General features: G+C 42.0%; 10 protein-coding genes across 36 annotated transcripts; 7 read left to right on the plus strand and 3 right to left on the minus strand.

The window, feature by feature from the left end:
• Positions 1-13,495: 13,495 nt before the first annotated feature.
• Positions 13,496-80,292, minus strand: SLMAP (sarcolemma associated protein). 24 transcript variants are annotated; one of them, XM_082059805.1, is made up of 25 exons: positions 80,139-80,292; positions 78,625-80,008; positions 51,236-51,383; positions 46,085-46,157; positions 45,117-45,153; positions 44,601-44,663; positions 43,378-43,473; positions 43,024-43,095; positions 42,056-42,196; positions 41,074-41,211; positions 40,503-40,671; positions 40,367-40,417; positions 39,795-39,845; positions 37,813-37,875; positions 33,765-33,821; positions 30,550-30,630; positions 30,234-30,293; positions 27,467-27,589; positions 26,311-26,385; positions 23,672-23,992; positions 22,313-22,430; positions 21,692-21,863; positions 19,831-19,965; positions 16,476-16,565; positions 13,496-15,438 (listed from the first exon to the last, which is right to left on the minus strand). In XM_082059805.1, the coding sequence occupies exons 2-24, from the start codon at positions 78,820-78,822 to the stop codon at positions 16,482-16,484; spliced, it is 2,526 nt and encodes an 841-aa protein (XP_081915931.1). In that variant the 5' UTR covers positions 78,823-80,008; positions 80,139-80,292; the 3' UTR covers positions 13,496-15,438; positions 16,476-16,481. The 24 variants fall into 24 exon arrangements, with proteins under 24 accessions (XP_081915931.1, XP_081915933.1, XP_081915936.1 ...); XM_082059807.1 differs by lacking the exon at positions 39,795-39,845; XM_082059810.1 differs by lacking the exon at positions 37,813-37,875.
• A 992-nt stretch (positions 80,293-81,284) lies between these two features.
• On the plus strand, positions 81,285-104,492 carry DENND6A (DENN domain containing 6A). Of its 2 annotated transcripts, XM_082060297.1 has the most exons (21): positions 81,285-82,293; positions 82,627-82,749; positions 88,367-88,405; positions 88,499-88,541; positions 90,712-90,824; positions 91,810-91,890; positions 92,267-92,372; positions 92,712-92,791; positions 94,286-94,348; positions 94,995-95,050; positions 95,384-95,506; positions 95,676-95,771; positions 97,202-97,296; positions 97,914-97,979; positions 98,074-98,138; positions 98,771-98,860; positions 99,716-99,769; positions 99,852-99,961; positions 100,528-100,630; positions 102,071-102,145; positions 102,636-104,492. In XM_082060297.1, the coding sequence occupies exons 1-21, from the start codon at positions 82,291-82,293 to the stop codon at positions 102,765-102,767; spliced, it is 1,716 nt and encodes a 571-aa protein (XP_081916423.1). In that variant the 5' UTR covers positions 81,285-82,290; the 3' UTR covers positions 102,768-104,492. The 2 variants fall into 2 exon arrangements, with proteins under 2 accessions (XP_081916423.1, XP_081916422.1); XM_082060296.1 differs by lacking the exons at positions 81,285-82,293; positions 82,627-82,749 and adding an exon at positions 86,136-86,526.
• Positions 104,493-106,229: 1,737 nt separating this feature from the next.
• On the plus strand, positions 106,230-115,398 carry ARF4 (ARF GTPase 4). The gene is made up of 6 exons (XM_082060298.1): positions 106,230-106,579; positions 111,402-111,482; positions 111,948-112,057; positions 113,129-113,200; positions 113,575-113,700; positions 114,449-115,398. The coding sequence occupies exons 1-6, from the start codon at positions 106,513-106,515 to the stop codon at positions 114,533-114,535; spliced, it is 543 nt and encodes a 180-aa protein (XP_081916424.1). The 5' UTR covers positions 106,230-106,512; the 3' UTR covers positions 114,536-115,398.
• Positions 115,399-116,240: 842 nt separating this feature from the next.
• PDE12 (phosphodiesterase 12) lies at positions 116,241-120,684 on the minus strand. Its single transcript, XM_082060295.1, has 3 exons — positions 119,410-120,684; positions 118,301-118,379; positions 116,241-117,570 (listed from the first exon to the last, which is right to left on the minus strand). The coding sequence occupies exons 1-3, from the start codon at positions 120,661-120,663 to the stop codon at positions 117,128-117,130; spliced, it is 1,776 nt and encodes a 591-aa protein (XP_081916421.1). The 5' UTR covers positions 120,664-120,684; the 3' UTR covers positions 116,241-117,127.
• Positions 120,685-121,134: 450 nt separating this feature from the next.
• Positions 121,135-183,311, plus strand: DNAH12 (dynein axonemal heavy chain 12). The gene is made up of 74 exons (XM_082060299.1): positions 121,135-121,549; positions 123,592-123,755; positions 124,737-124,827; positions 125,110-125,136; positions 126,008-126,197; positions 126,490-126,565; positions 127,454-127,612; positions 128,287-128,482; positions 129,681-129,869; positions 130,904-131,054; positions 131,169-131,260; positions 131,512-131,690; positions 134,952-135,087; positions 135,956-136,081; positions 136,526-136,660; positions 137,666-137,859; positions 138,514-138,751; positions 139,310-139,495; positions 140,440-140,640; positions 141,440-141,634; positions 141,845-141,966; positions 142,094-142,376; positions 142,992-143,111; positions 143,614-143,770; positions 143,987-144,159; positions 144,468-144,620; positions 145,034-145,273; positions 145,649-145,894; positions 146,186-146,305; positions 147,004-147,113; positions 148,662-148,845; positions 149,963-150,103; positions 150,634-150,717; positions 150,801-150,989; positions 151,278-151,397; positions 151,653-151,841; positions 152,514-152,665; positions 152,984-153,122; positions 153,210-153,376; positions 155,299-155,554; positions 156,317-156,616; positions 157,660-157,838; positions 159,346-159,538; positions 159,629-159,790; positions 160,646-160,840; positions 161,198-161,331; positions 161,656-161,818; positions 162,263-162,343; positions 162,829-163,005; positions 163,256-163,387; positions 164,718-164,807; positions 165,820-165,960; positions 166,106-166,347; positions 166,697-166,844; positions 167,169-167,314; positions 167,469-167,683; positions 168,575-168,767; positions 169,305-169,497; positions 170,447-170,619; positions 171,132-171,272; positions 172,201-172,359; positions 173,363-173,507; positions 174,228-174,378; positions 174,699-174,952; positions 175,396-175,536; positions 176,022-176,159; positions 176,966-177,199; positions 177,620-177,805; positions 178,264-178,367; positions 178,650-178,854; positions 179,049-179,186; positions 179,306-179,397; positions 179,728-179,795; positions 180,900-183,311. Exons 2-74 carry the CDS (start codon positions 123,592-123,594, stop codon positions 181,088-181,090), a joined length of 11,874 nt encoding a protein of 3,957 aa, XP_081916425.1. The 5' UTR covers positions 121,135-121,549; the 3' UTR covers positions 181,091-183,311.
• Positions 182,987-191,152, plus strand: ASB14 (ankyrin repeat and SOCS box containing 14). Its single transcript, XM_082060294.1, has 10 exons — positions 182,987-183,022; positions 184,092-184,302; positions 184,802-184,857; positions 185,394-185,525; positions 185,622-185,780; positions 186,602-186,847; positions 187,218-187,389; positions 188,015-188,558; positions 189,353-189,506; positions 190,200-191,152. Exons 2-10 carry the CDS (start codon positions 184,175-184,177, stop codon positions 190,391-190,393), a joined length of 1,785 nt encoding a protein of 594 aa, XP_081916420.1. The 5' UTR covers positions 182,987-183,022; positions 184,092-184,174; the 3' UTR covers positions 190,394-191,152.
• Positions 191,153-191,280: 128 nt separating this feature from the next.
• On the minus strand, positions 191,281-214,302 carry APPL1 (adaptor protein, phosphotyrosine interacting with PH domain and leucine zipper 1). Of its 2 annotated transcripts, XM_082060293.1 has the most exons (23): positions 214,150-214,302; positions 210,379-210,477; positions 209,710-209,769; positions 208,755-208,826; positions 207,910-207,997; positions 206,339-206,380; positions 205,474-205,532; positions 204,876-205,022; positions 204,007-204,089; positions 203,746-203,904; positions 202,329-202,517; positions 201,826-201,868; positions 201,147-201,203; positions 200,634-200,725; positions 199,880-200,062; positions 197,623-197,672; positions 197,090-197,264; positions 196,950-196,986; positions 196,432-196,578; positions 196,136-196,186; positions 195,701-195,790; positions 194,988-195,176; positions 191,281-194,459 (listed from the first exon to the last, which is right to left on the minus strand). In XM_082060293.1, exons 1-22 carry the CDS (start codon positions 214,201-214,203, stop codon positions 195,027-195,029), a joined length of 2,127 nt encoding a protein of 708 aa, XP_081916419.1. In that variant the 5' UTR covers positions 214,204-214,302; the 3' UTR covers positions 191,281-194,459; positions 194,988-195,026. The 2 variants fall into 2 exon arrangements, with proteins under 2 accessions (XP_081916419.1, XP_081916418.1); XM_082060292.1 differs by having other exon boundaries at positions 191,281-195,176.
• Positions 214,303-214,443: 141 nt separating this feature from the next.
• HESX1 (HESX homeobox 1) lies at positions 214,444-221,486 on the plus strand. Of its 2 annotated transcripts, none has more exons than XM_082059722.1 (5): positions 214,444-214,655; positions 219,352-219,610; positions 219,729-219,934; positions 220,245-220,346; positions 221,289-221,486. In XM_082059722.1, the coding sequence occupies exons 2-5, from the start codon at positions 219,418-219,420 to the stop codon at positions 221,385-221,387; spliced, it is 600 nt and encodes a 199-aa protein (XP_081915848.1). In that variant the 5' UTR covers positions 214,444-214,655; positions 219,352-219,417; the 3' UTR covers positions 221,388-221,486. The 2 variants fall into 2 exon arrangements, with proteins under 2 accessions (XP_081915848.1, XP_081915849.1); XM_082059723.1 differs by lacking the exon at positions 214,444-214,655 and adding an exon at positions 216,557-216,649.
• A 25,570-nt stretch (positions 221,487-247,056) lies between these two features.
• LOC309443431 (interleukin-17 receptor D-like) lies at positions 247,057-250,462 on the plus strand (the record flags this gene model as incomplete). The annotated part of the gene is made up of 5 exons (XM_082060359.1): positions 247,057-247,071; positions 247,384-247,441; positions 248,284-248,409; positions 250,133-250,251; positions 250,382-250,462. 5 exons carry the CDS (start codon positions 247,057-247,059, stop codon positions 250,460-250,462), a joined length of 399 nt encoding a protein of 132 aa, XP_081916485.1.
• A 222-nt stretch (positions 250,463-250,684) lies between these two features.
• On the plus strand, positions 250,685-261,206 carry LOC309443100 (interleukin-17 receptor D). Its single transcript, XM_082059724.1, has 9 exons — positions 250,685-250,805; positions 251,447-251,491; positions 251,572-251,723; positions 252,022-252,087; positions 252,620-252,674; positions 252,998-253,108; positions 254,633-254,817; positions 255,607-256,543; positions 258,031-261,206. The coding sequence occupies exons 1-9, from the start codon at positions 250,688-250,690 to the stop codon at positions 258,144-258,146; spliced, it is 1,785 nt and encodes a 594-aa protein (XP_081915850.1). The 5' UTR covers positions 250,685-250,687; the 3' UTR covers positions 258,147-261,206.
• Positions 261,207-263,959: the final 2,753 nt, after the last annotated feature.

The following is a 263,959-nucleotide window of genomic DNA, read 5'->3' on the forward strand; positions in this document are numbered from 1 at the left end:
TCAGACCATGGAAAGGAGGTTGTGTCTTCCTACAAGCAAGCAGAGGAGCGTCGTGTTTAACTCACGATGGAAGATTTGTCTGTGGAAAATATCATAATCTAAGTTTCCATATTGGTGGCATAGCTGGAATATCTAAGTAATCGCGTGTTTTCTTGGACTAGTTTTAAGATTACTGCATAAAAGGAAACGCTTTGGAGTTCTGGCAAAAACGAGAACTGGAGCTGGTGGCTTTATATCCTGCTGGGCCTTTCAGGGGCAATAGGCTTATATTTAGAGCAGCAATTAGGTCAAGCTTTTCTGTTGTTCTCCAGAAGTGTTTCTACTTTTCTTGAAAATTCTCCCTTAACAAGAGCGAGAAAGGAGGCAGCTCTCCCCGTTTTGTCCCCAACCTGCAGAGGGTGGCTCGACACCATGCTCTGTGCACTCACAAGGACGGGCTCGAGGAGCAAGTCTAGACCAGGGCCCACTCCTACAGGGAGGGACATGCCAGCACAGACCCTCCTCAACCACCCCGCTGCAGATCATGGAACCATTTTGGTTGGAAGAGACCCTCAAGATCTTCGAGTCCAACCATTAACCCAACCCTGGCACTCTATCGGACAGTTCTCGCTGCACACAGGAGCGGTTCCTACCTGCCATGTCCTGCTGCCTCCATAAAGAGTTAAGAGACGTATAGAAAACACATACACAAGTTTTTTTGGTGGGTAAACAACGAGTAGTGGACAAGATAAAAACAAAAAAGGCAAAAAATTAAGAGTATGGCACCAATTAGCTTAGAATAGTCTTTCTGCTCTACCCCCCTTGCTTCTATTGGGTCAGTACTTCTTAATACCACCTTTGTCACATCTTATTAATGAAAACATTGCTCAACTCTCTTGAAGCAAAATAGATTGCACCACAAAGTATAATTTCCTAGGATTTCATGCTTACGGCACGCTAAGTCACTCCAATTCCTGGTCTAGAAGTGCAAATGGAGATGTGTTGGGTTTTGAAGGACACAGAAGATCCTACTCAATATCCACTAAATAGCCCTTCTTCAGAAAGCGCTATATGGAGATATAAGGACGACTGAAGTTGTCCGGAAAACACAGGCCATATCCTAAGGCAGTGATGCTTCAAACATGTGCTGAAGCCCATAAAAATAAGTTAAAGGCTGTGTTGACAGACAGGATGAAGGGAAAATCTGTTTCTGGGATTAGTCAATACAAAAGGTCTTCCAGATTCTGGAGTAATCGCAGGATGAGATTTCCAGATGGCTCACCAGGATCTGAGCAAGACCAGGGAAGAAACACACGTCCCTGAAGTTACCAGGCACAGCACATCTAGATAAGTGGTATCTCAAGGACACTCCTGAGAATCGTCACATGAAGGTGGCGCCCAAAATCTTCTCCAAATGAGGGCCAGCCTCTCCAAAACTGGTCAAAATCTCCTCACCTTCCTGGGAGAAGGGGTGAAAACTGCCTCTTAGCCCCCACATCAGCCAGGACACCAGCCCCAGGCCAACGGAGGGGCACGCCGAGCCCTTCGGGGAAGGTTTGTTTGGAGTACAGACAATTCTGGACACAGCAAGGAGGTGGCATATGCTTGTGTGGTGCCCCAAAGCACTTTCTGCCCCACGCCAGCCGGGCTCATCTGCTTCTAGAAAAGCTGCTGGTTTGGGATGAGGGCGAAGACACTTGGATAAGCTCAAAATAAGGCATGAAGTGACATTGGGGAGTTACATCTTCCCCAGGGAGCTGGAAAGACAGAACATCTTCAGACAGGGTCTTCCTCAGGTTTCAGTGTGCAGCTCAGGCATTAGAGCAAGCGGAACATGGCAAGAGCCATAAAAAGCAAGTTGGTGGCCTCCTGCAAACCATCTCAGCAGCCCCCGAGCCCTTCCCAGGGCCAGGAACTTGGCTCGTGGGTCCATCCATGGACATGCAACGTTTTGACTTCATTTACTGTGGAAACAATTGAGAGAGGACAGCAGGTAGGCAGGCTCAGGACACAGCTGGAGGGCATCAGGACCACGGTACCCCCCACTGATGCTCCAGCTTATCGAGACGCGGCTCCTGGTCCTCATCAACAGCATCGAGCAAAGTCCTGCGTGGAGGAGGGAAGAGAGACAGGGTGGCAGGATAAGCTGAGCTTTGTCCTGAGCTTCAGGAAAGGAGAAAGGTGAAGGATGCAGGATGAATGGACCTCGCTCCAGGCTCTGTCCTCTGGCTGCTCACACGGCAGGAGCTCAGGTTGGAAAACAAACCCACTGAGAACAGTCGCTAACGCTTCCTAAACACTCTCCCCTTTTTTTCAAACAAACCAACCAACCAGCCCTAACAACTTCCATCTTGTGTCCTTGCACGGCTGGCACAGCTCACGTTGCTCACTGACAGCACACGAGACCCCGTCCCTGCACACAGGCGGGCGCTGGGGACCATAGAGAACACAGAACAGCGGGGTTGAAAGGGACCCTCACAGGTCATCTAGTCTACTTTCCTCACGGCAATTCACTACAGGACCAACTCTTTTCAGTAAGTAAGGCAGAGAAAATCCAGGTGAGGAGATGAAAACAGGGTTTTCTCTCCCCAATAGACAGATCAGTGAGCTGCTGCTCACAGCGGTGGAGCCTGCCCGTCCACAGCGTCCCCTTCGGAGACCTTCTCACCCACACTCAGGTACAGGGCGGCTGTGGGAGCCTGGCCAGCGCTGCTGGCTGCTCGCAGGACATCTCTAAACGCCGAGTGGCAAGCTGTAGAGCAGATGTGCGGCCTTGGCAGCAGCTGCGCTGGATCGTTTTGCTCTTTCGGCTCCGGCCGCAAATTACGCGCGTTTCCCCCGCGCTGCGCAAAGAGACCGAGCCGGAACGTGGTGATGTTCTCTAACAGGCATCAGCAAACTCCTCCAGTAGGAAAGCGAGCGCCTCCCTGGCAGCTCATCAGTGCCCTGAACAGCATCTCTCGGAATGACTAACACACCGAATCCCAGAAACGAGACAGCGGTTACTGTTATTTTATGGTTCAGGCATCATTTACAAAAGGCTTTTGGAGGAGTGCAAAAGCAGATTGCTGGAGGAAGCTGGAAGAGGACAAAAGAGCTGCCTGTGCGTCGCCTAACAGTCCCCAGCAGGCTGCAAGCACCAGTTTTCACATAGTTTAAAGGAAAAAAAAAAAAAAGATAATATTTTTTACTAATTAATTACAGTTTGAAACGTAGTAAAATCAGATTTATAGAGCTCATTTGGCTCAGGATACAGCATCTTTCTTAAATATGCACACTTGAAGATGAATCACATATGTCTAATAAGGACACTGCTCCTAAAGTTTGCTCTCCCATAACCTTTTATTGCTGGACGGGAACCTTCAGCGGTGATGTCATTATTTATATTACTAAAAGTAATGGCGCTCAGATCAAATCTAGGAAACCAGTCTCTTTCCTCTTTAAGTTTAGCAACCACGTCAACTTTCTTACCACATCGGAGAGCGTACGAACCGGCCAGGGTATAAATAGAAACACAAAAAGACGAAAAGGTGCAAAAGTGACCCAAAACACGTACTTGACACATATTCCTTTTGTTCTTAGAAAAGTAGCTAAGCTTAAAGCGACGTCGTTTTCATTGCTCTCGCTCTTTCTGTATTAGGGAGATTAAACTTCTGCACAGGAGAGCTGCAACTGAAAAATATCGCCATCGTACTACGCACAAACAGCTGCTTCTGTGAACACCGAGCATGCACGTGGCCGCCCCTCTCCCCCCAGCTTACATTGCACGAGAGTTTTTTGGACAGTCAAGGGAAAACTCTCCTTCCATCTGTTCGGGATGTTAAGATTTGAACCTCCTCGCAGCAGGAAAACAAAGTCATCTTCTGTGTAAGAACCGGCGCCGAGCGCGGGCGCAGCACCGGACAGAGCGCGGGTCCCGCGGCCGGTCTTGCTCCTGTCACGTCTGCAGACGCTCTGTTAGGGGCTCCAGGGACATGGGGCAATTACTAGGGTTTGACTCTGCTTTCCAGGAGCAGTTCTGTTTAGGAGAGAATAGAAAGGGGTTATTTTTCACCTTATAGTTTTGGACTCCGAGGGTGTGAACTGCAGCTTTCCTCCCACAGAGACGCGTCGTGGTGACTACTGAGTATTGCGGTGCCTCGTTCTGCGCGGTGAACACAACCCCGAACGCTAACGAGGGTGAGAAATAGGGCCCAATTAGCGGCGCAGCAAGGGCTGCGGAGCCGAACGGGCCGTGGCACCGAGGCCACACAGCGAGGGCCCCGGAGCTGCTCTGCTTTTGTTCTGGGGGGCTTTGTTGGTTTGTGGGTTTTGTCGCTTTGAGTCTGCTACACTTGACATCTGCTTCTGGTAAAACTAACAAACTCCCTCGTTTTATTTAACATTAAACGTAGATTAAAACAGTACTGTGAGCTGCATTGTCTCAATCTGCGGGATCGCAGGAAGTATCTAGGAAGCTTTTTCCACTTGCATGTGTATAGAGAACAAAACATTTAAGTGATGATAATTTTTTCCATATATATTACGTACAGTATTATATACGAGAATTAGACAAAACAAAATTAGAACAAAGATTCTTTGAAGTTTCAAAAGAATCTTTGTCTGTCTTAGCCACAGGGACAGCCTAAGCAAAGCTCCATGGATGAAGCAATGAATGAGGTGGCATCAAAAGCATCTCACCCGTAATACATCATCTAGCCAAAGCGATACCGAGACCACGCAGGATGTGCTGACACCAGCATCTGTCCCACAGCAGGAAAGGTCCACAGGTCTTACCTTCTCCTGACATGGGGACATTTCCAGCCCTGGTTGCGCCCCACACAGAATCCCAGAATGTCAGGGGTTGGAAGGGACCTGGAAAGCTCATCCAGGTCAATCCCCCCATGGAGCAGGAACACCCAGATGAGGTTACACAGGAAGGTGTCCAGGGGGTTGGAATGTCTGCAGAGAAGGAGACTCCACAACCCCCTGGGCAGCCTGGGCCAGGCTCTGCCACCCTCACCGAGAAGAAGTTTCTTCTCAAATTTAAGTGGAACCTCTTGTGTTCCGGTTTGAACCCATTGCCCCTTGTCCTGTCACCCAGAAGAGCCTGGCTCCATCCTCCTGACACTCACCCTTTAGATATCTGTGAACATTAATGAGTCCCCCCTCAGTGTCCTCTTGTCCAGCTCCAGAGCCCCAGCTCCCTCAGCCTTTCCTCACACGGGAGATGCTCCACTCCCTGCAGCATCTTGGTGGCTGCGCTGGACTCTCTCCAGCAGTTCCCTGTCCTGCTGGAACTGAGGGGCCACAACTGGACACAAGATTCCAGGTGTGGTCTCCCCAGGGCAGAGCAGAGGGGCAGGAGAACCTCTCTGACCTACTGACCACCCCCTTCTAACCCACCCCAGGTACCATTGGCTTCCTGGCCACAAGGGCCAGTGCTGGCTCATGGTCACCCTGCTGTCCCCAGGACCCCCAGGTCCCTTTCCCCTGCACTGCTCTCCAACAGCTCATTCCCCAACTGACACTGCAGACCAGGTGCTGGCAGGGTGACTGGCAGAGCTGCTGTGACCAGGGGCTGTGCCCCCCGTGCCACCAGCGCAGCGCACACATCCCTGCTCCGCAGGGGGATCCAGATCTCACCCCACAACAGCGACTGCGGAGACAAAAGCCTTTGCTTCCCGGAGACCTCAGCGACTACAAGAATGTCTCTAAAACCCTCTGGGGGTAACTGGCAGCTACTTTATTTGTTGTTCACCCGCTTAACGCTGCAGGCAAAGCCCCACATCACCATCATCTCCGTGCTGTTGTGAAGCACAGGAACAGTCTGCGCTGGGGAGCGGCAGCCAGGTCTGGAAGGTGCTGCCTCGCGTGGCTGGAGGAGGCCCCGGTCAGAGCGGAGCCGCAGGTCAGTGCCAGCAAGGGGAAAAGGATGGAACAGGCCTCCCGAGGCCCAGGGGGAGGCAGATGCTGGCTCTGAGGCTCTTGCATTGACCAGCACCGTCCAGCTCCCCGCGGCACAGGCTGGGGAGGCCGCAGACAGGGACCGAGGACACGGGGGTGCTCTCTCGAAGCCTGAAGGACACTTTTCTCCGCTGCGGTGCAACCCAGGAACGCTCCCATCCCGCCCAGACCCGCTCGCTTTGCCCTTCCCTCCTCACGCCCCTCGCCTCTCCTTCGCCTTGTGTGGGAACTTTCCCCAAAATGTGCTGTTTTCTCCTCATTTCCTTCCTCTCGAGGCACTGGAGCTTCCTCCTGCCAGCTCCTGCCCCCCATCAGTGACACGGGCCAGCCCGCACTTCCCCGGGGGGCAGCTTATTGTCCATGGAACCAAAGTACATGTGCAGCACAGGAGCGCAGGGCTGCTGGGCCCACAGCTACGGGTACAGGGTCTCTACCTACTGAATGTGACAACTTATTTCAGCGAAAACCAGCCTGACGTACGTGAGGAAAAACAGAAACAGCAGCTACCAGCACCGACTCCCTCCAGAAGGCTGAAGGGGAAGTATTTTCCATCATGAAACGTGTGATGAGATGTACTTGAAATTTGTGCTTTGACATCTCAAGCTATTAGTAGAAGGAGAACCTCTCTGAACTACTGACCACCCCCTTCTTAAAGGGGGTTCTTAAAGGAACTTCAGTTTTGTGTGCAATAAGCAATGCAACACAAGCAAAAGAAAAAACATCCTTTCCAGCTTCAATGCCATTTAAAAAGTTATTGGGAGGCAGCCAATGTATCTGGGGAAGGTTTCAAACTCCCTTTTGCAAGCAGAGATGCTTCAGCAGAGACCCCACACACCCGAACTCCAGCTTCACCCTTCCAAATTTTAAAAGCTTGAAATAGTTTTACCTGAACCTATCCCATTAAAACTGCATTGAGAAGCACAAAGCTTCATCCCACTAAGGCTGGAGAGATAGGTCGAGTTTTACGCATTGCTCTGCTACACCAACTTGCTCCAGCTGCCGTCACTTGATTCAAGAATAAATGGACAGGTAAAGCACTCGCACACAAGCGCAGGACAGCCGCACATCTCGGAAACGCGGCCTTTCCCTTCCTCGCATTCCAAGGGTTTCCTTTTTACCTCTTCTCAGTTTCACCAGAACCTTGGTGTTCCTGACCAGCGGTAACAGGACGTGACTCTGCCCTGAGTCACCATCCTCCTCCTCCTCAGCTGCAGGCGGCTGCTCGCACCTGCACCACTGGACACCTGCGGTAATTAATCCTCATCAGGACAAAGACACAGCTTCCCAAGCTTGCTCTTTGGAGGCTGCAGGAAGCAACCTCCATATTAAAGTTCTAGCTTTATAATTTCACAGTGTCTTCACAACCAAAATAAACTGTAGACCTCCAATACGTGCTCAAAATCTACAAAATAACAGCAGTTTTCTGATGAAGTATCTGAGCCAGAAGGATCTAGATAAAGCCCTACTTACAGTCCAAGAAATTAAAAAGACAATGCAGAATATGACTAAACTCCCAACTATTGTTCTTTATTTTAGAACAGAAAACTTACCATGTTTTAAAAATCTCCAGTGACACATACTTCGTGATAACTGGAAACCATCGACATTAAATGAACCAAATGAACACCGTTACATGAGTCCTTGTGGATCTGAGCAGCACCGAGGTGCCTCAGCTGAGACAGATCTCTGCCAGAACAGGGGGCTCGTTTTCCGTCTCGATACACGTCACATCAAAGGCTTCACGATGCGTTTCTTGCCCCAGGGCAGCCAGCGGCAGAGATGCCCAGCAGGACCACATTCCAAGCAGATGCAACATCCTACACATCTGCCAAAGCAATTCAGTTCCCACCAAAGAAACAGCCCAGAAGGACTTACTGCTTCTGCTGGAACTATTCCAGTGTTTGTTTCTTAATTACTGAGGAATCACAGAACTGTTTGGGTTGAAGGACCTTCCCAGCTCCCCAGTGCCCCCCTGCCATGAGCAGGGACATCTTCACCAGCTCAGGGTGCTCAGAGCCCCGTCCAGCCTGGCCTGGGATGTCTCCAGGGATGGTTCAGCCACCCCCTCTCTGGCCAACCTGGGCCAGGCTCTCACCTCTCTCTCTCGATTTGGAATGAGAAACACCATGTAAAGTCAGTAGACACTTATTTTGCTGTTTTTCTACTAAGTCTCCTCCTCCGCAGGCGCAGGGATGTGCTGAGGAACCCCTGCTCGCTGCACCAGCAGTTTTTCATGCCAAGTAATAATAAGACTGTTAATAATTTATTATTGGTTGGAACTTAATAAACAAGATACTACCCTACAGGTGCACCATGGCAGCAACTTTAAATTTGCTGTTTAAACAGAGGGATGAGAGCCCTTTAAATTTGGAAGCACTGGGGACTAAAGAAGAACACTGAGAGAAGCCCATGGAGGAAGGATGAACCATTGCTGTGGTGTGGAGCACAGAGGCACCAGCTCCCAACCAGCCCAGCCTGGGAGCGCAGCTTAACAATCACCATGAAGCTGCTGCAGGTCACATTTACACTTACAGGCCATTACAAAAATCACCAAGTGGAAAAAACTGAGCAATAAATGTCTATTACAATGCCCAGCTACAGGTGGATTGGAGTCAAGTTCTGTGACTGCTCCACAAACAATAGAAAAAAAGCCACCTTTAATATCAACCCTAACGAGCCTGTAATACTCATGCTCAGTCTTTAGAAGTGAGCAAAGCTCCTCAGCAGTGTTCAGCCGCAGCATTGCTCAGAAATGAACTGACGCGGTGTGTGTCCCCGTGGTCAGGACCGCGCTCCGTGCCGGTATCCGGGAGACAGGAATTCCAGACGAGGTCCCCGGTACCCGCCAGGTGCGCCAGCACCATCCCGCCAGGAGCAGCAGAGACACTTATTGAACATAGAGGTTTTTTAGGCTTTTTTTCCCCCCCCTTTTTCTCCCAGCTCCTCAAACAGCTGACGGATCTGGTGGAGCGTTTGCATGTTAACTCTGACTTAACTTTTTAAAAAGAAATGGGAGGCAGGCAGGTTACCGAGGCTCTTTCGCCAGGACTGAGCTCGCCTGGAGAGGAACCACGCTTAGTTAAACCGCATCCCGGGCTGGATCCAAAGCGCACGGCAAGCAGGGAGGAGCTGTTCAAACCTGCTAAAAACCACGTCAGTGACTCAGCAAACGTCCTTCTGAGCCAGCGCTACCGCGGAGCTCCAGAACCGTGTCCGATTGACGGCGCAGGCTGGAGACTGTAGGACTGTTGGTTTTTCTAAAGGCTGATCAGTGACTGACACCCGAGGGCGCCTGGTCCCTAGAGAACCCGCAGCCTTTGCACCACGCGGGTTCCGCGCACCCGCTGTTCTCGCCCCAGGTTCGCCTCACATCCTATGGGGGAGGAAACGTCATATCGCCGTGAACCCCCATTCGTACAAAGTAAACAAGTAAATGCATTCCAATTTTAAAATAAGTTATAATTCATTAACTAGTAACTTGTCTCCTACGCAATAAACCAGAGTGCAGCAGGTTATCCAGATATTGCGGAGTGCTGAGGTTTGGAGTGAGGCTGAAGGAAAGACTATGTACAATACAAACCAGCTTTCTGTTGTGTTGCAAATTTATTCTCGTATTTTTTACCATTTATTCATCTCAAAAGACATATTGCATATTTGGAACAGTTTTAAATAAGAGCCACTGTATTATTCAAGACAAGTAGTTTTGTCACATCCAAACTGATGACATACCCAATAAAAGTCTTTTCCAGAGCAAGAACTCCTTACAAGAAATATAAATAGAATATAAACTTCATAACTGATCTGGCACGAAAAGATTAAAATAGTAAATGCATTCCACTCTGAAGGCAGCACTTTACCACTCCTAGTGCATGTGTGGTGTTCCTTCAGAAATAAAGGTACGGGCTAGCTTTTGGATACATTTTATTCCAATAGAACAGAATGAATTGATCACTTCATCGGTAACCTATGATCAGGTAAAAAAAAAGTACTTTTAGTTTAACCCAAGGTTTGGATTTGTTCACCATCAGATCCAATGAGATTACGTGTTTGGAAGCACATCTGCATTTTCAGTGTATCGCCAAACGCAATAGAAGAACTCCATCTCCATTCTAACACCTGCATTGCCATAGCTGAGAATCCCAATTACACCTCCGTTCTCACGGTCGCTAATGACCAGTAACGGGCATTGATCTGAGCACATGCAAGCGCAGCCTCAGCACAGCCACGTCCACACATGCACACCCGCGGTGCCTCACAACCCATTAACGCACTGCCAGCCCCGGAACAACCCCAGCACAACGGAGGAGACCGAACGATTCAAACACGGGCACGTGAACAACTTAGGATGAGAAAAGCCTCATGGAGGGAAGCGGCAGCAACAGGGAACAACGTGATGGGGCTGAGAGAGTAAATGTGCGATCTCAGGCAAGGGGCTGGTTCTGCTTCACCTGCAGATCCGAGCAAATCCGAGTGATCCATGGGAAATGATCAGTACACGACTCCAGAATGCAGAATAATTCATTACAACAAAATGTCACTTTTGTAAGTTTTTAAAAATGTGATTAATATAGGTGCTATTCAACCAAGACTTCTGTAAATCATCGGGCATTCCAATAAAAGTGACCACTGCACTATCGCTGTAATTCATAATCCAGAGTAAAGAACGGCTGGCAGATGGCAAAAGCTCAGTGAAGGAATCATTCTATGGATCTGGTTCTGGCGACACCCCAAAAGAGTTCTGGTAAATGGCCAAGTAAGAATAGCAGAGCAGGATATAAAGCTTATCGTCTGTTTATAGGATGTTAGTAAGGTCTTAATGGTAAGGACACGTTCTGTCCTGGCATCTACTCTTCAAAAAACATTCTGAAAATTATAAATAGTTGAAGAAGGGATGAAGAAAAAGGAATAATTCCATCCATTAATATAAAGCAAGATGGGAAGGTATTTGGATCATGGTATCAAACCTGGATCAGGACATTTGCAGTAGCAGAACATCCTCCAAGAGAGATACATTGAATTCCGATGGTTGGGAGCCAAAGCGAGACAAACTCACAACAGGCTTGGGTTTGGGGTTTTGTTGAGAGCACAGTAGTTGCTCAAGTAACTTACCTAGAGAGGGGACTGATTCTTTTCCTGAAGTTCTTAAAGAATTCTTTCTGTCTAGAATACATGCTTAACTTCTTGCCGTTATGCTTCTGATGTTGAAATCCGTGAAGTTTCATGACGGCGATGCCCAGAACAGCAATCAGACACGAGTTCCCCTCACCAGCTCATGGAAATTTGAGCCTCCAATGGCCCTTGCCCCTGAAACTTTTGTTCTAGTTGCTAATTTACCTTCCACCTCTGGGAGCCTTTAGCCAAATCCTGGTAGCACCCATGGTTTTTAAAGCAGAACGTGGCTCTGTGGGCAAAGCTTTGCTCACTAATTTGAACAAGCTGGGACAAACTATTATAAAACCCCAGGAAGACTTGGGAGACCCAAAGTGCAGCCCAGTTCCCCAGCAGGGGAGAAAGGGCGGAGTTGTGTGTCCCCAGGCACGCAGAGGGACCGGGATGAGGAGATTGGTGCTGGAAGCCATCGCCCTGCAGATCCAGAGCTCTCTTATCTGCCTGAGACACAGCGGCACACAATATGGCTTTTAATTCTTTCGTATGACCGACCGCTATGGTAATGGAGACTCGAAATCTAGAGACGGTTGCTCATGAAATGCTGATGGTGGATGAAAAACCAGAGGGAATAAAGGTCCCTGGTGGTGTGAAAGCCTCAGATGCTGCTGGCGGGACAAATCTCAGCAGGGGATTTGCCCCGGAGGAGATTCCAGCTGAAGGAATGATTCTCGCAAGTGGTAAAACCCTACAGATTAAGGCAGGAGACATTCAAAATCTTATGTAGAGCACACAGAACATGTGAACGGGTAAGGTACTTCAGAAGACTTGAATAGAAAAGGTAAAAAGGCTTAGGAATACGTGCACAGATTATTACCTTTGCTTCAGCCATCAGGCATTTGATAGGAAGTTTCACTAACACTGTTTCACCTGAAAACTTTGCAATATGTTGTGCAGACTCACAATTCTCCATTTAGCACCAAAATCCCCAGAGATTCTGCAAGAAGAATCAGGCTAAGACTCTGGAAGAATGCATTTAATTCAGCTACAAGGAACAGGAAAACTACCCTGTATTTTTTCTGTATTGTATATTTGTATCTTTAACTAACAGGCTGCTGTTGTCATCCCCGCGTAGGTAGAATTCTTTCAAAATTTAAAAAAGGTGCCTCAGTCGTGACACCGAGACAAAACTGAAGAAGCGTTCAGATATTTTATTGTATTAAATCTTCCCAACTGAACTAGGAACTGATAAAACAACTCTCATTTTTCTAGTACGAGGAACCTTTTTAAAATCTCAAACTTCAGCGCAAGCTCAGAGCACTTTACAATTAGACTTAGAGCATCTTACAGGCTTGGGAAAAGCTGCTCTTGTTACAGTAGCTCCAAGGCTCAGCCAATCAAGCCTTACAAGAACCTAAATATGAACATAAAACCCACGTTTACTATAAAGAAACACAACAAAAATCCAAGCGGTTTGTGCATAGAGTGCCTGTAAAATAACTCCGCTCGCTGCTTTCGTTTCCAAGTACTGAAGAACCGCAGCGTCCCCGTTACCTGACCCAGTCGTCCTCACAACCGAGTGAACCGTGCACTTAAGCTCATTCTTGATCATTTTGAACATGCAAATGTCAAGAACTCCCGGGAAAGGCACCGTATTAGGGAACCACAAGTACACGTGGAAGCGCAAACCCCCATGCAACGTGTACTATGCACCTGTGTATACAGTATTTATACACACACATGCACGGAAATACATTGGAAATCTTTCTCCTTTAATACAGCCTTGTCGGGTCTCTAATTCCAGCTCTCTGAGTCTCTAAAGATTTCGGAAAACACAACATTTGTCTTTAATACAAGAACAAACCCACTGCTTGGTACGCGGGACCTAAGGGCAGCGCGGACACGCCGAGGTCGGTCCCAGGGAACTCTGGTGGCACCTTCGCTGGGACCAGGAGGGACCTCGGTCCCCAGGCTCCACTCCACCTCCTCACACCCCCTCTACGTGCTGCCGGCGGGGAGGACAAACAGCAGCTCAGAGGGACAGACGGAGCACGAGATGCTGGAGAAGAGGCGGCAGCATCGGGATCCCATCCCCGGGAAGGGCATCGCCACCGTCCCCGGGAAGGGCATCGCCATCGCTCCCTGCAGCCACCGCTCCTCCAATCTCAGCCCGTCTCTCCCATTCCCACCTCCAAGGCAATGATGCTCCCCAGCCTTTCCTCGCTCTCTCCTCCCCCCTTTCTTTCTGAAAAACCCCAGGAGAGAGATCCGCTAGACAAAAAAAAAAAACAATGAAACCAGTGCAAAATGTGGAATACAAGGTAAAAAAATATATATATAATCATTCTTTTGCTATTACTGGACATGCTGCAGACGTTGTGCCTAGTAACTGTGGCGGGATCTAGTGCAAAGGGAACTTAGCATCAATCTTTTGTTTCCAAATGACATTCAACTCAAACATGCATAGGGAGAGTAAAGTTATTTTATTAAATCATGCACATCACGTGTGTTAGTGCAAATAGTTTAATCTGTACTCCAGAAATTCTATTGTATCTTTATATCTTTACAAAATAGATTTAAAACAATTATTTACTTTAAAAAATGTAATTCTGAAGTTAAGCATTTCAGAACAATATTTGCAATAACCTATATACAAGAGGTACTAAGTACCACTGGCATACGAGTGTTCTGTGGTTGGGTGGCTTCCTGCAACTGAAAAGGATGAAATGAATGAACTAAATGACAAGATTTATTTCTACAAGTCACCTGTGGACTATTTTTTCCATAACTAATAATCCTCCCATTAGCAAAACCCATGTAACTCAAGATAGAACCTTTAATTAAAGGACAATGACCCTTAAAACCTCACAAAGTAAATTATATGCTAAATTTCTATTTAAATATTTAAACTATCCTTCGATTGCCATAACATTCTTTAAAGCCAATTGAGTTGCTGAGATTACCTCCCTAGTTTGAAGTTCGCTTTACGAGAGCCATTTTACTTTATCATTCTTTAGCATATTATTTAAGTCTTTAACAAACTTTTTGGACAGAACTGTTGAGTTGAACAAGACCACTACAGTCTACATTTAATTGAGCACTAACTACAGTGATTCCCACCAAAAGTCGGCAAATAGCAATAGTTATAGTACTTAGATAAGGAAAAGACACTTTGTAATGGGGACCACTGCATCATACTTACAGCCGTGTGATGAGGATGCACAAAATTCTCCTACCAAATTAAAACCATCTTCACCTGACGATACTTCCTCAGGTAAATGATTCCAATTTTGTAGTATTTTATGTATCTTAGATGTTTTTTCAGCTAATCACAGCCGCACTGTAGCAGTTCTCTTAATAAAGTTACGTCAACAAAAGCTTATCCAAAGAGCTTCTCCAGCTCAAGTCGGAAAGTATCAAATGACTGAAAAAATAAATCGATACATGTGATATGTGAGAAAGCATTCAGACTTTCAAAGAATGCACCTCTTTAAATAGATGAAATTTAATAAATTACATTCAAACTAAAGTTAACATAAGCTGAACCACTGCACTATGTCCATCGCATGACCAAGAACTTGCTCCCAGGAACAGCTGGGCCCACTCAGAACACACACGCTTCCACTCGCACACGCGCACTCCAAACGCTCCACGCTGCTCTTCGCCATCAGTGTCTCTTTAAGGCTGGACATGAATTGCGTTTATTCCCAAAAATCATTAATGAAGCGATCATCGTCAAAGAAAAAATATGCTTCCTTGCAAAGGCGTGGTAAAGAGAAGTTTGTTAAGCCTTGTTCCCAACAGCTCAGTGACTGACAGCAGTAAAATGGTATACGAGGGGTTTTCTTTAAAAAAAATAATCTCGTACTGAAAGGCACTGAGCATCTGTTTGCCGAGCATCTGCAAGGTGACTTGGCTTGGGCGTCCACATCATTCATGTCATCTTCCTTTGACATCTGGCAATCAGATTCTAAAGCAAGTGTCCACAACCCTAGCCATTATATTATAAATAATTTGGTACCGAGAAGCCTACTTTAGGCCACCATTATAGTATTCAGAATCCCAAGACACTAATTTAAAACTTGCATGAATTTGTAAGCAAAAATATTGCTCACAGTATGATGAATCACAATTTTATTCCCTCTTTATAGACAGATACATTTTATACAGTTTAAAGCAAATGACCCTACTGCTGTTCTCACGCAGAGCTGTGCTGTATTAAGAGGTAAAAAGGAAGAGAATTAATCTGTTTTCCCTCAGTATATGAATGTTGCCAGCTTCTAAAGGGAGGACGGTGTATGGATTCAACAACAGTTCTCATGGAGAAGCTCTGGTTAGGCCTGGGTACAGCACCACGGCTGTCACAGCAACCAGAGCTGCCATCACAGGCATCCAAGGCCATTGTCTCTGTGTGGAGAGAAAAAGAAAATCAATATCATATTTGTTCTAATTCATTCTAATCAGTTTACCCCGTGGTTCCTGAAAGGCCTGAGTGATTGGCACCACTAAAGCGTCACCCCTGAGCCCGGCTGCACTTAGGCCTGGCTTAGAGCATCCCAGCGAACCGCGGCTCTAGCACAGGGAACTCCACGACTCTCCGTGACTGAGGAGCAGCAGAACGGGGGGCAGTTCTGCACCTCCAGCTCCAGCGCACCTCAAAGAACTCCGCTCTGAAACACGGGAGGGCTGCGGGACACAGAAATACGGGAGGGCTGCCCCAGACACAGCCCACAGCACTGGCAGCGGGAACCCAGCTTGGAACCTTCAAACCCACATCTATGCAGCCAGTTCGCAGCAGGTGCTGACAACATCATTTCTAACGGACTGTCACAACATTCCATGACAACAACAGCATTTTGAGAGGAGGACACACTGAGAGACGTTAGAGAAAATGCAAGCTGAGAGTTCAGGATACAAACCAACCACATATTTCTCATCTTGTCTTTATATTTTTTTTTTTTCTTTTTCCCCCATCTTCATAGCAATAGTGCGAAAAATTAAAGTGTTTGGAGCCAGAGAGGAATTTCTTAGTTCATAAGTAGGAACCAAAGCTTGTTGATTTTGATTATTATTTAGAGGCAAACTCTTCATTTTGCACGGTTAATGAAGCAATGCGGTTTTCTCGCAGGCCCTAGCACGGCAGCAAGAGCAAAAGGCAGCCAAGCCCATTCGCTAAAGACAAACTGAGACCAAGTTATTGTAGAAGAGGCACATTCAGAACCAGTTAGAACGAAATTCATTGTTAGAATTAAAGAAATCACACAGATGTTAATGATTAGTTGATCGCTCAGCCCGCCAGTGTCGAGAGGATGGCGTATTAAATGAAGGGTTTGCTTCAGGTGAAAGAAATACCTGTGAGCATTTCACCATGCACGACTTTATACAGAAATGGCACACACAGGTGAGAGGGACAAACATACATCGACTGAACGTAGTGCTTGTACCTGTCGCTACCACAATGGGCCGTAACACCAATACAGGAAAGCCAGGATTAGGCCGATGAATACGGCTGGGACGGGTTGTAATATGGAAGGCTAAAGAAGGGAAGGGATATTAAAAATCACTTTGTGCTATAAATGAATCAGGTCAAGATGATTTAGAGAAGGGGGGAAAATAAGTCAGTGAGTTTTGTTTTAATTGAAATGTATTAAAGACATCTAACACAATACAGCATTATCTAAGCTGGTATACACAGTTAGTACACCGTTCTACTTCAATGAACAGGGTGTTTAACAATAAAGGGGAGTAAGCAGAAAGTGTTCTAAGAAACCTCTTGTCACAACTTGGAATTTAGCACTTTAAACCAATACAAATCTTCAAACTGATTTGCCTGTATCTTATTTATAGTTGGTTTTAGTTTTTCTAAGCGTTAGGAAATCCCATCTGGATTTCTTAAGGCAGAAAGACTCCCATCAGATATTGAATTTTCCAGCTCCTCCATTCCTCGCTGGTCAGCCTTTCCCTTTTTCCATCACCAGCCTCCAGGAAAAACCACCTTCTTCCTCCATTGGTGAATCACCTACAACTATGTCATCGGTGCTCCAGACACCTCCGGGAGACCGTAACATGACTGCACAACCCGCACCACGTCACCAGAGAGCAGGGAAGCACATTTCCATAGAGATGCCCCAATCTCAGCACCTCTGGCAGGTCGGCAGCCTGGGGAGCAAACGTGACCCTGAAAAATGGCTGGAACGCTGCGGCTGCCCAAGCAGCTCGCTGGGAGAGCGCAGCGTCCCTTCAGCTTACGGCCTCCTTAGAACCACCTATAGATTTGCTCAGCTAACTATAAACTACTTCGCATCCTGGACAGGCAGCCTCTAGCCTTATGATGATAAATTAGAGGCAAAAATGGCCCTAAATTCTTTTTAAGCTGTCCTGGGAGACACCTGCTTTCTCTGCATCCTCGCTGGTAAATTCGTGCACACACAAAGACACACAGAGGTTAAGTTCAAACCATGCTAAATATTTTAAGACCTTGTTTTTGTGCTGAAGCCGCCTTGATTTTGTTCGGTCAAATAAATAAATTATAAATTAATGCTTGAAGACTTTCTAAAACATTGTGTTTCATAAATAGAATCTCATCCTGTTATGAATTTGTAGGAGTCAATCATAGCACCTTCAATATGGCTCAGAACACAGGAATCTTAGAAGGTGTTCTGGTCTCTGCCACTCAATTCAAATTTGTTTTAATCAAGGCAAATATTTAATAGAAAAAATCGTGTGTGACTACGAAAGTCATTTTCATGCAGGATGATTTTTGTCGTTGGTGCCACAAATCAGAGTGCCACCTTCCCCCAGAAAGCGCATTGGTAGGAATAATCCAGCAGTGTTCAAAAAAGCGTCAGAGTTTAAGTCAACCAGAGCAGCTCATGTTCCCAAACCATTCACGTTGATAAATCTGTCACATAAAGCGCATCAGGAAATCATCAGTGACTATAAGCATGCAAGCACAAGGAGTAAACCACACTGCCAAGCGTTTCAGAACACAACACTGCAACGTTTTGAAAGTAAAACTTAAGTAAAAAACTTAATGTTTAAATGACATCCCAGTGGAGTGCGGAAGCTTCATCTTTTGTAGCATTTGTTAGTTCACCAAACAATCCTATGGATTTTTTTTTTTTACACTTTATTATTATTATTATTATTTTTTAAAGTTATACACATTCATGGCTGTGGCATCTTGGCAAATGAAACAGATGATAAATATCCACCGCATTAAATGAAATTATCTTTAAGCGATTAAATTTCCCCCCTCACAAACTTATCAATATATAACATATCTCCTCAGTGTCGAGGAGCATTTAACAAAGTGCTTCACCAAAAATGAGCATCTTGTATTAGAATATGAAGATATGCAAACAGACGGGCCACAAAAGGGAACAAATCCCACAGCGGGAAGTCACTTTTGGTGGGACAGCGTCCTTGGAAATGACGTAGCAGATAATGATTCCAGCATCAGGAGACAATGGTACTTGACAAATCTGACCTTGGAACTCAGCCCAGTATCCATGATGCTTCAAATAACCCAAAGGATAGATATGTTTGGCATTACTGACTGCGAGTAGCTTGTCCTGCAAGGCCCTACACGGCTGGATGCTCCTCACCATCCCCTGACCTCCAGGTTCCAAGTGTCACAACTCAGACCTGGCCACTGCTGGGCTTCCTAATTCCATTTACATACCCACCTCAAATTCTTCCTAAAGTCTCCCTTACCTTGCGAGCTTTGCCACTTCCATCATGTGCTCCAATTCCCTTCACAGTATTTCGTCCCTCTATTACCACTCTTTTTCCACTGATCTTTGTAATCCCAAGGTTAATATTTTTAACAGAGCAGAAAAATCTCACATTCACAATTACTTACTCACTGGGATCTATTCTATTAGAATGGGTTTTTTCTGGCTGTTTTTGACCTCTGCCTACTTTAGTAACTCAATATTATCTGAGCATTGCAGAAGAATTCTAAGCATGAAGAAGGTTCCAAGAGAATTGTAACATCATATTCCTGAAAATATGGCTGAAAAAAGCAAAAAGGGCTTTGAATTCTTTGTGTCTGACAGCTCTACTACGTTAGAGGTTTACATTCAGTAATCGGCTGTGGCAAGAGTATTCACCCAAACGTTGGCCACCCCAGGGTGGTAAAGGATCCAAAACAAGGCTGTGCCCACCCCTGCGCCCTTAACAGCCGGGGATTGCAGAAGCCTCAGTATAAAAAGAAGTTGCCCCTTGCTTTAAAACTCAATTCTAATGATGTCATCTCTCAAATTAATTGCAAAAGAAAAGAATATTTTCAATACTAGAAAGGACAGTTCAACTGCGCTGTTTAAAGCGCGAGCCGGTCAGGGATAACCACTGCTAGGAAGTGGGAGCAGGAGGAAGGAGGGAACATTTGTTGTGATAAACACTAATAAAATAAAAGCATCTTGAAAAAGAATGCTTAACTCATTTGGATACGGGTTGCTCAGCTTGTACTCACGTATCACTCTCTGAAATGAAGACATTTTTCTAAGTTCTGGTTCACTGCTATTTAAGCCAGATGTTTCCAAGAGAGCAGATATCTACGGCCATACACAACTGTAAACTTAACTTGCATGCATAATTGCAAGTGGAACGACCTGCAAATCTGCACAGGTATTACCAGAATGGAATTTTGCACATAATCTGATTCCGAGCTGGTTTTTTATTTATTTATTTATTTTTAAAGTCCGTCCTTTTCTATTTGACACCTTCGTATTCCCTCAACCTACAGCACTGCCCGTGTCACAACCGGACTTCCCCACATATTTTGTACAGACTTACATTGTTTCCTTTTTCTTGTAGCAGCTTCAGGTTTTCTTTGCATTGCTTGAGCTCTTCCGAGAGCGACTGGTTCTGTTGCTCGGCCAGCTCGTACTTGGCCTTCAGCTCCGAGAGCACCGTCTGCGTCCGCTCGTACTGCAAAGAGAGAACGCGCTGGGAGCCTGGACGCCACTCCTGCCATCTGCCTCCAGTAACTCACCCTGGATCAACACACCCCCTTTTCATGAAAGCAGGGGAGAAAAATCTCAGTTGAGATTTGCTTGTGTTCTAAATGAAGATTTTGTTGCTGATTTTGAAGGACTAAGATTACGAAAATCAAGGAAATGTGAAGTCAATGCAAGGCCATGATTCATCTCTCCTACCAAACAACCGCTCATTATGATATTGGAAAGGACTGTCAAAACTAGAGCCAAAGTAAAGTGGGAGCAGGAGGAAGGAAGGAACATTTGTTGTGATAAACACTAATAAAACAAAAGCATCTTGAAAAAGAATGCTTAACTCATTTGGATACGGGTTGCTCAGCTTTTACTCACATATCGCTCTCTGAAATGAAGACATTTTTCTAAGTTCTGGTTCACTGCTATTTAAGCCAGATGTTTCCATGAGAGCAGATATCTACGGCCATACACAACTGTAAACTTAACCTGCATGCATAATTGCAAGTGGAATGACCTGCAAATCTGCACAGGTTGTACCAGAATGGAATTTTGGTACTACCTTTGGTACTACCCACTTTGTCTTGAAGACAAAACAAGAAACAGGGGAACAAGGAGTCTCCTACATTTAAACAGTGCTCTAACACCCAGGCTGTAGATTAAATCCCTACACTAATAAAACAGGTGCAAAAATCAATATTCTGCATGAAGTAAATCAAACCCTCTTCCCACACAGCAAACTCAAACTCAAAGAAAGGCATTAATTAAATATTATGCCTTATTACTATCATGCCATAATCCTCATTGCGCTCAGGTACAACCGCTGCTGGGCGAACGTGTCTCAGTTCCCACAGCACCGGCAGCTGCACCTTTTTCAAGCTCCTGTTCAATGTTCTCTGCAGACGAGCAGCTTTCCAGCAGCGCTCGTGACAGGGATTAGCAGGACAGAACCAATGACTTTCAGTCCTGGCATTTACCATAATTTAAAAGATTAAGCGTCTTTACAAATACATCCGATTACAAAACCACAGACTAACAGGGCTGGGGTTTTCCAGTTCTGCAAATGGTAAGGAATGTGACACGGGTGATAAATGACAAAGCAAAGGACTGCAAGAGAAACTAAAAGCGGTGACGGGGGAAAACTTCACTCAAAATGCTCCTGAGAGAAAGCAACGAACTGCTGGAGGCCACGGCCTCTCCCACCGCGACCTGCACAGGCCACGCACATCAAATGTGCTCAAAACGCTGGTTTTCCTGATGCACTCGCTCATCAGCAGGAGCCCAGAGACCCAGTAAGATGAAGAGAGACCTCTGTGACGGATGTGCGGCCCCACTGCCACATCAAAGAGCTTAAAGCTGACTAGGAAGATCATACTGACGAAAGAATTAACCTTGACTCGGAACAGCTCATGAAACTATCCCACAGTGTTCAGGAAAACTCTGAATATGGGTTTGCCTGTCTGAACAGCTTAAAATTAAATTCACTAGGGTAATGCACAGAAGTAAACTTTAGGAAGTTCCCAAAATGCACACAAATCATTTTATCTGAAATCTTCTGAGATCTAACCTCAGTTTATGTGTAACTAACTACCATAAAAGTATGAAAAGTTTTTGTTTCTAGAAATCTTACATTTTTCCTTTTAGCTTAGAAGTCACAGTCACTGGGCGTTATATTTTCTCAAAAGAGAAATGATACTTTGCGTTACCTCTTTCTGAACGTCTTTCGCTTGGCTCTCGGCCTCGCTGAGCTGGCTTTTCAGGCTGGCTGCGTCCCGCTGGTGCTTTTCTCTCAAAGATCCCATCTGATGTTCAAGCTCCTTTCGAGACATCTCAAGAACACTTATGTCGCTGGTCAGCGCTAAACTCTGCTTCTGAGAGCTGGAAAACAAAACCCAATTGATTCCACATGCTTTACATTTAAAGAAATGAGATTTTTTTTAAAGCACTTGGCATCCTCCAAAATTTCACACATTATTTTTGTTTAACATGGAATCATTTTCCAACCTTGAATACTGAGTAAATTGTAAGTTAGGAAATCTACGCAGTTTATTATCTTTTAAGTAGAAGGATAACTGTTAAATGTAAATATTCCCCAATGCATGCTGCCAAGTCCTTATAACAAAGCAGAAAACCAAGTCACATTACCTTATGACAACATAACATGACTGGTAAGTAATACAGAAGCATTTACAAAATAGAGGAAAAATAGCTCGGTATAACACTTTGGCACAGAAGTGTGTTCTGCTCAGTATTATGATATAAACACCATAAGACATTTAGTACCACTTTTAGGATGCAAAAACCCAACAAAATCCTCTTCAGCTGACCTGGAAAGCTCCTTCTCTTGTCGCTGAACTTCGGATGTAAGCGAAGTATTTTCCTTCCTTAGTGTCGCACACTCGGCTTCCAGAGCGCTCCACTCCGCCTTCAGCTTCTCCAGTTCACCTGCGAGGAATCACATTTAATTGAATCGAGTAAAACTATTTCATGGCTGTTTCAAGTACCACCAGCTAATAAATGGAGGAAAAGCTGATATCGGTCACAAATCTCAAATATATTTGATTCTAATCATGTCATAGGAATTCTCTCACAAGCACCTATAAAACATGACAATGTCTCGAGGTTTGTGAGCCATGGAACAACCTCATGTTTTGGTTTTTTTTTTTTCAACGCAAGGTTTTTCTAAGGCACAAAATAGTAGAAAAGAGTCTGTTTATGGGTCTACTCTGGTATTTTAGAAACGGGAACAGAAAACTGTGTTTGAAGAAAATTATTTCCCAGACTTGAAACCAGCAAACAGCTCAAAACACTTGACAGCACAGCTCTGCTACAAGAACAATGTTTAAAGCAGGATCTAAAGGGTGAAAATGAGACCTTTGAAATAAATGGGGCCCTGGTAAAATAGAAATCAACGTTACCCAGTAATGCAACGACAGAGACTGAACTGGAAAAAGGCTTCTCTGACAACTTCGCAAAGAGTAACCAATTCGGGATTTAAAGCGCACTTGAAATACTCCAGTTTCTCTGTCCAAAGTTTCACCGTGAGCTCCTGAAGCGCTCGAGCCGTCCCCACGGGATGCGGCGGCACCGCAGGTGAAGTGAAACGCAAACGAGTGAGCCCAGAAAAACCCTATGCTGGCTCAGCATAACATATTATGTATATTGTATATATCTCTACATCCTGCATCCAGAATAAAGTCTTAATTTTAAATTTCTTTTAACATTTTTGTGTTAAAAATGAGATGCATCAAGTGTTTTATTAAACCATAAAATACAGTTTTTTGTCTCAAGTGAAGCTATCCATTTATGGGCTTAAATTATACAGAAGTCACACAAATCCTTTTGGAAATGTGGACCAATATCAATCCTTTACATAGTAAACTTTTTCTATCTTTTCTAAGTGGAATTATACTTAGTCTATTTTTAATATCTAAGGGTACCTCAGCTCAGAGGCAAAATTGACAATTACAATTTAATGTGAGTTTAATTACTATTGAATTTTAATTTGCAATTAAAACCAGCTTTTGTAACACTATTAGGCTTGATACACATATATAAACACATGTGTGTGTATATACACACATAGTAAATGACTACGAAGAAACACACAAATAATAGCGATGGGGATAAGTGACAGCCAAGCGATGGAGCAGGATGCTCCCCCGGGACATCCCTTCGCCACGTACCTCTCAAGCGAGCGGCCTCCAGCCTGTGCTGCTCCTCGCACTGCTGGCAGCGGAGCTCGAAGCTGCCCTGCAGGCTCACGATCTCTTTCTCGTAATCCGAGGCATCTTTCCGCCACCGCTCGAGTTCCGCTCGCACCGTCTGCAGCTCGTCCTGCAACGCGGAAATGTCCGTGTCCCGCTCCGACGCCGCCTTCGCCGCCACTTGCTGCAGGGACAGAATCTCATTCTGAGCGCTGACAAGTTCGTTCCGAGTGCTCGAAACTTCGTTCTCCTTCTCCTCACGAAGATTCTCAATATCTTCTTGTAACCTTCGCAACTGAGCTGGAAAGCATACAGTAATGTTAGTATTTTTAAAAATCTAAACCACATAACTCCCTTTCTCAACTTGTTAATGTTTAATGGGACTAAAGAAGCCAAATACAAAAGCATTTTTCAAAGTGCAAGGTTAATTTTTAATTGACAGGTACAGCTGCATCAAATAAACTGAACTGTACATCGTCCTTTAGTGTTTGTGGTTTACTGTAAATGTGCAGCAGTCACATACACGCCAGGTTATTTTACATTTCTGCATAAAGCAAACCTCATAAATTATTCCCATTCAAAACTGTTTCATTACTAACCATCTCTTCTCTGAGCACAACTATTTTTCTTAAGCGCGCATGCAGACAGAATCCAGGGCAAACAGCTGAAAAAGGGCCGTATGGAGGAAAGGGAAGCACGAAAGACAACAAAACTACCGCTAAACCCTGACTGATGGAAGCAAAGTCTTTAATTTTAAAGAATATATATCAGAGTTCACATGTATTTCATTGATCTTTAACAAGGGGAAAAGCAATCACTAAATTAATGAACGGCTCCCAGAAGAAGTTGAAAACCTAACATAAGATACTGTAGAGGGTCAGAATCACACACCTAAACGTACATGTTTCAGAAGCGAAGGGCAAGAAAAGGCGATGCGGGAGATAAAAAAGGCTGAGTAACCTTCCTAGAGCTTTTATTTGTGTTCTCTCAATCCGTGACACAAGATGAGACAGAGGAAGCAAGCGAGTCCTGGCACAAACTGATGGAAAGGCTCCTCGAGAGCCTTGCGCTTGCACGGCAACTACACTCCATGTTTTTCAGGAGCTGCACAGACAGTAACATCGGCAGAACTCATATGCAGGTACCATCTAGAAACTTTGCTGTTTGTTCATGGACAGAGAAGAAAAATGCAACTTATTTCCCTAACCAGGCTGCAGAAAGACATTGAGCTCATCAGACAAACTACAGAACCTGGGAATTACCCAGTTCCACAGGAAAAAGACAGTGTGGGAAAACCCCCATAATTATTATATATTGTCATGCATAAGAGCTATTATAGACAACAGGAGACTTCGCAGCACTTCTGTGTAAGATGAAACAGTTTGTGTGTTCCGTAACAGAGACATTTGCAGCATGATGAATTTGTAAATAAACGTGAGGCATTACCACCTCATCTGTTTGGAAACAGTCTCTCCAGGCTTACGCTGACAGAATAGAAAACAAGCAGATGAGAACGATCTGACCGAAATAAAACATACCACACGTTCACAACGGCCTCTCCATGTATCCTCATGTTAGAAGCCTTGAACACACCAAAACAAATCGGTTCAGAAACCAAACGTTTCTAAAGCACCAAGAATTAGGCCTTGCTCTCACAGGAGGTGCCCACTAAGGAGCAAATGAGGGATTTTTGCAAACTGTATCTTCCAGATATTATCGTCTTTATCAGGCCAAGCTAAATCTCTGCTTCTCAGTAACAGCAGCATTTCAAAGAGGAAATCTCATTTTTCCTTCTGTCCACATTGTTGATGAACAACTGTCCCTGCAACCGTTCGGGTGTGAAAACAAGCACGGTACGACTCAAAATCCAAACACACTGAAACGTTCCAAAAATTCAGTGGTGGTGTAGAAATAACTTACACGGAGAAATTACTCCCAAGAACATCGCAATGGTTTCTGAAGCATTCCAGTGCTGCAGAATTCAGAGCAATTAGAACTAAATATGAGACGTAATGGAAGTTTCAGGTAAGCCATTACCTCATCTCAACCGAATGCTTCGGGTTTTTTTTGTTAAGTAAGTCATGACAAGTTCCTTGATCTCCTCTCTTTACCAATCTGTTCATCTGAAGAGCTTCACACGTAGAGACAGGACCTCAGCAGTTTCTGTGGCACCTTCTCTGTGACAAACGTACGAAGCCCCGTTGTGCTGGCTGGATTCAAACATCAGTTCCACTAAAACACTTCAGGAATGTTACTGAGTGAAGCTGCTGGGATTTTTTATTCTCCGCTACAGTTTGCTGGGGCGGCCGAGAGAGAACCCAGACACCTCGATAACTCTTCCCAACTTGTGGGATGTGTCACCCCCTAAACGTTTGGGAACAGCAACACCACAAACAGCAGAACAATTTGAACCATCGATTCCCTCTTCTGCATTTTCCACGTTGTGATTAGAACCGTAGAACATTGCACAATAAAATTCAACAATATGGTGAAAGAAATCAGATTGAAAACACTCATTCAATTAACGTTTTCCTTTATTAGTGCTTATGATGCCACTAAACCAGCCAGAGCTCTATATCTTCCCTATCAGAGTGGGGTGAAGAAATATAATTTCCTACCTTGCAGAACGTTTATTTGCTTGTTAGATTCTTCGACTTGCACTCGATAGGCTTTTCTCTCTTCTTCCAACAGCGCTGCACATGGAAGTGAAAATGTGCCCACAATTGTTTGTTAGTAAGAAGTATTTCAGCTGTGTCATTAATTTTAGTCACAACTTCCCCTTAACTGAAAAGATTAAGCAATCATATTATTTCAGTAAGTCATCGAAGCTAGTAACTGTAAGTAGTTTAATTAAAAGTTAATACTAAGACATCATTCCATTATTGTGGTAGTATTACAATTAATTGGAAATTAATCCAATCTGTTGCCTGATCTGAAAACTCCAGGTGTGCTAAATGCAAACTGCTGTGGGAGGAGAAAAAACCCTGTAAATCTACCCCATAAAGAACACTGAACAATACGCAGTTAAAATGAACGATACAACTGCCTGTCAAAACAACCCTCAGTGCTGCTGAGGATGATGATACAGCTGCACATCTGATAGGATGATCTAAACAAAGAGCTGCTGAAGCCACTTAATTATCTGTGTTATCTGACTGAAATACAGATTAATCTGGAGATTAATATATTGTATAAGGGTGAAATATATGGAGTTCAAGTATGTATTCAAAACTATATATTGGTTATTTTGAACCGAAAAGTCAGAGCTCAACTGGACTGTATACAGAATTTACAAAAAAAAAAAGCAAAAGTTTCTGAGATTCTGTGCAGATGTGAGTGCTATGAAATGCATCTCAGAATCCCAGGATGTCAGGGGTTGGAAGGGACCTGGAAAGCTCATCCAGTGCAATCCCCCCATGGAGCAGGAACACCCAGATGAGGTTACACAGGAAGGTGTCCAGGCGGGTTGGAATGTCTGCAGAGAAGGAGACTCCACAAACCCCTGGGCAGCCTGGGCCAGGCTCTGCCACCCTCACCGGGAACAAGTTTCTTCTCATCTTTAAGTGGAACCTCCAGTGTTCCAGTTTGCACCCATTGCCCCTTGTCCTGTCACTGGTTGTCACCGAGAAGAGCCTGGCTCCATCCTCCTGACACTCACCCTTTAGATATCTGTGAACATGAATGAGGTCAGCAACACTGGCCCCCCTTTCAAGACTACCTGCTAAGCAGAGTTTAAATAGACGCCCTAGGGAAGCAGGCTGGGGTGGGTCTCACCTTGCAGCTCAGAGCATTTCAGTTTACTGGTCCTCGCCAGCTCTTGGGCGGCAACCAGCTCCTTGTGCAGCTGCTGCATCTCCTGCTTTGCCTCAGCCTCTGATTGTGCCCCCTGCAAGTCATCTGGTGAAAGAACATTTGCTTTAAAATACACGTTTGTACAACAGTTGAGTTTGCGCTGCCATGGGATGGCTTGCGACTTTTTATTCAAGGCATCTGAAGCTGGTTAAACTCAAAATTGGATTAGGTGAATATTAGCAAAAATATTAATATACTTTTAAAAGGAGGAAAACATACGCAAACTCAAAAGCATTCCCTACATATAACATGCAGTATAAACCAAAAAATAACAGACAAGAATTGGAGAGTTTTAAAAGCACTGTATAGATCAGCAAGGGTTCCTGGATGGACAGAACTGAAGGAACCAGCACAAACCCTGTGCTGTGGTCACAACTCTTCTGGCTGGGAGGAGGCGACTCGACCCCCCTCCCCATGCACTCACCAGCACCGAGCACGTCCTGAACACCAGCACCTGCCTGGCCATGCTATTGAAACCCTAAAGAAAAACACTCGCTCTTCGCCACAGGTTGTCTATGAACTAAAACGTGTATTTAATATACCTCGGGTTTATAAGAGGACTTGCAATTGCAGACAAATTAGGTGCTTTGAGAGCTGAAGTTTGGGGGGAATTTAAAAGAGAAATATGAGCTATAGTTTAGTTTGCCATTATACTTTTGACATTCATATTTAACTGTATATGTCACCAACAAACTAATTTTTTTTCTGTCTTTCTCATTAAAATAATTGTTTATCAAGCCCTGCTGAAGCATTCATGCTGTATCCCCTGAGAAAAGAGGCTCCTTGTCTCTTCCTGTGCTCCCAGTAATGAACTGGTGGGATCGCGCAGAGCTGAGGGCACACACTGGCTCTTAGAACTCTCCAGAACAAAATTATAAGAGCAGAAAGAACAAAGGCGACTACATATTTCATCCAAAGACTTTCTTTTACAGATTACTGGAGTTTCAAATCCAAGTTGCACTTTACTGAACGGGTTTTGTTCTCAGCTTCTCATGGATAAAGACTTGGGGCAATTAAGAGTTTCAACCCTCCTTAATGAGCCTGGAATGGATGGGGGAGTTGACGAACGCTGCTCAAATCACGTCCGAGAGAACAGCAGCGTCCCAAATCCAACCAGAACCCCAAATGAACTCTGGTGGGCAGCGTTTTCAAAGGACACACCATAAAAGATAACGCTGCTCCGAAGGGACAACGGCAGCAGTTCAGCAACAGCACAATCTCTGTCAAGGGAAAAGCTCTTTCCCACTCAACTGCAATAGGGGAATCTCCATGCGCTTCAAATGCTTCTGAATCAAAAGCTGAGAAATACAAGCATGAGAAAATCTCAGCTTCTCAGTCTCGCCCAAACTGAACATTTCTTTAATGTCTTTCAGTTCAAAGCAAACATCATTTTTGTGCTCACTGTAGTTTCGAAAAGATCCCTTAGTAAATAGGATTGCTCTAATTATAAATAATAACACTACTGAATATCATCAGGCTTGGCATTAGTTCTGTCGAGAAACAAGCTTACATCACTAAAACCTGGTTTGAGAACCAATGTAAAAAGAGCAACCAAGACAAGTATTTGAGCAATTTCCAGAACTCTTGAGCACGGGACTAACTATTCTTGCACAAGTCTAAGGAATTCTGTCATTAATTACAACAAGGTGCCGAAAAAAAGTCAAATATAACTATTTGAAAACCCTCAGGTATTCAAATAATTCCCAAAAGACATGAAAATGTCTTCTCCTTCAGTCTGGCCCAAGCAAAGGCATCTAACCCATGGGGCAGCTTTGGGGAAAAATGACCATTTCCACAACATTAAAGAATATGATGGGGACATTTATTGCTTCTGTTTAACATTTACCTGTTTTTAACTCTGCAATGAGTCACAGGGAGCGGTTATTAATGGCTAATAAAGTCATTTATCTTGTGGGGAGGAGAGAAGAAAATAAAACGAAGGCAGTTGTACTAATGTGCGACAGCTTTTCCCTCATCGCCAGACTCCAGTTTGTACAAACTTGAAACAAATTCCAAATGCACTCAGAGTTTATTGATGAAAATATACTTGGAGGGAACTCCAACAATTAAACGTCTCATCATTTTCTTGTTCCGTTAATTTGTTTCCCAAATTTCAAGAGTTAAGCAAGGAATGCTGCCTTTTCCAGCAGCCGTTTCCACATTCCAAACGGCTGCCAGATCAGAGATGTTCTCACTCTTCCTTAATTACACGACTGCTTAACAAATCCACTTCAAAGTCTTTCTGTGGCAAATAAGATCCTTTTTAGGGCAAACTCAGGCATACGAAGAGCTCTCTGACAAAGCCTAAGACTAAACTGCGGGTTTACAGGCTCTTCATTAAAACTACAAGGGCAAATGATTCATTGTAGAGATATTTCATGATTTCATGAGAGCAAAATAGGAATGCCCATAAATAGCCTCAGGAGTTATTTTAGTTAATTACACAAATCAATAGGAAAGTAGTCTATGTAAATAGGTATTTTTCTCCTTATTCACTTAAAAGTTCAGGAACAGTTACAGAATTATTATTGATATTTAAATGCAACTTTTCCATACTACCATGGTTAAAACATTTTAATTTCAGCACTCTACTTCAATGCACGTTTAATAAAAAACAGGCAGACAAAAAGATAGAGATATATATATATACAGATTATGCACCTAAAGTTACAAAAATAAATTAGTTTACCTTTTAGCAGAGCTACTTTAGCAATAGGTTCATTTAGATCTTGGTCGTCCATTTGGGCATCTAGTAAAAAACAAACAAGCCCCCACGTTTCAGAGATGAGGCAGTTTGCACGTACACGTTCTTTCAGCAAAGAGCAGCTCTTGGTTCTTCTCGCTTTACAACAGTTAATTACGAAGCCACAAAATAGACAATACTGCTCTAAGCTTGTATTGGTCTCTGCATAACACACACCTTCTCCACACTTAGAAAATGCTCGTGATTAAATTATTTAATTGAAACTAATTAGATGTTACAGAAAACTCAGTTAAACGCCTACCTGTAGTGTCGTCGCTGCTTTTTTCCTTGCTTGGACTGAGAGTGTCTGACAAATCAGATTCTTTAACTCTCGCTTGATTCTCTGCAATAGGCAAGGAAAATCAACTGCCGTCAGTAAATGCTTTATTCAGTCTCTTAATCATAATTTCTTTTATATCTCTATTTATTTAACTACTGCTAAATGTCAACTGGAAAAAAAACACTTAAAAAGCTGGTGGTTGCTTTCTGCTTTGTACGTCTGGGCTAAAAGGGATTCGGCATCACTGAGGTCATTAGTGTAGCCCAGATCTACCAGGGGCTGCAAGTGTGTGCCCGCTGCACCCCTGCCAGCTGGGGCTCTGGGCAGGAGCCCATTCACCAGCGAACAAATGAGAAAAGAAACCCAGAACAATGCACATACTGTAACACGGCAGAAAGAAACTGCTGTTAAGAGGAAAACTGTGTTTCTGTGTTTTGGACAAATAAAATAATAGCAACGAGTTGTGTGTATACCACACTGTTAAAAAAAGCGTGGTACAAACCAGTGAAGAATTATAGCAATGTAAGTTAATACACTTATTTCTGGAAAGAATTTTCAGTTCAAATTGTATTAAGAGAAGAATTGTATTAAGAAGCCTATGTCCTTTCCAAATAAAAACCCCATGAAATATCTGTTCCTACACAACCCCACAGGTTATTACATCAGCTTAGTGAAGCCACACGCAGCTGTGGGTCTGTTTGTTTGACCAGTTTGAGATTTTTAACAGGGAGCAGCATTTTCAGGGGGTGAGGGGACTGAACTGCACCAGCGCATCCTTTTCCCTCCCAGCAGCAGCCCTGGCTCAGCCTAAACACTTTGTGGGGCTCTAATTACTGGGGGTTTTTAATAACCATTCCAGTTGATTTCTGATGGGTCCATTAAAGCAAGGCAAAGCCCATCGTTTGGCAGCGAGGAGCCACATCCCCAATGCACAGTGATGTCCTATATGGAGTCTGTGCTGGCTGCCCACGCAGAGCCCTGGGCTGGCGGCACCACAGACCCACAGAGAGAGAAAAAGGCATCGTCACAACATCCCCAGTGCATGGACTTGACTTCCACCCCATATGCAGGAACACACGGGGAACGCAAGAAATTTCTTCACATAGAGACACTGTAGATGCAACAAGGTACCAGGACGAGGGAAGATGCACGGCAATAAGTGTGTTATACAAACAGGGTTAGTATACAAAAACATGTAAAAACAAAAGCTTGCGTGCATTGTTTTTTCAAGTAAAAAGAGAACAAACAGAACTAAACATCCCCAAACTGCAAGGAGTGGAAACGGCAGACAGGCTGTGCGCTTACACTGGCAAATCAGCACGGTGACAAAACACAGACGGGTTAATAAAGAAAACAAGAAATGTTTTCTTCCTGTAACATGAAAAGCTTTCTGTTCTCTGTGCCAGAACAGCATCCACTGCTACGTGCCCAGGGGAAGGCGAGTACCAACAGCGCGGCTGAGCAGGGGCCAGACGCGCCCCATGTAACGTGACTGCGAGCAATGGAGAGGGACCGGGGATCCTGGCTAAGACTGAAAGGGTATTTCCCTACATTTTGGAATAAGGTTTCTACCTAATATCTAAAGATGTTACAATACAAAACATTATACATGTAGCGTATAGATTCAAGCTCACAAGACTGCCATTAAAACTGTAATAACTACTAAACCAAGGAATACATTCTTTTTGAAGTATTAAGAAAAGTACATCCTAAAAGCCTCACCCATGTCGATTATGTGAGTGGCCAATCCAGACGCGCTAAGCTGAGCAAAACCTGCATCCAACCAACTTTACCATATGTGGTCATTCATGGAAACGCAGCTTTCTCGCTCGGTGAGAAACGGGAGGAACGGTGCAAGTTCCAACCGCTGCATTAATTCTCTCTCTCCACCTCCCTTCCATTCTCCTCCCACCCACCCGCGGGTCCCCGGCCCCTTCCTCCCCCGAAACAACGAGATGATGCCCCAGCCCGGGACGATGCCCCAGCCAGAGATGGATGATGCCCCAGCCACGGACGGTGCCCCAGCCGCTACAACTGGAACGGCACAAGTCAAAAAGAGGAATGGTTTAGAAACCTGCTTCCTATTCTGGAACTAGAGCCACAAGCACAGAACTTCCTTACTATGTTATTTCACAGCAGTTGTCCCTATTTCCCATAATGAAACTGAGCTGAATAAATATAGCCGAAATGATGAAGTATATTAAAATGTGTTGACATCATACTTACTTGATGAGTTATAATATATTAACAAACACTAAAAATAGCTGGCTGCTTGGCAGGATGACTGGCATACGAGGGTTACGTTACAGTTATTGTATGCATTCTTCTGCCAAATATGGCAAGTTTTCTATAGCTTACTCACATACAGAAACAAATTAAAGGTGCAATTTCACAGATTAAGGTAAGAGAAGATAACGTGAAAAGTCTCTAAAAGACCAGCTTCTAACAAGCTAACATTTATCCAGCACAATAACACTTTGCAGAAGGAAGAGAAATGAGTTATTATGTCTAGACATTAATAAAAAGCTACAGAAGTGGAGTCAGCCTCACAGTCCAAACGATCTTACGTTATTAGACACATAGGAAATACCGATCTACACTTTGTAGCGTTCCTGCTCTGCTCTGCGAGATAAGGGTGACTGCTCCTTGACAAGATACATCTTTTCTAATTAGCGCCTTGTACTTTACTTGTTTTATATAGAAGAGAAAAACTTGGAAAAGGTACATTTAGGAGGTTGACAGTTATCTTAAAGTTATGAGAGTGTAAGTTAGAACAAAGTCAAATTATAATACACTTCTATTTAACACTTAAAATGAGACCAAACATTATTTCTACTTAGTTCTGTAATAAAAACAAAAACTTGCTTGAAATTCATACAGGCACTAAAGATTTAAATTGATTTACAGAACAATACTGTATTTTAACTTTTTTTTAAATGCACATTCGGGTAATAACTCAGTGATTACTGAGAACAGCATTTCATGCACTCATCTTCAGAAATGGTTTCATTTAAATCTTTGTACCCTCCGGTAGCACTTGGAGCAGAGCTCAGTACACACTACAGCTTCTTGTCATTAATTCTCTCTCTTTAAGTCAGTATTCAACAAAACTCCAACTGCTAGTTTACAACAGAACATGCACTGAAGTGACATAAGAAACATGCTCGAAAAACAGTTAAATAATGCAGAAATCTAACCTTTCGAAAGCTTTGTTTCTTCCGCTTTGGTTAGATGTCCTTCATCTATGATCTTGTCTGCCAAACAAAATAAGTGTTACTTTCCCAGCTCAAATGAAGCAAGCTTTGCCCTGCACACCACGGCGCCCACATTCCATGACCAAATTCAAGGCTGATAATGTTACTTCCTACTCAGGCTTGAACGAAAACTTTATTCTGGCGTGGAATAATGAAACAGAGCACAAGAGCCCAGTGGAACTTGGTGATAAAGGGCGCAATTATTTCTTGTGCAATTTATTAGCTTGTGTTATTCACGCTTCGCTTCAGTGATGAGAAAGTACAAAACGAATTTTTTAAAAAATTAATTGGGAGCAGCAAATATTTAATACTTTTCTCAAGTTCTAGTTATCAAAAAGGGAATTTTAAGAGCTGGTTGCCTGCAATAGATACTCAGCCACAGCAGGAATCTAGAAATACGGCACAGAGCCTGTGGGAGGCACACGGAAACACCCTTTCTTAGCTTAAAACATTGAGAGCTGCACAAACTTCCCCAAAGTTGTGCGTGCACGACATTCACAAAAATTGAGTTTACATCTAGTATTGACAGGCAAGTCTATTCATGTTTATCAGGTGCAGAGAAACCCCAAACATGGAACTGGAGCCTCCACTGCCAACTGCATCCTAACCCAGCGAGGACACGGGGCAGCGGTCACACCAAGGGAAGAACAGGCTCGGATTAATGAAAGGTACTAAAAGAACTACTGAACTGGTAATTAATTCCCTCTTGTGAGCAGATTTCATTATTTCAAATTCCTTAACAACTGCAAAATGATCGAGGGTCACATATCTTACAGATCCCATCGTCAGTTTCTATGCAGATGTTGCGCATCAGATGATGTTAAAAGCTGTTAACGCCCCGCTGAAACATCCCCTGAAACAGCGCGTACAGGAGCGTTCAGATTAAGGAAGCTGGATGACAGTAAAACCTTTTTGAATTTTTAATTAAAAAAACCAGTGAGCGTTATTCAGCATTTCCAGCTCCAAGGAGCTCTGAACACTAGGAGGTCTCTGCTCTCCTCCGCTGACACGCTGCTGTAACCACACTCTAAGGACAGAGGCAGGACAAGATTTGCACGGGGATTTATATTTTAACTGTAGGTAGCAGATGAGCTTTCAGACCAAAAAACCCTGAGGTCGGAAGGGTTTGCATGGCCTGGCCTGTCCAGTCTAAGAGAGATACTCCCTCCATCTACTTTTATCTACTAATATCGTCCTGCATTCGCGTAACGTTTTATGCTCCAGAAGGGCAGGCTGGGTCTGCAGGGTTGGCTCCAGGTCTCAAGCAACTGTAGGAGATCACTCAGCAGCCCAGCTCAGACCGTCTCGAGTTCCCCGGCGCTGGAGCGAGGCCCCGGGGCATCGAGTTACCGCGGCCACAAGGGCCGAGGCACCGAGTGATACCCTGAACTCCCCGCCATAAAATAAACACATTGCTAAAAATCTAAACAGAAGTGTTCGGATGTGACTGTTCCAGGACACAGCTGAGCAATCCTGCCCAGACGCCTGAAAAAATCAGCTGAATGCAAAACCCATATAGGCAAAGTCACTATGGGCTGCTGGAGGGGCAACACCTCACCTGTGCCCGACTGTTCGCTTAAAATAGGCTTCTATAATCAGCTTACAGAAGAAAACTCGGCATCATGAACTGATGGAGTTTTCGTAATTAGGTAGCTGTTAAAACCAGAATAATTACAGTACAAACCAAAGAAACCTGTCTCGACCCAGGTGTTTTCCCACACTGAAACCTTTGCAGCAGCTCTTTGCGCTTCTAAGAATCCTCAATTCCTATGACTACAAAAACCTGCAGACTTTATTCTTCCCCATGGTGCTTTACTGTTTTCTTATGTTCATCACAAAATTCAACATTTCTACAGAAGTTTTCTTCTTGCTGCTGTTTCTGCAGCGCAGGAGTTGAGCAGAACAGGCGGGACGTGGAGCTGGCACAGCCACTGCTTGTCACTCCTGACTTAGATTCTGTTTTAAGAATGCTGACATGAGTGCATTTCAAAGCCAACAAAAATCAGTTTATTTCAGCATGTCTGTGTATATTTAAACAACAAACAGACGATTGGGTGTTGATGTCATTGAACTAAATAGAATCTTGCTCTGCACTGTCACCGAAAATGGCAGAATGCAGCCAACAATCAGCACGTACCAGCAGACACACCTGGACCTTGTACCTCCCTTTGCCAGATCTCCGCACCTTTTCATATTACTATTTCTGAACATTTATTCATCAACTTGATTTTTTTTTTAATATATTTTAAAATCAATCCACATTTTCCCTGAATCAAGATGTGGCCACCAAAACAGAAATTCAGGTCAGGATTCTGGCTTTCATTTCTGGCATGAACCATTTTTATATTTCACGCTATCTGGGCGCTATCTAACAAAAAGCGAAGTGTTACTGATACATGTAATAAATAATAGTAATTGTTAGTGAAACAACCTGCTTTGGAGTTAAGCTTTCAGCGCATCTTTATGATAGCCCGTGTTTCTTTTTGCTCGTTCAAAGGCAGAATTCCTTTACGTTTCTACGCATTTCCTATCTTTTCCATTTCAGAACTCCCTTTTAGAGGTAGGTTGCCTATCACTGTGTGTAATATAATAGTTACTACCTGTTAACACTCCAGTGATTACTTAAGGAACAAGTCCCCAGCACACCTATGGGTTTGTATCACATTAGTTGCTGAAGGAGGCCAGTTTGGAGAGGGAAAGCAGCCCTCAGCACACACACTTCAAACCATGTGAAAGAAGTGATCCTAACAGCATTAACTTTACTTGCCACCTCCATGGAAACGTTGGGGACAGCTATTCAATCCATCCAAAGTCTACTCAATTTTAGATAGACTTCGTAAAAAGGCAAAAAATGAACTTGCATTTAAAATAATAAATGCAAGCCAAAAATCACTAAATCAGGAAAAAATAAGGACACAAATAAAGAAGACTTAGATTGGAGTGAAAGACAGGAAGCTCGCAAGGCACCAAATCTCTCTCATCTATCCATCAGCAGTATTTTTGGTACTAACCCATATCCTGTACTACTCAAAGAGAAGCACCATGACTTTGCCATTCATGTCACTGGTTTCCACCAGTGGTTACTGAAAAACCGTTCTGAAATGAGCAAGAACCGAAGTGTTGGGCATGGAACAGGCTGCCCAGGGCCGCGCAGCCGCTGCCCCGGGGGCCGAACAGACCGGGCTCTGCTCAACCTCACAAACGGCATTTCTGGAAACTCTGAAGTCAGAAAATCACCCTCTATGCTGCAAAGGAGTTTCTTTTGAATTGTAATAGCACTCTGCTCTCTTCATCCCAATGATACTTTTCTCCTGGTGGACAAAAAGTATTAACAACTTAAGTTTTTCTTTAATAATAGATATGCAGCCTGGGCTGTTTCATTACTCATTTTTAAAAGCCATTTGCTCTGAAAAAAAATGTTTCTCATTCCAGAATAACACTAAAGACTGGTATTGCACATTTCTTTTATTTATCTTAAAACAATCTCTTTGATTTCCAGATAAACCAAAGGTCTTGTTTTCCTGTTTGTAACAATTAATTTGAAGAACGTGTCAGACGTTTAATTATCAGATAAATTATAGACATGTGAAATGAAGAAAAGGCATCATTACCTTCTCTGTCCTATGGCTGCCTGTGACGTTTCCTTCAACTAAGAGTGTTCACTTCTTAACTTTTTACTTTGTAATGGGTAAAAATTACACTCAGTTGTAAGCATCACCACCCTTTTGCTGGCCGGAGGACAATAATGGATTAATTACTAAGAAGAGACAGTGTGAACATCGCTTTGCAAGAGCAAAGATATGGTCTCCCTGCTACCACAGGTATCTGCTAATACCACAATCCTGTGCTTTGAAAATTTCTGCTACTACAGAAATATTAAATAGCAGTGACAAACTTGTTCTTATCCACTTTTTCTGGTGTGTCGCGTGTTTTTGTGTTGGGTTTCTTTTTATTTTTTGAAAGCAAATGTGATGAATGCTCTTGTACTCACTCTGACACTCTATGAACTGATGAATAAAAGTGCGGTCCCCTCCACTCTTTGAAAGCAAGTGCTCTAGTAAAGAAAGAAACACCGCAGTTGACATCTTCTTCGCATTTGCAAACGGATGCAACAAAAATGTGAAAGGTTGAATGTACATCGTCACCCCTAAATTCTTCGCTTTTCCAAAATAACACAGAAAAGAAAAAACCCAACACAGCAAGTGCCTCCCGCTGCTTTCAAGAGAACAAAATCCACAAACTGGCAGAGAGAATTCCTGCCCATCTGGTGTTATGTGAGGGTGACATGAAGGACGGACAGATACAGAAAGGCACAGACCGAACGCAGGGCAGAGAGCCCTGAAACACCAGAGCAATGGGGAAATGTGGCCATGGGGCTGGCCCGGGTACAGCAGGGACGCAGGAGAACGTGGGACAGACACAACAGTGGCATCCACACTGAAATACTGAACAATCAAACAGCACGGTGGGTGCATGACAGAAAGAGGCAACAGATGGTAGAAACACACGGAAAAAGACAACTTGAACAAGCAGCTGTACGCTGTCTATACTCGTAACGCACCGGGCAGGCAGCCGCCCGAAACCCCCAGGTGTAACACAACTGCTGTTACTCATAGGATGGAAGAATCTCTGTTTTCATCCATCCATCCAGGTAACAGTTTGACTCGTATGCAGTCCAAAATAAGTCAAAAAAGGAATTGCTTCTTCAACTTCGACAAAATAGTGAATGCCAGCGATAGTGACGCTTGTTATCATCCATACTAACTAATTCAAATTTAAAATATTTCGGACGATTTTTAAATGCGGACTGAGATGAGGCAGCAGTATTTAAAAAACTAACACGACATTCCTGACAATTTTAAAACAAACAAAAAAAGCATTTGTTTAAAAAAAAATATCATATTTAGTGTGATGTTATCAATTATTTCTCAAAACCAACATGTATTTGCAGGCGAAGCCTGAAAGCTTTTACTAAGTGCTCCAGTTTAGCTCTAGGCTCCCCTTGCTCACAGTGTTGCATGTTCTCTGCTCAACTCCAACAACCCAGCTCTCAAAGTCTCTTTACAGTCACACAACTAGAACGAAGAATCACAATCAGTATTTAATAGATCTTTCCTCCTGCTCCAAATAAGCAATAGATGTGAGGTTATGCCATGACGAACTATTAGTCTCCCTAGTTAAGAAGCTCTAATACCAGGACCATTCCTCAGTGCTTTCACACCACACAGCGAACGCTGCAGAACGCCACGGCAAGGAAAGAGTGGAAATTAACATCAGAGGATAAATATATCTTGGGCAGTGGATCATAACTGGAATAAGTTTTGCTCCATGTGATACTGGGCATAGTCTTACCAGCCACTTTTACTGAGAAAACTTCAGGTGTATGCTAAGACACGTTACTTAAAGGACTCAGAGCTTTAACTAGTTGGGCTTTAAAAACAAATGATAAAAACAAGTTCCATCTGTATTCATTTCTGTTTTACATAAAGACACTCCTGAGATTTAAAAAAATTGTTTCCACTATTAACATATTCTATATACACTTTTCATACATTATACTTAGGAAAAGACGTTTTGCTGACTTTTCTCACCATACTCAATTTACTAGAAAAATTGTATATGTTAGTGTTGCAAAGAACAATAAAACTAAAGCCAAAAAGTCAACGAATTTGCCGTTTTGTTGACTCCCAAGCCTGAGCTCACTCAGTACACTCCTACTGAACCCAGTGAGAGCCCAAAACCAAGCGAAAAAACCCAAAACAACAAGCAACTTCCAAGTTGGCTCATTACACTTTACAGAAATGACTAAAAACACCTGGACTCAAAGTCTAAGAACAAAAATGCTGGTCAGAGAAGTGGAAAAATTCCATTTCATTTTTAAGAGAATATTATTCAAAGTAACACTTTAGCGAATTTTGAATTGTTCAAGTTCGACATCGCCCACGGGCAGCAGGCGGCCTCCGGATACACTACCTTTCTCTGTGCTCCCATTAATTTTAGGTATGAAGTCGTCAACTTGTATGCCTAGGATTAAGAAAGGGTATTATTTCTGGAAGCAAGCACAACGTTTTGGGGTTTGTTTCTTTATAAATACAGCACTGCGAAATGCATCTGGCTTTCCATACTACCTCCTCCTTTTAAAGTACCTTGTCTAACCAAAACAGGCAACATTTAATGTGTTTTCCTGCTTGTTTCCTCTTTGTTCAAGTGTGTAAGAGGCTACTGTAATCCCAAGAATTACTGCCTATTACATATATATGTACAAAAGGCTTTTAAAAATATAAGTATATCTAAAACCCTTGAAGATGCTGGCACTCAAGCAGTCGGGCTCCAGCTGGAGCTCGCAGCAGCACTGCCCTCTCCTGGCATTCTGGGTTGGCCACAGCTCTTCCAAAGTTAACAAGGGACAACCAAGATGAATATACTAATGGGATAACTGTAAAACATTCCTTTTCCAGACCCCTAGACTATAAGAGGATTATACTAAAAGTAAATGAAAAGAAAATCCGGAAACCAGCTTGAAACAAGAAACCGATCACACCTACCTAAGCTGTTGTGTTCTTTAAGAGTTTTCTCCTGAAGGTGTTCTAACCGTACTGTAAACAGAAGGCCAAGAAAAAGATATTTCACAGATTAAAAGAAAGACAAGCAATGCAGGTTTCTTCCCCCGCAGTGACCAACCTTGCAGCGCCGTCAGCCGCTCGTTGGTGAAGTCGTTGTCGGCCTGCAAAGCTTCGATTTTCGCTTGAAGCTCTTGCTCCCTCTCCTCCATTTCATCGATCTTGTGCTGCAGTTCTTTCTTCTCAGCCAGTCCTTTCTGCTGGATTTCTTCTTGTCTTCCCTCTGCTACCTGCTCAATCCCCCCAACAATCAAAATTAACACCTAGAAGAACAGATTTCCTTGATTTTTCTGTAATTGTATGTACATAAGTAACTTTCTGTGCTGGTCAGATAAAGAAAATCCAACATTTTTCTGCTGCTATTTTTCTATAAATTTCACTTCAAGCACAATAACAGGAAGTATTTCATAATATCTCAACTCACGTTTTGTCTGAGAAACCTAAGTTTTACAGGAACAGTGTCAGGGCCCAAAAACTAATGAACACCAAAAGTCTCCTGAAGTCTTTCTTTCATTTACCTGTTGCTTAAAGTTTCTTAACCTTTATTTGATTGCTGCATTAGAAATTCAATTGTATTTATTTGTTCCATGCATTATAGTATCATGTTGAGTCAGATGAAGTTCTGTCATTACCTTTAGCTTGTCAGAAAGGTCTTTAATTTCATTTACAGCTCCGTTGTACTTATTAGCTAATTCTCTTAATTCTTCCTGAGTCCGCTCATTCATTTCTTTCAGGTGAGTACATTCATCTTCTGTATTACTTAAACTCCGCTGTAAGACAGCATTATTATGCAATTAATAAAAATAAGACTAATGAACTACCAAGTACAGAAGCTGAGCTATATTTTCCAAAGAGTGCATCTAATCTAATCACATTTAACTGCTTTGTGAACGCATCAAGTCTTGGCAAAAACATTATCTGTACAAATCTCTGTAATGTTCTACTTACACACGTGTGTAAAAGAAAAAAACAAACCACAATACATTATAGAAATAATTATGATTTATAGGAATAATGAACTGAAATGTGTGATCTGTCTGTCCTATTATCTTCCGTCAAGAACTATTACAATATTACAATACAAAAATTGTATTTAACTGAAACCTCACAGGTTATTTATTACAGTATTATATGCACCACATTCTCTAAAAAGCATGAGGAGGGTAGGCACTTGGGGCATTTAATTTGAAGTCGTATGGTATTTCTTGACCTAATGGAATGTAGCAAATGATGATAATGGAAAGAGAAAATAAAGCAGAAGTTAGTAGAGAGATATAGAGGCAGAAAACTTATTTGGAAAAAGTATCCAACACTTTGTAACCTGAAAAGCTCTTTAAGTGTAATTTGTATGAGTGGTTTAGCATATATTTCCATAAATTTTACAGTTTATACAAGTCTAACAGCATTTTTGTCTAATGTGTGTATGTCATTTTCCCCTCACTTATTTCCGACACATAGACAGTTCTGTAAGACTGTAAGGCAGAAAAAGGAGTTGCTTCAAGAACAGTTTCTCATTAACTATTTAAGTGTTGTCCAACAGGAGAAATAAACCCCACAGGAAGCAGAACAGGGATCTGAGCGGCAGCAGGTGGGCGCGGTGCAGACCCACGGTACCTCCACTTCGGACAGTTTCCTGACCACTTCGATCTTCTCCTGAAGGACCCGCCTCAGGGACTCTTTGGCTGTCGTCTCATAGTTGTGTTTGTCTTCTTGTAACGCAATAAGCTCTTTTCGTATACTGTCTTCTGTTTGATTCTGTGCAAGATAATTCAAAGTTAGAGTATAAATCAGTGTTTTGCAGATTAAATAGATCAGATTGTGATAAGACCTGTTCTACTGCAAAATGTTTCGCAATTTCTGGTAGATGGGAAAATGTGATGGGTAAATCAGTGATCAAAGATTCTTGACATGACTGAATGTAAACCAGTTGTTTTTGAAGGGCGTGCATGGCAGCACAGGTTCAGTGATCACCTTTGATTACAGGTAATATCTGGGTTTTTGGACACTGCTAAGACAACCCTAGAAGACCCACGATGTGACAAACCAGAAGCTTACGAGGTCCCATCTGCAAGATAGACCTGCAAAAAAAGTGCTTAAAACTAAGTAGTTCGGAGGAATTAAAAATAAAAGAACAAATTTAAGGCAGGCATAGGTGGCCTGAACAACAATCAAGGCAGAGCACACTTGTTACTCTGTCTCTCAATATCCAACAGCTCATCAACACCTTTTCTGAAGTCCCTGTTCGGGAGGAACCATCCATAGGGTACAGGGCAGAATCGTTCCTCCTCACTGATGACAAACTGCCTTTCTGCATTTCAGTACATACATGTTTCAATGTGTATGCAAAAGAAATCAGTTTAAGCTCAAAAACTGTGAAAAATAGCTGTTTATCTAGATTTTAAATGATTTTATGAAATACAGAAAAGATGTAGAGTTTTCACGCAATTCAGATTATCCAAATGGCACAGGCTGGTTTCAGAAAGTTTACATTCCAGCTGCTTTCCTATACCGAGCTCATTTCAGCACAGCTCCAAAGAGCTCTGCCAGCGTTCCCAGAATTACACGTTACGTGAGCCGCTTACCTTCGAACACGCCTGCAACTGATTGCCCATAACCTCCAAGCGGGACAGCAGCCTGTCTTCGTCTATTAAAGCCTGGCAGAAAAAAGCGTCACCTTAGTATTGACAAGTTCTTCACGTCGTTCCAGCAGAGTTCTGCTTTAAAGATGTGAATTTTGATGGAGTGTTTACTATTGATTATTTCAAACTGGTACGTAACCACTACTAAACATCATGTTTTGCACAGTGTAAGAGAACTGCCATAAGCTTTTAATTCTTTCGGCTGCTTTTTTCCCCCCACTGTTGGTAAATTAATAGCTAAAATTCATACGCTGCTGCATAATTCAGTGCAGAAAAGAAAAGGATGCCTGCAGATACCTGCCAACTAGTATCTGAAGCCTCTTGTGTGACAGCAAGCAGTCGCTGAAGGGTTGCCAGCTTCTGTTCCAACATTTGTTCCCGATGTAAGGCTTCCTACCAAGAGAGCAGAGCAGCCGCGGTTCAGAACAGAAGCAACATAAGAGACACCAAAATACAAAGGAAAAAAGGAAATCTGAGTAGGAAGCACTGCCACGTCATTCAAAACTATAACAGGCACATGCCATTTTATCCATCCATCCATCCATCCATCCATCCATCCATCCATCCATCCACCCACCCACCCACTTGTTTGGATATGTTAATTAATAAATATTATCCTATAACCTTAGGTTCCAAAAAACCTTCATTTTCCATGCATACGTTAAGTACACATAGTAACAACTTTTTCTTTCCAAGACTTAAAAATGCTTTGACTTTCGTCAATAATTTGAGTAACAAAACAGTAAACACCAAAAGGCAGCTTGGCAGCTCCTGTGCAATGAGCTGCTCACCCTCAAACCGTGTCCCAGAAGAAGAACGCCAAGCAAAAACTACTGGGTTTGTTTGATTTCTGGTTTAGGACAGTAAGATAGAAGAGCATCTTCATTAACAATTCCAGGATACAGAGGGCGAACAGATTGGTGACAAAGTATTTGGCCTCCCAAGCAAAGAGCATCTGCCTGAGCTGCTTCCTGCTATGGCAGCAAATACATATCACGTTAATGTCCATCTCAAATGCCTCATCGTCAATGTGAATAAATAAAAACTGCCACTATCAAAGAAAAACAGACAGAAGTCGGTAGAACTACACATAAATTAAAGCTACCTAGAAATTACCAGTAGGAATGTTTTCACATCTTGCCCAGAAAGTGCATTTTATAATCCTTTCTAAAGAGCTGATCTATATATGTTAGCTCACACTTCAATGTGTTGCCATTTGGCAGCCAAAGCCTATTCGCAGGATGGTTTGGGTTGAAGGGACCTTAAAGCTCCCCCAGTGCCCCCCTGCCATGAGCAGGGACATCTGCACCAGCTCAGGGTGCTCAGCCCCGTCCAGCCTGGCCTGGGATGTCTCCAGGGATGGTTCAGCCACCACCTCTCTGGCCAATAACATTTTACATCATTTCACTACAGAAAAGGTATTTACAGGCTTATGTCCCAGTTTACAAAATGGAAGCCAAACAAAGATATACAAAGCATAAGATCTGTGTTCTGAACAATGACGTCAAGAGAAAAGTTACCTGTAGATACTGTGAAAGCTGAAACAATTCCTGAGAATACATACTGGGAGTGTTAGCAGCAACCTGGAAATAAAGGAATTTATCAATCAAAATGGCTTTGGATTCTTCATTAAGCTCAAGTAACAAAATTAATAATTTAAATAATGAAGGCAAATTTAAGATTATCTAACAACTGGCATTTTCAATCACTTATTGTTCTGTTACTTTTTTGTTCGGTTGCTTTTTTTGATTTAATTATAGAATTGCCAGCTCCAGACTGAGTTCCCACTGTGTTCATGTCTCTGCAAGTTCCTGAACCGTCAATGCATCAAAGATTTTAAGGCTTTTGTTTCAGTTGAGATTAAACTGACAGAAAAGAAACAAGGTGCACAAAATGTGATACTGCACCAGCCTCTCCCCCTTCAGTGTCACTCAGAATATTAAACCAGGAACTCATCTAAATGGAACGAGACTTCAGCAAGTCAGAAATGGGCACAGGGCTGAACAGGGCAGAAAACACCACATTACTGCAATTACCTTGTCAACAGGGCTTGGTAACGGAGCATGGATAACACTAGAAAACAAAACAAAATTAAGCAGTGAACACAAATAGCAGCTCGAAAATCTAGAAGACCCCTAGTGCTGTGCGCTTAACCAAGATGCTTTGGATTGAAGTTTATTCTTCAGATAAAAATGAAGAGCTAATATACAAACATGCAAAACCAGTTAACGTGATGCTGAGCAACATTTTCAAAGTTACAGAACTATTTCCAAATTACAAATCCAAGGTCTATTCTAAAAACTCTCTTTACCAACTTTTATTTTAGTAGTTACATAACACCTGACTTCTAAAAACTGATTTATTAAGCTTTAAACCAGTTTACAAGCACAAACAATAGATATGAAAAGGTGGTGGATATATTACTCTTGTTCACTAATTCAACAAACTGAGTAAAATAATACTTAGTAACGTAGAGAATTCTGTGCCCTCCCATTAGAGTGGATATTGTACTTGCACATTCTCATCACAACTAAAAACATAACACCATACGTTCTACTATTTCTTATTAGCACATGCAATTACATAGAGAATTTCCCATAATACACCGTAAAGCCTCATGCAAATACTTCTGCATATTGATGATCAAAGAATATTTAAATAAGCAGTCAAAAGTATACAATTGCTGGGGATGGAAGATCATTAAAGTTATGTCATGTGTAGTTGGCACTCAGCTGCTGCAAATAAAGTCAGAAAATCCCAACTTGATAGGGACTCCCTTATTCTTGTTTAGAACTTGTTTATTCTTCCATAGTTGTCTTTATTTCTAAAAACAACAAGCAAACGAGATTTCTTTTCCATAATGCCAGCAAAAGAACCGTGTCCTCAGTTCTTTTCTTTGCGTGATCACAGGAAAAGAAATTGCTCTTACGCTGATTTAAACATAAATCCATCAAACCCTCATTATACAGCAGTTTAGCTTTGGTAGACACATATTTATTCTTACTCTGATCGCAATCGAGCTTCCATCCCATCTGGAAGAAATAGTTTGATTGTGGAGACTATACATCCATGGGTAACTGAAAAGAAACAAACAGTAAGTCATCACGAGTTGCTACTATTTAATTAAAGTTCAATGCTTAATGTTATAGTAACCAAAGTGTTTTAAGAAACCCTGAGGCACAAACGGCTCCAGATGCCCGGCTCTGCCCTCCCCAGCGCCGGAGACGGATCTTTATCCTTAGAAACGTGAGCAGGTTCTGCTGGGTTCGGGTCCTGACGCAGCTCCAGGTCCAGCTCTTCTGCAAGATGCAAGTTGACCAAGTTTCTGTACGTTTTGACCATACAACGAGGAAAAAGGAACGCGCCTACACGAGGTGATGCAGGAGCATAAACCAAATAACAAGCCACCTGTTTGACAAGCACACCCAGGGATTTAAATGTAACACACCAATGCGTGTCGCTGGACACTCCAACATCTGGAATCGGCCAAGTGACTGTTATTGACAAACACGGGGATCACAAGGGGGACGCGGAGGAACCGCGAGCAGCATCATTCAAACCCCACAGCCCTGATTCCACCCACAGCACAGGGCTGTGCGCAGCCCTAGGCAAGCGCCTCCCATTTCGGGAGGAGGAAATCTGCTTCTCCAGGACTAAATTCAAGATCCTTTGACCTCAGTAAGGATCCTAAAGAATAAGAGAAGCAAATTCAGTATTTAATTGTTACATGGAGTTCAACCTCTCTTCACAATGTTTGCCAAAACATTACTGACACCATTTTCAATGACACTGCAAGCAGTCAAATTACATCTGGGTTTTTTTGCCCTTGTATGATTTGGGAAGCCAACATTCTTTCCAGTTACATGGAAAGATAAGACAGATGCTGTTCCCAGAAATACTGCCACAAGCCAGATACAAATCAATATATAGTCATCTACCACTGTACCTAAAGCACCCACCAACATACAAATAGCTGCTCTACTTTCATGGTTATTAATATCAGCAAAACAGTTAATCTGGCTTTGGAAAAAAAGGACAATGTGTGTTTTAGGCCACCGGCAGCGCTCCAGGGAAACCAGGCGGGTCTTCTAGGCGGCTGTCTCAATGGAATCTAAAAATACAGGAGAAATGATCCAGCTGAACAGAGCTGTTCTAACCTTTATTCAGTGCTAAAAGCTCATGCTTTGGAGAAGTATTATCTTGGCTACAGCACCTTGTTTTTTTGGGCTGACCTGGTAAAGTATTACATTTACATGCCAGGGAAGACCAGCCAGGACCTCACTGTCAAAACCAGGGGTACTGGGGTCTTTTTTGGCTTCAGACTTAGGTCCCCAGAATTCACAAATCTCTTCTTGTAAAAACGCTTAAAAATGCATTAGCAATATTAGCTGTAGCATGTAACACTCGCACAGCTTTCATAGTGAAGACTCTTTCCTTTAAGGCATAAACAGGGAATTAGTGATTTCAGGAAGAAAAGTATCAGGGTAGCTGAAAGACCAACCACTTGACCTTTGGGTTACGGATCTGACATTATATAATTCTGAAGTTTTTCCATCAACACTAAGACTGCAAAAAAATAATAATCTAAAAGCTGCAGGCACTTTATTTGTGTAAAAACTACAAGAGGATTTAGCAGAGGGTCTCAAACAGTGACTGTGATGTATATTATAACCCTAGCGAAATGCTGGGTTATAACTGAAAACATAATTTACAAAAAGGAAAATCCTGCACTCTGTCCTTTAGCTAACAGTTCATTATAACTAGAAGATAAAAGAGAAAGTCTAAGGGAAAGGTAAAGCAACATATAAAATGTTATTATAGGGATGACCAGACAGGATAGTACAAGATGTTTATATTCAAAGCTATATTATTCCTTTCGGGGAATTTAAAAAAAAAGGCGGTAAAGCAGGCTCTGTTTGCGAATGGGACCGAGCCACCCTCCTCCCGGCCCCGCCGCCCGCCCTGCCCCGGCCCGCCCGTCACTCACCCGGGCCCGCCCGTCACTCACCCGTGCCGCGGGCTCGGAGCGCCCGGCCCGGCCCGGCCCGGCCCCAGCGCCGCCCGCAGCGCCGGAGCGCGGCTGCGGGGACACGGCGGCGCCGCCAGGGGGCGCCCCGCGCGGGCAGCGGGGTGCGTGCTGGGGGGCGGCCGAACGCTCCTCACCCCACAACACAAACCCGGCCACAACAGCCATTTCTGCGCCGCCTGCCCGGTGAAACTGCAGCACGAACCTGCTGCGCCGTCCCGCTCCACGGGACTGCCACACGCCCCAAAAACCCACCCAGAGGCGCCCTGAACCCTCGTGGGGGGCTCACGCTGCAAAGGAGCATAAACACGGGAATAAAGACATTATTTTGCCTAATTTTTTTACTTGCTCCACCAACAATTTGCAAACGATGCTTTCTTTTTTACTTTCACTTGTTAACGTGATGACAGCAGCCATGGCAACACTCAAAATCCCATTAAGAAACTCCCTGTTGAGATGTCCGTGTGTCTGTCCAGCAGCTCGCACTGGGTCTCCCCACCTGCACAGCGCCTTCAAACACCACGCGAGAGAAAAAACATCTTAAAGAGTCCAAACTTGACCAGAAAAAAGTGCATGAACAGTATTTGACCCAAATGATCTGGTATGATTTGACCCCGCTGCTCGTTCCCGGGGGGGCGCTCAGCACCAGTTCAGTGCTGGAACGCTGCGGCCCGGACTGCGGCGCCGAAAGGACACGAACCGCACTGTGACACAGAGGAGAGTGCGGTGACATGATTAATAGATAAGTACTGTGCTAAGAAGAGGGAAACGAGCAGGGCTGTGCGCTCGTTAGTAACATAACAAGTGGACAAATAAGGAAGCGGGAGTGTTGGAAACGTTAATCCAGGCCTGGGAGTGACTTGAGCTCGGCAGCAGAACGCAGAGGGATCGGGGCTCATGGAAGATATCCTCCAAAATATCACATGCCGAGTGCGCCAGTATTTCAATGAGCTAAACCAAGAACGTATTTGCAAGAAAATTACTTACTAAAACACAGCCCGAATAATAAAATAAATGTATTCCAGCAATATGTACACAATTCAGAATTTACATAGGCAGGTAAACTCTGCCTGTTCTGTCATTACCTCCTAATTGCACAGAGCAAAATGGTGAAACGTGTTGTGTGGGTAAGGCATTATGTAAATATCTGAACACAAAATGGTTTTAAAGGGAATCCCTAATTTACAAACTACTTTCACGTCTGTTTCACTACTACAGTAGGTTAACAGTAACATCTAAGATGACTGGAAGAGGCATTTATGTGCATTCCAGCTGCGTTCAGGGTGCACACCTGAGCTGGATGCTGCTGTTTCGTGCCCCTGGACGATGACACCATCTCCATTTGTGAGTGCTCTGCCTCATCAGCTCGACATGTTTGTGGGTAACGTGAGCACGGTTCCCGTGTTCAAAGCCAAAGAGGAAAAGGCTGCAGCCTCAGCACCACTAACCGAATCACCAACCAAACGCCAGGCCGCCGAGATCGCGTCTTGTAAAACTAACATAAAACCGCTGGGAAGAACCGACCACCGGCAAGAATCTGCTTATGATGAACTTCCCACTAACTGTCACACGAACTAAGTGCAAATAGTTGCTGATAAAAATAAGCGAACGCCAATTCTTCTTCCAACTAAATCTTAAGTTAAAAATTAGTTTAGGTCTAAATACAATGGCAAAATTTAGCTTATATTAGTGAGGACAGCATCTCAAACAAATAGTTTCAGCTTCATCAGATGCAATGTATTCCTTTGACTTATTCCATGTATACTGCTAGTATTCACAAATATTTGCAACCACTTCGCATGAAATAACATTTTGTGGAACTCCCAGACAATTCCAACTGGACATCTGGGAGTTAAATCCTTGCAACATCATTTTTGAGAGGAGTGAAATAATGTGATGTGACCTTCACCACCATGAATCACAAATACCGGAGCTCCAGAAGCTCTCCAAGACAATACCAAACCGCCTCCATTGCTCAACGATGTTTTCTTTACAGACACACTCATTAACCTTCCTCCAATACTCCAGACTGTGAGAACTACAACCTACCAGGCTAAGGACAGAAAGAATTCAAGTAACAGATGAACAGGCTTCAGATTTTTGTTTTGTTCACTTAATGCTGTTTAAAAATTCTACTGTTGTACTGTTGGTTTGTTGGGTTTTAGGGGATTCAGTTTGGGGAGGGGTGTGCGTGTTTGGTTTTTATAAGAACTTTACCACCGGTATTTCAATTTAATATTGTTCTTTCATTTCATTCCTAATATACCCCTCTTTAAGAACAAGCTCTATGAAGGTCTTGTTCAGAAAAGCTGTAAAGTGGAAGAGCAGCGATGGCAATAAAACAGCGGAACTGCCAATCTGTGCATTACTGGATGAGGATCCTTCAGCACACAACCAGAACTTCGATACTTACGGAAAATAACAGACCCACGAGTTAACTTTAAAAAGTCTTGGCAGTACTGACTACAATCTAATCATTAACTTACAGGCCAGTCTTCAGAAAGAGAAAGAAACTACTCCTGCAACACTGCCCATAAACGCAAAAGAGAAGAGACAGAGGCTGCATTTTATTAACACAGATATATAGCTGTTATAATACAAGGTCTCCAGTGTGCATACTAGGAAGAGGATATCGATAAAACCAAATAAAAATCCCATAAACTCATTTTCCAGCTAGCAACGTTTTTCTGTCCTCATTTGAAAGTACCTTCAGGAACAGAAATCAGCAGCTGTCACAGAAATAAAAAGCAGGTACGGAGGTATCTTGACAAGAATGGCATTAGCTTGTTTCAAACTTACGCCGAGTATTTTACCAAGAAATGCAGTTACATACTTCTGCCACATTATTTGCTGAAGCTTTAGGGTTCATCGGCTTGAAAGAAAGGTAGTTACATAAATTAAAGTTAACGAAGTCCGCCCCCCAGCACCATGCACGCGGGCCCACGCTGCGCTGTTACAACTGCTCCAAGTCCATGTAAGTGAGGCAACAGCTCAGCCCCGCTGAGCTCCCGCTTCTGGACCTGCATTTCCCCTAAAGATTGCATTGTAATGAGCTGTTCTGAATAAATACACTTGGAAAAACAACACCAACAAACCCCAAACAAACCAGAGAATGATCCATACCCTTACCTTTCCGCGTGTTCTCCGTCACATCTACACCAAACTGGATGATGTCGCCTGACATAATTTCACATGGTGGGCTTTCCTCTGATCCTCTACTCAGTCTCTGACTATTAATAAAGGTACCATTACTACTTTTAGTGTCTTGAAGATAGAACTGTAAAAACAAACAAAAAATATATAGTAAAATATCTGGAAAGAAAGCAAAATAAATATGATGGAACTTCAGCTTTCAGTACAATTTTATCTGCTGTAAAATATAGCTTGACGTCCCAATGTACAAGAGGACAGATGTGCAAACTCAAAACACCCTCCTTAGGATGCGACATCTTCACATCATCGACAAATATTTGTATTTGATTTTTAGTTGAATTCTAGTACATACACTGTGCAAATAATTGCTACAAACTGTGCTTAACCCACTGCTGGCATGGAAAGGATCAGACATGGTTCCCAACACCTTCTGCCACTGATACGTAAGAATTTGTGTTGGTCAACACACCAAGGTTCTACCTGCTCACACGTTTATGGTACCAGTGTTCTGTGACAGAAATATACCATAGGGAACAACAGCACGGAGGGCACAAGGAAAAGCTTTGGCAGAGGATAGAATAAAGGAGTTGTAATGTAAGATCATTTTGAAACTAAGGAAAACAAAACTAGGACGTTTTTACCTCTCAGGGATACTAGTTCACACCATTAAGTTAATCTCAATATCGCTGCATCGTCAAGTGTCTTTGTAAATATCCATTTGTAGAGTTAATTAAATTTTAATAGCAACTTATTGACTGTGAAACTGCTTATGACACAAGACTTGTAGTCAGAACTGCCCCGAGAAGAGGTGAGAAGTGAGTCACCCGGCAAAGAGCTGACGCGCAGACGCACCGAAAGGGGACGGACCGTCCCTGCATGGCCAGTGGAGCTGCCACAGCGAGTCACCAACCGGCCTGGGGGTGAGGAGTCACTGCAGGGACCCGGCGGGACGGGGGTCCCTGCCCTCCTGCGCGCACACGCACCTCAGCGAGTCCCAACGCAATTGCGGCCTCAGAGAAATTCATGTATTCCCATGTTTCTCCTTTTAAAACAACTGGTTTTGGTTGTTTGGTTTTTTTTTTTTTCAGGATTTCATGGTTTTATTTGCCTCTGTTGCACCCCTCAAAAACGTGATGTAAAGCTCAAACTAACAGTGCCAAGGGACAGGTGAGGTTAAAATGGAGTAAGGGGCCAGCACTAGGGCTCTTCAGATCTCCTACTGGAAAGCGACACCCAGCACGCGGTCTCCCCCGAGCCCAGAGCCCACGTGTCACCGTGTCCCGAGGAGGGGACTCCACATGACAGCCAAGGCAATGTCGGTTCAGCAGGTCTATGGAATGAATGACTGCATGAAAAGCAGCACAGGAAAGATTTTATTTTCCCCCATACATGTGTCTTTGATCTTAAATTAAAGAAAATAATAATCAGAGAGTCATAAAGATGAAGGTAAACACAAATTATGGACGGAACAAGAAATTATGGCTGCGTTCACTGCATTAGCATCCAGACCTACCCTGCTCTAAATAACATATTATGAAATACTATATTATAATATATAATGATATATAATATAGCTTTTATAACAGTTATAAGTTTAAAAGCCAATCAAACTAATTAGCTTGTTAATTTCCTCATCTGACAATACTGAGCCCTCTCACAGCCCAGTGCAGAGATCATTACTTTTTTACTTCCTGTTAGTTTTCAATTAGCGTCCTGCTCCATTTGAAAATCTTTCTGTTATGAAAAAGTGAGTCACAAGCAAAGAGAAACAAACATGCTGGCGCTTATTTGCTTTTCCCCACCCTCTTCTTTGCTATGCATAACAGCTGCCTTTTATCTCTCCCATTTTTTGATTAATCAGGGTCCCTTGCAAACACACGTGTGCAGAATGTGCAGATGGGGCACAGCTGAGCCAGCCCAGAAACAGGAGTGTCAGAGGAGAGGGAGCGCAGCGGAGCCGCAGCGACACGGAGCTTGCGAAACACAATCCACGCTGAAAAAAGATCTGTAGACAAACGCACTTCAATTTAACATTATTAAACTGATGTTCATTCAGCTGCATGCTACTGAATTTCATTATGTAAATTTTAGAAAAGTGATGCTCTTGGAGTCTTTACAAACAGGATTAAAATTTTCTTCTTCCTGCATCTAGTAAAGAAATTAATAATAGCAGTACCATGTGAATGAGGTGATGTTTAAGTAGAAAAGCACTGACTTCAATACTTGGCAAAAAGGATTCAGGAATCTTGTCTTTAATGCAGCAACTGGTCAACAACCCAGCGCGCTGGTCCCTTTCACGGCAAAAAATCCAAATGTTATTTCCATGCAAGTCGCCACTCGTTCAAATGATCTTAAAGGTCAATCCCTCCATCACTTTTGTGTCATTACTAAAAGTTACCTTCAGAAAACAAAATCAAGTGCAAGCCCTGAAACAAACACATATACAATAACTAGTGTTTATGGTGATATGCTGGTATTTTGTATATGTGGCGTCCTTGGTGGGTTCTCCATTTCCCAAAGCAGCAGCTACCTAACATGGAGCCTTCTGTGGAACCAGCAGCATTTGTTCTCCCCCTGTCCAGCACAAACACTCCTATGACCTGACCGGCCCAAGCACAAAACGCTCACCAGAGAAGCCCAAGTGTGTTCTAGAGCAGAGCTGTCCCAGCACTGAGGAGGGCACCAGCTCCATCACTGTGCTGCCCCACGCACAGCGTCCTTGGCCATTCTAAGAGCACATCACTGCTACTCACCTAACCCAGCGCGAACCTGCACGTCAGGACAGTTACAGTGAGAATTACAATGAGGAGAATTACGGGAGAACTGAGACAGTTACAAGATTCACTCCATGAAGGGCAGCAAATTCTACATCTAAAAATGTGGACACAGACCACAGCATCTAATTAAACACATTCAGGCTTACTCCATGGCTGAATTAATAATTAAGTAAATAATAAGCACTAAAATATAGGCCATTGCCTTTTACAGAAAGTCAATCATTAATATATTTTATTAATTCAATATATTTTCACTGCCTATACAACTAATGCTGAAAGCGAATGCCCATTTCAGGGCCTCCTCATTTACCGTTCTTTTCCTCACCTCATTTCTTACATGAGAGAACCACACACAGCCCCCAGGTGCTTCAGGGCCCTGCCATGCAGGCCTTGAGGCATTCATTAACACCAGAAAGATTAGAATAATGTGCCACATGCTGAACTATAGCCCCTAAGGGGTGACAGCGTCATTTCTGCCGTGTGCTCCCCCCAGCCAGGGGGGTGGCAGCTGAGCCACCAGCCGCCGCAGTGACCGTGACAGTCTCCCCTGCTCGGGCCGCACATCGCATGACCAACCGCAGAACGATTGACGCTGGCGTTGTAAATGCACCCAAGTACTAAAGCTCATACTAAAATTCAGCAACTAACCAGGGATCTAGAAATGGGAGCACTCGGCCTAGAGCGATATTTTGGTTTGGAATGGGACTGAGCAGCAGCACAACCCGTTCAGCTGGTTCACACTGAGTGTTCTACCAGGTGAAGTACATTGACTTTGCACAATGTGAACTGTGCACAAAGATTCTAAAACAATACACAATGGGGTCAGACCCATACGACCAGCATTTATCACACTGCAGCCAGAAAGCTTTTTCTCCCATACAATTAAAGGATCATTTTCTTTTCCTTGAAGTGCTAACTCTGGGTATTTACCATTTTGGGAGCAGCACTTGTGCCAGCAGAGTGCAAACCGACTGAATTCCAGGTCGGTCCTTTGGCTGTAGGACAGTGAAGTTCATCTGCTAAATTATCTCCAGACCCAGCTGACTGAGTTCCTCATTCTGCTCTGCTTAGACACATCCTAAATTCCTTTCCTCTCCCTTGCCCGACTCCACCCACCTATCAAGGCCGTACAAGTATTTGTCTCCATAAGCAAATATAATTCACAGGGTGGGGTACATCAAGCAAAACTGTTTTTCTATTTAGTTTTATATTTCTGAAACACATGGATCTAATAGCTCTTTGCTTACTCAACTCCAGCTACTTCAATTTGGAAACAAAACCAACACATGAACTTTACAGTTCCCAGCAAATCTCCTATTTAAAACGGTTCTAGCTGAGGCAGGCACATACTATGGGACTAAGAGTGACCAGCTGTGATTTTCAAGGAGTGGTAGCTGACTGCTCAGGGATCGTAAGTATTGAAGGTGCTCAGAGCAAAGCACCACTTGCTAGTAGTTTTCAGTAACTTCTTTGGAAAATAATCAACTTACTCTTTCTGTTCAGTAAAGGAGAAAAAGTTAACAGTCTTTGATATAGCGCTGGACAAAAATTATTCACCCTAAATTTTCAAATGGAAGTGTAACCCCAGTGTAAATGCAGCTGTTCTGATGGAGAAGGTTCAAACGCTGAGCTGGCCCAGGAACCCAGCGCTGTCCTTCCCTCGAGGGGCAGGAATCGGCTCCTCCGCTGACCATGGCTGTTTGCCCCTCGGAGCTTTGTTGACTGCACTGCCAGGACAACCCCGGCGGCTGCTCATACCTGTTGTCAAGCAAAATAAACTGTGGCAGTAAAAGCAGTTTTGTGCCAGCATAAGCGAGCCTGGGTATAAACAGAGTTCAGCCTTTTCTGTATGTATTTGAAGTGCTGTAAAGTATTAATCCCTCTGCTGCTTGCCCTGACCTGACAGTTCGAGTGCTTTGAAGTTCACTACAGGCTTCGTTCAGCTTCACTTTCATCTGCGCCAGATCAGCGGGACTTGCCTCAAGAGGCCACGGGGCTGTGGCAGGGACGCAGGACCCACCTTGGGTGGGGGCACAGCCCAACAGGCAGAGGCACCAGCAGCTCAAACTGTGCACAAACACCCGTCTGCTCCAACCGGAGCTGCTGGAGCAGCGCAATGTCACCTTCCTCCACAAAACCCAGCAAACATTTCTAGGTGTGTTGTCCCTGCAAACACTGCAGCACAGACTTTTCTTTCGCCATGCGACATTGCAATGCTTGTTTTAACTGGTGAGGTCTATGGATACACCTATCAGAATTTTAAATTATGGCCTATCAAAAGCATTCACAAAAAAAGACAAACATGACAGGATGCTTGCAGAGTTAACACCATCTCCTACCTGTTGTGCCCACTAGGCATGAGCATTTACTTCCCAAACCGCTACTGAAACCCCACAGTCACTAGTATTTGTAACTGAACTTACCGGTCTGAAGGCAAAAGGCTCAGGACTCAAGGTTACTATTAGTCAATAGCTCTATACTGTTCTTCAGAGGCTGCAGTTATCCACACAATCTACTTTACATCAGGAAAATTCAGATGTCAGACATCTACTTTAAAAGCACTTTTTGATTTGTATTAGGAAGTGGCCATTATTAACAGAAAGGCTACTAGAAAGATTAAGCAATACTTTAAAATTATTCAGTTTTAGAACTAGCTATGTGGAGCAGTATTGTTACATTTTCTGCAGTAGTTCATGTTAAAGAGGTTGGCAGACGATAGCTAAAAGTTTAAGTTTAGGACCTCAAACTCTATCACAACCTAAGTTCTCTAGTTTAAAACGAAAGCAAAGAACCATGCCAACAATTTAAAGCTTGTGCACACATAGAACAGAACGAGGATGAGGATTTCCAGCGCTCGCCTCCCAAAGTTCGCTGTGATCACACAGCAGCGCCCGCAGCTTCAGCCGCAGTCCCGTGTCTGTCCCCGTCACCGTCACCGGCCCAGACCGAGGTCTCCAGCTCCGTGTGGTCACGGATGAAAGAAACGAGTGGCTGAACCCACCACCGTCCAGTACCTGCTCCTCGCCCCGCTCAGCAGCAGCACCACTCCCCGCGGACTCGCAGTTCCCAGTGCTTTCAAGTTGCTTAATTTGGTGGGTACGTAACAGTGACCTGGGCTAAAACCGGGCGCAGTTCAGCAGCCGGTTCCTAAGGCCCACGCTCACGCCTCCCACGGCAGCCGCTGATCTCTGTCGGTTGCTGTATGACAGAATATTAAGACTTTAAAGTACATTTCACAACCCAAATTTGGAGTTCTCTGTAACAGGAGATACCTGTCTGAGGCTGGAGCACAGTAAGAAAGCCACGATGACCCGCATCAGCTTTGCTTTCATAAAATGTAAGTAGAACTGCATTACAATTCCTGGAACCCCCAACATCCCAACAGTCAGTAAAGAACAGTACAAACATCACTAATCCACTTCTGGATTTCTTTTATTCACTTTAGCTCTAAAAGGAACTTTCCACGCTCCAAACACCTAGAGCAAAAAAAACTTCTGGAAAAAATACAATACTAATGTAATAGATTGTACTGAAAACAGTGCATGTACTCTGATGGTGTTCTCATCCAAAACCTTGCACAAAAGATGCCCAAGTCCTGTCTTTCCATTATTTTAAATTCTATTTTAAAATGAGCCAACTAATGTGAAGCCAACTGACATGAACAGAAACACGTCGGGAAGGGACGGTTCCCTCGCTCACCCTCCCTGGCAGCGCTGGGGCCCGTCAGGTAACATCACCACCGATTTTCTAGGAACAGCAGTTTGTAACCTGACTGGACGGTTGTGAAGTTAACCCAACAATCCCATTCTGGAATTGCAAAACGCAGCAAAACGCCCAGTCACAGCAGAACAAGTCCTGACCACACTCTAGTACACAGTAACTCCTCATTCCTCACGGTTCTCTAACACGTATCTTCACGCAGAAGATCCGCACCGAAGGCCATGGCCTGGAGCAATCCAACATCCACTCCTCTTGCTGAACACAGGGGGTTTGTGGTAAGCAGGTGTGCAATAAAGTGGTTCAAAAGGTAAAAGTTACTCGCGGGCACTGATCCATCCACAGATTATTCAAATAAAGCACAAACGCAAAGGAGCAGGACAACAAGATGCTCCCTAAAAACCTCAAGATAAAGTGTTTCACCACAAAACATGACAACGGCGTGCAAGAATAGATCTCGCTTCACATCAGTCTCATAGTTTTGATGCAAAAGGCTATTTTTAAAAAGGAGAGATCCAGAGAAGAGTTCTAATTTCCAAGTAATTTTGTTTATAAAGAACGGACTGACTTGCTATGGTGAGCCGAGTCACCGTGGTTACCGGTGGCTCCTCTTTGGAGAAGCTCTGGTGCCGAACTGTTGTCCTCATGTTCACGGCCATTCCTGCAAACCCTGGACCGTTTCAAGGCAACTACAAACATTCTATATTGATTTGCTTCACAAGTCTGTCCCTTCACATATGCTGTGCTTTAAAACTTCCTTTTGTAAGTAAATCATAAGTAGATTAAGGACATTAACTGTCTCAGCAAAGGAGATGCCACTCATTTCTGAATACAGGCAAAGCAGAAAAGTTCCCTACAAAATAACCCCCCAACTCGGTACTAATTATGTACAATTTTCTTAATGAAAATTAAAAAAAAAAGAATTTTCAGCCTGCAAGAAAATTTTCAAGTACAATTTTAATTCTTTCTGAAATTCTCATACTGAAGATACGAGATTTTTAAGGTATGTTGCTGCTTTAAGTGCTAAGCTAAAATATATTGACAATAAAGTGCAATCAAGGGAAGGATTCCTGAGAAATTACTACTCACAGATGGTACCAAGATGTTCAAATTGACTGACTGGAATACAGACGAAATGTAAAGAAGAGATTTTGTATTACTGCTGTCATAGATGACAATATCTTACACAACATATAGTGACTTTGAGACACTTTCCTGCTCCATGTTAAAAACGTGACCAGTGTCATGGCCTCATAAAACCATTAAAACTAGATAAACCCCAGGTGTGTGGAAGGATATCGTACTTGTTGCAAAGCTGTTGTGCCCCGTGTCACTACACAAGACATTTCCACAGCTCCTATCGCTGGGATACCAGCGATTACTTTGTATAATTTCCATCAGCTTCTACCACCGCAAACATTTACCCCGGGGAAAGCACACGGACAAGGTGACTTTCTGAGGTTTCGCTTGATGTTACGGCGTTCTCTACATTAACCAATTACGGAAATACAGCGCAACAGGCTTTAAAATAAAGAAACAGGCTTTAAAATAAAGAAACAAAACGCCTTAATAGGCCATTACCCAGGAATCCCGGCTTCTCCAGGATAATCACTTGGGATAATAACTCCTAAGTGTAAAATATTGCTGCAACACTCACCAATCCCGGTGCCCTTACATGAATCCTTTCCTCCAAAACTGGACTGAAAGCCAAGTACCAGAGTTCACTGTAATAAATTTAATGAGTTTGGCAACAAGACATACTCAAACTTTGCCATTGCACAAGGCAACCTTATCTTGCAGCGTACAAAGTCCTAAAGGCTGTATTTGTAGGACATGTGTATCCAGATAAAACAATTGTGAGCTCTGCAAAGAGCAGGTTCCCATCTATAACTCTCATTTCTTTGCAAATGTATGTTCTTAAGGGTCTGCAATTTATCACTGCAATTTACTCTTTGCCTTCAAGCACCTGTACCAATATTCCGCACCCGGGAAAAGCGCTGAGACTATCCAGAGAACTAACATTTTTATTCTTAAATTTACAATCAAGATGTGGCTAAAGTTGATAGTTACGTTCCCTGGCCAACTTTATAAAGTACAAGGAGAGAACAAACTGTGGTCTCGTCCCCAAGTACTGCAATGCAAAGTACGACATTAGGCGGGAGATTTGTCACATCTGAACGGAGCTTTGCCCCAGCTGAGACCAGAGGTGAGGCACAACTTCTCCTGCTTTCACAGTTCAAGAGCCTTATTAAACCTTATTAAAACCTCGCAGAACTAAAAACTAAACCCAAAGATCTACAGTACCTACTAAAATAAACATGGAATTGTTTTAGTGGGAAATAGGCGGAATTGACAGGAAAAGCAGAAGGGAAATATTTTAAAGAATATTTACAAACATTTCAAAAATATTTTTAAATCACTTTTTTTTTCTTTTTAAAAAAGGAAATATTAAAATACTATCCGGATCTAGCATAGTAAATACAACGAGAAATCTAACACAAACATTACCTATTGTTTCTGCTTCCTCAAAAACCTTGAATCGAGATAAGCGATTAGCAAAAAATGAACCGAAATGGAAATTTTCCTTAAGAAATCTGCATTCTTAAACTCATATCAGCAATCAATCCCATTTTTCCAGGGCCAGCAAACTGGGGATGAACCCCTAGAGCATCCCGGGTGACCGGCTGGCCCGGCAGAGCCGACCTGCAGAGCTGTGGGGTTGTTGGGCAACTCCGACCCAGCCGTCCCCGTTTGGCGCCGCGAGAGCCGCAGAACCACCCTGCGACGCGGCTGTTTCTCCAAGGAGTGAATCATTGGAGCAAAGCTCCTCTGCTCCTCGCTCCTGTTCACTTTTTGAGTACATAAAGAAGCGTTGAAACTATTTAATCCCCTGCTCGTTCCTGCTCCTTGCACGCAAGGTGCCGTGTTTACCCGCGGTCATTAATTCCACTCTGCTGCTGGTTTATGATGGGGAAAACTCCCAGTCATCACACATTCAGATAAAGAAAAAAAGCCCAGAGTTTGCACAGACACCTCCAGATGCAATGGTGGTTTGGTGCTGTCACAAGAAAATGGTATAAATATTCTAAAAATATCCTGAGAAGTTCATGAGGTTCTCTCCCCCACTTTAGCAAGGGCCATATTCCACCTGAAATGACTTGTCTCATGCAATTACGATATTATCTTTTCTAAAACATCTGCAGCCAGCCTAGTTAATTCATCTCTCCTTTGCATAACACAAAGATTTCTTGCTTTCTGACATATCTGCTCCTGAACTATTTATCAACAGACGGCAGGTGTCCCAAGAAAAAGAACGCTCACCGCATTTCTAAACTGCAGTTCAAACTTCCACACTGAGGAGAAACCTAAAGTTGTGGTGGTACCGACTCAACGCAGCAATAAAGAGGCAGAAGTACAAGTCCCAACTCAAAAGAACTGCCTCAGTACAAAAGACACGGTACTAATTGTAATCATGTCAAACTAGATATTTTTGTAACAGCTCCAAACCACAAATACAACCAAAATACAGCGGAGTGAGAATTCACCGCACGCTTCCTCAGCCTGAAAACAAGGGGTCACCAGAGCAACACGCTCCTCCGTGGTTTTCTGAAGACTCTGCATCTAGGACCAGAACTTGAAAAGCAAAACAAACCAACAAAAAAAAAAAACCCTAAATTCTATTTATTTTCCTTCTCTGTTTTGAACTTCGGCATTCCGGACAGGGAGCAAACACAACTAACTGGAAAGCAGGCGCTGTCGGTGAAGGGTGCGGCTCCAGCCAAAGATGGAAAATCCATTTTCCAGCACAGAGGAGCAATCTGACAATTGGGAGTTGAACATTTGCAGCGGAGGAACCGCCAAGCCGTACCGTACCTCCAACAACGCCAGGGCGAAAACACTCTGGGAGGAGGCTGGGTTTATTTGCCACCCATTCCTAGGTCAAGAGCTCCAAAGCAAGCAGTAATTGAATGCTGGTATTCCCGAACAAAGGCAATTAATTTTTTCAAGCTTAAGGGTAGCAATACGTACAGCATGTGGTCACATACCGAGGCGGGTCGGCCAGCAATGTGAGACACTGCATGAGCTGATTTTTTGATAGGCGATCTTAGAGAATCTTAGTCAGCCGATTCTTTAGCCGCGTCCTCCTGGCTCCGGAACAAGGGGCAGGTGCTGCCGCCTCCTCCCCGGCTGGGAACAGCCGGGCCGGGAACGGGCAGAGCACAGATAAGACGTTCAAGGATCAGTAATCACCGTTTCAAACACGGTGTGACTCACGATCCATCCCGGTCTCAGTCAAGGGCAAAAATCACATACATGGTACACCTTGAATTCACAGATTAAAGGGTTTGCGAACATGGCAAAACGTGCCCGGGTAATTATTCTGGTGCAGCTTTCTACATAGCCAAAAGTATTTTGAGGTCTTTTTTTTTCTAGCTATTTTCCATCATATCCACAAAGTCACTGGGGATGTTACACTGATAACACTGTGCCCATGAATTTTATTCTTCAGACAAGAAAAAAAAAAGCAAACAACACACTGAGTGCCTTTTAAAATCTCTTTGTCAATAAAAAAGTATTTAGAACAAGCGCTAAGTGCCCACGACCAACCTGCCAGGGGCAGAGGAATCGCAAAGTGCTGCTGCCAACCTCCCACCTTTGCTGCTGTCAAACCTGCCAGGCTCGTCATCCGCACTTCTCAGAAATACATTACCAAGCCCTGCCGTGTTTTGGACTAAATGTGCCGTATTTCCAAGTACAAAAGAACCTCTTTCTAGCAGCAGCGGTTCCAGGTTTTCACTCCAACATCCTCCACTCAACAGCCACCGAGTCCCTGTCCACACGCAGATCCATCCAGGTGTGAAGGTCAGAGCCGCCTCCACCACCTGTGTGCAGGTGTCAGGTCACACTGTCCAGCTGACACAACGCAGTGGAATGTTGTTCTAACCAGGACGACACCAATTTGTAATGGTTAGAAATAAATAGTGAAAGTTTTCACAGTTCACCTCCTAAAGCAGTGATTTTAAGTTGCTGATACTCAATACGTTGAATCACTTAAGTCATTCTTTGTACTTCAGTATCATCATCAGAAAAGTTATTTCCATTTTCTCCCCCCCCCCCCCCCATTTTTTTTCAAACAAAGCCGTTAGTGTAAGCTTCATAGTTTATTGTTATTATTATTTGAAATTGATATATTAAAAAAAAAAAAAGGAGGGTGGGGGTGAGAGGGAAAGAAAGAGGAAGATATGGTAGAAGTACAGATAGATTCAATCCTGACAAACATATGCAAGTGTACAGAACGGTGACTGGTCCCTTGAGCACCGAGCTCTTCCATGCAGCACCAAGACAGGGAACGCGCCTCACTCAGTATAGAAAGCTGGACGTGGTTTGCCCATGAACGAAGGGTCATCAAGGGATTTTTCCCCATTAACTCTGTTGCGATGCTTTGAAAAAAAGGGGCAGTCACAGAGCAAATACGAAGCAAAACAATCCTCCTGCCTGCCAAGAACCACCAAAGAGCAAATTAACGGTGGTGGCCTGAAGGACTCAAAGACTTATTTTCTAAACCATCCACTCTCAAAAGCTGAACCCAAAGCCTCCCCAGAAGGTTAAAGTGCCACTGGACTCTTCCATGCGGTAGACATGGGCTACCAAGAATAATCTCATAAGACAGAAGGTAAATTACATAATAAATCCATCAAGATTTTCCCCATAATAATAATTATGGGTGGCATTCCCTGTTATCAAGTTATTATTATATTTTCTTTACCCAATCCTCGTGTTATTCAGCTGCCATTGCCCAGACAGGTGAACACATCGCTACTGTAAGACACACAACACACCCAACCATCCGCGAGCAAATTGACACCCCGAGCGTGCAAAGAACTTTCCTTTCTACAATTCAAACCTGAGTTACAACCACTAGAGGGCAACATCATTATACACACTCGCCCCGGTTTGGTAAAGCAAAGCGATTCAATTACAAAAGCACATCTCGGAAACTAAAGTTGAAGACTCTTCATATATGAAGGTGGTTTATTTTAATGCTGAAATTTCCACAAATTATAGCATATATATTGTGGGTTGTCTACACTATCAATTCCAACTGCAGAGCCTCAAACACAAGCTACTCTTAAGCTACAACATCCACATTAACAATTCTTCTACTTCGCAGATTTTAAAATGAGGTTTCTCCACGTCAGTGTTCCTGCTACTGAAATTATGCAAGTCACTGAAATTCCACCCAGAACAAGCAAGGATGTGTAAAAATCAGAACGCTGTCAAAGCCTTTGCACATTAAATATAGAAACTGAACTTCCTAATCAATGGTAAAAAAGATCTAGTTAGAAATTGGCCATATGCTGCAAAAGAACTGCAATTAACATGCAATCTTTTTCCACGTCTAATCAGCAATTCAAAAATGCTGCTGTTCTGAGAACAGTCAGGCTTTCTCCTTACAAAGGCTGCGCTTTCTTAAAATGTATTCTTGACATTTAACATATTAAGTTCTGCTACAATTCATCATCTGAGCTCTTAGAAGAACAAAAGAGAAAGTCCAGAAAGTAAAACAAACCAGGAGAATGAGTCATTTACTAAAAGAACAAAACATCAGGCAGTAGGATACGCACTGGTAACTCAAAGCAAAAACGCTTAAAGAATTATTTCCAAATCTGCAGCCCCAAAAGGACGCAGAACGAGCCCCGGTGCCATGTGTCAGATCAACCGGCCACTCCAACAACCCCCAGATCTGTTCTGGACATCACCAAAGCAGGTGAACCCTCACATTAAGCTCACATAAAACTCAGAGCGCGCTCTCAGCACAAACACGGCTGCCCACAAAAATACCTGCGCTGTTAAGTGAGAAGCTTTGACATACCCAGAGGTTTGTCATCCAAGCTTCAATTTAATATGGCTGTAGACAAGACTATACTTTGATTAAAGAAAAATCAGCGAGACTTTTACGCTACCTATAATTAGTCTAGTATTAGTATGAAGTTTTAATAAACTTTAATTAGGATGAGATGCCATCCATAGCTTGTTTCAAAGGAAAATAGGTCGGGCTACTGGGAACTGGCAGCGTTAAGAGCAACATGGTTAAATACAAATTCAAGAGAAACACGAGTGTGTCCCCATTGCTGCTTCTAAACTTCTTTTGAACAGAGTTTTGTTCTGCAGTCAAGCAGTACACTGAGGTCCCACGCAATACCAGCCATATCAAACCCTAGAGATTATTGTTGTTATAATAAAACAGCATATAAAATTTATATAGAGATCTATATACAGATCAATAACTGCTCTCCTGTTTGCATATTCATAGATCCACATGAATATCCACTGGAGCTACACAATGTAGCAGATACAGGTAACAAGTCGGGGTAAGACCATCTTCCAGCACCTTTTCACGCTGCTCCTGTCAGTCGGTAGGAATTTCAGGTATGTCCAGCATGGACTTCAGAAGGAGGAGGCCAGTCCTTCTCCTCAGCCCTGACATTCCCCATTCCTCTGCTGCCACCTGACAGGAGCTCCTCGGCTGAAGAATCAGCTGTATTTTAGATATTGTTACTTGAGAGACTCTGCGGCCGTTCCTGGAAAGTAAGGTACGCACAACCTCAGTCTTTCTGTATCTCTTGGCTTCACTGGATACAACCCTCCAGCACAGCCGCAGCATCTGCCATCGGAGCTCGCGGGGCAGCGCCGGGCGTCTCTGCTTTCTCCTCTATATATTACAACCATCTTTTGTCCTGACAAGTTCCTCCTCTTGCAGCGCGTCTCTGGTTTGGAGCAGTAAGGTGCACAGCACCCAGCTGCTCTGCTCCCCGAGCAGCCGCTGTCGGGGTCACTCCACAGCACATCTCCAGCTCCCGCCCTGCTTATTTGCTCTGCAAAATAATGAAAACTGGACACGTGGAGGAAGTTGGCGCAGGCTGGTTCCCTCCCTTCACACAACTGCAACATGCGCAAAGCACGTGGGCGAGGAGAAAAGCACAGAACAGCTGGTACTAAAGCTTCAACCTGCAACAGAGGGTGCCTTAAAAAACACAGGAGTGCTGCATTTCCGGACATAAACACAAATTCTTCATAAGTTCTCATGGGACAAACAAACTATTTTTTACTATATTTGTTTATCCCATGGCTTGCTCTTCTGTTTCTTAAAATTAGGTAAAAGATAAACATTTTCTGTTAAGCGAGGCCCCTCACTTACCTCGTTATATTGCGCTTTCTACACTTAACTGAAAGCCGGACAACTTGAGCAGCTTATTTAGCTACTGACTGCACCAACAATGGGCTGGAAACTTCCAGCCTCAGCAGCCAAACGTCTCCAGGCTCCTCACCCCATCGGCTCCCCCGGGACCCTCCGGCACCAACCTCCACCCGGCAGGTTTGCCGTCGCTGTTTCTCAACAGCTCTATAACCTCAGCGTTTCTTAATACGGCGCATCAGGAACGCTGATGTTTTCTTCACTTCCTTTTGAAAGGTTTGGCTTGAAAACGTGAATACCAGACAGCAAACTAGTAAACAAAAATGTGTAAAGTACCTCAATAGTTCGGAGTAACAACGTAGAGGAGAAAAATCCCAAGACAGCTCACACAGATAATATTTTGAAGGAAAAATGATAGGCATTCAAACCAACAGAACTATACCCTCTGCTCTTAACTGTTCTACCAATACCTATGTTGCTTTATATAAAATAATTTACTAACAAATTGTTACAATTTTAGAAAGCCCCTCTGGATTTTATCAGTCATATGTATATACAAAAACTAATGTGCAAATTATTAACCTAGTTATAACTTATTACTTTAAAAGACTAAAATGGTTTATGCAAAGCAAGTTTCTCAACAGTAATATTCTCTAAGTTACAACAGAAGCGTTCTTGCGCTGGGCCTGATGGTAGAATGCGACACGTACTCCTTTGCCAGCCGTAATTTCAACGGGAGGTGTAATGCACATTGGAAGAATTCAGTCCCTGAACTATTCTAAGGGAAAACAAAAACACGACGACACCACCCACAGAGAGAAACCCACCAATTTGACACCACCAAATAACGAATTTAATAACAAGCTTCCACGACTGCTCATTTTGGAAAACAAACCAAACAGTTCTTAATCCTCCTGACAACTACACTCTGCAATACAGAACTATCAGAGCAAATAAAGACTTCTCACTTAAGTGACCATGCTTTACTACTCACGCTTTACCTGGGTTTTTTTTCTCATTCACTTCAGAAAGTGTATTACAGAGAAGTTCAGACTGTTCACTGATAAAAATCACCATTTGCTGTGATAGTCTCAGAAAAAAAACCCAAACAACACTGATTTTTAAAGAAAACTACTAGAACTTCGACATTCTGCAGATCTGAAGTTTCCCCGTTGAGTCAGTTCAAGGATTAAAACATTCATCTCTACTGAGGATCAACTACGATGCAAACTGAATTACTATATTTCTTCAGGAAGCAACATGTTCAAAACTCTATGAAGTATGAAATAAACTATTTCAGCTGTGACAGAACCATGGAAATGAACATAAGTAGTTCCATGTTGACATTTAAAACATAAACCAAAACCACTGAAACTAACTCTAATATCCAATAGTTTCAGTAGCAAGTCAGGAGTGAAACTATTTTTCCTTTTTTTCATGGAATCTGACCCACCTTCCAACCGCAGGAGGAGTTCAATGAAAATAATCTGTCTGATCAAGTAAGATTTATGTTGTCAGAAAGGAAGCTCATTACCACCGCCATTTCTGCATTGCTTATAACGATGCTTCATTTTTACATGTTAAGAATATTTTGATAGAATTTAAGAAAATAAACTGAGAAAAATAGGCATTTTTAGAAATGAAACATTCAAACAGCAGACTTGACACAGAAAATTTTCAAGGAAAAGCTTTGTTACCTGAAATGACAATCTTAACCTTTACGATGATTTTCTCCCCAGCACAAACTCTGCTCCTGGAGCACCTATGCTTAATGGTACGAGTGCATTTGAAAAGGAGAAGTGGTGATACGTGTTTCCTGTTGGTTTACTTAAGAAAAAAAAAAGAGCAACTTGCAATCTAAAGTATGTAATTGTGCCTTCAATTGTTGTGAAGTTTCACTATTCCCTTCTGCATCACTTCATCCACTTGCAGCCATCACCCTGTCTCTATCCCATCCCAGTGGGATTCCCAGTGCCATTGAAGCCCATGGAACCCTCACCGCTGGGTGCTCTCTTCACCCGGTGGTTTATCCCAAACCCTGGGAGGTGATTTGTGCCTCGGTGCTGATACAGTTCACCTCTGGAGCCCACAGCACCCGTGGGCTCGCAGGCTCCAATCACACTGACCTCAGGAACTGGTGCTTCTATTTAGAAGGAATGAGACACAGAACCAGAAGTTTCTCCCAGCCTTTCATCTCACTCCTCTTGCCCCTCATTATCAGACATAATCACTTATGTGGGGCTGCCCCATCACCACGGGGCTCTTACCCTGAAGCCACTTGGACATAAGAGGAACGGAATCAAAGGTCCGGCTGAGATGGGATGAGATGCTGCCACGGACTGCTGGCAATCTGTCTGTCTCTGCAGAAGGGGACGGCAGGAAGAGGAAGGTGGCAGCTGGAATTAAAGTTATTTTCAGAAAGAAAGCCTTAGAAACTCCAAGGCAGAAGTGATGCTCAAAACCAGAGAGGGTAGATAAGGCAGCTCTTTAGGAAAGCTTGGAATTCTTTTCCTCTTGAAGAGTGAAGAGAAGAGAGGACCAACAGTCCAGAGCACAGAGCGGGAGCTGAAGGCTAAGCCAAGCCTAGCTGGTTTAAGAGTGGCCCAAGCACCAGAGTTAGCGCATGGAGGGGAGGATGGATGGAGGAGCATTTGAGAACTGGTTTGGGAAGATTCTGTGCACCCACAACCTTTTCTGCCACATTTGCTCTCATTTCTTCCGTTTCGTCACACACCTTGCTAAGAATCAGTATTTTGCAGCACATTTTACTTTTTACCTCCTCCCTAGAAAAAATAAAGGGAAACTTAATTCCACAACACACATTACAAATTACTATACACACATTACGAAAAAACTGAATTTACTAAAAATCCATAAAGAAACACAACACAGAGAGGCACTCACTGCTACGCAGGCTTCGGGTCTCACGAGGGTGAGATAAATGAGACAAGGAACAGTCTCTGCTGCTGTGGTTCATCAGCCTGTTCCGTTGCCTTCTCACCCTCCCTGTTCAGCTCCTCGGTTGCTGCCCTAACGCTGGCAACAGCATCTTATCTGAATCAGCGTTATCACCCACACACTCAGAAACGGGCAGGTTCAGTGACCTCGGATTTTCTAGACGGTATTTTCAGTGGACACACGGAACAAGTTGACAAGATTTTGTTTCATGCTATTTGCTTTGGTTGTTTCGTCAAGGGAACAAGAAAACAGAGGAACATAGGAATCGATAGTGATAAAAGTACCTTTTGAGTGGGAATGAAATCCTGTAAAAGAGGAGAACTGGCAAGTAAGCAGCACGACTCCTCTCGGAACTGCAGCCAGCAACAGACTCCATATTCTACCACTGTTTCCATCATGCAATTTCTCATTAGGATTGTGGGAAGATGCAAGACAAACGAGCTTCCTGCTATGGGCCATTTCTAACAGTTATACTCAAGTGTAATAGCAACACATACAAAAACGAAAAGTTAGTACTTTATTTTATAAAGAACAGTCATTCCTGTCTATTTTCCAGAACTTGAAGCTGTAATACTTGAGAGAAACAAACAAGTATTTAAATTAGAATGTTTTCAAACTTGTATGTTTGGCTCAACACACTATTAGCTTCTTAAACAAATGTTAATTATTATAATTCATACATTTAGACGATAATACCCTTACTATACCTCAAGTGTAGACAGGTATCTCCGTGCTTTACACTTTAAACAAGCTGCATTTTAATGGACTTTACCACTTCTGATTATACAAAATAAATACACAAGATGTTCCTCCCACCATCATTCTTCACGCAAGGTCATGCAGTTCTTTCTAAAGCCTTGTTTATCACAGCAGATAAACTTTCTCTTCCCTCTTTTAAGACGCCGGCAACAAAGCTCGTACTTCAAAGGCCACATTAAGAAAGCAAGCGCTAGCTCAGCTAAGACTCTTTCAACTGCTCCCAATGCAATGAATGCACCAGGAAAGCGAGGAGCTCATCTCCACCAACCGCAGTCCACGTAGCGTATGCATGGACTAAAACAACACAAAACACAACCTTGCTAAGTAGTTCAAAAGGCCTCAGACATGCTCCTTGACACAGTACAGGAACACAGCACACACACTTTTAACTTCCCAGTCAACAGCCAGATCCACAAATTCAACAAAAAATCAGGATGACACCGGGGTCAAGAGTGTTCAAGCAGACTTAGAATATCCATATGCTTTTCTATGCTATAGGTAACACGTTAATCTAATAGCAGCCTATCTGTTCTTCCTTTAATTGCATAGGAAGGACTCCGATCACAGACCAAATCCTCAGCTTATGGTTCCAGACAATATTTCTGTACCTGCTTGAACAGCACAGGCAGCTCTACCCACCGCAAAACCAAATATGCCCTTTTTGTGACAATTTGCGTTCCCAGCTTTCTCTTACAACTGCTGGAACATGCCGTCTAGGAAAAGTTCTCAAAGAGGAAGATTGGGAAAAGAAAAAAGTCATTAATTTCCCCTGTGAGTTGTTAAAAGGGAAGCAGCGGTTGAGCTGCGAGTGAAAGCGCTGGGTTACTGCCACCCTTATGGAATCGGGAACGTTTCTGTTTCATTTAGTGCTTCTTTTCCTTCAAGTAAATTTTAAGAGAATTTCTATCTGACACATTTCGGTGGGAAGTCTATAAAAGAAATCCTCCAGGTATTTCATAAGACTGAATTTCATACATATTTATATACACACACTGAAAGTTCAGAACGTAAGACAACAGCAACACAGCCGACTGAGCAAATATGCCTGACCCGAGCCTCAGAAGCTTATTTGTTGGTAGGGATTAATTTTGTACCCCAAATTCACAAGAAACCAGAACTAACGAGAGCTGCTGTGGAGCAGAGGACTGGGCTGGACTCAGAGCGCACACAAGCCAAGGGGCCCTCGGACAGCCCGGCCATGGCTCAGAGTTCGGAACTTCCCTTAGAGCAAATACCACCCCGACTATAAACAGTGACCTACAGTTCTGGAACCCAGAGAAACAAAAGAAACTTCAAACTTATACTTTGCCCTTTAATAATACGTGATTAAATGGACTCCGCGGAGCCTCCCAAGTCCTCTGGCGTTCAGCAAGGGGGATCCCTGTAATGATAGCAAGAAAACGACAGGGAGCTGCAATTACCTACCAAGATCAAAGACCTTTAAAAAACAGCTGGGCTGCAGAATGGATCCTTTCACAACCAGATACAAAATTCAAGGCTTTGGTTTTAATAACTAAATTTAAAATGTGAAGAATTACAAGTCACTTATTATGTCTAGCTAAATCTTCCCAATCCTTCAAGCACCTGGGAACACTAAGTGCAGAAAACTGCAACGCCAGAATAAAATCACAAGTAATAATACCACCAACATTGATTTGCAATGCCAAGTCCATTGAACTATTATAGCTAACGACAACAAAAAGGAGAAGAATGACAATTAATTGTGCCAGAAATTATGGGAAAGGTCACCAGAAATGTAAAAGGCAAACAGGTAAGCAGGCTAAAAGCCCAGCTTTGCAAAACCGAGAGATCTGGCTTCTACCCTACACAGTGAAGTATTCCAGTTCAAGAAAATCAATTAAAAAATGGAAAGGAAAGCAGAGTCATTGAAATCTGCTGGCAGTGGGTATTAAACAAGCAAAATCCCACTCAAAACACAGTCATAATATTGCATCAGACATCAAACTTTTAGCAAATCTATGTTTAAACTTCATCTTGCTCAACATCCAGAAAAGGAGCAACTCTGAAAAAGTGCAAGTTAAGAACAAAACCTGCCGTATCAGATAGGAACAATGCCATGGGCAAACAGCAGCCAGCACCAAACGTCTTCCAAAGAACCTGCTGTACAAATACCTCTTTGGCCCATACCAGCTTTTCTTCTTTGATTTGAAACATCAGCATTTCCATTCCTGCCTTTCAAAAGGTTATTATTCAACACACAGTTACAAGCATCCACAACTCTTGTATCTTGAGCTCTTGCATTAGTTTGATTTTTATAGAACTACTACAACTGTAATGATGAGAATATACAGCATTCATTACTTGTTCTGAGTTTTATTTTCGATAGTCTCTTAATATGAGAACAAGAGGTCACTTCTCTGTTCTTACGCAGCTCCTCTATCTATCTCAGGTGCTGCATTCTTCCTACACTGAAGTTTTTCTGTTAATAAATATTTTCAACACATTTGAATTATCATGTGAAAACCAAAACTGAGCAAGATGTTCAAACTTTTTCACACTATTGAACATTTGTGACTGACCCTCTCTCATCATCAATTCCACAGTTTTTTCAACAGGTATTGCTATTCTATAACCTAAAAAGGCCTGAGAATAGCACATATTTTATTTCACTATGCACCATAGTTCTACCATCAATACTAATATGCTCCTTAGCTTCGCAAAGATATTATCAATTCCTCGTGCCCTTAACCAATCCCAGTATTTCTTATATGTTTACCAAAGTAAAAAAAAAAAAAAAAAAAAATCAAAGTGCTGCTAGTATATTAGGTGCTTTTCTGCTCAACTACAGTGTTACTACAGGAGTTTGAACTTTCTATTAAAAGTCCGCTGGAACTTCATCATCTTTTTATACTTTCTCAAGACTGAAATAAACTCTAAGACACTGCTCAATCACGTACATGTGTGTCTGGTACAACATATCACAAAAATTGGATCCGATTGTCTGGCTCCAGCACAATTACTCTTCCCAAAGGAAAGTGCTGTGCGTCTCTGGTGGACAGACGGACAGACAGCTCTTCTTGCAGGGCTTAGGATGGTCCAGTCCCATCCATCTCTCTGCCTGAGGTTCCCCCTCCTGCAGCAGCCTGACAAAGCCCTTGTCCATGCTCAACGAAAACCCGGCAATACCGCAAACCTTCCGCTCCTTCTGCTGCGAGCAGGAATGTTTCTGGATAGAGAGACAAGTTGGGAACGTTCACTCATTGTCACAGCAATATTTAACTCAACTTGGAGCTCTTAGATAATCCAAAGTCTCAGCAAGTGAACGACGGTAACAGGAAGCAATTGTTGACGTGACTCCAGAGAAAATCCAGAGACAACAAACAATCGTGTACTTTAGTAGCAATAGCCTGTAAAATTCCTCGCTTGAGGGACGGATACAGCATTCTTCCTTCCCTTTCACTTGCCAGGTTCCATGAACAATCATCATTTTCATTTTATATTGCCTATTAAAAGAAACGACAAAACCCAAAACGCAACAAATTTGTCCACATGTTTTGCAGAGTTTTAGGGAGATCGGATTCAAAGCAACACAACCACAGTAGCAGACTGACACAGACACCACTGACCCACATGGCCCTGCACAGCACACAGAATTCTGTCGCTTTAATTAGATAACAAAGCGACCAAATCTGTTGAGGTTCAGTAAGCTCTGGCTGGTGGCTCTGCTGAAATCCTGAGCAGCAGCAGCAGCAACTCACCTCTCCCAGGACCCCCCAGCGCTCCCACCCCTGCAGTGGGGACGTTTGCCGGAACAGAGACCTCCATACCCAAATCCCCTTGTGATCACGGCGGCATAAAAATGGATAGTTCACTCAGGGTGAAAAGCACTTACATAAAAATATTAACAGGTGTATGTCAGGGCTGGCTGACATCACCCTCTTACCCAAAGCATCTAAGCACTGAAATTTCACCTTAGTACCTTACGGCAGATCCCAGGTCAGTCTCCCAGGGCACTTAAAATAAACCTTCAATGTTTGGAAGATAAAGTGGCTCCTCTACAGACTCTGCAGACTGTACATGTAAGCAGCCAAAATACTGAAAAACAAAACGTTTGTTCAGCTCGCAAGGATGACAATGATAACACAAAGCTGAAAAGATGTAATAGAGGGAAAACAAATGACATGGTATCTATCAACAGAAATGCCACTGATACATGAGAAATTAAACATCCCTTATCAGATCAGCAGCAGAGTATCCTACAGGATACTCTGTATCCTACAGAGTATACAGAGTATCCTACAGCAGCAGCAGTATCCTACTGCTCCATAGGAAGCAGTAGAAAAAGAAAATCCCATTAAAATCCTGCAACCCCAAATACCACTTTTCACATCCCACTAAATTTTGTAAGATGGATTTGCTAAAATACTTCTGAACAAACAGGATGCCCAGAGAAGTTGTCCTGTACTTCTTGACTCTTGCCCAACTATCTCCACAGCACATTCTGTGTAGTGTTAAGTGAACGACATATTTCCTTTCTACAAGTTCTTTCTCTTCTTTCTTCCATGGTCAATATACTTTTACCTCTAGTACAACACAGCAAGAAAACACAGCATCTAATCTTTCAGCTCCTGTTTACCAATGTATTTCTTGCACTGATGGCCCAAAATTAGATGCAGGACCCTGGACCTGGTCTAACGAGCTGCCGGGGCTCTTCCCCTCCACGCACAAGACTCCACAGTCGTCCTTGTTCCGACTCCTGACGTTCTGTCTGCCCTTGGGCATATCAACGTGTTCCCCAGCAGACCAACGCTCTCAGACTTGGTGTCATCTCCAACTCGAGTGCACTGCACCATGTCCTTGAGGTCATTGATAAAAACGTTAAAGGGGGCAGGTCATAACATGGACTCCTGCAGTGTCCTGCTTGTCACCAGCACCCAGGTAGACGCCACTTATTAACCACCCACCCTCGGCCTGAGCCTCAAACCGGTTTTATTTCACTCATCTAGTTGTTTGTACAGACTGCAGTGCCCTAACTTAGACAAAAAAACACCGTGGGAAATGGTTAAAAGCCCTGCTGAAGGTGAGGTGAACAGTGGGCACCGCTCTCCCTTGCCCACAAATCCATTTTACCATCAATCTAGGCATTTTATCATACAAGGCAATGGCACTGGTCAGATGTGATTTATCCGTGCTGAACCTCTACTGACCGTTACCGGGTCCCCCTCTCCTGCTGTGCCCAGCGCTGTGCTCCAGAACGTGCTCCCCGATTTCCGCAGGGGCTCCACGAGGACGCCCCGCTGGCCGTTCCGCCTGCACCTCGGCGGCTCCTGCTTTGGGGCGGCATTTCTGTAACCAACATACTATGAATCTGTTCAACTCAATTCATACCCACTTTGAATTAAATGAAAAAGGTATTAGCTACCACTCCAACACAGAAATTTGTGCCTACAGGGGTTTTTTCCGTTGTTAAAAATGACCAGTTATCTGGAGTCCTTTTGTCTAAGAAAATACTTCATTTCTCATACACTGTATCAGTGCCTTTGGGAAACTGTGGCAATGGATTCTCTAGAAAAGGTACTTATAACAGCCACTCACAACAATCTAAGGCACTGAATAATTCCAATATATTAGTTTTTGGAAGCCTGGATATCTGTCGGAAACTTCGGGTTTCTACTAAAAGCTGCCGCCACATCTGCCAGAAGCATTTCGGCCTGGGAGAAGTCACATACAAATTCCCAAGGGTCTTCATTTTGCTTATTTTTAAACACACACACAAAGTTTAAGGCTATTTCAATTAAGCAGTTTTTACAGAGTTTCTGCCCATATGCAGCGAGAGAAGCTGAACAAACATATTTAGATTTTCTGAACTACGACCCACTTTTTGGTTTGCTTTGATTCACACTTTTTGGAACACTCCATGCTCAGCATAACATCCACTTCCTACAGATCTAGTGACTCACTCTTGAAAAGATTCATTAACTTGTAATTACTCAAAAAAAAATCAATTATAAGCATAAGCTTCTAATGTTATTGCTGTATAAAAAAATCCACAAGGAGATATTACGCTGTCTCTACAAACACAAGCAAAAGGAGGCATCGCACTGGTTGTCTGTAAGTATGACTAAGCACAGAAAAAGTCTGAGTAGGGATATTTCCCCATCACCTCTTTCCATCTTTATCTTACACATTATGTTAAAAACACTTTAACAAGCAAATCCAACTTTAAATATCTGCTTTTAATTGCTATTTACTGGTGATCTTGAAGACTCATCCTCCTTTAATCCTTAATAATGCTGATGCTACACAGACATGATCTCCTTTGGGCACATAACTTTTTCCATGCATAATTAAAGTGTCTTTATACAAAGTAAACATTCCCATCTTTCAGCTGTAAATACCATGTCATCTCTCACTTGGTCTGCTTATGCGACATACTTCACTTTGTCTACCTATGCCTTAAAAAAAGGTGTACTAGTTAGTTCCCTTGCTGCTCCTTACTCGTGTTCCTTTCTCTTCGATTCCTCCCCTTTACAGATGATGCTGATAGAAAGGTTTACAGACTATGCAGCAAACAGGATCACTCACATGACTCACTAAAACAAAACAAAACTCCAAACCCTCAAGAAAAAAGAAATGAGTTGTTGGAGTAGAACTGAACGGCAGCTCAGGAGGCAGCACAGAGACTGGGAACGCCAGGAACCGGGGTTGCCAAAGTCCACACTCATGAAACTGCAGGCCCAGATCACTCATTAATTACTTTGAGTTATTTGAAGGTTTCTCTCTGTTACTAAATTAACACCACAAGGACTTTTATCTTTCATAAACCCCAGAATGCATTAAAGTCCCATATAAGCTTCTAAGAAACGTTTACAAACGCTGCGGCAAAAAGAACTTATGTGGGTTTACATATAGGTCACCGATAGGATAATGACCGATTCCTAAACAAGATGTACTTACCAGAAGTTCTGTAAACAATGATAAACATTCCTGCGCACAAATGTTCCGGCACAGTTTTATGTTTTTATTTGTCCTTTGAAAACACCACTGAATGCCTTAAAATAGGTTTTGCGATTAAGATTGTATTTACTGACATCTACCTGCCTTTTCACAACAGCATTTTGTATTATTATCTCTAACAATGTATTTTTTCCTCTCCTCCAACTACTATTTCTCATTTATCATTCAGATAGATATTCAACCAGATGAAAAAAACAGACCATATTGGCAAGAAACAAGCACAGAATCAAAAATTCTCCATATCAGTAACAATGCTTTAAACCGTTTACAGAACTACGAGATCTAACGGGCAAAATTTACACTCCTGTATTTCTATACCTGATCTCAAAGCCCCTCTTCAGCTGATCTGGGCAACCTGCGTCCAGAACCCCAGCACCTGGGCACACGTCAGCAACTATCACACACCACCCACTGATTCACCACAACCAAGCTGCTGGTTTAGATCAGCCAGAGAAAATGAATAAGCGTATGATTTTTTGACCTGTATTAGAAAAGTCAAAGCTCACTGAAATTTAAAAACAAACAAAAAAGCCACAGCTGACGGTCTTTTAAGCTCATCTATTAGTTAGACTTGCTCAACACTCAATGCTTTGTCAAATTAACCATCTTTAATCTGGCTACACCGTTTGTAACCATAAAAGAGCACATGGGAGTCCTGAAATCTTTAGAATGAGAAATGCTGATAAAAAGCTATATGCATAATACTTTTAAATTTAAAACAGTAGAATAAATGGGCACGTTTTACTTTGAGTCAAACAAGAAACGTTTAAAAGTCAACTGCATTAAATATTCTCAGTTTAAGCTGTCTTCTAGTGTCCAGGAACGCACATCACGTACACAACAGAGCCAAAACAACACGCTTAATGAAACGCTAATACAGATAGCAGTTTGCACAATTATGTGCAGGCAACTTGAAAGCCAAGCCATAACCCAGCCTTAAGAAATTAAATGCTTGTCTTGTCCCATCATGCCCAGGTATTGCATAATGTGGGACAGGTAACAATGGGAGGTTTAAGAATTTCAACTGCGTTGTACTGTTCCACATGCTGTGTCATACTAATAAAAAATGCTGCACTAATTACAGATCATATTATTCTTACAATCAAGAGCTACACTGACCACATTTTATAGAAGTGCAGGCTGCAGAGCTAAAAGCCAGAGCTGATTTAAAGCATGTGAAGTTCTAGGGCATAACATCAATATATTTGAAAAAAAATACAGCATTAAGCAACTGAAACCTACACTTTGTTAATTTCTTGCTAGGAATTTTAAATTAACTTGACTGTCATTAAGTAAAAGAACTTTACTTGTCCCAGTTCAATCCCTAGTGGACAAAACATGCACTACAGAACCCCCAAATTTCACTTAACGAGATAATCAGTCTTTCTGAGAGGAACACTTGAGACAAAACATTTTCACTATCGATGAGAAAATACCTTGTATGCCATTTGTTACACTCCTGCTGCCAGGAACAAACCTTCTATCAGACCCAAACAACAAAATACTCCCTATAAAATTTCAGGCAAGTAGGAAGAGTTCCAAACAAACCCAGCATTTTTTTTAGATCCACTTTTTGACACTCCTTCAATGAGATTTATTAACATGCTTAGATAAAATGGTAATTTCTCAGCATTTGAAAGAATACTGTAACACCATTATATTCACACAGTCCTGTGCTTTCAGTTTTGTATTATTTGCCTCAAAATTACCTACTTCCAGCAATAATACACAAGCAAATTATTCAGTACTCATCACCATTTTCAACTGTTACTTGTATGTACTTACTGTAATATTTAAAGTTTCCACTTAGTAAGAAATTATTAATTTACCTGAAAAGTAATCATTAACTACAACATAAATCTCACTCCTTCCACATGCAACCATGTTTATTCCAGCGAAACCAAAGTGATCTGCAAGCTACAGGAACTTGCTAAAACAAATGTGCAGCTCGTTATTTTTAAATAAAGCAAACATCTTACCTTGCCTGTCTTATGATCAAACCAGACAAGAGCGTGGTTCCTGGACAGCACCTTACAGTCAAAAGTCGCGTTATTCTGCGCTGGCCGGCACCGAGCCACCGAGCGGCCGATCTTGACGGGCTCGTCCAGGTAGACATGACGCTCCTGAAACGGATGAGAGTTCGGGCGGCAAGTGAAGATGGCCAAGGCTGAAGGCATCGAGGACAGATTGGGGTTGCCACACGGACCAGAGATGAAGAGAGCCTCTTCTGATGCAGACTGTCCTCCACAATTCCTGACCCAAACCTCCACAGCAACTTTATATTAAAGCAGGACAAACATTATTGTGTAAGAGGCCTAACAACTCATTGCTTCAGTGTGTAAACTAACTCTGGCAATACTCCAGTGAAAAAGCCCCATTATGTCTTTTAATAATATCAGCAGTGGCCCAAAAAAAGTCTAAAATGTACAACTTTCAATCCATCCTCCTCTGGAAGAATAGGAATAAGCATCTGATTCCTTCAAAGAAAAGCAAAGGCTCCTTGGAAGAGGGATAGGATATCTTAAGTCCAAGTAGATGAGTCATACAAGTACTTTTGTTTGTAACCTCTCAACTGCCTTCTTTCCCCCCCCTTCCGTAAACAATACTGACCAAAATTCTGACCAATGCAACATGTAAGCAAGGAAAGGTTTAGGGAAGGGGGACGAGGGAGAAGGATCCACGTCCTCAGGCCAGGAGTTGGAAGGTGAACACGAAGCCCTCAATCCACAACACGGATCTCATCGCTTTACATGGCAATCCGCATCTCACCATCTTCGTATGTGAAACCAGAGCAGAAAAGGTGGTCCTCGCATTAGGATGGGGTACCAGAGCTACGCTGCTTTCCTCTCCTACACCAGCTACAGCTGAACTGCTCTACAGCTCCAGGCAGCCGCTCAGATAAGGAACTTGATAAGGCATGGACAGGGCTCCGAACTCTCCTTCTCCCGGGGACCAGCGCCGCGTGGGAAGGGTCCTGCGGGGCCGCCCTTCGAGCTGCGCTGACAGGTCGCTCCCAGGCGGTGCCTCCGGCGGGCGGGCGGCGCTCGGCGGCGGCTCCGCGGGCCGGCGGAGGAGGGGGGCGAGCAGGGGGCTGCTCCAGGAAGTCTCCACAGAAGCCCCCGGGCGCGGCGGGGCCGAGAGAGGCGGCGTCCGCTGCGCTGCGCTCCGCTCAGCCCGTCCGCAGGTGGCTGCGCATGAGGAGGGGCCGCGCTCAGCCCCCCGCGCTCTGCGCCCCCGGCGCGGCTCCGCTGGCCCCGGCCGGCCCTGCGGCGGCGGGAGAGGCCTGGCGGCCGGGCCCGGACGCCTCCCGCTCGGTAGCTCTGCCTCTCAGGCTGCCGCCAACCACGGAAACTTTCCTCCGACCTGCAGAGCCGAAAACAAACCGGGTCAGACGCGTCCCACGCCCGGCGCGGCCCCGCGCCTCCCCCCGGCCTAGCGCTGCCCGGCCCCGAGGGAGGCACGGGGCGCACCAGGGCTCCGCTCCCTCCCTTACCTTCAGCGCAGCGGCCGCCATAGTGACTGGAAACCTACCCGGTGTAGCAGCCGCGGCGCTGCCGGGGAGGGGCGGGGGTCGGGGGGAGGGCAGGCGGTGGCGGAGGGAGGAGCCGCCTCGGCGGGGCCTGACCAAAGAGAAGGCGCGGCGGCCGCCTCCAGCCCCCGCGCGGGCGGCTGCGCATGCGGGAGGCCGGGGTATGCGCAGGCGCACTGCGCCCGCTGAAGCTGCGGCAGCGGCTGAGGCCCCGCCCCGGGGCCGCTACCGCCCTCTTCCGGGTGCGCGGGGCAGCGCGGGGGGGCTGTGAGGGGCGGCGGGGTGACGGGTGCGGGTCTGGCGGGGATGCGGGGGCCGAGGGGCGTCCTGCGGTGCGGGGGAAGGGGTGCAGGGCTGCTGCAGCTCGGGCGTGTTAGCAGGTGGGAGCGGGGGCAGTCTCTGAGGTGAGTGAGTCCCCGGGGCCGGCTGCCGGCTCTGCCCCGGGGGCGGCGGGAGGGAAGGCGCCCTGAGGAGAAGCCGCGGTCACACGGTATCAGCAGAGCTCTCGTGGGAGGGTCTCCCCACATCCCCCGGGTTTCGCCCCGCTCTTGTGGGTGTTCTGTGATCCCAGGTTGAGAGTTTTGGAAGCCGCAGTGTCCTTGGACGCGTCTCCGGAGGGAGAAGCGTCCGTGTGGTGCCGCTCTGGGGCAGGTTGGCGGCGGGGAGACCCTGGAAGGGAACGCGGGCGAGTGACAGGGAGGGGCGGGGGGCAGTGGGGTCACCGGTCCAGGGTTTTCCCTCAGTAGGTCCTGGGGCATCACCCACGGGCATATTTCTGCCTTCCAGAAGCCATGGAGAGGCCTTCCTCAAGGTCATACGATGGGCTGGTGCTGAGCAGGTCTCTCTGGTCCGAATTCATTTTTAAGTCTGTCATTCCCTGTAAAGCAAACAAGCGGAGATTGTTTGCTATAAGGTAGAGGTTGGAGTGGTGCCAGCACTATAATTACCTTGTGACAAGGTGTTAGGATTAGGGATATGGGAGGGTTCTCTATGCCAGAAAGGCCGGGCAGCCGTGAAGGAGCGACGTGGAGCTGGGCCAGGCGGTTCAGCCAGCAATAGATGGGGGAAATCAGCCACAGCTGAGGTGAGGCAGTGCCCTGTGTGAGAGAAAGCGTGAGTGCTGTGGTGTTAGTTACAGCACAGTAACATCTCAGGGCTGGGTTCGTTCTTTTTTTCCTTTCTTTTTGACTGCACTGTGATTTGGGGGCAGTGATTCATTACAGCCTGGTTTTCCCTGTTTTCCAATGATCCGATGAAAAAAAGACAGCAAAGCCAGGCTGTAACATCTGCGTCGGAAGCAAAGAAATGCATTCCGAGCTGAGAGACAAGTCTGGTTTTTGGAGACAAAAAAAAGGAAGACTAATGAGTGGAAGCTTTAGGACTGTATGTCCATAATTTTCAATTCTCCTTACAGGAGAGAACCAAAAAAATGCCGGGCACACCACTTTGTGGCTTCCATCAGCTTGTTTATGGGGTTATACTATTGTGATAAATAGCCTTAGTTTTTTAATAAATGGAAATTTAGTATGGCTGTTGCTTATAGCACATAAGATGCCATACGCAATCAAAAGTGGGAAGAAAAGGGCTGTAAAAAGAGGATGGAGAAAATGGGGCATAAATTTAAGTCCATCAGGAGAGAGTTGCAAAAGTAGAAATAATTGAGAACTCTTCGGAATTGCAAAAAGCGTAAAAAGTGTGAACAAAAGAGTACTACAGACGTTGGAATGAAAGGAATGTTTATGGGAGCATTTTTTATATTTTTGTATGCATGTTTAATGGAGAAAGTCTGAAAGTAAAATTAAAGGTGAAGAAGAGCCATCACCACCTATAGAAGAACCATAACCACCAAAGAGAGTCAAGTAAAAAAAGATAAACTGAGCGGTGGATATATTTTTTCTGATGTTCTCTAAGTATTTTTAAGTCTTAGATAATGTGATTGAAACGAATTTTATACTGTATTGTCTGGACAGTATGTTTGTTCTACTGCGACCAGTAGAACGAGATAATACTCTCAGTGTCTGTGTCCTGCAAACCGTGAGCCGCTGCCATAGTATGGGATCCTGAACCCTTTTCCATCCCTGGAGAAATCCCATTTTGACAGTCCCACGGGGAAGCAATGGTGTGTGCCAGCTGCCTTGCTAATTAATACTTTTTGGTACTGCCAAATGGCTCGTATAACAACAGAGTTCTACCAAATTTTCAGGGAGGGCATTAATTTGAGGCTGCCTTCTCTGCAGGAGTGCCAGCGTGCAGAGAACTGAGATGCAGTTAGTTATCTCTCAGGCTTTTTAACTCCTGTTTCAAATTACCTCATGAGTTCAAAAGCTATCAGGTGCAGACTCATAGAGTAAGTTAACGATAGAGAAAACAGTTGCATTCTGAAATGAAGATACAATTATTGCATGGGTATTTTATGAGGTATCTGATGCTCACCAGGAAGTGTCCTTTTTAGAACTGTGGAAAGCAAGAGGTGGATGAAGAGGGAGCAGAACAGGATGCTCAGCTGGACCAAGGAGGACATGTCCGCTCATGCTTCGTTTCTGCGAACCGCTGTTTGCCACACGCCCCAGAGGCGGTGAGTTTTGGTAGCCGTGTTAGATAAGCTCAGCGAGATGCTTCTTTGGTAGCCATCCTTTTTCCAGGCAGGGAGTTGTAAAAATGTTCTTATAGCCATCATAGCTGAGGGCAGAACCAGCCACTCCATAGCCATCTTGGGTAAGGGAAATGGGAGGGAGGTGACTGTCACATTTGTCCCCTTAAGAGCTGGTGTCTGTTTCAGGATGACAAAGTGCAGCAGGAGTAGTTTCTGTGCATAGCTGCCAAACGTCTGGATTTTGGCTCAAGTGTGTCAAAAGTGCAGGAAAGATTCTTCAGTCTTAATGACTTGATGAGAAATAAGATCTTTTGCTGAAGGAAGCCTGTTGTGATTTCTGAGTTAGCTGTCACTCACTAGAGAAGAAAAATACTGAGCATTGTTATAGGCAACTCAGCGCCAGGTTTCTGAGTATTGTGCAGTAATATCTAAAGGGCTACCAAAACATTAATATACATCAGATTGAGATTGTCAGCGGGGAGGTGTGGTGAACCAGTTGCTTACTGAGAGATCCCAGTTCAAAGAGACTGTTATATTTGGAATGAATGAGGCACACTTTATAGCAGAACTTCAGTTTCTAGTATAAAAATGAAGATGCAAACTGATAATGAAACAGAATAAACAGGGAAGAAGAAAGCTGGAGATAAGTATAATGTACCATGCATACTATTAGTACAGTAGTATACTAATATGTAACTAATTTTACATTCAGTGTTTCTGAATTTCTAATGAAATTAGGTAAATTGGTATATCTGGCACTTTCCATACTTTATCATTTTAGTAGAACATAGTCATAATGTAACCAGCTCCAAGTTGCTTTTCTGTTAATATGAGTTTGACTTTTTGAAATGTTTGATGTTTTCTGTGGCTGTTTGAAAAATAAGGAAAAGTGTTATAAAATAAATACGGCATTTCTGGGTTTTGTGTGTTTGTTTTAAATAACTGTATTTATTAGACCAGGTCTAGTTTTCAGATACAAATAAAGTATTGCTTTAAATTGAACTCTCGAGGCAGGGAGTAGAAGGAGGAAGGTGAGATGAGCAGAAGGTATTTATGCAATTCTTTGGTGTTATTCAGTGGTTGTGAACAGTCTGCACAGTCGCTCCCTACTGAAGCTGATGGAAATTGGCCAACCAGCAGCCAACACAACATTTGCTGCTACCTGATAGAAAACATCCCGCTGAGAGAGGCGGGATGGAACAGCAGAGATAGCGGCTGGACGAGAGAGATAGGGGCTGGAAGAAAGCAAGATAGGCTCGAATGCTGAACGTTTGGGCTCTTTAGAATCTGGCTGTCTCGCATAGGCCTATACTTATTTTTATTCCAGCAACTGACGTCACAGGGGATGCTTTTTCTGGAAGATACTGACATCCAAACCTTGCTGTGTATTTGTATGAACAGATTGCTGTCTTTCTGCAAAATAAGACAGAGTTCATACAGCTTTGTAAGGGCCAATTCCATATACAAAGCCCTACTATTCCTGAGCCTGTATTGCAATTCGTAGTAAAGCATTCTCAGTTAATAGATTCCCAACTTCCAAGTCTATATTTTGTCCTGATATGCTTCTTGAAGGAGAAAGCAAACAGTCTCAGTTATTCTAAACATTACAATACTTAAAATACACGCAAAACCTTTTTCTTAAACAACTGACATCCTTTCTCAGCCAAGGAAGATCATTACATTTTACCAAAATGTATTTGAATGCCTAGGTGAAAATCTTCCTGAATGAGTGTTTCCCAGTAATGAGGAAAATCTCCAGTAGATGAGAATCCTCTCTTTTTCAGTGTCTGTTCTCTAAACTTTACCCTGCCAAAAGATTCTGTTAAGCATCAAGTGGTATTAAGTTATTGTTTGTTTAACAAAATGAGCAGAGCGTATCAGTCTTACTAAGTGCTTTATTGTTCTTGTTTTACTTCTATATATTTATACTTTTTATTCACATGAAAACTTACAAATAGAGGCCAGCAAAAACTAGAAGGGAATGCATGACAGTAATAGCTAACATTGTGATAGCAAGAATGTAAACAAGGGAAAGTATAAAAATATAAACAAGGAAAGGCTGCTAAGAAGCCATGTGATGATCCCTTTTGTTAAACCAAGCGATAAAAGCTTTTGGCCAGGCCCTGTTTCAGTTCTTAAATGGAAACAGCAAATTAAATACCACTGCAGAAACACTGCTCTGAGTTTAACCTAATGAAGCCAAGTCGTAGTCGTGTCTTATTTTGGATCTTTTACAGAACTCAGGAGTTAACAATTGGAAAAGTTTGAGTCTCACATGGCAAAATACCCGAATCACCAGCAGGAGCCTCGCGGTGCCGCTGCTCCCGTTGTGCCGTGTTCCTCCCTACGTATCTGAGTTTATATCTAAAATGCACTTTGCCACTAGCGGGTTATGATAACCGAGGGCTGCTATATCTTATATTATTACAATGATAATTGTGTGTACTGTAATTTTGTCTGTTGTATGTTTGTTCTTCCTTTGTCTAGGAATTCACTGTAAGGATCAAAGCACACTTTGGCAGTTTGGTTTTGACAGATAAATGTTGTTAATGGGTCTTAGGGAAACAGTGCAGCTAAAGAGTCGTAAATTTTCTATTAAATATGCATAGATGTGGCATCTTGGTTTTAATATTTGCAATTTCATTTCAGCCTGTATCTGCTGCCCTTGAAACCAGTGTGAATAAATTATAAGAATTCCAGGTTGTGGGGGGAGGAGGTGGCAATTTTTTTGTTTAATAAAGTAGCTATTTAGCCCTTTCAACTCCACAAAATGTTTCCTACTGAAATATAAATGGGATATTGACTGTGCTAAAACAATATTTGAAGGCTCTTGCATTATTAAATAAAGAGCTTGGCTTTTGGCTGAGGCCCTACAGTGTTTTCAGAGATTTGGATGCTTTTGCTTGTATTATTCCAATTTCCTGGGCAGTGTAAAGTTGTCCAGCCAGCTGCCTGTGGGGTATTTCCATCTGACTCCTGACTGACGCTCAGTTTTGTGTAGGATGTGATATATTAATAGATACCCCTGTTAATTTCCTAGCGATAACCTTCTCCAGATGCTGCTTGTGGACCTGCCAAACGGGGAAGGAACGCGGTGATTATTTACCGGCGGCCGCTCAACCAAGCTGCGCAAGCTCGTTGCTTGTTGGGAGCACGGACGCGCGGCGCGCACACGCGGTTCTGGCGCGCACACGCGGTTCTGGCGCGCACACGCGGTTCTGGCGCGCACACGCGGTTCTGGCGCGCACACGCGGTTCTTGAGCGTGGGGGGGCGCTCCGAGCGCGGCCCGCCCGCCCGTTCCCCTGCGGGCCGCGGGGGGGCGCTGCCTGCCCCGCAGCGGGGAGGGCTCCGCGCCAGCCTCTTCCCCCCTCCCCCGGTAATGGTTTGGACTCTCCGGCTCGGGTCGCCCCCTCCGGTGCCCGCTTGGACTGTCCCGGTGCAGGCGGATCCCGGCCCCGAGGGAGCTCGGAGGAGGCGGCGCGCCGGCGGTCACGTGACTCCCCGCGGCGGGGCCGAGGCCGGAGCCGGAGCCGGCGCGGCCGGGCCGGGCGGTGCGGGGCTGGGCCGGCAGCGCCATGTCGCTGCGGGAGCGGAGCCCGGGCGGAGCTGTGGAGGCCGGGGAGGACGCGGCGGCGGCGCTGGCGGAGCCGGATGATCCGGAGCGGTGCCTGTCGCTGCTGCCCTGGGACCGTTTCTCGGCCTGGCTGCACTGCGTGTGTGTGGTGGGCTTCGACCTGGAGCTGGGCCAGGCCGTGGAGGTGCGTGAGGCGGCGGCGGCGCGCACGGGTCCCTGAGGGAGCGGGCGGGTCTGCGGCGGGGCCCCGCCGGAATCGGGCACTTCCTCTGGTGCCGGTGTTGCACAGCGGGGCGGTGTGAGGGGAACGGGATTGTGCGAACCCCGGGCGGTGTGAGGGCGGGGAGCGCGGGAGGGAGCGAGTGTCCCTGTGTCTGTGAGCGGGTGAGTGCGCGGTGAACCCCCCGCCAGCCCCCGCTGGCACCGAGCGGGAGGTGAATTATTCTCAATAACTGCTCATTATGTGGGTTGTCACCTCAGTGTGTCCCTGTGAGCGGTTTTCGTCTCGTGCCAAGATTTGTATGAATCGCCAGCTTGCTTTATATCCGAATAGCGCTAATTCCCGTGACATCTGCACATTAACGATCTTTAAAAGACTAGAATAGTAGTGTGAATGCAAGGAGTCTTTGTAATTAACAGCGTTCTCCAGATCGCTCAGGTAATGCAAATACATTCTCGAAATGTCTGAAACATTTTCCTTGCACCGTTAAGGGTTGGACGCGATGATCTCTGAGGTCTTTTCCAACCCAGTCGATTCTGTGATTCTGTGATTAGATGAGTGTGGGTCTGTGGGGATGCGCCGGTGACGCTGCCGAGTGGCAGGTGTGTAACTCAGCAGGCGCACAGCTGTGAAACGGCGCTGGGGCTGCACTGGGGAACCCACTGGGCTGAAAAATCAACTAGAAAGAACAATTATCGTTTGGATCAGTTTCACATCCTGTTTCACCATATTCACCATATGACCGTGCAGCGGGCAGTTGGTGTGCAGGGGAAAGTGTCTTTTTTCTTAAAGTGGTGTTAGCATCAGTGTGTGGCAGATTGGCCTCAAATTCCACTAAACTAGGAATTGCAGTATTTAAAATACATAATTGATAGACACTGTTGGCTGAAGCAGAAATGCAAATAAGAAACCAGCTAATTATCAAAGTTCTGTTTGCTCGATGTTACAAGGTGTTGTTAGCAACAAAGACAAGAATTTCTTTATAACCTGTGACTTTAGCATGTAATGTGCTCCGTGGCTGAAGGACGCACAGAGTAGCCTCTGTTCTGTCTGCAAACAACCCTGTTAATGGTCCCATTAGTGTTATAATAGTTGAATGGGTGCATGAAATTAAATTGAAAATGCCTCCATAACTAGGGCCTGAGTTAGTTATGTTACTGCAGGAAGAATAATTATCTTTTAGTTTCAATTGGAGCCCTAACAACTAGATTACTTAGCAGTACAGAATATTAGAAGGAAATGCGAAGCAAGCTTTCTGTTGCTGCACACCCACACAAAAGGTGGTGGTTGATTTCCTCCTTGGAAACTCCTTAGACAGAAAGCAGCAGCTCCTTGCCCAACTCTGCCATTCCAGGAGAAAGCTCCGATACTGTATTTGAGAGGAAGAGTTCCCAAGAAGTTACCCAGGTTATATTTCCTCCAGTAACCACACTTGCCAAGTTAATTTTTGTTCACCTACAAATTATGCTTTTTTGTTTTGTTTCCTGTCCAGCAAGTTAGATTATTATTTCTGAGGGGAAATATAAAGTACATGGAGCAAACGTTTGGAAAGTAGGAAGAAGTGTTCTCTACTAATTCTGCTTCATTGTGTCTGCCTTGCAGTCTTGTATTTTCTCTGTCAATTTTGTACTGTTAAAAGGCAGCTTCATCCTTAACACCTTGTGATAAGCAGAGACATAGCTCGCCATTGAAAATAGCCTAAGGTTGCACAGGTGTTGGAAGGTTGTATCATAAAAGTATGTACTACAAGCATACTGCTTATACCCAGGTTATTTTCAAATAAAGTAATTCTTTTTTCCTGTAGGTAATATATCCTCCACATTCAAAACTCACAGATAAAGAGGTAAGTCATGGTTGCTGTGTAAGTATATAATTTGGTTTTGGTTTCGTAATTTCAGGAAGTGTAATGTCTCTCTCTCTTTTCCCCATCCTTTAGAAAACCAATATTTGCTATTTGTCTTTTCCAGATTCTAATTCAGGTAAGTGCTTCCTTCACTCTGTAGTTGTCTGTTGTTGGACAGTATAAATTAATGGGTTTTGATTAAATACATTAATTTCTTATTATTACAATACAGAAAAGTTGCAAATAAGGTTAAATATAGAACTATAACTCTCTGTACTGCAGTAAGATCAGAGAACTCTTTATTTTATGGACGTGAAATATCAGGAATGTGAGTGTGCAAGACCTTTTAGATGACACACTTGCACACGTTTCAAAATACTTTGCAGTAAAAAATGAACATCTTAATCTTGCTTTTAAACTAGATAGTAATATTGCCACTGTAGAGAGAAGTGTGGGCACATTTGAATGGTTTAATGAAGCAAATGGAAGGGGTATGGAACCATCTTCTCATACAGGAGTAAATATATGTTTTCCACCATAATAATGAAACTGACTCTTAAATTCAGAAGCATTTAGAAAGAACAGTTGTGAAGGGAAAACCTGGGCTGTCTTACATCTTCTCAATTCCTGATGCTTCTGGTGCTGTGTGTGGTCCTGCTTACTAAATTCTCTTTTGAACTACATTTCTACTGTTCTGATGCCAAAGAGAAATTGGAGGCCTGTGGCTGATGACTTGGCTCACCTGCAAAAAGATATGGCAGACGTACAAACACTTCCTGTCACGTTTATTTCTTAATTACACAAAAGTGAAAAACTGTAGTAACAGTCTTGTCCCTATAACTGCTCTTACTTGGTGCTTTTGATTGCAGAATAACCACTCTGGTGGGGGTGATGCAGATATGTGCTTTTCATATGTGTCTGGCATAATTTTATGAAGTATCTTGGCTAATTTTTTTCTTTTGTCTTAATGTCATTAAGGTATTTCCTCTGTTCTTTATCCTGTATGTAAATAGAGGAAAAACTAATGTTATTGGAAGAGGAGTTAACCATATCTTCTTCTTATTCTCATCGTTAATGGTTATAAATCTGCCCAACCTTCGAAAGGTGTATTGGAGGTACAAAATAATGTGTTAGGAACAAAGCCTGATTTTGTTTGGTTGGTTGTTTTCAAATAAGAGTTGGTAGTAAAAAGTTACTTTGGAGAGGATAGGTTTATGTAAGGAGGGTCTGCTCTTAGCAGGAACAAATCCCACTTTTCTCCTTTTGATAATATCCCTCTTAAGAACCAGTAGGTTCTTGATCATTCTTGGTAGGCTGAAGTTTCAAGTGATGTCGTGGGATTACCTGTGTAAAACCTGCATTCTAGAAATCAGTATGTGATCTGTCATGATTTATTTTTTCATTCAGAGGCCATAACATGAAAAGAAAAGCTTTGTGTAGTGTGGCAGTGAAGGAAGTTATTAGCTCCCTGCTGCATTTGTGGTCAGTCTTTCCTCAGATTTTGTGGCTCAAAAGATTAATTCAACTTTTTTTAATTTTACAACTACCAATAGGTATCATTCTGGGACTTGTAGAGGAAGTGAATGTAGGGGGAGAATGGATTTAACCAGCTAATAGATCATGACACTTCATGTGCTTTTATTCATGCTCTTCTGCATGAATAGCTGAAGAAAGAATAGACATTTACCAATCTTCTTGAATTCTACATACCAGAAGAGCTTGTGAAATAAGAAGCCATCATATTGTGAATGATATTTCAATATATTAATGCTTAAGGGTAATTTACTTTTTGGTTTTCTGTGTATAGCTCTTACAATAGCAGCATTTTTTTTTTCATTTGGCTGAAGGTAACTAGCAATGAAAACTTGGAGTGAATATTTAGTGCTGTGTCCTTGGCAGCTGCTGTGGTTTTTCTTGTTATGATTGGACCGGTATTGCTAAGCACTTACTTTAGTTACCTGTTTGAATTGGATGGTTATCCCATCATATAACATTTTGCTACTTTTGGGTTTGTCTTGGTGTGTTGTGGGTTTCCTGCTGCAATTCCAAGGGCTCCTGAGACTCAGACGTGAATGCTCTGAACACTCCGGCGTGTGCGGCTGAGAGAGAAGATGGGATTAAGCTTTTAAGTCTGGAGGACTTAATATAAATATATATTAATAAATGGTTGCAATGGCAGGGCACGAGAGCAGTGGAAGACAAATGTACCCAAACTATTTAACCTCTTTGGCTGTAGACAAGTCCTGATGTTGATCGAGGCACAAACTCAGCATTCTGTCTGCTGTCCGTCTCTTCCCCCTGTGTAGGTTGTCTTGGGGACACACAGTTTTGTTTTAGATTTCGACGGTCTCCTGGGAGGAAAGTCTCATTGTGTTGTTTTCTGGACCAGCTGGACAGAGATCTGCCTGTTTACTTAAAGGTTGGAAATTAAAAGAAAATTGAAGCTAATTTCTTCTTTGGAATGTTAATTTATGGGTCTTCACTCTTAAATTTAGTGCTTGAAAAACAAAATCTCTGAAGTGGATGGCCTGAAAGACAAAGCATATGTTTTTTCTGACATGTCACTATCATCCTAATTAACTAATAATTAGTTTCATTAAATATTCTTTAAGTTTTATTACTATGGAGTTTGGACTGCATAACCAGACCTGTTTTGTTACTGACTAGAAACCTGTAGATCAAATGGTAAAATCCATTACCTTCCCGGAAATATGAAGTGGTTTATAACTTTAAAAAAGCCAGACCACTGTTGAGATGTCTCTGTTTGTTTCTACCCCTCATTTTTTGAAGATGGAGCAGTTTCCTGACAGAGGTAGTAGCCAAAAAGTTGCTGTCAGCGTGTCCTTACGGAATGTGGAGGCCTTGGCTGTGCTGGTGGGAGTCTGATCCTCAGACCCACTCAGACCTGTTTGTGTGGCAAATACATGAATTCCTGGTGGTAGGAGGGATGAAGCTGATGGTTCATCTTTGAAATGTGGGAACGTGCTTCCTTAATACTCCAAGAATCTCTTGTAAAACTGATACATTGAAAGACTAGGTTTTATCTTTGCAAGTCAGGACCTTAAGGTTTTTAACTGCTAAAATATTTTTAATGCGACTTTACAAAATTATGAGAGCTGATTTATTCCTCAGGAAATTAATTCTATTTGTGCTTTCATGGTGTCTCAGGAGAATGTAGATATAAAAATAGCAAAGCCAGAAAGCACAGCTGTTTCCACACACTGGTGTTTTCTCTTTGAAGTATTTATTAAAAAAATAATGCAATAAACAGAGTAATCCTTCTGATTTATTGTATCTAAGCAACTTTGGAGCTTGCAGGGAAATAAGCTTTTAAAATGCATATTGAATGCTTCCGAAAGGGCACTATCAGGTTGTTGTATTGAATTTGTTCCTTTCTTTTGCAGAAAGATCCAGCATATTACTATGGCTACGTGTATTTCAGACAAGTTCGAGACAAATCATTGAAAAGAGGCTATTTCCAGAAGGTAACCTCCATTCTTTTAGGAAAATATTAATGAGTTATTTTTCAATGGCATCAGAGGAGCAGGAAGAGTATCTTCCTCTCTTAACTAAATAAATGTTTTATTTATAGTAAATTGGTCTGATTTTGTCTCAGCTATGCCAAGTTCCAGCTGCACTGTCAGAACAGAATTTTTTTTGTGTTAAAAACAACAAATTGGGAACTCTGGGGAGCTGTTAGTTGTTCGATTGCAATTGCCTGTAGTCAAACGTGTGGCTGGCTCGCATGGGTGGGAAAAGGGAGGTGTGACTTCCTTTGAGGAGAACCAGCAGAACTGCGACAGAACACAGGGAAAGGATTCACTTCCGATTGTGTTTTTGTTTTGTTGCTCTCTGTTGCAGTCGCTGGTCCTCATCAGCAAGCTCCCTTACGTCCATCTCTTTCGCACCATGCTTAAGCAGATAGCACCAGAATATTTTGAAAAAAGCGAAGCTTTCCTGGAAGCAGGTAGTGGTACTTCCATGTTGTTCTGGAAGAGCTCCTATAAAATCGCACGCTGCTTTTGGAGAAATAACAAACAACGCTGTCACATCCAGTTTGCGTTTCTGTCTTCTTGTAGGGCAGAGGGTTGAAAGTTTAGTGAACAGGCTTGATTTATAGATCATTGTACAGAGCTAATCTAATTCTGGATCCTCCATGGGAGAGTTGAAGTTCCCTCCTAAAAACCCTCTTGGCATTTGCTGTGTGGTTCAGGACAAGCTGTTCAGAACAAGTTGCTGATGGCAATTCTTGGGTTAGAACATATATCAACTAGTTCTAAATTATACTTTTTTTTTTTCTTTTCAGTTTGTAGCGATGTTGATCGTTGGCCCTCACCGATTCCAGGGAAAATACTGCATTTGCCTATTATGGGTGTTATAATGAAGGTAAATACTCTGGCACTTACTTATCTCTGAGGGCGTCCTCTCCTCCCTTTAGCGTGTAGGTTCTCACCGCATTCTGCCTTGTTGTCAGTGTGTGATACTCCAGAGCAGGAGTAGATGCGTGTTCTGCTCGGAGCGAAGGTCTGGGGGATCTTGATTAGGTTCTGTGGCTGGGGAGGATCTTTTATGGTGCAGAGGTTAATATGTAATTCTTGTAGATATTAGAAAGAGGTGTTTCAGTGCAACTACTAATTGCACCGTCTATGTTACCTGTCTGGAATATGCATTGTAGGAGGCTTTAATGCTATTTATATTTGTCCAATCAAATATTAAGGAACACTTCAAAATACTGAGAATTAAGCTCCGGTCAAGCAAATTAAGTATATTGATTAAAATCGTTCCTGTTCCTGAAGTTTCACAAATAAAAATCTTTTTTGGCCCCCACACCAGGAATTAATTTCCTGGTCTGTTGATAATTTTTAGCGGAAGAGAAATATATCTGAGGAATCTGTTAAACAAGTTGTGTCTAGTGCATGGGAGGGAACTGCAGCTGTTGAGTGGTGGCTGAGAACTGAGCCTCTGGGAGCCACAGCATCTTCAGAGGAAACGCGGTTAAATGGGTTTGGTGGATCCAGAGGTTACAGCCGGAATTCCATGCTCAGCAGATACTCTGGAGTTTATGACATAGACATGTGTGTGTCACCAGGGAGAGGAAGATGTTTCTGAAGCTATTCCAAAAGCACAAATTTCATCAAGCAGTGTTCTGTGTGATGGACGATAGCAATGAGTGTCAGATATGTCTCTTTTGGGTATTGCCTGCATTAATCTCATCAGGAATTCATGTCCAGGAGAGTTGAAATTGTGTTCCTGAACTGAGTGAGGCCATAATTACCGTCTGCAGTGGTATTGACCTTGTTTTTTTACACTGTTTGAGCAGTCAGTTTTAGTTGTATATAAATCGCATCAGTTTGTGCACACCAGCTTCCAATGTGTTTAAATTGGTAGTACTGCAAGACTTAGGGATGCAGACTGTGAGGCTAGAAAAAAGATATTTATGTGGTTCAGTATGTCTGGATTGTGCCTCATACCCACCAGGATGTCTGATGTTTTAGGAAAGGATTTTTTCTAAAAGTAATTCTGTATGACCTTAAACCCCTATAACCTTATTTCAGATCGTTCTCTCCAACATTTAAAGGTGTTGTTATTGACATTATTGTAGTAGTTGTGACTAGTGTTATCAACAGTCCTTTTAAACTGCAATATCATTTTCATTTTCTAATGTTCAGTTTGCAGTGTGGCACTGCATAATATCGCACATTGAGCCCTGTAGCAGTGATCTGTAGTCTTCAGCTATGAATTCATTGTTATGTGTAAGTTAAGTGTCATACCGTAGTATATCCTCATGCAATGTTACATCTTGTCTGTAGGGCAGCATTTTAAATCTCTGATGAATTCAATATAAGGAAAAAGAAATTAAAATCTTTTTTTCTTTCAAAGTTACGGATTCCAACGTATCGTGACAAGCCTGGAACAACACCAATAGTCCAGAATATGCACCAGGTAGAGATGAGATACTTGTGTTGTATATAACCCCAAGTCAAAGCTGAATATCTGCCTTCATTCTTTTACTGTCAACTTGTTAATAAAAGATTGGTAGCAAGTCCTCATACTTGGGTAGTAATGAAATCCACACTCTTTGAGACTGAGTGGAGGAGTCTAAAGGCGGATCCTTCACAGCAAAGGTGTTTTAACCCAGTGACCATAAGCACTTGAGAAGAGGGGTTGGCTGACTAAGGTACAGAACTTGGACATGCTTGTAATGGGTGAAACTGTACCAAACTAGTTTTGGGGTGTTTTTTTTTTTTGAGGATGAGGCTGAATTAAAAATTTTTAGCCATAAAAGGTGGATATGAAAAAAAATTCTGTGCTTTGATGTGCTGGGCAGCTGTTGATTAAAACAGCTTCAGTATTTGATATCTTTTCTGGACTGAAAGTCAGAGGCCCGTAAGTGGGGCGTGTGTTGGGGAAAACCCTGCTCTTAGCATTCAAAAAGAGTTACTTGTGGAGATAATGCAGAACATACTGCAGTAGTGGTAAATACTTAGGGTATATACCATCCACTGTCTGTAAGCATTTAAGGGAAACTATTTCATTTAATACCCAGGTATTCTGATGACTAAAAACCAAGCATTGCGCTGTCTTTTAGGCAGATGCTCAGATCTCTATGGCTTTGCCGACTGTTCATGAAGTAGATCTTTTCAGGTAGGAGCTCGGACTGATTTATTCCTAGTTGTGAATTCCCACAAGTTGAAGATTTATGACAATCCCATAACACATATTCCATAGCTTGCAAGCCAACATTTGTGGGCATTGTTTTTAATGTTCTTTGTCTGCAAAGCTGGCTGAAAGCCAGTTCAGACAACATGCAGGCTGACATTGCAATAAATATACTAAATTATTAGTGCCATTAAATGTGCCATTTTACAAGAGTATTTTCTATTTTTCAAATAAACGTCCTGTTTATCCAGTTCTTAATCAAGTACATCTTTATTCTGGTTATGTTAAGTGTATTAAAATACCTCAATGTGTTTGTAGGTGTTTCTGTCCAGTGTTCTTTCACATTCAGATGCTTTGGGAGCTGGTATTGCTGGGAGAGCCGCTCGTCGTGATGGCACCGTCACCATCGGAATCTTCAGAAACCGTGTTGGCGCTGGTCAGGTACGTGTAGTGGGGCTCCCCAACCAACGGCCAAGCGGGTTGTTTTAGATTGCAGCTGAGTGCAGCTTCATTTGATCTGAATGTAACAAAGCACACATTTTAGATTAGCTTGTTTCTGCCGTGAGATTTTGCGCTGTACACATGTGAGTTTATCCCGTTTGCCTTGCAGTTGTATTTCACCGTTAAAGTACTGCAGTGATTTCAGGCCATACTTTACCATACACGACAGCGAATTCAAAGAATACACGACTCGCACACAAGCCCCGTAAGTAAATCAGACTTTGTTGTGAAGGTGTCGCTCAAACCCACTCGTAACCATAAATCTGTTTCAAGATCCTGCTTAAGTATTCTGAATTTCTGTCATTAAAGAATTACATTTACACTGCTTATTTATAGGATTTATCTTGCAGAGTGCAGTAATCAGCTGCTTTAAGTTTTCACTCCAGTTAGATAGGATAAAGAAGTTATGGAACAATGTCATAATTAAACTACATTTCAGCTTCATAGATACTTGTGTGCAGAATAAGTAAAACAGCAACTATGAAAGTAACAAAGTTTGGTTTTTCAGGGAGAGTTTGTATGTGCAACACCAGCTCCTTGGAAAATTGTTCTTTGTTTTTCTTTTTAAGCAATTACTAAAGAAAGTGACTTCTAGAATTCAACATCCATACCTGTTTTATAAAATGAATCTTATCAGCGTCCTAGTTGAGACAGTAACGTTAAGAGTAAATATTACTGCACTAAATTTGTTAGAAAATGTTGCAAATAATTCAGAAATTAAGACTATTTTGTGAAGAGCATGAGCCCACATACACAATTCTTCTTGAAACTGCTCTAAGACCACACTTCTCCTTCATTATTTTTTTATTCCTACTCTAATTTTGACAGCGTACACCTCTGATATTTCTTATTATATGTTATTTAAATGCAGCTTGAGTTGGGAATGGAGCACATGTGTTAGATTTCACTGACCTTTGTATTATTCTAAACAAATTTGTTGTAATGTCTGAACAGGCAGCGGTGGTTGCGTTGGGTTTGTTGTTTGTTTCATTAGGGTTTTTTCTGTGTTTTCCCTCTCAACGGAAGTATCGCCAGAGATGGAGCAGTGGAAAAACATACAAACACAGGCACTACATTTCAGATTGTATTCCATGGGAATGGTTTCGCAGCACGTAATTTAGTTTCTAAAAATAATTCCAGGAAGAATTTGATTAAACTTTAGTAACCCATGTTTAAAAGCTCCATCTGCTCCTCTGTGGCAAAATAGCAAGGTTGTTCAGAACCTGTGTTAGTATTTGAAATAGAGCTGGAACTGCTCTGGTTTTCTTATAGAAAACAGACCAAGTAGATCACTGAGTCTTGCTATAGTATCACCAGGAGCAGTGAGAGAAGATTCCTGGTGGTAATACCCTCTTCTCATCACTGCAAACAGGCAGAATTTAGCCAACAGGCTGAGCAGGTGTCACCTTCATTCTCCACTCCTGTTTGGGCTGTAAGATACATCTGGCTTGCTATTATATTTTCTAAAACTTACAAATTTTGATAAACATACTGTGCTCTTAAGTGCAACTTAAAATGTAACTCTTAAATACAAAGGGAAGGTAATTCCAAGTTAAGAATTAAAGTTGACCTTTTGTATTTATTAAGACAGAAGCTCTTACTGTCATATTTTAATTATTGTCATTATTTTTCTAGACCATCTGTCATTCTAGGGGTGACGAATCCTTTTTTTGCTAAAACACTTCAGCACTGGCCTCACATTATCCGAATTGGAGATATTAAACTGCCAGGTAAAGTACAAATCCCTTCTACAACCCTGTGTGACAAGATCGAACTCTGAGCTTATTTATTTACAAATGTCTGTAATGTATTTCAGCTAATTTAGTTTAATACTAACAGAATCCTTTAGTTACCAAATCCATTTTTTATGACACTTAATCCATGGCTATTTATTGTATACAGCTTTTATTTTTGCTGAGATACTAAGGATTTGTTCCTGAAAGCATTTACCTTAAGGGGAATAAAGGAAGATGCAGTAACATTTGAAATTAATGACGTGCGCATTCACTGCTCAGGAGTCAGTATTTTTCTTTGGCTGCTTTGACTCCTTTTGGTGATGGTGGTTTTGTGGTTTTCTGTTTGGTTGGGGGTTTGTTTGTTTTTCTTTTCAACAAGGAACCCCTCGTATAAAGTGAAAAGCCTGTATGTTGTTATTCACACGTTTACTGGATGTTTCTGGATATGCATTGGATGCTTGTTGGTGTTTCTGATGCTTCTGACAGTATTAAATGTTCTTCTGAATGCAAGTATCTGTTTCTAAAATCAGTTTGATGTGTAGTAGCACATGAGCTGTGCTGTCCAGTCATAGAGAAGGAGATTTCAAAGGTGGCTTTAAATGTCTTGGCAGGTGAAGTTCCAAAGCAGGTGAAAGTGAAAAAACTGAAGAACCTAAAAACTTTGGACTCCAAACCTGGTAATAAGCTGCTTCAGAGTTAAACTCCCAGTATTTCAATTTTAGAAAGCATACCCCATTTTTCTTTTGGCTATGTGCTGCTTTTTTTCATTAGGCGTTTACACGTCTTACAAGCCATACTTGAACAAAGATGAAGAGATCGTCAAACAGTTACAGAAGGTAACACTGCAAACCTCTTCTTAAAGGAAATGCTGTGTTCTGCTGTACAGTCTTTTCATTCGAGGCTGAGCTCTGTCTGCATAACTGGAATTAAACTGGATTCCGGTTCCTCTGCCCCAGTTCTGAACCAAATAGACGGGTGTGCGCCCTCGCTGTAGAAGGGCTGCTGCCTTGTTAGCAGTTTCGATAGCACCAGGATCGCCAGAACTCAACAAGGTAGCATCATAATTTAGAGAATCAAAGTGATCAATCAGTTCATCTGTTTTGGGTTTTCCACCCTCTGCCATCCCCCTCCCGTCTCTTTGGTCTAGAAATCTCATGCACGAGCTGTGTAAGAAACAGAACTTCCAAACTTTTAACTGATTTGCACAAGTTTCTTTATAGAAATTTTTCTTTCCATGCATTTCTTTACATGAAAATTAAAAAAATCAGCAATTCAAGGGATGAGTATCTGTGCAAGAGGACTTGATACTCTTGCTTTCCTTTCGTGGTTCAGGACAGGGGGTGCTGTGTGTAAGCGTATGGCAAATGAATACAGAAACACTGGAAGAAATGTTCTTAAAAAACCCTCACAACTGCTTAAATATTTGGGGGTAACAGACCTACTGTGATGGTTTCTTTCTTTTTCTAAGGGTGTCCAACAGAAGCGTCCTACAGAAGCACAGAGCGTGATTCTTCGACGGTACTTTTTGGAATTGACAGAAAGTTTCATTATTCCATTAGTGAGTTCTTTTTCTACTGGATCTTTTACATATGTGATGTGGAACAGCTTTTTTGGCGTTAGCCTGACCAAATAAGCGCAGTAACTATCCAGCAACTAAGTCTGACCCTGGTGTCAGCACTGAGTCCAGTGCTGTTCAGCATCTTCATTAGTGATCTGGCTGATGGGGCAGAGTGGGCCCTGAGCAGATTCACTGATGGTACAGAACCGGGGGGAGCGGCTGACGCCCCAGAGGGTCATGCTGCTGTTTGGAGGGACCTTGACAAAAGTGCTGAGTCCTGCACCTGGGGAGGAATGAGCCTGAGCAGCAGAATACTTCTTGAATTACTTTTTGTGGATGCCATGAGCTTTTCATCATTTTAGAGCACGCGTGACCAGGTCCGGTTTCTGTCTGCAGGAACTGGGACGTCCCTAGACGCTTGTTTGTCCTTGGGTGTTAATGATTACAGGAGTTTTCCCTTAAAATTTTCCTTCTCTCCTGTTGTTTTGTGACAGGGTGGACATGCAGGGTGACTCTAAACCCCTTCCCTGTGGGCTGTCACCAAAGAGAGGTTATTTACTAGTGGCTGGGGTTCAGGAGATATATATATATTCCATGTATACATTTGCTTCCTGTCCCCCTCCCCTCACGTCCTCCTTGAGTGTTGCTGATGTGAAGTTCTGTAGTTGGGAAATACAAATGGTATTAAATAAGCTCCTTCTTGTGCTGTCATTTGGTGAATATGTGTGACCCCACCCTGTACCAACAGTTAGAAGAGAAAAAGCTGTGGTCACAAGTGATAAGTAAACATATACGTGGATTGTGTATCTTTAATACCAGTTACGTAATCAACTCTTTTTTTTTCCCTTTCTCTAGGAGCGGTATGTGGCAAGCCTAATGCCTTTGCAAAAATGCATATCACCATGGAAGGTCAGGAAATATAGTTTTAATTAGCTGGAAGCTGGTGATTAGGGAAGTTATGGTATGCCAATGATTTTTTTTGGTCTCACAGAGCCCCCCCCAGCTGAGGCAGTTCAGCCAAGAGGACTTCATGAAGACACTGGAAAAAGCAGGACCACAGCTCACATCGGGTTTAAAGGGAGACTGGATAGGACTTTACAGGTCATTTCTTTCACCAGCATAAAAAACTAACTTAGGTCCTTGAAGACAAATCAGTAATACAAATGCTCCTTTCCTGATCAAACTTACTATTGATTTGAGTAAGACATACTTTTAGAATATACGCTCTAATAGGCGCTGATAGTGCTTAGTATGCTTTACTGTTCTCTGTGAGCTGTTAATGGTTTTCGTAAGATACGACTAACAGCACAGATCTCTGTATACACCAGTAGTATTTCTGGTTTTACTTTCGGTTCTAACTTGATTCCTCTTTCCAAACACAAAGATAAAAATTAGGATATTTCAAATTGAGCCTTGTTTTTTACCCAACAAAAATCTTAATCTTTATTGTCTTTTGGACTCTTATGCTGTTTTCTCAATCTTTGTCTTGTTAATAGAAGCACCTGTTACACTTCACTTCAGAATATTACATTTTTTTTTTTAAAGTAAACAGAGGAAGGGTCCTAATATCTTGTTGAACGTCAAACATAATTACTTTACATTTGATGACGTGGAAAATGGAGTTATCAATGTTGGAATTAAAATGGGTTTTGCTGTGGTTTTGCCAGGCACTTTTTGAAGTCGCCCAACTTCGATGGTTGGTTTAGGAGCCGGCAGAAAGAAATGACGCAGAAGTTGGAGGCCCTTCATTTGGAAGCGCTCTGTAATGAGGTTAGAAAAACGCGTGCTTGTGATTATCTTTATCATCTTGTGAATAAAACCATCTTCTCCCTCAGGTCAGTTTTCCTCCTGCGGTTTTCATCGTCAGAATTTTAGGTTCAACCAATTATGTCAAGTCTGACCTAGCAAAATATGGATTTGTTAACCAAGTACAAGCTAAAACTAATATAGCAGAAGAGAACAATATGAAATACAGTTCCCTCTTTTATAGCAACTGTCATCATTTGTAAAATGTTTCATTAGTCCTTTTTTATTGTGTTGTGCATTTTGAAATTTAATTCCCCCCCCAATAAAATGGTTTTTCCTCTTATTTGGTAATGTTATTTCATTTGGCTTCCTTCTGTGGTGTTCCAGCACTTTTTTAGTTGTGATATGGTTTGTAGCTTTGAAGGTACAAACTCAGGACCGTAGGAAATGGGCAGCTCGTTAGCTGTGGATAGTAAATAAGCCTACAACTGGTCTGGAGCAATTGGAGAGGTGAAATCTGGTAACAAAATGCCACAGAAATGATCTTACGTTATAAGATCTATACTTAAGAAGCTGAAGCGGATATTGGTATAATTTGCGTTGAACAACTGATAAAGCAAGGTGTTGCAAGAGGGGAAGAGATTGTACAGCTGAAGAGGGAACAGGAAGAACAAAAAATAAGTCAACACCAGAGCTTTAAAAGAAAGAGCTTGCAGCAGTTCCTTTTAAAAAGCCATGGATTTACCCCTTGCCAGTCCCAAGCAGTACATTGTAGGAACCCAAACAGGTTGTTCAAATAGAGAATTTGCAGGGCAATAGAATAGCCAGGTCAGTTATGTTGCGTAGAATCTATTGGACTGTATTTGACATTAAATTATTGTAGAGAAAAGGGATTGTGTCACAGATTTGTTACTGGCTCTGCTCCTTATTAGCGTTTTCTGCGGATCCAAGTGTTAACATTTTATGTACATGAGCGAATGTCTTTAATTAGATGAATAGTAAAGGGGTAGGGGAAGAGAAGTTGCATAAGAAAATTCACATAATGAGTTGATTTGACTAGTTATTGACTCCAGGGTCTCCTTCAGTGCCCCAGAAACAAGAAGTGCTGCCTGGCACTATTTTAATATTCCATTGCGCTGGCAGATCTGACCTGCCGAACACTGACTGCCATTTTGCATTGTAGATGCTGGTTTTGAAACGAAGCCAGTTTGGCACGATTTTTCTTTAGTTGTTTGTATTGTGTTTGTGTTCTGGTCTCCTGTTTTGCTAAATCCTGGGCAAACATGCAAATAAAGTAGATTTTGCAGTTCACAGTAGAGACAGTACGTAAGTGAGTTTAGTAAATGGCATGAGAATAAGGAAAAGGAGGAGACCCGTTGTGAACAGTAGTTGTAAATCAATAATACTTCTGAAGAATATATATGTTACCATAAATATTTCAGTGCTTCATTTTTATTCTTCTAGAACTTGGTGTTCTGGAGTCAGAAGCATAGTGAAGTAGAAACGGTGGATCTCGTCTTAAAGTTGAAGAACAAACTGGTAAGTAACTGAGTTGTATGTGCCTCAAATTTGCTTAACTAGAAGAGTATTATATAGTCATGTTTACAGGTACTTAAATGAAAATATTCTTTATGGTCTAGGTAGCTCAAGGATGCAGTCAGTCGGGTTTTGAAAACAAAACCAGTTCATTCAGCTGTGACGGAAGGGGTAGCGAGCTGCTCCAGCCATGTTGGAAGCATTGCAGTGACCTTGCTCTTTAAAACTAGTTGAAACTTTGTGACTGATCCGAGTAGGAGCAAGGCTGGATCCTCCCAGGAGCAGAACAACAAATTCTCTTGTGATTACTGAAAGCCCAAAGCAGTGTTACATCATGCTGGTGTGTGGTTGTTGAGGAAAATGGCTGTTGTCCAAACTCCCAGTCAGTTGACAAATAATACATTAATTTTCCAGATTCGCTAATATGTCAGTTTGGTGTGTCGTAAGGTAAACTTGCGTTTAGCAGGACTCGTGTTGTATTGTACGTTTGCAGTTGCAGGCTGACAGAGAACAGCTGCCCGTGAAAACCGACACCCTGAAGAAGCTGCGGGCGCACATCAATGATATCATCCTGGCACTTCCCGATGACTTACAGGACATCTTGCTCAAAACCGGCACAACGTGATTTCTGCTGGGCTTTTTTGTGCAGAGATCAAAAGGTAAATACCGTTTCACGGAAGACAGTGGCTGTACCAGCTTCAGAACGCAGCTCGGCATTGTATATTAACACTACAGGTGGACTGTCACAATAGTATAGCCCGCTATACTATTTTCACTGTTTTTTCCACTGAAATACCAATGCAACTAAAGGAATTCCTGTGTCTAATCATGTTGGAAATAAGTGCTCTTAAAGAAAAACCTGTGGGCAGTGAAGCTGTACCACAGTGTAGGACCACGGTGCAGTGCTGGCATTGCAGAATTTCCCAATTGGTGCTGCTGTTCTCAGTCCTGATAACTCAGGGGTAGCAATATTGATCAGTCCTGGCCTGGCCATGTAGTATCTGATTGCTTTATTTTGGTTTTTCTTTTAGTTTTCATCTAGTGATAGACCCAACTGGCATTTTATGTGACTTGGTCAGAATACATTAGAGTCGAGGTATTTTACTGGTAAATCATTGCTTCCAAAAAACTGTTTCAGGGACAGCTGAAATAATCAGATCGGTTCTTAACTTTCTTCCTTTTGCCTCCTTAACATCTTCCAAACCCACGTTCATTTAGCATCTTTAAAGAGAAGGCAGCTGACAAAAATTTCCTGAAGTCTCCTCCATTCAATGTCAGTTGATTAGGGTGCTCTCACTCCACATGCCTTAAATATAAAGTACTTGTGTACTAATCGGTGGGTTTAAACTGCTGACATTCGGGATTTAAAGTGGATCAGTAGTGTAAATGTAAGTATGGAGTATTCATCACAGGAAACACGCACAGTGGTGTTCCAGTATGGCTTTTAAAATCAGTGATTTCAGTAGAAGTAGCTGATAAACCATCTGTTTCAATGGGAGCTCATAGTGGCCGGCTCCTGTTTGCAACTCTTCTTTTTGACTTACGCCAGTAGGGTGTCGGAGGAGCTGATGGGGCTGGAGGGAGAAGGTGCTGCCTTCAGCTGGAAAAAAGCCTATGGAAAGGTCAAACTGTTGCAAGAAAAGATTGTAGCATGAAGTTATTCTCAGTATATGCATATTCTCAGATGTGCAGAGAGTAATTTCCTCTTGCATATTAAGCAAGAAGAATGTGTCGTTTATCATCTTGAACAAGTTTCAGTGGTATATATTAATAAGAACTCAGCTGCTCCACATGCAGTGTTGTTCTGCGACCAGTTTCAAGTAGAATAAAGGGACTGCTATGGTGTACTCACCGCCTACACTTCTACATGACAAGCGGATCACGGTTATAAAAAAATTCTGCTTTTAAGTGCTTGGATAGAATTTTTCAAAACTTATGACATAATCCTGCTCTAAGAATACGCTTTTGTATGATAAATATTTCATACCCTCTTTCTAAAATCATCTTATTTAGATATAAAGTGTCAGAACGGTATTTTTAAGAAAATATGTATTTTAATACTGTAATGGTTTGTATGCAATTACTCGTGACCAAACGTTTAATGTATCTGTTACTCAAACTACACCACTTCAGCATTAATTTCTAACTTGCAAATTCTTTTGCACACCCTGACAAATAGCATTTCTAATCCAGACATTAATAAGTGGCCATTCTTATAGTAAATTATTTAACCTGGAGCACTGTGTAGTTTCTTGGAACCATGTAAACTGGTAACAACTATGATAACTATCACGACTGCAAATATGTATTTTTGTAAAAGAAAATAAACGGTTTGATTTTTATTTTTGTATTTGGAAGTTATTTGTCTCGGATGATGGGTGTGATTTGTTTCTGTGTTTCCCGCCCTCTCTTGCTTCCGAGCAAAACGTGTCCGGTGTTCCATCTGCTCCTGTGCACGCCCGAGAGGCCCCGCAGAAGCACAGCGCTGGGAAGCAGCCTGCAAGCAGAGCTCAGCTCGGGTTTATTTCATGGAGCTGGGTTTAGTTTAAATCCCTGAAAAACAAGATGCTTAAACAGAATTAGAATCTTATTCAAAAGAAAGGCAAAAAAGCTGTAGAGTTGTTTGCTGTCTTCAGTGACTTGTAATGCTTTTAGTAATGGTTCAAAAGGACCTTAACCTACAAGTACAGATCCGGGCAGAATGTGACAGTGACACAGAGCAGTGTTTCCTCAGGGCAGGGTTCTGCTCGTCCCGCTCCCTGCAGTGTCCTTACACTGAGGGTGCAGGTTTTGCCTAGGGGTGCTTCAGCTGTAGTGCTGCAGCAGAGGAATTGCATCAGCTGCAGGAAGTAGTTGCCAGCTTGGTGAGCTGGAATTTTCCCCCATTTTTTTAGTTTTAGTTTCATTCTTAACTCAATGCACTTAAAATATAGATCAAGAGCTTGTACTAACCCTCATTCATCTGAGGCTTGACAGCTAAAGGGCAATGCAAGAACACTACTACTTTTAGTAACTTTGTCTCAGTCTTCATCTACCTTAAAAAAAAATATGAAATACATATATGTATGTACACACACGTTGTTTGGACCAGGATGGGAAAAAGTCCCAAAGTGATGGAGAGAATACCTGGATGATTGAAAGGGTCCTAGAAAACAGGCAGCAGCTGTTCAGTAAAAAAAAGCTGAAGACGCGAGGCCCCAGTTGGGTGATCAGAAGGTGAGACGGGCTCAAGCAGGCGGCCGATACCTCCCTTGAAAATCCGAGGGCTTTTGGTTGAGCCAGGGGGTCCCTGGGCCAGAGAGCTCAGCCGCTTCAGTGCTCAATGCAGCTCCTCTTGCGTTGCCCCAGATTTAATTACTACCCTGCTATGGGATTTTTGCAGTAGCTGTGAAAGAAGCTGTTCCAGCTGGTTATGAAATCAATCACACCTCTCAAAAAATGGCATGTTTCTAATGAACCGCGGATTCTTCTGGTTTTATTCCTGGGTTACTTCGCTGTATCTGCTGCTTCCTGGCCCAGAGCCCGTGTGGGTTCTGGTGCCAAGATCCCGGGTTTGGTCTCCATGGTGCAGCCCTGGGACTCTGTGCAGCGTCCAGGTCATAGAAACAGTGTTAAGAAGCAGATCCAGCAGTCACCAGCGTTCAGGGACAGAGTTCCGTGGGGTTCGGTTTGGTTTTTGAATGACCTGGCTCTGTTGCTCCTTGGTATTTGTTTTGTCCCGAACCCCCCATTTCTCTGTCTTGTTCTCAAGTGTCCTTCGGGCCTTGGTGAGGAGAGCGTGCTGGCTGTGGCGCCTCAGCCTGCGCACAGCGGGCAGTGAGGTGAATTCCCGGGCCCGGCGGTGCGGGGCCCTGGCCTGGGGAGCGGCTCGGCCCGGCGGACTACACTTCCCGGCATGCCGCGCTCCGCCTCGCCCGGGGCGGCCGGAAGCCACGGCGAGGCCGGATGTCCGACCGCAACTACACCCCCCATCATGCACTAGCGGCAACCGCCCGGCCGAGCGGGGCGCGGAGCGGGCGCGGTGCCTGCTGGGAGTTGTAGTCCGTGCCGCCGTTGGGCGCTCGGGCCGTGCGGCGGAGGGCGGTGCCGCCGCCGGGGGATGTGGCGAGCGTGACGTGATTTTGTCCGCGTTGGAGCCGGGCGGCCGGGGCGAGCGTGACGTGGCAGAGAACGAGCGAGCGAGGTTTCCCGGTCGCGCAGCAGCAGCTCCGCCGTCCTTGCTGCCGCCTGCGCCTTAATAAGTCGGCGCCGCCGGGCGAACGCCGCAGCTCGGCCGCCTCCTCGCTCGCGGAGGGATCCGCCGCGCAGCCCGGCGCTCGCCGCCCTTCTCCCGCCGCCTGCGCCGCCGCCCAGCGCCCGCCGGAGCCGCCATGGGCCTCACCATCTCCTCGCTCTTCTCACGCCTCTTCGGCAAGAAGCAGATGCGCATCCTCATGGGTAAGGGGCGAGCGCGGCGCGCAGCCGCCGCCCCCCGGAGCTCGGCGGCCGCAGCCGTTCGGCCCAGCCCGGCCGGGCCCGCCCGCTCCCTCACGGGCGCGGTGGGGGAGGGGAGGCCGCGGGCTCCGGGCAGGGGAGGTTTGTCCCGTCGCGGGGTGTGGGAGCCGGGACACCCCTGTGTCCCCTTCCTCAGGGCTTGCGAGGCCGTGGGAAGTGAAGGAGCGGCGGGGAAGGGGCGGGATGGCGGTGTGGCCGCCCTTCCTTCTCCGCCGGCCGCTCGGCTCCTTGTCCCCCGGCCGCGCTGGGCAGTGAGGGGCAGAGCCGCCGGGCGGCCCCTTCCCCGGCACCTGCGTTTCCGCTCGCGTTGGGCCGGAGCACAACGTAGAACAAAGATGGAACTGCGGGAGGTGCCGCCGGGGCCGCGGGGCCGAGCGGGGCGGCCCCTGCGCGGTTCGCGCCCCGGCTGCCCCGGCACCGGGACTGTCCCCGCAGAGCGGGACAAAGCCGGGTGTGTTCAACACCGAGAGATAAAGAAACTGCCGTATAATGGCCGATTTTCGGTAACTACGGTGCCTGTGTCTCTTGTGAAAGGCCGTTTCAATACAGCATCTGTGCACTTGAATTCTCCCGAACTTCATGCACTAAACCATGAAACCCTTTAGGCTGCTTTTTTTTCTTTCTTCAGTGTTTACTTAGTTTTACTATCTGTCCATAATTATTCATTTATAATTAGGCTGCAGTTCTCTTGACATGGACTGTGTTAAGGTTTGAAGCCAGTGGCTCTTGAAGATTGTTACTGCAAGATTATAGTGGAGAAGGTCAAAGCCAGCACACCCTGCTTCTGTATTTCCTCCCCCGCTTCAGCTCTTCCACCCACCTGCCCACCCCCACAAGATTTGTGCACAAACAGATCTTAACCCCCTAATTTTTCTCATATTCTGTTACCGAGTGTCTGGAACTTGATTCATGGCCATTGACTGAAGTGGTTTGTCCTAAGAAATTACACGAAGTGCTCATTTTGGTGTAGCCGGCAACAGAGCTGGGCCCTGACCATGAAACTGGGCACGATGCTGATCCTTAACGCTGCCTGGGTGTGCACAGCAGACACAGCAATGCAGCTTTTTAAATTATAATGTTCCACGTTCTCCATACATTTTGTGATGACAGGATTCTTTATTGCATGCACAGTAACTTTTATTGTATCTTGTCTGTTTGAAATTAGAGACGCTTTATCCATTTCAAAATAATGTGAGTAATTTTTGTCTTCGAGACAACTTAGTACATCTGTTGGTTTCAAGGAGGTGATTTGACTGTCTCACAGCCAGACTCTTCCTATGACTCGAAATGAATGAAGTAAAATCTTCAGATGAGCTTGATTGTAGGATGAGACAGTGTCTGTGCGAGAGAAGTGGTATAAAGGTAAAAGTGAAGAAATACAAACCTGTAGTAAATTGGGATTCATTAATTTTATTACTTTAAGCTGGCTTTTGATTGTAACATGAATGTCATGATGTCATGAATCGGTTACATGCAGTAGAAGCTCCCCCTCCACACCCCTTCTCTGAATATGGGAAATATTCATTTTGGAAGCAGCAACACACTATTCTATAGTAAATTTTGGAAGTCTCAGTCTGACAACCAAAATCTCTTGGTGTTGATGTGGGTTCTGTTTTAGAAGTCAGTTCTCAATTTTTCTGCATCTGTGGTTTAAATGCAGCTCTGTGCTGTGATAACTAAGGCAGCTTAATAATCAGCCACCGAGGAAAGCGGGTGAATGAGGAAGGTGATGTGGTCACAGGGTGGTGTTCCCAGGCCAGGTGAGCTGCGATCTGGAGGTTGAGAAGCGCCTGACAGGCTGTGAATAAAACATTCTGAGGAGTGAGGGGCTGGGAACCACGCTGCTCGTGACAGCCACACAAAGCCTGGGAGATGGGTTTTCTCCAGCTACAGGAAGAGGATGTTTGACTCAGTTTAAAGATAAATGGTTGCAAGTGCTTCTCATTTGTACTTTGTTACCTGAATGCTTTGTGGTACTGCTGCTGTCATACCCTACATCAGGATTCTTGCTCCTCAGCCCTGTCAGTGGGCAGTAATGCAGCAGGATCAGAGTGAAATGTGGAACTGGAAATTTACATTATTTGGGGGTTAAAGACTTAGGTTTTAATCTTGATTATTAAGTCAGCTTCAGCTTTCTGGCATGGAAGTAGCTCATAGATTGACATTTAGTGTTCCACTGCGAATGTGAACGTGTGGTTACTCTTGGACTACTACAAGCAATAGTTACACTTCCTAGCAGCTCAAAAGATTAAATCTGATTTGGTGCTCTAGAATTTCTTGTTCTAAAAAGAGCAGTACATGGCGAATTGGTGTAAGAAGAACGAATGGAGGCTATGCTCTTGATGACTTGCTTGTTGAGACTTCATAAGATTTGCAGTTTGGCTAAAAGAGGCCGTTTTTGAAAACAGGGTGCTGGTGGTTTGCAGCAGTTGCCTCCCCTCAGTGAGAAGCCGCTGTCCCAGGTGTGCAGCCAGAAGGAGCAAACCCGTCTCCAGAGCTCACCTGCCTCGGTGCAAAGTCCAGCAACTCGGGTAGATCTGCGGATAAGAGCGGATTTGAGCAGCCGCGGTCCCTGGGCGCTGTTTGCACAGCTCACGCCGCCTGCCAACCCGCCGCGGTGGCCGCGGGGCGGAGAGCCGGGCGGTCAGCGCTTCAACTGGGGAGAGCTGAGAAGTCTTGAGTAGTTTCTACTTTCTTAACTCTGAGTCATATCTTCAAATGGTTCTCGGTACCATATGTGTATTCTTTGAAATGAGACTAGCTTTTTTTTTTTTTTTGGTGTTATCTATATCTTTAGTATAACCCCTAAATACACTACATTTATGTAGATGACACCATCTCTTTTTGGTTGCTAATTTTAACAAATCCTGTCAGGGTTTGTTCTACTGATAACTGTTTGGGGGTTTTGGAGGGTGGGAGGAGAGTTTGTATGTAGAACTTTAACTGATGGTTTGCTAAACGATCTTAATGTTCATTTACTGGAAAACCATCACATATAATGCATATATGCGATACGTGTTTTCTTGTAAAGATGTAGGCATCCTACCAATGATAACGGTGAGCTGTGTGAGAATAGCATTCGACTTCAAGCTTTGTGCTATGAAGAACATTGGTTTTCAGTATCGGTAGTGTATTTGAGGTTTTCAGAGTTCGCGTAAAGCGTTTTCTAAGGCTTCCTGACACGTTATTGCTCTGGGGAAACGCTCACATTGACGAGTTTCATGGCTTGCAAGCTCTTGTGAAACTTCTGCTGCATCCTGTATTTTTTTGGTTGGTGCTTGTGTGTCGTTCTAAAAGAGACCAACACAATAGCAAACTCAAAACTCTGACATTTTAATTTGAGCGTTTGGGGAGTTGCCACCTCTCAAGGAGCTTCGGTTTTGATGGCAGCTTTCATTTTTCCCCTCTGCTTCCACATCATTAACAATTAGAAAAACTTGTTAACACGCAGTGGCAATAGCAAGGAAGCTGCATTGGCCTGTATAATCCTGTTCACAGCATCAGAATGTAGGACAATTACAGATAGGGGGTTTTAACTAGTTTGCTGTAACAGCAGTTTGTGTCTTGAGGAGGAGTGTTTTTTTAAGAGTTGGGTTTCATTCTGAATAAGCAGGTAATTTTGAATTCCATTTCATTGCAATGCTGAGGAAACAGTTCTCTTATTAATAGTCAAGTCATCAAACCACTTGAAGCTTAATATATTGTGGTCAACAAGTACGAAATTAACTCAGCACTTAAGAATGTTATCAAACAAGGATAACATTTGTTTTCTTGTGCAAGTATTACTTATTATTGGAGTTTTTTTATTTTTGTTTGGGCAAAATTTTGTTTCCTATTTTAAGTTTTGCAAATAGACGTACTGTTTATTTAGGGAATTATGTGTTAGCGTTAGATTCTAACAGAAAGAATTCTGTTCTTAGTTGCCCTTATCTGTTCTGAAATAGTCATCAATAAGCAATTGCACAAGCAGGTGTAGGGAGCTACGGTGTGTGCCTGTGATGTTAGTGATGCCTCTCAAAAAATCTCTCTGAGGCTCCAGTTTGTGGTGGGTTGTTTTGTTTGGGTCTTTTTTTTAAGGATTACTTATTTACCGTGTAGCTTACACTGCAAACCAGCAAGCTTAAGGTTTGTTGGAGAAACACAAGAGCAAATTTCAGTGCAGAAGGTCTTTAAAGTGGATGCTCCTGAAGAAAGTGTCCTAGTGGATCTCCATGAATAAAGTGATATCCCAAAGAAGAGTTACAGCCCTTGGAGTACACCTGGAGGGACAACAGGAGTGTCCTAACGTCCGTGTCTTTGTCAGTGCAAAATAAATGTTTTGGCAAAGGGATAAGGGGCTGGAATGAGGGAGACTGAAGTGATTTCTGTGGATAAAGCCAACTCCTGTAGGTTCGGTTGCGTGTGAAACCGGCCATAGCTGAACACTGAGTGAGCGAGACCTTCCCCAGCGTGGGTGCCGAGTAACAAACGTGATCGCTCACAAACTGCGTGCTGCTGGTTCCTGAACATTTAAAACCATCCTGCCTTAGAAGAGACTGTCAAAGTGAATGAGGAAACTTCGGTAACACAAATGCTAATTGCTTATTCTCTCTTGATGCTGGGTAGAGGAGATGGGGAGAAACAAAGTAGAATATCAACAATGATTTAAGAGCGTTTGAAAAGTTTTCTGCTCAGAAAAGCACTCTGCATGCAAAATGGAATATTTCTGTATTTTTAAATACGACTGTCATATTGTGAACTAAATCAAGTTTTCTGTTTATTCTAGTTGGTTTGGATGCTGCTGGTAAAACAACTATTCTTTATAAACTGAAACTAGGAGAAATTGTCACCACAATTCCTACTATTGGTAAGATAACAAATTCCGATATCTTATTTCTTGTTACTCTGAATTTGTGTTGTAGAGTCGGGCTTGTGAAGAGTGTAGGGGTTTGTGTCTTTGCTGTTAGTGTAGGAATCAAGGCAAACGTGGTGTTTCTGGTTCCGCCCCAACAAAACTGCGTCAGAGCAGAATCCCGTTGTGACCATGGCCGGTAGCTCGGGGTACAGGACCCAGTTAAGTACCAGTACTTCCCCCAAACACCACGTGGATCAAAGTCTTGCTGAACCAAAGGTGGAATTTATTGGTTAATTTATTATTTCTTTCCCTTCAGTCGATTTTCTTCTCGATCTGGCAATTCAGTTCTCATAAGTTATTTCATATAAATTTGGGATAAATACAACTTAGGTAGTAACTGTCTTTAAGATGATTATAATTACGTTTTAACACTAGTGTGAACTATTTCTAACTGCTTGACTCTTTTTTTTCTTTTAGGTTTTAACGTGGAAACAGTAGAATATAAAAACATTTGTTTCACAGTTTGGGATGTTGGTGGTCAAGATAAAATTAGACCTCTTTGGAGGCATTATTTCCAGAACACGCAGGTAGGAGCTCTGAGATGGTAACCATTGAAGGCCTGTTTTCTAGGGTCTTGTTATACACAGGCAGTTGTTTTCTGTCCCTTCGTGTCAGAAAGGCTCCTCACTCCTGCAAAGCTCGAAGGGATGCCCAGGTTTTATTGTAGGTGAAGCTGGTCTGTCACCCTGAAGGGGTCGGGTCTAGTCCTGAGGCTGAAGGGTTGGGGATCCCTGGGGGTTCTGCAATGTGCCAGAGCCCCTGGTTGGTTCGGGAGGAACTCACCCAATCTGCCCTATCTGTGCTTTGATCTATTTGAACTGGCATTGGCGTATACGTAAGAAATGTTGTGGGCTAAGCACCCTTCTGCATATTCTTTTTTCTAATCAGCCTCAAAATCTACAGCTTTACTGTGCTATGTCAGGGTATTCAGTACGATGAGTATCTAAAAATATCAAGATCTTGTTACTGATTGATTAGAAAGCATCAGCTTCATATCGATGGGACCGCTGTCATTTTTGGTGACAAATGCGATTCTTTTAGTTGACAAGTAGTGAGGTGTGTTGCTTATCAGTATCAGGAAACTTTGGGACTGGATTTTTGTTTTCTGTGTTGAGTATAGAATTGTTTCCAAGAACCTTCTATGTAGCGTAATGGATGCGATTGGTGCAGAAAAACAGGGAACTGTGGATTGACAAAAAGGAGCTGGCACAGTACAGTTGTGAACAGAGTAGTACTGCAGTTCAGTTCCTTTTTCAGCCCTATTACAAAACATTTTTAAAAGATGCTTCTGTTTTCCTGAATGATAAAATGTAAGGTTTTCAGACCAAAACTACTGGTGTCTTGTCTTTTTTTAATTGCAAACTGACTCATGCACTGATTTATAAACTGACATATTTTTTTAATTTAGGTCTAGCTTTATTTTGCAGTTTAAATGTATTATGTAGTCGTTCAGACAAACATCTTGCATTGCTTAAACAGTGATTTCTGACAAATTTGCATATCTAAGAGAGGGGACAGTCACAATATTCAGAGTTTATTTGTTTTAAATAATACCGTATGTTTCCTTTGTTTTTTTAAAACTGCCTATCTTCTCACAGGGCCTCATTTTTGTGGTAGACAGCAATGACAGAGAGAGAATCCAGGAAGCCGCAGAAGAGCTGCAGAAAATGGTAAATGTCAATACCTTGTGAAATATAATTGTTACACTTGGTCGTGGTTTTGATAATATTCTGGTAATTCTGTGTCACATAGTGCAGCGTTGTGACTGCAGCTGTGTAGAGCTTTAGCTCAGAACCACTGACGTGTCAGAATGTTCCTTCATAAAACATGAAGACAAATGCAGCAGATTAAGAAAGAACATCTTACTTGTAGGAGATGTTCTGTTGGGTACTCGTTGGATTTCAGTAAGTACTTACTAATGACTTCATGAACAAGAATGAGTGTTTATAACCCTTAAATCAGTGTTCAGCTTTCTTTAGTGCTTGTTGAAGTAACTGAAGTACTTAAGTGGGCTGATTGAATAACGTGAGGCTTTTTTCTGTAGCTCCAGGAGGATGAGCTGCGAGATGCGGTGCTGCTGCTGTTTGCCAACAAGCAGGACCTGCCCAATGCCATGGCAATCAGTGAAATGACAGATAAACTAGGGCTTCAGTCTCTGCGTAACAGAACTGTAAGTGCTAAACCTCCGGGGTCCTGAACTCTCGTCTGCCTTAATTATATATCATAAACATAATCTCATCGTAAAGGGAAGTTTTCATCTACTTCTGTAGAAAGATTCGTGGGCCTGCTATTAAACTCCGTAGTACGTAGTTTAAGGTCCTTGTTCAAGGTAAGTGATTAGAAGTATGATCCAGTGTGTGCAGCTCTTGCAGGTGTTTCATCTCTGACCTTTTCCTGGAAAAATACAGATATTCCAGGCTGTCACTGAATACAGCTCTCAGACGTGTTTGTGGGCTTTCCGTGGGGATGCTTCACAGAAACCGTCTGTCATTCTCTAATACTCGCTTCATGTCTGTGTCGACACGCTAAGATTACATCTCTGCAAGGTGTTTTAGAAGTACGTTAATTTAGATAGTTCCATGTCCATTTCCTGAAGAGCAGTCTTTCAAAAACAAGGAGCTATTTTTCAGCTTATAAACCAAATGCAAGTTCTGTATTTGTTTCTCAGTGCATTAAACAGTGTCCTGGCATTTGTGGGCCAACACTGAGCGTTTGGGTCGTGTCTGAATCCCACCTACTGATATATACTTTCCAAAAGTTGTGAAAGTACCATCTGTTCAACATTGACTCTACTTACAGTGCAAAGCAGTGTTTGACGAACACTATTAGAGCGTGTCCAGGCATCACCTACTGTGATAACATAGCTTGCACTCCTGTCAGTTTTTAAGTGTAACGTTGTGTGTGTTCTGCGTTGACAGTGGTATGTCCAGGCTACCTGTGCTACGCAAGGAACTGGTCTGTACGAGGGACTCGACTGGCTGTCAAACGAGCTCTCGAAACGTTAACTCCAACTGGATGACTCTCACCAGGGACATGTTTGATATAAGTGGTCTAGGCTTGTTACAACAAAATTAGTTTGCATCTTGGTTATTACAGTATCTGGAACTGGTATTTGGGCAGGATCTTACAGCGTTTCAACTTATTTTGTTGCCAATTATTGTTTACCGAGCTACATGTTGCAAAGGTAGCAATATGCTTGGGTAAAAATCTCCTTAACTTGGAAAAAGTGTATCTTCTGATTTTATTCCCTCGTTAGCCTAAATGCCTGAATATAGTTATTGTGACATCTTTCCGATCTGTTTTGAATACTCTTTGAGCCCAAATAAATTAATGTTTTAAATTTTTTTCTCCCCGCTACTTTTAGTTTACTGATGCCCTGTTTCATTCCTCAGACAGTCTGCTGATTTAACAAATGTAGCATTCCGTATGTATTTATTTCTCTCCCTTGCCAAAAAGAATTCCTAGTACTGCTTGTTCCAGCCAAGGACATGCTCTAAAACACTATACGAATCTACTGCACTGAGGAACAGTTCATTAAACCTTGGGTTCTACCAGCCCAACTTGCCTTTGTGTGAATTGGATTTGATGGGTAGAATAGTTCTGTGCTGGTTGCGAAGAGCTCATGTTGAGGTTGTTTTTAATATTCAGCAGATTGTCTTCCTTTATATTGTATCTCTTTTTTATGTTGCATGTTGCTTTTTGGTATCAGCCTGACTATTTTTGCCCAGTGTATAATAGTTCTGCTGAAGTTTTACTGTTTGTTGGTGAACATATCTTCATAAAGAAATTTTGGAAAATTCATCAAACTCAATGGATTAGTTTCTTCATAACCCACTTGGAATTATTCCTAATAAAATGATAAAATGTATAGTTCTGTGTATGCTCTTCTTGATTCCTGAAGTAGTTTAACCTGCAGGTTAATCACTTATTTTTTCTTGCTCTACTGAGCTTTCCTGCAGCTTGAATGTGAACATCAGTCTCAGATTTTTCTCTTGTTCAGGACCATGTATTCAGGACATGGGAAGTGGGCAACAAAGTTGTCTATGGTACAGTAGAGCAGTGTCCTCAAGACTTGGAGAGTTCTGTAGGTGTCTTTTGAAGTTGTAACTCTAGAATTCCTTTTTAAGATGTCCAGATATGAAAGAAACAGTTACAAAAAGTGTAATAAAACAAATTGGAACTACCTGGAAAGCATGCATGTCTGCCTCATGCTTGTATCTGCACTGAGAAACCAGCCTGGGTTCTGGCAGGAGAATCACCAGTTGTGGTGGTGGCTAGAACATTATAAAAATGGTGATAGTCACCCCAAAAAATCAGTTCTATGCAACTAGTACTGTCTACTGCCATGTTTCTGGCCCCTTCTACCTCTGTAGTATAAAAGACTTAATTTAAATGTGTTTTTGAGACTGCTGCTACTAGGTATTTTGAAGTGTTCTTCTGCTGCATGGGTGCACATATGGCCCAATCTTCCAACTGAAATATTCTATTAATGTCATTAGGAACCCAAAGCACGATTTCATTGCACAGTCCAGCAGGTACCACCGCAAGAGCCACGGCCAACAGCCCTCAGCAATACACTAAAGAAAGTGACTCCCTGGTTCCAGTAGAAAACAGAGTTGGGTGAGTGCAGGTGAGTAGCTGTGCAAGTGTGGGGTCCACAGCTCCTGTCAGCCTGGGTGGACTCACTTTGCCACGACACACACTAGTAACTAGAAAAAAAGACAGACCCTTGAAAAGGGAACTTTATTGGGTGAAAGAGGGAGATCTAGTGAAATGGTTTTCAAATGCTGTTTAACATGGACCAATGATGCAGGGAAAGAAGCTTGTTAAATGATCCAAGCCCTCCAACACATTCAGTGACGGTACAGATAAAACACATTTCCCCACACCCAAATGATCTCTTAGAAAACAGGGAAGCCGAGGCTATTTCTAGAAGGAAAAAATGTGGGTAAAAGCACTAGTAAAAATTTGGGCCTTTGTGTGCAATAGAGGAACAAAATAGAACAATTGTGGTGAAGGTCTGTAAGTCACTTGAGTTTCTTTTTAAAGAAACTCTGATCTCCCTGCAACCAGTCCCTGACAGTTAATGAGCATCTTCTCAGAAGGTAGTAGGTACAAGTACATTGTTCATCCCACTTACTAAAAAGTAATGGTGAACACACCAATTTCTGGACTTAATTTTAAGAATTGTCAGGACAGTAATGACAATGAGGTTGATCAACTCAACCCATTTGTTTTCAGGTTCTGCGTTTGGTTCTGAATTGAGCAGGGTTCAGTTTGTACACTGTCATAGAAATCAGATTAAATTAATATCTTTTATCAAAATAATTCTTAATTCTTTAAAAACACGAATAAAAAGGTATAAGATAATCCAATTTTCAACCCCCCTGTCTTAAATATGTTTTTCTTACTAGGATATAAAAAGGGAAGGGAAAAGTCATGCAAATATTCTGAGCAGTGTGATAATACTCAGAACCATTAAACACATGAACTTTTCAGTAATTGTTCTGACTTCCCTTTTGGTAGCCTACAAGCCAGGGTGTAAACTCAGTTCAATTCCATTTGAAAACCTCGAAAAGCACCACGCAAGAGCTCATTTATTTCCACTTCAAGTCACACACTAGTGCTATATGATCAGAAGGATGTGAAACGCTTGGCAAAGCCTGATGCGTTGTGACTTCTTCATGACTGGGCAGCGGAATGACCTGTTCAACCTCCAGAGCGGTTCTGTCGATGAAAATGTAGTCCAGGCAGCCGTGGAACCCCCCCACGTAGTTCGTGTAGGCGGGCTCCCCGCAGGCGCTGAGCAGCTGCAAGGGGTGGCGCAGGGCCATGCTGCACCGCTCGTCCTCGCCGCTGGAGCCCCAGTCCTCGTGGTCCTCGGCCACGCGGCCGCTGCTGATGAAGCTGTACGTTCCCGACGACGGCGTGCTGTTGAAGTCTCCGCAGAATATGATGGGAATGCTGGGATACAAATCGCACGCTACGTGCCTGATGTGAGACAAGGCTACGGCGATTTGGATGAGACGGATGTTCCCACCTACGAACATAAAAACCTGTTAAATGCTTCACAGTAACACTGGAGGAATTTTCGAAGTTGCTCTTTAGGCACCTTCCCTGCGCAGCTCTGAAACAATGATCTCATTGCAAGGTTTCTGTGCGCTAGACTTTAGAATAGTTTTCATAAATAAAGAAGTCTTTGAAGTTTGTGACTATGAAAGTTTTAGAGTGGCAATGATTTAATTTAAACACACATGCAAGAACTCTGAACCGTGAACATCACAGCAGCTTTCCATTGGGGGGGAACCATCATAACAGTGTTCCTACAAGGCACAGAACCAAACCAAGACTGATTTAAGAGAGAAGAATTTCTTCTAAAAGCTCCTGGAGCCCGATGTGGTTGCCGTTCTGGCAATACCCCAGTGTACGTCCTTCAGGTACAGCAGACGGGGAAGCCGTGAGCACACACAAAGCCAGCTCTGTTTCACGGTCTGCTCTGTGTGCAAATTGTGTGTAACATGACTTGTTCTCAGCTGCATTTTACTGACTTCCAGGCAGACTAGAACAATCTGACTCTAAGGAAAATGAAGAAATAATCAGACAGAGCAGCCTGGCTTGATGCATCTAGACAAGAAGCAAGGCAGGAAACCCTGCACTCCAGAAGAAAAGGTTACAGCTGCAAAAGAGCGGGGGGAAATCTGTTCTCCCCAGGAAGGGAAAAAACCTTTACAAACCCAGTTATCCTACATACAGGAACATGACAAAATTACCTTTTGGGTGCCAGTAGAGATGGGTATTGGCTACACAGATCTTCCTGGAAGGATCGGTTGTAGACTGAAGAACTGAAACCTTCAAGAGAAAAAGCAATCTTTGATAAGCCTTAAATGAAGAGGTTATATATATTCTTAAAATGCTTATGCCTTTATGGCAATCCAGCTCCAAGAACTGACACTTATAACTGATAAACAGTACAGCTCCTAATTCAAGTCTATTTATCTGGTCTGAGTATCAGCCAATAAATATATATCCAACATTATCAATACATCCAGGTATTTGACAAACATTCTTTTTGTTAATAAGCATCTGGTTTGGCCATATTCTTTCCTTCAATCCATTCCATATTTTTTCATGAGATGTTCCTAATGCTGTACCATTCTTAACTACTTTTATTTTCTATTCTCCCACCTCTGCAACAGAATCGGAGCTGCATCTCTGGTTTCAGCAAGCAAACCAGCATTGCCTAGTTGTTAAACTGAACGCAAATTCAGAGTTGATTTCAGTTATCAAGGGCCGCCCGTTAGTCCTACTCAGTCCATGAGCAGGAAACTCACCAATGAGCGTCTCTGAAATTCCTGACACAGATGTTGATCTTACACATCTGCAGTTACACAAACCCACCAGCATCAATACGCTCACAAACTCATCCGACTGTATTTCTCTCCCTACTGTCACTTTGTGTAGTGGCATCATTAAGGCAAGCGAAAATAACTTAATCTCATTTACAACTGATTTATAAGATTTAGGTTTTATCAAATACATATTCTGACACATGAGAGTAAGGAAGGAGTGAAAAGCTTGGCAGCCAACACCACCAACCATGAATCAAACCGTGGCCTAGAACCTCAACAGAGGTTCATCTTAAAGAGAATAATTTTGCCTTTTTTACCAAATTTTGCTAATTCCATATACCCAGTTCAGAAAAGTCTCGATATCTTGTTCTTTCTCCTAAGCTGCTGTTCTGCTCTATTCATTACCCTGGCCAACAGAGAAGGTATCACTGTTACGTATGTTTGACGCTCAGCAAACCCAGCGTGGCTGCACCTGCCAGCGGGAAGCGCGAGGGGAAGGAAAGATGCAGAACATGCGCAGGAGCCGGTACCTGCAGCACAGATGATCTCTGCAGCACCTTCTCCTGCACCAGGGGGTACTTGGCCAGCCTATCGCACAACTCCTTGTGCAGCGGGTCCGAGAGCAGCGCGTCGCTGAACGCTATGTCGTGCTGGCTAAGGAGGCTGAACTTGGCCCTGCGGTAGAAAGTGGCCAGGCCTTCGTGCTGCTTCTCCTTGATCCTGAACAGCCCTTCGAGTCCAAAAGCATCCAGGGCCGGAGCCAAGCTGTCCACGAACACAGACTTATCCACCTCTTGCAGGCAGATGAGGTCGGCGTTGTAACCCGCCAGCTCCTTCTTGAGGAGGTTCTGCCGGTAGTCGAGCTCCAGGGCGTACGGGGCGCAGTAGGGGTAGAGCACGGTGCGGGAGAACTCGGTCTGGGCGTAGGTGTCGGCCAGGATGTTGTAGGAGACGGCGCGCACGGCGCGGTCCCCGCAGACCCTGCCGGTGTAGAGGTGCCGGGGGTCGAAGGTGCAGGCGCCGGGCCCGGCCTCCACGGGCCCGCTGCTCTCCACCTCGCAGGGCGGCCCGTAGCGCTGCGCCCCGTCCCCGGGCGTGCAGCGCAGCTTCAGCCGCAGCCCCACCAGCGCGTTGGACGGCGTGAAAACGCGCTCGGCGGCCGCCGCCTCCACCCAGCCCGGCCCGGCCTCGCTCCCCGCCGCCTCCCCGCCGGGCGCGGGCCGCCGCTCGCGGTACCAGCGGAACAGGCAGTGCTCCGGGGCGGCGAACTCGGCGCTCACCTTGGGGCACACGGGGAAGCCGGCGAGCAGCGAGCGCGGCAGCTGCAGCTCGGTGAGCGCGGGCGGGTTGCGCTCCACGCGGTACCGCGCGGCCCCGATGTGCAGCACCGAGCCGTCCTGCCAGGCCGCCGCGTTCGGCACCTCCGCGCCCACCGCCGCCCCGTCCCGGGAGAACAGCCGCACGGCCGGCAGCGCCGCGGCCTCCCCCGCCGGGCCGCCCTCCGCCCGCGCCTTCTTGCCCTTCTTGGCCGCCTTGGTAGGGCCCTTGGCGGCGTTGGTGGCGATGCGGGCCAGCGCCCGGCCCAGCGGCTCCGCCTGGTCCCGCTGCATGTGCTTGGCGCTGCCGTCGGGGAGCACGAACCGCAGGCTCAGCTTGGGCTCGGAGGGCACGCAGCGCACCACGGCCCGCTCCATGGCGCCGGCGGGCGGGCGAGCCCCGCCGGCCGGGGAGGCGGCGGCCGAGCCGCGGAGCCTCCGGAGGGCGGAGCGGAGTCGCTGCCACATGGGGCCGGCGCCCGGGTCCCGCTTCCGAGAGGCGCGACAGGAAGTGACGACACGCGCCGGCTCCTCGCGGGGGTGGGCGGAGCTACGCCCCCAAGCGGCGCTGCTCGCGCGGCGCAGCCAACGGTTGCAGCTCGCGCTTGGGCCGTTGCCGGCGCGCGGGAGCGTTATCGCCTCAGCGCGGCTGAGGTGCCGCCGCCGCTTTGCTCTCGCTCTCTCTCCTGTGTTTTTGACCCATTTCTCAGCGATTAACCCGCCCGCACGGGCCGAGACTGGCTGGAGAAGCAGCGGGGTTTGTTCCCTCAGCAGCGAAACCCGTCTCCTCAGGAGAGCTCTCGCGTCCCCTGGCAGACGGCTGCCGGAAAGGGGGTTGGTTGCCCACATAACGCGCAGATGGGTGCAAGCTGCTTAGGGATTAATATCTCGATACTAAGGGTTTAGGGTTTGTTTTTGTTTTTCCGTTTCTGAGAAAACGTTCCGTATTGGAACTTCAAACCGAATGGTCCTGGGCTGCTAAAATGTCTTGGGGAGGTGCCCCGGACTTTCTAAACCGTGTCTAAAACTCCCCGCAGCTGCTCCTGCAGTCTCTACTCCGAGCTCTGCCCACACAGGTATAAAATTAGGATTTCAAAGTGTCTCTGTCAAATGTGGGCAAGTGGGTACTAAATCTCCGGAATTGCTTAGAATTTCCATTTATAGTTTTACAAAGCGTAGAAGCTTAGCAACAGCTCTCTGACGCAGGAAGCTGTTGTAATTTCTCCAGCACTCTTGCTGTCGTCTGGATCAAGACGGTTTTTATCCGCTCCGTGCGGGCAGAACGCTGGAGCAAAGAGACCCGGTGACCTGCTGAGAGTTGTATCGAGCCCTCTGGCAGACTAGGAAAATAAAGGTAAGATTTTTCCAAGTATTTTTATCACAAGAGTATATTAATGATCTGGATAGTACCAACACTCTTTCTGTGTAGGCTGAGCATTCTATTTTGGCAGGTGCACCTTGTTAACAGTCGGGGGTCGGCCGGCACAACTCCCTTTCAAGGGCAGTGCGGTGTTTTATCTTCAGTGGAGATGTTTGTTCTGCAGGCTGGAGAGGTGATTAAAGCTTTGCCCGTGCAATTAGTGGCTTGATGGACAAGCACTTGGGAGCCGGGAAGGGCCGTGGGGGTGCCCGCGGGTGCGAAGGGCGCTCGGGGCTGGTGGTTCGAGCCCCGCGGGTGCTGCGGTGGCCTGGACGCCTTGGGGTGTCCGTGGCGGTTGAGACGGCGCCAGGGCAGGGGGACACCGCGGAGCCCCGCTTTCCCGAGCCCCGCATCGCCCCGTCCGCCCACTCGGCTCCGTGGCAACCGCGTCGTTGTGCGGAGCCGCCTCGGCGCCGCCGTCCTGCGCGGAGCCCCCGGGCCCGCGGCGCCGGGAGAGGTGCGGGCGGCGCGGCTCTCGGTGGGGCTGGGCGGCCGCAGGGGCCGGGCCGCGGTTCCCCCACGCCGGCAGGCTGTCATACCGGCACGGCTCTCCTTAGATAATTTTTCTTGTCATGCCTCCACCACCACCCGTTTCAACTCATTTCTAGGATATGTCGCTAATTTAGGAAGTAGCTTTGTCTTTCTGTTCCTCTCTGAGAACCTGTTGAATGGCAGTTGCGAGTTTGTGCGTCGCGTTTCCAGGGCAACCCTACCGTGAGCCCTTTGGGATAGCCATACATAGCCGCAGGCAAGACTTAATCTGCTGTAGAAAGATAGTGTTTTAGTGAACCTAAGTGCACTCATATCACAGGGTTTTTTCTTTATTTTCCTTCCTTTTTGTTTGTTTGGTTTAGTTTTTGGGGTTTTGTTTTCTGTCTTTCTACAAGGTAATTATCAAACTTTGGTTGCCAAGTATCTTTAACTATGGTTACCCAATTAGTTGCTCCACATCTCCATCCCGCCCCCGAAATAGGATTTCTGCGTCAAACCCGCACCTGTCACCACTTTCCTATTGCACAGCCCAACTACCCACAAGCGTGGTGGCAACCAAACCTCCCATCTGTTTCGCTTGAATCCCATATCCGCCCCACCAAATTACAAACCTTTTCACTGGGAATCTGCATCTGCAAGCCAAGGTTAGGCACATCCACTTAGCCACATTAAAACCTTGCTTGCCTTTTTCATTTTAGTAATCTCAGTCTTTGTTCAGCTTAGCCTTGCTAAGCCTATGCAGTCTTTGGCATACGGTAAGTGAATATTATCTAGAGAACCTAGAGTTTCTGCAGTATAGAAAAGTGCTTGATATTTACAGAGACACGTGTTCTGGTAGCTCAGATAAACACAGGCAGTTGAAGTGAAATTGTGCCCTGTGCTGCCTTAGGTGAATATATAAAATGCTGTCACTAGGGGCCGTTGAGGGAATATATGTTTAAATACAAGACAGAGTTGTCAAGCAGCCTGCTAAGTTTGCCACAAGGCTTTTAGCATCACAAAATTATTTCTGAATAGTCTGCGGTTTTACACTGATTTTTACAAGGTGATCATGGTGTTTGGTAATTTTCCTTGTATGGAATAGAACAGGAAATGTGCCTGGAGCAGGACCTGTCTGCTGGGGGGGTTAATAGGCCGTTTATCTAGTGTCTTCTGTGCTGTGTACAGCTGGTAGATTTGCACTTAAAGAGATTTGTAGTAGAACTTTTATGCAGTGTGCTCATCTTGAGTTAATAGAACTGTACCATCATGTTTTATTATTGTAGATTTTGTTTGTATGCGCTTTCTATTGAACTTTGACAGTTTAGCATATACAGTGTTTTTCTGTTTCCTGAAAGCTAAACTTTCATACTTAGGTTGTGGAAATCCCCGAGGCTACCTCATTTTACAACTTAAGCAAATTCAACTTAATGCATGCATCTGCTAAACTGCTTTCTGGACAGGATGAATTGCATTCTGGAGTCTTGTTTTTGTCATGGTTTCAGATGGCGCACTCAAGTGGAGCACCTTCCAATGAAAAGACTTTGAGAACTTTGTTTCTTCCCGTTGTTTTACCTTCATCAGTCACATCTGATCTGACACCGTCACAGAAGAAACTATTGACACACCGAAGATGCAATAAAGAGCAAAAGATACTTAAGCAGTTACTGTGAGTTTAATGTCATTCAATAAATGTTGAATTTCAAATGAAAAAAACACTGCACATTTGACATCTGAGAAATAATAATGGTGTTTGTTAAAAGTAGAGGGTTTTGACGCCACTATTGCAGTGCCTTCCATCTAAAATCATTAATACTATAAGAACATTTGATGGAATCTCTAGTATTTTTTCTCTAACAGCACTCAAAATTTGCTTAAGGAATGTTTGTTGTTGAGCAATACCTGCAGCAGAGTGCCGTTTTTAGACAGCAGGTGTTCAGTGTGCAGAAGATGTCAACTGTGTTGTAGTGATGAGGGACTGTGTGCTAAGATGGCTGCTGACCAACCATCTGACCAACAGCGAACGTTCTGCTGGAATGTTGGTTCAGTTACATTTTTGTACAAAGTGAACTGTCTTTTAAACAAGGTCTCATGTAGTAATGATTGGAGTGTATACTCGAAACTGGCCGCCTAACTTCCACTTGGGAGTTTTTAGCTGAGTTACATTGAGATAAGGCTGAAATAATCTTTGCAAGGATGGACTGAAATGTTTTAATGCGTAAGGTCAGCAGGACATGCCAACATTAACTATTTAAAATGTTCCCATAGTTATGTAGCAATTTATAACCATGGGCTGTGAAAAAAGAGCTGGTCTTTTCTTAAACAGGTTTAGGACTTTTGTTCTGAACTTTTGGTAGTATAGTCAGACAAGATCTGTTGTAGTTGTTTGAGGAGAAGTAAGATGAATCCTAACAGCATCACTAGGCAGTTGGGTGAGGTGGATCAAGGCATGGATTTATTGTGATTGTGGTCGGGATGTGTGTGGCTCTTTGTATAAGTGAAGACAGAGTACACAAGGGCAGCCTTGCCTTTTAGTGATCAAAGAGCTGGTAAACATGACAAAACAGGTTGCATCAATTAAAGTGGTAGCATTATTTTTAATATGTTATTAGTCAATTTTCTGCACTTCTGATTCCATGCTTTCCTTCAGAATTGATCGGGCTTTGAAAACCTATCACATATCCATGGAAAAAAGAGATCACAGAGATCCTGTACCCCCCATCCCAGAGCTGCCTTCCACTGTGAGAAAATATTTTCTTAATACTTCAGCTGTTGCCTATTTCGTTCTTTGTTATCGGGGCATATACGCTTCTTACTACATAGTATTTACTTAAAGCTACTTACTCCATTCTTAATAACTTATAAATGTATTTATATGCTCAAGTAATCCAACTGAAATCAATACCTGTATATCTATGGAATAAAGTTTTTATTTAGAAAGAATATTTGTTAAATTTTATATTTCTATGGTTTTTTTTGTTTGCATGTTAATACATTGGAATTTTCTGTTCCTTTTTATACAGATGAACAGTGAGGAAAAACAACAAAGAGTGAGTCAAGTTCTTTCTTCTGACTTTTTAGAGTAGAAGAGTGAATGGCGTTTATTCAAAGGGGTTGAGTATGTTATGTGGAATTAATGGCGGTTAAACAGCCTTGTTGTGGGGAAAATGGAACAGGAAGCCAAACAATAATCTTGTGGTCCAATAGGAGGAAAGTATTTTTCTTTTACAGAAAGTATGTCCATCAGTAATTTAAGCTTTCATCTAAACCTTAAAGACCATTACATAGAAAATAATCTAACAGGCTTCAGACTTTTTTCATTTGAGGTCACAGATTGTACTTTAGTCTGTACAAAATGTAGTCTTTGACATTATTTGCCTGATTTGAAGAACATGTACACATCCTGGAATTCGAGTATAGTTTTAAAATAACATACTATTTCTAAGAACCACTTTATTAGCATTAAAATATTTATACTAAGTAGCTTAAGGGAACATCCATGTTTCCAAGCCAATGTTAGATCAACTCATTCTGAACACCAATGAGATTCAGATCCCTTTTTGTTTTATAACAAACGTATCACTCAGAATCACAAATACCTGTTTCTTTGGGGGAAAACAAACGAAACCACCACCAAAAAACAAAACACAAACCACTATTTGTGCGTAGGTTTTGCCAGGTAAATGTTTGTCCCAGGAGTAATAACGTGAACTTCTGACCTGTTTTATTGTGGGCCATAAACTTTATGGCAGACAACTGAGGAAGATGCCATACTAAAAAGTACAATATTTTGTATTTAAGCAGTGAGATAGGGAGACCATTTTTACTAACCATGGTGAATAAAGAGACTTAATTGTCAAGCCTAATGCAAAAATATTTACATAACCAATTATTAGACTTCTGGCAATATTGTCCTTCCAGGAAAGGTATCTCTTTATGAAGAAGTGTGTGCAAAGTAATCAGATGGCTCCCATTCAGCAGCAGTGGCTGATGTCCATGCTCAGGCTGGTGCCACAGTCACTTATGGAAGGCAAAGATCAGCAGCTGTTGACTGAAAAGCTTTTGGGGGAGGTAATAAGTGATTATGAAAAGAGCATGAAAAGATATATGGGTAAGTACTAGAAACTACACTACATTAATATTAGTGTATTAATATATTATTAACAGTTCCATGTTCTCCCAGTGAAAATAATGACCTTATTTCATTAAGTCTTTAACATGTTTAGTTAATTTGATGTAAGACTATATTGGGAGAATGTATTTTGAAGACTTGGATGATACAGTTACCTTTGCATCCTACTATGCACTTGGTTCAACCTGGAGAAAGACCGAGAAAGTACAGTGCCTATCGAATATGGCTTAATTTTCTTCTGATGTTCATATATTGATATATTTTTTTCTAGTGCGAAGTGTTCTTGTTAAACCAGACATAGAAGGACTTGAGGATGAAGAGGAGGCACCTTTGCCTGCATTGCCAGAGTGAGTGGATTAAGTTCGCAAATAACCCACTGGCAAAACGCACTCAGTTGCATGAGTGAAATTCTTGTTGAGCTTCATGAAGAGAGTTATGGCACAATACTAATTCTAGAGTCCCTTAATGAGACTTTTTTTCTGTCTGTAGAGGATCTTATATTTGAGTGTCTTACATCTGATTGCTTTACAAAGTTTTAACACTGATAGTACTTTGTTAGTGTTGTTACAGTTACATAAGTAACACTAATGACTGTAAATGAGACTTATGGCTCTGAGTGCCCAGACACTAAGGCTGTATTGCAGCCACCCCTGGAATGAAGCATGTGCGTCCGGGGCAGTTTGCTGGCAGACAGCAGCACTGTGCAGTGCGTTAATATGCTGAAACTGCAGCTAATGCCGAGCTTTCCTATGACCTGGCTGTTATGAGCTGAAACCTTGAGACCCAGGGGAAGGTTACTATGCTCTGCCAAAATAGAAGAGGAATCCGAGTAGACAAAATATAGTTATCTGAACTGCATAATTTGCTAAAGCATCAGAATGTGTGCCTTCTAAATACTGATGATAAATACTTGCTGTTAGCAGTTGGTGAAGTTAGAAGTTTATGTTGAAAGAGTTTCAGGAAAAGCAAGTGATCTGAAAATACTCTGGAGTATAAAACATGGCTGATCAGACAGAGTATGGTTTCCACTCTGTCATACTGAGGATATGTGTATGGCACTTAAATAGCTAGTTGTGTTAGGGAGTAAGCTTTTTAATACCGCTTTTTATATGCAAGAATGTTTTATTCAAGTATTGCTTGAGCTCTTAACTTTTGGTTGGTTTGTTTTGTTATGGTTTGTTTGTTCATTTTTTGTTGTGTGGTGGTTTTGTTTGTTTGTATGTTTTTCTCTCCAGAGGCCTGGATTTTTCTAGTCCATGGCATAACAATTTTATCCGAGCAAAAAAGCAAATCCTTTCCAAGCTGCGCATTCTCCATCCCACAATGAAAACTTTACTGGATTTTGGCTATGCAGCATTCTCTACTACTCTTATAGTGGATTTGTCAAGTGTCAGGTAAAGTCTGTTTTGGTGCGTTATTAACTTGTATAGGTTTTTGAAGCTGCTAAAGAGGAGTTTGTTCAATTCTATTTTTTATCATAATGTTTTTCATATAATAAATTTCTTCAATGTGTCATTTATTGTTCTTTTAGTAGGTTACTTTGTGTTATGAAACATTTACCTTTTCTTCTCTCTGTTGTGTATAAATATTTTATTGCTGCTCAAATTGCTGGTAGTATTAGCCCTTTTGACATATGTTTTGCCTTTAATTCTGTGAAGATTATTTATTTCATCTTAATGCCGTGATCCCCATAGAAGTCTGATCAAAGTAGCATTTGAAAAATTGACTTCTAGTAGTATTAGTATCTGTAGGGAATTGTGCACTAGCCCTGAAGATCAAATTTCTTGCTGATTTTCATCAGTTGAATTCTATTTTTAATCTTCAAACTTTTCATTTTCATAATTTTAAAAAATATATATTTTCCCTCTTTTTTTTTCTGGTAACTGATCTTTATTTCTTCGGTTTGTGATATTTTTTTCCTCATTGAAATCTACAGAAGTGACGCTTAGGTTCACACTGTGCTTTCTGCTAAAAAAGAATGGGTTTGAAATACAGTATAGATTACTGTGACTTTACTCCATGGTGTTTTTAATGTTGCTTAAAAAGTTGCTTGTGATTTATTTTCTAGATTGAAAGGGCCAGTTGACTGTGACTCTCTCAAGACTGACGTCTCTCTATGCTGTTCGAAATCAGCAGAGAAGCTATTGAATACATGGTATCAGAGAGTCATCGGTCTCTTTACTCAGCAGGAGGTGTTGAAGGGTGTGAAGCCGGATCAGACAGACTCCTTTTATAGATGTGTGGATACGCTAATGTCTAATCAGGTAAAAATCTTTCCTCTTCATGATAAACTTAATGTGAAATTTAAGTGATTTTCATGGGTCAGCACACTGTATGATATGGGGCCTGTGATATGCCATCTGTTGCATAAAATCCAATCAAGTAGTAAAAGTGTGAAATATTTTTAACTTCCCTAATTTAAAATAAGTACATGGTCTTGTCTACTTCTTCTGGTGTTTTAGACACAGAAAATTTATTCGTTCTTCCACCTAGAATGTCATTAGTCTAAAGAAGGAAATATCTCAGTGTTCTCAGGACCCTTCCTATCACCAATCTTTGCAATGCAATTACATGTCATATATTAGTAAAATGAATGAAACCAGGTTTCTCTCCCTTGACAGTATTAATAAACATACTTACACAGACTGATTAAGCCCAGTTCTGCTAACGTGTATGCAGGTGGTTATAGTTCTGCAAAATTTTTGAGCATATTTATTTGCTGTGGAAAATTATATCACGATGCTTTGTGAGGTGTTTCGTTTTGTTTTTTCTCCCTGATTATGTATATCAAGGTGGAAGTTATATTAAGTGTTTCTTGGGTTGGTTTGTTTGTTTGTTTTAGGAACTTCCAATTGTTCTATTTCCTAATAATAAAAAAAACCCCGTTCAAATGAAATCACCAATTTCCAACTGAGACAGTTGGTTTTCAAAGTTGGTTTTCATTAGCTTACTGAAAATTTAAAATCTGTTAGTTTCCAGTTAACTTAAAGCATCTGTGGTTTACATTGTTGTATTTAAGAGTATAGTAATCAGTGGGAATATGTATGTTCAGCAGTTTGAGAAGGCAGTCAGTTTGAGAGATTAAACCTTTATTTACTCTGTAGAAAAATAATGGAGCAATAGTCTAATAAAATCATTGTCATATTAAAAGAAAAAAAGTCAGAGGAAAATGCATTCCAGACATTTCCTTTACACTGAAGTGTGTGTTACTAATAGACTTTTTTAGCAAATAAAAATGCATGGGCTTTCCTGAAATGCCTGTTGCTTGTTCATTAGCGTACATCCTCTGAGGGTTGGGACTCGTATCCACTGAAGTCGTGAGAAGCATTCACGCTGCTTCAGTAATCCACGAATTGGGCCAGAAGTACCACCAAGAACGGAAATCCGGCTTTCCTGAGGGAAGGGCAGGTGGGATGGGGCTTTCTGTTCTCTAACTAACAGGTGGTGTGTGTTATTACCCAGCTGAAAGACTTATTGACGAGAACGGTTGAAGCTTTTGTGAAACTGTTTGATCCTGAAGACAGAAGCTGTCTACCTGTATTTAAGATGGAATTGACTCTTGAGGAAAAGAAAATGGAGTTCTATCCAAGCTTCCAAGACCTAGAAGAAGCAATTCTGTTTATAGTAAATCGTATAGGACAGACCTTTGAGGTGTGCTTTTATCTTTACATATGTAACTGCTAAGTTGCTCAGTACCTAAAAATATTAGTAATTCAGCAGTCTGACTACCATGGTAATGGGAAGTGGAATGCAACTTTTGGTATTGATTTTCCTTGACCGTTCTGCAGGTCACATAATGAATCTTGATGTCCAGCAGAACTCCATTTTGTTATTCCTTGTTCATTAAAAAATGGTACACCTGCCACTGATTTAGTCCTCTGTTTTAATCTGCAAATCTGTGTGTATGTCTACAAATTACTGTCTGCTTGTTCGTTGTTTCATCGCAGGCTGAAAGCTTACCCAGGAAAGAGAATTAGCTAGGTTATCTTAACCTTTTCATTTTCTTCTTTGGTATGTTTAGGAAACCTGAGGGTGCTTTAAGTAACCACATATTCTAATTTATTTATGTATTTATTTTTAACATTGAAAATCAAGTAGTTTTGCAGTGTATACTTTCTGTCAACTAACACTTAACATAGAAATAGAATTAGAACCTCAGTTATGTGTGATGACTTTCAATAAACTTGCATTGATAATTAAGATCCCCAGAGAAAGACAAGGAAAAATAGAGTTGATATTCCTTTTCTTTCTAAGAAAAAGAAAAGCCTCAAATCCCTAACAACTAATATATGCGATATCTAAAGATTTATGTGTTGGGGACCAACCTGTGAGTCCAGGGACAGTCTTTCTGGGGGCTTTACATGTGTCCCTGCGAACTCAGTCTTGGTCTTCAGTCATACGTGATGGTACTTTCAGAGCGGTGGTTTGGGTTTAGTTTGGTGTGTTAGCACATAGGATAGAATTTATGTAAGATTGGATAATTATGTTTACATGTTTCCTGTTAAACTTTCTGAATCAGGAAGAGTTGTCCTGGGTGTGTATGAAGCACCCAGCCTTGCTTGTGATAAGGGTCTCAAACTTTCCTGGATACAGTGTCTTCTACAGATTGCAACTTGCTTTTAAAATCTGTGTATCCCCGCATTGCTTTTTAAAATTTAAATAATCAGAACTTGCCCTCCTTTTAGAACATCCAGACAATACGGTCTTGGCTGATGGGAGACACTGCAAGGCTGGACGCTGAGCTGCCTCATCACATCATGGAATGGGCCACATCAACACTGAAAAAATCTATCAGAGACAACCTACAAGGTCCAAAGGAATATTTTGAAAACTATGGTGAGTGATAGATAAGTGTTTAAATAACTGTGTTACTTCTTTGCAATAAGCAACTTACTGTACAGTACAGTGTATGTATTGTAATAATATTAATGTAATATTACTGAATTGTAGTCGAAAGGTATGGCTGGCTTGTAGACGGGACTGCAGAGGCACGGATAGAAAGATTTGAAGCAGAAGAACACACTTTTGATGAATATACTGCTGTAAGTTTTAATTCTTAATTTTATATAATATTTTTACTCAACATACAGCAATAATGAATAGAGGATAATGGCTGCTTAGCCTTTAGCTAAAAATTATGTTTATTGCTTACAAATCTACAACATAAGTGTTTTTTTCACTAGAAGTCTGTAAATAGAAAAAAATATTTATTTTCTTCAATGTGTGATACTTATTTGTGTAGCCAAGTAGTTAAATAACAGCTCTGAAGTGTAAAATCTAACGTTTTCTTAAGTTCATAGACGAATTCCTCACTCTCAAGAAGGAAATCTTGAGTTTACCAGAGATGGCTTATTTCCCTATGATCTCTTTGAATTGTGAGGATTTAAAGCAAGGTTTGGTTAGTAACGCAAACACCTTTGCGAAAATGCTAATGGACAGAGTAGCTGCGAATCACAGAGAGGAAAATAAAAAGTAAGTAGAATTTTTCACTCATGAATGCAATATGTGTTTAATGTGTAGTAGAAACGTGTAGAAGAAATGCAAACATGCCATACCCTTGTTCAGTGAAGTCTCTTGGCTACTATTGATCTCATGGAAATTCCACCAGCTGATCTATTTTTTTCCTATGCTTTAGACTCAAAAACTAGTAGAGAACCTTACTAATAAGCTTAGATAACAAGAATCTAAAAGGTGACAGAATCACAGAATGTCAGGGATTGGAAGGGACCTCAAAAGCTCATCCAGTGCAATCCCCCCGCCGGAGCAGGAACACCCAGATGAGGTTACACAGGAAGGTGTCCAGGCGGGTTGGAATGTCTGCAGAGAAGGAGACTCCACAACCTCCCTGGGCAGCCTGGGCCAGTGTGTGTTACCCTTACTGAGAAGGAGTTTCTTCTCAAATTTAAGTGGAACCTCCTGTGTTCCAATTTGAACCCATTACCCCTTGTCCTACTGTTGGTTGTCACCAGGAAGAGCCTGGCTCCATCCTCCTGACACTCACCCTTTATGTATTTGCAAACATTAATGAGGTCACCCCTCAGTCTCCTCCAAGCTCCAGAGCCCCAGCTCCCTCAGCCTTTCCTCACACGGGAGATGCTCCACTCCCTTCAGCCTCTTGGTGGCTGCGCTGGACTCCCTCCAGCAGTTCCCTGTCCTGCTGGAACTGAGGGGCCACAACTGGACACAAGATTCCAGGTGTGGTCTCCCCAGGGCAGAGCAGAGGGGCAGGAGAACCTCTCTGACCTACTGTCCACCCCACCCCAGGTACCATTGGCTTCCTGGTCACAAGGGCCCAGTGCTGGCTCATGCTCATCCTGCTGTCCCCAGGACCCCCTTGGTCCCTTTCCCCTACGCTGCTCTCTAATAGGTCATTCCCCAACTTATACTGGAACCTGGGGTTGTTCCTACCTAGACGCAAGACTCTATACTTTCCCTTGTTATATTTCATTAAATTTTTCCCTGCCCAGCTCTCCAGCCTGTCCAGGTCTCTGGATGGCAGCACAGCTTCCAGTGTCACCACTCCTCCCAGCTTGGTGTCATCAGCAAACTTGTTGATAATACAATCTAATTCCCTCGTCCAAATAATTGATGAATATATTGAATAATATAGGCCCCAGTACTGACCCTTAAGGCACTCCACTAGATACTGGCCTCCAACTGGACTCCGCCCCATTGACCACGACTCTCTGGCTTCTTCCCTTCAGCCAGTTCGCAGTCCACCTCACTACCCACTCATCCAGACCGCACTCCCTCAGTTCAGCTGTGAGGATGCTGTGGGAGACTGTGTCAAATGCCTCACTCAAGTCAAGGGAGATCATGTCCACTGCTCTGCCATCATCCGTCCATCTTGTTATGTCCTCATAAAAGTCAATGAGATTGGTCAAGCACGACTTCCCTTTGGTGAAGCCATGTTGACTGCCCCTTAATGACCCTCCTATCCCTGATATGCCTTGAGATGGCACCAAGGAGAAGTTGTTCCATCAGTTTCCCAGGGATGGAGGTGAGGCTGACCGGTCTATAGTTACCCGGATCCTCCTTCCTGCCCTTTTTGAAGACTGGAGTGACATTTGCTTTCCCTCAGTCCTCAGGCACCTCTCCCGTTTCCCAAGACTTGGCAAAGATGATGGAGAGCGGTCCAGCAATGACCTCAGCCAGCTCCGTCAGCACCTGCAGGTGCATCCCATCCGGCCCCATGGATTTATGGATGTCCAGATTGCTTAACTGCTCCCTAACCCAGTCCTCATCAACCCAGGCAAACTCCTCCATTGTCCTGCCTTCCTCTGGGGCCTCAGCGGTATGGGATCCCCAGGACAGCCTCCGGCAGGGCAGACAGAGACAAAGAAGGCATTCAGCAACTCTGCCTTCTCTGTGTCTTCTGTCACCAGGGCACCCACCTCATTCATCAGTGGGCATACATTGCCTCTGGTGTTAGTTTTATCTGCCACGTATTGGAAAAAGCTCTTTCTGTTGTCCTTGACCCCTCTCGCCAGGTTTAATTCTAAGGAGGCCTTAGCTTTCCTAGTTGCTTCCCTACACCCTGTGACAACAACCTTATGTTCTCCCCAAGTGGCCAGCCCCTCCTTCCATGATCTATAAACTCTCCTCTTCTGCTTGAGCATACCCAGCAGTTCGCTGTTCAACCACGCAGGTCTCCTGGCTCCCTTCCTTGACTTCCTACGTGTCGGGATGCTCTGATCTTGTGCCTGGTAGAAGCAGTCCCTGAACACTGACCAACTATCTTGGGCCCCTTTACCTTCAAGCAGCCTTGTCCATGGGATTTCCCCCAGCAATTGTCTGAAAAGGCCAAAGTTTGCCCTGCTGAAGTCCAAGGTTGCAATTCTGCTTGCTATCCTGCTCCTGCCACAGGAGATCCTGAACCCCACCATCTCATGGTCGCTGCAACCAAGGCAGCCCTCGACCTTTACTGCTTTACCAGACCCTCCTTGTTAGTGAGGATGAGGTCCAGCAGTGCACCTCTCCTGGTCAGCTCCTCCACCCTTTGCATCACAAAGTTATCCTCAAGGCACTGGAGGAACCTCCTGGACTGTGGCTGGCCGGCCGAGTCGTCCTTCCAACAAACACCAGGGAAGTTAAAATCCCCCACCACAACCAGGGCCTGTGACTGTGACGCTGCTCTCAGCTGCCTTTAGAGGCCTCATCAACTTCCTCAAAGGTCAAAGGGCTTCATCACTGTCCTGCTTTTTTACTTGTGAAATACAGTACTACTGTGCTCTCAAAGGAAAGCCTAGCTAGATTCTCTTATTACAAGACAGATACCTCTACATTTTCGTAGATAATGACATAATAACACTGTTAATTTTAAAGGTTAATTTGCAGGTATGTATTAAATAAGGAGTGAGGTCATATTAAATTGTTTGCTTAAAATGAACAGTTATAGTCAAGTTTTATAGTGATTCCACATTACCAAAATGACATATTTACTAGGAAAGTGTTTGTGTGTATGATAATGATACTGTACTTACCCAAAGTCATCGAATAATTTATTGCAAAAGAATACTCCCAAATCTAAACAAATCAATTATTGCAAGTTAACAAGCAGTATTTTTCTAGGCTGACTTGGTCCTATTCCCCATTTTGTTTCATAAAGTAATGGAGTTAGTACAGGGATAATACTTAAAGAAGTAATTTGAACTTTTAATTCCGTTAAAGCTTAACTTGAAGCCAGTCAAACTAAAATCTTAAAATTTTGATATTTTTATGTTAAATCTCTAGGATATGCAGGGAGTTTGAAACAATTAAGAAACGTGCATTAAAAGTTCCTGAGACAACAGAGGAAATGGTGGAAACAATAGCCTACATAAAGAAGGTCAAAACCGAAGGCATTGAGGACCTGTCGTTAAGGATCAAGGTAAATGACTATTCTCTAATTCTTAATCTTTTGCCAAACACGCTGGCCTATACAAATACAGAATTCATTCTGGAGCACCAAGACTTTTATCTGATCATTCTGCATGTATAAGTAAACTGGACCCTCTGTGCTACTTGATAGAGATGTGGGAAGTCCAGCTTTGCCATTTGACTTAGTTTATTTCCCATTCCCAGGTGTTCTGCATGTCAGTGAGGAAATGCAGCTTGTAATGAATCATAGCAGATTGTAGGACACTCAGTTTATTATTTGGACCTAGAGACTCACATCAGGGCTGCTTAAAAAGCTATTTGGAAATGAAACAAGTGTGAAGAGAATTTCACGTCTAAGAAATCATGACTTCGAACACACAAGAAACGACTTACTGTTTGAGCAGAATATAGAAGATGTTGCAGTAGCAGTAATGCTTGGGCTGTAATGCCCAGAGACAAAACTGAAACCTTGTGTGGGTCAGCCAAAAATCTTACTGGAGAAGCAACTCTTTGCTATATGTTATGATGATATGTATCGGATTTTCTGTTATGGTAATATGTCTGTGAATATAACACATGTTTATTCTGCAGAATTTGTATTTTTAATATTTTTAAATAATAATAAGCTTCTGCATGTAAATTTACAGGCCACAGGGGTCATATTTAGAGAAAGAATCTCACGAGTAAGGCAGGGATTTGAATAGCTTTTTGTATGTATTTTAAATATTAATATTCAATTGGCTGAGGTAGCTCTGAATTCTGAGAAGTCTGGGAAATGCAGAGTTCTATTTTATCTTTGTAGGTAATATTGTGCTGCCATGTATTTTAAACAGAGCGATGATAACTAAAGTTTTGCGAAATCTCTTTATAATTTATAGGAGTGCTGTCGGCAAATGAATTACTTGTTAGATGTTTTCTTATTTGCTCCTGAAGACATTGCACTGAATACAACAGTTATACTATGGCCAAAGAACATCAACCCTGTTTTTGATGAGCATGATGATGTAAGAGTATTTTCTTAGTTTGTGGTATATTTTGACTTGTTAAACTTTTCACTTTACTTGAGCTATTTATTTCCTCATCAGGCTAAATGTATCTGCACGTATAATGTGAACCGTACTAACTTAGACATGCATAAATAATGTGTTTTCAGACCTTTTGTCTGGTTGCTGAAGGAGCACTTTAAGGCCATCCTGCCATGATTATTGAGATAAGGGTTCCACGTTAACATACTGAGGTTTCACACACTTAAATGGGATGTATAAAAAGCAACTCCTGATGAAATTTCAGTTATTGTAAGGATAATAACTTATCTTTCTTGTTTATTTTCTGTCTGTTTGCACTAAATGTTTAATTTAGATTGTACTATGTATGTTAATAATTGAAAGAACTCAACCTCTTTTACATTGCTTTTTCACCATTAAAAAAACCCACCAATTGCTTTGTAGCTGATCGAGCAGTCTAAACGTAAAGGAGAGCAAGAAGTGTTACAGAAATCGGAGAAACTGCTGGTGGAATTAGACAAGCTGTCGCGTGCCGTGGCGGAGTTTGAAGACTACTCAGAACTGGATTGCATGCCAGAGGTCTGATTAATATTTCGTATAAAATGGGTAGAAATGTTTTGTACATTTAATACGCAGGGGTCATGGAAGACACTTAGAATTAGAAGTCATCAGTTATTTTAACAAATGTGAACCAAAATGTTCATTATCCTCTTGCCACAATGAACAAACTCATAGAGTGACCTCTGCTGCTTCCCCTCCCCATTTTGTATTTCATTGGCAATAACGTTTGACTTAAAGGAAGGTTTATTATGAAGTTGTGTTTCATTTAGCTGAGAGGTAATCCCAGCAAGAACTGATGTATTACAGATGTCTAAAGCAAATGTTTTTGGTTTGGGTTTGGTGGTTTGGGTTTTTTTGCTCTGGTTTATATAAAGCATTGAATTCTGGCCTCAGCAACATTATTTGCAAGTCACCTAAGTGGGATCAGCATTTCCTTTCCTGTTTTTGATATACTGAGGAACTGATGGAAATAATAGCAGGATAGAGTGATTGGTAGCAATTTGATTTTTCTGTTTCCTATGAACCTCAACATTTTATTCTTCTGCTAATTAAGACCATTGACTCCAAAACTTTACAGATTTCTAGAGGTAGTTTATAATTGCCAGAGCATGTCTTGTGTTTTAATTGGAGGATATTACAATTGGGCTTAGGTTTTTTTCCAAGCTAAACACTTCAAAGCACAAAGCAGAAATCCTAAGCTGATAAATCCCAGTTGCTCTTATATGTCAGGTCCATAAAAACATGGATGCTTGCTTCTTGGAACAGTGGATTTTAAAGCTCGAACGTTTTAGAAGTGGTTTTCTTCTCTTAAATTCAGCAATGATAAAACCAACTTTATTTTTCTCAGTGTTAATCTGAGTTCTTCACACTGTTTCTACTTAAGGATAAGAAGTTGAATTTTTAACTCATGTTTTCTAAAATTTTAATAAATATGAGTGCTTATTATATTAGGATACCTCTTTTTGATAGCAGTTTAGAGCATAACTTGATTATCTCTCAAGACATACAATTATTTCATTTCAGTATGTGGCTGAACTGAGGGCATTACAGAAACGCATACAGGAGGCTGATGAAACAATAGCTTTTATTAATAAAGAAGAGAGACTGTTTGAATGGAGACTGAGCGACTTCCCACTCCTCAGCAATGTAAAAGCTGAGATTGAACCATATCAGAAGCTCTTTACTCTTATGCTGAAATGGCAACGAACAGAAAAAAGGTAATTCAGCTCTTGAAGCTAATGAGGGAGAGTGGGGAAAATGCTCTTGCCTTTTTTTTCCATGACAGATGTATGATATGGATTTGTTGATTAGTTATGGGCCATTTTGTATAGTAGAAAAGGAAGAAGTTCAGTTAGAAAGCTCACAATCTATATGTAACGAAAAACCTTTTAAACCTAATGGCTGTCCAAAATGCCCCAGAGATGTGCTCAAATGATGACATTGTTGTCTGGTGGTTAGATCCAGTCACAAGAACTGTAGTCTGAGTCTAAATTGGTGAGATTATTTACCAATTCCTGCACTCTTTGGAAGTTAATATGTGATATAGCTAGAAAGTATGGACTGTAAAAAATATTTTTATGTCATATGTTGATCTCTATCCAGAGCTTCACTTAAATATTTCTTAGTCAATGCAGTTACTTGGCTTCAGTATGTGACTGACATGAGGGAATTATGCAAATACACAGAAGAGCGTGGTCAGGTCACCTTTAGTTGTGCATTAGAATTTTGCCTAGAATGACAATAACTGGAAACAGGCACTTTGCTCGAATTTAAATAACTATTAATCTACGTTTCGTTTGAGTTGCAAACAAAGTGTTAGTTATTTGTGGACTGTTTGTCACTCTGTTTTCTAACCTTGTGGTTTTTCACAGGTGGATGGATGGTGACTTTTTGGAACTAAATGGGGAAACCATGGAAGCTGAGGTTGATGAGTTTTTTAGAGAGATATACAGAATGTCGAAACAGTTCCAACAAAAGGAGAAGAAAATGCAACAGGAGTCAAAAAAGATACTACAACCCAGAACTAAAGAAGAAAAGAAAGAAGAAACCAAGGAAAGTCCAACAGTTTCAATGTGTTCTTCAATCCTGGTGCAGATTAAAGACTTCAAGGTAAGAAGAAGTGTGGGATATTAACATTTGATGTAGAGGGCCAAGTGCTCAGTATAGGCAGATGATGCAGTGTCAGACTCCTATTATTACAGAAAGAGAGTGAGCTCTGAATCACCACTTCCAGATGGTGCTGTCCTAGTTATTTTAATAAAATTGGATTTTGGATATCTTTGTAGTTTAGGAATGTGAATTGTTAAAGAGTGGACACATAGAGCAGAAAACTAGTTTGTGGATGCAGAGAAACATTTAAGCATGTAGTTGGGAATTTTGAAATGGCACAATAGGTTATGTTAATGGAAGCCCTACTTAACAGAAGATCACTGAAAAATTGTTACTTTTTTCTGCTAAGACTGTGCTTAATAGTTTTATATTTCTTCTTCAGTAATTTACCGTAATTATTTAGTAAATAACTGAATGGATCCATCTGCACTTTTCAGAAAAGATTTTCATGTCATCTACTACTGCACCAGAATTTTAAATGCACATCGAAGAGGATTAAAAAGTCCAGAAAAAATGCACATCACAATTTTTACTTTATAAATGTTTTTTCTCACTTAGGAGTATGTTCCCACTGTGACTGTGTTTTGTAACCCTGGGTTGAGACCTCGTCATTGGCAGCAGATGTCAAATATAATAGGATATGATTTAACACCAAACTCTGGAACTACCCTGAGAAAAGTTTTAAAGCAGGATCTAGCCCCTTATTTTGACCAGTTTGAAGCTATCAGTGTAGCTGCAAGCAAGGTAAGCACAGAGATCCGATAGAGACAAATACAATATGTTTCTTAGTGATGGCTTTTATGTCTTACTAGAATTTTTGTCTTTGCCCTTGTGCAACTGTCGTGGGTTTGGCTGGGATAGAGTTAATTTTCTTCCTACTAGCTGGTTTATTGCTGTATTTTGGGTTTAGAATGAGGATAATGTCGATAACACTCTGAAGTTTTAGTTGTTGCTAAGTAGTAGTCAAGGACCTTTCAGCCTCTTGCTCCGTGCCAGGTGCACAAGAAGCTGCGAGGGGGCAGAGCCGGGACAGCTGACCCAAACTGGCCAGAGGGATATTCAACAGCGTGTGACATCATGCTCAGTGTAGATTTTGGGGAAAGAAAAAAGGAAGGGGCGATGTTTGGAGTTACGGTATTTGTCTTCCCAAGTAATGGTCATGCGTGATAGAGCCCTGCTTTCCTGGAGGTGGCTGAACACCTGCCTGCAAATGGGAAGTAGTAAATGAATTTCCTAGTTTGCTTTGCTTGTGTGTGCGGCTTTTGCTTTACTTATTAAACTGTCTTTATCTCAACGCACACGTTTTCTCACTTTTACTCTTCTGATTCTCTCCCCCATCCCACCCGGGGGAGAGCGAGTGAGTGAGTGAGTGAGCGAGCTGCCGTGTTGCGCTCAGTTGCTGGATGGGGCTGAACCACGGCAGCAACACAACGGATTTGGTGAGACCTTGGCCCATCAGATGATGACAGTGAGTGTGTAAACATTTGCATCTCGTGTTGTATCATCGGTGTTTCCTGAGTGTGCTGCCTCTGTGCACTAGAAAATGATATACAAAGAAAAATAATAAGTTAATTTATGCTATTAGAGCAAAATAGCTTATTGAGCTAGACGATCTTACATATTCAATTAGCAAGCTAGAAAAAATAATGCAGTGACTAAAAAGAAACTGTTTTATTTTGAAACTGTAGGAATTTTCCTTAGAGAAAACAATGAATGCCATGATGGAAACCTGGGAATCAATTTTCTTCACTACAAACGTGCATCAAGGGACTGGTGTTCATATTCTGAGTGCGGTGGATGAGATTCAAGCTATTCTCGATGATCAGATCACAAAAACTCAGACAATGAGAGGCTCACCTTTCATTAAACCGTTTGACAAAGAAATCAGGGTACGATGAGAATTTGTTTTACCAGTGTTATTTGCGGGATAACTATAATGTAAGAGTATGCCCATTGTATTACGTCTTTATTGTTAATTGTTATTGGAATACTTGCTGCTTAATAACTGGAAATTATGGTTTTATTCTTGTTAATAAGAACATTTAGTGACCTAATCCTTGAGTTTTGGACTCCAGTTTTGGACTATAGTGGTTTTGTCTGGGCAAAGAAACTTCTTGAGGGCTGGGGGAAGGTTTTTTAACCAGACCTCAGAGCAATGCAGGGATTGCTCTATACATGCTTCTGTATTTCAGGGTCTTTGTGGTGCTAACACTACTACTGACAGAAGAGACACTGGGGAGATTGCTTTGCAGTTACCATCCCTAGTCCTTTGTTGGTTTATGTAGGAAATCTTACAGTTCAGGCAGGCTGAGTGAACATAGGTAGTAAAATATTTACCCTTTACAGGCAGCTTCTCCAGCCTCTTCCAGAGGTATCTGCTGTTGTTGCCTTTAGGGACAGGATGCTGGGCTGGCTGGATCTCTCTCGTGATCTAGTGTGACCTTTCTGGTGTTCCTGTGTCCTTGCTGTAATTCAGCTGCAAACCAAGAGCTCCTTGCTGTGGGGAGGTGAAGGACAACGTGTCACTGGAGCCTCCTGGGTATTTCTTAACCATTAAGTTGTCAAAAGATCACTTTTATTTTCTCCTTGGGAAGCACAGTACTGCAGTGTTTACCTTTCCTGTATTTATTCTCTCTAACATTATATGTTTGGAAATATTAAAGTAACATTCTTTAAATATTTATTAAGGAATGGGAAAGCCGCTTACTTCAAATTCAGGACATTATTGATGAATGGCTGAAAGTGCAAGCACAGTGGCTTTACTTGGAACCCATTTTTTCTTCGGAGGATATTATGCAACAGATGCAAGAAGAGGGGCGTCTCTTTCAGACTGTGGACAGATTCTGGAGGGAAATCATGAAGTATTGTGCCAAAGACACAAAGGTAAGGAAAATATACAGAACTAAAGTAAACAGCAGCTTCTCTTTTTCTGTGTGTGTCAATGCTTTTGTTTTTAGAATATATACAATGAGCTACTATATCAGTTGCTTTGGCTTTCTAGGAACAAAGCTGTGTTGTACATTATTTGAATAGCTTCTGTTGGTTGAAGTATCTTGTTTAGAACTTACAGGTTGCATGTGTTTGTTGTTGCAGGTTTTTGTTGCAACTGCCTTTACAGGGTTGTTGGAGAAGCTTCAGAACTGTAATGAACTTCTTGACAAAATCATGAAAGGGCTCAATGCTTATCTTGAGAAAAAACGTCTCTTCTTTACCCGGTAGGAGCAGTTTTGGCTATTTAAAAACCAAAGATTCTGAGTGGGTTTTTTTTGCGGTGAATAAGGTCAGCCATTAAAGTAGCATGATCATACAGTTGGCTTTTTTATTTTTTCTAATTCTTTTTAGGTTCTTTTTCTTGTCTAATGACGAAATGTTGGAAATCCTGTCGGAGACTAAGGATCCTCTCAGAGTTCAGCCTCACTTGAAGAAGTGCTTTGAAGGCATTGCAAAGCTACGGTTCCTTCCCAATCTCGATATTGAAGCAATGTATAGTTCCGAAGGCGAGTGTGTGGAGCTGATTTCAACCATTTCTACTTCTGAAGCTCGAGGTGCAGTGGAGAAGTGGTTAATTCAAGTAGAAGATATTATGCTGAAGAGTATACGCGATGTTATTGCTAGATCAAGAATGGTATGGGATTTGTAACAATTTAATAACTGTGGCACAAATAGGCCTTTATTTTAAGGCTGTTGGCTTCCTAAAATTCTTCCTGTACACAAGAGTTGATGAAGTTATAGGACAAAGACCAAGTTAACATGATTTGTATTTATAGGCTAGTGAGATAAGTAAGAGTTATAGTTTGAATAAGAATCAAGTCATTTTACTGTAACACTGGATATAAATTATTTTAAAAGCTTGGCAGCAATACTGTGTTTATAGAATGTAACACCTGATGTAAATAAATTATTCACTTTTTAAAATTTAATTACAAATTAGAAATACAGTGCTTGTAATGTGGTTGATTCTTCCTGAAAGGAAATCATTATCCAGAAAATGTTTATTTGTATGAAGTTAGCAAGTTGTGAACATTTACATAAAATGGAAAGATAATTTCAATAATCTTTGCAATAATTTGAAAGCAGATCACAAATCTGAGGGGAAAAGAGCATTTAGAAGTTAGTTTGGAATTTGAAAATAGTATTTTTTAGTGAAGAATATGAATAGGATCACATCATATGCTTCTGTGTTATACTATGATACATATGCACTGGCACTGTGTTTAGATACTGTATTTAACTCTTTCAGGCGTATCTAGAGACTGAGAGAAAAAAATGGGTTGTGGAGTGGCCTGGACAAGTAGTTCTGTGTGTGTCTCAAATGTTCTGGACAAGTGAGGTACATGAAGTTCTTCGCAATGGACCAGAGGTACTATGTAATGCATAATCTTTTCCAAAAACTCTTGATTCAGTTTTCATTTCAGCTAATGTATTTTGCTTAATCAATTTTTTTCTATAATCAAAATAAAATCTGAATAAAGATCAGCATTTGAGTTTGATATACATGAATTTATGTACGGTGATTTCTACCTTTGATTCAGGTACTTCAGTGTTCTTGTTTAGAGGAAGCATAGATTAAAATGTAGCTTTGCAACGTAAATGCATAACTGTGAATCGCGTTTAAAAAAACCCACTCATCTGGGTGCTCCTGCTCCGGGGGGGATTGGACTGGGTGAGCTTTTGAGGTCCCTTCCGGTCCCTGACATTCTGGGATTCTGTGGTTCTGTGAATGAGACAAGTTGATGCAAAAACATGACTATGTAAGAGAATGGCTTAATAAGCAATCTCTATTAAGATATTTAGTCAACACGAAGTCTGGAACACTTTAGACTGTCATATAATCAGTTTCATAATTACCCTTTTGATCCTAGGGTCTGCAGGATTATTATGATAAACTTCAGCTCCAACTTAATGAGATCGTAGAGCTGGTGAGAGGAAAACTGTCAAAGCAAACAAGGACTACTCTGGGTGCCTTAGTTACTATTGATGTTCATGCTAGAGATGTCCTCATGGAAATGATTGAAAGTGGTAATTATCTTTTAAAACATTTTTCTTCATGTCTTAATACATAGCTAATTAAAAATAGTTAACCAATCTGATTTTGTTCCATTAAGATAGGTATGTGGGTATTTGGATGCGAACATTGACATCAATGATTTCGAAGGTGGTTTAAATTTAAACCTAATAGAAAATCCAGTTATCTAAAACATCTCTTATACTTGCTTTCAATTCTGTGTTTATCAGGTGTGCAGAGAGAAACAGACTTTCAGTGGCTTGCACAACTACGGTATTATTGGCAATTTGATAACGTTCGTGTCTGCATCATTAATTGCAATGTGAAATATGCCTATGAATACCTCGGGAACTCGCCACGTCTTGTCATCACTCCTCTTACAGACCGGTGTTACCGCACCTTGGTATGAGCTCAACCAGTGCTACTAAATACTGTATTTACTGTAGCAGAGTATTTCTTACAGCCATACCGTTAGGGCTTGCAGCTGCTGTCAGACTCTGGTATTTCTGTTAAAGTGTGGTTTTCAAAGACTGTAATTTTATAGAATATTCAACATGAAACTGACTTATAACAACAAATCTGGACAGCCCACCAACACGACAGAAACATTAGTGGATGGTTCTGTCATGCAATTTAATTTAGTATTTTAATTCCGAATAATTTCATATGGATGAAATACTAATAATTTCCATAACTATTTCTGTTTTTTAGATCGGAGCCTTTTATTTAAACCTTGGTGGTGCCCCAGAGGGTCCGGCAGGAACAGGTAAAACAGAGACCACCAAAGATTTGGCTAAAGCTCTTGCTGTTCAGTGTGTTGTCTTCAACTGCTCCGACGGTCTTGATTACCTGGCAATGGGAAAGGTAAATAGAAAACCAGTGTCAGGCTTTGTATTTTAATTTTTAGGATGAAAATTGTAGGATGCCTAATTTGCAGAGACACTTATTTAAGTGTGTCACCTGTGATCTGCTACTCTTGAACACTTTACACTGGTCTCTATATGTTGAATTTTCTGTGCTTTGCAAAATGCTATTAAGTCACTAACTAAAACATGTAAAGAAATGAGTTCACAGAATCAGGATCTTCTGATTTAGCTTTCTCTAGAACCAAAGGCTTTGTTCTTCAGTACGTCACTGATCTTTGCTCTAAACAGGCTTAGATATTATTATCATCACTGGATCTTTCATGTAATTAAACTTCCACCACGATACTCTTAATTTCTTTTGAATCTCCTAAGATTCTGCTAGTTGATATTATTGCTGTTTTTCTTTTGCAGTTTTTCAAGGGTTTGGCTTCCTCAGGTGCATGGGCGTGCTTTGATGAATTCAATCGCATTGAGCTGGAAGTACTGTCTGTTGTGGCCCAGCAGATCCTCTGCATCCAGAGAGCCATACAGTTAAAGCTGGAAACCTTTGTTTTTGAAGGAACTGAACTGAAGCTTAACCCCAATTGTTTTGTAGCTATTACTATGAATCCAGGTTACGCAGGACGTTCTGAACTTCCAGATAATCTGAAGGTAAAATAATAAAACACATGCTTCTGTTTAAGAATGAATTTTAAAAAAAAAAAGATCAAGGGACACATGTATTGGTGTTATTAATTCAGGCTGTACCATCCGGAATGTAAACATATACTTGTTATGTGATTTACACATACTAAGCCTCTCTTTTTTATTTTTAAATAAGTAGGCCACTGCTTCCCAGTGTAACTGTTTTAAATGATCCACAGCTTACTAATCACATTAAGCAGTACTTCATTTAAAATGCTTTTACTATTTCCAGTTAGAAATGCTGTGACGGATGAATACTAACCCATCACCTGCGGAAGTTTTGAATTACTTTCCATTCCTCAATTAATTATTTAAAGGTATTTCTTTGGGTATGTATTTCAGGTTCTTTTCCGAACAGTAGCAATGATGGTCCCCAACTATGCTCTGATAGCAGAGATTTCACTCTATTCCTATGGATTTTTGAACGCTAAGTCACTGTCAGTGAAGATAGTCATGACCTACAGGCTGTGTTCAGAACAGCTTTCCTCTCAGTATCACTATGACTACGGCATGCGAGCAGTTAAAGCTGTGCTGGTGGCTGCTGGGAATCTCAAACTGAAGTTTCCCACGGAAGATGAGGATATCCTGGTGAGTTTCTGAGGCAATAACACATAGTTCTGAGCTCTGAAGGCAGTTCTACTGCATCCTGTCACGTTGCTGATCAACACTTTGTAGTTTCCCTGTTTGTGAAATAACGATAATAAAATACATGCTGCGCTTTCCAGCGCTATGCTGATGATCGCACGGTTGTGCTTAACTGCTTATCGAAGGCACTGTTGAGTTAATTAATCCTTATTGCATGTTAGGTTAGTTCAATTGATGAACAATTTATTCTGTGTTTTTAGTAAGAACAACTAAATATATATTCGTTTCCTCTAGCTTCTTAGATCAGTTAAGGATGTGAACGAGCCCAAATTCTTGGCACACGATATCCCTCTGTTCATGGGTATAACTAGTGATTTATTTCCTGGAGTCACGCTCCCTGAGGCAGACTACAGTGTAAGTACACTTGGAACTTTTCCTCGGCCTTCTCATTGTGGCTTGTTTGTGGTGTTCTGTTTGTAACTGAGTGTAATGAATACAGTAATTTGAGAGTTATTGCAAGATAAGGAAAAATACTGAATGATTGCAATGAAAACAAGTACCAAAGAAAAATCTTTGTTCTGAGTACAACCCACATTTGAGTTTCCTTATGTCCAGAAGGGTTGTGTAAGGCATCCTAGAGGTTCGAAATTGATCTGCAGATTTACCAAATTTTAGCGTGTTTGGCTGATTACTTTCCTGATTTTTGGACATGAATGAGATTAAGCTTTGTATTTGTATTTTCTTTTGCTCATAGCCACTATTAAAGCACAGCTCCTCTGTAAGAAGAGGGCTGTGAAGGAGGTGAGGGTGTTGGAAAAGACAACATGGATTAACTTCTAAAAATTTTCCAGTAAATACTAGAGCCTTGTTAAAAGTGTGTTGTTCCAAAGCACACTGTTGGTTTCCTGATGGATGTCTTCTCCTCAAGATAAAGGAGTGGTTTCCCCCACCCCCCACCTCCTAGGGATGCTGCTATATTCTGATTAATAGTACTTCAGTTATTAAATTAATTAATTTGAAACCCTAATTGATGAGCATAAACTGTTCTACTGTCACCCAGGACAGTAATTTAAATCGTAGCAAAATCAGATTATGCTCTGTTTTGATTTTAGGATTTTCTGGAGTGTGCCAACGAATGTTGCATTCGACATAATGTCCAACCTGTACAATTTTTTTTAGAGAAAATGATACAGACATATGAAATGATGATTGTTAGACATGGGTAAGATCCTCATTACTGTTTCACAAGCAGTATTTGTTGTCATTTTGACTTATACCATAGTGGTTATATCAAGTATAAAAGGTCTTAAGGGTGGCAAAATGTCTCTATTTGTATTGGAGCAGTTAATTACCAATACTACCTTTTCATGAACCAAAATTCTTGAGAACATCTGAATGAATACTTCAGGATGTCTGGGAAATTAAACTACTCTTGATATTGGAAGTAGCCTCAACTGTGTGATGGCTTAGGTGCAGGTACCAGGGTGGTGAAGACTTAGGACTGTAAATGTTTGTCTATATTAAAATATCACAGAATCCCAGGATGTCAGGGGTTGGAAGGGACCTGGAAAGCTCATCCAGTGCAATCCCCCCATGGAGCAGGAACACCCAGATGAGGTTACACAGGAAGGTGTCCAGGCGGGTTGGAATGTCTGCAGAGAAGGAGACTCCACAGCCCCCCTGGGCAGCCTGGGCCAGGCTCTGCCTCCACTCCCTGCAGCATCTTGGTGGCTGCGCTGGACTCTCTCCAGCAGTTCCCTGTCCTGCTGGAACTGAGGGGCCACAACTGGACACAAGATTCCAGGTGTGGTCTCCCCAGGGCAGAGCAGAGGGGCAGGAGAACCTCTCTGACCTACTGACCACCCCCTTCTAACCCACCCCAGGTACCATTGGCTTCCTGGCCACAAGGGCCCAGTGCTGGCTCATGGTCACCCTGCTGTCCCCAGGACCCCCAGGTCCCTTTCCCCTATGCTGCTCTGTAAAGGTCATTCCCCAACTTATACTGGAACCTGGGGTTGTTCCTACCCAGATACAAGACTCTACACTTTCCCTTGTTATATTTCATTAAATTTTTCCCTGCCCAGCTCTCCAGCCTGTCCAGGTCTCTGGATGGCAGCACAGCTTCCAGTGTCAGCCACTCCTCCCAGCTTGGTGTCATCAGCAAACTTGTTGATAGTACACTCTATTCTCTTAGATCTCTGCTATTTAATTCCCAGTTTTTATTACTGAATAGCAACTGTGTGGAGAAAATATATACAGTGTGACATTAGCCAGGTGATTGTTAATATCCAGCTCATTAATTAGTCTTTTCAGTGTGACGTTGTTATAGTCACATCCCTCTGCTGGGTGACCAAAAAAGTTATTTTGAAATATGGGTAAAGATAGTTTGATTTTGTATGTGTGTGTAGTCTATGTTTGTACTGTTTGCTGTCTTCAGAACTTTTTACAAGCTCTGTCTAGACTGAAAGGAAACTAGGAAGTAATCCTCAGCTCAGCAAATAGATGAACTAGAGTGGTGGTCAATCCGTGGTTTAGAGGGCACCTTGCACACAGTAGCTGTGCGGTCCGGTTTGCACGTGGAAATAAGCTGATCTTGCCTAAATGACATTATGTATATACAAACGAGATTTAATCACTCCTCTTTTTGAAAATTAGGTGACAATTAGTTTTAAGCATATGAATGATGCTATTGGCCTTCATGTGGCCTGCAAAAGTCTAAATTGCAAGAAAAATTTATTAATAGCTTGGATTTTTTTTGTCCATCTAACAGGTTTATGCTGGTAGGGGAATCTTTTTCTGGGAAGACCACCATTCTACGGGTGTTGGCAGACACACTGTCTCTTATGAAAGAACGTGGTTATGGCGAAGAAGAAAAAGTTGTTTTTAGAACCGTGAATCCGAAGTCAATCACTATGGGTCAACTTTTTGGGCAGTTTGATTTGGTATCCCATGAGGTAATGTATGTTTAAAAATAGCGTAGTTGCCCATCTTATCTGTTTCTTCCTCTCTCACCTGCTGTGGCTTTCACAGGGTTTGTGCAAGTGCACCTGCGTAAGTCTGTTCTGAGTTCAGTGTAACTCCCAGTGGCGTTCCACCGCTGCTCGCAGGGGCAGGAAGGGCAGTTCTACGGCTCCTGCTTCTGGTTCCTGAGTCCCAATTACAGACGGCGTTTCTTCTGTTCCCTCTGGTCCAGACAGTGTTTAGAGGGCTGTGTTAGAAATTAAATTACTGGTTTGGTTTTAAGAAAAAGGAGGCAAACACACCAGTATGGGTTCAAGACTAGGAGCTAATGATCGTGGCTGGTGTTTTTCTGCCTTGGAGTATTTCTGGTGCTTTCTTTGTGTTTTTTTTTCTTTTTGTTTTCCCCCTTTTCCTGTGTATGTCAGAGCTCCATTACTCTGGATAGTATACCATTGAATTCATTATTTTATTATTTTAAACACAGATACGAACACAATTGTACTTTTTATTTTAACTAATGCTTTTATGGCTTGTTTTAAATTAGTATATAAATATGCAGTACCAAATGTATATACAGTTACATAGGTTTAAATATGCAAAAAAAGCAATACTATTCTGATCATTATTGTGCAAATATAGCTGCATCTATGTTAGGAAATCATACCAAACTTAACGGCATTCGTTTCTCTGGCTATTCCTAAGCAACATGGTCACAGTAATGCAAAAGCTGTAGAGAAAAACTTATGATCTCATGGGTCCCCAAACACGAAATGTAGTTGTGAAGAAACAACATGAAGTGAATGTGAAGCACTGAAACCTAACGTGACGCTGGTCACGGAGAAACAGATGCAAGACAGAGCAGACGTTTCTGTAAATTGAATTGCTGGTCTTACAATATTTTTTAAAGTGAAAAAAACACTATTTTAAAATGTGCTGATGTTGCATGACCCTCAGTGAAATCGCAAAGTTATGTTCTCTCTGCAGAAGAAAAGAAGAATAACTAAAAGAAAGGAATAATGAGAAGGAGGTGAAACGTTTTCCTGTTACTTGCAGTTTGAATTGAACTGTGTTTAGTGTCTGTCTTCTCATCCCTGCCTTCTCCTGCTCTAGTGGACAGACGGTGTAGTTGCCAATACTTTCAGAGAATTTGCACTAGCTGAGACTCCGGAACGCAAGTGGGTTATCTTTGATGGTCCCATTGATACTCTGTGGATAGAAAGCATGAACACGGTTCTGGATGACAACAAAAAGGTATCAGTCAGTGGAAATAAATGCCTAAATAAAGTAATTTGAAATCCTGAAAATATTCTTCTCCATAAAAAACAACAAATGCAAACCAGTGCATATAAAATATAAAAATTAGAGATGACATTTTAAGTTCTGGATGATAGTGTATCAAAATACTCAACCTGGACTTGTACTTTAATAAGCAGAATGGGTGGGTCTCCAGCTGCAACGTTCAGTATAGCAGCAGCAGCAGCAGTTCTCCTTTCTCCTTGCTGCTTGTTGTCTTTGTCCTGTTGTACACAAGGTTGGTGGTTCCCAGGTATGAACCTACTGGTAGGATAATGGGGAGTGCTGTGCTTTAAGTGAAGAATTCAGCTAAAGCTTGAAAAAAATAATCATTGCTTCAAGTGCTTAAAGCACATTTTATGTGGTTAACCTTGCCTCTGGTTATACATGATTTGCTGATTTCCATATAGAACTGTTCTAATTTACAACTATAGATATATTTTTTCTAATCTTGCTTGTGATTTTTTTTTTTTTTTTAATTATTAAAGCTTTGTTTGATGAGTGGGGAAATCATCCAGATGTCTCCTCAGATGAGTCTTATTTTTGAAACAATGGATCTGTCCCAGGCCTCGGTAAGTCTTGTATTTAATGAAAATACAAACCCAAGTCCAATATATTAAATTTACAATAAAGTGAGTTTACCATTTTTCCTTAGCCTGCTACAGTCAGTCGGTGTGGCATGATTTTTTTGGAGCCTTCTCAACTGGGCTGGAGTCCACTTGTTACCTCTTGGTTGAATAAACTGCCTGAACCTCTTAACTTAAAGGAACATCAAGATCTTCTGCAGGGACTTTTTGATTGGTTAATACCACCAGCATTATCACTCCGTCAGAAACAGTGCAAGGTATGTTTTGCCATTTTTTCTGGCAGCAGTTAGGTGGCCACTTCCATTCCATTACCCCTGGTAGGGAGAGACTGTTCTCTTCTGACAAGTACAGTTAAAATGAATATGCAGCTGCTTCCTGTTGTTTTGAGAAGGGCAACTGATCTTTTGAATAGAAGTCAGTGTAAACCTCACCTTCAAATACTTGTTCAGAATTAGCTAATTATCTAATTATTTTAGTATTTTAACTCCAAAATATAAACTACCTGAACATGTAAAATGTAATAACCATCCTTTTGTATCTCTTAGGAACTGGTACCTACAAGCAATACCAATGTTGTAGTAGCTCTTACACGGCTTTTTGAAATGATCCTTTGTCCAGCTGTGCAAGGAGATCCCACCAACAGAAACATCTCCACATGGATTATGGTTGGTGTTTTTAGCATGTGACGTAAGGCTTTAGTCAGTGGTCTTGTTGTCATATATCTGTATCCTTGAACAAGGTTTATTGTTTGCTCTGTCTTTAATCAAATTTCTAAATCTCTTTAGCCCAGGGCTATTCAAGTGTAACTTTTAACATCTATCTTCTTAACAGTATTTTTCAGAATTGTTTGTTAATCAGACTCTGCAAGGTTCATATAAGTGTTAACTCTTCAGACAGTTGTTATCTTTTTGCCCTCGCAGGCTTGCTTTGCTTTTGCCACAGTCTGGTCTGTTGGTGGAACTTGTGATGGTGACAGCAGGATAATTTTTGATAAATTCTTGAGAGAAACTTTGGCTGGGAAATCTAAAACAAATCCTGTACCACCAAGTGTGGGCAAATGGGAGTGTCCCTTCGAAGAGAAAGGCTTGGTCTACGACTACGTGTATGAGGTATGACCCATCGCTTCTGCACTCCCGAAACCGATTCTTACAGGAATGGAAGGAAAAATACAACTAGATGGATATTTTAACTTCACAAAGGTTGCTGGATGTTGGAGAGTGCTGGATTAAATCCCACAGTGCTTTTTTCATTGATTGTTCTTTTTCGAATACCAATGTGCTGACCACATTTTTTTTGAAACTACCAAGATGTCCACATCAGTTTTATTTCTGATGTTGCCACATTATAGTTACCCTGTAGCTAAAGCTAAGCTGACAGACCCAAGTGTGGTTTCGCATAGAGGAAAAGGCTCGGACTGTCTAAAAGGGAAACAGAATGTTGAGCCTGTAGGCAGTTTGCTTGTGTCACAATTTTGTTTATAGTATCCATTAGAAATGTTAGATCGTAATGACACTTCTGAATTTTTGCATGTGTTCTCTGTTGGGCTTTTTGTGTGTTTTTGTTTTATCTGAACAAAATCTTTAGGAAAAGGAGTCTAAGCCTAGGTATGTACTTTAACACTTGTGAAATAAAGCAAACTAAATATATGAACTTCTGAAACATTTAAGATTGATTAATTAAAATTAACTGTTTTCATTTTTCAAAAGTGGAATAGTGGACAAGACTCTCCATATATGTATAGAAATAACACCATTCTATTTTATGTCTGTATTTCTTCCTAGCTGAAAGGCAAAGGATGTTGGGTTCATTGGAATAAATTTATTAAAAATATTAATTACAGTGATAAAAAGGTGAAGATTCAAGATATTATAGTCCCAACTATGGATACAGTCCGATACACCTACTTGCTAGACCTGTTCATTATACATGGAAAGTAAGTTACTTCAGTGCAAATTTCAGAAATATTGGTTATAGGTAGAAATATCTCTTTCCATTGACTTCGTTGTTTTTATCAAGCCATCAAAGTTAATTTGGCCTGTTAAAAATAGGCATTTACTACACACAGTATGACTTGTCGCCTTAATATCTGCATTTTTTTTAAAGAAGGCTTGTTGTAATGCAGTTTTAAAACACATTAAAACATTTTAGTTAGTATTTTTTTAGAGGTAGAACAAGCAGGGCAAGTTAGTAATTGCAAGGAGTTTGTTAGATTTCTGCAGTGTGTATATGCTTTATTTCTTTCTTTGTGAAGGCCACTGCTTCTCGTGGGACCAACAGGGACGGGGAAGTCTGCATATGTCAAGGACAAGTTAATGAACAACTTGGAAAAGGAGCGCTACTTCCCCTTCTTCATTAATTTTTCAGCTCGAACCAGTGCCAATCAGACCCAGGTTAGCAGAACAGAGAGTTTATGTTTCGAAAAATGGACATAAATAACTCTTTAGTCTATGTTTTGAATATTCCTGTCTGCATTACAGAACATTATTATGGCCAGGCTGGACAAGAGGCGCAGAGGAGTCTTTGGCCCTCCAGTGGGAAAAAAGTGCATTATCTTTGTCGATGACATGAACATGCCTGCCCTGGAGAAGTACGGGGCACAGCCTCCCATAGAGCTGTTACGACAGTTCTTCGACCTTGGATTTTGGTAATTATTTGAAATACAATTAAATTTGTTGTTGCTTACATTTGCTGTTAAAATATTGATTCACATGAATCTTAGTTTCAAAACTTTAAAAACCTGCTTTCTGAAAGTTAAGATAGCTTTGGTTTATATGAAAAGTTAGTATTTAAAGTTGAAGCAACTTCTGTGTTGCTATTTAAATGACTTTTCAATTTAGGAAGCTGGTCATCAGATTTGGGTTGTTTAGAAGGTTTTATTGCTGAACTTCAGCATTATTTGTGTACATAAATCATTCTTGTACACCTGGGTTTTTTTAATGTCTATTTTTTTTCATTGTTTTTATTTTTCCAGTGCGGTTGTTTGTTCCTTTCCTTTCTCTTCCTCCTCAGAGTGAATTGGCAGGTTTATAATTACATACATTCATGCAATTGTATGAAACTTATTTTATTCTTTGCATTGGTTTTCAGTGTCGTCCAAGGTTCTATTAGTGTCATGGTCCATTCGATGATGGACTCATGATGGTTCTTTTACATTGATCTCAGAGCGCAAAATTAGGGCGACCGAAATGCCAAGGGGTTATAGTTCAATCAAGCAGTGTTACTTTATTAATTTGCCCATAAAGCGACACACGATAGAGAGAGTAAGAAAAAGAAAAGGGAAAAGAAACAGGGAAAAAGTAAGAGTAAAGATGAGAAATGAGGTTGCATTTATCACCAGTCCAGTTCCAGAAGCTCCCTCTGGTCTCTGGTCCCGTGGAGTCCTGCAGGTCCTCCGTCATGGTTCGGGATCCTCTGGTGGGAAAATCTTCAACGGTGTTCATTCTGGAGTCATTTTTTATGCTTCTTCACCCCCCCTTGCTCCCATTGTTTCAGGCCAGTCTCCACCTTGATTTCACAACCCAGGCTCGTACTGCGCAGGCTCGAAAGATTCACGCTTTCTTTTGCCAACACTTACGTGTCCAGCATTCAGGGGTCTTTTTCTGGTCCATTGGGTGACCTCAGGCCCCTTGGCGAGCTTCTGGGCATGCTTCTTTTTGTTGGCCATTGTTTGAGGGAGCAGGTGAGGGACACGTGTAACTGAGGCTGTGGGTGAGAACTTATCTTCTGGACAGCAGCTCTTGTCCCTGGGTCGAAGAGACCCTCATAACAACAGCTCTCAGGAGGGGGGGCTGGTTTGGCTGAAGCAGCAGGCAAAGTCCACACAGCAGCCATTGTTAGTAGCAGCCCCCCCGAATCAGAGAAACAGTGCAGCACAATGCTGCTCCTCGGGCCTCTCTCCAAGTCCCTGTCCATGCGTTCTGCTGTCAGGGCCTCAGTTCTCTAAGTTCTTGATGGCAAATGCTGCTCCATCTTCGGACCCACTCTCACAATTAGTCATCACATTTTTTTCTTTTTTTAACAGTATTTCAAAAGATTTTTGTAAATAACAGTGCAATCAGCTCTGGTAACAGGCCTGAAGAAAATAAGCTGGAGGTCTTCCTAGCTTTTGAGGGTTTTGGCTCTGCTTAGATTGGAAGATTGGAACAGGTGGTCTGAGGTTCCTTCCAGCCTGAATTATTATGTGATTTCAGGCATTTCTCAAATATCTCTTGCTCTTGAATAGAGACAATATACCTTGCCCCTTTACAGTTCTACTCATTTCAAAATTTTGCATCAGGTTTTTATGTAACCTAATTTAAAGAAATAATCTTTCATTAATGCCAGCACACATGTTGAGATTAACCGGTGCATAGTTATAAGATTAGTTGTCTTGGGTTTTTGATTGGGTTTTGTTTTTTAAAAATATAAAAGCAATATAAATAATATTATATATTACATACTATATTTATATTTTAAGTACATATGTTATGCATGCAGCATATAATCTGTAATATCAATGCATGTAAGCTGTAACAAATGTGTTATATCTGTAACTGTCTAAATGTCACATTGCGATTTATTTTAAAGGTATGATTTAAAGGACACATCTAAAATTAAACTTATCGATATACAGCTGCTTGCTGCTATGGGGCCTCCAGGCGGTGGGAGGAATCCTGTCTCTTCTCGATTTTTGCGACACTTCAACATTTGCACTATTAATTCCTTTAGTGATGAGACAATGCTCCGCATCTTCTCTACCATAGTAGCTTTCTACCTAAGGACTAATGAATTTTCTTCTGAGTACATGACAATTGGAAATCAAATTGTCACTGCTACGTTAGAGGTAAGAGGCAAATACCTTAATGGGAGTTTCCTTTAATTTGTTCAGTAAAGTTCCACCGACTCTATAATAAATTAATTGGTGAAGTAGAGATTTTAGATATTTTGTTCTTTATTATTTTTAACAGCCTCATCTGCTTTGACAAAATTGTCTTAGTTTTATGGTTGCAGCAACCTTCTTATTCTAGGAAAATTGTCTTTGAATTTGCGTTAATGTGGGATCTGTGGTACCTGTTCGCATAATGTCATGGAGACTGGAATCTCTTTGGGGCCAGACAGGCTGTCACACACAAAGACAAAATGAAAATATCAATTGCAACCCTTCCAAACTTCCTTCTCAGAGAGACTAAGAGTGAAGAAATCCCCCTTTCCAATTTCTTCCTTCCTCTCCCAGTTTTTCTCCTACTTGTGGACACATCACAACAGACCAAGGGAGCCAACGAAGGGAGCAGTGCAAGGGGGGTAGGAAGTCAAGAGATCTGAGGGGCATTCCTGGCCCTACAGCAGGTTTCTTTATGCTTGGGGCAATTGCTTTTCCCATTTGCTAATTTAGGTTGGTAGTACACGTATATTCCAAAACTGCATGAAACACATGTGATATATTCAGAGGACTTTGAGATCTTCAGACATTATTAAGATTTATTAAGCGTAAAATATTTTTCTTGGAGAAATAAAATTTTAGAAGACATTTAAGATTTATTATGATAATATAGGTGATGTTACTGTTTTGTTGATTTTGTTCTTTTTTTGTTGTTATTCTCTTAAGGTGTATAAGGAAGCCATCAAAAATCTTTTGCCCACACCAGCCAAATCTCACTACACATTCAACCTGCGGGACTTCGCACGCGTGATCTGTGGCTGCTTGCTCATTAAGAAAGAGTCCGTTGAGAGCAAACGCGTAATGATTCGGCTGTTTGTGCATGAGGTATTTCGTGTCTTCTATGACTGTCTAGTGGAAGACAATGACAGAGCCTGGTTATTCAAGCTGATGAAAGGTATTGTGAAAGAACATTTCAAAGAAGAGTTTGATTCCGTTTTTGAACACCTGACGCAAGGAAACACACCTGTGAGTAGAACATTTTGTTACAAATTAATTGCTTTCGTTACAAATTTAAGACTAGAAAGTTTCTCAACCACAGGTGAAATTTTGGATTGAATGTGCCTGAAAATTTGAGTTGAATTTGGCAAAATAACTTATTTGAGGAAGAAGAAAAAAAAGAGAAAAAAGTTTGGAAGGGTTTAACTGTTGTGTGTAGACATCGTTTTCCAAAAACATTTCATTTAAAATGTGTGTAAACTTACTACTTTTCCATAAAAGAATTTTGTGGATCTGAAAGTGAAACAAACCCCTGTGTTATTCAGTTAAAAAATATAGTGCAACGTTTTGTCAGATTTACAAAAAAATGCCTCAGTATTTTAACATGATATTTAATTTACTGAGTGTGGGGTTCATTAAGCTCCTAGAAGTCTGCACATAGACATAAAGCATCTGCTTAACCAGCAGGCAAGCAGGGCGACTTCTCAAAGAAATTCTGTCTTGTCTTGAAGATGTGGCAACACGTACTGGATCTGTGGGCAATGGGAGATAGGGTAACAGAGACATTCCCATTTGAAATTTAGCCCATGACTGAGTTACTGTGTGGTAAACAGCATTCTGAAGTTGTTATGAAATGTTAGTATTTAAAATGTTGTATCATCATGTTATATTCTATGCCTTGTCTTCCTTTTATCTGTTTTTCTTTTTTCCTTCCCCTGTCATTTCATTGACTTAGACCACAAAGTTATTTCTTCTCTAAGTTGTCCATTTCCTAATATAATGAAAATTGGTAAGCATCCATCTGTATCAATTTGATGTAATCTGAAGGTCACTACTATGAGACTGTTAATGGCTATTTGAGCCAATTGTGTTCCAAGAACAAACTAAGAATAAGTTTAATACAGGAAATCGAGAATTTTGAGATTTGTTGTGTGTGAGTCAAAATATTTCAGTGCTTGTACTTAAGTCTTGAGTATTTGTCTAAATGCTCCTTCATTTTCTAAAATTCCAATGAGGAATACATTCACTAAATATTAAACTTGACTTCATAATAATTGGAATATTTACCACAGGTAACGGAAGAAAACATGAGGAGTCTGGTTTTTGGTGACTACATGGTTCCAGAACTTGAGGGAGATGAAAGACTTTATATTGAAGTTCCGAGCATTGAGGAGTTCGGTCGTGTTGTGGAGCAGTGTCTGGAGGAATATAATCAAATGCACAAAACAAGAATGAACCTTGTAGTTTTCAGGTGCATATGATTTGTATTATTAAGAGTTTGAAGCAGTAGTTGATAATTCGGCTTATCCAGTTTTGTGGGCTGTGTTTTTTGTAGGTCTCCCCCACATTATGCACCTACAAAAGTACTTGTGGTATTACACCTTTTTGGATAGAAGTGAACTGATTTTGTCTTATGCCTTGTCTTTTTCTATTCAAAAGTAAATAATGAGGTTTTCTCCTAAGGGGCTTTGAATATATTTGGCACCAAACCCGGCGGGTGCTCTGCTTCTGCTCGGCCTGTTACCATGAAGATGGGTGTCAGTTCTGCCTGCGGCCGCTGGACTTTGATTTCCCAAGGCCGGGGGCTGGCGGGCGGTGAGGTGTGCGGGGAGATGCAGCGCAGGGTATAGCTGTGTGTGCAGCACAACCAGACTGCACCTCAGGCCGTGTGTCCAGCCTGCCGCTGCAGCTCCTCCTGAGACACCCGAGACTCTGCAGGCTGCTGGTGTCACTGTCACTTGGCATCAGGCAGAGCTACATCTGAGACAGATCAGGAGGTCACGACTCCTTCCTCCTCCCTGTTGCCTCTTCCTTTTTGCCAGCATAACTTGGCACATAGGTGCTTTGTGAAGGTGATTAGGGTTAGTTTAAACTCTTTTAGCAGCAGCTTATTTTAGTCATTTTGACAAGCTGGGTATGTGAGTACCTGTGTGCAGCTGTGCTGGGACTGGGAGCAGCTGGCAGCCTCTGCCCAGAGGCCAGTTCCCCAGTGTAGGAGCGATGTCCCAGTTACCTGAGCCAACAGCAGCCAGAGAGCGTGTCTGACTGTAGCCTTAGAGTCCAGCCTCATGGATAACACCTGGATTTGACTCCTTTATTTTTCTAACCAACTAAAACAATAATTTATCTGTTTTGAAATGCTTTAACCTTTTTTTGAGACACTTTTAACTGCTGCTCAGCTCGCTTTAACTACTCCGTGCCCTGTGCTTAAGCAGGTGATCTCCTGTAGACCTTGCTGCATTTTCTGAAATAAACTGTGCTTGTGCTATAATGAGATAGGACTCCCGGTAATGTGCAGATAGTGCTTTCTGAAGGTGTTCCAATCTCGGTTTCTCATAGAAGCTATAAAGCACTGTCAAAGGCAGAGGGAGAGGTTTGGCGATAAAACCCATTTCCTCCCAGTTGTTCCTTTAAAAGGTTTAAACTGATAATACTACTATGATTACAAGTAGAGAATTTCTGTCGTTTGACACCTTTACCCATGCAGTGCTCCTGCTCTCACCACTGCCGATTGCTTTTAGTAATTTGTAGTCATTTCCAATCCAGCTAAATACTGATAGTTTCATAATGGAAAAGTTGTGAGTTTTCTTTTATTTTGTGGTGCATACCCACTCCCTTTCTTCTTCCTCCTCACCCCCCACCCCGCTTTAAAAAAATCGGTTTTGAGCTACTACTTCTATACTCGTTTCACGGATTTCTAGGTGCACAAATGTATATGTATTTCTGCCATTCTGGTAATCAGCACATTTCAACTATAGGTATATGTTGGAACATTTGTCTCGTATAAGCCGCATCCTGAAGCAGGCAGGGGGCAACGCTCTGCTGGTTGGAATGGGAGGAAGCGGCCGGCAGTCTTTGACTCGTCTCGCAGCATTCATGTCAAAAATGTCTGTTTTTCAACCGGAGATTTCTAAGACCTATGGTACAAATGAGTGGAGAGAAGATCTGAAAGTGAGTATTAATAACTGTCTGCATTTTGACTTAATTTAGGGGAAGGATGTTTTGGAACATACAAACATTTTAACTGTCTTGCATTTTCAGAGTGTTCTGAAGAACGCAGGTGTAAAAGGCTTGAAAACTGTATTTATAATCACAGATACACAAATTAAAGAAGAAAGCTTTTTAGAAGATATTGACAGTGTCCTCAACAGTGGGGAGATACCCAATATTTTTGCAGCAGATGAAAAACAAGAAGTTTTAGAGGTATGTTTAGAAATTCTCTTTAACATCCCTTTTCAGCTATTTTGTCAGTTCTGTGTGGAGTGTGGCTTGGATATATGCACTTAATTCTGTGACTTGTTATCAGACCTTGGATAAATCAGCCAGTTATTAGTAAACACCTTATACCTACTACTAGCTTTAATTCCGACCCGGCATTCTGTTCACAAACACATTACGTTGTGCACTTAGAGAACTTTGCCAGGTATTTAATAACAATATAGAATAACAAGATTAAGATAATGTGGCTCTTCTACAATTTTACAGTTCGTACAGACATATTTCATGGGTGTATACTAGAACTTGATAGCTATCCACAATATTCCAACTGGAGCAAAGTTGGTTTTTATTCATTTGAATCTGCTTCATCAAAATATTTCCACTTTATTGCTGCTAAACTCATTTTTGTCATTTTAATTGTGTGATTATGTAAACATGATTTTGTGGAAGCATAATTAGAGTTTTAGAGGCGTATAGTCAGTGTTTCATGGATCGTTAATTAATTGAGGATGATAAGACTTTTATGAAGTAGGTTTTGCTTTCAAATATAGAGGTTTCTTCTTGTTTTGAGATATTATTGGTTTTAGTAAATGAATGAATGGAATATATCTCAGTGTTTGAAACTTATATCTTCCTCTCCAAATAAGTAAATACAGCATATTCCAGTATGATATTAAAGCTAAAGTAAGTTGATGTCTTCAAATGTTGTTTAGGGAACTTATATGGTACTTAAAGCATACATAATGAGAAAAACATTGACTTTTGTGATAGTGGCCTTTTTGTAATGAGAGTGGTAATTTGCCTGGTCTGTTTGGTTTTACCCTGTGTGTTATTCTCAAGGCCGTTTCTGCAGCAGCTCAGGCTGGCAATAGGAATGAAGAACTCAGTCCCTTGGCCTTGTATACACTTTTTGTGAACAACTGCAAAGAAAATCTCCATGTTGTCGTAGCATTCAGCCCGATTGGAGATGCTTTCCGCAATCGTCTGAGACAGTTTCCCTCGCTCATCAACTGCTGTACTATTGATTGGTTCCAGGTATGTGAAAATACTTTTGTTTCCTCAGCAAACTACTTCAGTTTTCTAACAATCTATATTTTCATGTCCCATTAGATTTGCTCTTGTCTTCTGTGCAGGAGTGCTTCTGTTTTTTCAAAATTTTACAACAGAATAGGCATTTCGTGTAGCATTTTGGAAGCTCTTTGGTGTGCGATTTGGTGTGAGTGGGCGGTGACCTCGCTGCCTGGTCTGACCCTTATACCAGTTCTTTGTTCTCGAGACAGCTGGGACTAGTGTGTGTCATTCTGGTGTTTCGAATGGTAAAAACTGGTTTTGAAGTAAGGAGACTGCTAACAGCTGAATGCTACAACTGCTTCTCTCCTCCCCTCTCCGCAGCCGTGGCCTGACGATGCCCTTGAACGTGTGGCTCATAAGTTCTTAGAGACACTCGAGCTCACAGACAGTGAGCGTCAGGAGGTTGTGCCCATCTGTAAATACTTTCATACTTCAGTTTTGTCACTCTCTGCGAGGTCAGTCTGGTTCTTTTAAAAACAACTCATTAATTTATAGGAATATTAAGAGGGAAAAGATTATACTGTTGAAAGTAGTAAAATGAGCAACAGAGAACTTACAAGTGGAATTGTTAGAAGAAAAACAAAATAGTAGGTGATTGAGCTTCGTTACTACTAATTTCTGTCTTAAAAGTTAATATATACTATCTGCCTGCATAAAAATATTACATAAAGTTGTCAAAATTGTTTATTCCTGTTATTTGTCAAAGTTACAATACTTTGCTAACACCAGTTAAACTAAAGCAAACAAACAGAACTTAAAGGTGCTCATTTTTGTAATAGGTTCTTGCAAAGTCTGGGACGCCATAATTATGTTACTCCTACTTCTTATCTTGAGCTTATTGCTGCATTTCGGCAACTTCTTACTCAGAAAAGAGATGCTGTAATGAAAGCCAAGAACAAATATGTGAATGGACTAGATAAACTGGCTTTTGCTGAATCACAGGTGAGTTAGGACAAAAATGGAACTGAAAACACAAAGTGTTTATCAGAAGCAGGGCTTTTCCTAGAGAAGTCGGTCAAAAGCATCACCTCAGGTTTTATTTAGCTCAATCTTCAACAATAAAACTGTAAGAAATGTCTTTTGGCTTTTTTTTCCTACAGTCAGCAGTTGTGCTGGAGGCCACAGACCTCTTAGCATGTAGTGCCTGAGTGGTATGTGAAGAGATCTTCGCTTTCCTAAGTAGTTAACAGGTCACTATAAGTGAATGTAGTTTTTAATTTAGAGATTGTGCATACGACATAGAAATAAGTCTCTGAAGCGTTTTGATTTGAAACTGAGCACTATTTCCTTCTATCAATAGTCACTAGGTAAGATCTAGATCATACAGAAATTGTTGGAAATTGTACTTGGCTCATCTGAACATACATATGGCTTGCATACGTATAGGTTGCCGAGATGAAACAAGAACTAGTTGAGCTGCAGCCCAAACTGGAAGAGGCCAAATTGGATAACGCAACCATGATGAAGGTAGAGTTATACAGATACAGCTTTGTGGGGTTTAGTGTAAGCATGTGTATACTTGGGATCCATAATTTCACCTTCACACTAATTAGCTTTGAGTGAGGAATCTCAGTCATACAATGTACTGCAGTATCTCAGCTGGTTGTAGACGGGTTCTGAAGAGTCTGCCTGTAAAATGTTGCTGATATGTGACTTTCAGAAAATAGGAGTCGTGTTCAGGTTTTTGAGGTCGCTTCTTGTTTACTGGGGTTTGCAGTACTATGCAACTTGTCACTATTTAGAACTGGAAGAAAATTATATTATTTCTGTAAGATACAGACTCTGGATATGTAATACTTGCCTAAACTCCATGCTGAAGGAAATACATGAAAATATTTAAATACTTCCATTTTCTCTTCGTATTTTACGGTATTCCATAAACGCTATACTTAGTTGTTTCAGTTTATTTGATCACTCACTGCTCAATAGGAAGCTCACTCGTGTTTCTTTAGACTATAGAAATAGAGTCTGCAGAAGTAGAAGAAAAAAGAAAAACTGTAAAAGTAGATGAAGAATTTGCTACAGAAAAAGCTGAAGCCGCTCAGGCATTGAAAAATGAATGTGAGAGTGACCTGGCAGAGGCGATCCCAGCCCTGGAGGCTGCACTTAAAGCTCTTGACACTTTGAAGGTGAGCTGATCTAAACTTTTAAATCAGAATTTCAATTAATCATTAGTTTACAGTTACTAGCATTTATTTCGTTTTTATTTCCCTGCAGAGGATCCATTGGTGTTGTTAATTCTTACTAACATTGTCCTTTCTAAAAGTCCTCTATAATTATGTTGATGTGTAATTGTGTTATAATTCCCCTTTTTTCTGTTAGTTCATTTATCTTAGTGGTGAGAAAGGCATAACATTTGCCATATTTATTTTTTTTTAGCCCGCTGATATATCAGTTGTCAAATCAATGAAGAATCCTCCATCTGGTGTCAAACTCGTCATGGCTGCTGTGTGTGTCATGAAAGACATCAAACCGGAAAAAGTTGCAGATCCTACAAAAATTGGCGCCAAGGTAAAATCACAGACAATAGTTTAAAATACAAGTGTAACTCATGTTCTTCTCAACGCAGAGTGCTTGTTCAATAACTGAGATCACCCAGGGTCCACTCAAGTAGGCAAGTACCTCCAGCCATTATTTTACTAAAAACTTCCAGAATTCCAAATTTTCAAAATTTTGTTATATTCTAAGAGAACACACTTAATTTGCTTGACTTGTATGTAGATAATATGTAACTCTCCCTGAGACACCTCAGGGGTCAGTACTGGGGCCTATATTATTCAATATATTCATCAATTATTTGGACGAGGGAATAGAGTGTACTATCAGCAAGTTTGCTGATGGCACCGAGCTGGGAGGAGTGGTGACACTGGAAGCTGTGCTGCCATCAGAGACCTGGACAGGCTGGAGAACTGGGCGGGGAAAAATGTAATGAAATATAACAAGGGCAAGTGTAGAGTCTTGTATCTGGGTAGGAACAACCCCAGGTTCCAGTATAAATTGGGGAATGACCTATTAGAGAGCAGCGTAGGGTAAAGGGACCTGGGGGTCCTGGGGACAGCAGGGTGACCATGAGCCAGCACTGGGCCCTTGTGGCCAGGAAGCCAATGGTACCTGGGGTGGATTAGAAGATGGTGGTCAGTAGGTCAGAGAGGTTCTCCTGCCCCTCTGCTCTGCCCTGGGGAGACCACACCTGGAATCTTGTGTCCAGTTGTGGCCCCTCAGTTCCAGCAGGACAGGGAACTGCTGGAGAGAGTCCAGCGCAGCCACCAAGATGCTGCAGGGAGTGGAGCATCTCCCGTGTGAGGAAAGGCTGAGGGAGCTGGGGCTCTGGAGCTTGGATAAGAGGAGACTGAGAGGTGACCTCATTAATATTTACAGATATCTAAAGGGTGAGTGTCAGGAGGATGGAGCCAGGCTCTTCTCGGTGACAACCAGTGACAGGACAAGGGGTAATGGGTTCAAACTGGAACACAAGAGGTTCCACCTAAATTTGAGAAGAAACTTCTTCTCAGTAAGGGTAACACACACTGGCCCAGGCTGCCCAGGGAGGTTGTGGAGTCTCCTTCTGTGCAGACATTCCAACCCGCCTGGACACCTTCCTGTGTAACCTCATCTGGGTGTTCCTGCTCCATGGGGGGATTGCACTGGATGAGCTTTCCAGGGCCCTTCCAACCCCTGACGTTCTGTGATTCTGTGATTACTGATGTCTCTAGGAGTTTGCAGATCATCAGTTCTAAATATGCATGAGCTTTACTTAAAAGAGATTTGTCTTTTTTTGTTGTTTATTTGTTTGTGTGTTTGTTTTAAAGCTTGGAAAGATATTTCTTACTGTGTTTTGTAGATTTTGGATTACTGGTCTCCAAGCAAGAAACTTCTTGGTGACATTAACTTCTTAAAGGATTTGAAGGAGTATGACAAGGACAATATTCCAGTAAGCCTTCTGTCTAATTTTTCAATGATTTTTACCACGTAGACACTTTTTGCAAGGAAAAATAAAAAAGAGAAAGAGAGAAAAGAATTAATTATATCAGAGGCTCCATTTATCTCAAGTTAGTCAACTTCTGTTATGACCAAGGATCTTCACAAGGTGACTGAGTATCTCCACAGGATGAGTATGGTCCTGGCAAGGGAGTCCAGCTTCCCCAGGGTGAGCCTTGGGGGTGATGTTTCAGAAGGTTTTACAATTCCCTTTCAGAATTTCTGAGGCTTCTATTCAGCCTGTCTTCTGTTTGTATGAAATGTCCTTCTGTTCACAAATGTTTCTAACTTCGCAGTTTATAAGTACTATCTCATCAAAAGTTGAAAATAAGACATAGAAAGTTGTATCAGAGTAAATTGTCCTGTCCATTATCTTGTGTCCAAAAATGGCCATAAGCAGGTGCCTTGGATGGAGCAGAATCATAGAATCATTTTGATTGGAAGAGACCTTCAAGATCGAGTCCAACCGTGTGATTCTTGGTGTTTGCCCAGTTCAGTGGAAAATGAACATGTTTTGGCCTTTATAAAACTGGTTCCCAAAAGTAGGCACAAGCGATGTTATTTAGATTTTTGTCTTACATTGGTAGAAATACATTTCTATAACTATCCCAAGCAGTGATGTCTTCTGAAAAGATAGCAAATAATGAAATTAGCATGTTGTGCACAAGGGACAGAATAAATTAGGGCTTCTATGTGAACAGTAATGCTCTTAGCACTTAGGTGACTGCCACATGGCAGACACACCAAGTGCATGGTTATAAAGGATGAGGATAGGATTAGGATGAAAACAGGAAACACTCACAAAGTGTGACAGAAAAATCAAAAGAAACAAATGAGCAGTGGTTTCTAGCAGAATTAATAGAGTAGTTCTTTCCGATTTCATTGTGTAGAGAAACAGCAATCAATCAGTGTCATTAAGCGTCAGCCACAAGCCTTTGATTCGCTATAATGCTTTTGTTATCCAGGCAGCTATCATGCAAAAGATTCGGACTGAATACTTGAATAATCCTGAGTTTGATTCACAAAAGGTGGCTAAAGCTTCCTCGGCAGCACAGGGTTTGTGTGAATGGATTACGGCGATGGAGGTGTATGACAGGGTCGCAAAGGTGTGTTTGGTTTTGATCCTAGTTCCTCAATGTTGTGAGATCTTCCCTTTTCCTTTGCTTGGTATATTAACCCTGAGCATTGTATTAAATAATAAAGTTACAAAAATGTGCTTTAAGCATTTGTGTATTGGTTATAATTGAATAGGTGGTTGCACCCAAAAAAGAACGTTTGAAAGAGGCACAGCAGTCCTTAGCAGAGACACTGGAGATCTTGAATCAGAAGAGAGAAGTACTCGCAGCGCTCGAAAGCAGTTTGGCTGCTTTGGAACAAACCTTCATTGAGAAAACTGAAGAAAAGGCTCGTTTAGAATTGCAGGTTGTTCTGTGCGGTAAAAAACTAGAACGAGCAGAGAAGTTGATTGGAGGCCTTGGTGGAGAGAAATCCAGGTCAGGTTAAAGTTCAAATGGCAGATATAACAGCCCTTGTAGAGGTAGAATTTGAACTTGAATTCTCTGAGCTGTTAACACTATATCTGTCTGGGGGCCGTACTGCTGAGGACTGTAACAGTCTGGGCCCTTGAAAGGTTCCTGATTGTTTGTAATGTACAAATATGGGCAGCAACATTGGGAGAATTGTCGAGAAAGTCTTCAAAATGATAATAAAATACAGAAACAGTGTCCTTATTTTCAACCGGAAGATAAACAACAGCAAAAAAGCTTGATTTTTTTTATCATCAATACCATTAACGTGGAGGTTTCAGCACCATTTTCTTTCTGTATTTTCTGCTTGTCATAGATGGAATGATGCTGCAAATGATCTTCAAGACACATATGATAATTTGACAGGAGATGTTCTGATATCAGCTGGTGTGATAGCGTATCTGGGAGCTTTCACTGCTGGATTTCGACAAGAGTGCACCGAAGACTGGAGCAAACTGTGCAAGGTCAGGAGATTGCCTTAGCTTTAAATGTGGTTGCTTTTTTCAACTACCGCAAAAGGCCTCAAAATTTACCTGTGGTTTATTGAATATTTGCCTAGTCAAGCTCATGTACAAAAAAACTAGACAAATCCTATTATACAAAATTCAGAGAGAGAATAAATATTCAGTGGGGAAATACAGTTAGCTATTGAAACTATGATTTTGTTTTTCCCAGAATTTTTACTTATACTTGACCTATTTTGAACTCTTAAAAAAAAAAATGCACATTATCACTTCGGATTGAAGTGGCATAAAGATAACTGGGTTTTTCTTTTCTTTTTTCTCCAGGAGAAAAAAATCCCTTGTTCCGAGACTTTCTCTTTGAGCACGACTCTTGGCGACCCAATAAAAATAAGAGCCTGGAATATTGCTGGTTTGCCGACTGACATATTTTCTATAGACAATGGGGTCATTGTTGACAATTCAAGACGTTGGTAGGTGACAAAAAGTTTTAATTTTCAAATGCAAACAAGTTGTGGTGGGTTTTTTGTTTTGTTTTTTAAAGCAAACTAAATGTCTAGAGACAAAAAAATACAAAATTTGGAAAAACTCCTGCAAGCCCTGAGAAAACGGTCCTGTGTGTTCTAGGCCATTAATGATTGATCCTCAAAGTCAAGCAAACAAATGGATCAAGAATTTTGAGAAGGAGAACCAGCTGAGAGTTATCAAGGTCAGTGACACAGATTATATGAGAACCCTGGAGAACTGCATTCAGTTTGGAACTCCTCTTCTGCTAGAGAACGTCGGGGAGGAGCTCGACCCGTCACTTGAGCCTCTGCTACTTAAACAGACTTTCAAACAAGGTACAGCAAAATTAATTTGAACATGAATGTTCATTCTATAGTTGTTTGTACTGTCTAAGGGGTTATTAATTGCTTTCTGGTACTGCTGCCTGTGGTGAGAGGAAGGTGACTTCACAACAGCCTGAAGCTTTTACTCCTTTAACAAGTACTATTCGTACATCGTGTGGTAGTGGTTTTATGTGAAAACCTTCACCCTGTCACTATAGGAGACTAAATGAAGACACTGACTCTGCAAAGGGAGGTTTCTCAATGAAATTGTGTTTTGCTTGTTTATTTTCATATGTTTTAGTCTAATACATTTACTCAACTTTGTACCAATCAAGAAAAGCTGTCAAGTTATTTTACTTTTAAGGCACAATCTTCATGGTTTTCTCTGAAACTTGTTAAGTAGCTGTGAATTTGGTTTTCAACTTTTCTTTCTTTTCCTCCCAGAAAAAGACAGAAAAATGCAGACAAGCACCAATGTTTTCCTTCCTTCTCACATAGCTTATCTTTTCTGCTTTTCATGTACGTATGTACATACCAAAAAAGAAGCGCTTAACCCCTTGTATTTTCAGTTTCCTGTTTCAGACAGGTAGTTCAAGCAAAGAGTTGTCTGTAAGAATATCATAGTTGAGGATAATTCCACAGCCGTCTGTTACCATCTCCAGTATTGTATATGCGGAGGTGTGGAAGTAATTGAATTGACTCAATTTCATCTGCTAAGAGTAAAATGTGACCTCACTGAAGTCTGTGAGGAATTTTCAGAGTATGAGACTGCTTTGTTTCTTTATTCTCACTTTTCGGGAAATCTGTCATTGACAAGGAATTGTTTCATCACAAAATAATTATTTTTCTGTAAGTAACTGAAGTAGATAATGATTTTCATAACATTTCTGACCTCTGCTTTAGGAGGCGTGGAGTGCATCAAGCTTGGCGAGAGCGTTATTGAGTATTCCAGAGACTTCAAGTTTTTTATTACCACGAAACTGAGAAATCCACATTATATGCCTGAGATTGCTACAAAAGTTTCTTTACTCAATTTTATGATCACGCCAGAGGGACTTGAAGACCAATTGCTTGGTATTGTTGTGGCAAAAGAGAGGTAAGGCTCTCTATGGGAAATAGCCAGGTAGTTTTATGATGGTGTAATTCCAGGGAAATGAGAGATGAATTTATTGTAAAGCAAAATGAATGTTACGTGGTGTAAATGTTGCTCAGCAAGAGCTTAAAAAGAAAAAGATTGTTTTTCTAGTTGTCATATATAAAAATTTTGTTAGAAAAAGACAAATTATCACATTTACTGCAGGGTAAGTGTCCACAAGTTCAAAAGTTAATTAAAACAGCAGATGTGAAATAATTTTTCAGGCAGCAGAGATATAATAAAGGAAAACTAGTATGCTCTGACATGCAAAAAGCCTAAGACCTTAAAGTTTCGACCATCATTTCCAAACACTGAAGCTGGGCAAAGAAATCTTTGCCCAGAATTATAAACACCTGCTGAACAGTAACAACCTATTTAAACTGAAGAGAATATTCGCAAGTGTTTATTGTAGTCAGAGGGGGCGTCGTCGTCATGGGCGTCCTTTCCAGTCAGTGGAAGATGAACATTGACTGGATTTGTTGTGTTTTTTTTAATTAGGCCAGAATTAGAAGAGCAAAGGAATGCTCTCATCCTCCAATTTGCACAGAATAAAAAGCAACTAAAAGAAACTGAGAGAAAAATTTTAGAAACCTTACAGTCCTCTGAAGTGAATATTCTGGAAGATGAGTCTGCTGTTGATATCTTGGATTCGGCTAAATTAATGGCTAACGAGGTCACAAAAAAACAGCAGGTAAGGAGTGAGTATGGATGTTTTCCTTAACAACACAGAGAAATGAATGTTAGCATTTGCAGCTGGCAGAAAGACGGCACATTAGATGCAAAGCGCAGGAGGAAATTCTGTGCTTGTGAAATGTGAAGATAAGTAAAATTGGATCCGTTCTCAAATCTTCACTGATGGTTTCTTCAGTCTTTAATTAAACATCTTTTAAGGAATATGCATCTATCTGTAAGACTGAGTGAAAAGTAAAAAATTCTGGAGTTAGGTTAGGAAGGAACTATTTTTTTTTAATGACAAAAATATTCAGTGCGACAATAACCTGGGTGACTGATGTAGGTTTACAAGGCCAGAGATTTTTGTTATACCTAATGCATAAAATACCAGCTGAATTCAATGAGACCTAAATAACATTTTTGGTTTTTTATATTACTGTAGGCTTAACAGAAATCCAATACTAGTATTTTCTTTCAGCTGGTATTGGCCTTCCTGCTATTTGCTGATGCTTATCAAACGTGATCCCAGACTAAGGCTGACAGTGAAAACTGAAAAACCTTTTTATATTCTAAGTACTTTTTTGTATAAAGCCGACTGACGGTAAAATAGCCAGAGCTTAAATACATAACCAGTCTGAAATTACCCATATTTTTTAATATTGCAGAGATAAAGATTGATACTTTTGATACTAGATGATGCATCGAAACTCTGCCTCCTTTGTTTCGACTCTTGCGTCCTGTAGTATCAAGTAAATAAATCAGGCAGTGCTGTGTTAAGGGCAAATACTTGTTTTACCTATTGGATTTATCACCTACTGTGATTGTGCATTTTGGAACAGAAAACTTGCCTCACTCTGGCATTACAAAGTGCTGTATGGAAGTATTTTAATAATGTTATTAACAAGTAATATTTTTGTACGAAAGAGAGTATTGAAAGCTTTTCTTTGGCAACTACTATTGGTATTTAGATTGCAGAGAAAACGGAACTGAAAATAGCTGAATCTCGCGAAGGTTATCGCCCCATCGCAAAGCATTCCTCCGTGCTGTTCTTCAGCATCGCCGACCTGGCCAACATCGATCCCATGTACCAGTACTCCCTCAGCTGGTTCGTCAACCTCTTCATCACCTCCATTCAGGAGAGGTAAATACAGGCTTGCTGCTGTCAAATAAGGTCTTTTCATTCTCCTCTTGTAAGCAGTTCCCTCTGGTTGGAAAACATGTATCTCTTATTCCTCGTTACATGCAGGTTTTTAAAACAAAATATGATTTATTAATAAAGTAGTTGCTCTTTCTAATTACTGTTGGAGCAAACAATGAACTGTAAGCATGTGCTCTATTTAAGTATTTTTAAGAATGTGACTTACAGAAAGGGTGAAGTCTGATCCTGAACTGGGCTCCATTATGAACACTGTGCATTATGAACACCCCCTAACTGGCAAATTCCTTTCAGCTCATTACTTTGCTTGGGACTTCTTTTAAAAGAGCTGTAAAACATTGAGTATCATTGAAATTTGGGGAAGATGGGCATTTAAATCTCTTGTGGAGCCTGTGGGCCAAATAGAATTCCTCTGCAACCCTAAATAGATTTAGATTTCTTAACTGATTTGCCTACGTTGTTCAATTTGAAGTCTCAGTTTCTTCTTTTCTTTATAGTAACAAATCCAAGATGTTGGAGAAGCGACTTCGATATCTAAGAGACCACTTTACGTACAATTTGTATTGCAATGTGTGCCGCTCACTGTTTGAAAAGGACAAGCTGCTCTTCTCGTTTTTGCTGTGTTGTAACCTCCTCATGTAAGCTCATTTCTCTCAAGTCTCTTAACAGAAACTAATGATTTTCTTATAGTAGAAAAAGTATTGATAAGATAACATGTTCTTGTGCATATTGATTGTGTAGCCTTCAGAGTGACATCATGAATGGTTAGGGGTTTTCTAATACTGATAATATTTACAATTGAAAGAGTATGTGAGCGCATGTATTGCTGCTATGTGTGGCCTTTGGACAAGCTATGAAAAGGATGTTCCCGTGTTTCTGAAAGTCAGTGGCTTTGCTTTTCCTCCCCTTCTCCCCTTCTCCCCTTCTCCCCTTCTCCCCTTCTCCCCTTCTCCCCTTCTCCCCTTCTCCCCTTCTCCCCTTCTCCCCTTCTCCCCTTCTCCCCTTCTCCCCTTCTCCCCTTCTCCCCTTCTCCCCTTCTCCCCTTCTCCCCTTCTCCCCTTCTCTCTCCTCTTTTGCATATATCATGAGATCTCAATTGCAATCTTTTCCAGAAAGGAAAGCTAAGTTCAAAATTACATGAGCACAACTGTAAAGTACATACTTATTTAATTACAATGTGTACAATGTATATATGGGCCATTCTTCCTAGGCCAATTGGTAAGGCTACTGTATTCTCAGAACCTGTTATTTTCTTTAAAACCTTTAAAAATCAGGAATAATTGCACTTTTTTTTAAAAAAAACAAATAAGCTGATATATACCATTTACCTTTTGAGACCCTTACTGTGGTGTTAATCAGTAATTTTTATCATACAGTTTTTTAACTATATAGGATACTGAGATCCAATCTCTGCTGTTACTGCAGTAGAAGTACTATTTAATGGCAGTGAAGTGTAGTTGATTTTAAATAACACTTTATATGATGTAAAATTGTGTCTTAATAACTGAGTACTATGCATCTTTGGCTTTTGTTTTGTTTGGCGTTGTTTGTTTGTTTTAAATATAGGGCTAAAAATGAAATAGAATATCAAGAGTTTATGTTCTTCCTAACTGGGGGTGTGGGTCTCAAAAATCAGTACAAGAATCCAGATCCATCTTGGCTACCAGATAAGAGCTGGGATGAATTATGTCGTGCAAGTGAAATCCCGGCTTTGAAAGAACTGAGGTATGGTCAAGTGTTAATTGTTTTTCACCACTTATGTGTAACATGCTGAGAGAAATATTTCCTGTATGTTTTCCAAACCATGACAAAATGCCACCACTGTAAAACCAGCCCCTTTTTTCATCACTTGATTTGCTCCACTTACTGAAGTCAAACATTCTGTTGGCTAATTATAATATTATTTAGTTAAATTATTTTCCTAAATTATTCAAGTCATTCCCTAAAGCAACTTTCTTTTTAATGCCTCCACGGTAAAGCCCCAGTGTTTCCAGGGGATCAGTGCAGGCCAAAAGAAGCGTATTTGGCAAAATTCCACTGCACTGCTGAGAGATGGATTTTTCTGGTAAAATCTCCATCTTCTGAAATCAGGAAAATTTCACCCTGGATTTCAGTAGAATTTAAGCCCAATTTCTGGAGCCAGCATGGCTGCACAAGCCTTGCATGGAAATAGCTGACGGAGCCTGGATGTTTGGAGGCTTTGGATCTGACTGCAGAAGCACTGTTCTCTTCAAAGAAGTTGTTTGAGGCTGTTTGTGTTTCTCCCCCTTTGGAGTTTTAGTAGCAAAGTGGCTGATCCAGCCTTTATCCAGTCTGAGAGCTGTCCCATCTCAGAGGACGTACTCTGCGTGCTGCAGGAAGGAAAAGAATTCTTTTCCTTGGTTGAATTTCCTGGTGATTTTCTTCAGTCAGAGAGTGGAGTTTTCCTGGAACGTGAGCAGCAGAACATTCCCGCAGAGCTGTGAAGGTCCCAGCAGTGCTGGCTGCAGCAACAGGCAGAGCCTGTTGTCAACTCTGAGCCTTCCCCGTGGAGGTTTGTACGTCTGCAGCAGCACGGTGGGAAAAGATCCTCTCTTTCTCACTTGTCAGCGTGGAGAAGCTCAAGTGTAGGATTATTGGCTGATGTAGATGTGGAGTGGGGTGTACAACAATACAATGCAATTGGCTTTTGATAAATATTAAAGGACTCCAGGTATTTACAGTAATTGCAAATACTTTTTTTCTCTAGGAGAAACATTTCTGAAAATATAGGTGAATGGCAAAAACTTTATGACAGCAAAGAGCCACAAAGCTTTCCGTTACCAGAAGAACTTAATAATACATTACATGAATTACAGAAGATGATAATTCTTCGGTGCTTAAGACCAGACAAGGTAAACTGATCTGTTATCAAGTGTTTGTAGACTGTTCCGTGTCTTGTAGCATAGTCTGCACCAGTTGTTAAAATAACTAATCTGTTCTTCATGATATTTTATGAAGAATATGGACACTATTCTTATTTTTCATTTGAGCAAAACAAACACCACAAGCATCAGCAGAGATCTTTTGTCCGATGTGATTTGATGCATCTTTGAGTACTCTCATTGCTCTAGTTCTCTGCAAGTGCTTGTTCATGTTCAGTCTGTTTGCTGGTGCACCCAATATACTCGAGAGCAGGATTTATTACATCAGCCAGAACAAATACTGAGTGTCTGGCACCATGTGCTTCCAGACAACACATTTCAAGGCAAACTGAGTGAATGTGTTGATTTGAACAGCCGGGGTGAACTCGTAACACATTCTGCATTTGGGATGTGTAGCAAATGGTATTATATGTACTTTAGGAACAATCAAAGTTAGGATTTAAAGTACATATTGCAATTGCTCCTTAGAATTAATATAAAATAATTACATTAATCTTTACTAAGGGGAGGGTGCTGGTCCTTCACATCAGGTAAAGCCTGAACTGAAGTCTTAATGTAAAAAAACAAAACAAAAAGAGAGTTGTCTGTAGGTCAGGTATTTAGCTAATATATGGTACATAAATGTAACTGCATATTTGACAGTGTCTTTTAATTTATGCTAATGGTTTGTATTTACATTTTTTTTACCAGATTGTTCCAGCTATAACAACATTTGTAACTGATAAACTGGGGAAGAAATTTGTAGAGCCACCACCTTTTGATCTGACAAAAAGTTACCTGGATTCGCGTTCTACAGTCCCTTTGATATTTGTACTTTCTCCGGGAGCAGATCCCATGTCTAGTAAGTGGACACAGAAAGAGAAAACGAAAGTGTGGCACAGCTTTTCAGTTAGGGACCTGAATTTCCTCTTCAGTGCACACTGAGGATTATTTTGCACTTTGCGCAAGCAGATTTGAGTGCATCGTGTCACAGTGGCAAATTCTGTGCTCCCTAAAAATGGGAATGATACTGTAAACGGAATGAATTTTGTACTCTACATCACCGCTTTACCATCTTTTGTATGGACAGTTTATCAAAATAGTAATAAACATTTCATTTTTTTTCCTGACACAGCTTCTTTTTAATGAAGAAATACTAAAATTGTATGCTTTCTGTTCAAGGTCTCTTGAAATTTGCAAATGACAAAGAGATGGTTGGAGATAAGTTTGAGTCCATCTCATTGGGTCAAGGACAAGGACCTATAGCTACAAAAATGATTGAAAAAGCAATGGAAGAAGGAACCTGGGTTTGTTTGCAAAATTGTCATTTAGCTGTCTCCTGGATGCCGATGCTGGAGAAAATATGTGAAGAGTTTAGCAACGAAAAATGTCATCCAGAATTCAGGCTTTGGCTGACTAGTTACCCCTCACCAAAGGTACCTGCGCTGCCCAACGTGCTGTGTTTGGGGAAAGGAAAAGGTGATGACACCTTTAGGAAATATTCATACCCCTGAATGAGCTGATAATACAGAACTGCTCTGAAATACAGCAAGGCTGGTGAAGAGATAATTTCATCAAGAAAGAACATTTAAAAATAATTATAAATATAATAATATCAAGCTTCCTTTGTAATATTTTGATATTGTGATGTGTGACATTTTGTGTACTAGTGAATGGAACTGCACTTTGCCAGCATATATAATTAAGTCTTACTTTCTTGATGTGTTTTAGATTTTTTTTTAAGCTGTTGATGTTTCAAATCTAAGTTCTTACAGATAATTGTTTAGATAACAAACACAGAGTAATGATATATTTTTATAACAATATGACATCTACTCCATACTTTCTGAATGCAGTTTGCCTATTTTTTTATTTCTAGTTTCCAGTAACCATTCTGCAGAATGGAGTGAAGATGACAAATGAGCCTCCTACTGGTCTCCGGTTAAACCTACTGCAGTCCTATCTTTCTGATCCTATTTCTGATCCTGAATTCTTCTCTGGCTGCCCTGAAAAAGAGCTGGTAATGTATCTATCTCTTGACAGGTTGTTTGTTTGTCTGTTTGTTTGTTTTTAATCCACAGGGATACTGATTTCTGTCCAGTGATTGTTATAAGCTAAAATTTTTACTATGGTTGTGAGTTTTGCAATGATAAAGATGATTAGTTGAGAAACCACTCTGCCAGGTAACTTCACATGGCAATATTTAAAATGGTTTCTTAAGTTTCTTAAGTTTCATAAATATTACACATGCATATTACACAATGTACATAAACTGAGCATTCATGGACATCATTATTGAGATGATGAGCACTGAGATCTTTTCTGGCTGCAGTACCCGTATGTCCTACTGCTGAGTGATGAACCACCAAGTCAGATAACCACAGCACGCCTAATTGTTCCATCTGTTTGTACCCTAATCAAATGCTGTGTCCTCTATATAAATTACAGACTAGCATGAGCATATAGGCTCATTAATAATACTTGTTTGTTTTGTTTTTCTCAAAGGTATGGGAGAAACTGCTCTTTGGCGTTTGTTTTTTCCACGCTCTTGTTCAGGAGAGAAGAAAATTTGGGCCCCTTGGTTGGAATATACCCTATGGATTTAATGAGTCAGACTTGCGAATCAGTATCAGGCAGCTGCAGGTAAAATCATCTCTTGCTACATTTAACCCTGACCTTGGGAAGTGTAGAAATGAGTCGATAAAAGGAGTGTAGAGTTTTATCAACTGTTCGTAGATTTTCATTACTTCAGCTACAAAGGTAAGGAATGTCAGTCGTATTACACGTTTTCAAAATTACAAATGAAATAAAATAAAAAATCATTCTTCATGAGATTTAGATTCAAACGCGTGGAATGCAATGAGAAAATATGAATATAGTAAGAGTTATATTTTTGTGGTTAGTAGGAACATATACTGTTAAACAGAGCCTCAGACTATTGCTCTTCCCTAAACTGAAATGCTGAGCGCTGCGTGACCTTGAGTCTTCCTCAGTCTGTGTAGAAATCCAGGAGAGCTAAAACTGTGAGTTACAGAAGTTGAGGCTGAACAGTTGGAAAATATATCAAGAAGTTAATGAAAGTGATCAGAGGGTTCTGAAGACTGGAAGAAAAGTCACGTGAAATGCACATCTCTTTATGACACAGAAAAGTGACCGCCGAGAAAGTTTAGACTGGAAAAACTATCCAGTTGTAAATAATCCAAGAAAGACTTGGATGACTTACTAATTTGGATATTTATAAGAGGCTTTTACTACTAACTCCTCTTAATTTTAAACAGTAATTTTACCTAAAAAAAATATTTCAGCACTTGAATTTCCAACAATTAGGGAGAAAAGTCATAAACTGCAGTTTTGCCTGTACTGTAGCTTCCAGCCCTTTAGTCCGTAGGTCACACTGCAGTCCTGCAGACATTTTGAGTGTCTAGAATTACTCATGTCTTCTGTTTCAGTTATTCATAAACGAATATAGCCAAGTTCCTTTTGAAGCAATATCTTACCTGACGGGTGAGTGCAACTACGGCGGTCGAGTGACAGATGACTGGGACAGACGTTTACTGCTGACAATGCTGGATGACTTCTATAATCCAGATATAATTGAAAATCCTCGTTACATTTTTTCTCCCAGTGGCAACTATTTTGCTCCACCAAAAGGCACATATGAAGACTACATTGAGTTTATTAAGGTAAGAAGCAGCAACAAGGTTTTGAACTGTTAGAATGCTGATGCACTAAAAAGCAATCCTTAAGGGCTTCTCTGTGTTATAAAGGTGGGCTTGCGGCCCATTAAACTGTGCTTGGCTCCTTGCCTAACATCCTTGTTTGATCCTGGCCATGGTCTAGAATGTTTCTGAGGGGGTGACAGAATCAGTAAGTAGACAGGAGGACACAGTACAGACAGTTGAGGATTCCTTGGAGATGCCTTTCTGTGCGGTGCTGGCTCTAGCACCAGTAATACTGCCTGCAATGCCTACCATTGCGGTCCATACCCATCTTCGTTTGAAGTCGGTGCTGGTGTTTCACCCGAGTTCCTAAAGAGGACTCAGCTCTAACTCCCAGCATGCTGCTTCACCTCCTGCACACGTTCATTGTTTATTTTGTCTTAGGGTCTTCCCTTTACCCAGCAACCAGAGATATTTGGTTTGCACGAAAATGTGGATATCTCAAAAGATCTTCAGCAAACTAAGATCATCTTTGAATCTCTGCTTTTAACGCAAGGGGGAGGCGCTCAGGGAACTTCTGGAGGTGGTGACAGCACTCTGTATGACATTGCAGATGATATTCTCGGCAAGGTATTGTATTATACCAATTACTCCAATTTGTCTTTTTACAAAGCAGAAATGCTTTAACCAGAATCTTCAGTGTCAAATTGATTTCGTGTTGAAAGAAGAACCTCCTGGGAGGAATTTAGTGTGATATGAAAGTAATAAATAGGTAGGAGATAGGAGATAGAAACTCGAGCAAACCCAGCTTGGAAGAACAGTCGATTCATTCATGTGAACTAATTTCAAATTAATAAAATGTAATTGTGTTTAGAACTTTTCCTGCTATGAAAAAATCTAGGTTGTTTTAAAGATAAGCATAACTTTTAAAAACCCATTTTTTAAGTTAAATACTGTATTGATAAGATACTCTTCAGAAAGTTTAATGGTATTTATTACTCTGCCATTTTTCACATTTGCATACTTTTAATATAATTCCAATGCATAATGATATATGGAATGATTTCCAAATATGTTGTCATTTTCAGCTTCCAAATGATTTTGACATTGAAAGTAGCCTAAGTAAATATCCTGTGAGGTATGAAGAAAGTATGAACACTGTGTTGGTGCAAGAAATGGAAAGATTTAACAAGTAAGAGTATTATATTTTATTAAATGTATCCGAAATAATTCCATTTGCAGAAAGAGCTTTTTTCCGAATCATACACTGTAAACCCTATATTGTATGAAATTGTGTTTATTTATTTTGTTGCCTTGTAATTGTCTGCAGTGATATCTGCAGTGAAGCACCATTACTCCTCGTGGGAAGTCAGAATGTAGGATAGATATTAGGAAAAATGACCTTCTCTTCCAGTGGGCATGTCTTGTTTTACAAATCAAAACATGGAAATTTAGTTTTATTTTTTATTTCTAGTTTAATCCGAACGATTCGCATTACGCTAATTAACCTGAAGAAAGCAATTAAAGGACTGGTGGTTATGGATGCCCAACTGGAGGCTGTGTGTGGCAGCCTGCTGGTCGGAAAAGTTCCTGAGAAGTGGGCAAAACGTTCATACCCAAGTCTGAAACCACTGGGGAGCTATATTCTAGACCTTCTACAAAGGCTGAGATTTTTACAGGTAATGTACAAGAGGCAGTAATACCAATTATTTAATCTGCTACTTCATGCCATTTGTCCTTTACACTAAAAGAGTATTGGGAAAGGAGCGATAGATTTCACTTAGATTTTCTGAGTACAGTTTGTAGAAAACGGTCAAGCAATGTGGGATTTATCTTTTTCTGATTATTGAATATATCATTTTCCTCTTTCCAGGACTGGTATGAATTAGGGAAGCCCACGGTTTTCTGGCTGTCCGGATTCTATTTTACTCAAGCTTTCTTAACTGGAGCGATGCAAAACTACGCTAGAAAGCACAGGATCCCTATTGACCTTCTAGGATATGAATTTCAGGTAAAGATCAATTATATTATTGTCATTTTGGATTGATCTTCTGAAAATTGGCTATTGGCATAGTATCTCAAAAAGAAAACAGCTGTGAAAGTTCAACAACATGGAATCCTTTCTTGTAGGTTATTCCTCAGGATACTGCTGACAGTGCACCAGAAGATGGTGTTTATATCCACGGGTTATTTTTGGACGGAGCTCGCTGGGACAGGATCACGTCAGTAACAAAGTGTTTTACTATGGTTCTGGAAAGCTCTCTTAGGTGCTCAAACAAGATTGGTTTAAATATTTAAAGTGATAATTTTCATATTATTGAAATAACACACCAAATGAAATATCCTTTCATGTACGGAAAATGAGGAAGAAAAATAAAGACCCCACACACTTGCGCGCACACACAAAACAAAACAAAACAAACAAACAACAACAGCAAAAGCCAAACAGAATGCCCAACATCAGGCAAACAACTACCCAAATACACACACCAAAACTCTCTTTGGCTTAACACCAAGCCACCAATAATGAATTTGTTGCTTTCTCTCACTAGGGGAATTTTAGCCGAGCAGCATCCCAAAGTGCTCTTTGACGCGATGCCAATCATTTGGATAAAACCAAGTGAGTATCAGTTCTATGAAGTATGAGCTATTCAACAAGAAATTGCAACACTCAATTCCTTTTTTACAGAAGATCAATGCTTCCACCCTACCAGAGTACCCAAACGTGCACGGAATTCATGTGCATCTACCTAGGACTTCGTCAGCAAATATTGGGCTGCTGCTTTGACTCAGTCTCATCTCATCTGAGCAACGGGCCTGTAGATGTTTGTACTTATGGATTAGACAAAAGGACTAGTGAAATGAATTTTTTTGTAAATATGTTTTGTAAATATGTGCTGACAAATCCATTTTTCAACCAAAAGTTAATTTGGGTAGGAAAGCACGTGATGCTTGAACCCCTGGCTCTACTTGAGGGGAATTTTTGATTGATTTACAGGGACTCTGTCTTACCTCACATGCTTTAGTAAAGTTTGCTCAGGTTATTTTTATGCTAGTTGTCTGTCATACTATAGACAAATATTTTCTATAACTCCTGTTCTCTTTGATCAGGATCTGTAAATCCCTGGTTTTATTTATTCACTCAAGCAGCACTTTCTATTGCAACTGTGGCAACGTGAATGTTATTAGGCGGTCTTACAGAGTTTCCATTTGTTCTGCCTGTGCTTTCTCTTGGGGTGGGATGGATCTGCTCCGACATGCAGGGGTTTAGATTCTGCGTGTGAGCAGCCCAGGCTGGCAAAGAGTCCCCATGGAGCTGTGTCCTCGGGTCTCCGGTGGCTTGAGTTGCAGTTGGGTTCTGTGGCTGCTGCACCAGGATTCTGGTGGAGCTCTTAAGAGTTCGGGTATAAACTGTGCTTAAATATATAACTATTCAGATTTTTAGTGTATTTTTGAATGATTATGAAGCTGGTAGAAGCACAGAAAGGCATCCAGCCCTGAAAACAAATTGTAGTGGAACTAGTTGGGTTTAAAACCAAAACAAACCACACAAGAAAACACAACACAAGCCAGCTAATTCTATTGTGTTACTCACAAAGCAATTCTGCATTTTTATTTAGCTTCAAGGATGTTACTGTAAGTACTTAATATTTGTACATAGGTTATGTTTCCATCAATAGATTTGCTGAATGTAATATATTATTTTGGGGTTTTTTTTTTGAAGCTCCAAAATCGGACATAAAGAAATCTAATGCATATATTTGCCCACTCTACAAGACAAGCGAACGCAAAGGGGTCTTATCTACCACTGGACATTCTACGAACTTCGTCATTGCTCTGACGCTGGCCACGGACAAGCCCGTGCAGCACTGGATCAAGCGCGGCGTCGCGCTGCTCTGCCAGCTGGACGACTGAGCCGGGCCAGCTCACACACAGTCCGCACACCAGCCTGTTCTTTGTGCTGCTTTACACAGGAAATGGAACATACTTTGTTTTTTATATTAAAAGAGGACATGCAAATATTTTTTGACCCTTAATATTTTGTCTTAAATAAGTACGTATTAGTGTTAGCATTTTTACAAACTATACAAGATACAGCAAGGATTTTAGTCTTTGGTAATATTATTAATGTGTAAGCATCGATTTTATGCATTAGTTTAATATTACAAAATATGTCTTCATAGAATATTACAATAGTCTGCACTTTGAGAGAAACATTACAGTTAATGAACTTGTAGCATTAAGAGTACTGAAAAGTGAATGGAAAGGTGGTAGGTAAGTTTTGGGGTTTCCATCTGGATTTATATTTATATAGTGTATGTTCTGTCATAGCAACAATGAAGAATGAAGTATGAGAGAAATCATTCGCTATCTATTGCACGTACTTCTGACGTCTTCCTCCTTCAGCAAATTTGTCTTTTCAGGATTTAATTCAGATATTCTGCTTTCTGTAAGGTTTGTTCTTTTTGAAAAGAGTTTCTGTGAAGAATAAATCATAAAATCTCCCTTGTGACCCCCTGCCACAAAGTGTTACCTGTTTCCCCGTTGCTGCACAGTGGCAGACCTGTCTCAGTTCCTTCACTGATTCTGCACTTTCCGCCCTCCCCCCAAAAAGACGCCCCCCCAAAGCCGAACACACGCAGCTGACGCATTCTCCCTCCATCTCCTCTATTAAAGCACCCTCTCCACCTTGCATTCAGACACAGCCGCCACCATTGCTTTCTAAGGATCCCTCTGAAAATCCAGTAGGACTAAACTAAGCACCTGACAGTCTCAGTCCATCCCACCTTCCCTGTTGGAACGGGCTCCCGTGTCCCTCATTTCCCTGCTGCTGGGTGTCACACCAGCCTGGGCTGTCTTGCTGAAACTGCTTTTCCCTTTAAAGACTCTACGTGTTTATCTTTTGTTTGTTCTTCTATCAATATGCGAATTGTGATTCAGCATTCAGAAACACATAGTAACTTTTACTAGAGTTCTTGCTTGATTTGCTTATGTTTACTTTTATTTGGTTTAGTCTTATTCTTTTAAGCAACGTCCTAACAGTATCTTCAGTTTACTCTCTCAGGAGAGCACTAAGGAATGTTCTTTCCAAAATGTAATAGTTATTACTGATAGTTCTCAATCCAAAAACTTTTAACGAGAGTACTTTTACAAAGAAACTGGGCTTTTAATTCCTTCTTTTGCTGACCCCATTTGTCAGGCCAGATTATAACCATAACTAACCCGTATGAAAGAAACGTGGAGAAAGTCCCAGAGGATCTTATGATCGGGTATTTATAGTCAGCTATTAATGGACGTAGGCTCTACTGAGATCATTTTCAATCCTGAAAAGATCAGTTTCAATTTAATAATCACTTCTTCAAAGTGTGAGGTCTTCCCTCCTTCGGAAGGTGAGGAAAACAGTGTATTTTCTCAATTCATAGGAAAATTGGTATATTTTTTTTGGAAAAAATAGTCTAGATTTCAAATGTTTCTGTACTCATTGTACTATAGCTATAACTGAATACTAACAGTTATTTGTCTGCATATGAGTATGTTTCTGGTTTTTACTGCATGTACAAATACAGACGAGGCCTTGCAGTCACACGTTGGGTGGATCAGGTAACTCGTTAGGTGGTGCAGCTTTGCTGGGAATTGCTGCTGCTCAACTTTAGGTTGTTTCTAGAATTATTCCATTTTTCAGTGACATGCTGACGACTTCTTCCATTTTTCTGTGCTCATTCATTTTGCTAATTTATTGATTTACTTTGAGTTTTCCTCACTCATTTTATTTTACTTTGCTCTGTATTTTTGGTTATTCTTTTCAGGGCAACTCTCTTGAAAGACAAAAGTGGAGGTTTTAATAAGGTAAAACAGACGAGAGGTTTGAGCCTAACAGAACGCCCGTGAGTTTAATCTCTAATAGCATGCAGCTGAATAGACAAGATAATAGTGTGGCTGCTTATGCATATAACAGTGTACATCTACACACACTATACTATTTAATGATTGAATCAGTTGTTAATATTTTTATGATTGCTTCTTAAATTTTAACATTTAGACTTAACAAATATTGTCAATAGGATTTATTCCTGTGCTCCATTGTTTGTATTACAATCTTAAAAGAGTAAAAATATTTTTAATTGACCCCTTTCAATTTGGCTTTTTTTTTTTTTTAATTAATTAACTGCATTGTGGTTAGACCAGTGTGTTTTATTTCTGCCTGTATTTGGATATATATTGTGGCAGTATTTTATATATATTCCTTACCAGGATTAGAAAAAGCGGGCATGCATTGCTGGAGAATGCGGAATTGTAGGTTCACGTGTTCTGCATGGCTGTAGGTGACGTGCATGGAGCGCTGAAGTTGGTTGTCTCTCAAGCATGGAGTCTGATATTGTTTCAGTTGGAAGGCTGATGCACATAATGGCACAAACCCACATACAAGATATGGCCCTAACAATATCTTTGCTGAAACAGTTTGAACAAAAGCTATTACTAAAATATGTCATGTCCTTCACTCGCCCTTCACCACCAAGGCCCTCGGAGAATACACCGACACAACATCCCAGTATTACTGTGCATCTGGTTTCCTACTAAGGAAGCATCAGAGCACAACTGTGATGGTATTTGAGTGTCAAAAAGACTTAACAGGGAATGACTATTTATCTGAAAACTCAGTTTTACCTATTTTTGTTGCTTTCTTACAAGTAATGCCAGAACAAGTAGCTATTCTGTACGTTTGGGGTGTGAACAAGAGACATGGTGGAATAGAAAACCTTAACTCGCTTCTAAATAGAATAACTCTGTGCAACACAAACTTAAATACTTGAGAGAAAACTGGAGCTTGAGATAGAGAAGTTCAGATTCATTTATTTTAAGCTCTGTTTCATCTCTCTTGATACTTAAACAGTGGTTGCTATTTTTGTTACTTCAGATTTAACCTGAAGATTTAACATCTGCTTCCAATCAAAAGCAGCATTTCCCTACAAAAAGTGACCTCGGTTGTGCTGCTTTGCCATGTATAATTCTATGTATATGCTTGATGATCGGTCCGATGATGAAATCCCCACCCAACGAGCTATTGAGGAGAGTTTGCAAGACAGGCAGAAAATGGAAACAAGTAGCAGTGCAACAGAGGATGGAAGGTAAGAAGTTATTACTTCCATTTCGAGCATTTTCTTGGCATTATTACAAGCATGTGGTAACCCTATTTTCCTTTGTGACTCCATATGTTGTATTGCTCTGACCTCGTCTCATGGATACTGGAAACCACTCGCTTGTTCTGAGTTCTCCCTTAAAAATTACACCAATTTCCTTGAAAATATGGAATGAATGAAACTTTCAGGTGATGATGGTTTACATCAATATCTAAATGAGTACAAGGCTTTATGAAGATGTGCTGTAAAAGTATATGGTACCGTTCCATCATTTTCATATTTAATTCTTGGCCGGTGTGTGAAAAATCCAATGTTTATAGTGGCAGAGGAAGACCAACAAAAACTGTATTTTAGTGTGTTAAACCCTGACAAAACCTTACATATCGTACAGAAATCTAACGTGTAGTCTAGACTTGGGTATTTAAATTGTATCCTGAACTTCACATTAATTTTTACTTCTCGCTTCATTTTTTTTCTGTTTCTGCAGTTTCCAGTACGTTGCAAGTAAAGAGCGTGGAAAGATAATGGCAGCGATTCGGACAGGTGAGTACAAATACCCCGCGCTGAGCCTGCGCCCCACAGAATCTCCAGGGTATTGCACTATTGACGGGATAAAAACCATGAGCAGAAACCAGGCCTCTGCCTAAACGGGCTTTCCAGCCAAGGAAGTTTTGCTGTTTCTTGATGAGAAATAAAATTGGAAACATAATAATCTGTGTTGGTTAAAGTTCCAGTAAGATTGTTAGTAAAACCAGGAATAACGAGATACGTCCCAACCCTGTTAAATCAGCTTCATTTTACTTTTGCCAACCTAAATATTTTTCCTCCGGTTTCACTAGGACACCTGTTTACTTTACACATTAAACTTCCGTGCACTATTGCTCGTAAGAGAGGATTATATTTGAAATAGTTAAGTCATTAATTTTAAGTAAGTTTTTTCAATGTATAATTCAAAATGCTTTGTGAGCTGATGTCAGTCATTGATTTTCCATGCCCATAAACCACCCTCTGACAAAAAATTGCTTGATGTATTTTTTATGTTGAGTAATGGGAGATGTGTCTGTCTTAAAACATCCCAGGCCAAGAAGAGGCCTTGACAAAGCTGGTGGGGCACAGCTCTGCGTTTGAAGAAGCCGATGTGCAGGGCTGGCTTCCCCTGCATGAAGCTGCAGCACAGCCAAATAAGAACATCCTTGCAATAACTCTGAAAGGTACCAAGTCCTTCTGGTTTTCCACCAAAAAGCTCTACAGAGTCGGGTCTGATGAACTGTCCAGCTTCAAATGTGTTCTGCTCTTCTGTATTTCAGCCTCCTGCGCCAGCACCTGGGAACAGACCACTCTGAAAGGGGAGACGCCTCTCCTGGTGGCAGTAAGAAATTGCTTTGTAGACAATGTCCGCCTTCTCCTGCTCAATGGCTGCAACCCCAACGTTAAGAATGAAGAGGGAGACTCTCCTTTGTTTATAGGTGAATGCCTTATTTAGGGGTGGAGTGGTGAGCGAATGAAGTGAGATTATAAATTCTTGGTTCACTTCTCTTTGAATTATTTTAATTGAAGAAGGTTACGTACATCATATCACTCTCAGTGTGAATGCCATTTTAATTTAATCACGCACAAGAAGGGTCATTCTTGATTTGTAAAGAACCAGTCCTAATACTTTGCCAAGATGGTTTTCAAAAATGTTCATTTCTTTTGCTTCCCCCAGTTGGGGCTATGATGCTCCTGTTCATACGGTGTCCCGGCTTCACTGTTCTACCCCACGCAGCCTTGAAGATCAACGAGAGGAGGAGGGAAAGGTGCTGCCTGTTCATTCCATTCACTGGAGCCAAAACAAATTACTCTTTCAGGATCCTTACTGACTTAACAGACCATGCTTATTAAGCTAAGAAGGCTTATGACACAGTCATTTTAAACTTTGTTTCACGTTGTGGTAACTGCTCATGAAGATGAAGCAGAGCTCTCTGAGCTCCTGAGCACCAAGTCCCCACGTATCATTTCCATGTGAGGAAAACTGCACTCTGTTGCATTACCAAACACAACAAAGGATTACAGAGCAAAAAAGAGATCACTGTAAAATTATTCATTTGTATAGTTAACATTATCTTGGCAACAAAGAACAGACTTATTGATAAATGAAACCTTTTGGTGCAGTGTGACATTTCTGAGTGTGTAAATAGTGCTGCCAGGAACAGCTCGAGCTCTCCCGGGCTGCCACAGAACAGGAGCCGTAGCGCCTAGAATAGTGCTGAATGAAATGCTGGCTGATACTTCGCTTACTGTTTTACAGCAATTAGACGTGATTCGTATCAGATTGCCTCCTTGTTGATAAATTCTGGCGCCAAAGTGAATCTGCGGTGTGTCCACGAGAGGACTGCTCTGCACGAGGCCGCCAGGCTGGGCAGGAAGGACCTGGTGACACTGCTGCTCCGTTCCGGAGCTGACCCGGACCCTCGCAGCGGGTACGGGCTCACGCCCCTGGCACTGGCTGCGCAGATCGGACACACAGAAATTATGGAGCTCTTATTGCAAAGAGGTGAGACTTTATCATGTAGGATGTTATAGGAAGAGAAGGCTGGGGTGGGGGGGTCTATTTTGCCAGTGTTACAAGTATCTGATGGATGGTGTGAAGACACAGACAGATTCTTCTCAGTGGTGCCCAGGAACAGGACAATGGGCACCAGCTGAAACCCAGCAAATTCTGTTTTACTGGGTGATTGTTTTCAAAGCAATTTGGACCTTCTTGTTCCCAGGATCAAGGATCCAACATGAAGGTTTATACCCATGGTGGTTTTGTTTGATGAAGAATAGTATCCACAGTACAGTGTCACTGGAGGGCTGGAGATACGAATCACTGCTGGGTATTTACAGTGACTCCTGTGAAAATCCTTGATGCTTTTTTCCAGGTGCGGATGTTCTTAACCAGGCGAGGGATTGCGCTTCTGTGCTGTTCGAAGCAGCAGGAGGGGGAAATCCAGATTCCCTGAGTCTCTTGCTAGAATATGGAGCTGATGCCAATGTACCAAAGCACTCGGGTCATTTGCCAATCCACAGAGCTGCATATAGAGGACACTTTCTGTGAGTTAATATGTTTTAAGGTTAAGGGTTCTCCCTGGTTTAAAGACAGGAAGGTTGCTGGAAGATATTCATGCTAAGATCACAACCAGTAACTAAGAAACAAGTCCTCAATTCTAGGAATGTTTCATTGTGGTTAAGAATCTGAGAATTCTTAATTCCTATGTTCATATTCGTATATATTAATTAAATTATATTTAAATTTAAATGTATATATTATGTATTACATGTATTAATATTATAATATATTATAGTCTATTAATTTCCTAATTCCTGTAGGTTAAGCAATAACACTGTGTTCCTGACATTCAGGAAAAGCTTTTATTGAGAAGGAATCATTTCTCCTCTAGCAAGGAGTGGGGTTGTTCGTGAAAAATACTATAATAGAACAATATTTTATGTGTAGTAGGTGTAAAGTCAGTATCCATTGCTGGCTAACAATTGAATCGTTAGCAATTAAAAGCAATGCAGAGGTGTAGCATGCCATGGTACTGATTTGGGAGACTAAGACAATTGTAGAGAGTCATGATGGACTTCGAAGCCCAGCAACACAGAGGAATTCAGAGACTGATCTAGGTGAAGCACTATGTTAAAGATTCTGAGATTCTTCTTTTTTTAAAATCCTTAGAGCCCTAAAAAATTTAGTCCCAGTTACTGATTTTGATGCCATTAAAGAAAGCGGGATAAGTCCGGTTCACTCAGCAGCAGCAGGAGCACATCCTCAGTGCCTTGAGTTTCTCCTCAAATCTGGGTTTGATGCCAATTTTATGCTGGATCAAAGAGTTCGCAAAGGCTACGATGACCACCGCAAATCGGCCTTGTACTTCGCCGTGTCCAACGGGGACGTCTGTTCGGCGCAGTTGCTGCTGGACGCCGGAGCCCTGCCAAACCAGGATCCCATCAACTGCCTGCAAATAGCCTTGAGAATGGGCAACTATGAGTTAATGAACCTGCTGCTCCGACACGGCGCTAACGTCAACTACTTCTGCCGGGTGAATACAACACACTTCCCATCAGCTCTGCAGTACGCGCTGAAGGATGAAGTCATGCTGAGGATGCTGATGAACTACGGGTACGATGTGCAACGCTGCTTCGACTGCCCGCGTGGGAACAGTTCCCATGCCCAGTACGTGACTGATGGCTGGACTTCTACTGTCATCAAAGATACAATGGTAACTATATCGAATGGCTTCATATGGTGTTTTACTGCCAGTATCCTTCCTAAAACTAAATGAAAATGGACTCAATGCAGCGTCATAAAATGAAGTTTTGAAACTGTAAGGCAGTTTACACATAAAGTAGGAATAGACAAGGCTTTAAAAAGAAATAGATGTTGCCACAGGGCCTGGTCTGGTTCATGACAGCAAATGATCAAAACCAATATTTTTTAATTGTGAAAATGTAGCTAATAATATGCTAATGATCAGTACAGAACTGGCTCTCGGGGCAGGCGTGTCCCTGCTGCGCACGCTGGGATTTGCAGGCTGGGTTGTCCTGTACCGTAACACCCATCCTGGCTGCTGGTGTGATAACGAACCTGGACCCAGATAAAAAGGTTCCTCGTGTTCTGTAGTTTGTGACGTCCACTTGAACCCAACAAACCCAACTTTGACCTGAAGAGCAGGGGGTGTGGCAGGTACCGGGTTGGCGGGTCCCCTGGTCAGCAGGACACAGTCTGAATTCCACTCAGGGGGAGGTAACACTTCTTTTTAAGCACTTAGTTACCAACGAGCCTGCTGCTTAAGTTCATTTTTGGGTCTAGTACAAAATAACTGTATCTCAGACTTTCAGATTCTACTAGTGAGGCTTAACGCAGACTGCAACAACCCCTGAATGTCCCGCCTGCCCCAGCGCTCTTTCTTCCTGGCGTTCTGCTGGAGTTATTTCACTGCTCTTGCCCTGCAGAGGTGGAAGGAATTTACAGGAGTATTGACTATTATCCTATTAAATGTTTTGTTTCTAACAGTTCTGTGAAGTGATAACCTTGTCATGGTTGAAGCATCTGTCGGGGAAAGTTGTGCGAGTGATGTTGGATTACGTCGATCACGTCAACATCTGCGGGAAGCTGGAAGCAGTTCTCAAAGAACAGGAACTCTGGCCAGACATCAATTCCATTTTAAGTAAGTATCTGGTGTTTACATTTGAGTTTACAAGCAAACAGTTTGGGGATTAGGAACTTTTTTGTCTATTTTAGTTTTCATTTTCCTTACCTCAGACTGGTGCTTTTTCTTCACCCTTGTTAAGTCAAAAGTTATGTTTTGACAGTAAGAGACCCCTCAAGCCAGAATCAGTCTGTGTGGGATCTCAGTCTCCCTGGGAAGCCCGACAGTAACTGCACAGTGTGTGCAGAGCTCTTGGGAACTTGAATTACAAATAGACAACCCGATCCTCTTCACGGGGAGAAAAGCTTTTCCCCTTCTTCAAGTTGATGGAACAAATCTCGTGATTTACTGCTTTTCATTGAGTGACTTAATTCTAGTCTAGATTAATTCTATGTCCTTTTTGTTTGTACACAGATTAAGTAGTGACTCATAATTCTACTTTTAGTGTCTTCTTCGAGTTGACAGAAAACTGGCACCAATTATTTGGGGATAAAGCACATTCCTCAAGCTTTACTACTTAAACTTGCAGTAGCCTACATTCAGTCAACATGGCAAGAACGAAATCGGTTGATTTAGCTGCCAGTGATTATAGCTGAGATGTCTGGGCTGAAGTGAAAAGGCTGATCCAGACAGGTCTGATTTTCCAGGTAGGAGAGTATTGAACAAAATTTAATTAATAACTTAGTAATATCAATCTCACCTCATTTGTAGCAAATCCTCGCTCTCTGAAGCATCTTTGTCGTCTGAAGATACGGGACTGCATGGGCCGGCTGCGGCTGCGATGTCCTGTCTTCATGACCTTCCTCCCGCTGCCCAACTGCCTGAAGGACTACATCCTGTACAAGGAGTACGATCTGTACGGGCAGCAGAGCTTCACGGGCACCTACAGCCTCAGCTGTACATAATTATTAGTTCTGTATATGGAAGGGAACATTGACGTGGATGAGACTGTCTTATGCGGCTGCTTTTTAGTTTTGGGATTTGATCTCCTATGTATATTAAGGAATACCAGCATTGCCCCCTGAAGAAAATGGGGAGAACTCCAAAATGTAAGTACTGGCGATCCCATTCTATGTATCTACTGGAATATCAATTTTCTGAAAGTTTTATGGCGAGTATTTTAAACGCTTAGTGTGAACAGTTTAAGGAACTGAGAAACGTAGGGCTGCAAACCCTGCGTTATCTCAGCGACAGCCTGTTGTAACATAACGCTGCCCCCGCTGCAGGGTTTAACTCCGAGTTTAGTTAAAGTGCAGAGACTCAACTAAAACCAGGAAGGGACATAGTTCTTTTTTTCTCTTGTACTTCCCTTTCTCCTGCCACGTAGTTTTTATTTGTGAAGTTCTGCATTGAAGTTCTCAAGAGCAGCCTGAGTAGATTTTTTTTCCACTGAATTGAGCAATCCCACATTCTAAGCAGGGAAATGGGATTAACAGCTCCAGAAACCTCTGCTTGCCACAGCAACTGCTGTGAAATACCGATGCTTCAACAAGGCAGCACTTCCGAAAGACATGTTAGTTCCACATCTCATTCTCAGGTATTGATATGTCTCATCCATTATCCATTGGGATTCCTCTCTCTAGCAGCAGGTTTTCCTGGTCCAGTGCTGTCCAAAAGCATGCTGGCAAAGCTGGGAGCTTCTCTTTATGTAGGTGGAGCTCAAGCTCTCGCAGCACTATCTGGCAGCAGTCACGGCTGCCTTGGGAAGTGTCCACAGCCCCCCAGCCCTCCTCTTTATAAGAATACTGCACATGTCCGTATTTTACAGGAAAAAAAAGTTCATCAACACACGTGGCATTAGTAGTATTTATTCCTTCATTATCAAGTAAGCATAGATTTTTTTTTCTAGTTATACATGCATCTTTATCACAGAAGTTACATAATTCAAAAGTCTGCTTTTCCTCAGAAAATTCTACAAACCTTACAAAATACAAATTTAACCATAATGTAGTTATGACCCACTGCTTTTTACATGGTGTTTATCATATAATAAACTAACAAAGCCCATGAGGATAAGTATCGGTATCCATGTGAATGGTTGTGCTGGTAGAGCCTCTGTACATGTGAGTAAGTGTGACTGTTGCCATCCCAGCTCCGCAGAGCTGCACGGTGTCTGGGACTGCACCACGTGCGCTCCACAGCTACCCGGGGAGGGATTTGCTGCTTTGTTCAGTCTTTGATTGTTGCAAAAATAAATTATCAGCATTCCCAAGTACAATAATTTCCTCTGAGGTTATCTGGCTCATATGACTAAAATTGAGAGAGCTAAGATACACTTTGAGAGCACAGGGGTATAACTGTGTGTTACAACTGTGGTTAGCGGAAGGGAACGCATCCTGTCACCAGTAACGACACTTCCTGGAAGTCAGTATTATGAAAAATGCAGGTGGATTTTGCATCAGTACAAATCCCACCCAGAAAGTTACTCGAGTTAAGCTTTTATTTAACCTACAAAACGCTGACTGAAGCCCTGGCATAGTACATTTACTATCCATGTTTCAGAGATTGAGAAAGAACACTCAGCATTGACCCAAGCGTGCCAAGGGAGGGGGTCTGTCCAGCTGCGCGGGGAAAGCGTGCAAGTCAGTCTCAACACTGCAAAAATCACTTACACGTCTCTAGTACGGGACCAATCCAGAACATCAGCGTAAGAATTTGACAGCTCCACTGTATTACAAAAATGACCCGAAAGATTGTACAAAACCCTTGGCTTGCAATAGAAACTTCATCAGGAATACAAGTGCATTCACAAGGACACACCGACATATTCTTGTCATGACAACTTGATACCACTGTGGCAGAAACAAACCACCAGCTACTGCTTGGTTAAAAAGAAAAGCCTTGGAGACTACAGACTTGCAAGAAATTTTGTAAAATAAGGTCAAAGAAAGAATATCAAATATTAGCTCGTGCTGTTAGAATTGCTCTCGCAGCTTTCGTCACTGTCCCAGATGCTTTTAGAGCTTTTTGCTTATTTTACACCAGTGAAACTCTCCTAAACAAACAGGAAAACCCCCTCATTTCATCCATGTATGTCAATCCACTTTCTTTTGACCATTCTCTTCATTCATTTCCTATTTCTCTTAGTGCTTAAGATGAGAATCATCCAACACAAAAGAAATGCACTTCACTCCTATGCTGTTTTAGAAAACTACATTTAATGGCATAGATGGAAAGCCTGATACGCAAATGGAATAATTCCAGTTGTGCCTTGTTACATTTGAAAAATGCCACATGACAGTAAATTCACCCGCCAACTTCCTCCCACTTTCTTCTTCGTCTTTGCAGATTTCTGTCCAGAACAGTAATGGCAGGTTTCAAGAAAAAAAGAATAGACTAATTCAGTTTTCTGACATTTCTTCAATAAGGACACTGCAAAACAGGCTACGCATCAGAAATGCTTTTTGATGAGGTGGCTGATCTATTAACTGTCTTCCATATGGAAACAGAGCAGTTGCAGATAAACTGGTTACCACATTAATCAATCCTGCTGTGACAAGCTGGGGGACTAGACTGGAAACCAGAGCACTGATTTCCTGTTCTTCCTGTACTGTTCAAAATTACTTCATCATGTACTTGAGAAAGATGCAGTAAGACACAGTAACCTTGAGCTACGCTGTCATCGTATTCGATAGAAAATGAAATAGCGGTGAGTACAAACAAAACATGAACTGGAACGATCTGCAGAGACCAAGTGGCTGCCGTGCAACTCTGGGAGCCCAGACTGAGGCACAACAAAGAAAAAGAAAAGATACAGAGGGGCAGCAAATCCAATATCTTTGTTGGCAAGAATAAAAACAGCCTCTTAAGGATGAGAGACGAAAATAGGAGACTACATATGAAATTAAAATGCCACTGTTTTCTAGGAAAAAACCTCAGCTCGGTGTGGTCCGTGTGCCAGGCAAAGCTGCCCAGAGCCCAGCAGCAAGAGCAGCTGTGTACGCAGAGCCCGGCTGCTCGGGGCCAGACAGCGGCCTGGGACAGGGCTGCTCGGGAAGAGACGCAGGAGGCTCTGCCGCTCGGCCTCCCCTGCGCTTCTGCTGGGGGCAGGAGCCCCGTGTCCCCGCTCGGCTGCGGTGCCAGCGACAGCAGCGGTGGAGCTGGCGCAGCCTCAGGCCTGCCCGGAACCTCTGCACAAAACTCCCGGCTCCAGCGCGCGGGGCTGAGGCTCCGCTGGCCGGGCCAGCGCCAGCTGACGGGACACGTCCTGCAAGCGTTCCGTTCCTGAGCACCAGAAATGCCTTGCGCTGACCTGCCAAACACTCATAACTGTTATAATATAACTTGAACTACAAGCATATTCTCCTCTTTCTATGTTTCCTGTCACTTTCATGCCACTATTATAGAGATATCTTCTGTTCCACTGGATTTTAGTATTTATAGTAATTAGTGCAAAAATAAATATTTCTCTTCAAACAAGTTTTCTCTTCTGGATCAAAAGGTGAATGCACATTTAGTACTATACACAATAAATATTACACAGGGTATGGAACACGGAGTTCAGATTACAGGCTGTAAACAGACACTGCTTTGAAAAACGCTCCTGGGGCTGGACGTGGGGACGGAGGAGCAGCACAGGCTCGCTCCTCAGTTACCTCCTTCTGTTGGCAAAATGCATTTCCAGAAAAAGACTTAAAAGAGCCTCAAGTCATTTTCAGTAAATGTAGGTACTGTGGCAAGGCCTTCTTATATTCCAAAGATTTTTCAAAATGAGGGAATTCAAGGTGTTCCTGCAACCCTAAACATGTTTTATAAAAAGTGAACTCCAAGGCTTACGGCTTTTTACTACATGGACTGGGGAAAAAACTAGAACATGGCACTTGTGCTACAAGAATACATACGTTATTCCTATCATCTGATACGGAATGCTCTATACATTCCTCACGCAGCAAAGTGCAACGGCATCTCATCAGCTCTCAGCTACGTCTGGCAGTATTTGTTCTCCTGTTGAAAGAAATCTTCCAGCATTCACTAAAAAAAGAATATCGAGACAGTATCATACAGTGCAATATGAAAGAAGATATTTCCATCTACAACTATTGCACATCTCACTGATGTTAATAAGGATTCTTCTTTCTAAATCTAAGAACAGTTATGTGCAACAAATCAGCTAAAGCATAGCACTGTCTCATTTGGATCCGCCTTTATGTCCTCTGTGCTGTGGTGCAGGGAACACGTTTCAGTGTCCTGCTGAAGGCCAAGGAGAGTTGGAAGTTTTGCTTCAAGAGCAATTGCACAGAGAGGTCAGTGGGAAAAAAAACCTCACGGCTTTTTCCATACTGCAGAGAAGCCTTGAGAAAACATCCGTTTTTCCATAAACACGGTGGCATCACCATGTGTCATCTGGCATACAGAAATTAGATGGACATGAGAATGGAAATCACTTACTTGAGAAAGAAAAATCAAGGCATAATAGGGTCTACATATTGTGAAGTCTTTTATATAGTACAACAGACCCTCCACCTACATTTCACTTCTTGTAAAACTTGTGCCATTTACCAGGTACAGCCCTCAGTCCATGTTAATAAGGAGGCAACCTCAGGCTTCAGATTCTCTCTTCTTCTTGCCGTCCTCCCCTAAGTCGCTGTCCTCCGACTGGCTGCTGCTCAGGACCACGAACTGCCCGTCCCCGCTGCTCTGGTTGGCCCTGCTGGAGGCGGCGATCAGCCGGCTCTGCTCCTCTAGGTCCTGGTGCGACACACGGAGTGGGGGAAATCGGAAGAAGAATATTAACTTTGAAGCCATCTACAATTGAAACTGAATAGCATTGCTGCGATTCATAAACTGGCCTTTAATACGATCACCAGCCAGCCTTCTGTACCGAGGGAACTAAACCCTTCCCATTTCAGGAGTTGGCGTTAGTAGAGCAGCTCCCACGTGAATGCACAGAGCCCAGCGGGTCGGACAAGCGCCTGCCCCGGGTCACTGATCCCTCCGCAGAAAATGACCTTATTTTGGGCCTGTGGTGGGTGTTCCTTCAAGCCCTGCTCTTGAGTACGGCCATAAAGACGTGGTGTGGTTTATCTCCCCAGAGAGCTCTTTGTAAAAACTACTATACAAAAATACACAAAATCCGCACAGGAAATACTTCTAATAATTAACTTAATTCCATAATGGTCTATGAACCTGTACTAAAGAATACGGCAGCAGAGCTTGGAGTATAAAAAGAAAGTAAGTAGAAAAAAGAATTAGGAAATAATGCTGAAATGTACCTTTTCAATTTGTTTTTGTTTATTCAGTTCTTTTTGTTGTTTCTCTTTGACTCTATCTATTTCTTTTTGCTTTTCTGTTGCTTTTCGATCCTAAAGGGCAAAAAATAAAGTCAGTAACAACAGCCTGAGATGTTTGATACACCACCCGTTTACATGAGTCTGCTCAAAACTGTTATGCCCCTGTTTTGATTATTCTTCTTTTAAAGGGCTGGTACGTTTGTTAAAGGTAGCAAACTGAGTCCCGTCTTGAATATTGTTCCATAGTACAAAGTCTTTTTATCTTGGGTTTAAATTCTAGAAAACAAATCCCTTAAACCACACCACAGCAGCGTTACTGCAGCTACCAGGATCTTGCAGAATATGTTCTCTGTCGTGTGGTGAATCTCGTCTGTCCCTTCCGTTCCCAAGCAGCCCGTGGCCCAGGGAGGCTCTTACCAGCTCTGCATGAAGCGCGATCTGTTTGGCCAGTCCAACAGAGTCACAAATCTAAACACAAAACAGATGGAAATAATCAAAAAGACTCTCAGAAAAATGCTTTAAAATTCAGCCAGATGCCCAAATTAGACATGATGGCATCTTAAAGCACTTGCAGGTACTTAAAGTGTCAAGCTGAACTGTTTTTCAGTACATAGACAAAATACTCTCCCCTAGAAATCCCTTGGACAGCGTGAATGGGTTTAATGACGTGGAATCCACATCAGGTTCAAAAGCGATACAGCCCTCCCCAGTACCTTTTCCCCCTCGTTGTTTGACTCAAAGATGTAGCAGATGGAGGTCTGGCGGCTCTCCGCTCTCCCTCCCGACGTTCTCAGCACAAATCCAAAGAGGCGCTTGTTCTCCTGGTGCGCGGCACACAACACTACACTGGGCAAAGGAAACTGCCAAAACCAATCAAATATGCAGATATTAAAGCTGGTGCCAAATATTTGCTATATCAGGTTTCAATATACTGCACGTTAATTACTTCAATATCATAAACACACAACAATATTCTGTTTTTCTAAGATTTTACCCTATCAGGGGAGGGGGAACAGCTTTCAAAAGCCTGTTGACCTGCTGAAATCACTCTCCTTAAACTTCATCTGCCAGTGTTCTTCTGGCTCTTTTTATTTTTAGTCTCCTAATTTCAGTAGAAGTTCGTTAGGAAATCTGATGCTGCCAGTGATTTTTGCCAACATCTACTAACGTTATTTTGAAAGTAGAAGAATTACATTGCTGAGTATTTTTCTTAAAATGTAAAGTTACTTACTCGTAGTCTTGTAACTTGTGTCTGTGGATCAATTAACCTAAAAATTTGATTTTAAAAACAAACCAGAAAGTCAATTTTAACAACGTGAAAGAAGATAATTCTTTAAATAATCGTCAGTAGAAGTCAGGAAGCAAACTCACTTCAAACAGTCACAAGTGACTAACAAATGTGATTCTGTCATCCTGAAAATGTTATGGATGGCGCGAGCTGCCAGGATCTGGCGCATCGTCTCATAAACCACGTCTGGACTTTCGTCGGACTTCACCTCCATGGAGCCAAGAAATCTTACAATGAACAACTGATGAAGAATTGAATCTAAGGCAAAGAAAAGCATTGAAAAAAGTGAACCCCAGTTCGGGTTCTCCATCCAAAACCAAAGCTGGAGTGCAGCAGGAAAGCTCCACACTTCTCATAACTTGGCGAGAGGCTGCTCGGATTTGGGAATTAGAGGTAAATTACTGAACAGCAAGTCACCCATCTTTTCAGTTGGTTTCATGAACAAAAAAGATGCAATTCATTGTTTTTAAAACAGACTTTCACACAGTAGCTTGTCTAATACCTGCTAATGTGACTAAGCATTCTAAAACTGGTCTTAAATTAGGAGAAGCTACAGAGGAAAATAGAAAAAAAATCTAATTCTAGTTCAAATGTTGCATTGAAACAAAATCTTTACCTTCTGTTTCGGATTTTGAGCCTCCAGATTCACCAAAAGGATTTGTGCGTCTGTTAAAAAATGAAAATATTAAACCAGGAATGAGATTACAAGAACCAATAATAAATCATGTAGTAGTCTCATGCTGCATCAAATAAAAACATGTAGTGATTTCATAGGCTGTAATCCGGAGGAATCATGTATGATAAATTGCAAGGACAAGCAATTTAATCAAGAGTTAGACATAAACCTCTATATTTTTGAGAGCTCAATTTGTGGGAAAAATACCAGCTATTATTGTCCTGTTGCTGCCACAGAGAGTTTGCATCACATGGTACTTTTTATATCTGAATTAAGGCCGAGTCAAAACCTTGTTCAATATTTGAAAACGTGCAGTTTGAGGGGTTGAAATGTCTCTGCCCAGCCCGAGGAGCTGCAGCCCCAGCTGCTCCCATCCGGCCCCACTGCAGCACCCGAGGAGTCACGGGCTCTGTTTGCAACGCAGCTTTCTGAGAACACCTCTGGGGTTTCACTCCTAGAGCATCAAGAGAAATGTGGCTACTTCTGGCTCTCAAAGACAGAACTGCCATCAGTTACAGTGAAAATACTCTAGGCTTCCAAGTCTACACGTTTCAAAAGCAGGAAAGCAATGCTGGAAAGAGCATGGGGAACGGGGAAATTTTATTTCAAACTTCTCTTGGGCTAACTGGTGGCTGAAAACCTGTTGTCAAGGGTTCAATAAACCTCAAATCAGGTTTTACAGGGGTGTGATGAAAGTGTCACCTCTCACTAGTTCAGTGTTCTAGGAGCAAGTTGCAGAACTGAGCAAAAAGAATCTGCCCGTCTCTTGTTCAGCACGGCCCACTGGCCACCAGGTTTATTTGAACTACGAGCTGTCCAGCCCAGCACAACAGAATTGGTGTACACTGAACTCGGAGCTCACGCTTGTGTTGCTACGATGGTTAAAGAACAGCGACTCAATCAAGAGTCCTCCCATTAAATGCATAATGTGTAAATACCCTAAAGTTCTTTCCATTAGCATCTTGTATTGCTCAGACTTGTCAGTTAAGATCAAACTGCAAAAGTCACTGCACAATCTCACAGCATGTTTCAAAAAGCAAAAAGAAAACCTAAATGTCATCAGTATCAGAAACTAAGGGAAGTGGGTTTTTTTAATAATTAATACTTCTAAAGTAGCATGTCGCCTGTCTGCAGTTCTGCATTGAAGTGATGGTTAATTAGAAATACCAAGCACGACTCTGTATCATTTCTGCTATGAAAAATGCGATTTTCTAGAATGGAATTATAACTGATGACAGGAATTTAGCTGCAGTATTTATTAACCTCTCCACTTCCTGGAATACAGTTCATATCTCTTTTAAGCCCGTATGTTCCTAAAGGCCAAGTCAGCCAGCTGGTTATCCTGCTATTCCAAACAGCAACTAAAGGAAAACTGTCAAAAAAAAAAGGTTTAATATAGATAATTTGAACTCTTATGTATTGCTGAGGTGCAACCGAAAATGCAAGTATTTTTCTAGAGGGCAGGGAGCTACAACACATCATTGGGACTAGGGTACAGTCAATTAGTTTTCAGCTTCTTGGTTGTTGTTAAGAGCAGCTGGATCTGCAAATATGTTTTCTTAATATCTGAATTCTGGACATATAGTTCCAGAAATGCAGTACAGATTTGCAGGGGTTTATTATTATTTTTGAATGGGAAGTTTGCCAAAAAAAAAAAACAAGTAGGAGAAAACGTTTTCCTGGTCTGGGAAGAGCTCTCGGCCATTTCAAGCTGCGTGGCCGGGGTTGCTGGAGAAGCCTAGACCATTCTCACTCACCTGGCGGGCCAACAGGAGCGGCATCGAATGGCATCAGCACCTGCGGGCAGCGCTACCAAATTTCTCTTGAGTTTCCAAGAGGAAATAACCCAAGCTGCTGGGTGAGCAAGCAATAGGAAAGGAGAATACTTTGTGAAACCAAAAGATTAAAAGGAATCAATAAATAAAAGCATTAGGTGCTAACGTGAGAAAAGCTACTGCTCAATAGAAAACTACACCTCGAATCTAGCGCATTTAATTAAGCTTTTTTTTTTTTACAACTCTATTTAGCAATTTAAAAAACGGTTTTGCTTCACCGGCCACTGCAGAAGTGCCAGAAGTGAGGGCAAAGGCAACGCGTGTGTCGGAGCTGTGGCCTAACCATGGTTTTCTCACTTGTTTGTTTTTAAATCAATAACATTAACTTTAGGAATTTTTTGCCTTCTCTCTACATTTCCTACCTGCCCGACTGCCCTGAAGATTTTGCTTGACCAGGCAGATCTTCACTAACTGGAGATATTATGTCAAATTGTATGGGAGTGTCGGGGGCAACAAGAGAATCCAAGGAAAGTGCCGACAGAGCTGCCGATTCAGATCCCAGCGACCCTGTGCTGCTGGTGCGAACCGCGGCCGGGCGGGATTGCCTGAAACAAAGCAAAACGTCAACATTAAGATCTCCACCTACAAGCTGGTTGATAATAAATTAAACCATATGGGAGACCAATACAATATCCCCAAACTTGGACGTAAAACAAAACTCAAAACCTGAAGATCAGGGCATAGTAAACAAACCTGGATTCCACCTTCCTTGTCAAATTTAAGTAAGTTAACATTACTGCTTGCATTAATAATTGCATCAGCTTGTATTCTATTTCATATCACAATTATATATTGATGTTCGACAGCTTGTGTTCTATTTCATATCATGATTATATATTGATGTTCAAACAACCTGATGTTGCTTCCAGGAGCTGGACCCGTTAAGAAAAAATCTCAGTATGAATTCATACCACAAACCAGATGTACAGCGCAACCAACAAAACTCTCTTAGCTGGAGATGTGGATTACAATGGATGCTAAACAGTGCTCAAAAAGTGAGTTTGGGAAGTTTTCCTCTAGCCTATCCAATATTTTCTTGTGAATCTCGGAAGTGTTGGGGTTTTTGTTTGGTTTTGCCGGCTGTGCCCGGCCGCTCTGCGCGGGGAAGCCACTCACGGCGCGGGCCGCAGGCTCTCGTGCCTCTGCTGGAACGAGGGCGACGGAGTCACAGCCTCCAGGGCCGACTGGTTCACACGGGCAGCGATTTCCTGCAGTAGAGAGATGGCAGAAAAGAACTGAAAACACCTTCCTCAAAATCAACTTCAAGATTTTAGTTCTATTTATACGTAACTGACAGAACTTACAAACTCAATCCCGCGTGAGAATATTTGTCATATTCACTTGTAGCAAAGTATCATATACAAAATAGAAACATGGGACTGCAAAGATGTCAAAAAGTTATACCAAATATAAAATTCACATATTTTTAATGCTTTCTATACAAGCATTTAGAGGAAGGAGACAATGGATGGTATGTTTTGACACCATGAAAATCTTATCATTAAACATGTAGGAAGCACTCAGGTTAATTCTATGCTGTGCAATTAGTCCCATTGATCTCTTAAATTAAATTTTGTGCATGGCTACATCTTAACATATTACTGACACTATAAATTTTAGTAAAGTTACCTCAGGGTTTTCACTGAGATATATCTGTTTCGATATGTTGTTGATGGTGCATATCCACTGAAAAAGACAGGGAAAAAAAAGAAAAAATAATAATTTTTCATAATTTATCAACTTGATTAAACACCTGACGTGGCTGGTTTCAGCACCTTTCCCACCTCCTTTAGAACTTCAGGAGCCAAACCACGATTCTGCACGTGCACCTCGTCACTGAATTCACTGCTGCCTGTACAGTGCACACAGTGCCCAGACTTCACTCGGAAAAATGAGGCAAAACTAAAGCAAGCTTCAGGCACTACTTTAAGGTATTAAAAGGGATTCTCTGTACTCCAGTGTAATAACTAAAATCTTCCTTGTTGGAATAGTACACGCCTACACCATTAGGCTCCTAGTTGCAAAAAGTCTAAAGAAACTTGTTATTTTCACCTCTAGAGAAAGCTAAAAACCAGCAGTGAAGAGATCTCCCCACTGGCTGACTGGGCGCTGCTTGCTGGTGGGATTTTGCATTTCCTTTCCCCGCCAATATTTGCTACCACGTGTAACTTTGCTGACCTAACATTTGAATACTGACATTTCTGAGCTGGTGTTCACCCACTGCGTGGGCAGGGAAACCCGCATCACCAGACTGAGCAGAGGTGACAGGAACATCACTGGACCCCGTGCAAACCTCCCATTAACTTACCTCTTCATAATCTTTTTTACTCTCTGCCTGTAAGATTGAAGACCTGAAAGAGGAGAATGGAAAAGACAATTTAAAATGCCTCACAAGTACCTTCACACAGCAAGCTCCATTTTCATGGTGGTACACTGCACAACAACCTGAGACGGGCTTAAGGTTCTGTGTACGTGCTGAGGGCAATCAACATCTAACTTTAAAAATGTTTTCACTTCAATTGAACAAAATTCTACTTGTGCCCATGTAACACTTAAGCACTCACAAAATGTGATAATTCACTATTGTAGACTGGTTATGGTAATTGTATTCTGAAATACCACTCAGCTGCATTATACAGCTGACACACTAAAAACCCCAGACATCATGAAGTTCAAAAGGCATCCCAGGTTTTGCTTCTAGATACCCTCCAAATCCATCAAGCTGTAACCTGGCAAAGACAGACCATCGTTCTTTTCTTAATTAGTGAGTCCACTATTACTTACAGGTAACAACAACGTAAGAACACTTACTTTTTACCGTCAAAAGATGTGATCTGAAAACAGTACCGTCTGTCTTCACAGTCCACAGCCATGACCGAGCAGTTGTCGATGTCCATGACCAGCCCCCCAGCCACGTCCCCTCTCGCCTGGCTCATCAAATTCCCACCTTGGGTGAAGTAAAACTGTCGGTCCCAGCTGGACGATACCAGCCCGGTCTTACTAAAAGGTAAAAAGAAGTTGGTAATGAGTAGCTTAGGAGTCCATCTGGGCTGTATAAATAAGAAAAACAGGAAAATCACTTGGAACAAAGCACCTGGGCCCCAAGGAAAACCTTTTTGCTCGTTCAATGTTTCGGGTTGGCTTTACAGCTGAAGTTGCTTTCTAGATCATGTGAAACTTAATTTAGAATAAAGAAGCAAAGCACTTCAGTTTTGATGATAAACTTTTACAGTATTGCTTTCTACAATATGCATATGCTAATTATACCCATTATCAACATACGTGTGGAGTTTAGAGGTCTTATCAGTTACATTATTAAGTTTGGAAGAACTCTGTGTTAAGCCTTAGCTCAGTCACGTAAGATAACTCAACTTTTCAAGTCTTTTGTACCATTTAACAAGATTCCAAAACTTTTCCTTAGAACATGGTGGGGTTTTGTTGGGGTTTTTCTTTTTTCTCCTGGATTTGCAGAAAAGGAACAATGTGAAACTACGAATCAGTACCGCAGTTTAGCCTCCCTTTTTGTTCAGATACTCTTGTCAGTACTAATTGCTGTAATTGCACTCTGCTACAGAAATTCACGCCTCATTTGGTGAATATGTTACTGCAACTGTTGCTGCAAAAGTAATTACATTTTTTAAAAAAATTCCTTGGAGCTTATTATATAAATTACAGGGGAAAAAAAGGAGTGTTACAAGTTATCTTTAATAACTATAAAAATGAGCTGCTAGACTTTAGCAACTGTAGGAAGAGCTCCCTGCAGTGGCTGAAGCCGCCTGGTGACGCGCAGAGGGCTGTTCCAAGGGTGTTCCCTCAACACAGCATGTTTTGCCTTGTATATCTCAAGCTTTGTATCTGTAACTTGGATCCCAAAGCTTTAACAGACACCTAATAATTCCGATAGCTGCAATCCTGTTGTTTTCCAATTACAGTGAAATTACACTCTCCTGAGCTTCAGTTTTTCTTCTCAGTGTGAAACTTCAGGCAAGATTAGACGAAAATCAGGATAACTTTGTTTTGCACCTGAATCACACTATGTCAGTGTAACAATTAAATCAATAGTAATTGAGTGAAGGAGTCTGAAGAAACAGAGTAACTGCTGTGCGACTGACTGACTCCACTATGGAAAATTAGCATAGCTACTTCAAAAAAAACACTGCATACTTTTGTAGCTTTCCTTTCCCAAACTTAAATATGCCGGAGTTTGTAGATACCAAGTTATTCTTACTTTCTTGCATTGAGATAGCCAGCTTTCCGAGTGAGATTCCTGTGAACAGGAAATTTGGTAGTATCAGGGTCAGGCAGATAGAGTGGGTCACTGGCTACTTCCAAGTCCTCTATAGTTTGCTGCATGTTTTCTACTTCGCACTCCATTTCCCTGCGAACGCTGAGGGAAAGAAGGTGTTGTGAGCAAAGATAACGTAGTAATAAGTAGAAAAAAAAAAAACTTGTCTTTATAATAGTTCAGAATTCAACAAAACCAACTTACTTCTGTACACTTGTGCCGATATTGGTCAAAAATTCTTCCAATTGCTCCGTAAGATTTTCTGAACCCATTTTAAAAAAACTTATCTATAAAAGAACAAGAGGAGGAAAAGGGAGAATTTAGTAATTAATAAAACTACATTAACAACAGATAATACCATAGGAGGCTAAAGTTTCTCAGAGAGATCTGTTTTCAAGCCTCATTCCCACTAAAGCCCCTCAATAAAGCGCATGTTTTGTCTGCAAGCGACGGCTGACGCTGACAGCGCAGCGGGGAGGACGCGCACAGAGTCACCTGAGGAAACAGAAACGTACAGAAACTGCCCTGGAAATGAAGCGAGGTTGGAAACACCGTCTCGCTGTGGTTTTCCAAGCCCCCCAGTCTGCTCACTGCACTCACACTGGTCCAGAAAACCCATCACGTCTGCGCTGGGCTCAGCCCCGGGGGACCTGGAGCAGGAAGCGCAGGGCCGGCCGGCCCACGCTCAGCAAACCCCGCGCTGAGCGACAGGCCGCTCTGGGGACTTGCTCACAGAAAACAGCCACAGCTCGGCCTCAGGAGAAAGAGTTCCTCTTGGCTTGGAAAGCTTTCCGGCAGCACGCAGAGGTTCATTTCTCCTCAGGACACTGTGGCAGTGCTGGACACTGGGAAGTCTGGCTTTTGCCTTTTTAAAGACCCCACACTTACGTCATACTTCTGAAAATATAAATTAAGACCCTCCAAATAACTTTTCCATAGTTGTATTTTCTATTGCATCCATCCTCAAATAAACCAATCATGAATTCACTCGAACAAAACCACAGCTTTTAGTACATCAGCCTTCATGAAGTGCTTTTGCTTTAACCCCTGCAGCTTCCAGACTGTGGCGTTACCTGAGCCTGCATGTATCCCAGCAAGGGCTCCAGCAGAGCAATTTTCTTTTTGTACTGCAGAGTATTTAATGCACAGAAATAATGCATCATAGTCTGATGCTGTTTTTTCCTTGAAGTATATACATCTTCTATAACTTCAGCCTTGACCTGAAGAGACAGACATGGGGAGGGGGAAGAGGAAGGTTTGACACCTGGCATTCCGGACAGCTTTACAGCAGCACGCAAAACCCACACAGCAACGTCCCACCCTCTGCCAGCAGCTACTGCACATTTACCCTCCAGTTCTGCTTCTCTGACTTATACACGAGAGACACGAGAAACAAATACAGCATTCTTTTCTCCCTGGAAAGTGTGGTTATTTCTTTACAAAAATAAATTAAATATGGTATCACAAGAGCATTTTCAGTGTTATAAGACAGACATGTATTGGGGAAACCTTTTCTGTTTGGAAGCAAACTGTCTAGACTGCTAAAACAAACTATCGACCTCCAGGTCCAATCTGCCATACATTGCCTTCCATCATAGATACATGTACGAGAAGAAAATTATTTCTTATCTCCTCTAAAAATCTTTACACTAAGTATTTTGGTTTACAAACCTTTTCATTTTCCCTTCTTTTTGACAATCGACCGTATCTGGTAATGGCAGCATCATGGTCTAAGCGAAAGAGAATTTATTATCATTTTGATAAATGAAGGACTTACGAAGCAGAGCAGAAAACCTCTTCTATCACTGTGTGTTGCATGGCCAGCGAATGCAAAGTTCTGTCACATTAAAACCTTTCAAGAATTGTTCTTGCCTGTTTATAATGACTTCACTGCCACAAATATCATATTTGGGTGGAAGGAAAATTCTAACCAGATGCAAATATGGCCAAATTGTCACAAATTTCCCTAAAGATCTAATATTCTTCGATGACAAAAACGTTCTGTAAGCAGAGACAACTTTCCATTATGAAAACCTGTATCTAATATTTTTTACTTCTAAAGCAATTAAGCAATTTTCATTAAGAGAGCAGAACTTTACTTAAAGAACATGTTCTCTATGAGAATATACTGGAGCTGGCTAAAGAATGTCACTTGTCACAATAGAGAACAGAACTATCAAACTACTTTTAGGGAGGGAAAATTCGTTTCTTACTTTGGTCCTGCCTTTAAAAGTGAGCTAGCACCTTACTATTTTTAGTAATTTTGGTAGCATAACAGTAACTTCTTTAAGAATTATATATACATTTTGAGTATTGTAAAAAAGATTAATACTGTCGATTTGCTTTACCACTTTGGTACACAAAGCAAGGATTTACAGGTGAACCAAGGAAAGCTGGCTGCCTAAGTATCACTGACACAATTACAGCGTTAATTACTCACTTTAAGCCTTGCTATCTTCACTAGTTTTCAGACTAAGTGATCTACAGTAACACTGTTGTCTTGCAATATCTATAACATTAAGTATTTTACACTTACCATTGCTTGCAATTTGGAAAACTTCTTTTAGAGTTAATATCTCTACAAAACAACATATCACAATTTAAATGAGTTGTTATTAACGGAACATTGGTATATCAAGGCTTCTCATGCAGCGTTGCAGTACTGAGCAGCAGTGGTTGCAGTTAGCAGCACGGGCACTGTGTGGCTGGAACGCCTGCTCTGCCTTACGCCTGCGGATCAGCTGGGGCTGCCTGGCTCACCAAAAAAGACATTTCACTGGAATAACTTAACGAGGAACTTCTTTTCAAATTACTTGGAAAGACATCATCGATGCAAATGCATCACCTACAGCTCTGGTCTGAGCACAGGAGATGGGGCAGCGTGGCTGGGTGAACGGAAAGCCCCAAACACACTCTGATTCCTCCTACCCCACATCAGTCACAGTCTAGATGGGTATTAATTCTTACTGTGCCAGGGGACAGGAGACTCTGCAATACTCAGCACTTGTTCTGATCTCAGCTGTGGTTTGGTTTCATATTGCGGCATAAAGTGACAGAGAGCTGTGTTCTACTTTATGGGAAAACAAAGACAAAAAGGCATGGAAAAGCTTTACGGAAAGCGCCTACGAAGCCTGTGAAGAGGTTGGGTGTCATTAAACACCACAGCAGCTGGTGGTTAAAAACTGCCAGTGGGAACATTTCATTCCGACTATTGCCTCAGGGATGCTTCTTCAGTAAATATTAACAGGGGATTTTTCCAGGTTCTGAGGAGTAACATCAGCCTTGAGACGCTCACGTTCCCTTGCCAAAAAGCAGAACCCATTTAATCCAGAACCTCACAACAAACTATTGCCAAACAAGTATATTCCGAGACTCATAAAGAGCTAGAAGACTTAAGCAACTCTTGTCACTTTTATTTCAACTTAGACTTTCATACATTAGGTTTACCCGCTTCAGGCCGTTCACATTAGGGATTTCAGTTATTTTGGTTTTAATTCTTATTGTTTGTATTTGAAGCCAATTTGCCACACTTTAGCATCTCAAGTAAAATCTCTCATAATCAGACTCACTATTCTTTTAGACCAGGCAGAAAAAGATAGAACTGTCGCCAAAATAAGAAGTTGGAAGCATCTTATTCCTACACAGAAGAGGCCGCTGGGCCTACAGCAGAGTTCAAGAACCACCTTAGCGAATCTGAATAATATAGTAAGTACAACTTTGGTACTTTGCCTTTTGAGTTCAGTCCAGCCATTATATTGATGTCATAATATTAAAATCTATACAACTATTTCTGGAACATGCAAATTATCTGAAAATTATTCTTTCTTAATGTTTACAGTAACTGCAAAATTTCATCTTGAATAGACGATAAGTGCTTCCATAATACAAACAGTATCTTTGTTGAAACAGTAACAGTGGTAAGTTCTTCAACTGTAATACTCTCATGAAAAGAAATAACTTACATTTTTTTAAAATTGGGAGATGCATACTTTGAGAGCTGAAAAATAAGTGGCGTATTCTATTTAGTGAAACAAGAGCTATGGAGAGTAAATGCTACGTTTTTGTCATTGCTGTTATTGATCAAAGCAGTATTTGTTCGAGTACTACCTTTGAGATCCCTTTCTTTAAACTGGGTAATAGGGAACATCATTGCGTCCGCAAGCTGAGTTGAAAGAACCGCATGGCAAGAGCTGAGCTGTGAAAGAAGGAAAAGAAGGACATTTTAGGAAACAAGTGCCGAGACTAAATCAAATCAAGACAGGTTGGCATCAATTTCACTCAAAGATGACACGTACAACTCAGAAGTAATTTTGTACATTCGTTTTTTTTACCTCTATTGTTTTCCAGGCTCCTGATCTCATCACTAGCTTTCTATAGATCTTTAGAGTTTAGTTTTTGTCCCTACAAATGGCCTCATGTTCTGATGACTGGTCAGTTTATTTCTCCATGTTCCTTCCAGCTACATCACAGCCCGTCTTCCACAGTTTCAGAGGCAGAACAAACCTGTTCTTCCTCCAAAATGCTGTTTAAGTAACGTTCAAAGTGAGGGAGGGGTCCCGGAAAACATCCCGATTTGGATCTTAAGGGTGCTAAGCTGTCTTTCCAAAGGCTCAGTCTCTGTCTCCCGTACAGCCAGCAAGAGGTTCCTTTCTCAGTCAAAACCAGGCAATCCAAACACCTTTTTACCTGCCATTCTGGAATGGGTTCGGCTGTATCTACACTAAGTTAAATTACATTCTCTTTTGATAATGTATACTCACTTTGTGGAATTGATTATCTTCAGGTTAAATAACTTTAGCTATATGCTGCAATATACGATTAAGTGTTACCCAACTGACACATGAAAGCCATTTATGTACCTCCTATCTTTAAAAAGGCTGGAATAATTCAGCAAGTTATAGTCTATACATGGCAACATTAGCCAAGCAAGTGAAACAAACACAAGTACTTGCCTCATCTATCACTTTTGCAAACTGCTGTAGAGTAGAAGTCATAACTTCATCATCTCCCCCTAGTGGAAAACGCTAAAAGAAAAGGAGACACGTTTGCAGTGTTCTCTGTCACTCACAAAACTATATGAATCATTTCTATGAATGTATTAGGTATTCCATTATTTTAAAATATCATACAGTTAAGATATACTGAAGCACTTCTTTATTGTCCCGTGAAGACGGAATATTTGGGAGGGGCAGAAGTAACAAATAATTATCACCAAAATATATATATTTTTAAATATAGTAATTAATTAATGGGGTTTTAAATTAAGTTATAGATTTTTTTTTTTTAAATCAGGAAAGATGCAGACTTGACATGCAGCCTTTTCATAAATAGAACTTTTTCCAGTTCACCTCGTTAGGTGGGGAATGAGGACAGGGAGCACCAGCCTCTTTAAAAGAAGCAACTTTTTGTTTTTAACATATATTTCAGCAAAGAGGTTCCAGCAGCAGAGCTACAGATAGGAAACCCTCTTAGAACGGGCTCCCTGTGGGGAAAGCTGTGGATTCCACAATCTGGGCTGTCAGAGATGGAATTATTCTCCCAATAAGAGCAAATTATGGTTGTTAAATGGAGACTGCTATACAATCTCTTCTCTTTGTGACTAGTAAAACTAAAGCACTTAACAGTAAACAGGTTTATAAAACAAAAACTGAAGACCACCACCACCCTAAGCAGCCCCCAAACCACGGATCCAAAAGTAAAATATTTCAGAACTTACTAATATTAATTTGGTTTTACTTGGAAGAACTAATATGAAGACAGTAGATTCTTTTGGCAAAGATTTGAGCCACCAGCTACAGCAGTTCATTTTATCTGGGCCAAACCTACATCCATTCTACACTGTGCTCTGATAAAGGACAAGAACACTTAGTGCTGACCACACCAAACCAACAGTGACTTACGCAGTACCTGTTTCTCATATTCCTTCAGCAGCTTTGAAGTCAGATGAGTCGCTGCACTTAATTCATTCTGATTAAAAAACAAACAAACAAACCCCCCAAGCTTGTTACATTTTAATTTAAATTAATATTTAAAAAAATCACACTATTTGAAGAGGAAACTCTGACAGACGCGGAACTTAAAATCTGAGTACAGATTTTCAGAAAGGTAAGCATCCGCTTCCCTAACATTATTGAGAGTTACGGGTAATCAGTGTTCACAAATATCAAGTTCACAGCCTGTACTCTGTGCACCGATCTCTGTATTTCTGGTGATGAGTGAAACAAATGTATTGTAAGTAAAAAATAATCTCCCACTTGGTACATGTTATTAGACACACTAAGGTGGGAAACATTTCGGAAACACTTGGGAAATACAACAGAACTACTAGGAGGCCATAAAATCTTTTTACTTGTCATAAGATATTCTGTTGCAGAAGAAATAACGAGAATTTAGTGTTTACCACTCCCTAACATACAGCAAAACAATTAATTAATTCTTATTTTGTTTCACTTCCACATTTAAAGAATGTAGAACCAGAAAAAAAATATTGCTTATAATACCTTCAAAAAAAGGAAGAGACATCAAAAAAGTGGTTCAAGAGCTTTATAATGGATTCAGTAATTCCATTAACACTACCTGCGCATCATATATTCTGTGCATGGCTTGAAATAACTGATTGATGTAATTGGAAATTGCAGCAGCATCTTCTTCAAACACTCCCAGCAAAGACCGGGTCTGTAGAAATGAAACAGGCAAAACACTAACATGTCAGCTTCACAGAGCAGTATTGAAATGTAACAGAATTTCAAAGTTAAATACCATTGTTCGAGGTTTCATTACTGAAATGTTTATCAACTCCGACACTGTTTACAGGAATGACACCTGCTGCACAGAGGATCTGACAGTGTCCAGCTCAGGCTCAGCCCAGCTGCCGGGCTCTCCATGCGAAAACTAGAACACGTCCGAACAGAAAGGACCAAGGGAGATGGAACTGCGGCCAACTACTGGATCCACTCTGGGACATCCTAAGGACAAGGGTAAGGATGACAGGTGTCAAATACCATGCCAGATGTCCGCATTGTGCTGCAGTGAGATCGACCCCAGGCTGTGGCTCTGGACGCTGGCTGTGCTGCAGGAGCACAGCGCTGGCTGTGCTTGGGATTCACCTCAGCAATGACCCGCCTTTCTGTCATCAAAAGGCTGAGAACTAAAGGCCAAACAAACCGGTACAGCCTACATCTTGTTAAGATACATGTTTCTCCCCCTCACCACTCCGTGGTGAAAGGGAGTGACAAGACCTGTGTCCTTTTGTCCTTGCCCCAGCTTGTCAGTCAGTCTGTTCCTCAGCTGGTGTCACCCACACGCCTGATGACTGCACATCCTATTAATGCTTAACAGGATCCACCTCAAAATCAACATCTTTATCCCCGTCCACCCATTAGAATTCCAAACACTGATCACTACCCTTTCAGCCCAACTCTCCAACCAGTTTTTCCACCCAGGTCACAGCCCATACCGCTCATTTTCACTGGAGGAATGTGGGCAGAGACCGTGCCGGAGTGCTGTTCCCATGCGGACTCCCCGACTCCAGGGTTGCTCGGCTGGAATTTGCCCTTAAGTGAGCTGCTGACTCGGTGTTCCTGCATCCTTTCTGCACTTGGAAGCAATGTTACTCCTCACCACGAGATACTGAATATCTTCCTTCCACCCAGACAAAAACCCCAAAGGGGGAAGAGCAGGGAATGTACCTATGACTCCGCTTTTCCTAATCTAAAATATTGGTTGGGATGCTTGGATGTAGAAACTGGAATATCGCCTGCAAGACCCACAAAATAAACCTTTTAAACTTCAGTCCATCTCCCCTTGAAGCACAGAGGTATTTTTGAGTTACTTTTCTGATTTTCTGCTTTTAATGAGAATCAAGGAGTACATGTTAAACCTGCATGAAGTATATTATTTGACAATTCCTTTGACATGAAATTCTTTATTTAACTTGAATTAGATGTCTGGCTGTCTCACAAATACTATCATACCATACAATGCCTACAAAATACTTAAATATGAAAAGATAATCAAACAGCATCATCAATACATTTAATCACTTTAATGGTGGTTCCAGTTTATAAAACAAGGTGAAAAGAGGGGGTGGAGGAGGAAAGAGGTAGAGGAGAACTCAAATGTTTGCCAGGTGTGGCAACGTGTTGTGTCATCCAAATAGCTATGAGTCTCCCATTAAAGGAGACAGACATGAAAGAATGCAGAAGAAAAAATTACATAGTGCCATAACTACTGAATTATATACTCATGACCTTTAAACCTCAACAGTAATAAACCTGAACATGCAATTTTAAAGGAATATCATGTGAGGTTTCTGGATTATGCTTACTCTTCGAAAACAAACACTGTAGAATAAAATAATTGCTACGATTTAATGAAAGATATCAGTTACTGATGTCCAGACTTCAAACTGACCTTGTGTGATACTGATGGAAAGAAAATAACCTGAAACTGTCAACAAGTTATTTCAGACTATTGCTTAGCAAAAAGTAGAGGAATTGTGTACTCGTGTTTCTAGTAAAACTTTGCATGATTTTGCATGTTCTTTAAGATGCTTTCATGCCATATATATGAGCAGGTACACCAGAAACTACCAGCAATTAGCTGCACAAAGAAACCACCTAGGCAGAAGTCAAATTGTTAAGCATTCTGTATCTTCACTTGTATGGTACCATAAGACATGAGATAGAGCCTGTACTATCAAGTCTCTTGGCTTTTTCATTGTGCAATGCTTCAGGAATGCAAATAAGTCTGAGCAATAACTCTGTCTAAATATACATACATCAACTCTGAGTATGTGTATAATATACGGCCTAAATTAATATTTAAAAGTCGCTGCTTTGCATAGCTAAAGACCATGCAAACTTGGCATTTCGTTTACGTCTAGAAACACAGTGGTCAGGAGAAAGCAAGGGGTTTTGCAGGTCTAGAAAAGCCTTTCCTTCCCTCAGATGCAGAACAAGTTTCATGTGATGTTCACATACATAAAGTTTGTGCCTGAAACATGTCAAATGCCAAACTCCAGCCCATAGTTCAGCACTGAACAACAACCTGGGCTGATGACCTTTTCAATATTACAGTATGAACAAACACATCAATCGAAAAGTCATGGCAACTCCTAAAGAAAGCAAGGTTGCTTCTTTCTTAAAGCAAGATTTGTTGCCATTTTCATTGCACTGATTTCAAAGTAATACATGGAAGATTCTAGAACTTTTAATTATGTTCCAATGTGTAACCTTTTTGCATGTGCTTCCCAAATGCCATTCCAGTCTTAAGGACTAGGATAAAATCAACCCTGCATCCCACTTTTTAGGGATCCTAAGTCTGTCTCACATTTGACATTTCCTATAAATACGAATAGTTCTGATTTCTGTATACTGAGCAGACACCTGCTGTACGGCCGCCATCTGTTGCTTTTTTTAAGTTGTCCCTCGAATTGATGTGGGTTTGTTAAACTGGCTGTCACTTTAGGGGTTACAACCCCCTATTATCCAACTTAAAGTTTCTCTGCCTGTGGTTGAGGAACTAAAACTACCAAGGCATATGCTATTACCATATACAAAGTCTTGCTCATCTACACAACCAATGCAGCCAAAACAAGGGCCTTAATTCAAAAGGTTGCAATAAAAGAAAATATATTCTAATTTATTTTTTTTTCCATCTAGGAAGAGCAGTACAAAGCACTTGCTATTGTTGCTGCCAGCCAGAGAAATCAGTGCAACTGAATAAAGCGTTTCCTGCTTAATAGCAGCATGAAAGAAATGTCACCGCAGTACGTGGGTCACTGACACCGGTCAAGCAGCAGAAATGCGACTGAAGACACCGGATCAATTAAAGGCCCTTCAGCACCACGCGTGTCCCACCCACTCACGGCATCACCAGGAGAACCTCACCCAACCACCGCTTTCCACACGGATCTATTAAACCTTCAAGCGTTTTTGGTAAAAGACAAAGATAAGAACAAAATCGTCTTGAGAAATGGAGACGGGTTTTGCCAACACGAGGTCTCCAAAACAAATCACGAACGTAAACGTGGGGGCGGGGAACACGGGAGTCACCGCTGCGAACCCTCCCGAGCCCGGGGCTGCACCCCCGGCTCCTCGGCCCGGGACACGGCGCGATGACAGCGGGACCGGGGCCCGGCCCGAGCGGACAGCGGAGCCGCCACCCCCGGGGACCAGGAGCACAGGGAGGCACCGGCCACGCCCGCCGGGCCCTGCCCTGTCCTGTCCCCCGCCCTCCGGCCGCCAACGAAGACGCTCCGTCTCCCCGAGGGAACGCGGGGGGGATCGAGCGGGGAGCAGCGCGGGGCCCGGCGCTCACGCCTGGGCCCGATCCGGCCTCCCTCACCTGCGGGCTGTCCTCCAGCGTCTCCTCGATGGGCAGCTTGTCGATGCCGGGCATGGCGGCGGCCGGGCGGGCTGTGCGCCGCTGCAGCTCCGCAGCCCTCAGCGGAGCGACCCGCCCCTTCTCCCCGGCCACAACACAGCCTCCCCCGCCCCGCTCCGCGCCGGATGTCCCGCCCTCCCCGCTTGGCCTTTCCATTGGTTCTTCCACCCGGCCTGCCCTGCTTGTTATTGGTGAGCGGGTCTGTCTGTTTGGCTGCATGAGAGCGCGGCGCGTGGGTGGCTGCGTGGCGGGAGCGGCTCGCGCCGGGGTTCGCCGCCCTCCCCGCCGTGTCCCCTCAGGGACCCGCGTCCCCTCCCCACCCGTGACACGGGAGCGGGGAAGAGGCGCCTTCCTGGCCGTCACGTCGGCTCCCGCCTCTCGGGAGCGCCCCGTCACCCGCCGCGGCGGGCGGTGAGTGGGAATCCGAGACCGGCAGGGACGTTTCCACGCTCTGGTGTAGCGCACAGGTGATGGTTGTCAAGGGAAGTTTCTGGAAAAAAAAGCAAACAAACTTCCTTTTTTTTTTTTTTTGGTAGTTATGTATATGCTCTGTGTTACAAATCAGTGTGTCCTCCTAGCGCTGGTTGTCTTTATTTGGAGGCTGCTGTCTTAACAGGCAATGATCTTGCGAACAAAACCACGGTGGCACTCACGCTCTTGTGTTCCCTGTCACGATGAAGCATCCTCTGCACTCCTGGTATCACCTGGAGCATCCCTTTTAAGAAGTGTCCTTTTACCCCGTCATGTCTTTCTCCACCAGCCACCAGGGCTTTTATCAGGAAAGTGTTTCTATCCCTAATTACCCAGTGTTTTTTGTTACCGAGTGGTGGCTTCAGCTCAGGATCTGGTTTGTGTTCCTGCTGGTGGCTTAAAAAAACAAACAAACAAAGCCCAGCACTGCTGAGCGCAGGTTTTCCCCTCAGAAACAAGAGCGTAACCAGTTCCAGTGGACTCCCTGCTTTCTCAGCCGGGATAACTTGGTGCTATAGGATGGCAACCAATTTTAAATGCTTGAAAGTACAGCGAGGACTCTCTGGAATTGAACGAGATCATCGTGTGCTGTTTAAAAAGGAGCATATTCTTGAATTGCCCTTTGTTATTAGTATGTTTTGACCCAAGTTATTGTATTGGTTTGGGCTTTTTGGGACCAGGTGAACTTGGTATAAAACCAGATTAGAAAGTACACAAAGACATCTAGCAGAGCAAATGATTAACTCTTGTGCAGTCTTGCTATGGAGACCTTTCTTTATGTTGTATCAGATTGTGGTTTACCTTTAAAAGCAGATAAAGGAAAAGGCTGGTATGAAATTAACAAACATTTAAGGATTTTTGAGGTGTGTGTGGGGTTGTTTGGTTTTAGTTTTTTTCGTAGGGAGTGGTGAGGAAATTTCCAAGTTCCAGCTGGGTTCAGTCAGTTCATTTACCGGCTCAGCTGGTGACTCACCTCACTGGAGCCAGTCACACCACTTCTCCTTCTGTCATATGAGGGACATAATACAGAGACATCTTACAGGGTTTTTTAAAGACTAAGTGTTTTAAAGACAAAATGTTAGCTTTGGTTCATGACCTATATATGCATAGCTCTCTGATTTTGAGATCAGTTAACTTGTGGCTACGTTTTACAGCAGTCTTCTGTAAGAAATGCTCTCTGGTTTGTACTACAAGATGCATTTCCCTTGCAGATTTCAGGAAGGTAGTAAGTTTAAATGCCATTGGTTTTAGTTACCTTTGTATATTTCCAACTCTAAGTGGCAGAGGAAAAACAAAACATTTCTTTAGCTGCTATGAACAGAGAAAAGGTCTTTTATAATTAAATATTTTATAGAAGAAAAAACAAAATGCAAACAAACATCTTTAATATGTAGAAATGTGCTTTGGTATCTCAGCTGGCATGTACCATAAAAATGTGTCTTGTTGCTGTTGATTGTAACAATTCAGTTTATGTGATTCCATCTGGTTTAGCAGCAAGGGAGGCCTTTCTAATCATGTTGTAGTACCAGGGCTTCTTTGAATTAGTAGTCACATTTTTTAATAGATCCCTTATGTTGAAACATTCTGTAAGATATTACTTGTCTTGGTCTTATGTGTTTGTTTTTTACGAATATTACAAGGTATCCAAAAGTGTTATTTGAGATACAAATTTGACAGCAACAGATGAGATTTGATACTAATGGATTGAAGAATCCCTGTGAACCCTTTAGTGAGTGGTTTTAGTGTTAAACTTTTTTCAGCATTGTAGATGTTTTGTTAGTGTGATTTTTTTTTTCTTTTCTTTTTTTTTTTTTTTCCCTGTTCTTTCTGCAAAATAATAAGGGGCCTTAAAAATGTGTGGAACTAACACTTGGCACCATGTAAACAGGCAGAAGAGCAACCAGTGGCTCTCTAGAGAATTCCAGATGCATCCCCTAATGGAGAGAATATTCTGCCTCTGCAGGAGGGTGAAAGAAGCTACTTGGATAAGGTAGGATTTATTGGCATGTCACCCACTGTTTCACACACTTTCTCAGACTTCTGCTAGTGCCAGCCTTGGATTTACCTTGAATTTATCTGTGTTCACTTAATCTCCGTGGGTCAAAATAGCTTTTACTTCAGTGAAGAAATAGCTAACTGCTTTTAGTCGTATTTTGTGAAAAATAGTGGTAACAGTTTGGAGGTCTTCTTACTTAAAACAACCTTTTGAGTTTTGAAGTTGGTGTTGAATACAGTCTTTGTTATTCCTGTTCAAAACATGCTAGAAAGGGCAGTACGGAGCAGAATAGCTGAGGTGGTGAAATACTGGTGCAGGGTGGTAAAGAAGCCATGGGAAAGGTGCGATGAAAGGTGGTTATTTTGAGTGTGATAAGTAATCAAGGAAGCTTACATATACCATTTATACCTTTTCAAAAAGCTGAAAATAGTGTACGGGCTTATCATGAAAGGTGACCTGGCGGTGGAGTAGCAATGGGTGAGAACAGCAAAGGTGGCAACAGCAAATGTTGGGTTTTGGACCAAAGCCGTCCAGAACTCCTGGTGTGTGTCTTCAGCTGCTGTAAACAGAGTCCCGAGGAGCTTCACATCTCTGAAGAACAAGAGCTTCATCTACTAAACAGATGAACTCTGCTGTTCTGGGCAAAAAACAGTGGAGCAAAATCGCAAAGCGAGATTAGTTTGCTGCCTCATCGAGTATGTGGTGCTGTAAGAGGATTGGATTTGCATATCCAAGGAGCAGTGATTTCTCCTATTATTGATTACTCAGGATTTTCAACTTAATGTTTGTTGTGTTGCTCTGATTACCCCTATGGTCATATTTAGTTAAAACTCTATAGGTAATTCCCTACTGCTTGCAAGAGGAGTATTGATTATTTCTAATGGGTCAAAATAACAAAGTGTAGTTTTTGAGTGAAGGCTCAATGTCTCTTTAAACTTTCAGTGGTTCTTTACTACCAGGTATTCTTGGATCTAAAACTTTTAAGTTTTTCGCACTGTTGGAAAATATATTTTAATCCTAATTTCTTATGGAAAAGTTTGACTGTTTATCTTGCTAACAAATAGCTTTCTTCTACGACTAAGCAAGCTTCTCTTCAAGGAAATCTAGCAACCTGGACCTGGTGTGCAGCCCGAACGCTCCAAATAACTGTGTGCAGTCAGTAGAAGGAGTCCTGTCGCTTTGTTATGGTCACAGGTTGCCTTGTTGGGAGTAACTGTACTGAAACATAAAGTGCTGCAAGGCCCTTGCTTAACACTGTGTCCCACTGACCTCCAGTACACCAAATATTCCAGCAAGCAGTGGCTTCATACATCTGTCCTTACAGCTTTTGTTTTAATGTTTGCACTTTGTGTTTGCTGAGGCTGTTAAATGATGGTTGGAACTTAGTTTACAGGGGGTCATTGCAGTTATATTGATACGTGCTGATAAGGTCTCCTGGGTAAGATCACTTCTTGAATTGTCACTCTTTGATAGTTTGGTTTGAGAACAATCTCATCGTGCAACACAAAGTCAGTCCAGTAAGTCAGCATTCTTCAGCTGAACCTCTTTCTGATGTGAACCCACCATGGATGGCATTTTTCTCTGTAGAATCTCCCTCAGTGCATTATTGTCAATTCTAGCCTCTGCCATTTCCTTAGCGACTTTCCTGCCTCTGTCTGTTCCTAAAGATTTATCTTGGGTTGTTTAAAAATATAAAGAGAATCAAAGTGGATATACTGTTTATGTCCCTACTATTTGTTCTTAGCCATGTGAATGACTGATGACACAGACTAAACTACTCTGAGGAAATGGCAAACCAAGAGAAAATAGAGGGCCAGATTTTTCCCATTACTCATGATTTTTGGTCATTTTAAGTGTTTGCTTTATGGGGTTTAAATGAGTTTATATTGGTTATAAATCTTTGAGAAGAGAGGAACAGGTAGCAGTAAAATGATGTTTTAAACCAGTAAACTTGAGTGTACTGCTTCTATTACTTTAAGGTTTGTTTTTATGTTGCAAAGGATCATCAGGAAATTTCATGTATGGCATGTTTCAAAAAAGCCACAACAAAGTTATTTTAATAAGAAAAATGAATGCATGAATTATTTAAAATAGTTGGTGCAACTGTTCCTGTTAACTAATCCAGGCACTTGGAAGGCAATTACACTGAGCTCTGACAACATTGCCAACCCACTGCACAGCGCCTTACGCCAGAAGCTATTGTTGTTTTATTGACCACGTTCACCATTACATATGCATATGAAAAAACAGAGGCATTTTCATCGGGATTACCCTAATAGCATTAAGAGATTATTTTTTAAATTTCCTTGGAAGGAAATTCACTTAAATGAGATTACTTATCACTTGACTGGTTTCCTATCATGCTGCTATGTTTAGGTAAGTGGAGTCCATTAGAGTATAAAGTTTTTAAAAAACCCGATTTTATACATTAATGATTTCAAATAAAAGAGAAGTACTGTATTTGTGCACAGCTTCTTTCTCAAAAGTTAAGTCGATGTTCTGGTTAGGAGAGATAACACTTTTTGTCCCTCTTGGTGGCCCCCCTGGTGTCACCATTAGTTGCTAATTACTTGCAAACAAATAAACAATTAACTCCTCGTGCCTCTTGGTGGGAGAGTTTTCATTGACATGCTAAAACTTTCTAATAAAAGATTTTAATTAATGACGTCGCAAATCCAACCCCCTTGTCAACATAGCTATAAGGAGGACCTGTGGAGAAATGCAAGTACAGTATCCGCGCTGTGCTGGCTGAGGGTGACAGCATGGCAGGTACATCGCTGAGCGCGGCCACTGCACCCGTGTCTCAGAACCTTCGGAAGGTGTCTGGTTTTGCAGAAAAGAAAACCATACAGTGCTCATTTTCCATTGAAAGTATTTTGGGACTGGAGCAGAAGAAAGACAGCATTCCAGCTGGGAAACCCCACAGACCGTGGGTGGATGCCTGCACCAACCTGGGTAAGTCAGCAGCCTGTTCTGTAACCTCTCAAGCTTTTACTCCTTTAAAAATCTTGATATTTTCATGTTTCTACTAAAAACAAGTACATTGAAGCTCTTGTTTGCTTGCTTCTTCTAGTTTTAGGTGATGACAGATCTTCCCATCTGCAAATCCCTGTTGTTTGCTATGAAAATCCATTATTCCGTGCTAACAGTAATCCAGCACAAGAGGAAAAAGTTTTGAGGTGTGAAAACTATTTTTCAGTCACAGAAAGGCTGTCCTTCAAACGAGAGTTGAGCTGGTACAGGGGCAGGAGACCAAGAACTGCATTCACTAGAAACCAGGTAGGGATTTTCTCAGTGTTTAATAAATGAATAGCAATGTAGTTTAGTCAAATGTTGGTAGAAGCCTATAACAGCTGACTAATCCAGTATGATGTACGTCTGCAGAGAGAACTAGTAATCAGAACTAGTGTAAATTAACAGTAATGTTGCTAATTTCAGCTGACCTGTGTTTATGCGTGGAATCAGAATTGCACAAACGCTGCTTGGAAGTCTCCTGTTGAACAAACTAAACTGGTTTTTGTATTTATTTTCTTTATTACTACTATGAAGGTAGTGATAACTATTCAACAACTATGTTTTATCTCCTCAGATTGAAGTCTTAGAAAATGTTTTTAAAATGAACTCCTACCCTGGCATCGATATCAGAGAAGAGCTAGCTCGCAAATTAGATTTAGATGAAGACAGGATACAGGTAATTAAAGATTTATTTGAACTTTTCTGTAATTCCATCTATATGTACTCGCTGATTATAGAAATAATTATTTTGACAGCAGTAGCAATAATTTTAATAATCTCAATTTAAAATGTTGTACATTTATACATGTGGTGTGCCGGCAAGAATTTGTGAAATGGAAGCTGTTGAATTCCTTCTGAAATCTTAAACCTCCCTCCATAGCATTGATGGGGTGTTCAGCACTGCAATATTTCCATGGTACTTGCTGTTATTCTCTAGTTATCATGTGCAGAACTTGATCATTTGCTTTCACATTTAAAAATCATGTTTATATTATGCTTGTCACTGTATTTGAAAAACAAATTTGGAACAAATATTGAAATAATTTCTATTTTTTCTTAAGTATTTTGTGAGACTGTCAGTAGAGCATATGTGTTAAACCAGTGTTTGAGCCTATGTCTTCGTTTGACCTAAAGCAAAATCTACTCAGGGTTTTTACTTATTGCTTTCCAGGTAGTCCAATGCGATAAGCAGCATGCCAGAAATATTAGAATGTGGGCCTCACCTTGGTGTTTATTAAGCTATTGATGCAAGTATTAGATTGGGGTTGACGGGAAGCTTGAGGCTGAGATTAACAAAGCAGCCGAAGAAACAAAACCTTAAGACTTGTGCGTGAATTCCAGATGCTCAGAATCTTCCAGGGTCTGATTCAGTGTCAGTGAAGTTAATATTAGTTTTTATAGTAATTTCAGTGTAGCTGGTCGTAACGTTCCAGTTAAGCTGGGGGTATTCTTTTCTTTGTCTGTGGAGTTATCTGCCGATTTTAAATTTGTATTGAACTTCCAAACCACTGTCATTACATGAAATACTGCAAAGTTGTGTGAATATTTTAAAGTGTCAAAGTTGACTCTGCTAACAGTGCCGTGTTTCTGAAAAGCATGCCTTTTCCTTCCATTTTAGATCTGGTTCCAGAACCGGCGTGCCAAGCTGAAAAGATCGCACCGAGAATCTCAGTTTCTAATGGTGAAAAATAATCTCACCAACAGCCTGCTAGAGTAGAAGGAAGGTTTGCTGTTACAGTGCTACAGTACAACACGAGGAATTACTGGAATCTTCACAGCTTGTATTTAGTAATGGTGATACATTAATTATGATTTTATCCCCAGATTTGAAAGCTTATCATAACTTTCCTTCAAATAAACTGTAAATACTTGAAGTATTATTATAATCTACTTTTTGTGGAAAAAGTGAACTTTTTCTCTATATTTTAATAAGTACTTTCAGAAAAGTTCAGGTATTTTTGCAGTCTAAAAAAATCCAAACCTGAGGTTGCACAAGATCTTCAGCTACTATGAATTACAGCAGCTTAACTGAAGATGACTTAAAAAAGCTTCATGGTGGTTGGTTTTTTTTAAAGTGTTTAAATTCTGAAATACACAATATGGAAGATAGATTTTGCTACCTGAAACAGATTGTTTGTCACATTGGAGTTTAAGTAGCTTATTTATAAAGAGTGTGATCTTTTTATTAAGAACATAATTTTTTAGAAAAAGGTATCTCAAATAGAAGCGCTACTATTCAACTGACTGCTCAGTTTGAAGAATTGTTTCGTTAAAAGAAGCTGAAAATTATAATATTTTAATAGAATATTTTAATTTAGGATATTTGTCTATTTACTACTTCAACTTGCATATCTCGTCTCTTGTCAGAGTTAAGTATTCCAGTTATGGAAGTTGCACTATTATCTTTTAATGACAGAATGCAGCATTTCACAGCATCAAATCAGTTGGGACCAGACCAGGTATCTAGATTATTGCCATTAATAAAGTGGCAACAGATTTTTTCCTGGCATGTTACATTCAGTGTAGCATAGTCTCCAGAAGAGGCGGGCGTTAGGATTTTCAAGAGCTGTCTCTGCTGCTTCCAGACAGTTTCTGATTCCTCTGTCTCTTCTAACTTGTGTTCTTTCTTAGGGCATGTCTAGATGGTTCAGTTGTACTTATATAATGGATGATTTAATGTATCTTTGCTGAATGGTTGCAAGGTATTGTGAAATGCAGTTAGTTTAGGATTTTATGAGGTAAGACCGTACCTTTTATATCGTGAACAAACCAAGTTTGCTCTTCCTTTCTTGACGCTTGTATCTGTGATATCTGCTGTCCTATAGAATGAAAGGTAAGTTTGAGAAAAGTGGTGATTGAAAGAACTTAATATTATGTAGTTTCATATTAGGGAAGGATTATCTGACTTAAGTCCTTATTTGATACTTGGATGATAGGTTGAGATATAAGACATGGTGGGGTTTGTTTGTTTGTTTTTAATCTGTATTTTCTGAAAATACTACTGAAAAGCTGCATTACTTTAGAACAAGGCTCCAGGAATTTGCCATTTTCTGTCTTTAACTTCAGGGGCTCATTGCCTTCATTTTTATAGAATTCCTAACATCTTGAATTGCTTGACTTTGTTATTTTCATCCTAAGTTGGTTTTCCAGGAGCAAAGTTTTATCCAATATTGAAATGCTAATTATTCATGACTAATTAACATGACTAACCGAACTTCTATTGTATCCTGCTTTCAAAAATACTTAAGAAAATAGTCACAAATGAAGCACTTTAAATGTACTGAAATCCATGAGGAATAGTTTTTAGAGAAATCGGAATCTCAATTCAGATACCCACCTGATCTGGTAAAGACAATACTGGGAATGCTTGAGTTCAATTTTGTTTTTCTTCTCACCTCAAAACATACATTGCCCGTAGTTTAACCTTCTGGCAGGTAACTTGACACTATTGTCTGCTTTACGGTGGAAACAAGGTTTCCAGCAGCAACAGATTAGACTAATCTGTGCAGATTGATGCTAAGAACCTCAGTCTATTATCTGGCAAATACCTAAATACGCCTAATGTCTCAAGTGACAGAAGTCTGAGAAAGCAATTTAAGAGAAGGAGTAGAATAGTAGCAGAATAATAAAGGCGCCAGCCCCAGTATCCTGCTCCCAATTAGTGGATGTTACCCTAAGGATGATGGTGTGAGGTACTAAGACTGTAGCAGTAGTGCTGGGGACAAAGAGTTTAACAGCATAATTGCAGTATTTGCTTTGTCTTGGCTTAGCTTGCTCTTCCAAAGTAAATGCATCAACAAGTTGCAGGAGAACCTCTAGCTTTACATTTATACCCACTTTGACCAGCATGGGTTCCAACTGTGGCCATCACTTTCTCGAATACAGCTGATTTTTTTCAGTCTTAAAAATTAATAATCTGGACTTCACAGGATTTTCTAATCTTGTACTTCCTGATAATGTGCAGCTTTCTGGGCTACCTTGGTAATATAATACATGTAATATGTAATGTTATATGTCTGGGCACAGCCAGTCCAAATAACAGTAGGGGATGAGTCAGAAGAGGCCTCCATGCATCCCGAAATTGCAAAACCGGAGTGGGGCCGGATTTCAGCATACTTTGCCTGGCAGTCTTTCTGTTTATCTGCCCTTCAGAACAGTGATCAGATAAGTCTCAATCTTCTTGGTTTGTATTCTGACTTAGCATGTGAAATCACAATTGTTAGTTTTTTAAATTGTAATACATCAGTCATGGTAATACTCCAGAATATCTTTGGATTCAATTTTTATGAATGATGCCGTATTAAGGAAATAAGGAGATAGCGGATCAAGTATTCTGAATTAAAGATTGTTGGCTATATATTAGCTGCATCTTAAACACTTTCCTTTTTCATGTGAAATCAGACTTGCATTCATAAATCTTGTGGCGGTGATGATGGTCTGTGGTTGAAATACCTCTACAAATGCTGGGCTGCTTTTGCCCTCTTGTGGCCAGATTTTATAACTGCAGCCCCACGTGTTAAATTCATTTTGGGTGAAATCCGCAGCCATGCGATGAGGCTGCGGGTAGACGGAGTGCCCGCCGCGACTGCCTGTTGGAACTGCTGCACAAACTTTGCGACCAAATTTATATTGTGCGTGCATACAAATGCTTGATGTTGGGCCTGATTTGCAAAAGTTCCAAGTGGTCAATATTGCTCTGAACCTAGTGAGCATTTATTAATAATTAGCTATTACCTATAAGAATTCAGTTTTGGGCAGCCAACCTTGTCTCTAAATTAATTGAGAGAGCTTTCTGGAGTGTGTGTTTATAAGACTGCCTGACATAGTCCATTTATGGTAGCAGAATCTTTTTATATTCCAGAAAGCATTTGACAAAGTGGCCAGTAATTCTTAAAAAACCCCAACCAAAACCAACAAAACAAGCCCCCCCAAACTGATCGTGTAGAACTTACAATGACTTCTGGTACAGTTTCTACTAATACAGCTCCTCTGTGGTAATAAATAGAATGTTGAAAATGCGAAGGTTTGCCATGCAGAAACACTTATCGCCACCAGACTTTTCATTTATCATTATTTTATCACGTTAGAAGGATAAGAAATGACGTGGTGCTGTTTAAATACTGTGCATTTCTTAACAGTTTGTCTTGCATTTCGGAGTGGTCAGTCAGGGTAAGATATTAATAAATTACTTAGTATCCACGTTAATTTCTTTCTTGGTTCAAATAACTGTAAGTTACCAGATAGATATTTGGATAAGAGACACTCAGTGAAATGCAGTTCTCTCACTCCAGAGCTGGAACAGCATCTTGTTCTGTGCTCCAGGATGTGGCTATCTGACAAAATAATTGCAAACTGCTCTAATTAATTTTGACAAGGGAAGTCATGGGGCAGCATTGTAATGAGGCACCAGCGCTGCCCTTGGACTGCAGCGGCTGTGGCTGGAGACTTGGGAAACTGTGCTTCTGTGGCAAACTCCTTTTCTTGTAGACGTTCTTGTTTAAATGAGAAAACTCTGCCAGTCTGTCCATTCTTTCCTCTGTCAACGTTTGGTCCTGGGCAATAAGCTGTAACACAAATTAGAGTTTAGTAGGAGTGGTGTTTTCAGTGACTGTTACTATTATAATCTAATTAGAAACAAATGATAATGATCTATTATAACTTATATTAACATGGCTTAACTTTCTATGTAAGTGTTAACAGATCTCGTCCATTGTGTTTGATCAGTCTATTAGCTGCATATTGATTTTAGTCTTTCCAGAATAAGCAGTTAACTCAATTCCAGTACCCGACTGCTTCAGATTTTTGTTTTAAAATAATTTGCCAGACTGTAGATGAAAAGAACCTTGAGTTTGTTTGTTTGAGAGGCAGAGCTGCCGGCAACAACTGTCGTTCCGAACGGGGCCCTTCTTCTCTTTTATAGCCCAGTCTTGTAGAACTGCTGTGGATTCTTTTGTAAATCTGCTTTAAAAGTGTTTTAAAATTATTCTCTGAAATATCATGCATCTATCATAGAAATAACAATTGCAATTTCCATATGCTTCCAGCATTTGTATGTTCTTTTGTTTGTGTATTTCCCTTAGTGGGAGTAGAATTGAGGCGCTATTGCCAAAGTGCTTTCTAGTCTTCTTCCATAATGGTTACACAATACAAAGATTTATTTTTTAAAATTCTTCCAGCCATGTTCCAATTGTTCTGTAACGGTATCTGTTACTAATGGCTCCATGCATTTTAATTACAAAAATCTTCAAAACATTTTCTTTAGCCTTAATTATCCGTAGCTTTTGGCCTCAAATGACAAATGATGTCATCCTGAAGTGCTTGAGCAAATCGCTCTCCCTGCCTTAAATGGGAAGGGGTTTAAGGCTCAGTTTGTGCTCAGCGAGGGGTCCCTTAGTGTGTGCTGGGATTAGTTTTGCAGACATTGCCACAGGATGCTGTTGAATTTCAGAACAGACTTAGGTCAGGGTTGCTCCTCCACCCCCTTCCCCATATTCCCCTGCAGAAGGAAAATGACAAGTTGTTGGGATGGAAAGTTTTGTTCTGTAGAAGGGAAGGGCTGAGATGAGAAGTAAAACCGAGAAACTCTTGTAAAAACATTATTAACATTTCTAGCATTTATTTGAACTGCATTGTGGGGATCTTGATTTGCATTTTTAATAGTTGATTGAGATGAAATGCCTACATTGCAGAAAAATATAGTTTTAAAATTGAACATTAAAAATTATTGAATTGTTGCTAAAGAATAAAAGGGATGCAGTTGTTGGTTTGGAATATTTCTAGTTCAGCAGAATTTACATTGAAAAGTGACTCCTCCATGCAATTTTTAATTTTCTTTGCGTTACAATCTGCTTTTCTCTGCAAGTGCAGTTTCATATTACAGCCAATGCAGTGGAGAGCAGGCTGCTGCTGAGAGCCGCGCTCCTGCCCTGCTCCCCCTTCCTCAGAGCCAGTTCCGCAGCTTTGGGAGCGGATTTGGTGCCACATCAGTAAACAGAATCATCTCACAACTGAGCTGTCTGCTCCTTTCTTATGTTCATATGAATAAACAGATGCAAAACTGAACAGAAATACAGAGGGAGAGTTGACATGTGAGTGCAAACCTCTGCCAGCAGAACAAGTCGGCCTGTGTGCAATGCAGAGGACTGTGGGGTCTGGGGAGCTGTAATATTATATGAAGATTTAGATCTGTGAATCACTGATAAATTGTTATTTTGATGGTGATCAGAGGTAATTTTTGTATAATGACTGTTTGGTTTATTTCAGGCAGTTCTTTTTCAGCCTAGCTTAGATTTGATGCTAACTTGAGCCTTTAGGAATATAGGACTGAAACTTCCTAGGTAATTAAGTGCAATTTCCTGTAGAAGACATTAAGTCATCCAGAAAGGTCACAATACCATTCACTCCCTACTCTCTGAACTCTACAAGCCTCAAAACATCCCCAAATACCTGAAGACAGACTTGAGATTTTAGGAGAAAAAGCTAAACTGTGAGAATGTGACATAAAAAGCGAGCAGGAGAGAAATATTACTGCCTGCATACTATGAGGGATTCTGCGAGGTTTCGCTTATTCAGCATTAGGGACAGGACGCTTAATTTCAGGACTTGATTTAAAGCATGTGGATACAGAAGTGGCTGCCAGCGTCAAAGCAGAATTCATCTGTGTGGTTCCACTTTCAAGTCCCATCTGGACGCAGCGGCGGCTGCTCCCGAAGTGCCGGTGGCTGTGTGGACACGGTGGGAGGAGCTGGCTCGGGACAACTGGAGCTGCTCTGGGGCTGGACCTGGCCCACGCTGCTTTGAGCACCCACTGGTGATGTCAGGATGACCTTAGGGAGGAGAGTGTGTGTCTATAGAAAACAGCAGATTAAAATCAAAACCCGCTACACCCAGGGGTCTCTTCCTGTCTTGCTAAGGGGCAGAGCCTTTCCTGACTCCAAATCTAATTACAGGTTTAGCCCTGGGCGTGTGTGCAAGACATAAAAGCCTCTTTACGACTCTGTGCTTAAGTTTCCCCATCTATAAAATGGGCATAGTAATACAGATTTTCCTTTCAGAACTGAGAGTTTTTATTGATTTTTTGGCACCTTTCTCAAGGCCTAGTGATTTAAAAGTTGCCTTGAAGTATAACTGTTGATAGATTGGATTCAAGTTTCAATGTAATGTTATGGTCTGGAGTCACTGTCTTGTCAGCTGGTAATCTTTCACTTGAGCTTAGCCAGATCTTTTGAAACTATGGCATGTTATAATATGAAAGAGTCCATCTGTGTAGAATTGTTGGGACCCTTGACACTGGTGGGAGTGTTCATGCTCTTGCTGAGAGTGTCCACATCCATTTCATACTTCCTAATGTTGTTCTTAAGCTTTGATAGCGGAAGATCTTTCTTTCTCCTTTTTGTTTCATTGTTCGTTCCACAGGAAAACCATCCACATGTAGATGGGACACTTTAGTATGAGTGGCTATTTTCAAAAGATCTGGTTTTCCACCTTCCAGTATCTGCCCAGTGAGGTTGGAGAAGACCCTCACATCGCAGCTTTTCTGTTCTGGCATCTTATTTGTGCTTCTATGGAGAACTTGGTGATTCCAGACCCGTCAGAGGTTTCTGAGGTGCTGCATTCTGCCTGCTCGGCTCGCAGCAGCTCACCTTCCGTCTCTAACGGCGCGTGGTGTGTAGAACAGCAGCGTGATGCTGCAATAGTTGCCATCGTCTGACTCAGCTGAACACGTTTTTGTGCTTTCTGGCTCCAAAGTGAGCTGTTTTCATAACTCCTTCTGCAGTCAAGTTCAGTCTCTCTTGGGAGAGATTTCAGTGCTAGAAATATGAAGTATGGGTGGAACATACAGCTTCCAAGTCTAAGAAGGATTTCTTGCTGAACGATATAAAAATTTGGTAGGGAATTTTTAACCATATTCTCAGAAATAGGAACTGCTGGGTTCTTACCGTTCCCTCCATCTGGGAACAGCTGCTCGGAAAGGGGAAGGAATAAAACGTGTTCTTTAGCTTTAAGCAAGAAGAGAGAGTGGCAACCAAAACCAGCTGTACATTGCATGATACTGATACCCGTGACGTTTGGGTATTATGCATTCTATACTATTTGGAAACAAGAAACTGCTGTAAAAAGGACTAAAGAGCCTACAGAAAAGCAGAGTCCTCACAGTTGCTTTTGCCCTTGTGTTAGCTACCAGCGGTGTGGAGATTCCAGCTAAAGATGTGAATTGATTCCCACCTCTCCCCTACCCTTTTCCACAAAAGATTTCAGTGGAAATTCTAAATGTATTCAAAGCAATGAAATATTTCTGTGTTCAGGCAGTTCATTTACGTTAGTAAGCTGGACATGGTGGCAGAATGGAGATATTTCTTTTCAGATGTGTCACTTTGTTATGAGCTCAAGCTGAACTGTTGGGAAGGGGGCATCAGTGGTGATTTTGTCAGATGACATCTTTGCTAAGTTTGAGGTGCTGGTAAATAAGACAAAGTATTTTGCTGCTTTCTGGGTGCTGCTGGCGAAGAAGCCAAAATCCACGGGTTACCGTGGGCAACATGCAGCTCCATAGTGCAGTAACTGGATCGGTGATATAGGTCGGGAAGGGCCATATGGTGTTTTCCAGGAGGGCAGCATGAGTCTGTCACTGTCCCTGGGGAAAGGTGCCAGCGTTGGGACGTGTCCCAACAGCTCCCAGCGCTACCTTGGCCAAGGCTGCTGGGTTTGCTTTCTGGTTCTTCATTTGATTTAATGAAATATAGCAAGGGCAAGTGTAGAGTCTTACATGTGGGCAGGAACAACCCCAGGGTCCAGTATAAGTTGGTGAGACCACATCTGGAATATTGGGTCCAGTTCTGGGCCCCTCAGTTCCAGAAGGACAGGGAACTGCTGGAGGGTCCAGCGTAGGGCAACGAAGATGATTAAGGGGGTGGAGCATCTCCCTTATGAAGAAAGGCTGAGGGAGCTGGGGCTCTTTAGTTTGGAGAAGAGGAGACTGAGGGGGGACCTTATTAATGTTTATAAATATATAAAGGGTGAGTGCCATGAGGATGGAGCCAGGCTCTTCTAGGTGGCAAACAATGATAGGACAAGGGGTAATGGGATCAAGCTGGAACACAAGAGGTTCCACTTAAATTTGAGAAGAAACTTCTTCTCAGTGAGGGTGACAGAGCCTGGCCCAGGCTGCCCAGGGGGGTTGTGGAGTCTCCTTCTCTGGAGACATTCAAAACCCGCCTGGACATGTTCCTGTGCGACCTCACCTGGGTGTTCCTGCTCCAGCAGGGGGATGGGACTGGATGATCTTTTGAGGTCCCTTCCAATCCCAAACATACTGTGATACTGTGTAATGACCTATTAGAGAGCAGCGTAGGGGAAAGGGACCTGGGGGTCCTGGGGACAGCAGGGTGACCATGAGCCAGCACTGGGCCCTTGTGGCCAGGAAGCCAATGGTACCTGGGGTGGGTTAGAAGGGGGTGGTCAGTAGGTCAGAGAGGTTCTCCTGCCCCTCTGCTCTGCCCTGGGGAGACCACACCTGGAATCTTGTGTCCAGTTGTGGCCCCTCAGTTCCAGCAGGACAGGGAACTGCTGGAGAGAGTCCAGCGCAGCCACCAAGATGCTGCAGGGAGTGGAGCATCTCCCGTGTGAGGTTATCAATACACCTGTATTCAGATGGGGCGGCCGCTCCGGGGGCGGGAGAGCGGCGGCTCCGGGGGCGGGGGGACCCCCGCCCCCGGAGCCGCCGCTCTCCCGCCCCCGGAGCGGCCGCCCCCGGCCGCGCATGCCCCGCCGGCCCCTCCGCCCCCGGTTCCCTTCGCTCCGCAATTCAGACCATGGCAGCGGGGCTGCGTTTCGGCTCTTTCCTCCTCCTCCTCCTCGCCGCTCCCCGGCTCGCTGGAGCAGCCGGCGGCCGGAGGGGCTCAGCATCCGATGCTTGCGGAGCGAGGGTGAGTAATGGGCGATGTTCCCCTCCTTTGCATCGATGGAGTTTTTGTAGATTGATTTTTTAGGGGGGGTACTGAGAGTTTCCCAACTTGGGGGCTTTATTGCTCCGGGAGGCATTTACCGGGAAGGGGGATTTGTTGGTTTCTCGCATCTTTGAGCAGAAAAGTGACTCGGTCGCTCACCGGGGCCGGTGGCACCAGCGCAGACCTGGAGGGGAAAAACCATCGCTTGGGCTTTGTTATTTTAATGATTCGAGGCCGGCTTGGGGTCTGAGCTCCAGGCCTGATCGTTACCCAGAGGATGTAGGAAATTTGGGGGAGGGGGGAGGAAGGTGATAAACATTTTGTTACGAGTCTTTGCCTTTTGTTCCTGTTTCTGGCGTGTTTTGCTGTCAGGCTTTTCTTGATCTCTTTTCGATAATTTAAAATAACTTTCGCGTTGTGTGTGTTGTTATTTCCTCTCTTCTGATGTCTGGTTACCAATGTAGTTGAAGCGTGGGGATCCAGGACACGGGGGGAACGCAACTGACTTTCATTGCTTTTCCTTTTTGTTAGACTGTCACTAAGGATTTGCCTGGTTTCAGATCAGCTCTTTTGAGAATGTTCCTGCAACACACGGTTCAGAAGTTTGTGGGGCATAGTTTAGAAAGGCGAAAGCATTGGAAAATGTGGAAGAGTGTGGAAAAACAAACTTCAATCCCTGATAGTAAGACCTAAATCTTTGTGCTGGATGGAACTGCTGAAGGTTTAGACTCCCCTATCAGGTCTTTTTAACTGAGAATTAGGAATAAAATGTTTTGGCTCAGTGTGTCTATTGTGTTTCACCAGGATAGTCCACATGCTCGTAACGACCGCTGGATATATTTCTGTCAAGTTTTCTGTCAGCTATTAAGCAAATTATCACTATTAAAAATTATAACACTTGATGGGTGTATTTTGACATTTACAGAGATATGCAGAAGAGTTTGTATTGGTTTGATTTTTGCTTACATAATTGATGTTGTTGTGTTTATTAAACCGGAATGTACCATAACATCCAATTATTAACACAATTATTTTGACTGGCTTTTGGATCAGTAAAAGTTACACTCTTTCCGATTAGCATAAACCCCTCTTTGTCTCTATGGCTCACAACATGTAACATTTTAGCTTGTTAAATATTTGTACTGCTTTCTGGTTTTATTGTATTTTCAGCTTCAAGTTCGGCCTTCCCTAGCCAATGTATGAGATATCTTGTCTGATTGTTTAGTTATAATTTCATAGTGTGATTCTCTAATACCAGTTTTGCGTGTGTTTGCCTGTGTAACCCGGGCAGGGCAGCATTTATCAGAGTCCTGACTGCAGGATGGGACCTATTGTCCCAGTTACGTGCGATTTATCTTGGTCTGCATGTAAGTTCTGAGTAGACTTGACACACGATTAAATGAGTGATGGCCCCTCTAACACATTGTCTGCTCTGGAGCGGGGTTCCCTTTGAAGTAGGACCCTGTAGGAAGTAAAAAGACTATTTGCTCTATTAAAATTCCTTGGTATTTCCTCTGTTTAACCACAGGCCACTTCCCCTCTGCCACTCTGAGCCCTGCAGGGACACTGACTGATTGAAAAGACACAAGCCCTGCAGCAATTGTATCCTATTCAAACAGATATTCTTATTGCAGTGGTGTCTAATTAATGTGTGTTAAGGGCATGAATGAATCTTAACGTTCTACATAAAGTAAAAATGTCTAGCAAACGTTAAATGAAGCAGTTGAACTGAGGTAATTCTCAATGGCATAAATAAACAGTCTAGAAAAATAGGAATTAACTTTTAATAGTTGTTTAAGGAGAAATAAGATGTGGAGAGCCGGGTGTCTGTATGTACACTTAGATACACCCAGGTTGGGTATTTTCCTCTGCTAAACGTGTGGTACACTTCCCACCCCCATGAATCTTTTTTATTCTTCGAGTGTTGTTTTTGAACTCTGGTTTCCATCTTGGTACATTTATACAAGCCAGGAGCGTTTTCCTTTCACTCTACAAAATACAGTTTCAAGTTTCCTCATTGTTTTGTAGCAGTAAAAGCTTGACTTGATGAGCATATTCCTGGACTACGGCTGAAAGAATGGGATGAGGAGGTATTTGAAGCTCCTGAAATGATTCTTAGTAGCTAATATTTTTAAAACTAAAGTATTTGGATTTGATAATTTATTTACTTATTTTACAGCTTCCAGCACAAAATATATGCTTGTATGCATCACCTGCTTTATGAATACTTTGTCTTACAAGCTCAACATAAGACTGCAGCAGGAAGACAGTTAATATCAGGACAAATAACGACATTACTGTCGTGAAGAAATGTCAGGGATTTCAATGGATCCAGGATTTGGGTTGACTTTGCTAAGTGTAGGATTTCTTTCATTGATGTTTAACAGAAATGTTAATGTATTCCTACACTTAATTTTATTTCAGATTAAGGTAGAATATTTCCTTAAAGCAGGATAGCATTGCAAAGTAGCTTTCCATATGAACGGTCTTACTGCATCGTATGCATACCTGTATCGAGAAAGAATCCATCGGGAAAGGGCGTCTTCTCATCTAGGATACGTTTGTCCACATGGGGAGCTGTTCTGGAAAAGCAGCCTCTGAATTGTTTTCATCCCATAAACAAGCCGTGAGGTGCACAGGGAAGACAGAGCTGGGCTCTGATGGTGATTTGAATGTATTTCAGATTCATTTATTTGGTGTTAAACACATGAGCAACTTTACTCTTTGGTTGTTTTGTAGATTCTAATGGGACTGCACACATGAGTAATTTTTTTCATATGCTTAATTCCTCTGCAGTTCCTGGAACTGAACCGTGTTCAGTGGAAAGCTCAAATTTTATGAGACTGTATGATGAGAAAGAAGAAATAACACAGCATTGTAGCAAACATCTTTCCCAAACATCTTTGCTATGCAACGCTCATCAGACATACCAGGGGCTCTGTTTGCGGAAGCTCTCCCAGTGTCATCTTCTATGCTCTTTATTTAAGGAGCTTTCTAAATGATTTCCTTTTCCCTTTGTCAGCAGGGCTCTGAAGATGAAGATGCCCGTTTCCCGCTGTTCCCCTCTCAGGGCTCTGCCTGTCTCGTTTTCCTTCAGGCTCATCCTGCTGTGTCCCCACATTTGTCTCCTCGAGCATCTTTCCCAACACATTCTCTACAGTCAGGGTTTTTCTACGCACAGAGCTAAATCATACTGAAATAATTTTCCCAGCTCAATGTGTGTTTTAGGAACTTTATTCAGGTGAAAGTGTAAGAAATAATTTACTGGAGTTTAAATTCCTCCTTTGATTTCTTACTCTTTTCATACCCCTAAATTTTCTCTTGCAGAGTATTTAAAATTTGTGAGGGAACTGGGCAGGAGCAGCCGAGGTGCCGCCTGGCGGAGGCGCCGGTGTTTGCCAGCGGGGCTGCATTGACCCAGCGCAGCCCCGGGGCTGCTCGAAGCTCTGCAGACCAGACGCCAGCGCTTCTGTAGCCTCCACTTCTTCTTAATTTTTAGAATCACTACATTTCTCTCCACCTGCATGTAGAACAATGTGATAGCATTTGAGCATCGATGAGGTGTCACCTGCAGCTCAGTGCGTTTCCCTGCGACGCCGGCAGCGTGTTGGGCGCAGGGCTGTGCAGGCAGGGGCAGCCATGCATGGAGGGGTCTGCGCTGCTTGGTGTAGCTCAGAACTTGGCTTCAACATCACGTGTAGCTCGGAATTTGGCTTCAGCATCACTCCAGGATTGGGATTTTTGTGTTTGATTTATCAAGTAATGTAGCAAAGAACGTGACCCCGTTTTTACTCTGGAGTCCGAAAGCGTTGGTGACAGTCTGCCTGTTCAAGTTAGTGTAAAAATGCACAAAGCAGCCCCAGAACGTGAGTGTTTAAATAAGCAGATGAGTGTTTCTTCAAGAACTACCAGGCCACAGGGTTTAACTGCTGTGTTTTCAGAATGAGCATTCAGCACACAGTGGGACTGTGATGCTAATTTACAAGCTGTTGACCTAACAAGGTTTCTGCATCTGAAGTCTCTCCGAACTGTCACAGCTTTGATTAATTTCCCCTCTAGATCGTGTCCTTACTTTAGATCATGTCAGACTCCAGTCTCTGCCTCCCCCAGATGTGCTGTTGTGTAAGCAGAGCTGCAGGAACTACACCTCGCAAACACTTATTTAAGAACAAGTTCCGCTTTCATAGATTAATACTTTATAGTCCACTGGTGAAAAGATGTTAGGCACTCATGATTAGACGATACCAGCTTTTCTTTAGTTTATTATTTGGTAATGTTAATGTAACATGGATGTTACTTAATTAAAAGTGCAACATTTAAAGGGTGTTTAATAAGGACCAGCTGTCCTTCCCAACAGATCAGTCTAAAGATGATGAAACAAGGCTTTGATGTGAACTTGCCTGCTTAATTCTGCTCAAAGGCTTCATTTTATCCATAAATTTAGCATGTTTTTAAGAAGCAAACAAGATAAGGGGAGTGCAAGGTATTACTGGAGCTTTAATGCCAGTGTATAGCATTGGTTTTATATATACCACTGCCAGCATAATGAAGGGTATTTGAAATACTTTTTTTTTTCTAAAATGTTGGGTTAATGCTGATGTTTCTATACCATGTGTTGTTCTTAATTTAAAAAATACCATAATGCATAAATACATCAGGCTTAGCAACAAAGTTTTATCAAATACATGAATGTTTATTTGTTATACCCTTCTCCCTATATTAATTATGAAAAATTATTTTATGGAAATGCAACTTACAGTAACTTAAAATAGGGAACTATGTCTAGATGAACGCGTATTAAGTACTTAATTTTAGGGTATGGTAATGTGAGACTCTAAGGATCAAAATTTAAGTGCAAGCTTGAAAAACGATTTTATCCTTTCACGCAGGTAGCATTTTACAGTTGTGCCTGAGCACCCTTTATTATCCTTACGATTATTATCCGTATCCTTACAGATCTGATCCTGGGCCGTTACTCAGCAAGGCAGTAAACCTGGTTTGGGGCACATCGCTTGTGCTGCTTATCCTGATGTGCCCAAATAAATGGGAGAGGTGGCTTTGCCCAGGTGTTGTCCCCCTTCCTGTGGGCCTGGAGGTGCAAACGCGGAACCGTCTGTGCTGGTTGTTAATTGTTAATTGCGTTCTGTTTTCTGTAAGCTTCGTGTTACGACCTGGCGCCGCAAGCACGAGCTGCTCTGTGCTGGAACCCTGGGCTGACAGGAGCCGTGAGGGACAACCGAGCGTGCGGAGTTCAAAGGGCTCCGGCTCAATGTGTGTCAGGTCACAGGTTGCTACACACCGTGGATATTACTACGTGCAACTACATTTTGAGGCTGCGATGTGGAGGAGATGGTAGACACGTAGTTCTGTGTGCAACCCCACGTTCTGCGGTTAAACGTTTCCAAATAATTGATTTCTGTCTATCTGTATGATTCTCTTAGCTCACAAAATAGTACGTAATAACCATTTCTATACCCGCCGTAATACGGAAATGCTGGATTTTCCTCGTGGTTGGTGGGCAGGCTTGGATTTTAATTTCTGACCTTCCCTATGTTCTTCCCTGTCCTATGAGTGGGAGGGACTGGGCATTTCTGATCTCGCCTCTGGCCACATTCAGCTCCAACCAAGCAATCAGTGACTTCGCTGACTTGTTTTGTATACGGCTGTGGGAAAATTCCTGGTTGGCTGGCTATGAATTAATGAAAATCCTCCGAATGCTTCGCTAATGATAGCTCCTGTGGCTTTAAAAATGCTATTCCCTTTTTTAATTTGAGGGAGGTCACAGAGGTTTCCAAAAAGTAAGAAAAGAAACGCCAACATCTGGTTGTGCTCTGCTGATGGCTGCTTTTGTGTGAAGAAACCTTACGGCGTCTCCTCAGCATCAAACGCCTTCAAGGTGATCCCTTCTGAGGACTCTTTGCACGAATACCTTCCCCTCAAACTGGGCTTCCTAATTAATTTTGCTTTGTATTTTCAAATGGAGGATTTTAGTCCTCCATGGCAATCCCAAACTCATAATGTGTCACTTAAAATACACCCTACCTTTATAAAATGAACTTATTTGAGTTTTGTATTTATAACATAAAAATATTGATATATGTTTCTCATATTTTCCCTCAAAGTTGTAGATCTCCAAGATTAAAACAAGCTGTTAGGTTAGATTCTGGGATTCACAAAAGGGAATTCTTTTGTTTGCATGTCCATGGTGAAGCTCAGTTTCGCCTATTTGTGTATAAAGTTCCAACAAGTCATCTGATTTGTAGACGTCACCTTTTTATAATTTCAATTGTACAGGCTAAAATAGAACTATTTTTTAACTAATGCAGGTTAAATTGGGGGTGAATTTAGCTGAGCTAGCAGGAAGGTGAAGGATGAGGATGTTTAGGCCAAACCAGTAAATCTCAGCTGTTCAAACTGGGAGCTCGGGGCTGCACAGATGAACACGTGTGTTCCAGGTGTGAGTGGCCTGGGACCGGGAAACATTAAAAATACAGCTTTAGAGACTCCTGCTGGTCACACCATCTTTGTATGTCATACAACGATTCAAACTATACGCAGGCATCGTGGAAACAGCACCCCGTCTTGTTTTCCTTTTAAGTGTGGAATATTAAAAGTTTTGTTGAGTGATTTTTGTTTCTGTTGGTTTTGGGTTTTTTTGGTTTGTTCCAAGAGCTAAAACCCTACCTGTTAAATCTGTGGCAAAGCTCTGTTTTCTGTGTTTTCAGAGTTCTCTCTTAGTCTGGTCTTGCCCCTAATTACAGGCAGTAGTAACGAACTGAGGGTGGAAGTTGGAAGCAGTAAGTTGTGTGGTTCCTGTGAGCGATCAGACTGGATGGGGTTCAGATCCAGCCCAGGACGGGGATGTCGCTGTCGGTTTTGTGCAGTCTGGGAGCTGTGGGGGACAAACGGGCGGTTTAAGCTTCACCCTGGAAGTGTGAGCAGATCCTGCTTGGGGTGCCATTCAGAAATAGAATGGAGTGCCCTAATTCCCATTAACTTCCAAGGGGATTTGCTCTCCTTTGTGGCCCAGCGTGTAGCTCCATTTAACATTGACTCAGCAGTGAAGCTGGTTAGTGAAAAAATGTCACTCCCATCCGCTTTTCCTCCCGCTTTGGTGTTGCTGTTGGCCCTTCCCTCCCCGCCTGTTTTAATGCACCTGTTTGTAAATCACATTATTCAGACAGTCTGAATGGAAAGGATCGCCCAGTAGTTATGTATTTAATTTAATTTAATTTTCTCAATGGGGTCACTTGAAGAACATGGATAAAGTGGGGTTCCCGGTGGTTGTGGTGAGCGTATGTGCTGAAGTGAACTGCGGAATGAGGGGCTCGGGGCTGCCGGGGTCGGCAGATCCCTCGGCTCCTTTGGTGAGTAACTCAGTGCCCTGTGCGACTGCTCAAATAGCTTTAAAATTCCCACCCTTGACGTGTGTTCATTTAAACACCTTCAAAAAAAGTATCTCACCAAAAGAGCCTGAAGTTAGTATGCTGAGCATACTTGAATATTTGTTATAAAAGAATGTTTTTGTTATAAAAGAATGCCTAATGTTTTGCTTTTTCTGTTCTATAATACAAAATATTTAGCTAAGATACTTCTCAAAGAATCAGTAACGCAGTCTGTTCCAAGATAGTTACAGCTTTTTTTCCCCAAAAATTATGTCGGTGATGTTGAATAATTACCTTAGTTTACCTTCTGGCAGCAGTAATAGGTGAACCACAAAAGAGGTTAAAATAAGAACCAAAGAGACGAAACAAACACCTGACTGAGCCTGACCCACAACAGGTGAAAAGTTGTTATTCTGTGCTTCCTCGGGACATCCATGGAAACAAAACCTTTATCTTTTATTCATTAGCTGGGAATAATGCAGGTTGGGCTTGCTTAGGTTGCTCCATATAGTGGCATTTCTAAGAGTAATTCACTAATCGTGCCATTCACTTTTGGGTTCTTTTTCAATAAGGACCACTGGCCGTGAAATGTCATGCAGAGGTTTGAAAATGGGACATTCAGCTCAGTAAAGAATGAGCCGCAAGGACAGAACTTCCTTTTTATCACATCCTGGCGGTAAATGTAGGAATCAAAGCCACAAAATAAGCAACAGAATAAGGCCTGGTGCCGTGGAACAGCGCCTGCTCTGTGTAGCCACGTTACGTGTGGTATGTATGGTTTAATTATCATTTATGGTGTTCCATTCAACCGCAGAAGTTGGCAATATGTCCACTCCATGGTTTGTGTGCACAAAGTTGATCAGTAGTTGTAGGTGTGATGTGTAGTTACAGCTGTGGTTCCACCTCCCCGCGTCCCCTCCGATGTGGGTCATTCTGCTGCAACAAACAGAAGAATCGTTTCCGTGTTTATGTTGTACAGTCACATCCAAGTGGTATTCGTGTTGTAAGTTATAATTTGTATGAGAAGCGCAACTTGCTGTAGATCTACTTCTCAGTTACTACAACAATGAAGGTTTAAACTGAAAAGGTTTTACATTCTGTACTGTATTTATCTTCCTGTGCCATGCTTTAGGATGAACTATTTATTCGTTCAGTTTAACTTAGATAATAGGAAGTCAAGTAGAAGTTTGCGAGATACAGGTTCAGTGTAACTTTTCAATCGGTGTGTAGAAATAGTTCTGAACACGCACATGGCAGTTCTGGCTTCTCCAATGAGATGGCAGCTGGATAGAAACTTGTTCGTGGTGTGAACTTTCTGTATAGAGACTTTTGTTAGAATTTATTGTTTCCTACAGAACAAAGATCAGTTAGTGTGTGTGTCTCTTTAAACATAACAGGTTAAAAATGATTGTAAATGCTTTTTCAAATAATCTTGAATTCAAAAGTTGGGGTTTTTTTCATGGTTTGATCAAAGTCCCCTAACGTGTGGCTCTGGTTTTGTTCCACACGCTGACGGTCTGTGGATAACATTAGATTTTTTCAGCATGAAACTGAACACTTCAAATCCCTAAAGCAGTCTCAAGTTTACGGTTAATAAAAGGATTTATTGTGCTGGATGTCATCTGTTCCATCACTCTGGGAGCAGAAACTGGCGGTGAGTGGACAGGAAATATTTCCATTTCAAATCGCTTCGGTCTTATGGTGAAAGCGTCTGATTGCAGAAAAATCCCTGAATATTGACGTAATAGAAATATTTGAGTATAATCTTTTCCAAATACTTCTTTTTGCTTTATAGGATTTTATGTGAAGATGCTACTCATATTATTAGTGTTGATCAGTGTTGATCCCATAGCGTTTTCAAGGCAGAAGGAATAGTGTTTATATATTTTTCAGGTAAATATCTATACATGGAAAGTCAACAGTTACCGTGTGGTGGCCAAACTGCTTCAAAGTCTCAACCTTTGTGTGTGTAGTTGGTTGGATTGTTGCGGGTGTGAACTCCTGTGTGATGATGATGATGAGGTTCTTCCAGCTTCATGGAGTCCTCCAAGTTGTCTCCTTTTCAAATGTATTTTAAAGTGCGAGATCTGTAGATTGTAATTCAGTGTCTTGAACATCCCCTTGTGGAAAGCTCAGCATATTACTCCTGTAAACATGACCTTTGTTCATCCTCAAATGTTTTATATATTAACTTTGTAAGTGGTTTTGTTTTGTTTTCCCTAAGCCTCGGTAGATTATCATTGGGTTTCAACTTGCTCTTGTCAAATTTGTATCAGCACTTATTACCAGTTATGCTGATTATACTATTATAATAACTTAACCTCACACTTTATTGCCAATCAATTCAAGCAAATAATCCACAAACTATAATGTGAAAAACTCTTTTTTCTCTTATAGCCAAGCCTTTGCTTCCACACGCCAGCTGCAGCAGACGGGGCGCTGAGGTGTGCGGGGCTCCAGGGCCGCATCCAGCCGCTCAGGAACGCGCTGCTCTGCGACTGGGATTATAGAATCCGCCTGTGCACGCTGGTGCCTGGCCTGACCTTCTAGGTGTTACCACAATAGAATTGCCATGCAAGAAAATACATATTCGCCGAGTTTTTATTTCATTTGGATAGCTTGTGTCTTCAATACAGTGTTTTATTGTTATTTCTGGCAGTTGTAGTGAGGCGGGTGCAGTGACCATGTGGGACACCCTCTCTTCGGCTTCTTTGAGTTTTGAAGGACTTAGTGTGGAACGAGTCCGGGTCTTACTGGTGCTGCTGGTGCGGGACCCAGCGGAACGTCGTGGGAGCAGCACAGCGATGGGGTTTTGTCTTCATCCCGGTCCTGGCCTCGTCGGGGCAGGTGCTGAGGGCGCAGCCCAGGGCCAGCCCTGCGGCTGGGCAGCAGCCATTCGCTTTTGGGGTCCTGCTATTTACCCCAAGAAGTGATTTCCTATTAGTATTTATTAGCGAGTATGGAAATTTATCATTTAAAAGAAAGCTGCTTCAACTGAAAAATGTTACCAAGATTTAGATTTTCATTGCAATAGTTATTTTAAAATTGGATAATCCAGTTTTAAGCATAATTACAAGAACAAAAAGTGCTCCGAGGTTCTAGAGCAATCCCTTGTGAAAGAGATTTGGAGTGAAAATACCGCAAGAGGTTAAACAGTAGTTAAGCGAGTGGCAGCGGTGCGGTAGCTCAGAGCGGCAGCAGGTCGTGGCCGGGCCGGTGGGGGCTTCAGCAGCCAGCACGTTTCCTGTCAATACTGTTAATTAGTATGAAAAGGGCAGTTCTGAAGCAGCGTGTGCGCTGCGGATGGGATGTGGATGTAACCTTTGCTTTGGCCGGCTCTCAGGAGCACTTAACGTGAGATACGCAGGAAAAACGCATCTCGTAAGCTGCTGTACTTGTTCAAGTGTATAATAAAGTGTGATATATCCATAGGGTGTGACTTCTGTTAATGGAAACCGAGTGAGGTCAGACTGGAGTGTCAACACTGCTGCAAACATTAGATCTCTATTTAAAATTGTATTTATATTCCCTTTTTTAGTAGTAAAAACCTCACAGGACTTGATAGCACATAATGCCCAAAGGGTTTCCCAATATAGAAATACTTAAAGCACACACATTTCCTTGTGTTGTTTTTTTTTTCCAACAGTAGGATTTAGCAATACTTCATGCTTGTGGAATCCAGGTACTGAAGAGACACGAGCACACGGGAATATTTGAATGTGTTCTCTCTTCATCCTTCTGTTCACTGTGAAAAGCCCCGATCTTACCGTCAGAAGCTGTTTTGAGTGAAGAGGTGATAAACAGCATAAATAGGGACAAAAAGACGTGGATTTGCAGGGTGTGAATATCAACACTCTAGGAGAAGAAAGTCGGGTGAATTCTGAGACAAACTTTATCCAAGACGGGCAGTTCTGAGGAATGGTCTCACACGTGTCTCCTCAGAAAGCTGTTTGCGTGGGTTTATTGCGCTGTTAATTGCTGGTTAACCGCACTGCGCTGGCTGAGACCAGCACTTCGCGCTGACGCTTGTGGGTTTATTGCGTTGAAAATATTCACTCTGTTGATTTTTGGGGAGGCCTTTTTTATGAATTTACTGAACATTCACACAAGAAAGTTGTCAAAATATTTAGTGCGACGGGGCAAACTATAGAAAACTTTTTAGGCAAACGCGCGAATTGTGGGAGAGAAACAGGAGCTGGGATCGTCTCTGTGCCGTGGTTCGCTGTGCTCAGTTCCTGGGCTCGGAGATCTCAGATTTTCACGGTAGGTGCTAAACAGTGTGGATTAAACCTGCTTCTGGTGGTGGTGAATTGTGGCTTTAGCAGCTGCTGAATTCAATATCCTTTCAGGAGGAGGAACCTGAGAAAACCGTATCTGCTTGAAATGGCAGGAGAATTTGTTCAGACCAAATGTAATTACCCGTGTGGGAAGTCAACCATAAAACCATGGATAATGTCAAAACTTTGGGAAAAATTAGATATTTAACGATCACAAAATGTCAGGACAATTCTTACACAAATGAAGTAGCAGTTCTTTATGTTTGGTTTAGGAAAATAAGAATGATGCTTAAAAGAAAATTTAGTGTCCCGGATTTTTATGTAAAGTAGTTTGTTGTTGTTGTTGTTGTACCTGGATTATAACTCTGGGCCATCTATACAGTCCTGGTTTTGAAGTTTTATTTCTTAAAGGGCTATGACTGCTGGTTAGATTAGCACATTTTTAAAAAAAAAGTCTTGTACAGATGCTGCATAACGTTTGTTCAAGGCCACGGGGCTTAAATGGGGGCACTAAGCTGTATTGTGGGAGATGGGATGTGCTCCGTGTGAGCTCGGCAGCCGGTTTGGACAGGGCAGGTGTTTGTGCAGCCGCTCCGGGCCGAGCGAGCGGCAGCGCTGGGGGTCCAGGGGGATCTTCAGTCGGAGCGAGGGCCCCAGTGCCCCCCAGACCACGGGCAGTCTGCAGGGGGCTGTGCGGGTCCGTGTGCCCCCCAGACCACGGGCAGTCTGCAGGGGGCTGTGCGGGTCCGTGTGCCCCCCAGACCACGGGCAGTCTGCAGGGGGCTGTGCGGGAGCCGTGTGCCCCCCAGACCACGGGCAGTCTGCAGGGGGCTGTGCGGGAGCCGTGTGCCGGCACCGCGATCCGCCACTGCACTTTCAGGGAGAGAAATGGGGGTGTTTGAAGAGGACAGGCTGGTTTTGACAGGGCTGTGTTGGGGAGGGACCCGTTGACCAGCCTGGAGAGCAAGAGGACAATCAGGGCTCGGGTGGAGCGTCAAGTTCCTTCATGCTCAAAAACGGTGGTTTTCTTCCCCCCCGTACACTTTATAACTGAAGGAAAAATGTTTTGCCTTTATATCTCAGGCCAAATTCAAGATGCAAACGCTGCGAGGACACATTCGGCTCCTCTGGGGCTGAGCCTGTGTGCAGTGGCTGTAGAGTTGAAACAGTGAATAGCGAACAGTAGAGAACCAACCGAAATCTGGCCATTCCTTGTAAATTATGTTGCTTACAAAAGAAGAAACGCAAAAAATGACAACTTATTAAAAGAAGTTAAAAAAAAAAATCCTGAAGAATCCAGGTTTCAAATGGTTCAATTATGAAATAAAGAACCGAGAAGCCTCTTGCACCTTGAGTTCAGTTTTATTAAAGCTTATTTCTCCAGTGTCACTGAGGTGGTTTTTAAAATGTTACTCCCGTAATTTGTCCATGCAGTGCGGTAACATACATTTATAAAGGTAAATCTGAATGAGATTTAACATTGGAATCATCAGTTACACCGAAGAGATGATAACAACAGTCTGAACCCATCCGGCACGGGTTTGGCACTGATTGTGCAGTAATGGAGTGCACACGGGTGGTGTGGGGTACATTAGCATGGATTATGTATTGTGTTATATGCTGGTGGAAGTATTCCAGAGTGCAGGTGTAGAAATAGGACAGACCATTCATCTCTTTACTGATGACTGGAAAAACAGAAGATGTTTTAACTCGCTTTCAGATGAGGAGAGCAGGTGTCAGATAGAAAGCTCGTAGTTCATTGAGTATGAGAAACATTGGCTGTTCATCTTTGACGTCAGAGCTCAGAAACCATTGTCCCTCAGTTTGCCCCGTGCGAGCGTGAAATGGGGCCCACGTGTGCGTGATGAACACGTGGGAGGTGAATGGTGTTTGGGGCCGGTGATTTCCACCCAGACCCCGTTCCTGGCATTCGCATCTCGCTCCATTTCCCAGCGCTGGTGTTCAAGTGCCCGTTCACATGCGGAAATTGCATTTATTGAATGAAAGAGTGTTTGCCCGACAGAAGTTGGATGCTGGAGCGTGTTTCAGTATCATTTGTAAATAATGGCCAATGCCGTCTCTGGCAGGAACCATCAGGCATGGAAAAACAGACTCTACTTTCAACTATGAAACGCTGTGTGTTCTGCATTAAAAGGAAGAGGGAAAAAGCTTGAAAACTAAGCAGATTTTAAAATTTGTTTCCGTTGTATTCAGTTTACGCCTCTGATGACAGACATTAGTTAAATTTAGCTTTACTTGGAGGCACAATTAGTTCCTGTGGTTAAAATTTCATTGAAGCTTTATTTCTGGCAATGTAATCCTAACTTTGCTCCTCTCTGCCACAGCAGTGGGTAGAAAGAGTTGTTGTAAGCGCATTTTGTTAATTAAATTGTTACCATAAATGAAGGGTAGGTATTAGAAAAACATTAACAAACAAAATTACAGGTTAAATTAATGTGATAGTCTTTGACTCCTATGAATACTTGTGCTCTTTCATGTTGAAAAATGAGTATTTAAATAAAACGAAATGTCTGCACATGCCGTGAACATCCACGCTGGTTCTTCGGGAGCTGGTGTGTGTGGGTGGTATCCAGAAATGGGCTGATTTCGGAGCTCTTGGCATCTCAACCTGGACAGGCCAAGTTGTTGCTGTGATTGAGGAGCAGACCTGACCTGGGTCTCTGTGACCTGCGGCCGTTCGTTGTGGCTCGCCTGTCCCATACAGATGCAGGATTTGGATCTCAGTTTCTCGTGTGGAGTTCTGTGCTTTTTGCTCACACAACATGGGGTTTAACATTAGGGTGACCCCCCCCCCCCCCGCCTTTTCACAAATGAGATTTTTTGTGATTTAATCTGTGTACATTTCAAGTTCGATTTTCTGCTTAAAGATCAGTGCTCTGTAGCTCTGCATGAAGGATGTTTTAGGGGTGTTTTGGCTGCTTTGTTCCCAGTGTGTTCCTCCTCAGTGTGTGCACAGGTACAGGCACAAGGGGATTTTACAGACGCAGCTCCAGGCAACGGAGATTTGCTTTCTAGTAAATTAGAAGCTGCATGTAAATTCAACAAATGTTAGTGGTTAATTAACTAAGAATGTAGAGCCCTGAGGCCACAGCAATAGTATTTATAAAGAAAGGTACTTTAACCAAGTTGTCTTAGCTACAAGCCATTTAAATAGCACGATTACTTTATGGTTTACGTACAAGGGGATGCTTCCTGGAATCACACGTTATCTTTCTAAACTCACAGCAGTAACTGCTTGGAGGATTAATATCAAAGTGTAGCACCGTCGGATTGTCTGCCTTGCGTACGTGGTGCTTACAAGCAAAGTTTTGCAGGCAGCAAGTTCAGCACTGTTTGCCTTCTGTTAGATTGACTTTTTGCTTCTGCTCTATTAATGATTGTGGTATATTGATTTATACTTACACTGTTACATATTCTGTTATGGCACCATAATTCCAGTAGAAATGCGATTAAAGGTGCAGTAAAAAGCATTGCTCTCTCTCTATATATATATATATTTAATATAGGATATAAAAGATCCTATGTGAAGAATTAAAATACTTGTGCAAATTTTCTGTAAAATTTGTGTCTCAAATCTTCAGCTCTAGGACACAAAAGGAGAATGGGTAGCAATTACTTTGTTCTGTCTGCCTTTATTTCTAAATACAAAACCTCAGTAGTTTCTTCTGTCATTTCTTTGCATATTTTTTGTCAAACATAATGTCTTTGTTTTGCAGTAGCAGTAAGTGAAATGAGATTTTTATATAACTCAAGACAAACAGAAAATGAGTCAGAATAGAACAGGTATTAATAGAAAAGCTAAGGTGGAAAAAATGGGCACCTTCCTGTCTCAGGAAACCCTTTCCCATAACAGCTTGTTTAATGGCAGCCTAGATAAAAGTTAAACACATGAAAAGCTCCCTAAGAGGAAAGCGAGATTACAAATTTCCCTTCTGACAGCGCTATCAAGATCTGCTTCGCTTTCATTCCTTATGGGGTATTTTACAGGTTGGGTTTTTTTACAGGTAACTTGACTCATACCTTGTTTTTCTAAGCACCTGAGTCTATTGAGAGCAGAGAACGGTCACCTGTGACCACGACAACACCGAATTCCTGTCGCAGGCCTTTTATAGCATGATCTTCTGTCCTTTACATTGCAGCTCTAAACCCAGATGTAATTCCATGTGAACGGGTAGTGGTTTTTCAGAGGGGAATGGTAAATACGATGTTGTTTGCCTTTCAGGGAATGGTTTTGCTCTGTAAAAGGCAGTGTTACTGTTCTGGATTTCTCTCTCTAGTAAGGGTGGGAGTGATGCTACGTGGTTTTGTTTCAAACCCTATTTCAGTGCTTTTGGAAGGTGTCGCTGTCTCTCAAGTCCAGAGTTCCTTTGTAGAGGTGTGGAAGAGGCCAGGTGATTTTAGCCAAAAATCAATGGGGACATTGAAATTTAAATTCTCCATCTGTGGTTTTGTCTAATTAAGCTCTTGTCAGCCAGAGTTTCTGTAAAATATTTACAATACATGATCAGGGCCTGTATAGGGGGGCATCTCACATAAACAAATACAGCAGATGGGTGATCCAGTGCATCAACCACCTCAGCCTCAGTGCACGTGCAGGTAGAAATTCCACAAGAATATCAGGAGCAGAACCAGAAATTACAGCTGTGTAAATATAGCTGTGTAAAATGATTTAATGAAGGATAGATGTGGGCACGTATTTGATTTATCATTAACCCTTGATTAACAGTGTGGTTCTTCTATGGGCATGATTATCCTAGATGGCGGAAGATTCTGTGATTGACATCTACTGAGCACGTCCTGCTACTTAGGTCACAATGTCATGTCTTCATGCACATATTCCATCCAGACTTTCAAATCTCCTTGTTTTCACTTCTTTGAGTGTTACACTGGAAAGTGGATGGCGGGTGAGCGTAGGCAGCGTGTTCTGTCCCAGCCCGCGTGGGAACCGATGGGCGCTGTGCCAAACGGGAGGAAGAAAATAATGAATTCTGTCATCTGCCAACAAACTGCTTGTAAAATAAAAACCTCTGTGAGTTCCAAGTAACTTGCTTCATTCAAATCACATTCTTGATCTTTCTCTACAGGGGCTGTCATCAGTCACCAGGAGCAATGGACTACTCAACGTCACCTTTAAGTATGACAGTAAGTTGACAATTTGCACCGTGTTCACAAAAGTCGGGGACTCCAACGCAGTTGTCAATAAATAGCAACGTGTCTCTTAAAAACGGCTCGAAGAATAGCATGAGCTCTTTGGTATTGACCTGGTTTTACAATCTAGGTTTGTTTCTGCTGGATCTGGTGGTTGTCTCCTTCTGTATTTCATTGAGAGTAAAATTCTTCAATAACTTGTAGTAGTTTCACTTTTGGATTGGCCCACATCACCTGCCCGGCGTTGGGCTGCAAAAGAACAGAAAATGGTTTTATTCTGTGCAAGAATGTGGTCACTGAAAGGTCCTCTGCACGCAAACTCACAGGAAAGGATTATTTCCAACTTGATACATCTCTCCCCAAATTAATGTCAGTCCTCATCTTCTTTGGAGCAATTAGTGAGGAAAAATGTTTTCTTTTGGAGTCCCAACATGTGTCATTTTACTCTGAGTGTGGTACTATTACAGACGGGCGTCTCCTTTGGAGTCCTGTGAACTGGGCTCTGCAACTGGTGACACTGGTTACGCTCAGTCATTTGTGATGTCTTCTGGTTTGCAGTGTCCTGAGGCCAAGGCTCCATCTAGATTTACTATACGGTCCTTATTTTTACAGCATAAACAGTACACTTGTACTGTGCTCAATCTTGAGGAAATACTAGGAAATGAACTGAATTCTTTATTTACATGGGAAGATGTGGGGCGCGTTGGAAACAGGTTGCTGGAACAGATCTTGAAGCTTCGGTGCTGTGAGCAGCCGGTGATTGACTTGCCCTGGCGTGGCACAAGAACGTCGGCTGGAATGGTTTTCTTGAAGCGTTTATTTGTGCGTGTTTGCAGACTGCACGCCGTACCTGAGCTCAGCGGGCAGACACGCCATCGGGGACGTGCAGAACATCACGCTCAGCCAGTACGCCTGTTACCAGCAGGTCGCGGTGACGATCCTTTGGACAGCAAACGCCATCGGTAAGCACTGGAAACTAAAGAATTTCAGCTGCAAAGGTGCTTTTCCAAGTCAATGAAATAACTGTGGTTAGAGGTCAGGACAATACAGTTTTCAAAATTAAAATGTACATTTGTTATATTAATGTTCTTTTTCTCATACAGCAGAGTCTCAAGGTGATATTTCGTGGTTCATACTCACTTAAAAAGCTTTTAAGTCAGGTTTTTGTTACGATGCAGTAAGAGCTGGAAGTTGCCATTTATGTGGCAGGCGTGCATCCTAAGAGATGAGATATGGCTAATAATACAAATGTGTATTTATTACACTTGAGGTATTTTTTTAGCCCAGACCAGCATTTATTAAATCAAACTTTTTAGGTTAAAAAAAAAATGTCATTTTTTTGGTGGCCTTCCAGTGTTAAGTCAAACCCAATGATTAATTTCTGGGGTTCAAAAGAGTATATGGAGGTGACACTTGAAATTCTGCAAGACTGCAGTTGAAAGCATTGGGTGACCTTCAGCTGCTGCCTGGAGAACGGAATCTCTGTGGGAAACAAGGCTGGGAGCTCGTCCCTGTGCGAGCGGAGGTGAATCCCTGGGGAGGCGTGAGGACGGAGCTGCTGCGGAGCCATCGCGGGTCCCACGGGGACCGGACCCTTTTCCTTCCTGCTCCTCCGGGGAGCACAAATAGTGCTTTGGTTCCATAGAACAGCAAGAACACGTTGGGCAACTCACACTCTTAATCTTCTACAAAATGATAAAACATTAAGAACACCTCTACGAAACAAAGAAAACTAGTGAAACAGAGGAGGTCCGTGGAAAATCATAGATTTGGGGTATTTTTTATTTTAATTTAACAAACATAGCATAAACTCAAATTAATCCATTTTGATTTATCTGGCATTTAGCTTACAAAGGCTGTGGCTGTGTCTTTGATAAATACGTATTCTGCCATATGTAATGTTGAAAATACGTACTCAGATGGAGTAGGGGTAGGTTGTCTTGCAGTGACTTCAATACCTGAGCCACAAAACCATCCCAGGGTGACACTCCAACATCGGCGTCACCGTCCCTCACCTGAGCCGTGTAACGAGTCCTTCTGTGCTGAGAACATGCAGAGAAATGTAAAGGCGCTGTGTTGAGAGGAAGGTGTGCTAGAGCGACTTGAAAAACGGGTGGAGTTCTGGCATCAGTTATAAATAACTGGGAGTATTCACGCACTGGGATAAATTCCATTCCATATAAGTCAAGTTTTCTCATATCCCACACTATACTAGAGCTGAAGAAGTTGTAACATCCACTGTCACTTTAATCTGGGAGTCTCAGGAGTGATAGGAAGGTGTGATAAAGGGGTATTTCTATACTTTGCTAGCAAAGTGTTAACATTTCATTGCTAATAGTGGAAACGTGAAGTCACTCTAAAGCGTTGTGAGGGTGCTGAAGGCGGCGATGACTTGTATTGCAGCGATAATTCGGAAGCCCCAGCCGAGCTGCGGGCCCCTCTGCTCTAAGCGTTACACAAGTATGTGGTAACCGCAGCCTTTGCCAAAGATTGAATTCTAAATAGGCAAGAGAGAAAACGTGGGAAGAACTGACATACAACAACAGGTATTAAAACACAAACGTATGAAATACGAATGGTAAGTTTTATTTTTAAAGACAAATGAAATATATTCAAATCACATAGAATACCACATTACGCATTTTGAAGTATTCATCTTCTGTTTAAACACACTGTTGTTTGCAGGGATTGAGTACCTGAAAGGATTTCGAGTAATACTCGAGGAGTTAAAATCAGAGGGCAGACAGTGCCAGCAGATGGTTTTAAAAGATCCAAAGCAGCTCAGCCCCAGTTTTAAACGAACAGTAAGTGCTTTGTTTCAAGGAAAGTTTCATTCTTGCTCGATTGTGTGAGTAGTCCTGGAAGTGATTAGATGCTGCATATACATCTAAATATATCTGTATTTAAATATACACACAATGTGCTGTTCACTAGGATGCTGGTTGCTTCCTGAAAGTATTATTGTGTAAACTAATGATAGTTGCTGCTCTAGAGATGGATCTAGTCCCCTTCTAGAGAAGCTTTCCTGAAGCTGGAAACTGTCATTTGGGTGACTGCGGAGCCCCCGGCCACATCTGTGTTGAGATTCCTCATGTCGATGTGTCATGCAGGGATAGATAAAGGATTCTTAATGTATTCATGTCTGCTTACGTTTGCAAAACCGTGGCCTTGTCTTGAAAGACACTTTTGGTTATAATCGTTGATTTTAAAATATGTTGCACTCTTGTCTTTTTGTAGGGAATGGAATCCCAGCCCTTTGTAAATCTGAAGTTTGAAACAGATTACTTTGTAAAGATTGTTCCTTTTCCTTCCATTAAAAATGAAAGTAATTATCACCCATTTTTCTTCCGAACCAGACGTGAGTATTGCACACTTACCCTCCACCCCTGCTGCTTAGTTTTCCCAACAAAGGAACGTGGTGGATGGTGTCCGAGAGTCTGGGCTGGGATGGTTACTGACAGAGTCTTTGGAGGAAGATCGGGGTGTTGAGGGGAAAGACTTTGGAAGCCACAGATAAACCTGTGCTGTAGGATAAACTGCGAGTACCCTTTGGGGTGAAATCTTTGTATTTGTCCTGCTTAGGTTTCTTTGCCCTGCAAAACTTTCTTAAAATATTTTGAAGTCTGTTGATGCAGCCTGCAGTAACGTTTGTCTTTTCAGTAATGTTCAGTATACCCGCTTACCCTGAGTAAATGTATTTAAGGCTGGTTTCAACTTCCTCTCCTGCTGTGCCCAGTCTGCCCCTGTCTCACTTAGGAAGGCTGTTTTCACATTAATGGACCTGTGTTTCTCATATAAAGATGAGCAGGCATTTGAAATCGTAATGAAGAAGCTAAGTTTACAAAATATATTTACTTCAGGCATGTTAGGGACTGGGAAAGAAACTAGAATGTTGTCTTCCAAATTCTGAACTCCCTTGCTTTTACCCTTGTTCTTTTTCTATTTAAACAGCTTAGCATTTTCATACTGCATCATTCATATTTTTGTGTGTGTTTACAGCATGTGAATTGTTGCTACAGCCAGAAAATCTTGTCTGCAAACCTTGTAAGTAAAATGTAACGCGTTCTGCATATTCACCTGCAATCGAAGGTCTCCCGTCTCCTGATGAATTTCTCCTCTGACAGACTGGAAGCCGCGCAACCTGAACGTCACCCAGCAGGGCTTCAACATGCACGTGTCCTTCGATCACGCGCCTCACAGCTTTGGCTTTAGATATTACTTTCTTCACTACAAACTTAAACATGAAGGGCCGTTTAAGCAAAAGACCTGCAAACAGGTACATCGCTGAGTTTGGCAGCTCTTAAAAGTGCAAAACCTGTTTATTTATTAGGCCAATTAGAATTTATTTATTAGACCCAACTGTTAAGATTTTTTTTGTATAATTAATGATGTTTTAGTTGTGCAGAGGGAGGATTGTAGGCCTTGCATATTTAAATAGAGCGGATTAGCATGGCGGGTTTAGGGTGTCTCAATACAGCAGGGCACTGTGTATTTCTAAATCAGTGCAAATGCATTTTTTATTAGGTTTTCAAAGTATGTGCGTGGCTTGCAAATAATCTCTTTGTTTGATGTAGGAGCAAAACACGGATACTACAAGTTGTGTTCTTCAGAATGTGGCTCCAGGGGATTATATAATTGAGGTAATATTTATAAACAGTCATTTGTACAACAGCTAAATGAGCATGTTAATGGGGAAATTAACTGAAATTAAAGTATTTCAAGGCACACGCTGGTAAAATTTGACTTCAGGCATCGCTACTGAAGTACCTTGGGCAAGGAAAGGATTTTAGCCAGATTGTTCTAGGCCTTCCCGTAGCTTTGCTTCCCTGAGTGAGCAGTTTCATCTGGGCCTTCAAGTAAAGGTCTGCACCTTCGTAATTCTTCAACTTTTTAATTGGAATCGTGAAGTTGGGTCAATTTTTACTATTCTTAAAAGCCCTGTATTTCTCTTGATGACAGTATGTGAACTCTGAAAAGTTAATTGACTTATGTACCAAAAAAAAGACAAATTATTTAACCAATTACTAGCTTGTGGTGCTCTTTAATTTTAACTCTTTGAACAGTAGGTTTCTTCCCCTTTGGTCATGAAAGCTGTGGGAGTTGTTCACATATTGCAGAAAATAAAGAAAATTAAATTTCCACAAAATAAAATTCAACTTTTCCTTTTCTAAGCTGGTCGACGACACTAATACAACAAGGAAAACGATGCACTATGCGCTAAAACCAGGTACTAATTTTGGTTCTTTAAACAGTCTATTTACCTTATTAATTTAGATTCAGTTTTTATTATGTTGGAAATAATTGATTTGATCTGTGTCTGTTTGCCACAATTAAGACTACTGAGGCAATTTTGTGGTGATTTTTTGACCTAATGATAAAAGAGTAGATGTACACACTTGCACATACACTTCCGCATCTCTATACATTGATATTCAGTACAGTTTAGATCGATATATCATTGGAAACCTTTGTGGGAAGCTCACTTTTCTTGTATATATGAATATGAAGAATCATATTTGCACGTGGCTAATTGTTCTTTATTTTCCCAAGTGCATTCCCCGTGGGCTGGACCGATCAGAGCTATTGCCATTACAGTCCCTTTAGTTGTCATTTCAGCGTTTGCAACACTTTTCACAGTGATGTGCCGCAAGAAACAGCAAGGTAAGAGGGTTCGTTCAGTACAGAGTACGCTTAAATGTGCACTTTTGCAACAAAAAAAGCCTTAACTGGTAGGTTTATTCCAGAAATTCCTTCTTCTCTCTCTTTCTCCTCCCAGCTTGGGTATTGAGACTTGTAGCAAATTATTAATCAGTGCTTGGTGGTCATTTGTTGCCATAGAAAGTATTGGGTCACAAATCGAGACTCCGCTGTACAAAGGAGAGAACAAATTTGCTGTTGAGGAATATTTTTGGTTTGGAGTTCCTTTTATTTGTGAAACTGCTATATGACTGTGTGGAACAAACAGTGATCTGAAAATCGATCTATTTTCAACATTACCTAAATTCATTCAGAAATGCCTAATTTAGATTTATTTTGAACCAGAAGGAAAGTGAAGCCCTGTGATGTCAACACAATTCTCCTCACTGTCTGGGATGCTGCCTGGGTCCGTTATTCCAGATGTGCTCCCTCTCCTGGCAGCTGCCTTTACACTTCATCCTAAGCCGTCCTCCTAAATTTACTCTTTCTAAGACGTACTTGCACGTGTTTCTCTAAATTAAATTCCATCCCTCCTCACTGACTTCTCTGTGTCCAGGAGCTGGCAAAGCACATTTGTTGCATTGAGATGTTAAAAATCTATGCAGTTCCATGAATATGGAAAAAGAGATGACTTCCCCAAACCTCACTTATCTGTGTTATCCATCTCAATTTTGGCATGGAGCTACTGAAGCGCTCTGTGCCGTCTGGGCTAAATCCATTTACCTTCTGGTTCTCTGCAGCTCTCCCTTTGCTCACAACCAAAAACCCAGACAAATCATGAAGGATTTGTGTGCACAGAGAGCTGCTCCAGAATAGTTGTTCCTCGTGAATTGTGCTAAATTAAATCCATAGATGGATATTTGTGTTTTGAAATACTCATGCTTTATTCCAAATTAGCTGTAGAACTAGATTGAATTAGTCTGGCGTAGGACCAGACTTCTGTGTTCCAGCATCAAAGCATCTATACAAGGAAAGAAACACTAATAGCTATTTTGATTTGGATCAGTCATATCTTAATTCAAAGCAATGTCCAAATGTGTGTGTATGGTATTCTGGAAGGATGTGTGTTCCTGGAGTTGAGTATTCTTACCTGGCTTGTGCTGTGGTTTTTATCTTTTAAACAAATGATTTTAGCATGCAGGAAGCTCTTGATGATGGTGCATCTTTAAGGCTTTACAGTATTTGAATAGGGAGGTGAAGACTGTTGAAGCTGAATAGAGGTGAAACAACCTCATTCTATTTCTAAAACAAACCTTTCTTAAGTTTTCCAAGTTGTACAGTGATAACTGCACATTTCACGTTTAAAGTGTGTTCCACGCATGTAGCAACTCACACACTGGATACATAGAGCGTGTGCAACTGGAAAGGAGAGAAATGTCTCTTGAAAAACGTCATTACTGTGTGCATTAGTGCTGAGCCTACAAAGGCTATTAAAGAAAGCCAATAAACCCAACCTTTATAGTGTGAACTCTCTCTCTTCCAATGCAGAAAATATATATTCGCATCTAGATGAAGAGAGCTCGGAATCTTCAGCGTACGCTGCAGCTCTCCATGTGGAAAGACTCCGTCCCCGGCCGAAAGTGTTCATCTGCTATTCCAGCAGAGACTGCCAGAAACACATCAACGTCATCCAGTGCTTTGCCTATTTTCTTCAGGACTTTTGTGGCTGTGAGGTAAACTCAGCATTTGTGCTGTGAGCAGAGCTGCCTTCCTCCAAACAGCCCCCGCAACACTCATAATGAGGAGTTTCAGTCTCTCCTTTCCACAGAGAGAACTTTTCACTATTTTTCTAAATAATATTCTAAATATGCCTGGGCTTAGAATCTCAGACTGCTCTCTAGAATATAATCAATATATGGCCAGTCTTTCACTTCTTAACTGTAAAAAGGCAAGACAATTGTTAGTCTATTTTTGCAGTATTTTAATCCTGCCACTGTCATTTAAAATATATTAATTTGGAACTGTTTTTTCAACTATACAGCAAGTCTGGCCTCTAGTGGCCACACACAGTCAGATAATCGATGCCTCACGTGTTTGGGCATATTGAGTTTATTCCTATATTTAAAATGGCTCAGGTAAGGTGTTTTATAAGTCACTTACTGGAAGCCCCTTTTCAGAGGCGTCCGTTAGCTCTGCTACACCAAACCTCTTTGAAACGGTGTTAAGTTGAGCTGTTACTGCTACAACTATGTACCGTGGAACATATGGTATCAGGCAGCATTTAAGATTTATGTAACAAAATATTGATAGCGTCCACGCCCAGAAGCCATGTGTAGTTATTAAAGCTTTAGGGTTTAATATAAAAAGCGATGCTCAATGCATAAGAGAACAGTCGTAGTTAAATTCATCATTCTCAATTGTTGGATAAATACAAGCTGACTGACTGACTGTAAGTCATTTAAATTTTGTTAGCAAATATATCTAATAATGAACATCAACCAGAATGTCCTTTTCTTTTCCAGGTGGCTCTAGATTTGTGGGAAGATGTAAAAATTTGTAAAGAGGGGCAGAAAGAATGGCTTATTAAAAAAATAAACGAGTCCCAGTTTATCATCATTGTGTGTTCCAAGGGAATGAAATACTTTGTTGAAAAAAAGAACTGGAAACACAGAGGGGTAAGCAAAGAGCCCGGGAAAGGAGAGCTCTTTGTGTTCGCGGTGCTGAGCGTTGCTGAGAAGCTTCGCCAGGCAAAGCAGAATCCGGGCGACCTCTGCAAGTTCATCGCAGTTTACTTTGATTATTCCTGCGAAGGAGACGTGCCTGGGATCCTGGATCTGAGCACCAAATACAAACTCATGGACAATCTCCCTCAGCTGTACTCACATCTCCACTCCAGGAACCCGGGTGTGCAGGGCTCAGAGGTGTTTCCTGCTAACATCAGTAAAAGGAATTATTTCAGGAGCAAATCCGGGAGGTCCCTTTATGTGGCCATTTGCAATATGCATCAGTTCATTGATCAGGAACCAGACTGGTTTGAGAAACAATTTATTCCCTTCCCTCCACCTTCTTTACGTTACTCGGAGCCTGTCACGGAAAAATTTGATTTGGGCTTGGTTTTAAATGACTTAGTGAATAAACAGGTGATGGATGGTGATTTTTACCTGAAAACAGATGTAAATATTGTTTCAGCTGGGAATTCAGACTCTCACTGTGTAATTCAGCACTTAAACCTTGGAGAAGATACAGAAACTCAGGACATTCAAGGTGGTGGCAGCTCTGTTCTTCAGCCGTTGTTACATGTTAAAGCTTCAAATCTTAAAGATATGCCTCGGGATTCCGGCATCTATGACTCGTCTGTTCCTTCGTCTGAATTATCTTTACCTTTAATGGAAGGACTATTGACAGACCAAATTGAAACATCTTCCATTACAGAAAGTGTTTCTTCATCATCAGGCTTAGGTGAGATCCAGCAGTGTTTTAGAAATTGTTTTCAGTTATTGTGAGCATATTTCTGCCATCTCAAAATACTTAAAATACTATGTGAGGAGCCATATACGAGGCTGAAGAGGAACATAAGTGTTATGTAAAGATGGTAAAAAATGAGGTTTTAGTAACTTTAGCAAAATGAATCTTTTCCATAACTTATGGGGAGGAGATCCTTAGCTAAGTAAGATTTCACTAGAATTGTATCAATAAGTCACTTCTCATTAACTGACGTCTTTCTCGCAGGGACTCAGCTGGGACACTCAGCCGACAGCTGGGTGGTTGAGTCGGGAGGGTGAGATGGTGAAGCGTTCTTATAGAACAGACGTAAATCTTAAACTGACAGCCCATTTTGCTCCGGCACGTACTAGAACCGTCAGGGATATCGTCTATACTGTGGTTAACTCAGGTTTCAGAACGACATTGTGCTGCTCGTTGGATATGGGCCTGGGAGGAATGAAGAAACAGGTTTCAGTGGAGAGATTTAAATGCTTGCAAGACACCCTCCAAAGCAGATCCCCGGCTAGAAAGTGTAACTATTGCCTTGGGCTCTATAGAAAAGCTCATGAGCTGCTCTGCTGCTGGAGCGAGTGCTGACACTGAGCTCGTTTGTTACACTTTTCTCTTGGCTAAATGGGTTTTAAAAAATGATTCAAATAATTCATAACTAATGTTTGATGCCAGAATTATCTTTGAGGGAGAGAATATACATGTTGATTTACAGATATAGCATCTATAGCTATAGTCTAGGTAACCCATAGGACAGAATAACTAAAACCTGAAAACTTTTCCGTTGAAAAAAAAATACAGATTTCCTGATTTAATTGCATAAGCCACAAATACTCTATTATTGTTTCAAAATTATTATTATTATTGTTATTGTGATGATGATGGTTATTATTATCTTCTTTAACATCCTGCCATCTTCTAACAGCCCTTTTTTCCCATTTGTGGGAAAAATTACAGACGATACCCATAACGGTTGTAGTGCTGGATGGCAGCGGGATGCCAGGTTGAAATGCTAGAATGCTTTCCCAGTGTTCCCTCCGTGTCAGTCCCAGAGCTGTCAGCTGCTGTCCCAGCTGCCAAGAAAGAGGCAGTGTGCCCAGTAATTAATTCTCAAGTCACATACCTCCTCGTTAACATGTTCCAGCTATAGAGGTTCAATGTTACAGCCTGGCTGGTGGAGCTGGATCTTAACACTGATGTTCCAGCATCTTAAGGAAACACAAAAGCTTCTGCCATTATTCCATTCACTGCCCCTGTCTGATAAAGTCCCACCTGGGGAGAAAGTTTGTATGAATTCTGTAGAGAAAGGGTTCCTGAGCATTCAGCCCCATGAATGTACAGCACTGGGATCCAGAGGGTTTTCTTAAGGTTTTTTTTGCATTGTTTCTAAAATATCAACAAAATACAAAATCAGCATTTCAATTAATGACCTTACTTTTTTTTTCCTTTTCTAGGGGAAGAAGAACCTCCTGTAATCACTGCTACAAAATTCTTAGTGCCTGGGATATGTAAAGCAGAACTTCACTGCCACATCCATCCTGAGGAACTGCAGGCGATCGCTCCTTTATAACACCTTGCAAATTGTTCTGCATTGCCACTTTATCAACAGCCTCTGTTTGTGCTCCAGCTGCTGTCTCAGCACTAAACCTGCCTGAAGGAGCAAATACTCCCTGAAGAAAATCTGGTATTCCAATGGGACATTTTATGGCCAGTAAACTTGCATCCGTTGGTATTTGTGTACAGTCTTTCATGATTTGAAAAACGTAGCATGGAAAAATATATGAGAATTCATTTCAAAATGATTCCTCTTACTGATTTAAACATTAAGATACTACACTGTTTACAGATGCTATAATGAAAATTGACTTTGGGGTTTTTTTGCTAGGAATAATTTTGCAACTGGACCTATTATAAAATAGCTTGGAATGTTAAGTCTTACTCAGTTTTGTAGTCCAGCCTCCAGCTGTAAGTGCGGACATACCTGATGGCAGGAGTGTTGTAGTGCAGGAGAGCAGGATCTTTTCAGAAGCAAGATAAACGCCAAAGGGGAGATCAAGCAGTTCTTCGTCAGAAGAAATCATGTTCTTTTAGAAAGGTTTGAGCTCCTTTCCTCACACTTTCCTCTTCCCAAATGTTCGTGTGTCTCAGTATTTAATCTCAGATGAGTGCGTGTCTCCCTCTTCTGTCTGATTCTCCTTTCTGTTCCCCACAATCTGTCTGTGATGACTCACGGATCGTTACCGCACTGAGTCTGAAGTGTCATTTTGATAACAGACAGAATCGAGATCCTGCGTATGCTGGGGGATACCATGGAAACCAAATGGCCTGTTTTCCTCACGGAAGGGCTAATAGAAAGAATACTTTATAGAGATGGGGGAAGGACAATCAAATTTTGTATTTAAGACATTGTTCTGGATTTGTTCAGCCATGAGGTATGAGTATGGTTTATGGGGTCCAGACTGTCCTCCAAGGACATGCTGCTGCAAAATCACCTGGCGTAAAACAAGTGAAGAGGAGCAGTTAACAGGCACCAATACTTTGTTTTGAGCCAACCAGGCAACAGAAGCCCATGAGTTATTTTGCAGTTATTTTTCATACTACTTATCATTACTTAGTGATTAAGGTAGTGTTATATTAACAAAAAACCCAAAAACTACAACTGGACGTGTTTGTCTGAACGTGCGTGTCCTTCCCTCCGCAGTGACGTGGGGGGTGGAGGATTATCCAGAGTATCCCCCGCTGTTCCCAAAGAGCAGCTCATCAGAAGTAAAACCCATTTGTGTAACTGCAGCTCTAGGCAGGATTATAATCAGCATGATAACAGCAAACAGCCAAGGACACCTGATCAATGTGCGTTGGCTGATTTTGCTCGTGGAGTCAGGTTCTGTCTTGTTTAACTTGTCTTTACCTTCTGCTAACAGGGGGTGACTTCAGGAACACATCAAGGGAGAACTCACACACCTCAAACACTCTCTCCCATTGGATAGATGCGAGTTAGGCATTGCTGTTACATTGTGTTATGCATTTGAATAGCACGGGATAGAACTATTAAACCAGTGATGATTTTGTTAACTTGAGAAGGTTTAAAACTCTTGGGTTGATTTTTATTTGTTTACATCAGTTTGTATTTAATCATTTGAATTTCCCAACAAAAGACTCTGAAAATGATTGTCACAGGTGGACTAAGGCAGTGCTGTAACAATTATTTGACAGTAGCCATGGCCTCCACATGCTCTGCAGTTTTAATATGGAATTGTGATCCACTAGATATGTGTTGGATTTGGGCTCCTTGGCCATTAATGGAATGTTCCTCTTCCTGTTTTCTGAATTGGAAAGAATGCTAACTGGAAACTTGCAATACCTGAGGAGGTTTTAGGTAGTTGTAGGTATATAGTGAATCATCTGAACCTTTCATTTCTTTATGCTGTGGCTTGGGCTGTACCGAAAGCAAAATTCTTCATGTTTTCCCAATCTTTGAAGTTGAAAAATACCTGGGTCAAACTCAGCAGAATAATTTCGAGGTGAACTCTCCTCCAGTAAATCCAGCTGCGGAGGATCTGGACTCGCTGCAACTCTGACCGTCTGGCTAGAGGAAGAGTTTGGATTGAGGGTGCGGGCAGGGAGGTTCAAACTCCGTGTGAAGGGCTGCGGTGCAGAGCGGCGCCAGAGCTGTGGAACACCAGGAGAAGCTGATTTCCGAGCAGGCAGTGAAATACCTGGGGAGGCAGCGGCGCTTCCCCGCGCAGCCGCGGCGCAGCATGCAGGTCTGTGCCAGGCTGAACATCGGGAACGTTTCCCGGTGCCCTTAAATTCAGCAGCGGAACTGCTGGTACTGAACAGAACTGGGTTTTCATGTTGAGCTCTAAGAAAGCTCCGTTTTCAAAATGGACAAAGGTGGTTGCACAAAGAATCGCTTGTCGTTAATGTTTTTATTCGTATTTCTTCTTCAGTTGCTGTACAATCCTGCAGTTTTTATTTTTTAATTATAAAAGGTCTATGCAGATGCCGGTCAAATCTGCTGGAGGGGAAGAAAAGAAGAATTACTTCATTCCTTCTTACTATAAGGTGGAAACAGCATTTTGTAGGTCCTCAGAAGAAAGAGAATACAATTAATTGAAAATTTAGAGTAGGACAAGCCCACACTTAAAAAATATACATAACTGAGGTAATACTTAATCTAATTTAGTGGTTTGGTTTTTTTTTCCCAAAACCACAGTGCTTTAAAAAATGAGAAAAATGTTGTAGATACTGAGATGCTGGAAGAACATAGTGCAGAATTTGCTATTTCAATGAGAACAGCAGCAAAAATCTATTTTAAACAAATATGTTAATACAGACATTATAGGTTAGCTTCCTACTGTTTTCAAGCATTAGTAAACAGAATGTTGACAGCAAAAGGATCCCTTTAATTTCTACTGAGCTCAAGTGTGTGGACAGTATTTTGATGGTTTAAAATGTATTTTCTGGGAGGGAAGAAAAAAGTTGGGAAGTTAAAGATTCAAGATACGGCCGTGTGTTCAGCGTTTCCAATGTAAATCTAGTTGTGCCATAATTTGTACCTGTACATAAACACATCAGCTGTTGAGAAGAGAACACAGCTGACATCTGCAGAAATACATTGTTTATGACACTATAATTTAGAAGTTAAATATCAAAATAAAAAATGTCTGTTCAGTTTCTTTCATTGGGCTTTTCTTGGTAGTGTAAGAATGCTCGGCTTAAGAGTCCAGTTGTTTTATCCAACACACTTCTAATGCAGTTATGTGAACCACCCAAATAACCAGACACTGTGTTACCCATGTGTGTATATTGTGCGGTGCTGAGCTCTCTGTCCTCTGCCTTGGAGCCCTGTACATGAGGGACTTGGTGGTTGAAAGAAGATGGAAAAAGGTGTTGCTCTGGTTTTTATACCTTCGGTTTAAAACACGAGAACCCTCAGGTTGTGTTCTTGATGTCTGGGAACTGTTGGCCAAAATTATTCTACCTTGAGAATGTGGAAACATGCGCTTCAATATGAGGATGTGCAAGTGGTTAATACATCTCAGGAAACTTCAGGAAGTAAGTTCTCATTTTTCTGTTTTCCTTTTTTTTTGTCTTGCATTTAAATATTGTGGTGCCCGCCCCCACCGCCAGCAAGCGCTTTGAGTTACAGTGAACAGCACGTGCTGCACACACCGTGTGCATTCAAACCATAGCTGGCCAGACTCAGGTGTAAGAGGTCAGAAGGCAAAGGCTGTGCTATAGATCAGCTGAAGGAATTTACCCCCTCATCTGCTGTGAGTTATTTTATTTTACTTATTATCATCTATTGCTCTTTCTCAGACTCATGAAAGCCAGAACAATGGTCAATTTCTATCTTTTATAACAGGATACAATTTCATTCTTCTCTTAGAACTGATGTAATAGACTGATTTACCTGTGATCATATTCATGGGCACCATGATTTTGTATTTACAGCAGCCCATGGCAAAAGCAGAGATTGGTTGTATCGTCGTGTTCCCAGAAAGCAGAGGGGAAGGAAATGTGCTTTCCTCGGTGCCAGGTGTCACCTGCATGGCCAGAAATCGAAGTGCTTGCCCATATCTAACTTGCAGCTAAAAGCTCAGTTCTGAGTGATTTTGGTATTTTGCTCCAATGCGGATACTGCAGGAAGGCTGGGAGTTTAAAAACATTAATGCGAAAGTACAAAGGATGCTGGAGTGGTGGGGGGAAGTTTAGTTATATATAGCTAGATATAACAGCCTGTATAAGCTGTAATAAATTATTAATAAGCATAAATTATAGTAGTAAACATCAGTGCAAGAAGAAATGAACATCTGAATAATTTTCTTAATAAATAAATTCATTTTTAGTGGATGGGGAGCTGTAACGTTTAAGGCAGGTTTACCAGGGAAATCAAATGCCTTTTTTGCAGACTCCGCTGGTGGGTTCGGCCTTGGTCACAGACGGAGGACGGGATGAGCGCGAGGGCGCGGAATGCGGGAATTCCAACTGCTCGGGTGCTGCTGCTGGCAAAATACCTGCTGGGAGAGAGGCCATCGTGGGGATTAGACAAGTCAGGTAAATTTATTACATAATAGTCTATAGAATGGGTATTTTTTCCTCCACAGGGGAAGTATGTAATTGTAAATGCTATAACACGTGTGCTCCCTGTGCAAAAGCTGTGTTAACCCTTTGACTGTAAACCAACAAATGGTTCACGTCACTTGCTCTGAATTTCTGTAGCAGCCAACCGTATTTAGGATGAGATTTTACTCAAAAATCTGCAGCTATTGATAATCGTAATGTAATTTCCTAGGGAATGTAACATTTCTTGCTAGTAGACATGGAACCCAAGATTTTACAGAGGGCCTGGGAGACTGATAGCAGTGTTTTTCCCATATGAGGGTAAAGCTGCCTTTAGAGGCTCTGCCTTTTACTGGAATATTGACTATTGCCAACAACTGCACACCAAGAGTTCTTTATTACCTTGACAGGACACTAAAAATACAGATCAAAACTAAAAATAGAAGTCATCTCTTCCATGGTTAAAAAAAATGTTATTTCTAACCCAATTACAGAGGAATAAACTTGTCAAAAACCTGGATGTGTAGCAAAGCAAAAGGAAAAGTAAACACTTAGGGAACAGACTTGGTTTATTTATTTCTTACATAGTTACCAAACTAAGCTGTGTTTCAAAGAAAAACGTTTGCAGAAGGATTTTATGTCAAGGAAATAAGTGCTAAGAATATTTTCACTGCAGCTAGCAACTGCCCAGTGAAAATAATGTACAGCGCAAGTCGCGGAACAACAGTCACGATATTAAAGTCTTTTTCAGCAGCATTTTCTAAGCCTTTTATGAATGCTGTGGCCCCACCCTTTTTAGTAATGCTTTATTTCTCAGATGATTCATCCCATTTCAGTGGGTCTGATTATGAAATCAGATGCAACCAATGTGAGTGGGACATACAACAGAGGAGTTGTCTGGTGTGTCACAGGCAGATGGTTTTCCTTGCAAGTGCACAACTGGGGTTATACGGGCCGGGAGCAAGTGGGGTTATCCTTGTTTTCCAGGCGAAATGGATCGGAACTAGATGGGAAATAGATGTGGTTGAGAGGGCAGCCGAGGTTGGTGTCAGCTCAGATGGAACATGGGGATTCACGTCCCGGCCTTGAGCCATCATGGTGCTTTTCAGCAGCCTGGAACCAGGTGCTGGTTTGGCTGGAGATCCCATCATTGCAGCTTGTGCCATGTTGCAATAACCAGTAGGATTTCCCAGGGCAGAGTCTGACGCCCCAGCCGGGTTGTGTGGCATCCCTGCAGCGAGTCGTCTGCATGGTGGGAAACAGAGTGCATGGCGAGAGAAGGACGAGGGAGATTTGGGACAGGTGTTAAGCAATGTG

Source organism: Streptopelia decaocto (genome assembly GCF_964273445.1).
Source record: "Streptopelia decaocto genome assembly, chromosome: 8".
Classification (NCBI taxonomy): domain Eukaryota; kingdom Metazoa; phylum Chordata; class Aves; order Columbiformes; family Columbidae; genus Streptopelia; species Streptopelia decaocto.

Bases quoted from the DNA above. Each gene is read 5' to 3' on its own strand.
- DNAH12 (XM_082060299.1), top strand. From the start codon at position 123,592: ATGGCGCACTCAAGTGGAGCACCTTCCAATGAAAAGACTTTGAGAACT. The intron at 153,123-153,209 runs GTTAGCAGAACA...TCTGCATTACAG, and splicing joins CCAGTGCCAATCAGACCCAG to AACATTATTATGGCCAGGCT. The intron at 167,315-167,468 runs GTAGGTGACAAA...TGTGTGTTCTAG, and splicing joins GTTGACAATTCAAGACGTTG to GCCATTAATGATTGATCCTC.
- PDE12 (XM_082060295.1), bottom strand. From the start codon at position 120,663: ATGTGGCAGCGACTCCGCTCCGCCCTCCGGAGGCTCCGCGGCTCGGCC. The intron at 118,380-119,409 runs GTACCGGCTCCT...TTTCTCTTGAAG, and splicing joins AGAGATCATCTGTGCTGCAG to GTTTCAGTTCTTCAGTCTAC. The intron at 117,571-118,300 runs GTAATTTTGTCA...TTATGTTCGTAG, and splicing joins TCTCTACTGGCACCCAAAAG to GTGGGAACATCCGTCTCATC.
- APPL1 (XM_082060293.1), bottom strand. From the start codon at position 214,203: ATGCCCGGCATCGACAAGCTGCCCATCGAGGAGACGCTGGAGGACAGC. The intron at 205,023-205,473 runs GTTTGTAAACCA...CTGTCTCTTCAG, and splicing joins AAAGAAGGGAAAATGAAAAG to GTCAAGGCTGAAGTTATAGA. The intron at 202,518-203,745 runs GTAAGAATAACT...TTTACCTTTTAG, and splicing joins GGCTATCTCAATGCAAGAAA to TAAGACCGGGCTGGTATCGT.
- SLMAP (XM_082059788.1), bottom strand. From the start codon at position 78,822: ATGCCTTCAGCCTTGGCCATCTTCACTTGCCGCCCGAACTCTCATCCG. The intron at 33,822-37,812 runs GTGAGTACAAGA...TTTGTTTGGCAG, and splicing joins TCAGTTCATAGAGTGTCAGA to ACAAGATCATAGATGAAGGA. The intron at 19,966-21,691 runs GTAACGCAAAGT...CTCTCTTTGCAG, and splicing joins CGAAAGACGTTCAGAAAGAG to TACGAGCGGACGCAGACGGT.
- LOC309443100 (XM_082059724.1), top strand. From the start codon at position 250,688: ATGGAATCCCAGCCCTTTGTAAATCTGAAGTTTGAAACAGATTACTTT. The intron at 251,492-251,571 runs GTAAGTAAAATG...CTCCTCTGACAG, and splicing joins AAATCTTGTCTGCAAACCTT to ACTGGAAGCCGCGCAACCTG. The intron at 252,675-252,997 runs GTACTAATTTTG...TATTTTCCCAAG, and splicing joins GCACTATGCGCTAAAACCAG to TGCATTCCCCGTGGGCTGGA.
- DENND6A (XM_082060296.1), top strand. From the start codon at position 86,344: ATGTCGCTGCGGGAGCGGAGCCCGGGCGGAGCTGTGGAGGCCGGGGAG. The intron at 88,406-88,498 runs GTAAGTCATGGT...CCCATCCTTTAG, and splicing joins CAAAACTCACAGATAAAGAG to AAAACCAATATTTGCTATTT. The intron at 95,507-95,675 runs GTACGTGTAGTG...TTTGCCTTGCAG, and splicing joins ACCGTGTTGGCGCTGGTCAG to TTGTATTTCACCGTTAAAGT.
- ARF4 (XM_082060298.1), top strand. From the start codon at position 106,513: ATGGGCCTCACCATCTCCTCGCTCTTCTCACGCCTCTTCGGCAAGAAG. The intron at 111,483-111,947 runs GTAAGATAACAA...TTTTTCTTTTAG, and splicing joins CACCACAATTCCTACTATTG to GTTTTAACGTGGAAACAGTA. The intron at 113,201-113,574 runs GTAAATGTCAAT...TTTTTTCTGTAG, and splicing joins CAGAAGAGCTGCAGAAAATG to CTCCAGGAGGATGAGCTGCG.
- HESX1 (XM_082059722.1), top strand. From the start codon at position 219,418: ATGGCAGGTACATCGCTGAGCGCGGCCACTGCACCCGTGTCTCAGAAC. The intron at 219,611-219,728 runs GTAAGTCAGCAG...TGCTTCTTCTAG, and splicing joins GGATGCCTGCACCAACCTGG to TTTTAGGTGATGACAGATCT. The intron at 220,347-221,288 runs GTAATTAAAGAT...CTTCCATTTTAG, and splicing joins TAGATGAAGACAGGATACAG to ATCTGGTTCCAGAACCGGCG.
- ASB14 (XM_082060294.1), top strand. From the start codon at position 184,175: ATGTATAATTCTATGTATATGCTTGATGATCGGTCCGATGATGAAATC. The intron at 184,858-185,393 runs GTGAGTACAAAT...AAAACATCCCAG, and splicing joins AATGGCAGCGATTCGGACAG to GCCAAGAAGAGGCCTTGACA. The intron at 187,390-188,014 runs GTGAGTTAATAT...TAAAATCCTTAG, and splicing joins GCATATAGAGGACACTTTCT to AGCCCTAAAAAATTTAGTCC.